Source organism: Melanerpes formicivorus, unplaced genomic scaffold (genome assembly GCF_026170545.1).
Source record: "Melanerpes formicivorus ecotype bairdi unplaced genomic scaffold, bMelFor1.0.p_v2 SCAF_22, whole genome shotgun sequence".
NCBI lineage: Eukaryota > Metazoa > Chordata > Aves > Piciformes > Picidae > Melanerpes > Melanerpes formicivorus.
The window spans coordinates 3976620-4243549 of NW_027142374.1; the positions used below are offsets into that span (position 1 = coordinate 3976620).

The 266930-nt window shown below is 57.2% G+C and overlaps 17 protein-coding genes across 39 annotated transcripts in view; 11 read left to right on the forward strand and 6 right to left on the reverse strand.

Moving 5' to 3' along the window:
- Window positions 1-8380: 8380 nt before the first annotated feature.
- On the reverse strand, window positions 8381-27915 carry AIFM1 (apoptosis inducing factor mitochondria associated 1). Of its 2 annotated transcripts, none has more exons than XM_068151884.1 (17): window positions 27782-27915; window positions 24711-24838; window positions 22566-22659; window positions 22126-22155; window positions 21059-21171; window positions 20825-20955; window positions 20145-20235; window positions 15962-16046; window positions 15343-15419; window positions 14419-14527; window positions 13715-13822; window positions 12525-12613; window positions 12312-12452; window positions 11673-11815; window positions 11052-11176; window positions 9711-9907; window positions 8381-8578 (listed from the first exon to the last, which is right to left on the reverse strand). In XM_068151884.1, exons 1-17 carry the CDS (start codon window positions 27852-27854, stop codon window positions 8507-8509), a joined length of 1806 nt encoding a protein of 601 aa, XP_068007985.1. In that variant the 5' UTR covers window positions 27855-27915; the 3' UTR covers window positions 8381-8506. The 2 variants fall into 2 exon arrangements, with proteins under 2 accessions (XP_068007985.1, XP_068007984.1); XM_068151883.1 differs by lacking the exon at window positions 24711-24838 and adding an exon at window positions 25978-26120.
- On the forward strand, window positions 27861-32413 carry MARS2 (methionyl-tRNA synthetase 2, mitochondrial). Its single transcript, XM_068151885.1, has 3 exons — window positions 27861-28314; window positions 28470-28804; window positions 30620-32413. The coding sequence occupies exons 1-3, from the start codon at window positions 28113-28115 to the stop codon at window positions 31796-31798; spliced, it is 1716 nt and encodes a 571-aa protein (XP_068007986.1). The 5' UTR covers window positions 27861-28112; the 3' UTR covers window positions 31799-32413.
- A 1294-nt stretch (window positions 32414-33707) lies between these two features.
- On the forward strand, window positions 33708-37662 carry RAB33A (RAB33A, member RAS oncogene family). 2 transcript variants are annotated; one of them, XM_068152224.1, is made up of 3 exons: window positions 35614-36173; window positions 36253-36984; window positions 37152-37662. In XM_068152224.1, exons 2-3 carry the CDS (start codon window positions 36835-36837, stop codon window positions 37605-37607), a joined length of 606 nt encoding a protein of 201 aa, XP_068008325.1. In that variant the 5' UTR covers window positions 35614-36173; window positions 36253-36834; the 3' UTR covers window positions 37608-37662. The 2 variants fall into 2 exon arrangements, with proteins under 2 accessions (XP_068008324.1, XP_068008325.1); XM_068152223.1 differs by lacking the exons at window positions 35614-36173; window positions 36253-36984 and adding an exon at window positions 33708-33929.
- A 266-nt stretch (window positions 37663-37928) lies between these two features.
- RBMX2 (RNA binding motif protein X-linked 2) lies at window positions 37929-40304 on the forward strand. The gene is made up of 6 exons (XM_068151886.1): window positions 37929-37943; window positions 38034-38149; window positions 38238-38289; window positions 38364-38493; window positions 38612-38792; window positions 39351-40304. The coding sequence occupies exons 1-6, from the start codon at window positions 37939-37941 to the stop codon at window positions 39752-39754; spliced, it is 888 nt and encodes a 295-aa protein (XP_068007987.1). The 5' UTR covers window positions 37929-37938; the 3' UTR covers window positions 39755-40304.
- A 394-nt stretch (window positions 40305-40698) lies between these two features.
- Window positions 40699-50103, forward strand: SLC25A14 (solute carrier family 25 member 14). Of its 2 annotated transcripts, XM_068151887.1 has the most exons (9): window positions 40704-40811; window positions 40902-41049; window positions 41513-41607; window positions 43833-43918; window positions 44675-44770; window positions 46389-46513; window positions 47565-47700; window positions 48341-48421; window positions 49633-50103. In XM_068151887.1, the coding sequence occupies exons 1-9, from the start codon at window positions 40748-40750 to the stop codon at window positions 49672-49674; spliced, it is 873 nt and encodes a 290-aa protein (XP_068007988.1). In that variant the 5' UTR covers window positions 40704-40747; the 3' UTR covers window positions 49675-50103. The 2 variants fall into 2 exon arrangements, 1 of the variants encoding a protein (XP_068007988.1); XR_010988944.1 differs by lacking the exons at window positions 48341-48421; window positions 49633-50103 and adding an exon at window positions 47040-47242 and having other exon boundaries at window positions 40699-40811; window positions 47565-47651.
- Window positions 50104-51409: 1306 nt separating this feature from the next.
- GPR119 (G protein-coupled receptor 119) lies at window positions 51410-53589 on the forward strand. Its single transcript, XM_068152225.1, has one exon. The coding sequence runs from the start codon at window positions 51450-51452 to the stop codon at window positions 52446-52448; it is 999 nt and encodes a 332-aa protein (XP_068008326.1). The 5' UTR covers window positions 51410-51449; the 3' UTR covers window positions 52449-53589.
- Window positions 53590-56563: 2974 nt separating this feature from the next.
- Window positions 56564-92884, forward strand: ENOX2 (ecto-NOX disulfide-thiol exchanger 2). 2 transcript variants are annotated; one of them, XM_068151890.1, is made up of 15 exons: window positions 56564-56653; window positions 66717-66860; window positions 67307-67441; window positions 70239-70394; window positions 73549-73755; window positions 75455-75688; window positions 76350-76562; window positions 79670-79776; window positions 82552-82666; window positions 83467-83648; window positions 84091-84198; window positions 84947-85003; window positions 88869-88974; window positions 90319-90404; window positions 92257-92884. In XM_068151890.1, the coding sequence occupies exons 3-15, from the start codon at window positions 67345-67347 to the stop codon at window positions 92386-92388; spliced, it is 1800 nt and encodes a 599-aa protein (XP_068007991.1). In that variant the 5' UTR covers window positions 56564-56653; window positions 66717-66860; window positions 67307-67344; the 3' UTR covers window positions 92389-92884. The 2 variants fall into 2 exon arrangements, with proteins under 2 accessions (XP_068007991.1, XP_068007990.1); XM_068151889.1 differs by lacking the exon at window positions 56564-56653 and having other exon boundaries at window positions 67310-67441.
- A 3731-nt stretch (window positions 92885-96615) lies between these two features.
- On the forward strand, window positions 96616-111143 carry ARHGAP36 (Rho GTPase activating protein 36). Of its 2 annotated transcripts, XM_068152226.1 has the most exons (12): window positions 96616-96725; window positions 97707-97807; window positions 98849-99005; window positions 100977-101039; window positions 102899-103164; window positions 104203-104398; window positions 105483-105538; window positions 105996-106146; window positions 107094-107242; window positions 108825-108995; window positions 110140-110237; window positions 110650-111143. In XM_068152226.1, exons 3-12 carry the CDS (start codon window positions 98891-98893, stop codon window positions 110786-110788), a joined length of 1404 nt encoding a protein of 467 aa, XP_068008327.1. In that variant the 5' UTR covers window positions 96616-96725; window positions 97707-97807; window positions 98849-98890; the 3' UTR covers window positions 110789-111143. The 2 variants fall into 2 exon arrangements, with proteins under 2 accessions (XP_068008327.1, XP_068008328.1); XM_068152227.1 differs by lacking the exon at window positions 97707-97807.
- Window positions 111144-113262: 2119 nt separating this feature from the next.
- On the forward strand, window positions 113263-117199 carry LOC137447915 (regulator of cell cycle RGCC-like). Its single transcript, XM_068151907.1, has 5 exons — window positions 113263-113370; window positions 114052-114207; window positions 114725-114805; window positions 115295-115357; window positions 116572-117199. Exons 2-5 carry the CDS (start codon window positions 114054-114056, stop codon window positions 116577-116579), a joined length of 306 nt encoding a protein of 101 aa, XP_068008008.1. The 5' UTR covers window positions 113263-113370; window positions 114052-114053; the 3' UTR covers window positions 116580-117199.
- A 7510-nt stretch (window positions 117200-124709) lies between these two features.
- Window positions 124710-159278, forward strand: LOC137447911 (H(+)/Cl(-) exchange transporter 5). 8 transcript variants are annotated; one of them, XM_068151896.1, is made up of 14 exons: window positions 124710-124786; window positions 125213-125262; window positions 132077-132226; window positions 140825-140976; window positions 144702-144801; window positions 147472-147656; window positions 148996-149118; window positions 149523-149729; window positions 150607-150687; window positions 151664-152206; window positions 153439-153625; window positions 154864-155262; window positions 156581-156797; window positions 158028-159278. In XM_068151896.1, the coding sequence occupies exons 3-14, from the start codon at window positions 132094-132096 to the stop codon at window positions 158116-158118; spliced, it is 2418 nt and encodes an 805-aa protein (XP_068007997.1). In that variant the 5' UTR covers window positions 124710-124786; window positions 125213-125262; window positions 132077-132093; the 3' UTR covers window positions 158119-159278. The 8 variants fall into 8 exon arrangements, with proteins under 8 accessions (XP_068007997.1, XP_068007998.1, XP_068007999.1 ...); XM_068151897.1 differs by having other exon boundaries at window positions 124711-124786; window positions 125210-125262; XM_068151892.1 differs by having other exon boundaries at window positions 124744-124786; window positions 125213-125286.
- Window positions 159279-163673: 4395 nt separating this feature from the next.
- On the reverse strand, window positions 163674-172383 carry LOC137447913 (tumor necrosis factor ligand superfamily member 10-like). Its single transcript, XM_068151905.1, has 5 exons — window positions 172085-172383; window positions 168078-168224; window positions 167648-167684; window positions 167137-167244; window positions 163674-166596 (listed from the first exon to the last, which is right to left on the reverse strand). Exons 1-5 carry the CDS (start codon window positions 172313-172315, stop codon window positions 166145-166147), a joined length of 975 nt encoding a protein of 324 aa, XP_068008006.1. The 5' UTR covers window positions 172316-172383; the 3' UTR covers window positions 163674-166144.
- A 10740-nt stretch (window positions 172384-183123) lies between these two features.
- On the forward strand, window positions 183124-189864 carry LOC137447914 (HEPACAM family member 2-like). Its single transcript, XM_068151906.1, has 6 exons — window positions 183124-183432; window positions 184316-184645; window positions 184729-184998; window positions 185544-185603; window positions 187304-187393; window positions 189039-189864. The coding sequence occupies exons 1-5, from the start codon at window positions 183360-183362 to the stop codon at window positions 187345-187347; spliced, it is 777 nt and encodes a 258-aa protein (XP_068008007.1). The 5' UTR covers window positions 183124-183359; the 3' UTR covers window positions 187348-187393; window positions 189039-189864.
- Window positions 189865-193382: 3518 nt separating this feature from the next.
- Window positions 193383-206072, reverse strand: LOC137447912 (hepatic and glial cell adhesion molecule-like). 5 transcript variants are annotated; one of them, XM_068151901.1, is made up of 10 exons: window positions 205988-206072; window positions 204505-204846; window positions 202104-202373; window positions 201502-201618; window positions 200429-200530; window positions 199215-199337; window positions 198890-198985; window positions 198092-198193; window positions 197157-197221; window positions 193383-195852 (listed from the first exon to the last, which is right to left on the reverse strand). In XM_068151901.1, exons 1-10 carry the CDS (start codon window positions 206019-206021, stop codon window positions 195670-195672), a joined length of 1434 nt encoding a protein of 477 aa, XP_068008002.1. In that variant the 5' UTR covers window positions 206022-206072; the 3' UTR covers window positions 193383-195669. The 5 variants fall into 5 exon arrangements, with proteins under 5 accessions (XP_068008002.1, XP_068008001.1, XP_068008003.1 ...); XM_068151900.1 differs by lacking the exon at window positions 205988-206072 and having other exon boundaries at window positions 204505-205063; XM_068151903.1 differs by lacking the exon at window positions 205988-206072 and having other exon boundaries at window positions 195714-195852; window positions 198890-199001; window positions 204505-205063.
- An 8032-nt stretch (window positions 206073-214104) lies between these two features.
- LOC137448069 (protein turtle-like) lies at window positions 214105-223764 on the reverse strand. 4 transcript variants are annotated; one of them, XM_068152231.1, is made up of 10 exons: window positions 223215-223764; window positions 220973-221323; window positions 219151-219420; window positions 218471-218587; window positions 218084-218185; window positions 216799-216921; window positions 215958-216050; window positions 215558-215650; window positions 215298-215355; window positions 214105-214404 (listed from the first exon to the last, which is right to left on the reverse strand). In XM_068152231.1, the coding sequence occupies exons 1-10, from the start codon at window positions 223261-223263 to the stop codon at window positions 214341-214343; spliced, it is 1320 nt and encodes a 439-aa protein (XP_068008332.1). In that variant the 5' UTR covers window positions 223264-223764; the 3' UTR covers window positions 214105-214340. The 4 variants fall into 4 exon arrangements, with proteins under 4 accessions (XP_068008332.1, XP_068008329.1, XP_068008330.1 ...); XM_068152228.1 differs by lacking the exon at window positions 223215-223764 and having other exon boundaries at window positions 220973-222297; XM_068152229.1 differs by lacking the exons at window positions 215958-216050; window positions 223215-223764 and having other exon boundaries at window positions 220973-222297.
- A 2140-nt stretch (window positions 223765-225904) lies between these two features.
- Window positions 225905-230980, reverse strand: LOC137448071 (uncharacterized). 3 transcript variants are annotated; one of them, XM_068152233.1, is made up of 5 exons: window positions 230907-230980; window positions 229948-230346; window positions 228046-228147; window positions 227262-227311; window positions 225905-226167 (listed from the first exon to the last, which is right to left on the reverse strand). In XM_068152233.1, exons 1-5 carry the CDS (start codon window positions 230956-230958, stop codon window positions 226024-226026), a joined length of 747 nt encoding a protein of 248 aa, XP_068008334.1. In that variant the 5' UTR covers window positions 230959-230980; the 3' UTR covers window positions 225905-226023. The 3 variants fall into 3 exon arrangements, with proteins under 3 accessions (XP_068008334.1, XP_068008333.1, XP_068008336.1); XM_068152232.1 differs by having other exon boundaries at window positions 228046-228150; XM_068152235.1 differs by lacking the exon at window positions 228046-228147.
- Window positions 230981-231840: 860 nt separating this feature from the next.
- Window positions 231841-247694, reverse strand: TMLHE (trimethyllysine hydroxylase, epsilon). Of its 2 annotated transcripts, none has more exons than XM_068151909.1 (9): window positions 247583-247694; window positions 246447-246694; window positions 241496-241680; window positions 240330-240506; window positions 238943-239222; window positions 236510-236629; window positions 235807-236043; window positions 235019-235157; window positions 231841-234356 (listed from the first exon to the last, which is right to left on the reverse strand). In XM_068151909.1, exons 3-9 carry the CDS (start codon window positions 241677-241679, stop codon window positions 234225-234227), a joined length of 1269 nt encoding a protein of 422 aa, XP_068008010.1. In that variant the 5' UTR covers window position 241680; window positions 246447-246694; window positions 247583-247694; the 3' UTR covers window positions 231841-234224. The 2 variants fall into 2 exon arrangements, with proteins under 2 accessions (XP_068008010.1, XP_068008011.1); XM_068151910.1 differs by lacking the exon at window positions 247583-247694 and adding an exon at window positions 246949-247029.
- Window positions 247695-265313: 17619 nt separating this feature from the next.
- The window catches only part of SPRY3 (sprouty RTK signaling antagonist 3), a 15908-nt gene continuing 14291 nt past the window's right edge, over window positions 265314-266930 (forward strand). The window contains exon 1 of the mRNA XM_068151912.1: window positions 265314-265383. The gene's annotated coding sequence lies outside the window, so the exon portion shown is untranslated. The remainder of the gene's footprint in view (window positions 265384-266930) is intronic.

The window sequence follows — 266930 nt, forward strand, 5'->3', positions numbered from 1 at the left end:
AGTAAAGGTTGCTCCCAGGGCCGGGCCCAGCCGGGCCGCATGGCTCAGAGCCCGGCGAGGCTCCAAAGGAACCGCCTTCGTGCTCCACCCTTCTCCTTCCACCTGCGCCACGGCGGACACCTGTGCTCCCCGCCCAGCCGGCGGCAGGCCCGGCGCACCCAGTCCCGCCTTCACCTCTCCGGGCAGCGCGTCCGGAGGCAGGCCGGTGGCAGAGGCTGGCCCTAAGGTGGCTCCGTGCCCTTGGCAAGGCGGAGCAGGGTGGGACCGGCCGGTGCTGGGGAGGCGAAGAGAGCCCTAAGCCTCCGAGTGCCAGCCGCAGCTGCGTCGCGGAGCTCAGGACAAGGGAGTCCCGGCCGCTATCCAGCCTGCGGCTTGACGCAGGCAGGCAGCGCCCAGCGGCCGCGCCGGCAGCGGCAGGAGCAGGCAGGCGGCAGGAGCAAGCAGGCGGCAGGCAGGCGAGAGCCGGCGGGACTCAGGCGCCTGGGGGAGGAGGCGGGCGCGGAGGGGCAGCATCACACTGGGCACAGCCATCCCCTGCAGCCGTGAGCCTGACTGGGCTGTGCCAGCTGCTCCCGCCGATCGCTTTTCTCTTTGCTCTCTCTTTTCCCTTCCCCTTCTTTCTCCTTTCCTTCCCCTTCCCTTCGTCAGCTCCTCCCCGAGGGGAGCTCACCCCTGCACCTAGAGGTGGGTTTCATTTTGTGGGTTCCGTGACGACAAGGAAACCATGGAGGACAGATCACAGGCACATCACCGTTTCATAACAGACAGAAAGCTCTCGACTGAAATGTGTCTGAAAGTGGGAACTTGAGAGGGGACACAGTCTCAAGCTGCGCCAGGGGAGGTTTAGACTCGAGGTGAGGAGAAAGTTCTTCACCGAGCGTTCGTCATTGGAATGTGCTGCCCGGGGAGGTGGTGGAGTCGCCGTCCCTGGAGGCATTCAAGAGGGGATTGGACATGGCACTTGGTGCCATGGTCTACTCATGGGGTCTGTGTTGATAGGTTGGACTCGATGATCCTCGAGGTCTCTTCCAACCTTGGTTATACTGTGATACTGTGATCAATAAGCTCTGCACCCTGAAAGGCAAAAGGAAGCAAGAGCAAAATTGTCATACCCGAATCAAGAAGGGCAAAAAGCATTTGAAATGTTAGATATGCAGTCGACAAATTAGTGTAGGTTGGAATCCGTGTGCATAATTAACAAAGAGACTATTCAGTAGTATGGTTCTATTAAAACAAAAGAGGTTTTATCTTTATCCTCTAGTTCTGACTTGCAACTTGTGGATGCTTAGAAGCGGGGACCTCATGCAAAAGCTTAAGACAAGTGGATGACTGAAGCCTGCTGAGTTTGTAACTCAGTCTTGCTGAGCCGATAGCAGTGTTTATGGGAGCGCTAAACTGAACATAAACTCCTGTGAAGGAAGGCATCTGTTTAGCTGCAAGGAGGAGGTAAACCGACGGCCACAAGGCAAGCTGCAAGGATGGGAGTTGGCGTGCAGAATCCGGTAAGCAAGAAAACAGAAGGCCGAAGCTGCAACAGAGCTGGGATGAGCCGTGGGATGAGCCGGCTCGTGTGGCCAAGTCATCGAGAAGGAGGAACTGAGTGAACAAAGCTCGTTGAAAGGACGCTGGAGGAAGGCTGCAAAGCGACCCTCGGAGGAAGTAAGAGACCCGCCGAGTGGCTGTCATCATGAAGAACCAACAGTAGACGGCGACAGAGACCGCTCTGAGAGCGAGGAAAGCCTGGGCGTAGGCGAGGAGCATCGTTCCTGAGACCAGAAGGGTTTACGTCAAGCGGTTCGCGGGAAAGCCGTGGATGTGTGTGCCTGCGCGCAATGAAATCCCATGTGCTCAGGCACTGGGTCGTGCACGCTTCGGGGGGAGATCCTGGTGTACCCCGGGGCTGCAATGAAACACCGACCGAATAAACCTCATTGGCTATCAAGTACAGCTGCTTTGTCTCACCAGCAGCACTCTAGACCTGGTCTGGTGGCAAAGCCTCTCTGCTAGCTGCAGATAGATTTACCTGCCCAGCTGAGAAGTCTTTTCCTTGGTGCCAATCACCTGCCTGGCTCAGTGCTTTTTTTTTTTTCATCCCAGTACCAGATGCTTTGCAGAATTCTCAGGGAATGCAAGAGGGATGCTCCTGGCTTGATTTCTGATGGCACAAATATGCCAAAACCTCAACCACCAAGGGAGGAAGGGGATTACAACCCTGCCAAGGTCCCTGTTTTTGTGCAGGGATGCATCCTAACGATGGGCAGGGAAAGCTCTTTGCCGTGGGGGGTAAGCAGGATGTCTTAGCTCTTTGTTCTGGTAGGGTTTCCTCTTCTTGCTGTAAGCAGAGTATTGCTGATGGTTTAATTTCCTACACTTTAAAGGAAAGGAGTCTGACCAAAGAACAATGCCTCAGGTTTGGGAGTGTGAAGCACAACTAAACTCCCCTGTTTGCCCTCTTTAGTTGCTTGAAGCTCAGACCTGGGCATTGTGAGGAATCCTTTTCCATCATAGCCACAGACTCTGCAGGGCCTGCTGCAGGTCTGCCTGCACATTTTAACCTCAGACTTGCAAGAATCATCAACTACATTGCATCTTTGTCTTCTTTTTGCTTCTCAGAAATAGCCTGGGCCTTCAGACTCCAGGGGAGGTTCCAATAGTCTTGCATTGCACCACAAGGTGTATGGCAGTGTGTTAATTGGCAGTGTGTTAATTGTGTTAATAGTGTTTAAGGGCAACAAAGCTGGGAAGGGGTCTGGAGCACAGCCCTGTGAGGAGAGGCTGAGGGAGCTGGGGTTGCTTAGCCTGGAGAAGAGGAGGCTCAGGGGTGACCTTATTGCTCTCTACAACTACCTGAAGGGAGGCAATATCCAGGAGGGGGTTGGTCTCTTCTCCCAGGCAAGCAGCACCAGAACAAGAGGACACAGTCTCAAGCTGTGCCAGGGGAGGTTTAAGCTGGAGGTTAGGAAGAAGTTCTTTCCAGAAAGAGAGATTGGCCATTGGAATGTGCTGCCCAGGGAGGTGGTGGAGACACCATCACTGGAGGTGTTTAGGAAGAGCCTGGATGGGGTGCCTGGTGCCATGGTTTAGTTGATTAGATGGTGCTGGGTGATAGGTTGGACTTGATGATCTTGAAGGTCTTTTCCAACCTGCTCTGGTCTGGTCTATTCTATTCTATTCTATTCTATTCTATTCTATTCTATTCTATTCTATTCTATTCTATTCTATTCTATTCTCCCATGTGCACACCCAGCACAGAATACCCACTTGCATAGCAGAGGCTATTTTCTGATGCTTTTGCTACTTTTGGCTAATATGATATTACTGCAGTCAAAATATATTTACTTCTTAGACCCAAATACAGTAAAGGCCACAGCAACCCCATGCAGAGCTACAGGCTGGGGTCAGAGTGGCTGGAGAGCTGCTAAACAGAAAGGGACCTGGGGGTACTGGTTGACAGCTGACTGAACATGAGCCAGCAGTGTGCCCAGGTGGCCAAGAAGGCCAATGGCATCCTGGCCTGGATCAAGAATAGTGTGGCCAGCAAGAGCAGGGAGGTCATTGTGCCCTGTGCTCAGCACTGGTTAGGCCACACCTTGAGTCCTGTGTCCAGTTCTGGGCTCCTCAATTTAAGAAGGACATCGAGACACTTGAAGGTGTCCAGAGAAGGGCAACGAGGCTGGGAAGAGAGCTTGAGCACAGCCCTGTGAGGAGAGGCTGAGGGAGCTGGGGTTGCTTAGCCTGGAGGAGGCTCAGGGGAGACCTTCTTGTTCTCTACAACTACCTGAAGGGAGGTTGTAGCCAGAAGGGAGTTGGTCTCTTCTCCCAGGCAAGCAGCACCAGAACAAGAGGACACAGTCTCAAGCTGTGCCAGGGGAGGTTTAGGCTGGATCTTAGGAAGAAGTTCTTCATAGAAAGAGAGGTTGACCATTGGAATGTGCTGCCCAGGGAGGTGGTGGAGTCACCATCCCTGGAAGTGTTTAGGAAGAGCCTGGATGGGGTGCTTGGTGCCATGGTTTAGTAGTCCTGAGGTGCTGGGTGACAGGTTGGACTTGATGATCTTTGAGGTCTCTTCCAACCTTACTGGTTCTGTGACAAATTCCCTTTGTTTTGGTGTTTGGGGGATTTTGTTTGTTTGAATTTGGTTGCCTGCCAGGCATAACAGTATCAGAATAGACCTGCGTGGTTGTATTTGTCTAGGTCGGACTATAAACACCCACAAAGCTGACTGGTTGGTCATTTGCTCGGTTATTTGGTTATTATTTGGTTGGTTATTTGTTATTTATGATCAGTTTGTTTGTTTATTCCCCACCTGTATCACAACAAAGACGTGGAGAGAGAGATTTGTAAGAGCAGCTACAGATTAAAAGGGATTTCTGCGTTCTTCTGGAGAAAGGAAGCTGAGAGATGCTTCAAGTAATTGACATGTAAACACAGCAGCCTGACGGCATCCCTTTCATTACTCTCCCTGCAGGACAAAGCCTTCCCGGAGCGGTAAAACAGCTATTTTGTATTATCGCCGAGCTTCCAAAGCGCCTTCGAAAGGGATGAACGGCTTACAGAATAACAAAAGCTGCAAAGTAGTTACTCCAGACCCTTCCTTATTTACCCGCGTTTCAGCACCGCTCTTACACTTTGTTTTCAGGTCGGAGGAGGCAACAGTGTCACAGCTTTAATGGCTGGGAGGGTGTGTAGCAGCAGCCCTGGGGGCGTCTCCCTCCCTGCCTGCTGTGCGGCGTGTACTTGTTCTCCACCGCCTAAGAAAGGATTGGTAAGTGATGCTCTCCCGCAGGGCTGGAAGAAGACATGGGACAGCTTCTGAGATAGCTTAGGTGTGAGGCAGCTGACAACAGACACAGGCTGGACGGCACTGCCTGAGGAAATCAAGACCTGGCTGCCTGTGCTCTTCCACTCTGCACATCATCAGCCTTGCTGATGGCCTGAAGAGGGAGGGAGGGAAGCAAAGTCCTCAGGTCAGCAACATATCCACAGAGACGGTGTGGTGGGTTGAAATTTCCCCACCCCCAACACTGGAGAAAAGAGGATAGGATAGAATAGGATAGGATAGAATAGAATAGAATAGAATAGAATAGAATAGAATAGAATAGAATAGAATAGAATAGAATAGAATAGAACAAACCAGGTTGGAAGAGACCTTCAAGATCATCGCATCCAACCCATCATCCAACCCACGTGATGGAGATCTGGGGGCAGTGTTAGGTGTTATGGGCAGGGTTGGTGTTCAGGTTTGATTTTGTGTCCTGCCACCCTGGCATGGTGTCTTCTCCCCTTGTCCCTGCTGGTGGCACAGCTTTAGGAGGAGCTGTACTTGTTGCTCAAGCGGGAGCTGCTCCTGTCCAGCCCGAGCTCCTGCCCGTTGGCTTTCCACTTCCCAGCAGAGCCCTTGTCCTCGGTGGGTGTGATGCTCAGGGCTGGCCTCTGGCACCAGCAGCACAGGCAGGACTGGGAGGAGACAAGAGGGTGGAGAGAGAGGGCAGCAGGGTGAGCTGTGAGGTGAAGGAGGAGGAAGCAGGCCCTTGGTGATGTTGGCATCGTGCAGTGCCAGGCTGGGGAGTGCAGCCTGTGCTCCTGAGCCTGGGGTCCTGTGGACCTGCTGGGAATGGGTTTCCCAGCATAGGGCTGGTGAGGCCTGGAAATGAAGGTGCCAAAATCTGGGGCTCCTTTTGTGTTGCCTTGTCCTTGGGGGAAGGCTTAGCTGGGCTCAACTCTTCTTTCTGCCACAGCAGCTGGGAGCTGTCTTCTTTCCATCCTGTTTTATCCTATCTATCCCATCCCATCTATCTCATTTTGTCTCATCTTATCCCTTCTCATCCCATCCCATCTATCCCATCCCATTTCAGATATCCCATCCCTTCTATCTTATCCAATCCAATCCCATCCCATCCCATTGCTCCTGAAAATTCTGCCTGCATAACTTGGCTTTGAAGGTTCAAGCAGCCCCAAAGCACTCTCCACCTTCCCTGTCACCTCCTAAGCACACAAGGCCACTGCAGTGAGGATTGCTCTAGATGCATCATGCCTGCAGGCGTCAAAGGAGCTTGTGCCAGTGCACAGCAGGGGGAGGCAGAAACAGAAGCCAAAAAGCCACCAGTCCTTCACGTCACGGTAGAACTGCAGGCACAAGAGAGAGCAGCTGGCAGCTGGGGCAAGGGGAGGTGGGGAGCTGGGGCACGAAGGGACTCAGCACCTGGTGCTGGCCTTTCTCAGCCCCTGCTGGTGTCTACCTGAGGTGTGTGGCACAGCTCCTGTGCTACCTGCACATGGGATGATCTTCCCCCCAAGGCTGGTTTCCATCTGCTTGCCAGCCCAATCTTGTACAAGAAACAGACAGTAAGTAGTGGATGAGGGAAGAGGGAGAACTGCAGAGGGCAGACAGTCAGGCCCCTGGCACTGAAGGAAGAGAGGGAAGGTGTTCTCCAAGGTGATGTTAACATTATCTCCCCCTCCAACAGGTCCCAAAGGCAGTAAGCTTGCACATGAAGGGGGAAGGCTGCAAGGGCCAAAGGTCACCAAAAGGGACTTGACAAACAGGGGCAAGGGGAAGGTTGTCCCTCCAGCCTCTAAGCCAGCAGGCCTGGGGAAAAAGCTTCTCTCTCCTTCTCCACAGAGGAAGGTCACAGCTTCTCCAGGCTTCCTGAGGCAAAGACCTGCCCCAGAGGGACCAGACCAACAGATCCCCACTCATATCTTTGCAGACAGCTCCTTCTCCATCGAGGCTCTGGAGCAGCTGCTGCCTGGGGTGCACTGGGAACCTCCCTCACAGCAGGCAGATCCAGGTTCTGACCCAGATCTTCATCATCGAGCCTTCTTGACGCACCAGCAGCCAGGTGCCAGCAGGGAGCTCTGGGCAGAACCAAGCCAGCAGCACCCAGGCTCCTGCAGAGAGACACTGCCAAGCAGAACCAAGCCAGCAGCACCCAGGCCCCTGCAGAGACACTGCCAAGCAGAACCAAGCCAGCAGCACCCAGGCCCCTGCAGAGAGAGAGACACTGCCAAGCAGAACCAAGCCAGCAGCACCCAGGCCCCTGCAGAGAGAGATCTCCAGGTAGAACCAAGCCAGCAGCACCCAGGCCAGGTGACACAAAGGGCAAGAGCTTTGCTAGCAGGCTCTGCTCACGTGAGGCCACAGCTGCAGTCCTGGGGCATGGCATTGGCTGCCCCCTCAGCAAGTCTGCAGATGCCACCAAGCTGGTGGCTGTGCAGAGCTGCTGGAGGGGAGGGAGGAAGCTCTACAGCAGCACCTGCACAGGTCAGCCCAATGGGCCAAGGCTAATTGTGTGAGGCTCAAGAAGGCCAAGTGCCAGGTTCTGCACTGGGTCACAACAACCCCATGGTAAGCTACAGACCTGGGGATGTATGGTTGGGAAGCTGCAACTCAGAGAGGGAGCTGGGGGTGTTGGTTGATAGTCAACAGAACATGAGTCAGCAGTGTGCCCAGGTGGCCAAGAAGGCCAAGGGCATCCTGGCTTGGCTTAGAAGCATGGTGGCCAGCAGAACAGGGAGCTGATCACCCCCTGTCCTCAGCACTGGTGAGGCCACACCTCGGGCACTGTGTTTAGTGCTGGGCCCCTCACTGCAGGAAGGACACTGTGCCTTTAGCAGCTGAGCACAACTCCCCTGGGCCAACTCTCCATGGCCACCATGTGAGGGGGCTTCTCAGTGCCACCAAATGCAGGGGTGGGCACCAGGAGTGGTTGGAGGCTTCCTAGAATTGGGCAGCCCCAAGCACTGTGCAGTGGGGCCAGTGGAGGCCCCAGCTGGGCACAGGCAGAGGCTGGAGAGCACCAGGACCTTTTCCTGCTGCCTGCAGGTGCCCATGGGAGGGGAGGGCAAAGAGGGACTGGGTAAGCAGCAGGTTCAGTTAGTGGTGAAGAGCATTTGCCTTGTGGGCCGGGTGGGTGTGGAGGGTGTGGGAACCCTGCTGGCATTTACCCAGTGACAGGATGCAGCCCTTAGCATGGCCAAAGGTTTTTCTCAGGTCCTTCTCCCAGGCAGCAAGGGACAGGGCAAAATGAAATGGCCTCAAGTTGTCCCAGGGGAGCTTTAGGCTGAACATGAGGAACAAGTTCTTGCCCTTGAGGGTTGTCAAGGCCTGGCCCAGGCTGCCCAGGGCAGTGCTGGAGTCCCCTGGAGAGGTTTGAAAACCATGAAGATGTGGTGCTGAGGGACATGGTTTAGTGGTGACCAGGCAGTGCCACCTGCCATGCCAGCTGCTTCCATGTTTGAGGCTCTTCCATCCCATCCATGCTGTGATTCCATCTCTCACTGGGTTGCTGGAGAGCTGGGAACTCTGAGCTCCCTCATCTTCTCAGTGGTGGAGGATCCAGGGGACAAGCTGGCAGCAGCAGGGGCACAGAAGAAGGCATTGAACTTACAACAACCTGGGTTTATTGGTGCAAACTGGGAACCCTGGGTGACTGGAAATATTCACAGAGTGGCTGGGGTGGAGGCACTGCTCCCCCCTACCAAGCTATTCCCCCACTGCTGGAGCTCAGTCTTCATGGATGTTGAAGAGCTTTGCTACTTCGTTGAGATCATCGTGTTCCTCCCCATCTTTGATGATCTGGAGGAAGGAAGAAAGGGTTAGAACCAGCACAGAGGATGAATCACCAGACTGCACTGAGGTCAGCAGCCCACAGGAACAATCAGGTCCTGTCTGAAGCTCTGCTGGTGAGAACTTCAGCTCTCCAGAACTCACTCCTCACTACAGCCAAGTTCAGCTGGGAGAGTCTTAAATGCAACATTTTGTGCCTGCACACATGGCTGGAGTTCCAACCAGCCCCCCTGCCCCTGTAGGACCTGCTTCTCAAGCCTGGGGACAAGCATCTCCATGTGCCTTGATCTTAGCTCAGAGAAGATGAGCCAGACCTTGTACTGGGCTAGAGGAGCCACTCGAGGTGGTCTGAACTTGCAAACCTGCCTTCTAGACAGGGAAGATCTTGAGCACACCTGGCTCTGCTTTAGGGGAAGGGCTGCCAAGAGGAGGAAAGGATCTCTCCTTCATGGGGCTGGGAGAAGGAACAGCCTCATGGAAGCTTTACAGTGAGATCCCAACTCAAACCTCCAACATGACAGGAGAGTTCACTGCGGAACAGATCACCTGGGGACACTGTGGAATCACTCTCACAGTTTAAGCTCCTGAAATTCTCCAAGGGTGTGAGAAAGTGACCTCAGTCCAGCTGACCTCACAGAGGTATAGAATAGAACAGAACAGGTTGGAAGAGACCTTCAAGATCGAGTCCAACCTATCACCCAGCACCATCTGATCAACTAAACCATGGCACCAAGCACCCCATCAAGTCTCCTCCTGAACACCTCCAATGATGGTGACTCCACCACCTCCCTGGGCAGCACATTCCAATGGGCAACCACTCTCTCTGTGCAGAACTTCTTCCTAAACCTCCCCTGGCACAGCCTGAGACTGTGTCCTCTTGTTCTGGTGCTGGTTGCCAGGGAGAAGTGACCAACCTCTGCCTGTCTATAACCTCCCTTCAGGTAGTTGTAGACAGCAAGAAGGTCTCCCCTGAGCCTCCTCCTCCCCGGGCTAAGCAACCCCAGCTCCCTCAGCCTCTCCTCACAGGGCTTGTGTTCCTTGAGGGCAACCTTGGGGTGAGAGGGTGGAGGCAGGCTATGGGGGGTGGGGAGCCCCCAGCCCGAGCAAGCTTCCCCGCGGAGGCCGGCAGCCCCGCGCTGACCTTCCGAGCGATGGGCATCCTGTTGAAGATGTTCCACAGGACGATTCCCACCACGACTTTATCCCTGAGGTAGAAAATGACACCTTTGCCATAATCTTCTCCTGGCTTTGGGACTTGAGGCTTCGGGGAGGAGCTTGGAGAAACGTGAATGTCTGAGGCTTCTGCTTCCGTTTCGCTCTCCGACCGGATGCCTGTGCCTGATGCAGAGACAGGAGGCATCAGCTGGCATAGTATCAGAGTAGTGTCATACCATCAGTCAGGGTTGGAAGGGACCACAAGGAACATCCAGTTCCAACCCCCCTGCCATGGGCAGGGACACCCCACACTAGATCAGGCTGCCCAGAGCCTCATCCAGCCTGGGCTTAAACACCTCCAGGGCTGGGGCCTCAACCACCTCCCTGGACAACCCATTCCAGGGTCTCACCACTCTCATGGGGAAGAACTTCCTCCTCACCTCCAGCCTGAATCTCCCCACCTCCAGCTTCATTCCATTCCCCCTAGTCCTATCCCTACCTGAGATCCTGAGAAGTCCCTCCCCAGCCTTCTTGTAGCCCCCTTCAGATACTGGAAGGCCAGTATCTGCTATCTGGTGCAGAAGGTAGGCCCATGAGGGCGGGAGCAGGGTTCTGTGAGAGGCTGAGGTGTTTGTGTCCAGAAAAGGTTAAGTTTCAACAACAGGAGGCTGAAGAAACCCTAAGGTGAAGCCCAGTGTTGACAGCTTCCAACCCACACCACTGAACACACAGTGCAGAGCAGGCAGCAGGGGCACAGTGAAGCAGCCCAGGTCTCCTTTGTGCAAAACCTGCAGAGGAACTCAAGCTGCACTAGGGAAAAGAAGTGCTGCTTCGAAGAGCTACATGATGCCTTCCTGAGTGTCAAGAAGAAGGGGCCAAGCTCTTCTCAGTGCTGTGTCCTGTGAACAGGACAAGGGGCAATGGATACAAACTGGAACCCAGGAAGTTCCACCTCAACAGGAGAAGAAACTTCTTTGGTGTGAGGGTGCTGGAGCCCTGGAGCAGGCTGCCCAGAGAGGCTATGGAGTCTCCTTCTCTGAAGACTTCCAAACCCCATCTGGATGCATTCCTGCATGGCCTGCCCTAGGTGATCCTGCTTTGGCAAGGGGGTTGGACTTGATGATCTCCAGCTCTCTCCAACCCCCCATTTTCTATGAAATGTTTGCATCCCATTGCAACACCAAACCCAGCTTTTAAGGCTTGGGCTAGAGAAGCAGGAACCAGGCTGATGTCTCCTTGACGCTCTCTAGTGAGGTCAGACACCTGTGTGGCCACCACAGAGGAACACAAACCCCTCTGTGGGTCCCCAGCAGGACCCCAGCCCTACCTGACTGCTCTGTGGCACTCTTGGGTGTGTCTTTCGCTGTGGCTTTAGCAAAGACCCCAACTGTTGGCAAGCTGCTGTCAACCAGGCCGATGGCTTCATAGCCCACGTTAGGACCCAGGTCGCTCCTAGGGATGAAGCAGAAACCACCCCCATTTGTGGCATTAGGGAGACAGACACAGGCACTTCCAGCAGCTCCAGGGTCTGGAGGAGTGTTGTATGGGACAGACTGTGGTGCACAGGTTGGCCAAGACACATCAGCCTCCTCTGAAACGTCAGGAGGTATCACACAGGTGTCAGGCTCTTCAGTTCAGTGAACAATGCTGAAGGCCTGCTCTCTTGGAGGAAGCTGGAGGGCTTCCAAGAAGGATGGCCACCAAGATGATCCAAGGGCTGGAACCCCTCTTCTGTGAGGACAGGCTGAGAGAGTTGGGGTTGCTCAGCCTGAAGAAAAGGCTGTGAGGCCTTCAGGTGGCCTTTCAGGACTTAAAGAGGTCACAGAAACACAGACTGCTTTGTGTTGAAAGGGGCCTCATCTGGTTCCAACCTCTCTGCCACGGGCAAGGGCACCTCCTGCTAGACCTGCTGCAAATGAGGAACAGTAGAGGAAGACATCAGCATTACCAGAACATGGACTGGTGCCAGTAGGGCTTTGCAGCTCCTGTCATGTTTTCTCCAGCCAGCCTCCCGCTCACGACGGCGTGGTCGTGGTGCTCCACTCGTCTCCTGCCCAGTTTGATGTCATAGAAGCAGGCAGCATCCCCTGCCTTGGAAAGGATCCTGAGTGAGGGCTTGAGCACTGACATCCAAGCTTGAAGTCACACCCAGACATGAAAGGAGAGCAGAGTGGAGCTCTGCTCTGAGTTCTTCTGACCATCCCACCCCACCACCACTCCCCGCTCTGCAGGCCACACAAGCCCCGGGTTCGCCCATCTTTGGGAAAGCAAGCCAGCACCAGGTGGGTTTTTCCAGAAGAACCCAAGTCTTGACTCCCACCAAGGGGCCTCCTAAGCAGTGGATGAGCCATGCTACCATTAGGTTCCCCCAGCTCCTCTTACACCCCATAATTACCCTGGCCAGCACTGGCAGGGCGGGACAGAGCTGCGGTGCCTGAGCACACCTGGGGCTGCCAGCAGGAGCCGCACCACAAGTGGGTGCCACCACCCACCCATCCGTGCCCCCTTCACCTCCTGGGGGTGCAGCTGGGTGTATGCTGATGGCAGCAGCACAGCCAGCAGGCAGAACTCCTCTGCAGGTACTCACCACCCAGATGTTGGAGCGTGCCTGCAGCTCGGCGTTCACCCGGAACCCCCCGAAGTCGGAGTCCACCTCCAGCCCTGCGGACTTGGCCAGCTCCACGTTGGGCTCCAGCCCCACGGCGGCCACGATGTGATCGGTCTCCACCTGGTGGGGGATTCATGATTCACCATCTCCCCGGCCCTGCAAACCTCCCCCTCTCCCTGCTGCCCTCTTCACCTTCCGGCCATCCTTCAGGTGGATCACCAGCCGGCTGCCGCTGACCGAGACAGACTTGACCACGGCGTTGGGCATGACCTTCACACCCTCTGGAAGCAAACACAGGGGGCAGCTGCTTGCTCAGGGCTGCATTTCAGCTGAAGCAGGTGGTTTTGGTGCAAACAGAGCAGGGGCCAGGTTAGAAAGCAAGGGAGGGGCCACCTGGCCTCTGCTGCATGTGTCAGTAGAGCTCTGAGTGAAGTATGAGGAGAAGGCGCAGCCCTCAGAGCTGAGTTTCTATCCCAGTGACAATCAAAACCACCTCTGATGACAAACACACACACAAGTACACCCCAGTCAGGTTCTCAGGCTCCAGACCACAACCAGACCCAGGGCTCCACCAAGGCAGCTCCCACAAGCAAAATCCCCTAAGTCAGACCTGTGGGTACCAGGATCTGCCATCTGCAGCCCCACTCTATCCCTGCTCCCTCTGTCCCCACTCCACTGCCTGAGGCTTGGGAGTAGTCTGCACTTAATGCAGCAGATGGAAGGAGGTATCTTAAATCTGCCCTTATCAGCTCAACACTGCACCAGTTGGCCTCACAGAGGTGCCTGGGGCAGGGGTCTGCACAGCCCTGATCCTAGAGTGACCCTGGGATGAACTGGAATGTCAGAAGGAAAGTCACTCAAGGCTGGAGGGACACAGAGGAGAAGAAAGAGCAATTACTGGAAGACCACTGTGGTGCCAGAGCTGCTGAGGGAACTGCAGCTGTGGCAGCAGGGAACAGCCAGAGGGAAAATCTCTCTGGCACCAGTGTGTGGATTTCATAGAACCACAGAATGGCTTTGGCTGGAAAACACCACTAAGATCATCAAGTCCAACCCTCAACCCAACATCACCGTGGCCATCAAACCCTGTCCCCAAGTGCCATGGCCACAGGTTTCTTGAACACCTCCAGAGATGGTGATTCCACCACCTCCCTGGGTAACCTTAGCTTCCCCAGAGGAACCTGCAGCCAGGAATTCACAGCAGCTCTGCTCTGCTCTGCCCAAACTGTGACTTGTCCTGCTCTGTGTCTGGGTCACCTCATGAGAGACCCATCTTCCTGAGGCTCCACCAAAGCACCAGCAGAGAGCTGTGCTTCACCAGAGCTACACCCCAGCCACCAGCCTGAGTGCCTCTGGCAGAGGAGCACCATGTGCAGCTTCACCTCTTCTGACTTTCTCTGTTGTCCAGTTGCTCAAATACTCAGGCAGGACCTTGCCCATGTTGCCATTCTCTGGAAAGAGCTGGATCACCTCCAGGCCCCTGGTTCGTGCTGGAAGGAAAGGACAAAGCAGGACTGTCACCAGCTGTGACAAGGAGCAGCAGGACACAAACACAGACACAAGTTCCCAAAACTGGGAGTTTTTGGCTCCCAGGTTTTCCTCAGGAGTCACCAAGGGGCTGGCTGAGGTTTCACAGACACCTGCAAACGCTGGGATAAGGCAGCAGCTTCTAAGGCAGATGTTTGGGATCTGGGGAAACCCTCTTTTATTGGAAGGGTGACCATAAAGACAGCACTGGCAGCAAGACTCCAGTTGTCCACCATCTCTTGGAGAGGAGTTTTACTTGGAGGTAAGAGTTTTAGGGTGGGTTTTGGCACTGAGGGAGAAAATGGAGGTGTTTACAGGCTGGAATGGCTCTGCTGGCCTGCAGAGCTCGCAGGGAGCCCAGCTGCTAAACCCCCTCGTGGTCAGGGGCTGCCCAAGAGAGGGAAACTGGCTGGGTTTGCTGCCATTTCAGGTTACTGCAGGCAAACCACCAAGCTGGGCAAAAACTGCAGGTGGGCAATCAAAAAGATGCTGCCAACATCAGGCTGCTGCCACTCAGCACCCAGCACTTCTGCCTGGGGGTCTGCAGAAGCAAACTCACCTCTCCTCCCCAGAGCACAGGCCAGCTCGCTGCCCAGGAAACCACCCCCAATGATTGTGATGGACTTGACCTCTCTTGAAATCTTCTCCAGGTTTCTGAAGTCCTCAATCTGAAGGAAAGATTTATTTCCATCTCAAACAGGAACAGCAGCAGAAGATCCATCAGGCCCTGTTCAAAAGTCTGCCCCCATCAAGGTCCTGCATGGCTTCCAACCCCTGATTCCCCTGAGAAGGTCCATGCCTGCTCCAGGTCCCACACTCTGAAGAGGAGCTTGTCAACAAAAAGCAGCTCTACAGCAACAAACCAAGAGCCCTGTGACCAATCTCCAGGTCTTTCATTCACTTTGTCCCACGGCACAGGATGAAGGTGAAGAAACTCCATGAAGGATATCAGGTATGACAGAATTGTCAGGGTTGGAAGGGACCTCAAGGATCAGCCAGTTCCAGCCCCTGCCATGGCCAGGGACACATCCAGCCTGGCCTTAAAACCCTCCAGGGATGAGGCTTCCCCCACCTCCCTGGGCAACCTGTGCCAGTGTCTCACCACCCTCATGGGGACAACTTCTTCCTAATATCCAATCTGAATCCTCCCACTCCTATTTTTGTTCCATTCCCCCTAGTCCTATCACTACCTGACACCCTAAAAAGTCCACCAGAGACCCTCAGAAAATGATCTAAGCCACTCCAAGAGCTACCACCATGAGCTAATCACTAATCATCCTTGCTGCAGCTCTCAGAGCTGGGGCAAGCAGAGGGGTGGTCTAGCAGACTGTGCCCTGGGGAAAAGGACTCAAGAGCAGAGGGAGGTCACCAGTTGAGGGAGGCAGGTGCCAAGGCAGGGCTGTGCTGGATGCCCAGCAGAGTGAGGCAGCTGGAAATGTTGGCTGAGAGTCTGCAGCCTGCCCCCAGGCCTGGCAGCCCTTACCTTGCGGAACAGCGTCAGCCGGCGCTGCACCTCTTTCCCTGCTCGTTCAATGGCAGGCAGGTTCCTGGGGGAGCCACCTGGGGACAAGGGGAGACAGAGAGAATGATGAGCCCATGGCCATGCCACACTGCACATCCAAACACAAAGCTCTCCTCAACCTGGACTGCTCAGTGTGTTCCACCCCCTGGGGCTGCCTCAGATTTGAATGTCAAAGTCTTCCCGGGAGAGCAGGAGGTGACCCCACAGACACTCAGGGGAAAGATCTGATGCTCTCCACCTTGCTCCACTGACTGTCTCCAGCCAGCTCCACTCACCACAGAGCTGGAGAACTGCCAGGGTTAGCTGCTGGAGCAGTGCTCTGCACAAGCAAGAGCTGACTCTTCCGCTCACTGCTGCTACATCTGCAAAGGAAGTCACCTTCTCCTCCCTCCCTGCTCATCTTCACAGGACTAAGCTTTGAAGAGAGAAGCTGGCTGGTGCCACGCAGGTGAAAAACCCCAGGGCATGGCTGTGACTGTCCTTCAGCTGGATGTCTGACACAGGCTGGTACTTCCTTGGCAGATAAAGGCCACTGCAATAAAGCCTGGCACAAGACAAAGAAACAAACCCAACAACTTACCAGTGGCAATCAGACATTTGTCATAGGAGATCTGGGTGCCATCACTGAGCTTCACAGTGTTGCCTCTGACATCCATGTGCACAACCTGCAAAGTGGGACAAGCAGGAGAGTTCATCTTTGGTGCACCATGGGCCAATGGAGTTCAGCTGCACAGAGCACAGAGGAGAGGAGCAAACTGGGAGGTAACATTGTTCCACCTCTATGTTTAGGAGGGTGGGGGAAAAGTGGAAGTACAAACTAAGGCCATGACAGGACAGGTTGATCTTTCCAGGGTCTGATCCTAGGATGTGGACCTAGACACCTGGTGTGGTTGAGCAGTGAGAGAAGTCACTGACATCTGATTTTGGCAGCATACAAAACACTGGGGAAGTAAAGACAGGCCTCACCACAAGCTCTTCCACCTTCCCTGCTGACTTTATAACCCACCATGCAGATCCCCCCTCCTTTTCCACCCTCTGACCAACACACAGCCCAGCTCCCAGTTTGTCCCACCTTGTCTCTAATGCCTACTCATTCTTCCCTCTTCCTCATTTCCCCCTCCCTCAGCTTACTGCTCCTCACAGCTTCTGTTTTCAGTCCTCAGTTGTGCTGTCCTAAGTCCTAGTGGTGATGGAGGAGTTGGGTAGAAGGTTGGACTTTGTGACCTTAGAGGTCTTTTCCAACCCTAAAGATTCTATGATTCTGTGAAAGGAGAGGACAGCATGACCCCAAGGGTGAGGACAGGAAAGAGAAGGTGAAAAGGGAGAGCAAGTGACCACACTAAGAGTGTTGGGAAGAGGCTCTTGGGGCTGTGTTGAGTCCATAATGACATCTCCAACACCTGGAGGAACAGCTGAGCCAGGAGGAGCTCAGGCAGGCAGCTGCCAAACAGGGTTATTTCAACAGGAGATCTTCTGCCTTGCATCTGTCTGCACCTGCTGGGTCCTGATGGGGTGCATCTATCTAGAAGGGGTAAAAGAGTCCTGGCACTGGAGTTGGCAGGGCTCATTAGGAGGGCTTTAAACTAGGTCTGAAGGGGGTGGGTGAGGCAATCGGTCCCTCTGCAGAGGTAAGAGTAGGGCGCAAGGTAGGGTCAGTTGAGAAGTCAGGAACCCAGCTGCGATGCATGTACACCAATGCACGCAGCCTGGGCAACAAGCAAGAGGAGTTGGAGGTCCTAATCCATCAGGGCGACTATGATGTAGTCGCCATCTCAGAAACTTGGTGGGACAGCACCCACGATTGGAGTGCTACAATGGGGGGTTACAGGCTCTTTAGGAGGGACAGGCGAGGGAGAAGAGGAGGAGGGGTGGCTCTGTATATTAGAGAGTCAATCTCTGCCACACAACTTGTGGTGGAAGATGAGGTAGTTGAGAGCCTGTGGGTCAAAATCAGAGGACAACCTAACAAGTCTGACATCCTGATTGGAATCTGTTACAGACCACCCAACCAGGATGAGGCGGCTGATGAGTTGTTCTACAAGCAACTGGAGGCTGTCTCAAGATCATCTGATCTTGTCCTTGTTGGTGACTTCAACCTCCCAGATATCTGCTGGGAACTTAATTCAGCAGGGAGGAGGCAGTCCAGAAGATTCCTGGAGCGAATGGAGGACTGCTTCCTGACACAGCTGTTAAGCGAGCCTACCAGGGGACAGGCTCTGCTTGACCTGCTGTTCTGCAATAGGGAAGGGCTGGTGGGAGATGTGATCGTGGGAGGCTGCCTAGGGTGCAGTGACCACGAGATAGTGAAGTTTTCATTATGCAGGGAGATTGGGAGGAGCACCAACAGAACCTCCACCTTGGACTTCCGAAGGGCGAACTTCAGCCTATTTAAAAAACTTGTCTGCAAAGTCCCCTGGGTACCAGCCCTCATGAACCAAGGGGTTCAGGAGGGTTGGACCTACTTCAAACAGGAGCTCTTGAAGGCACAGGAATTGGCGGTTCCCATGTGCCGGAAGGCAAGCCGGCGGGGAAGGCGACCAGCCTGGATGAGCAAGCAGCTCCTGGAGGATTTAAGGGGGAAGAGGAGGCTGTATCACCTTTGGAAGGAGGGGAAGGCTTCTCGAGGTATGTTCAAGGAAGCTGTTAGATTATGTAGGAATAAAATTAGGGAGGCTAAGGCCCAGCTGGAACTGAAGCTGGCCACCTCAGTCAAAGATAATAAAAAGCATTTTTATAAATATATTAACAATAAGAAGAAGGGCAGGAAGAACCTGAACTCCCTAGTGGACCTGGAGGGGAACACAGTTACTGAGGATGAGGATAAAGCTGAGGTCCTGAACACCTTCTTTGCCTCAATGTTTAACAGCAAGGCAGGAGTTCAGGACGAGTGGTCTCCGGAGCTGGGCGTTGGGGTCGGGGAGCAGAGTAATACCCTGGAAATCCATGAGGAGTTAGTTCGGGACCTGCTGAGCCACTTGGATATCCACAAGTCCATGGGACCAGATGGGATCCATCCTAGGGTGCTGAGAGAGCTGGCGGATGTGCTAGCTAGGCCACTCTCCATCATTTTCCTCCAGTCCTGGCTCACTGGTGAGGTCCCAGATGACTGGAAACTGGCCAACGTGGTCCCCATCCACAAGAAGGGTCGGATGGAGGAACCTGGAAACTACAGGCCAGTCAGCCTGACCTCAGTGCCAGGGAAAGTGATGGAGCAGATTATCCTGGCAGCAATAACTGCGCACCTGAAGGATGGCCAAGGGCTCAGGTCCAGCCAACATGGATTCAGGAAGGGCAGATCCTGCCTCTCCAACCTGATCTCTTTCTATGATCAGGTGACCCGCCTGGTGGATGTGGGGAGGCCTGTGGATGTGGTCTACCTAGACTTCAGCAAGGCCTTTGACACCGTCCCCCACAGCAAACTGCTGACTAAGCTGTCAGCCTGTGGCTTGGACCACTACACTCTGTGCTGGGTTAGGAACTGGCTGGAGGGCCGGGCCCAGAGAGTGGTCGTGAACGGTGCCGCATCCAGCTGGAGGCCAGTCACCAGTGGTGTCCCCCAGGGATCAGTGCTGGGCCCTGTCCTCTTCAACATATTTGTTGATGATCTGGATGAAGGGGTAGAGTCAGTCATCAGCAAGTTTGCAGATGACACCAAGTTAGGGGCAGATGTTAGTCAATTAGAGGGTAGAAAGGCTCTGCAGAGGGACCTCGACCGACTGGAAAGATGGGCAGAGTCCAATGGGATGGCTTTCAACAAGTCCAAGTGCCGAGTGCTGCACTTTGGCTACGGCAATCCCATGCAGAGCTACAGGCTGGGGTCGGAGTGGCTGGAGAGCTCCCAGACAGAGAGGGACCTGGGTGTGCTGATCGACAGCCACCTGAATATGAGCCAGCAGTGTGCCCAGGTGGCCAGGAGGGCCAATAGCATTCTGGCCTGCATTAGGAATAGTGTGGCCAGCAGGAGCAGGGAGGTCATAGTGCCCCTGTACTCTGCTCTGGTTAGGCCGCACCTTGAGTACTGTGTCCAGTTCTGGGCTCCTCAGTTTAAGAAGGACATTGAGACACTTGAGCGTGTCCAGAGAAGGGCAACAAGGCTGGTGAGAGGCCTTGAACACAAGCCCTATGAGGAGAGGCTGAGGGAGCTGGGATTGTTTAGCCTGGAGAAGAGGAGGCTCAGGGGTGACCTTATTGCCCTCTACAACTACCTGAAGGGTGGTTGTAGCCAGGAGGGAGTTGGCCTCTTCTCCCAGGCAACCAGCACCAGAACAAGGGGACACAGTCTCAAGCTGCGCCAGGGGAGGTTCAGACTCGAGGTGAGGAGGAAGTTCTTCACCGAGCGAGTCATTCGGCATTGGAATGGGTTGCCCAGGGAGGTGGTTGAGTCATCGACCCTGGAGGCGTTCAAGGGGAGATTGGACGTGGCACTTGGTGCCATGGTCTAGTCATGGGGTCTGCGGTGTCAGGTTGGACTCGATGATCCTCGAGGTCCTTTCCAACCTAAGTGATACTGTGATACTGTGATACTGTGAACCACCAGACTCCAGCTGTTTCTTGATGACCTTAGAGGTCTTTTCCAACCTTAATGATTCTATGACAAGATCAGTGTACTCCCTGCTTCAACACACCCTTTCCCCACAGCTGTGTGCTCCTCCTCAGCCAACCCTCCACAGCACAGCCCCACTTGTTCAGCCTCAGCTCAGAGGGCAGGCCCAAGGCTGGGAAGAGCTGTGTGATGCCAGGCCAAGAGGCAGGGCTGTACCCACCTTCTTGCCACAGAGCACAGCCACTCCACCGTTCTCCACGAAGGGCAGGTCACGAACGGGGACGTAGAAGGAAGGCGGCTGGAAATAGATGCTGCAAAAAGCTCCGTTACCAAAGGGGGTCTGCTTTCCCCCAGCTCTTCAGCAGGCACACAAAGGGCCACCCTGGGCATCCACAAGCAGCTCTGCAAGGCTTATTGATCTATCTGTATGGATTAGGATCTTCAAACTAGTGAAGGTCAAGGGTTCTAGATCAGCAAAGCTTTGTCACCAAAGCAAGAGGGCCTACAAGTGAGGCTGGAGCTGTGCAGCTCTCCCCTCCCCTGCACTAGCCACTATGCTTCACAGGACTCCTGAGCTGGTGGTGGGTGTCCAATGGGATCACAGTAGGGCTTCAGAGGACTCTACATCATGGAGTCAGTCACCCCAGTGCAAACCACCACCCAAGCTCCACAGGCAGCAGCCAAGGCTCTGCCTCCCCTTTGCTCGGCCTAGCGACAACACAGCCAGCCACAAGCGCACCCCAGGGCTCCCCTCACAGCGCACACCAAGACAGAGATGTCCCCAGTGACCCCCCACCAGCACCCTGGGGTCCCCCAGAACTCAGCAGTGGTTCTCTCACAGCAGCCTGATCATTGCCAGCTTCTCCCCAAGCCCTCTCCTGGGCCCCTGCTGCCACCCACCTCCTCTCCTTGCCATTCCACTGCTTGAAGCGCAGCGTCTCCGTCACTTTGGGGTCGTCTGAGAACCAGAGCTCTTTGGAAAGGGGTGGCCTCATGTAGGGCAGGGCAGGATCTTCAGACACGATCAGCACCTGGAAGAGGTCATGCAGGACGTCAGCTCTGCCAGGCCATGGCAGTCCCCACATGCTGGCAGCAGCTCTGAGGCAGGCAGGCTAAGAGCTGGGCATCTCTTACCCGGGCACCGGGGTCCCGCGCCCGGATGGACCTGGCAGCAGCAAAGGCAGCAGTTCCTCCACCAATCAGCAGGAAAGGGACATGAGATGGGACCTCAGGGCGAGCTCCTGCAGCTGCAGGGGACAGAAGATGGGGCACAGCTCACTGGACATGCAGCAGGGACACCAGACTAGCCCCACAGCCCTGGCGCACACAGCCTGCCTTGGACAAACTGCCCTCCTCCTCCCTGTCCTTTCCACCCCAACAGCTTTCCCAGGAGCCATGCTGCTGCTCCTCACACTGCTCTGAGCTCCACTCTGCTGGCTCCCTCAAATCAAACCACATTTGAGCAAAATGAGGTTTTCTTCTGCATGTGCCCAGCTGGGCTCCAGGGCCATGGTAGAGCTCTGGGACAGGCCATGAGCACAGCTTTTAGCAGGGGGCTTTTGCTCCTCCATTGCAGATCCACTTTGCTCTAAGGAGTTAAGGAGAAGGATGATCTACATAAGGAGCTCAAAAAGCCACCACTGGGGCAGCCTGTCAACAGGTCTCTGAACAAGACCAGTGGACTCAAAATGCTTCAGCTCATAAACTGATCTAGTTAAGAACCCTGCTGACATTTGCCCAGCCGGGTGAAGTGTCTGCAAAGGCCACAAAGTTCCTTTCCAGCATCCAACAGACAACTACAGAAGCTTCACAGAAGATCAGGATGCTCTCTGCAGTTGATTCAGGGCAGTAAAACCATTCCTGGCCTCTGCTCTGGTCAAACACCACAGCAGAGGCTCAACACTTGGGTCTTAAAGGAAGGGAGAGAGCTGAACTAGCAAGAAGGACACAGCCCCAGGAGGATTCACCACACCAGGAGGAGGGATATGGCCAGGGGGTCATTCCCACCAGGAAGCAACTTTCCAAGTCAACCCCCTCAAAACACCAGGGCATATTTTTCTGTACTTGCACTCTGAGAAGAGCCCAGCTGTTGAGCTCCTCCCAGCACACACCTCCTCCCACCAGCAGGTCCTGTTCCTAAGCAACAGGCAGTTAAACCCTAAGGAGAAGTGAACCAGTCTCAGATGACCATGGAGTCTCACCTGCTGTGCCCCCAGAAGCAGCACTTGTACCTGAAAGAGAAGAGCCATGCTGAGTCCAGAGCAGCAGAGGCTGTGGAGGACACTGCAGCTCAGGATTGACTCACAAAGATCCCAGATTCAGAGGTGCTCTGCTCCAAAGGGACTGAGCAACCTCTGCTTCAGCATCTGGGCTCTCAATCTGTCCTGTAACCTCCCCCTTGGTGGTGGTGAGAGCCTGGCCCAGGCTGCCCAGAGAGGTGGGAGATGCCCCATCCCTGGCACCACTGCAGGTCAGGTTGGTTGTGGCTCTGAGCAACCTGCTCTGGTTGCAGAAATCCCTGCTGGCTGCAGGGGGTTGGGCTGGATGATCTTTAAAGGTCCCTTCAACCCAAGCCATTCTGTGATTCTGTTTCAGAGGTCTCAAGTCTCTGAGTACAAGCAGAGCCCAGGCTGGAACTCACCGGGCGGAGAGGCTTCGCTGTCCTGAGAGCGCGTTGTGAGCGTCGCGACGCGGCTGGTGTAGTGATCCTTGTTCTCCCTCAGTGTTCTGAACACCTGCAGGCAGGCAAGGAGGTGCCACCCTGTGTATCTCACACCATCCAGGTACCTTCTGCTTCCACCCCCTGACAGGCTTTTGTCTGTCCTGCTGGCTTAGAAAAGCCCTCTGCTTCCAGTTCAATGGACCAAAAGAGCCCTCATGGGGGAAAAAAGGTACCAGCAGGGTGTCTGCCTACAGCTGCCAGAGGAAAGCAGCCAGGACAGGACCTGCTCTGCAGCAGATGTGATCTATCTTGGCTGTCTGGCTGCTCTCCACAAGCAATAGACCTTTCTGCAGGTGTCTGCTGTGGCTCAGTTTCACGAGGAACCAGAGAGAGCAAAGGAAATGCAGCTAAACCTACCCTGGGGCCATCTGCAAGCCACAGCACAGGGCTGTGGTAAGGGAGACACAGTCAAGGTCACTATCTACCCTCAGCTCCAAAAGCCTGCAGCAGCTGGACAGGACAGACAGGCTTCCTGGCTGACAGCACCTCTTCTCTGGAGACTTTCAAGACCCATCTGGATGTGTTCCTGGGTGACCTCTAGGAGACCCTGCCTGGATGAACTCCAGAGGTGCCTTCCAACCCCTACCACTCTGTGGTTCTATCACACTAGCAGGGATGAGAGCACTGATGTCAGCAGTGCCCTCCAGACATGGGAGGTGGCTGCTCTAGGTAAGAACCTTCAGCTGAAGACATTCCCATGTCCCAGTGCCAGCTTCCTGTGTGTCTCTCTGTTAACCTCAGCAGCTCAGTGCTACAGGCATCATTTAACTTCCATGAGAAACTGGTAAGGTAGAGGAGCAAAGCCAATGCTGGAGGCAGGGTCCAGTTTGATGCTTGCCAACCAATTAGAGGGAGGCCAACCCCTTCCTTAAGGCAAAACCTCTCCTGGCTAGTAATCCAGATCACACAGACATGATGCTGAGTCTCATCCTGCAACACAGAAGAGACCAAACCTGTCAAGGCAGCCTGGAACTCAACTCTGTCCAACTGCTGGGCTTGGAGTGGTGGAGGAATAACAACTAGAGAAACAAAAGCCTCTGGAATGGGAAGGCACAACAGGGAATGCTGATGCCAGTTGGTTAGCTAACCAAGTGTTGTGACATCCAAACTGTGCCTGACAAAAGTTAAGCCTGGGGGGGGGGGGGGGGGGGTGTGTGTGGAGCTGAAATCTCTTTTGGTCCCTTCAGCATTCTGCATTTTACCAGTCTGCAGGATTTGGTGTTTTGGTAACCCAGCAAACAGTCCCCAACAGCAGCTGAGGGATTCAATGCCAGGCACACAAAGTAACACCCCCAAGAAAGAGCACAGACAGACAAAAGCATGTCCAGGGAACTAAAGAATGCCCAGGATGCCAAACCCCCAACAACACAGGGTTGGAAAGCAGTAACAGAGAGATGGGTTTGGAAGCCTCATGCTTAAATATGCAGAAGTCAAGGTTAACAAAACCACCTCTGCTGCTGCAGGCAGAACCAGCAAGTTTTTCACAGAGGGTCTGAAGGGCAGCAAAGAGCAAAATAAATCTGATCCCTCAGGGGAAAGGAAAAAAGACTGTTCTGTGCATGCCAAACGGGGTCCTGGGGGTAAATCCTTCCAAAGGGGCACTGCCAAGCTCTTTCTGGTTGGGAAGACAGAAAACAGGAACTCTGCCAGGCAGCAGAGTGGTGTTGGGTGGCATTTCAGTGCTCTGGAGGAATCAAAAAGCAGAGCACACGTTCATTGAGTGGATGATTTCCTTTTCTCCTCCTGACAGCATGAATGGAGAAGTTAATTCACGTGGGCTTTTCGGGTGGTTACAAATCACCAGTGGGCACTCTTGGATGCTTTCAGATGTGGAAAAGATCATTCCAAGGCAATTTTTTTTTATCCCCCTCAGAACTCCCCTCATTGGAGGCTGTCCATTTTATAAGCTTCAGTTATTTGCCAGTGGCCCTTGAAAACTCAGTACCTGAGGCCAGGGAGCACAGGGAAACTGGTTCAAGGAAATGGTGATGCTGGGATGAGAGCCAGAAGGGTCCCTCCCTCCACCCCCTCACCCAAGGAAACACATGGATTTAAGCATCTTACATAAACTCCTGTCCCAGTGACTGCTCCTCCTACTATTAAGTACAACCATAGGTTGCTGCCAGCTTTGCCAGGGGCACCTGAAGACGTCAGGGATCTAGAAGGGCATCTTAGGTGATGACAATGCAAAACTGTAGGTGAAGACAGGCAATGGAAGAGAAGAGGGGGACAGGGCTGAGTATTGAGGGTTTGTGATTAAACAGAGCAGCAGAACGTGCTTTGCAATTTCAGTTACCTGGTTTGTCACCAAAGGCACAGCACAGCAGGGCACAGCAAAGGATAGCTACAGGGAAAAGACTTTTCCTCCATGTGGAGTCACCACCCCTGGAGGTGTTCAGAATATGAGTAGATGTGGCACTTGGGACGTGGTGTAGTGGTCATGGAGGTGTTGGGTAGGTTGGACTTAATCTTAGAGGTCTTTTCCAACCTTAATGATTCTGTGGTTCTGAATTTGGTTTATTCCCCAGGAGCCTTCTTCATGTGAAGAGTTTCATTAGGAGAAAGCCAGGACTTGAAACTTAATGAAAGTGGTCCTCCAGGAGAAAGGATTTTGAAACTGAGATTTGTAGGATGTGACTCAGCTACTCCCAGGTCATGCTGCTGCTCTTCAGCCCTCCAGGAATGGGACTGACTCTCCAAGTCAGGCTGGAGAGCTTTATTCTTTTGGGTGGTTTGAGCAGGACATGAAGGTAAGCTCACCAGTTTGGAGGTGGCTTAGTGCACTGGATCTAAACACTGATGTTCTGAGTGGAGACTGGGCAATGAATGGTCCACTTTGGTGTTCAGAGCATGTATCACCCAGCCCTCCCTGAACTGCCAACCCAAACCATTCTATGGTTCTATGGACATGGTTGGGTTGGGCTGATGGTTGGACTTGATCTTGGAGGTCTTTTCCAACCCAAACAATTCCATGAGTCTATGAAGATGGTTTAATGGCCATGGTGGTGTTGGGCTGATGGTTGGACTTGATCTTGGTGGTCTTTTCCAACCCAAATGATTCTGTGATGCTACTAACACAAACATCAACAGACACAGCTGTGCTTGGTTGTAAATAAAGGGTGAAGCTGAAAGGTAACTGAAATTACACTTCAAAACATAATTATCCTAAGAAGTAAATTTCCAGCCAGCTCAGTTAGCTCCCCTTGGAAGTCTTCTGAAGGAAGGAACAGCTACAGAGATACAAAGCTAAGTGAAGTCAGCTGGAGCAGAGCCAAGGCTTGACAGGAGAGAAGGACAGCAGCTTCTTCCCAGGAGCCACCCTTCTACTTACATAGACACCTGCTCCTAAGCTGGACAAGCCCACAATAAGGGCAAAGAGCGAGCCCTCGCCCTTGCCCCCGGGCACACCAGAGCCAGCCACTTGTCTGCTGGGCTGCAGGTCTAGGGGCACACTCCAGCGCTGCAGCAACTTGCCTGAGGAACACAAGTCATTAGAGAAACAACAAACACAAGCAAACTGTCAATGCAAAGGTAGGCTTGGAGGTGGAGAGAGACAGAGTGTCGCTTCTGAAAGCCAGGTAGGGAGCCCCGGGTTTGAAAAGCCCAGACCCACAGCTGAGTGACAGCAGGGAATTCACCCTGCCACAGCAGGCAGCTCCAGGCAGCTGTGGGTACCAACAACACTGGAAGATCAAAGAGTCACTCAACAAACCAACAGTAGGAGCAGCTACAAGGAAGCCAGAGGCTGTTTCCAGCTGAAGGAACCTTCAGGCCATGGATTGCTGGGCAAGAACATCAGGGACAAGAGTGTGCTGCACCTTTGGTGTCCTCACCCCCTTTTTGTCACAGGCAGGGACTGGCCCAGAGATGCACTTTGCTCCACCATGTGTGAGCAGAGGCCAAAGCCAACCCACCAAGACAAGCAGTTGGTATGGTTATACTGGCAGAAAGTTCCTCTGCCAACACTGCTTATTCCACTGAGGTCAACCACCAGCAGAAAGAGACTTCTGCTGACCAAGGGCAGCCCAAACCCCATGAGGACAATCCAGATGAACACATCTTCCAGCACAGAGGACAGTGTGTCCAGATGAACAGATAAATAATGGCTTCATTTATTATAATCCAGGCTCCTGCCTGTCCCAATTAGGGCTCTAACTAGCACAGCCCTGGAGGGGTTTCGGAGCTGTGGGGATGTGGTGCTGAGGGACATGGTTTAGTGGTGACCTGGCAGTGTTGGGTTAAGGGTTGGACTTGATGATCTTAAAGGTCTTTTCCAACCAAAATGACTCTATGACTGCTGTTTCTAACCCAGACACTTGGCTGAAGCTGGCCAAAGTGTTTGGGTTTTCCTGCACAGCACCTTCCCACCTGACACTGAAAGCATCTCCCACCTCCTCCGATGCTCAGACAACATCCAAACTGCTGCACACCTTTGACCTCCCTGCCTGGACGAAGCTCTAAGTGATACAAACCCGCAGGCACCCAGCTGGATGCCAGGGTTCTCCCCCTCACCTACAGCTTTCTGAAACGCAAAACTTCTCCCTCCCGTTCCCGGGATCTGAGCATCTGCACCTCCACCACCCACTAAGCACCCTGGCTCCGGGCCACCCCACGCCGTGTTCCACCCACAAGCCTGCTTTGATGTGGCTGGCAGCGGAGCGGAGCGGCCCGTCCTCCCGGCGCGCCAAGGGCAGCGCACCGGCCCGCAGCGGTTTCGCCGCCAGCAGCGATTCGGGGCCAATTACCTCCGGATCGGGCAGCGCCCAGCGCCGGCGGCGCGGCGGCACGGGTGCCCTCTGCCTGGCTAACGGGAGCCCAGAGCTCCCGGGCAGCTGCAGCGCTGGAAAACCCCGACTGCCGACCGCGACCTGCCGCTCCCCGGGCAGCGGACTCCGGGCTGCACCGCGCCGTACCGGGCTGGGCCGAGACGCCGCTCCGCCCGGGCACCCACGCCCGGCACCGCGGGATGAGGAGCCCCGGATCCCCCGCGTCCGGCAGGAAATCATCATCGGCAACCCCTCCCGCCACTCTCATAGAGCCCCGATCCGGGGCCTACCGCACCGGCGAGACCCCACCGGCCCCAGTACCGGAGGAGCCTAACCCCAGCCTCAGCCCTGGCTGTGGCTCCGACTCACCGGCGGCAGCGGCGCGCCCCCGCGGCGCAGGGCTGAGGGGTCGCAGCGCGGCGGCCACGCAGCAGCGGAACATGTCGCCTTGTCGCCGGTCGCCTCACGCCGCTCCGGGCTCCGCCGCCCCCCGCCCCGCGCCTGCGCCGCCGGGCGCTCCCCACTGGCCGCCGCTGCCGCGCCGCTGCCTGTGCTTCCGGCCGCCGCTCTGCCCCGACGGTGCTTCCGGACGTCTCTCTGCCCCGCCGGTGCCGCTCTGCCCCGACGGTGCTCCCGGCCGCCCCTCTCCCTCGCCGGTGGCCCTGTTCGCCGCTCTGCCGTCTCCGTGTCGGGCGCCGCCATGCTGCGGCCGCCCCGCTGCCGCTTCCTCCCGCCCCGCCGCGCCGCCTCCACCGGGGCCGCCCGGCGCCGCCTGCTCTCCACGCCCATCTTCTACGCTAACGGGCCGCCGCACATCGGCCACCTCTACTCCGCCTTGTTGGCCGACGCCCTGCACCGCTACCGCGGCCTCCGCGGCGCCGGCCCCGGCCGCCTCTCCACGGGTGAGCCTGCGCCCCACGGGCGCTGTGGTCTCCCCCGGCCCCTCCCCGGGGCTGTTCCTGTGCCTTGTGTCCCCGGGCCTGTCCCGGCCACCCTTGTCGCCGCGGGGCAGGGTCCCAGGGGCCCCGCGGCATCCCCGGCCTCTCTGCCGTTTCAGGGACCGACGAGCACGGGCTGAAGATCCAGCAGGCAGCGGCCGCGGCGGGGACGTCACCCCCGGAGCTCTGCGAGCGGGTCTCGGGGCTCTTCCGCCACGCCTTGACCCGGGCCGCCGTCTCGTTTACCGACTTCATCCGCACCAGCGAGCCCCGCCACCAGCGAGCCGTGCAGCATTTCTGGGAGCGGCTCCGGGATGGCGGGGCGCTCTACAGAGGGGCTTACGAGGGCTGGTACTGCACTCCCGAGGAGTGCTTCCTGCCCGAGAGCCAGCTCGCCGACAGCAGGGATGCCCAGGGACGCCCCTGCAAGGTGTCACTGGAGAGCGGCCACCAGGTAACGGCAGCGGCCCGGGCAAGGGTGGCCTCTCCGGGAGCATTGCTGTGGTGGACAGAGTGCTTTAAACCACTTAAATCCTTTGTGGAATCCTCTACACCAGTTGGTTACAGATGAGTGGTTCAGACCCCCTAAAGAGTCACCCTCAAAGGTGCCACTCAGCAGAGTTTGGTGACAAAGGTTCACTCATTACTGACTGTGAGGAAGTAACACACAGAGGAAAATCAAGTGGGAATTGAGCTGGAATGATTTACACAGAGCCTAGGGAGGAGCAGGGTGAGGGAGACCCTCCTGGGAATGAGCAAACATGGATGCTACCCAAGTCTTGAGTGCTCAGCGTTGCCCTGGCCACACACAGCAGGGGTTAATGCCTCCTGTAGCCTTTTGTGGCTCGTGTCAGCTGAGGCCTGCTGTGTCGCACAGAACAGGGTCTGGCTGGGCAAGGGGGAGCTGCCAGAACCCCAAAATGTCAGCCATGGGTATCTCAGGTACCTTGAGGTGCTGCATGGCTGCTGTGGAGGAGGAGACACAACCAGTCTGATGTTGCTGGGTGCAGTGCTAGGAGTGAGACTCTCCCCTGTGGAACCAAAAACTCAACTTCTTTATCTGGGAGCCTTGTTTAGCTTCAAACGGTGAAAGCTCTTGACACAGGCATGGATCTCATGTGTATTACATAGCTCACACCCTATCTGCCCACTGCATGGTCACTGCCTTGGCTAAATGTGTCACCTCATGGATGGAAAGTTGTCATTTAGTGAACTTGAAGGTGAAGGTCAGTGCTGTGACAGGCTGGTAAGCCACCAGAGGTAGCAGTGAAGATGCCCTGATGGTTAAGCTGGGGGATAGCAGGACACAGTGCCCAGGAGCAGAGCACTAGGGCTGGGGGTGAGGCAGGAGTTGGTGATGTCATTTTGTCTGCTCAGGGTTTTCTGCTGTTACTGCAGAACCACTTTTTATTTAAAAGGGTCTTTGTGGCTGTCTAGTTTTTCACCTGGCACTGCAATCTGGTGTGCAGGGAGGTGTTCCATCCCTGGGGGTGGCCAGCAGGACAAGGGCAGGGATGTTCTCCCTGAACTGGGCACTGTTGAGGCCACACCTTGAATCCTGGGTTTAGTTTTGGGCACCTCGTTCCAAAAAAGACATTGAGGGACTGGAGCAGGTCCAGAGAAGGGCAAGGAAGATGGTGAAGGGTCTGGAGAAGAGGTCTGCTGAGGAGTTATTGAGGGACCTGGGGTGGTTTAGTGAGGAGAAAAGGAGACTGAGGAAGACCTTCTGGCTCTCTACAACTCTCTGAAAGGAGGTTGGAGCCAGGTGGAGGTTAGGCTCTTCTCCCAAGGAACAAGTGATAGGACAGGAGGAAACAGCCTCAAGTTGTCCCAGGGAAGGTTTAGATTGGACATGAGGAACAATTTCTTGCCCTTGAGGGTTGTCAAGGCCTGTCCCAGGCTGCTCAGGGCAGTGATGGAATCCCCATCCCTGGAAGGATTTTAAAGCCATGGAGATGTGCTGCTGAGGGCCATGGTTTAGTGGTGACCTGGCAGTGCAGGGTTCATGGTTGGACTCCATGAGCAGAAAGGTTTCTTCCAACCCAAACAACTCAATGATTCTCTGGGGAATGAACATCTCTAGAAGCAGAGAGCTGAGCCAACTCAAATCTCCCAAGTCCTGGGGGACCCAGGGTGTCTAGGAGAGGAGATTCCACCATCATGGAGAGCCATGTGGTGGGAGCAACAAACCACACACAGAACGTTCCACACATGTGGAAGCACTGGCCAAGCCCCTGGGCTCTGATTCTTCTCTCTGCTGCCTCCCCAGGTGCACTGGAGCAGAGAGGACAATTACATGTTCAAGCTGTCTGCGTTCCGGGAGCCGCTGCGGCGCTGGCTCCAGGACAACCCTGAGGCCATCTCCCCTCAGCCCTTCCAGCAGCGCGTGCTGCACTGGCTGGAGGAGGAGCTGCCAGACCTCTCGGTGTCCCGGGAGAGGAGCAGGCTGCCCTGGGGCATCCCCGTCCCCGGTGACCCTACACAAACCATCTACGTCTGGGTGGACGCCCTGGTGAACTACCTGAGCGTGCTGGGCTACCCCGAGACGCACGGCGAGTGGTGGCCGGCCGCGCACCACGTGGTGGGCAAGGACATCCTCAAGTTCCACGCTGTCTACTGGCCTGCCCTCCTGCTGGCAGCGGGGCTGGCACCTCCTGAGAAGATCTTGGTGCACTCCCACTGGACTGTGCGTGGGCAGAAGATGTCCAAAAGCCTGGGCAACGTGGTGGACCCCATGGCTTGTATCCAGCGGTTCACTCTGGATGGGTTCCGGTACTTCCTGCTGCGGCAGGGCGTGCCCGAGCGGGACTGCGACTACTACGAGGAGAAGGTGGTGAAGGTGGTGAACTCGGAGCTGGCTGATGCCCTCGGGGGGCTCCTCAATAGGTCAACAGCCCTCAGCATCAACCCCACCAACACCTACCCCTGCTTCTCGGAGTCCTGCTTCCCAAAGCTCCTGGGTGATGGGGTGCCGAGAGCTGGTGGCAGGGCTTCTGCCGAGGACTACGAGCTGGTGGCTTCCGTGGCTTCTCTGCCTCTGCAGGTGGCCACTGCTTTTGAGGCTTTCCAGATCTACAAGGCCTTGGAACGCATCTGCCTCTGCGTGAGGCAGACCAACGGCTTCTTCCAGAGACACCAGCCTTGGAAGCTGAGCCGGGACAACCCCCCGGAGCGGCTGTGGCTGGACACCGTCCTGCACGTGACGCTGGAGTGCCTGCGCGTCTTCGGGACGCTGCTGCAGCCCGTGGTGCCACACACGGCAGACAGGCTGCTCTCCAGGCTGGCTGTGCGGCCAGAGGAGAGGACGCTGCTGGGGCTGACCTTCCTGCCGCGCTACCACGGGCAGCCCTGTCCTTTTGAGGGGAGACCGCTGGGGCCCAGCACTGGCCTCTTGTTTCAGAGGCTGGAGAAGTCATCACAGCACCAGGCAGGAACCCAGAAGCTCTGACAAGTGGCTCCTGTCAATAAACACCTCGAGGAGCACCCCAAAAATAATGTCTGTGTTGAAGACATGGTCCTGGTGGTGGAATGGAGCTGCGCAGGGCTGTGGGGTCCTGTGAGGGGACTGGTGTGGGTCTGCCCAACATGGGGAGCAGATGAGGAGCTGGGGGAGCTCCTCAGGTCACAAGGCTCCAGGGAGACCTCCTATCAGCCTTCTAGGGTTTGATGTGGGCACCAGGAGAGGTGGAGAGAGACTTTTTACAGAGGCATGGAGTGACAGGATCAGGGCTGATGGCTTCAGGCTGGAAGCAGCTCATTTGAGGTGAGACATTAGGCAGAAATTCTTCTCCATGAGGGTGGTGAGACACTGGAACAGGTTGCCCAGAGAAGTTGTGAATGCTCCATGCCTGGCAGAGTTCAAAGTCAGGCTGGATGGGGCCTTGAGAGCAACCTGGTGTAGTAGGAGGTGTGCCTGCCTATGGCAGGGGATTGGAACTAGATGATCTTTAAGGTCCCTTCTAACCCAAACCATTCCATTACTCTGTGACAATTAAGACAGCCAAGGGTGGGAATGTTGTTGCTTTCCTCCTCTGATGTTATTTTATGGGACAGAAAAAGTGTCTGAGGCAAATGTTTCTCTCTTTAAAATCAGGAATTATTCCTGAATGCTCTTGGGGCTCCACTGGAGACCTCTCATGAGTGTCCCCTGTCTTCCTGGATACCAACTAGAAGCCAGGAAGTTCCACCTCAACACGTGGAAGAAACTTCTTTGCTGTGGGGATGCTGGAGCCCTGGAGCAGGCTGCCCAGAGAGGTTGTGGAGTCTCCGCTGGAGAGCTTCCAAACCCATTGTGGTCCTGGGTAAGCTGCTGTGGGCAGTTCTGCTTTAGCAGGGGCATTGAACTGGATGATCTCCAGAGGTGCCTTCCAACCTCACCATTCTGTGATTCCCTTCTAGCCCCTTTACTTGTCTCTGAGGAGCAGGTTGGGTGCTGTGCTGGGTACATTTTAAACAGGAATGTGACAGCTCATCTGCTCCTTGATCCCTTCAGAGACAGCTCCTCAGTCCCTCCCTGGAATAGGTCTCCAGAAGAAGAAAGGTCTTTGCTGAGGCCTTCCTTATGTTGTCCCCCCTGGGCTGAGCAGCAGATCTGCAGTGCCCTCCTCACACTGCACTCGGGTTTGTGGGCAGGCCAGGAGCTGCTGGGGGCGGTCAGAGATGGTTGCCTGGTGACACCTCTGGGACTGGTCCAACGGGATCCGTGTGGTCCATCACGACCTTCGCTATGGGCCAGCGGCTCCGCTGGGCTGCTGCCTGGTGGGGAGGGGCCTCTCCAGAGCACTGCCACATCCCCTCCACCCCAGCGCAGGCTCCCACTACTGAGAGCGGGACACATCCTGTCCTCTCCCTATCGTCCCTGGTGCTGGCAGCAGCTGCTGGGCACCAGTCCGGTCCCGGGAAGCCGGAGAGGGGGAGCTGGTGCTTCGGGCTGTCGCGTAGCCCGGGTCAAACGGGAACCGGGACGGTGCCGTAGCCACTAGGCGGGACGAGGCGGGTGCCGGTGCATGGGGCGGGGCTGGGGCCATACCCTCTGTGTAAGGTGGAGCCGTGCCGGTACCGGTGACGGTACGCGGGGTCGTGTCGGTGCGTGGGGCGGGCTCGGTATCGATGCCGGTGCCGTAGCCGGTGCGTGGGGCGGGGCCGCTGCCGGCACGCGGGGTGGGGCCATGCCGGTGCCGTAGCCGGTGCGTGGGGCGGGGCCGGTGCCGATGCCGGTGCCGTAGCCATAGCCGGTAAGGCGGGGCGGGGCCGGTGCCTATAACGGTGCCATAGCCGGTAGGCGGGGCGGGGCCGGGGCCGTAGCCGGTAGGCGGGAGGCGGCCCCATGAGGCGGTGAGGCGGCGGCGGGGTGCGGGATGGCGGCGGGGGGCGGGGGGCGGCCGCCGGGCCCGGAGCCGTGGCCGGAGCCCTACGTGCAGACCCGAATCTTCAAAATCATCGTGATCGGCGATTCCAACGTGGGCAAGACCTGCCTGACCTTCCGCTTCTGCGGCGGCGCCTTCCCCGCCAAGACCGAGGCCACCATCGGCGTGGACTTCCGCGAGAGGACGCTGGAGATCGAGGGCGAGCGCATCAAGGTGGGCATCGGCCCCGGGGCTGCGGCAAAGGCCCTGCCCTAGCATCCCTGCCCTAGCATCAGTGCCGGCACTGGGGCCGCTCAGCATCCCTGCACCGGCGCCGGGGCTGTCCAGCATCCCTGCCTTAGCATCCCTGCACCGGCCCCGGGGCTGTCCAGCATCCCTGCCTTAGCATCCCTGCACCGGCCCCGGGGCTGTCCAGCATCCCTGCCTTAGCATCCCTGCACCGGCGCCGGGGCTGTCCAGCATCCCTGCCTTAGCATCCCTGCACCGGCGCCGGGGCTGTCCAGCATCCCTGCCTTAGCATCCCTGCACCGGCCCCGGGGCTGTCCAGCATCCCTGCCTTAGCATCCCTGCACCGGCGCCAGGGCTGCTCGTCATCCCTGCCTCAGCATTCCTGCACCGGCGCCGGGGCATCCCTGTCCCAGCACAAGCACCAGCCCCGGTGCTGCTCAGCATCCCTGCCAGCACCAGAACGGGGCGGGGCTGGCCAGTGTCCCGGCATCAGTACTGGCAGTGGGGCTGACCAGCATGGCTGCCCCAGCACCAGACCTGGCCAGGATCCCTGCCCCCAGTACCAGCCCCAGGGCTGGCCAGCATGCCTGCATCAGCAGAAGTACTGGCACCAGTATCCCTGCCCCAGCAGCAGCCCCTCATCTCTGCCTGAGCCCAGGGAGGGGGACAGGGGACAGTTTCCTGTCCCCGTGGTGCAGAGCCCTCTCCACCAATGGGGTTGCCAGAGGCTGAAAGGGGAGCTCAGGGTGACCACTGTGTCCTCCTGCCCCCGGCACCCAGCAGCCACTCCAGAGGCTGGACCCAAAGCTGAGGGAGCTGGGGAGCTGTGGGTGGAGTTGGTGTGTTCTGGGAGGTGCAGATGGCTGTAGGCTGTCAGGAGCTGCACTGGGGGCCAGGAGCTGTGGGAAGCTAGCGCTGGAGGGCTTGGCAGGCACGGATCTGAGCAAGCCTGGCAGCGAGCACCGGGGCAGGTGATGGCATCAGAGCCAGAACTGGATGGGTCTCCTACCTGAAGGCCACTGAGCCATGGTGTGACAGCAGTGTGAGGGCTGAGGGAAGACCCTCCGGCTCTCTACAACTCCCTGAAAGGAGGGTTGAGCCAGGTTGGGGTTGGTCTTTTCCCCCAAGGAACAAATGACAGGACAAGAGGAGATGACCTCCAGCAGCCCCAGGTGAGGTTTAGGTTGGACATTTCTTCCCCTTAAGGGTTGTCTGGGCCTGGACCAGGCTCCCCAGGGTAGTGGTGGAGACCCCATCCCTGAAGGGGTTTCCAGGCTGTGGAGATGTGGTGCTGAGGGACATGGTTTGGTGGTGAACTGGTGGTGCTGAGGGACATGGTTTGGTGGTGAACTGGTAGTGCTGGGTTCATGGTTGCACTCCATGAGCTGAAAGGTCTCTTCCAAGCAAACATTCCCAGGAGCTGAGGCAAACCCCAGGAGCTGAGGCACTCTTCACCATGAAATTGGAGCTGCTATTGGTGGGTAAGAACTTCAGCTATGCTTTTAACGCCCATGGTTTTCCTGTCTCTCCTTGAAGAGCTGCTTTCTCTGCCTCCCCCAGCTCTAGCCCACCCCTTGCAGCCCTGGTGTAGAGGCTGGCACCCAGCCTGTCCTGCTGCCACCAGCCAGGGAACCTTGCCAGGCTTTCTACCTCTGGGCATCATTTCTGCTCCAGCAGGCAGAGCAGGAGGCAGAGCAGTTAACTGTCCTCTTCCTGCTCTGGAGGGGAGGTGAGAGGTGGGACAGGTTCCCAGATGGAACAGTCCAGCAGAGACTGGCTGGGAAATGAAGGAGCAGCAGCTCCTCCTTCCAGCATTTTTCTGCTGTGAAGGACTCTGGAGCAGGTGCTGTCTCAGTGGGGCACAGGGTGGTTTGGATTGACCCCAGACACTTGCTTGGGAAACTGCCACTTCCAAGCTTCCAGACATGACCTGCAAGGGCAGAACTCAGAGTCATGGACTGGCAGCAGTGGGCTGGAAATGACCTCTGGAGTCATCTGCTGAAGCAGGGCAACCCAGAGCTGCGGCCAGATGCCTTTGGAGTGTCTCTGTGGAAGGAGACTTCACAGCTTCCCCGTGCAGCCTGCGCCTGCGCTCAGTCATCCTCACAGATCACTGCATCTCCTGATGTTCAGATGGAATCTCCTGAGCTCCAGTTTGTGCCTGTGCCCCTTGTCCTCTCACTGGACACAACTAGGCAGAGGTGGGCTCCATCCTCTTTGTGGTCTCAGGTATCTACAGTAAGATTTCCTCTCCCTTGAGCCTAATCTTTGCCAGGCTAAACAATCCCAGCTCTGTCTTTCCTTGTAGGAGAGAGTCTCCAGTCCCTTCATCATCTTCATGGCCCTTTGCTGGACTCTAGATCTAGAATCAGAAGCTCTCATTAGCTCCTCACCCATCTCCAAGCAGAGCTCCATGCCCTCCTGCTGCTCTCACACAAGGGGTGGTTCTTTCTCCTCATCCTTCACCCTGACTCTGGGGAACAGTTGGGTTTTGTTTTAATTAGAGAACTCCAGCTTGGAAGGGACCTCAAGGATCATCTGGTCCAACCTTTCTTGGCAAAGGCATGGTCTAGACAAAATGACTCATCTGTCCAGCTGCATCTAATGGTGTAGGATCAGGTTGACAAACGTCCTGATCTGGCACAGGAGCTGAGAAGTCCTTTGTGTGGTTCTTTTCTGTGGTGGGGATGGAGGTCAATGCATTGGGAAAAGGACAAGAAGCAGGGACCAGCACTCCCTGATCACAGCTGTGATGTGATCTCTCTTCCTAGATGAGCTGGGCTTGCTTGGTAGAATTCCACAAGCATGTGCACTGTCAAACACAGCCCTGGGCACTGTCAGTGTACAGCCCAAAGCTTGTGGGACTCACCCATCCATCCAGGTTCATTTAATGAAAGGTTTCTTCTCCCTGTGCCTGTGCCCTGCCTTGGGGCAGTGTGATCGAGGATGGACCTGCAGGAAACCCTCTTGCACTTCCATGCTGGGCTGGGGAGGGCTTTCAGCAACCTGCTCTAGTGGAAGGTGTCCCTGCCCAGGGCAGGTGGGTTGGCCTAGCTGACCCAGAAGGTCTCTTTCAACCCAACCCATTCCACGGCTCCTGCAGGGCGCTGAACAGGGCTGCCTGCTTCCCAAGCGGCAGGTCCTGCCCCGGGGGGGCGGCCCCTCGGCGCTCCCGTAGCCATCTTCCCCGTCTGCTTTGCTTCCCAGGTGCAGGTGTGGGACACGGCTGGGCAGGAGCGGTTCCGGAAGAGCATGGTGGAGCACTACTACCGCAACGTCCACGCCGTCGTCTTCGTCTACGATGTCACCAAGATGTCCTCCTTCACCAACCTCAAGACGTGGATCGAGGAGTGCAACGGCCACGCCGTGCCCGCCCTGGTGCCCAGGGTGCTCGTTGGCAACAAGTGTGACTTGAAGGACCTGATCCAGGTGCCGTCCAGCATGGCCCTCAAGTTCGCCGACGCTCACAACATGCTTTTGTTTGAGACCTCGGCCAAGGACCCTCAGGAGAGCCAGAACGTGGACGCCATTTTCATGTGCCTGGCCTGCCGGCTCAAGGCCCAGCGCTCGCTGCTCTGCCGGGACCTGGAGGGGCGGCCGGGCCCGGGCCGCCGCCTGCCGCCGGGGCACGACGGCGCCGGTAAATCCTCCTGCCCGTGCTGAGCGGGGTCCAGCCCCCGGCACCGGCCCCCCAATAAAGGCTCTGCGGCCCCACTCAGCTCTGCCTCTTGCTTTGCGCGGCTCGGCTGGCTCTGGCCGCGCTCGGCTCGGTTCGGCTCTGCGTTCGGTTCCGTCGCTCTCGCCCCGGTCGGGCTGCGGCCGAGCTCGGCTACGCTCGGGCCAGATCGGCCGCGCTCGGTTTGGCTCGAGGCCGCTCGGGTCAGGTCGGCTGCACTCGGCTCACTCCGACAGCGTTCGGCCACGATCGGCTGGGGCGCAGCTCAGCGCGCATGCGCGGCGCCTGGGCGCACGCGCAGTGCCGGCCGGCTCCGCCATGAAGTAAGTCGGCGGGACGGGAGGGGAGAGGGGTTCGCTCGGTCCGGCACGGCTTGGCCGCTCCCGGCGCTGACGGTGTGCCCTTCTCCGCAGCCCCCTCACGAAGGTGAAGCTGATCAACGAGCTGAACGCGCGGGAGGCGGAGCTGGGCGTGCAGGAGGCCGTGTCTTGGCACGCCGAGTACAAAGACAGCGCCTGGATCTTTGTCGGTAAGGGCCGGGCCGGGGGCGGTGGGACCGTGCCCACCGGCACTGTGCGGTGCCCAGGCCCGCTTCCTTGCTCGCTCTGTTTCCGCAGGCGGGTTGCCCTACGAGCTGACAGAGGGGGATGTCATCTGCGTCTTCTCACAGTAAGTGCTGCAGCCCCCTGCGCCCCCCGCCCTGCCCCGCCGCCGCCGCCCCGGCTGCTGAGCGTCTGTTGCAGGTACGGGGAGGTCGTTAACATCAACCTGGTGCGGGACAAGAAGACCGGCAAGTCCAAGGGCTTCTGCTTCCTGTGCTATGAGGACCAGAGGAGCACCATCCTTGCTGTGGACAACTTCAACGGGATCAAGGTGAGCGGGGCAGCTCGGAACGTGGTCCTGGCTGCCTCCCTGGGCACCAAGGGGAGGCCTGGCTGCTTGGGTGGGTTGCAGCTCGGTGCCTTCCCTGATGGTGTAACGTCTGTCCCAGATCAAAGGAAGGACCATCCGTGTCGACCATGTGGCAAACTACCGGCCCCCCAAAGACACTGATGACTTAGATGACATCACCAAAGCCCTCCACGCCAAGGGATGTGGGGTTAAAACACCACCTCATTCATCATCTGATTCCCTGTCAGAAGATGACAGTGTGCCTGTGAAAAAGCAAAAAGGTGAGGCATGTTCTGGCCAGGGGGTTCTGCACAGAGCCCTCAGCCTTGTGAGAGGAACACCAAGGAGAGAGCCACAGTTCGGATGTCCTGGCTGCATGCTGTCATCCATGGGGTGCCCAGGTTGCTGTGTCCAACCCTTGTCTGTGAGTGTCTTCTCCCAGGCTCCTGAGAGCTGGATCTTGCAGACAATGACAGCGTTTTTCCTGGGAAGAAGCTGCCCAGGGTCACTGAAGGTGGAGCAGTGCTGAGAGGGACTGGGAAAAGCATCTCTTGATCCTGATGTCTGGCTGCTGCTGTAGGACTGGGGTGCTGCAGGGGTGAGGAATGTGGCCTGTGTGAAGTAATGGGGTGGAACAGGACAAAGCTAGCAGAGCTAGATGGGATTCTGTGCCTGGAAAGGGAAGCTAAAGAAGGGCAGAGGGGTTGGACTAGTTGACCTTTCAATATCCCTTCTGACCAGGATGAGAGAGAATGGCTGCAAGTTGCATGTCCAGAGAAAGTGCACCAGAGGTGGTGCTCACAGGTCTGTCCATGCTGAAGTTGACCCTTGTGTTCCAGAGGAGAAGAGCAGACAGGAGCGGCACAGGCCAAGCTCGCAGGCTGGGAAGAGGGTGGCTGCTGATGAGGAGACACAGCCCAGGGTCAAGATCAAGAAGGAGAAGGAGGACCCAGCCTATGAGCGCTACACCAGTGGGAGCCAGCAGCCCTGGAGGGGCTCTGACGGGAAGCCCTCGAGCAGGACCCAGCGAGAGGAGGACGAGCGGAGGCACCAGAGACCCTCAGAGCGGAGAGGAGGGGAAAAGAGCAGCCAGGACCAGAGGGGGCAAAGTAGTTCAAGGGAGGAGAGGGAGGCTAGCAAGAGGAGCAGGCGAGAAGAGTGTCCTGAGGGGGGCAGATCCCGGGAGCGTGGGGAGCACAGGCACAGGGAGCGGGGCTCTGCCCGAGGCTCCAGCCGCTGCTGAGCTCCAGGGGCTGGGGGAAGCCCTAACCCTGACTAAAGGCCTCCTTTGATCCCCTCCATGCTGAGAGAGAGGCCCTGAGCCTGCCCAAATACTTTCTCAGTTCCTCTCCATGATAAGAGAGGCCCTGAGCCTGCCCAAAAACCTGCTCAGAGCCTCTCTTTGGGCCACCACAGATGGACTGTTCACTTCCAACACCTTCCATGTGGATTCTCAGCCACCCTGGGGGGGGCTGATCTTGTTGCCTGTGCCAGCAGCTTGGTACAGCAGGTGTGTTGTCTCCCTGGAGCTGGTCTCTGGGAGCAGCAGGATATTCTCTCCTAAATCACTTGCTTTTGTCTATCTTGGTGGGGCTGTCCCCACACTGCTCTCCAGGGAGAGGTCAGGAGGTGGCCTTTCATCCTCCAGTTTTGGGTGCTGAGCACCCACCCAGCAGCACCTGGCATGTGGGGGAGCCCCCAGAGCTGTGGTGCTGACTTGGGTCCAGTGTTGTATTCTGTTTTTGTTTAATAAATGTTACCTGGCCCTGGGAGTAGCCTTTCTCTCCCGGTAACCAGAGACATGTGTGGTTCTTACACCCGTTTGGGGCTGATTTGACCCCAAACTCTTAGTTGTCAGCCCAGAAAGTGGGGGGGGCATGGTGAAAAGGAGGGGTGACTTAGCTGGAACTGGGTGGTAGAGGGCAGTAACCTCCGTTCTGGTTTCTGCTAGCTGCCCAGCAGTAGGGGCAGAGGAAACCGTGGGGGTTGTGTCCCCCCAGCAGCAGGAACGGGGCCCTGGCAGCGGCCAGGGGAGGGTGGTGGGGTTGGTGCGGTGATATGTGAGCCCGGGGGCCCTGCATCCTGCTTCTGTTATCCCCGGGGGTGACGGCGGCGGGGGAGCTCCCGGTGAGAGGAGCCGGAGCGGCCGGCAGGGGGCGCTGCGCGCCGCCGAGCGCCGCCGCGGCGGTTCCGGTTCCGGTGGCGGCGCCGCGGGTGTGTCCGGCCCCGCCATGCCATGTCCGCGCTCAACTGGAAACCCTTCGTCTATGGCGGGCTCGCCTCCATCGTGGCCGAGTTCGGTGAGGCGCCGCTGGCTGGGGGGGCGCTGGGGGGAGGTGCCCATCGGGAGGGCCGGTGCCGGGGGGTGCTAACGGCGGCTCTCCGCGCAGGCACCTTCCCCGTGGACCTCACCAAGACGCGGCTGCAGGTGCAGGGCCAGAGCGCCGATGCTCGGTTCCGTGAGGTCCGGTACCGCGGCATGTTCCACGCTCTTTTCCGCATCTGCCGGGAGGAGGGCGGCCGAGCCCTCTACTCGGGGTAAGCACCGTGCGGCCCCGGCGCCGGGACCCTTCCCCGCGCACCGCGGCGGCGCCGGCTTCGGCCTTGGCTTCCACGAGCTTGAAGGCCTCTTCCGAGCCAGGCGACTCCATGGCTCTGTGGCTGGTGTGACAGACGCTCACCCCTGATCAGCCTGAGCTGGTTGGAGATGTCCCTGCTGACTGCGGGGGGCTGGACAAGACGACCTCTGGGGGGTCCCTTCCAGCCCGATGTCAGTCTGTCAGGGGCTGTGTGGGGACGCTCCAGGGCGCTCCGCAGGCTCCTGAGGTTGGCCCCTAGCAGAGCTGTGCTCCTCAGGAGCGTGTGAGCCACGGCAGGGCTATGCCTGGCCCAAACTGTGCCACTCAGAGTCTAGGGGCTGGTGGGGGCCTGGCACTGATGTCCCTGAGGGGCAGTGCCACCCTTCTGGTGGTGCTCAGAGCTGTCTTCTGCTCCCTCTAAGGATTGCTCCAGCCTTGCTGCGCCAGGCCTCCTATGGCACCATAAAGATTGGCATCTACCAGAGCCTGAAGCGGCTGTTCGTGGACCGCCTGGAAGGTCAGTGGTGGTCAAGGTGGCACCTCTCCTGTTCCCTGTGCCCTCTGGTGTGGCTCCTTCCTCTCCTGTCCCTCCCAGCCTTGGGTTCCCAGAGAAATCGAGATGGTTTTTGACTCCACGCTGGGGTTCTGTTGACATAGCAGCCGCAGGGGTGGGTCGGGACAAACGTGGCTCTCGCTGTGTTTGGTGCACAGTCTCCAGCACTCTGCCCCTCCAGCCAGATCTGGTTTACAAAGAGACAGTTGGTGGCCCTGGCTCGTCCCTTCCTTCTGCTTAGTCTCAGGGGTGTCCTCACCTGGCATCACTGCTGATCAAAGGCTAACCGGTTTGGGGCAAGAGGATGGGGTCAGGCTCTTACAACCTGCTTTATCCTATCCCTATCCTATCCCTATCCTATCCTATCCTATCCTATCCTATCCTATCCCTATCCTTCTCAGTGGCGCTCAGTGACAGGACAAGGGGCAGTAGGCACAAACTGGAAGCCAGGAGTTTCTTTCAGAAGATGAGGGGAAAATTCTTTTGTTGTGAGGCTGCTGGAGCCCTGGAGCAGGCTGCCCAGAGGGGTGGTGGAGTCTCCTTCTCTGCAGAGCTTCCAAACCCGGCTGGCCATTGTGATCCTGTGGGTGACCCTGCTTGAGCAGGGGATTGGACTGGATGGTCTCCAGAGGTCCCTTCCCACCCACACCATGCTGGGATCACATCCCATCTGTCCATCAGATGTGGGGCACGGATGAAGAGCTGCAGCAGTGAGTCTCTCCCGTGCTACTGCTGGAGTCTTGGAGTCCTTGTGCCTGATCACAGCACATCTGGGTGGGCTTCCTGTTCTCCTGCTCTCCAGCTGTGCCTCCATCCACAGAGATGGGACTCTGTTTGCTCTTGGCCTGTGTGCCTGTGGTAGGAGGGGCTTTTCCAGCTGCAAGCAGCTGCATTTTCAGCTGTGAGTGCCAGTGTTTTGTTTCCAGCTGAGTAGCAGGGCTTCTAGCTGTAGCAGTCTTTCACTTCCAGCTGTGAGCAGCAGCATCTCCAGCTGTAACAGCATTTCCTTTCCAGCTGTGTGTAGCAGTGTTTCCAGCTGGGAGTAGCAGCCTTGCCTTTCCAGCTGTGAGTAGCAGTGTTTCCAGCTGTGAGTAGCAGCCTTGCCTTTCCAGCTGGGAGTAGCAGTGTTTCCAGCTGTGAGTAGCAGCCTTGCCTTTCCAGCTGGGAGTAGCAGTGTTTCCAGCTGTGAGTAGCAGCCTTGCCTTTCCAGCTGGGAGTAGCAGTGTTTCCAGCTGGGAGTAGCAGCCTTGCCTTTCCAGCTGTGAGTAGCAATGTTTCCAGCTGTGAGTAGCAGCCTTGCCTTTCCAGCTGTGAGCAGCAGCCTTGCCTTTCCAGCTGTGAGCAGCAGCCTTGCCTTTCCAGCTGTGAGCAGCAGCCTTGCCTTTCCAGCTGTGAGCAGCAGCCTTGCCTTTCCAGCTGTGAGTAGCAGCCTTGCCTTTCCAGCTGTGAGTAGCAGCCTTGCCTTTCCAGCTGTGAGCAGCAGCCTTGCCTTTCCAGCTGTGAGCAGCACTCTGAATGTTTGTCTCCCCACAGGCCTGGGGCAGCCAGTGGCCAGGTCTCCTCTGGGAAGTGCTGTGGTCAGTATCAGCAAGGGGCTCTGCCTTGCCCTCACCCTCATACTGAGCCTGGAAGTCTGGGATTGTGCCCCAGAACTAACTGCCTCTAACTCTCTCTGCCTGGGTTGCCTACTCTGTGTTTTCTCGAGGTGCCTGGGGCTCCAGATCAACGTGCCTTGGGTGTCAGGTGGCCTTGAGAGGCGCTGGGTTGTCCCTCTCTGCCTTGGCTTCACGAGAGCTGCATCCTTGGATGGTGCAGTGCCAGATAACTGCTCCAGACTGTCGCCTAACAGTGGTGTTGGGTCAGTGGTTGGACTCGATGATCCCAGGGGGTTTTCCCAACCAAAACAGTTCTAGTTCTATGATTCTATCACACAGACTCCTCCTTGGCTGCCCAGCCTGACCCACCACTCAGACCCACTCTGCTCTGAGTGCTTCAGCTCCTGCTTTCTGTCTCCAGCTGGGGTGGGGACATCCCTGCTGTCAGCTGGTGGTCACTGGCCAGGCCCTGCTCGTGCAGCTGCACCCTGCGATTTGTGACCTGAGCTTCCTGCTCTTCTCAGAGCTTCCTGCTTGTTCAGTGGGGTCTCTGCAGCTCCTCTTCAGGAGCTGACTTTCTCCTCTTGGTTGCAGATGAAACGTTGCTCATCAACGTGATCTGCGGAGTGGTTTCAGGGGTGATCTCCTCAGCTATCGCCAACCCAACGGATGTACTGAAGGTAAGAGCTGCTCCTGGCCACACAGCTCCTGGCTATGGTTTGACATGCAGGAGAAGCTGCCTTCCCCTGGAGACACATCTCTCCTAGCTGCAGGGAGGGAGAAAACATTGGTCCAGGAGGAGGAAACATCAGTGGGAGGGGAAAACAAAGCCAGAATCTTCATGATGGCCAGGAGTGAGTTGTGAAATGCTGGTGAAGAGTCAATTCGTGGACTTGGTGGAGCTCTTCAAGAGCATGAAACCTCCTCTGGGAAGGGGTGGAGGCTCTGATATCCTAGCTGAGTAAGGTGGTGGAAGCCAGCTACTCCTCAGACTTTCTCAGCTCTGGTCACTCTGTTGGGCTTTGACCCTGCCACAAAGTCCTGCCTGTCCCATGGAGCGACCAGAGCCTGCTGGAGACTGCTTGGTCCCCTCTGTTCCCTGGTGCAGGGTAACTGAGTTCAGGGTAACTCTTCCCTGAGCAGAGGGAGAACTTTCCCATGCTTCTCCTTGCCTGGAGCAACCTTTTTGGAGTGGGAAGGCCTTGCCTGTCACTTCTTGGTCCTGTCTGAGCATTGCCCTGTGCTTCCACCCTGTCACTGTCCCTGCTCCTCACTGGCTGTCACCCTCTGCAGGGAGAGGGCAGGTGGGCAGTGATGTCTGCTCCAAGTTGCTCTGATGTTCTTCCTAGCAGGAGGTCCACTGGGCTGCCATCTTTGGGCACTGATGCCATGCTGCTGATGCCATCCCCCTCCCCTGACTGTCCTGTTTCTTCCAGATCCGAATGCAGGCCCAGGGCAGCCTGTTCCAGGGGGGGATGATTGGCAGCTTCATCGACATTTACCAGCAAGAAGGAACCCGAGGCCTTTGGAGGGTGAGCACCAGCTGCTGGAACCTCCCGCCAGCAGGAGAACTCAGAGCTGCCCCAACTCATTCTCTACACAAGGGTGCAGCTCTTGGGGAGCCTTGAACCAAGGGTGGAAGCAAGGCTCTGGTAGCCAGACCAGCAGGAGAAGGGCTGTGGTGGAGGTTGGGGCTGTGCTGAGCCAGGCAGGGTTCTTGCTTCCAGGGCTGGTGTGCATCAGGTACAGGAGTGTCCCCTGAGTGCCTCCCAATGTTTGGGACTGGATCAGAGGGTCCTGCCTGAAGGGGCTGCTCAGCCTGGTGCGTCTTGGAGTCAGTTGGAGGTGAGACAATTCATCTGCTCCTGAGTTTAGAATAGAATAGAAGTAACCAGGTTGGAAGAGACGTTTGAGATCATCAAGTCCAACCTATCATCGAGCAGCTGAGCTCCTCATGGGGAGGGGGAGTTGTTCCCACGACCCCAAAGGACACCAGTGTCATCAGTAACTTTCTGAAGTTCCAGAGGAGCAAACTCACTCTGTGGCCCCACCTGCCCAGTCTTACTCCTCTGAAAACTTGCTCTCTGAGCACTCAGAGTAGGATAGAGTGGTGGCTTTGGGGGAAACTGCTGACCATTACCAGTGCCCAAGCCTTGCTGGTTGGGTTTCAGCAGTGGCTCTTCAGCTTGGAGCTGGTTCCTGGTGGTGCTCTTCAGCACAGACATCAGTGGGGACTGCACTTTGTGCTCTGCAGGGTGCTGGTGGTGGTGACTGGGATACCAAACTGGGAGGATTGGCTGATATACCAGCAGGCTGTATCAGTCAGACCTGGACAGAATGGAGAGCTGGGGGAGAGGACAACCTCAGGAGGTTCAACAAGAATAAGCACAGAGTCCTGCACCTGGGAAGGAAGAGCTCCATGCACCAGTACAGATTAGGGACTGAGCTGCTGGAAAGAAGGACCTTGGATTCCTGGTGAACAATAAGTTTAAGTTACCCATGAGCCAGCAGTGTGCCCTTGTGGCCAAGAAGGCCCATGGCATCCTGGGCTGCATTAAGAAGAATGTGGCCAGCAGATCAAGAGAGGTTCTTCTCCCCCTCTACTCTGGCCTGGTGAGGCCACAGCTGGAGTACTGGGTCAAACTCTGGGCTCCCCAGTTCAAGAGGGACAGGGAACTGCTGGAGAGAGTCCAGTGGAGGGCTGTGAGGATGAGGAAGGGAGTGGAACATCTGTCTGATGAGGAAAGGCTGAGAGACTTGGGGTTGTTTAGCCTGGAGAAGAGAAGACTGAGAGGAGATGTTAGTGATGTTTATAAATAGCTGAAGGGTGGGGGGAAAGAAGGTGGTGCTGGTCTCTTTTCAGTGGTGTCCTGTGACCAAGCCAAGGGTCAGTGGACACAAACTGGAACTCAGGAAGTTCTATCTCAGCATGAGAAAAAAACTTCTTTGGTGTGAGGGTGCTGGAGGCCTGGAGCAGGCTGCCCAGAGAGGTTGTGGAGTCTCTATCTCTGGAGAGCTCCAAAGTGGATCTGGCTGCATTCCTGCTCAAGGTGACCCTGCTTTAGGAGGGAGGTTGGACTCAGTGATCTCCAGAGGGCCCTTCCAAGCCAACAGTCCTGTGTTTGTGTGACTGCTCTTTGTGCTCTGCAGGGTGTTGTGCCAACAGCTCAGAGAGCTGCCATCGTGGTCGGGGTGGAGCTGCCAGTCTATGACATCACCAAGAAGCACTTAATTCTGTCAGGCCTGATGGGTGACACCATCTTTGCCCACTTTGTGTGAGTACTGGCTGCAGCTGCCATGCTCTCCAGGCTTGGCAGGAGGCTGTGAAGCAGAGGAGCAAGGTGGGATTTAGGCTGGGATCTGTTCATGGAGCTCTGGATCTGCAGGGAACAGGCTTGGTACTTCTGAGGGACCTGCTGCGTTGGCTGGGGCAGCTCAGAATTGACCACATGTACCCAGAGGGACCTCCCTGGGGAGGGAGCCTGGCAGAAGTGCTCTGGTGACATGAAATACCAGCTTGGCTTCAGCTGGCTGCTGACCTGAGGTGCTGCTGCTCCATGTCTGGCCCTGTTGTGCACGAGGCAGGCGTTCAGGTGTGTGGCTGCTGCAGCAGTTGGTTGAAAATGCTGCTCCGGTCCCAGGCCCTCCTCTGCAGATACCATCAGCTTGTGGGCATTGCTCTGAGAGCTTTGTGAGGTGCACAGGACCTTGAGTGTCCTGATGGGTATTGCTCTGAGCAGGAGGTGAGTTAGGGACCTGCCAGAGTCTTCTTTCACCCACATGTTCCTGTTTTCCTGGCAGACACTTTAGCTGGAGGTGCTGCAGCTCTTCTCTGGGGTCTGCCTGCGGTGGGCTGAAGGTGACGAGCTCTAGACCATGCGTGGAGGGAGGAGGCTTGCAGCTGCATGCTCCCTTCTGCTGCCCTTGATCTTCCTCCTTCCCCACCCTGAGGAGATGTTTGCTCTGGGGAGAAGGATGTTGTGCTTCCAAGAAGCTGCCTTCAGGTCTGTGTCACCTCTACAGCGCCCAGAGGACTTGCTGGATCATGGGCTGCCCTGGCAGAGACCCAGTGCTGGCTCCATGATGGTCTGGGTTAGGCAGAGCTGAGGTGTCCCTTCTCCTGGCTGTGAGGGTCCTGAGCTGGCTGGTTCCTCCCTCTGCCTGGTTTCTGGGTGGGAGCAAGGAGGAGCAGCTGACGTCTGTAGCTAAATGGCAGGGAAAGATGTTCTCTCGTGGCTACACCGAGGCCTGTCTGAGCTGGGATGGTGCTTTCAGAGCTGGGCTGGTGTCTTCAGAGCTGCTCCTCTCCTCTCTTGCTGTCTGCAGGTCCAGTTTCACCTGTGGGCTGGCTGGGGCCATCGCCTCCAACCCGGTGGACGTGGTGCGGACGCGGATGATGAACCAGCGAGCGATCGTGGGCAGCACAGAGCTCTACAGGGGCACGCTGGACGGGCTCGTGAAGGTGAGGGCTGGCACAGCTGGGCAGAGCCCTCTGCTTGGGGGTGCCCAGGATCCAGCACCACACACCACAGGCATGAGCAGTTAGAACCATAGAATGGTTTGGGTTGAAGGGATCTTTCAAGGTCATCCAGCCCAACCCCTCTGCAGCCAGCAGGGACATCTGCAACTACAGCAGGTTGCTCAGAGCCCCAACCAACCTGACCTGCAGTGGTGCCAGGGATGGGGCATCTCCCACCTCTCTGGGCAACCTGGGCCAGGCTCTCACCACCCTCAGTGTAAGAATGAGGTAGCCAGGGTTGTGTCTTTAGCTGGTGGGATCAGCACTGGGCTGGAGATTCCGCAGCCAACAGGACGTGCTGGCCAGTGAGTGTTCCACGCAAACAGAGAAGGACCTAGAGCCACTCTCTGGAGGTCATCATCAGCTTGAGCATCCTCCTCCCAGCCTTCTGGGCCAAAGCTTTGCTGGTGCTGCAGTTTGGTTAGGTTCACCTACTGTGAGAGATGCCTCCAGGACATCTCCAGGAGCCCATCTGCTTCCTGCAGCAGCTGTAAGGGTCTGTGACAGCACACCTGGTAGTGGGGAGATGGGCAGTGTGGAACTCCTGTGGCTCAGAACTGCTTTGTCTCTTCTCTCCTCCCAGACATGGAAGAGTGAGGGCTTCTTTGCACTCTACAAAGGTTTCTGGCCCAACTGGCTGAGGCTTGGTCCCTGGAACATCATCGTATCCTTCAGTGTGGGCATGGGGTGGGCAGGAGAGGACCCAGCTGGGAGGGGAGGCACAGAGCAGACACCCTGGTGGGACACCTCTTTGTCCTGTCCACTTCAGGCTGCACAGCCTGGAGCACACTGCCTGTCCTGCCTAGACAGGCATGAGCTGGGCATGGCTACTGCTGGTTCCAGTGACAGAAGGTGGCGCTGCCTGTGGCTGCTGCTTCCAGCAGCTCCTGCAGGGACTTCAGCACAGCATCTCGGGGGAGTTGCTGGGGAGTGAGAGCTTGGCTTGAGACTTCTTTGGTCTGAGTTTGTGGAGGTGCTGCACATCAGGGATGTCAGGAGAACCTACTGCTGCTCCAAGATGGTGCTGACTTGCTCTGCAGAGCTGTGTTGCTGGACCCAGTAATAGACCCACAGACTGGTTTGGGTAGGAGGGCACCTTCAAAGCTCATTCAGCCCTACTGCCCTGCACTCAGCAGGGACATCTGCAGCTAGAGCAGGTTGCTCCAATAACCTGACCTGGCATACTGCCAGGGATGGGGCATCTCCCACCTCTCTGGGCAACCTGGGCCAGGCTCTCACCACCCTCAGTGTCAAACATTTCTCCCTTCTCTCCATTTTGAATCTCCCTCTTTGAGTTCAAACCATCACCCCTTATCCTGTCCCAGCTTTCTGATTGACCTCTTGAAGTCCTGAAAGGCCAGCAGAAGGTCTCCCTGGAGCCTTCTCTTCTCCACACTGAACAATCTCACCTCTCTCAGCCTGGCCTTCCCATCATTGCTGTGGTCTCCTCTGGCCCTCCTCCAACAGCTCCATGTCTGTGCCGAGGACTCCAGAGCTGGCCCCAGCACTGCAGTTTGGGTCTCAGCACAGCAGAGGGGCAGGATCCCCTCCATCCACCCACACTGCTGGGGTGCAGGGTTCTCCTTGCCCTCTGAAGTCTGGGACATGACTCATTTTCATCAAGTCCCAGGCTGGGGTCAGAGCCACCTCCTATGCTCAGCGGTCTGGGCAAGCTGGGCCAGTTTGCTTTGAGGTCTGTTCCTGGTAGTTGTTGCCCCACAGCTCTCATCTCCCCATGCAGGCCAGAGGGGCATCCCATTGCTGGTCTTCAGCTGTGCTGATGTCCACCTGGCTCGGCAGGCCTGGCCTGGTCACCTCTGGAGGCCCAGTGCAGCTTTTGCAGTGTTGTGCCCAATTCCTTGACGGTCCCTGCAGTTTTTTATCACGTACGAGCAGCTGAAGCGCCTCCCGTTCTGACAGCTGCCTTCATCCCACCAGAGTCCTCCTCCAGACCTGCAGCAGCAAGTTCTGCTGCAGCCTCCCTCTTCATTTCACCACCCCCCATGGTTTGATGTGTGGGTAGATGTGGGTCTGGGCTCTCCTCCTCCTCCCCCCAAAACGCATGGTCCCCGGAGCACGGCCTGGCTGGAGGGTAGCTGGGAGGCTGGTGGTGCCATCAGCTGCGGGCTTGGCCACACAGTTTTCAGGGTGTACACGTGTCTGGGCCCCAAGTGATGTCTTCTGTGAAGATCTGTGGGTTGTGGTGGCCTTTAGGTGCAGCTGAGGTTTGGGGGTTGGCTCGGGGACGGGGTTTGTGCCGTGCCTGTGGGGAGAGGCTGGGGGCTGGGCAGGTGCTGTTGTGTTTCCTCCAGAACTGTAACCTCATTAAATTATTTATTGACTGGGCTGGCTGGAGACCCTGGTGGTGAGGATTTACAGCAGGGCTCTCACAGAGCAGGTGGCTGCTCTGCTCCTGAAGAGGATCACAGCCTGGTCTGGGTTGGAAGGGACCTGGCTCAATGGCCATGGTGGTGTTATGTCCATGGTTGGACTCGATGATCTTAGAGGTCTTTTCCAACCAAAACAATTCCCTGATTCTGTGATTAAAGATCATCTGGTTCCAACCCCTCTGCCATGGGCAGGGACACCTCTCACTAGGCCAAACTGCTCAAGGCCCCATCCAACCTGGCTTTGAACACTCCCAGGCTTGGGGCCTCCACAGCTTCCCTGGGCAACCTGTTCAAGTGCCTCACCACCCTGATGGGGAAGAATTTCTTCCTGATGCCTCATCTAAATCCAGCTCCTTCCAGTTTGAGGCCATCACCCTTTGTCCTGTCACTCCATGCCTGCTGCGTGCCATGTTGTGTCCAGGCTCTGCTCTCAGCCTCTCCCCAGGTTACTGTTTGACAGAACAGCTTCACCCTGTCCCATTTCCTAGCTGCCAGCTGGGATTTTTCCAGCTCAAGGGACAGGAACAGTGGCTTGGAGCTGTTTAAAGGGACAGGACAGTCCCAGTCACATACCAAAGATCACAGAATCCCAGAATGGTTTGGGTTGGAAGGCACCTTAAAGACCACCTAGTTCCAAGCCCCCCACCATGGGCAGGGACACCTCCCACTAGGGCAGGTTGTTCAAGGCCTCATCCCACCTGACCTTGAACAGCTTTGGGGAAGGGGCATCCACAGCCTCCTTGGGCAGCCTGTTGCAGTGTCTCACCACCCTCATAGTGAAGAACTTCCTCCTGATGTCCAACCCACATCTCTCCTGCTCTAGTTTGAAACCATTGCCCCTCATCCCTATCACCACAGGCACTTGGAGGCATCTGATCCAACCCCTCTGCTCCAGCAGTCACACACAGAAGGTTGCCCAGGATCACAGTGGCCAGGTGGGGGCTCTCTTGGCTTGTTCCCACGTCAGAGCAGGGCAGTGGTTCTGCTCAGGTGCCTGGTGCTTGGCTGGGGGATGTCCCCCACCCGCTGTGTGCCACGGTGGCAGCTTCCTGCCCAGGTACTTGCTGCTCAACCCCCACTCCAGGGTTGTCTGGAAACGTGGCTGGAGGGAGGGCTCTCCGTGGGCCAGTGGGTGCTGAGAGAGCTCTGGTGACTTCAGCAGCTGCAGGCTGGGCACAGCTCTTCTCCACAGCTTGGAGACACCACGGCTGCCACCCCCGACACCCAGGGGCTGGTGAGCTCTGCCTGCTGAGAGGCCCCGGGTGAGGGATGCCCTAGAACTGGGCCGGGGAGGTGGTGTGGATGGGTAGAAGAGCCATGAGCACCGAATCAGCCCTGGGAGTCATCCTGGCTGTGCTGGCCCCGCTCGTCATCGCTGCCAACGTGGTGGTGGCTGTGGCTCTCCTCCGCCTCATCCAGAAGACCAGCTCCAAGGGGCTCTACTTCGTCCTGAACCTCGCCGTCGCCGACGCCACCGTGGGCGTCACGGTGGTGGGGCTGGTGATAGACGAGTTCTCCCAGACCCTGAATTGGCCCCAGATCTTCTGCGTCCTGAGAATGGCTTTCGTCACCTCCTCTTCGGCCGCCTCCATCCTCTCCCTGGTGCTGGTGGCCTGTGACAGGCACCTGGCCATCAGGAAGCCCTTCCACTACCTGCGGCTGGTGACGGGCGCGCGCGTGGGCCTGCGCCTGCTGGGGGTCTGGCTGGTCGCCGTCCTCGTCGGCTTCCTCCCCGCCCTCTACCCGGACTTCCAGAAGGTCTCTGCCCACACGAAGTGCTTCTTCTTCGGGGTCTTCCAGCCCGCCTACATGCTCACCGTCTTCTGCGTCGGCTTCCTCCCGGCGCTCTTTGTCTTCGCCTACCTCTACTGCGACATGCTGAAGGTGGCCTCGGCGCACGCGCAGCAGATCCTGGAGGTGCAGCAGGCCGGGCTGGCGGGGGGCTGCCTGCCGCCGCGGCCCGCCGGCGAGGTGAAGGCCATGCGCACCGTGGCCCTGCTCATCGCCTGCTTCACCCTCTCCTGGCTGCCCTTCTTCGTCGTCAGCATCCTGCAGACCGCCTGCTCCAGCTGCTACACGCACGGCGTCGTAGAGAACTACCTCTGGCTGCCCGGGCTCTTCAACTCCCTGCTCAACCCCCTGCTCTACTCCTACCGGCAGAAAGATGTCAGGCGGCAGCTCTCCCAGTGGGTGGCTGGGGTGAAGAGGAGAATCTTCCTCCGCCTGGGCAATGGCCGCCGCGACCCGGACAGAGGCGCCAAGGCTCTGCCCACCGTGTCCTGCCTGCAGCTCCAGGGCTGACTCGGTAAGGAGCAGATGGCACCAGCTCTCCAGCTCATCTCCTGCAGGCTTTTTGCAGTGGTGCCCAGAGGCAGGACAAAGGGTAACAGGCTCAAAGTGGTGAGGCCGCATCTGGAGTCACGAGTCCAGGTCTGGGCTCCCTGGTTCAGGGGCAGGGACTTGGCTGTAGAGGGTACTGCAAAGGGCTGCAAAGATACTGAGGGGACTGGAACACCTTACTTAGGTGGAAAGACTGAGAGAATTGGGGCTTTTGAGGCTGGAAAAGAGCAGACTGAGGGGGGATCTCATCAATGCTGGTCAATACTTCAAGGGTGGGTGTCAGGAGGATGGGACCAGCCTTGTTTCCGTGGTGCCCAGCGAGAGGACACACACACACAACTGGAAGATAAGTTCTAACACAGGGAAGTCTAAACACAGGGAGAAACTAATTTAAGGGTGATGGAGCACTGGAATGGGCTGCCCAGAGAGGTGGTGGAATCTCATCTGGAGACATTCCAAACCCACCTGGGTGCATTCTTGTGTTACCTTCTCCAGGTGAAGCTGCCTTGGCAGTGGGGTTGGACTCTGATTTCCAGAGGTCCCTAACAGGAGGGGGTTGATTCTGTGGTCATGCTGTGATCTCTGGGCCCACCAGCTGTGGAGGAGGTCACAGAATGGGTGGGACCAGTAGGGATGCTAATTTCTAGACATCAGCATGCCCCAGTTCCAGCCTGCCCAGGGCACAGCCTATGTCCCACCAGCCAGCCCCAGAGGAGATTCACCTGGAGAACCTCAGCAGAAGCAGCCTGATGCCTTCTGGGACCAACCCTCAGTCCTTACTCCACAATCTGAAATGTGCCACCCAGCTTCTCCTGCCCACATCTAGGATCTACCAGTCCTTCCTCTCTGCACAGCCCTCTGGGGACAAGCCCTCAGCACCTGGGACAGTGCTGGCACAGTGCTGGCACCGTGGTGGCCATTGGGCTGGGTGGCAGAGGCTGGGGGGAGCTGTGTGCATGTCCTAAATCCATCAGGGACTATTCCCCTTTCCTAAATCAACCTTGCAATCCTGCAGCCCCAGCCTGGGGTTGGGGCTTACATCCAGAGAGGTGACAAGGTCAGGCCTGTGCCCACCCAAGGTACAGCTCTGGGCTCTCAGCTGTGGCACTGGGGCAGCAGCTGCTCCTTGTCAGCAGCTGGCTCTGCCTTGGAGCTGGCACGACAGCATGGTGCAGGGCAGCATGGGCTGAGCTGTTGCTGTTTGGCCTGGGCTGTAAAATCAGTTAATGAGTAACAGGCTGAGCAGAGGGGGGCATGGCTGCCCTAGAGAGCCCCAGGCAGCAGGGCTGCTGGGACCAACCAGATCTGGGTCTGCCAGGGTCCCTGGTTTGGATTGGAAGGGACCTTAAAGATCATCTAGTTCCAAATCCACATCATGGGCAGGGACACCTCCCACTAGGGTAGGTTGCTCAAGGCCTCATGCAACCTGGCCTTGAAGACCTCCAGGGAGGGGGCATCCACAGCATCCCTGGGCAACCTGTTGCTGTGTCTCAGCACCCTCACTCTAAAGCACTGTGGCCATGGTGATGTTTAACTGCTTCCTATAAACCTGGGTCCATTTAATCCAGAGAGGAAGAAAAAAATCCCTTAAATGAGGTTTCTAGCAGAGAGGTTTCCCTCAAAAGAGGTTTATCAGATAAGAGGTTTCTCTTAAAAAATGTTTCTTACCTTTCTCCCTAGTATTGGGTGATAGAAGGAGAGGAAATGGTCTGAAATTGTGCCAGGGGAGAGTTAGGTTGGAGATGAGGAACAATTCCTTTCCTGCAAGAGTGGTCAGGCACTGGAACAGGCTGCCCAGGGAGGTGGTGGAGTCCCCATCCCTGGAGGTGTTCAAGACAGGTGTGGCCATGGCACTTTGGGACAGGGTTTAATGGCCATGGTGGTGTTGGGTTGATGGTTGGACTCAATGATCTTAGAGGGCTTTTCCAACCCAAACTATTCTGTGGTTCTAATCTGAAATGGTGTCATGCACAGAAGCAGCCCTTGGTTCCATCTCTCTTCTTGTCCCACCAGCAGACACGAGGGCTCAAGGCCATATCCAGCAAGAGGCAAAAATCAGAGAGCCTTTCACACACAAGGTCCTCTGAGGGGTTCACCTCAGCTGAGGAAAGGCCTCAGAGCAGCTATTGCAGGGCAGTTGCTGCTGCTGGCTGCACAACATAAAGTGATCCCAAGAGAAGCCTCCACAGAGGGCTGTGTGGGTGGGCTGGTGCCTGGTGGGTGGATCTAGCAGGTGGATCCAGTCTGATTGGGTGTTGGAGATCCACAAACCATCTGTCTGCAAGCTGTTTGCTGCCTGCTCTTGAAGCTGAGCTCCAGAGACGCCTGGCGCATGGGCCTCATGCTGCCTCCACCATGGTTCTGCTACCCACCAAGGGTGGTGGTGGCTTGGAGGGGGAGTTCAGACACTTCTCCAAGCTCTTGTGTGGATGGAGGACAGGGTGCAGCAGGACACAGATGATGTTCCCACCACGGAGAATCCCTTGCTAAGCACCAGCATGGCTTTGCTGACCACTCTCTTCAAGCCTTGGGTGGGGGAGACCTTCTGACTCTCTACAACTCCTTAAGAGGAGGTTGGATCCAGGTAGGGGTTGGTCTTTTCTCCAAGGAACAAGGGACAGTTGCCCTAGGGGAGGTTGAGGTTAGACATGAGGAACAATTTCTGCCCTCAAAGAGTTGTCAAGGCCTGGCCCAAGCTGCCCAGGGTAGTGCTGGAGTCCTCATCTCTGGAGGTGTTTCAAAGCCATGGAGATGTGGTGCTGAGGAACGTGGTTTGGTGGTGCACTGGCAGTGCTGGGTGAACAGCTGGACTTGATGAGCTTAAAGGTCTTTTCCAACCAAAACAATTCCATGATCTTATGGAGGAAGTGCTCACAGGCTGGAATACTTGGAGCTCCATTCCTGGAAGACGCCTCCAGATCCTAGTGGGACAGCCTGGACCAGCAGTTGTTCCTCTTGTGACCTTGTGTTTTCATCACCTGTCCTGCAGAGCATCTGTCCCCCTGCTCCACCACCCAGTGACTGTGTGTTCTGAACCCTGTGCATCTGCTAGGAGCACTGCAGAGGCCACAGGAGTGTGGCTGGATGAGGGTGGACACACCTGAGGCTATGGGGCAAGCAGGGACAGATAAATCCTGCCCTGAGGGAAGAAGAGGGAAAGGCTGAGGAGCATTTCCTCTGCTTGCTGTCCTTCAACTAATAAACTCTTTGCTAATGGCCTGTTCTTTATTCCCTGTGAGCTGGGGAAAGCTGGCTATTCACACCCCCACCCAGTTTCTGGAGAGGACACCTCTGGTTTGTGTCCAGTCTGCCTCTGGTTTATGTCAAGCAGCCAGAGGAAGCGTTTGCTACAAAGCTGACTGCAAGTTGCTGTCTTTATGCTCTCTGAATTATTGTGTCTTGTTTCTGCTTATTTTAACCTCCAAGGTCATTCAGTCCTTTAGTCTCAGGCACCTTCCGACCTCGTTAGGCTGGTTTCAGATCAGGTCGTTATTTCAGCCCAAAAGTTAACTCCATCCTTCCCACATCACATCCGGGGACCTGCAGCGCCCTGGCCCCTACCCAGCCCACTCTACTGCGGGCCAGATCAGCATCGCCCGCCAGGCTTGGCAGAGCTGTGCCTTGCGTGAGGGTAAGGGCGGGTGGCTGTGGCTGCTCAGGAGACGCAGAGGTTTAGCCCGGGAGCGCTGGGCCTGCAGGACCGAGCAGGGCGGACGTGGCGCCGGGGATGGGGAACGACACTGCAGACCCCGAGAGAGGCGGGGGAGCAGCCGCAGGACTAGCCCCGGGTTCTCCACCGGGACGCAGGTGACTGGCTCGGACTGGAAGGCCAAGAAGCGCCGCCGGTCCGGCAGAGCCTCAGGGCCGCCGCGGCTGCCCCTGCCCCGGCGTGCCGCTTGTGGGACCGCAGCCAATCAACGCCCGCGGAGCTGCCGCCGTCCCGGCATGCCGTGCGCGCAGCGCCCCGCCCCGCCGCCGGGCCGCAGCCAATCAACGGCCGCGCAGGGAGCTCCGGGGCGCCGCTGGGCGGATGTCAGCGGAGGGCGGCGGCGGCGCGAGCCCGAGCCCGAGCCCGAGCCCCGCGGCTGGGGCCAGGCCGTGCGGCAGGGTCTGGCTGAGCGAGCCCGAACAGCGCGGGGCGGGGCCGGCCGAGCCCAGGCTGGGCGGTGAGTGCGGGGCCGGGCAGGGAACGCGGGGCCCGGGGGTGTGGGGCCGTACCGGTCTGGGGTTGGGCGGTGAGCTGCGGGAACGGAGAACAGGGTTTAGCCGGGCTGGGTTAGGAGAGCGGGCTTAGGCCGGGCGGGGCCGAGGGGAGCGGGGCCGGGCCGAGCTGGGCGTAGGCGGGGAGTGAGAGCGGCGCCGTGCCGGGAGCCTCATTGTGTCTGGGCGGCTCGGCCGGGCCCGGCCCCGGGAGCGTCCCCTCGGGAGCGGCTGAGCGGAGGTTGCCGCCCGGGCCCTGACCTGCTGTGCCCACGGCTTGGGGCTGGCCGCTCGGGGAGCGGGGCGGTGGCAGCGTTTGGGGCCAGCGCTTCCGCGGCTCTTCCTCGCCAGCCTGCTCCGCCCGGGGGTTTCTCCGGTCTCTCGCCGGACTCGCTGGGCTGACCCGGCTGTTCCTTCCCGGGAGACGTCTCTGGATGTCGAGCTGTATGGCCTTCGCTGCTCTTCACCGACAACATGACTCCATAGCGTATATCGCAACAGCCCGATGGGAATGCCGGGAGCATCAGGGGACCTGCTGGTGGCATCTCAGGTGCCTTGGGGGTCGGTGGACAGCAGGGAAGCTGCCCTGAGTATTTTACCCTGTATGAGAAGTTTCCATGTAGCCCTTTGGGTTCAGTGACGATTAAAGTGTCACAAGAGGGAGGGACAGGTAAGCGGAGATGATTTGAACTGGCTGCTGGTGACACAGAGCAGTTCCAGTGCTCCAGCAGTGGTGGGTCTGCAAGTGTTGCTTGGGGTTCTCAGCCAGGTTGGGTCTGTTTGCACAGCAAAGACAGGATTGGGGTTCAGATCATGGAATTGTTTAGCTTGGAAGAGTTTTTAGATCATCAAGTCCAACCCTTAAGCCAGCACTGCCAGGGCACCACCAAGCCACCTCCCTCAGCACCACATCTCCACAGCTTTGGAACTCCTCCAGGGATGGGGACTCCAGCACTGCCCTGGGCAGCCTGAGCCAGACCCTGAAAACCCTCAGGGGGAAGAAATTGTTCCTCCTGTCTGGCCTAAACCTGCTGCTAGTTAATCAGGAAGGAACAAAAATAGCTTTGAAGGCTCCCACTCCTCTTGGCTTGTGCTCAGAGGAGTTGGTGAAGCCTGCAAAGCCAGCTGAGCACCAGGGACAACATTCCTTCTATGTTCTAACTCTCAGGTGGATTCCTAGGAATCAGTTTTTAAGGCAGCTACTTTGCTTCAGCAAATTGTGTGGTTACAGTTGTGTTTGCAATGTGTCTGCTCTGCTTTTGTTGCTCCTAGTCAATGCTTTTGGCTGTACTGGGTTAAGGATTGGAATTTATGGTCTTAAAGGGCTTTCTCCACCCAAAGCAATTCCATGATTCCTTGCTAAAGGTGGCAGCAGCTGTGTGTGACTGAGTGGGTTCTCCCCTGAGCCCTGGGTGGGCTCAGCCCTGTAGCTCAGTGTGTGCTGGATCCATCCTGTGGCAGCCAGACTGTGTGTGGGAGGCACTGGTGGGCTTGGTCACGCTCGTACCGGTAAGCTCAGCTGCCAGTGGGCTGGAGCTCACCCACAGCCCCGCTCCATAGGATACCTCTGTGCATGTTTATTTGGGTCCTGATGCATCCTCCTTGAGGTTCCTGACGTGTTTTGTACTGGTCTGATTATCTGGGTCATGTGTGAGGAGCAGCAAGGAACGTGTGTGGAACTGCTGTCGTTCTTCAGTCTCACACGAGTGTGTCAGTCCTTGGAGAGGTGACTCCTTAGTCTCACAACAACCCCATGAAGGCTCCAGGTGTGGGATAGAGTGGCTTGAAGCTGCCCAGCAGGAAAGGACCTGGGGGTGCTGGTTGATAGCATCTGGAGATGAGCCAGAGTGTGCCCAGGTGGCCAAAAAGGCCACCAGCATCCTGGGCTTAATCAGCAATAGTGTGGCCAGCAGGGATTGTCCCCCTGGACTGGGCACTACTGAGGCCCAGCTGAAAGCCTGGGATCCAAGAAAAACAGTAAGGGTTTGGAGCAGGCCCAGAGAAGGGCAACAAAGCTGGGGAGGGTCTGGAGAACAGGGCTGGTGAGGAGCAGCTGAGGGAACTGGGGTTGTTCAGCCTGGAGAAAAGGAGGCTGAGGGGAGACCTTCTGGCTCTCTGCAGCTCCCTGAAAGGAGGCTGGAGCCAGGTGAGGTTGGTCTCTTCTCCCAAGGAACAAGTGACAGGACAAGAGGCAACAGCCTCCAGTTGCCCCAGGGGATGTTTAGGTTGGATGTGAAAAACAATTTCTTGCCTGTGAGGGTTGTTAAAGCCTGGCCCTGGCTGCCCAGGGCAGTGGTGGAGTCCCTGGGTTCACAGCTGGAGTCAATGAGCTTAAAGGTCTCCTCCAAACCAAAGGATTCTGTGATGCTATGGGGGTGAACATCTGGTAAAAGCAGAGAGCTGAGCCAACTCAAACCCCCAGCACCTTGGAGGTCTCTTCCACCCAAACCCATTCTCATTCTTGGTGGTTCATGAGCTGTGCTGTTTGCTCCCTGTGGTAACCCAAGGCAAACAATTCTTCCCCGATGCTTCTCCATGTTGGCTTCCCTCTGGGCAGCCCTCACCAGCTGCCCCAAACACCTCCCAGACCACTCAATCCTTCATGGGGTGTTTGGAGGATGCTTCTATGGCTCTGCCAAACCATGCCAGGCTTGGGAGTGATTTTGTGCTGGGATTTTGAGGGGGTGAGCAGCTCATCCTGGAGGCAAAGGGATGCAGGACTGACAGCAGAGAGCTGCTGGAGCTGGAAAAGGTAGGAAAAGGGAATAAAAGAGGGGAAGTCCCAAAGCAGACTCCAGCAGAGACCAGTCAGGATCACCATCAAATCCTAGCACCACAGCATGGACAGAGGGGTGAGTGCTGCTCCCCCAAGTAAGAGCCTGGCAGAGGGGCAGCACTGGCACAAGGACCTGACCAGCTTTATCCTGACACTGGGTGCTCTGGGCAGGTGCCACTTGGGGGTGGAGATAGAATAGAATTAACCAGGTTGAAAGAGACCTTTGAGGTCATCAAGTCCAACCCATCACCCAACACCATCTAATCAACTAAACCATGGCACCAAGTGCCTCATCCAGGCTCTTCCTAAACACCTCCAGTGATGGTGACTCCACCACCTCCCTGGGCAGCACATTCCAATGGCCAATCTCTCTCTCTGGGAAGAACTTCTTCCTAACCTCCAGCCTAAACCTCCCCTGGCACAGCTTGAGACTGTGTCCTCTTGTTCTGGTGCTGGTTGCCTGGGAGAAGAGACCAACCCCCTCCTGGCTGCAACCTCTCTTCAGGTAGTTGTAGAGAGCAAGAAGGTCTCCCCTGAGCCTCCTCTTCTCCAGGCTAAACAATCCCAGCTCCCTCAGCCTCTCCTCACAGGGCTTGTGCTTGAGGCCTCTCCCCAGCCTCCTTGCCCTTCTCTGGACACGTTCAGGTGTCTCAAAGTCCAGGCAGACTGCATCCACAGCCTGCCCTTCATCCACCAGGCAGTCACCTGGGCATCGAAGGAGATCAGGTTGGTCAGGCAGGATCTGCCCTTCCTCAAACCATGCTGGCTGGGCCTGATCCCTTGTGCATCCTGTGAGTGCTGTGTGATTGCACTCAGGATGACCTGTTCCATGATCTTGCCTGGCACTGAGGTCAGGCTGACAGGCCTGGAATTCCCTGGCTCCTCCAACCTTGTGGATGGGCACCACGTTGGCCAGCTTCCAGTCTTCTGGGACCTCTCCAGTGAGGCAGGACTGCTGAAAAATGATGGAGAGAGGCTTGGCCAGCTCATCTGCCAGCTCTCTCAGCACCCTAGGATGGATCCCATCCAGTCCCATGAGCTTGTGAGGATCCAAGCAGCCAAGATGTTGGCACTGGGAGAATGTCAGCAGAAAAGTTGGGGATTAGGGGAGCAATCTCACACCATCTTTGGAAGGTGCCCAGGATGCCTCTCTAGCAACACCTTCTCTTTGCAATTGCTCAGAGCTTGAAGCTCAGCCCTTCCACCAGCTCAAGTCACCCACACCAAAAGCATGACCTTCAGCAGGGAAACCTGAGCTTGGGCAGCGCTCCCAGCAGCTTCGCGCTGGGGGCTTTCTAATGAGGCACCATGAAATCCCTCAAACAAACCCCTGACCAGCAGGAGCCCCGAGCACTCAGCTTCCAGGGAGAGGCTGGTGTGGGAAGGAGCGAATGCAGGTCTGCTGGACAAAGCCCAGGCTGCTCAGCATTTCAGAGCTTCACAGGATCATTTCTGTTCCAGAAGACCTTTAGGATCACCCGGTCCAACCCTTCTCTAATGCTGCCGAGAGGCTGGGGCTAACCCACGTCCCTCAGCATCAGAGCTCTGGGGGTTTTAAACCCCTCCAGGCATGGGCATTCCATCACCTCACTGAGGAGCCTGTTCCAGTCATTGAGAGCCCTTTCAGGCAAGAAATGTCTTCTCGTGTCCAACCTAAGCCTCCCCCTAGGGGCACCTGGAGGCCATTTCCTCTTGCCCTATCACTTGTTCTTTGGCAGAAGAGACCAACCCCCACCTGGCTCCAACCTCCTTTCAGGGAGCTGTAGAGAGCCAGAAGATCTCCCCTCAGCCTCCTTTTCTGCAGGCTGAACAACCCCAGTTCCCTCAGCTGCTCCTCACCAGCCCTGAGGAGAGGGACTCAGGGGTGTTGGTGGATGAGAAGCTCACCATGAGCTCTCAGTGTGCACTTGCAGCTCACAAAGCCAATCAGATCCTGGGCTGCATCAGGAGAAGTGTGGCCAGCAGGTCAAGGGAGGTGATTCTCCCCCTCTGCTCAGCTCTGGTGAGACCCCACCTGGAGTACTGCCTCCAGTTCTGGAGCCCCTATTACAAGAGGGATATGGAGGTGCTGGAAGGTGTCCAGAGAAGGGCCACAAGGATGAGCAGAGGGCTGGAGCACCTCTCCTGTGAGGACAGACTGAAGGAGTTGGGGCTGTTCAGTCTGGAGAAGAGAAGGCTCTGAGGTGACCTAATTGTGGCCTTCCAGTATCTGAAGGGGGCTACAAGAAGGCTGGGGAGGGACTGCTCAGGATCTCAGGTAGTGATAGGACTAGGGGGAATGGAATGAAGCTGGAGGTGGGGAGATTCAGGCTGGATGTGAGGAGGAAGTTCTTCACCATGAGAGTGGTGAAACCCTGGAATGGGTTGTCCAGGGAGGTGGTTGAGGCCCCGTCCCTGGAGGTGTTTAAGCCCAGGCTGGATGAGGCTCTGGCCAGCCTGATCTAGTGTGGGGTGTCCCTGCCCATGGCAGGGGGGTTGGAACTGGATGATCCTTGTGGTCCCTTCCAACCCTGACTGATTCTGTGACCCTTCCCCAGCTTTGTTGCTTTTCTCTGGACCCGCTCCAGCCCTTTGATGTCCTCCTTGGAATGAGGGGCCCAAAGCTGGGCCCAGGATTGGAGATGTGGCTCGGCAGTGCCCAGCCCAGGGGAACAAGCCCTGGCCCGGCCCTGCTGGCTGCAGTGCTGCTGTTGCTGCAGCCTCTGTCGGTGCTGCTGGGGATGTGTTGCGCAAAGCAGCCGCGCTGCGGAGAGCCCTCTGCTGTCCCTGATGCTTTCATTCTGGCAGGGTCAGAGAAGAAAAGGGCTCTTTGTGTCTCTCCTTCTCTTCTCACAGAGCCCTGCTGGCACAACCTGCTTGTCTGGAGTGCTTTGGGTTTGTTATTATTTCTCCTGAGCAGAAGCTGCCAGCCTGGGGAGGTGCTGTGTCCCCTGCCACGAAGGATCACCCAGAGCTAATCTGTGCGAAGGCAGCTAATCCCAGGCATGCAAACAGGGCTTGTTCCACCGCCTGCCAGGGCTACTGGGTGGAATCCTTTCCAGATTGAGAGAGAATCGCTGCTGATTGCTCCCCCACCTGCTCCTCCACCTCCATCCCCGTGCCCTGGAGGCTGCCCATCCGTGTCGCTCGCTGCAGACTGATGGTGACAGATGGAGCTGCTCTCTGCCAGCTCCAGCCCCAACCTGTGCTCTGGTGCCCACGGGGCAGCACGCTGCCAGTTTCACCGTTATTAAGACCCAGCTTTTTTGGGGTTGGAGCTGGAGCTTGGAGGCTGGTGCAGAGCTGTGCTGAGCTCCAGAGCTCGACCCTGGGCTCTGTCCTGTGAGGAGCAGCAGCAGCAGAGCTGGCTGGGATCCTGGCTTATGATCAGCCCCTTGCCATGTTCCTCGTGCAGTACACAGGTAAAGGCTGTGCTTGCTGTGCTCTTTTCCCACTGGGTCTCAGTCAGTGCTTGCTGGCAGGCAGAGGGAATGGAGGGTCCCACCTCTGAGCCTGGCCAACTTCTGGGTCAAACTGGTGGTTGCAGAGCTCTAACCATTGACACCTAAGCTGGGAGTGCAGTAGAAATAAGAGTGCAGGAGCCAACAGCAGCTTTGGAACCTGGGGTGTTAGTCTGGGGGAGCGAGTGGTCGGTGTCAGAACACAGCTCCAAAGCCTGCACATCTTCTCTGCTTTCCCTTCTCTCCTGGTTTCTCTGCTTTTCATCCATTGCTCTGTGCTTTGCTTTCTTCTGAAGTGCCTTTCTTTAGAGCTTGAAGCAAGCAGTGTGTGACCTGAGGGCAGGCTGGGTCCTGGGCTGCAGGGGGTTTTGGAGCAGGGCCCCCTCCCCAGGCTGAGCAGGGCTTGCTCCATGCCCGTGCTGGCCAAGGTAAATCCGTATTTATAGCAGAGCTGTGTCAGCCCATTGCTGAGCTCCCTCTTGGTGCTGCCTGGGACACAGCCCTGATCAGTGGGCACAATCTGCAAGGGCTTCTGAAGAGTCTGAAACCGCTTGTGGGAGCGTGGAGGTGTCTGAGCAGCTGGCACTGGGGGTTTGGCTGAGTTAGGGGGCAGAGGTTTCATAGAATCACAGAGTGGTTTAGGTTGGAAGGGACCTTCAAGATCATCCAGTTCCAACCCCCCTGCCATGGGCAGGGACACCTCCCACTGGCCCAGGTTGCTCAAGGCCTCATCCAACCTGGCCTTGAACACTTCCAGGGAGGGGGCATCCACGACCTCCCTGGGCAGCCTGTTCCAGTGTCTCCCCACTATAGAATGGTTTGGGCTGCAAGGCTTTGTCTGTCTGCTGTCCCTTTGCCAAGTGCACATCAGGAGATCCACTGGAGGGGCTGAGGGGCAGTAAGGCTGCTGTGGGAACATGGTTGGCTCTGAGTGAGCTGGTTCCTGCATCTGAAGCAGTGCTGGGCTGGTGGCCAGAGCTCCTCTGGTTGAGCACTGGTGAGCCCAGGTGGGGGGCTTGGGGTGCAAGTCTGGAGCTGGCAGCGCTTTGGGTGCTGTTTCGCTGCACAGCCATGAGAGCCTCAGTGAGCCCACAGAGCTCTGTGTGTGGTGGAAGTGTTCAGCTGTGGGTGACAGGGCTCATGTGTAAAGCAGCTTTTTGGTTCACCTTGCTGGCTGTTCCTCATCTCTTTTCACTGGTCATGAAGGCACGGGGCTGGGTTGGAAAGTGAAGTCCTGCCCGGGGTCTGGCACAGGACCTGGTGAGGGTAGAGGCTTCTCTTGATTTATGCCTGGAACATTGAGAACTTTCCTGTCTGAATGTGTGCTGTGAAGGCTGCAGCTGTATAGAGTGACAGCACAGACCTGAGCAGGGATCTGGGGTTCTCCAGCCTGAAGAAAAGGAGTCTGAGGAGAGACCTTCTGGCACTCTACAAGTCCCTGAAAGGCTGAAGCCAGGTGGGGGTTGGTCTCTTCTGCCAAGGAGCAAGTGATGGGACAAGAGGAAACTGCTTCAAGTTGCCCTAGTGGAGCAGATTGGACATGAGGAGCAATTTATTGCCCTTGAGGGTTGTCAGGACCTGTCCCAGGCTGCTCAGGGCAGAGGTGGAGTCCCCATCCCTGGAGGGGTTTCAGTGCCATGGAGCTGTGGTGCTGAGGGCCATGGTTTGGTGGTGCCCTGGCAGTGCAGTGCTGGGGTAATTGTCTGAAAGGTCTCTTCCAACCCAAACCATGCTGTGACTCCAGGCTTTGTGGGGCTGTTTCTGCTCCTTCCTGTGCACCTCAGGTTAGAGTTGGAGCTCCTGTGAGTAACTTGGGCATGCTGATCCTAGCAGAACTTCATCCACTTCCCAGGAGCTGCATTAATTTCTGCCTGGGGTGTGAGCTGAATCAGATCACAGGAGGCCTGTGGGGCTGGCAGGGGTGCAGGGGGTGTGTTGGGCAGCTGGGAGTGGGGCTGGCAGGAGCTGCTGGCTTGGCTCAGACACATTCTCATGGCTTGACTCATGCCCTAACTAGCAGGTTGTTGGCTGTGCAGCTGGGAGAGCTTCCTTGGCTTCCTCTAGACTCCAGTGTTTGTCCTGCAGCTATGAAAGCTTGCGGGGTTTCCCCAGAATTGATGAAGAAAGCCTTTTTTGTGAAGAGCACAAGGACTTTGTCTCTCCTTGTTAGCTCAGCTCTGCTGCCTCCCTCCTGAGCACAGTTGGAGGAGCAGATGTAGGCTGAGGGCTCCTCCTGTGCCACAGAGCTTGATCAAACATCCTTGCTCAGCCCCAGGATGGAAACAATTAGATTAATTGGCTCTCTGTGCCCTTCAGTGGGTCAGGAAGTGATCCTCTGAGTGCTGTGTGGTCAGGTTGGACAAGGCCTTGAGCAGCCTGGTCTAGTGGAAGGTGTCCCTGCCCGTGGCTAGGCCTTTAAGGGCCCTTCCAGCCCAAACCATTCTGGGCTGGAGAGGGTACAGCAAAGATGCTGAGGGGACTGCAACATCTCTGTGAGGAGGAAAGGCTGAAGGAATTTGGGCTCTTTAGGTTGGAAAAGAGCAGACTGAGAGTGAATCTGATCAGTACTCCAAGGGTGGGTGTCAGGAGGATGGGATCAGTCCTTTGTCAGTGGTGCCCAGCGACAGGACAGTAGGCAGCAGGCACAAGCTTAAGGATAAGAAGCTCTACCTAAACATGAGGAGGAACTTCTCTCATTCAAAGATGGTGGAGCACTGGGTCAGGCTGCCCAGAGAGGTGGTAGAGATTCCAAAGCCACCTGGATGTGTTCCTGTGTGACCTTCTCTAGGTGGCTGTGTCTTGGCAGGGGGCTTGGACTCCATCTCCAATGGTCCCTTCCAACCCCTGCCTCTGTGGGGTATTGGTTACCATTGAATGTCAACCAGAGCAGAGCCTCCAGCCTGGTGACACCAGCATCCAGCTGGATCCCTGCTTCTCCTCCTCCTTCCCTCCACCCAAGGCATGGAAAAACACACCTCCAAGCTTACCCTTGGCCTTTTCCCTCAGCCAGCAGAGGTGACCCTCACAATTGCCCCTTTCCGGCCCTCCCTTTGCTCACGACCTCTTGCTATATTTATCCTGCTGCACCCAGAGTTGTTTTCCTGGGCTGACCTTGGTCCTGGTTGGACTTTGGGGTATTTCAGCAGCAGCACTGTGGGCATCTTTGAGGGCCAGGCGTGACTATTGTTGTTGCCAGGCGAGCGGTAGCTGCTCTCTTGGCCGCTCCTGCTGTTCTCGCCTTTCAGCAGCTCGTGGCTCGGCCCCTCCGGGCTGCCCCTGGCCACCTCCTGGCTATTTACAGCCCTACTCCTCAGCTGTGTTTATCAACAGCTTCTTGGAAGTGGAACCCTCTGGAACAGAAGTGGCAGCAGAGTGTCTGGAGCAGGGTTTGGGACCAAAGCCTCGGGCCCCTTGGTGCTCTGAGATGGTCCCATGGTCGTTCTGGGGGCTCCTCGAGCTCTGCTGCTCCCCACAGGCATGGCTTGGCAGAAATGGAGCTGTTACATAGGTTGTTAGCTTCCACTGAAAGGGTTCCAGTGCTCAGAGCGAGTTTGCTGAGCCAAAGCTGCCTCAGGCTGGGTGTTTTCACGTCCCTGTTCTTGCACCCAAGGGCTGGGTGTGACAGAAGGTGGAACAATGAACTTGGTGCTCAGTTGTCACAGGACCCTGGGACAGTTTGAGTTGGAAAAGGCCTTAAAGTTCTAATTCCAGCCCCCCTGGGGTTCCTCCAGGGGCCTGAAGGCCATTTTTGATATCCCCATGATCCTCCAACATCACAGCCCAGTTTAAAGGGGTGTGTTTTTTCTCTCTTAGGTTTAAACCCTCTGCCCTTTGATCCTGCCAGCAGCAGCAAACCCCTGCAGCTGGGCAGCGCCGTGGGCCCGCGGGCGTCGGAGAGCCCAGCTGAGGATGGAAGCGACCCAGGCAAGAAGAGGAAGAGACCAAAGGTTCCTGCAGGTGAGCTGGCAGTGGAGAAACATCTGTCTATCAGCAGGAGTGCAGCCAGCAGGATCAGGGCAGGGATTGTCCCCTGGCCTGGGTGCTGGTGAAGCCACACTTTGAGTACTGGGGTCAGTTTTGGGCCCCTTACTCATAGAGTCACAGATTGCATTGGGTTGGAAAGGATCCTTAAAGGTCATCTTGTCCCATTTCCCTCCAGTGAGCAGGGACATCCTCCAGCTAGATCAGGATGCCCAGAGCTACATCAGGTCTGATGTCCTCCAAGAAGGACATCGAGGGGCTGGAGCATGGAAGGGAAACACCTTCAATTGGCAGTGGAAGCACTGTCTGCTGGGACAGCCTGGCCCTCTCTGATAAGTTCACTGCAGTTATGACAGTTAATGCCCTGCAGAAGACTTCAGCTGTGCACCAAGCTCTTAATCTGCTTTTTGTCTTCCTCCCAGCAGATGGTGGCAGAAATCTAACCCTGGACTCCGTTCCGATGGGCTTGCCAATGTCTGACCCGACCGCCTGGGCCACTGCCATGAACAACCTGGGCATGGCTCCCATGGGCATGACAGGACAGCCCCTCCTGCCTGGTAGGTCAGCTCAGCCCAGATCACACCAGCTACCCAGTTCTGCAGCTTTCCAAGCCAGGTGTCATGGCCCAGGCCACCCCAGATAAACCAGTGTGTCTCTTTAAGGTCCCATCCACGTGTATCCCTGCATCCCTGTTTCCCTGCTGGCTGCAGGGTGGTTTCATGGAATCACAGAGTGGTTTGGCATGAAGGAACCCTTAATGCTCACCTAGTTCCAATCCCCTGCAATCAGCAGGGACATCTGCAACTAGAGCAGGTTGCTCAGAGCCCCAGACAACCTGACCCAAAATGGTTCCAGGGATGGGGCATCTCCCTCTTCTCTGGGCAGCCTGGGCCAGGCTCTCACCACTCTCAGGGTCAAACATTTCTCCCTTCTCTCCAGGCCCAGCTGAATCTATATCTTTGAGTTCAAACCATCACCTCTTGTCCTGTGACAACAGGCCCTTCTCAGAAGTCTGTCCCAGCTTTCTGTTGGCACCTCAAAGTCCTGAAGGGCCACCAGAAGGTCTCCCTAGAGCCTTCCCTTCTCCAGGCTGAACCATCCCACCTCTCAGCCTGGTCTCACAGCAGAGAGCTTCCAGCCCTCCCATCATTGCTGTGGCCTCCTCTGGCCCTGCTCCAACAGCTCCATGTCTCTGCTGTGCTGAGGACTCCAGAGCTGGCCCCAGCACTGCAGGTGGGGTCTCAGCAGAGCAGAGGGGCAGGATCCCCTCCCTGCCCATGCTGCTGGGAATCAGCCCTGGGCACAGCTGGCTCTGGGCTGGCAGTGCATGGTGCCAGTTCATGTCCAGCTTTTCACCCCCAAGTCTTCCTCCTCAGGACTGTGGTCCATCCCTTCATCCCCAGCTTGGATTGAGACTGGGGATTGCCCAAACCCAGGTGCAGGAACTTGCCCTTGGCCTGGCTGAACCTCAGGAGGTTCACACTTTTTGCCAGGGGCTTTTGCAGATCCTGTTGCACAGCAGAGGGTTTGCCTCGGGTCTGTGTTTTGAGTGTCACTCTTCACACATGACATCAACCAAAGAGCAACCCTTGCTCTGAGTGAGAAAACCCAACCCAGGCAAGGAAAACAAGGTGCTGAGATGTGGCTCCAGCTTCTCAATCCAAAAGAAAACTGAATTCAGGCACCACACTTGGACACCAAACTCGGAGCTCTGGTCCGGATGCTGCAAGCTCTGCATCCAGACTTCTGTTAGCAGCGGTGGTGAGGAGAGGAACTTGGGAATGTTTGGCTGCTCTGGGGATGTGAGCAGCATCTGTAATGATGGCATCAAAGCTTAGGATCAAAGGGAGATGCTGCCTGTTTGCAAGCTTCCCTCTGTGCCTTGCAAAATTCATGTTGTCTGTCTGTGAGCAGGCAGAGCTCTGCAGCGCTCCTGCTCTGGGGTAGTGAGTGTCCTCTGGGGGTGTTTTGGGGTCACCTGGATCTTCAGAGGTTCTCTTGCCAGGTGGGAGAGGACAGAGATCTTGGGTGCTTGCAGGAAGGAGTGAGATCTTGCCCCAGTCCTACCAGCTTGCCCTGCTGGTGCTGTCTGTTCAGCTTGGCTTCTGATATTAACAACTCCACCAGCTTGCTCCTGGAGGCATCCATCCAGGAGCACTGGTCACATTTCTGCTTGCCCACAGCTATTGCTTCCCCAGGGTTCACAGCTTCTGAGCAGACAAGACCCCTCCCCTGGCAGTTCCCTTTGGTTTAGCTGGCAGAGGAGACAAATCCAAGAGTGCAACCCAAGTGAAGTTCTCCTTGGATACAGGCAGAGTGGTAACTGAAGCCCAGAACCACGCTGAGCATGGTGAGGCTTGCAGGAAGGGGCTCCCTCAAATTACTCTGCTGAAACTGGTCCAGTTGTCTGCTTTGCAAGGTGATGCCCTTACCCCATGGGTCACATGGCTGTCCCCACTGCTCAGCTGCTTTATGGAACCTGCCCAGGTTGGGTTCTTTACCTGGTTTCTGCATGCCACAGATTTCCTTATGTGGATGATGCAATCGGTGCTGGGCAGGGTCTTGACCCCAGACCAGAGAATCATTTTGGTTGGAGGAGACCTTTAAGCTCATCAAGCCCAGCTGTTCACCCAGCACTGCCAAGTCACCACTAAACCATGTTCCTCAGCACCACATCTCCATGGCTTTGAGACCCCTCCAGGGATGGGCACTCCACCAGTGAGTGCCATGGACAGCCTGGGCCAGGCCTTGACAACTCTTTGGGGGCAGAAATAGCTCCTCATATCCAACCTAAACCTCCCCGGGACAATTTGAAGCCATTTCTTCTTGTCACTTGCTACCTGGGAGACCAGACCAATGCTTCTCCAAAGAGAACCATCTCCCACAGACAGGAGATGTCTACAGAGTGGAAAAGGAAGTTGTTGATTTGAACAGACAAAATCTGTTTGGCTAAGGCACTCAGCAATGAAGCAGTACTTAAGAAGTTGGTCTAAGGGCACAGATCAAAAGTTGTGGTGGGGTGGTTGATGATGCTCCCTCTCCAGTGCTCTTGGTCCAGCTCCTGGTCACCAGCACCTGTGGGGAGAGTTTCATAGAGTCATAGAATGGTTTGGGTTGGAAGGGACCTTAAAGATCATCTACTTCCAAACCCCCTGTCAGGAGCAGGGGCACACCTTCCACTGGAGCAGCTTGCTTGAGGCCTCATCCAACCTTGAACACCTCCAGGCAGGGGGCATCCATAACCTCCCTGGGCAACCTGTTCCAGTGTCTCACCACCCTCCCCTCCATCTGCTGTCTGCATAAACAAACAGTTCCAGAGCACTGCCTGACCCCTTTCTTCTCTCCTTTGTTTAGACTTTGATCCTGCTCTTGGGATGATGACTGGAATCCCTCCCATCAACCCCATGATGCCAGGCCTGGGGATAGTGCCACCTCCCATCCCTCCAGACATGCCTGCTGTGAAGGAGATCATTCACTGCAAGAGCTGCACCCTCTTCCCACCCAACCCACGTAAGTGGCCAGCTTCTGTCCTCTCTGTCCAGTCAGCAATGTGTCTGTCTGTCTGAGGCCTTTATGTATGTGCTTAAAAACATTACACAGGAGCAGATCTGTTACATTGCCTGGACCTAGCAGCTCTGGAGGGACTCACCATGGACCAAATGCTGACCAGCAGGTGACAGTGATAGGAAAAGCCTCTTCTTGTCACTGAGGGTTTGTCATTCCATAGAATCCTAGAATGGTTTGGGTTGGAAGGGACCTTCAAGATCATCTGGTTGCAATCCCTCTGCTATGAGGAGAAACTTCTTTGCTGTGAGGGTGCTGGAACAGGCTGCCCAGAGACGTTGTGGAGTCTCCTTCTCTGGAGAGCTTCAAGACCCACCTGGATGCATTCCTTGTGGCCTGCCCTAGGTGATCCTGCTTTGGCAGAGGGGTTGGAACTGGTCTCCAGAGGTCCCTTTCTACCCTTCCCATTCTATGATTCTGTGTGCAGGGACACCTTCCACTAGACCTCCATCCAACCTGGATGGACACCTTCAGGGAGGGGGCATCCACAGCCTCCTTGGGCAACCTGGTTCCAGTTCCTTACCATCAGAAACCTTTTCACCTTGCTGGATTATAAGAACTGGGGAAGAAATTATTCCAGTCACTGGACACATGCTCTGGTCTTCATGGTGTCCAGTTTTGGGCTCCTCAGTTTAAGGAGGACATTGAGACTCTTGAACATGTCCAGAGAAGGGCAATGAGGCTGGGGAGAGGTCTGGAGCACAGCCCTGTGAGGAGAGGCTGAGGGAGCTGGGGTTGCTTAGCCTGCAGAAGAGGAGGCTCAGGCCAGACCTTCTTGCTCTCTACAACTACCTGAGGGGAGGTTGTAGCCAGGTGGGGGTTGGTCTCTTCTCCCAGGCAAGCAGCACCAGAACAAGAGGACACAGTCTCAAGCTGCACCAGGGGAAGCTTAGGCTGGAGGTGAGGAGAAAATTCTTCAAAGAGGGAGTGACTGCCCATTGGAATGTGCTGCCCAGGGAGGTGGTGGAGTCCCCATCCCTGGAGGTGTTCAAGAGGGGATTGGATGTGGCACTTGGTGCCATGGTTTAGTAGTCATGAGGTCTTGATGATCTCTGAGGTCTTTTCCAACCTTATTGATTCTATGGTGTGATTCTTGGATGTAATATCTAAGGCTCCTGGAGGGGCTGGCTCGGGCAGCATGGTCCATGGCCCTCACAGAATGGAGTGGAAGAGGAGCAGCTGGAAATGAGACAGAAAACTGTTATAACAGACAAGCAGGGGCCACCAGGCAAGAAACAAGAACCCCCTCTTCAGACCACTGATGGACTCTTTCTCCTCAGTTCATTGTGAAAGCCAGAGTGGGGGGACCCATGGGTGCCTGTCAGCTGCCTGGGCTTGTGCAGGGAAAGAGGAAGGGAATGAAATGGCCCAAAACTGGAGGTCTGATAGAGGTAAGGAGGAGACCTCGTTTCTGAGCTTTGGAGGAGAGCTTTAACCATTGCTGTTGGAAGATTTTCCACTTCCCTCTTCAGCACCCAGTGTGCTCCAGGTCTTTGGGTCACTTGGGGATTTTTTTTTCTGGCTGAAGAACCTCTAGTACCTTTATTGGTGTCCACTCAGAGCTTCTGATTGGTCGAGAAGAGAGTAATCAGGACAAATCTTCTCCCCTTTAGCAGTCTGCAGGCTTGCAGGAGCCCACAGGTGGCGCTGGAGAAGCTCCTGCCTGCGAAGTGCTGTCCTCTAGCTGCGGGGACTGCTTTGGTAGAACTCATAGGAAGGAGCCAGCAGGTGGCACCCGAGCCTGGTGGGCTCTCAGCCGATGGCATCTGAGCCTGGTGGGCTCCCAGCAGATGCTGAGCCTGGTGGGCTCCAGAGTCCATGCCTACCATTTCAAACACAGCTCCTGCGGTGCCCCTGCTAATGACTTATCTCTTCGTCCACCTTCATCTCTTCCTTCCATCACATCTTCTGAGTCCAAATTTGGTTCATGACCTCCCCATTGTCATTAAAATTTGGTACCCTCTGGAGCTTTTTGCTTCTCCTGTAAACCTTTTCTAGGTGTCCTTTATGTTAGGACAGATGAGCTGTGCTTGTGTAGCACCTCCCACGACACGATTTTGAGGTCCTGGTGCTGCTCGTGTCCTGCAGCTAGGGAGAGTGTTTGGAGGACTTTGTGCTCCAGAGATGATCTGGTTGGAAACAGGCTGGTAAATGTGTTTGTCTAGCATCTCAGCTGGGAGGCTCAATGAGGATAAGTGCAGAGTCCTTCCTCTGGGAAGGAATAATAAACTGCACCATACAGGTTAGGAGGTGATCTGCTGGAGGGCAGCCCTGTGGAGAAGGACCTGGGAATCCTGGTGGATAACAGGCTCTCCATGGGTCAGCAGTGTGCCCTTGTGGCCAAGAAAGCCAATGGTATCTTGGGGTGCATTAAGAGGAGTGTGTCCAGCAGATGAAGGGAGGTTCTCCTCCCCCTCTACTCTGTCCTGGTGAGGCCACCAGTGGAATATTGAATCCAGTTTTGGGCTCCCCACTTCAAGAGGGACAGGGATCTGCTGGAGAGAGTCCAATGGAGAGCTACCAGAGGATGGGAGTACTGCCCTATGAGGAGAGGCTGAGAGCCCTGGGGCTGTTCAGTCTGGAGATGAGAAGACTGAGAGGGGATTTAATCAATGCTTACAAATATCTGAGGGCTGGGGGTCAAGAGGGAGGGGACAGGCTCTGCTCAGCTGCACCCTGTGAGAGGACAAGGGACAATGGATATAAACTCCAGCACAGGAGGTTCCACCTCAACATGAGGAGGAACTTCTTCACTGTGAGGGTCCCAGAGCACTAGAACAGGCTGCCCAGAGAGGCTGTGGAGTCTCCTCCTCTGGAGACTTTCAAGACCCATCTGGATGTGTTCCTGTGTGCCCTGTGCTGGATTCTCTGCTCCTGCTCTGTCAGGGGAGTTGGACTTGATCTTTGGAGGTCCCTTCCAACCTCTAACATCCTGTGGGCTGTGCTGTAGATGTGCTGCAGGGTGAAGCTGGGTGCAGCATAGCCAGGTGTACATTGGAAGGAAGCCAGGGAGGGTCTGCTGTGGGAAAGGTGAAGGGAGCCTGTGTCCACAACCCAAAAACTCACCTGCTCTGCTTCCTTCCTCTTGCCCTCTCCTCAGATCTGCCTCCTCCAGCCACAAGAGAGAGGCCCCCGGGGTGCAAGACGGTGTTTGTGGGGGGCCTGCCGGAGAACGGGACGGAGCAGATCATCATGGAGGTGTTCGAGCAGTGCGGGGAGGTCATCGCCATCCGCAAGAGCAAGAAGAACTTCTGCCACATCCGCTTCGCCGAGGAGTTCATGGTGGACAAGGCTCTCTACCTCTCTGGTGGGTCTGTTTCTGCCTCAGAGGGCAGCTCAGAGCTCAGCAGCAGAGCTGCAGTGACTCCTCCGGGGGCATCTGTCGCCCTGGGGGTATCTGTTGCCGTGGGCTTTGTGGCAGCTGGGAGGTTTCTCTCTGAGGTCAATCCACCTCTCTTTCTGCTGCTTAAATCATAGAATCAACCAGCTTGGAAAAGACCTCAGAGATCATCAAGTCCAACCTACTACCTTACACCTCCTGACAGCTAAGCCACGTCCAATCCCCTCTTGAACACCTCCAGGGACGGTGACTCCACCTCCCTGGGCAGCACATTCCAATGGTTAACAACTCTCTCTGGGAAGAACTTTCTCCACACCTCCAGCCTAAACCTCCCCTGGCACAGCTTGAGACTGTGTCCTCTTGTTCTGGTGCTGCTTGCCTGGGAGAAGAGACCAACCCCCACCTGTCTACAACCTCCTTTCAGGTAGCTGTAGACAGCAAGAAGGTCTCCCCTGAGCCTCCTCTTCTCCAGGCTAAACAATCCCAGCTCCCTCAGCCTCTCCATGAGAACAGCTCCTGATAGAATCACAGAGTTGTTTTGGTTGGAAGGCACCTTCAAAGACCATCAACCCAACACCACCATGGCCATTAAACCCTGTTCCAAAGTGCCATGTCCACATGTTTCTTGCACCTTCCCCACCTTCTGGAGTTTGTGAAAGCGTGGAAGAATCCAGGGCAGGTCTTGGATCCAAGTCTTCCCTATGTGAACCCCTGGGATTAGTCCCACAGCCTGAGAGCTTACATGGCATTAAACAGTTGCTGCTTGGAACAGGCTGCCCAGGGAGGTGGTGGAGTCACCATCCCTGGAAGTGTTCAAGGAATGTGTGGACATGGCACTTGGGGACATGGTTTAATGGCCATGGTGGTGTTGGGTTGATGGTTGGACTCTTATCTTAGGGGTATTCTCCAACCAAAACAGTTCTATGATCCAGCACCTGGATTTAGAGATGTTTAGAGGAGGAACAGCCCATGGAAGATCTCACCTAGCAAACCCCCTAAGAGCAGTTTCCTTTTCCAGCATCACTCTCTTGCACTAAACTCTTGGAACTCCTCTGTCTGGGCTCTTTCTGGCTCTGTAGGGCTGAGGGGTGGGCACTGGCAGCTGGTTAGAGCCACAGCTTTCAGCTCAGAAGGCAGCCATGTCCTAGGCTGCATCAAAAGTCTGACCAGCTGGATGAGTGAGGTGATTCTGCCCCTCTGCTCTGGTGAGATCCCACCTGGAGCACTGCATCCAGTCCTGGAACCCCCAACATAAGAGGGACATGGAACTGCTGGAGCAGGTCCAGAGGAGGCTATGAAGATGATCAGAGGGCTGGAGAACCTCTCCTGTGGGGACAGGAGAAGAGAAGGCTGCAGGGAGATCTTAGAGCAGCCTTCCAGTACCTAAAGGGGCTCCAGGAGAGCTAGGATGAGGGACGATGACTCTGAGTTGGAAGGGGGGAGATTTAGGCTGGAGATGAGGAAGAGCTCTTTCCAGTGAGGTTGGTGAGACACTGGAACAGGTTGCCCAGGGAAATTTTGGCTGCCCCTCCCTGGAGGCGTTCAAAACCAGGCTGGACGAGACCTTGAGCAGCCTGGTCCTAGCGGAAGGTGTCCCTGGGCAGGGCCGGGCCGATGTGGGAGGTCCCTTCCAGGCCAGGCTGTGACCCGCGGGTGCCCCTCGCAGGGTACCGCATCCGGCTGGGCTCCAGCACCGACAAGAAGGACACCGGGCGGCTGCACGTGGACTTCGCCCAGGCCCGCGACGACCTCTACGAGTGGGAGTGCAAGCAGCGGATGCTGGCCCGGGAGGAGCGGCACCGCCGCCGCCTGCAGGAGGAGCGCTTCCGCCCGCCCTCCCCCCCGCCCGTCGTCCACTACTCCGACCACGAGTGCAGCATCGTCGCCGACAAGCTGAAAGGTGAGGCCTTGCCTGCGCCCCGGGCCGGGGGCCTGCGCCCTCCAGGGCTCGTCTGGCTGCAGCGGGGCCCTGCTGACTCTGCTCATCAGCCTGCTCCACTGCACTTTGGGTGCCCTCCCTAGGGCTGGGTGCCTGCAGGGCCCCTCCCTGGGAGCTGGGGGTCTTGGTGGCATCCTAGACCTTGTAGAGCCTGTTCAGACCAAGCCCTCAGGCCGCACCCAGCAGCTCTCCAAGCCATCTCTTTCAGAAGTTTTGGTCTTTTCATAAGACCAAGCACAACACTTTCTTCCAAGCCACTTTTCTTCATGTTAAGAGGACTTAGTTCTAAGTCCAAAGACTTTCCTTGAAGGCCAAGTTCCATGTCTGGCCTGGTTATTTTGAAGCTGGACTGTGTTCTTCCACAAAGGAGCATATCTGAGTGGGCATATGAAGTTTCCCAGGAGGTTTGGTGGTCCTCTTGTGGCCTCACAACAGGGGGCTTGCTTTCACCAGCTTGGTGTTGGACCTTCCTGCCTTTGCAGAGCTCTGTGTTCTGCTAGCACCAGGCTTTCAGGACCTGTGGTCGATGCCTGGAGTTGGGGTGACCTTTGTGACGAGATCACCAGCGCTAGGGAAATTGGCTTGTGAGCCTGTGGTGTAAAGGTGTCCTTCCTTGCTGCAGATGACACCAAGTTCCTAGAAGCCATCCAGACCTTGCTGACCTGGATAGAGCGTGGGGAGGTGAACAGGAGGACTGCCAACAACTTCTACTCCATGATCCAGTCAGCCAACAGCCACATCCGCAGGCTGGTGAACGAGAAGGCAGCTCACGAGAAGGAGATGGAGGAGGCAAAGGAGAAGTTCAAACTTGCTCTCTCAGGGATTCTGGTGCAGTGTGAGTAGTGTTACCAGGCTGGGTGGTGGTGGTGTCTGTTGGAGGGAGGAGGCTTCCTTTCTAGAGCCTGGAGGAGCCACGCTAGAAGGGCTCCAGGAAAAGCAGCACCTTCTGTGCAGCCACAGTTCATGATTAACTTGGCAGGTGTTCCTTGGGAGTGAGAGCCCATGTTTTGGGGAGAAGGAGAGAATGAATCCTTCTGGTTTTTTTGTTTTTTACTTTCCTCTTGTAATTCTGGTCTGTTGGTAGTTGTCACCTTTTTCCCTCCACCTCTGTGCACAGACAAGGTAAGTCCTGGGTGATCTGGTGCCACAGCCAAGTGTAGAGGATTTGTTCGCCAAAGGTAGGATGCAGCAGAGTGTTGCCAGCACCCTGTCCTCAGGCAGGACCACAAACCTGGTGTAGAAGAGCCTTTGGAACCTGGGTTTGTCCAATCCCAGTTCTTTCCTGACCCATGAAATGGAGGAAGAGGTGTTAGGTCCAGGATGAGATTCCTAGCAGGTCCTCACACCACTCATAGCCTCTTGCCCGTCCTTGCTTTAAGCCTGAATGTTTCTCTTGCCATGTTGTTTTGACTCCCTTTAACAGGACCTTCTCCTCACCTGCACTAAAGGTCTCCTGGAGCCCCTTGTCTAGGTTGTGAACACCCCTAACTTTTAGGTTTATAACCAATTGTTTTGGCTGAGGCTGGGGATCCTGCCCCTCTGCTCTGCTGAAACCCCACCTGTAGTGCTGGGGGCAGCTCTGGAGTCCTCAGCACAGGAGAGACATGGAGCTGATGGAGCAGGGCCAGAGGAGGTCACAGCAATGATGAGAAAGCTGGAAGTCCAGGCTTGAGAGAGTTGGGGTTGTTCAGCCTGGAGAGGAGAAGGCTCCAGGGAGACCACCAGGTAGACTTTCAGGACTTTGAGGGGCCAGTCAGACATCTGGGGACAGGCTTCTGCACAGAACCTGCTGTGACAGGACAAGGGGTGGTGGTTTGAACTCATAGGGAGATTCAGAATGGAGAGATGGGAGAAATGTTTGACCCTGAGGGTGGTGAGAGCCTGGCCCAGGCTGCCCAGAGAGGTGGGAGATGCCCCATGGCTGGCACCACTGCAGATCAGGTTGTTTGGGGCTCTGAGCAACCTGCTGTAGTTGCAGATGTCCCTGCTGGCTGCAGGGGGATTGGACTGGATGAGCTTTCAAGATCCTGTCCCACCCAAACCATTTTGTGATTCTAAGCAGTGACAGCCAGCAGCACACAGCTCCACTCTGGAGCAGCCACTCTTTAGTTTAATCCAAGCAGAAGAAAATCCAAGTGTACTCCAAGGGTGGGGAGACACTGGAATAGGTTGTCCAGGGAGGTCATGGATGCCCCTTCCCTGGAGGTGTTCAAGGCCAGGTTAGATGAGGCCTTGAGCAATCTGGTCTAGTGGGAAGTATCCCTGCCCATGGCAGTGGGGTTGGAACTAGATGATCTTCAAGGTCCCCTCCAACCCCAAACCATTCTATCAAAAGCTGGTTTGGGGTTAGAATTTCACCTGCAATGGTATCAGAAGCATAAAACCCCACCCTGTGTTTGTGCCTTCTGCTGCTGGATGAGCTCTTGCCCCAGAGAGACACTTTGGGTTCCCCAACTCCCCTGAAATTCTTTATCTAAACAGGAGGAATAAACCTCAGGAGCACTAAAAGCTGGTGGCTGATGCCAGGATCCTTTTGCTGTCACACCCCTGGGTGGGCTTAAGTGGTGCTAAGGCTGTGTGCAGCTCTCTGGGCCAGGAGAGCATCCAAAGTGGCAGCATTGCTTGCTCTGTCCTGTCTCTCTCCATTTCAGTGCTGCCTGGCTGTGTCTGCTCCACCCCTCCCAGCCTGGTGCAGACCTCAAGCTGGGAATGGCATGGGCCAGGCATCTCCTACCTGGAAAATGAGCACAGGGGTGTTGAGTTGCCCTCATGAATTTGGGTTTGCTTTCTCCATCACCTGTAACTCCTTCTGGAGAAGTGCTCACCTCTTCAGCTGAGAATGAAATTGGCTGTTTGCAGCCTTCATGAGGGAGCAGGTTGGTTGAATTTAAGGAGTGTCCAATAAGATACTGGAACTGGTTGTCCAGAGGGGTGGTGAAGACCCCATCCCTGGAGGAGACATTCAAGGTCAAACCAGGTGGGGCCCTGAGCAGGCTGATCTAGAATCACAGGATGGCTTAGGTTGGATGGGACCTTAGAGATCATCTACTCTAACCTCCCTGCTATGGGCAGGGATAGCTTCCACGAGACCAGATTGCTCAAGGCCTCATTCAGCTTAGCCTTGAACACCTCCAGGGAGGAGACATCCACAACTTTCCTGGGCATCCCATTCCAGAGTCTCACCACCCTCATACTGAAGAACTTCCAGGCTAACCCTTAAAACCATTCCCTCCTGTCCCTCTCCAGGCTAACCCTGCTCTCCCTCAGCTTAAAGCCATTCCCTCCTGTCCCTCTCCAGGCTAACCCTGCTCTCCCTCAGCTTAAAGCCATTCCCTCCTGTCCCTCTCCAGGCTAACCCTGCTCTCCCTCAGCTTAAAACCATTCCCTCCTGTCCCTCTCCAGGCTAACCCTGCTCTCCCTCAGCTTAAAACCACTCCCTCATATTCCTCTCCAGCCTCCCTGTAGGTTCCCTTCAGGTACTGGAAGGCAGCTATAAGGTCCCCCTGGAGTCTCCTCTTCTCCAGACTGAACAGCCCCAGCCTCCCTCAAGCCTAGCAGAGGTGCTCCAGCCCTAGTTGCAGGCATCCCTGCTCAGTGCAGGGAGGGGTTGGACAAGATGACCTTTGAGGATCCCTTCCAACCCATTGCATTCCACGATTTTGGAGCTCAACACCTGCTTTCCTTCCTTCCTTCCTTCCTTCCAGCTGAGAGCAGAGCCCTGTGTCCTCGTTGCTGGCTGCTGTGTGCTGGCCTGGTGAAGCCTCCCTCTTTCCTTTCCGGGCGAGCCGGCCCCTTTCCCTGAGCGTAGCTTCAGAGCAGTGTTAGGAGAAAAGCTCAGCCAAACCACCTGCCTGATTGCACTTTTTTACTCCTTTGCTGCTCCTTGTTCGCCCTCTCTGGATGCTTTTGTGGCCTGGTTTGCCTGCTGGCTTGATCCTCCAGTCGAGCAGATCGTGGCCGTGTACCATTCTGCCTCCAAACAAAAGGCTTGGGACCATTTCACCAAAGCTCAGCGTAAGAACATCAGCGTGTGGTGCAAGCAAGCAGAGGTTGGTAACTCTCTTTTTCTTGTGCTAGACCCTCCTCCAGCATGGTCTCTTTCTTGTCAGGATGTTGATGTTAAGCTTGCCTGGTGGGTGACTCCTCCCTTCCCAGCCTCAGCTGGGGGTCGCTCCGTCGGCTCTCCTCTCCCAGGTAACGCCGAGGTTCGGGGAGCCCTGCACCGGCTTGGCTTGGAAGGCACCTTCAAGTTCCAGTCCCCTTGCTGTGGGTAGGGACAGCTTCCACTAGCTCAGGTTGCTCCAGGCCTCACCTGAGCTGGTGGGTGTGTTGCTGGCAGCAGTACTTTTTTCAGACCTGGCTGCTGGTGGAAGTTGTGCCCAGTAACATCCAGCCTGGATCAGTTTCCTGCTGGGTTTCATCTTAAAGCAGGAAGGACCTCTAGGGAGGTTAAACCTCCACAGCAAGCTCTGAGAGGAGGTTGGATGGGGCCTGGGGCAACTGATTTGGATGAGACATGAGGAGGAAACTCTTCCCCATGAGGGTGGTGAGGCACTGGAACCAGAGAAGTTGTGGAGGCTTCAAGCCTGGATGTATTCAAAGCCAGGTTGGATGGGGCTTTGAGCAGGCTGGAAGATGTCCCTGCCCATGGCAGGGGGGTTGGGAGCAGATGATCTTGAAGGTCTCTTCCAACCCAAATCATTCTATAACATCAAAACCAAAGCTGAGGTAAAGCAGGACTCTCTCTTGGGCTTGTGGGGCTCTGGGGAGATGTTTGCCCTGTAGGCTGGGATGAAACAAGTCTCCTCCATGGTAGGGATGTGACACTGCTCAGCTGCATCTGGCAGTGGAGCCCATCCTGATGTTTGTCTGGCCTGAGGAAGAAGGGAGGAGATAGCTCTTGCTCCTGAGAATGTGGAGGGGCTACCAAGAGCAGTGGGAGAGCCCCACGGTGGATCTGCCAGCCAGAGCTCATCTTCCCTGGGGTCTCACTTCTGTGTCCCTTCCCTAGAAGGGTCAGTGCTCAAGATGAGTTTTCCCTGCTCAAGCTTTTGAAGGAGGATGGAGCTTGAATCCATTTTTAACACTGCCACTGAAGACTTGTCCAAAGCAGTGGGACCCACCAATGTTAGAGCTAAGGCTTCATCTCCTACCCAAGAAGCCAGGAGGACACTCTGGTTCAGAATGTGCCTCTGCTTCAGCCTTAGAGCTCCTGTTTCTGCTTACTGAGGGGGCTTATGATGACTGGGGTGGGAGCACACCCTCCATTTGGAGCTCTCTTTGGTGCCAAGGTAAGTTCTCCCAGTGAGAAGAGGTGGTGAGACCTCTGGTGTGGCCTCTTCCAGGAGTGCTTGCAGCTGGGCTCAGCCTGCTGGTCTTCAGCTTAGGGCCTTCTCTTACAGGCAGGTGGGCCCTCAAGATGCACCTTGGTCCAGCTTCTAGCAGATTGTAGTCCTGTGGATCAGATCAGCAAGGGCCCTGGAGCAGCTTGGGCAATGTCCCCATGGCTGGGCAGTCATGAGGCTAGGACAGGGTTTGGTTGTATCAAAGGGAGCTTCTTCCAGGCTGCAGGCAGCTCATTAGGCAGCCACAGAGGCTTCACCTGCTGAGCCACCATGCTATGGTAGCTACCAGGCAGCACAGGCCCTTGCCATGCTCAAGTGTTTGGCTTCTCTGATGCTTGCTCCTCCACTGTTGGCTGCAGTCAGGGCCCTGGTGACCCATGGCATAGCCTGGCCCTGCTGGGGTGCTGTGCTCTGCTCAACCTTCTCAACTTTGAGGCCTCTTTGGGCTATCAGCTGTTGAGCAGAGCCAGTTAAAGACTGGGGAGATGTTCCTCAGACCTTCAACCCACCTGCCCTTCTGGGAGTGGCCTCTGGGGCAGGCAGCAGTTGCTTTGGAGGTGCCCATCACAGGTCTGCCATGCTCTTGCACTGGCCCCATTGCTGTCCCCAGGGGTGTTCCTCCATCCACACTGCACATGTGGTCATTTTCCCCTTTGGCTGCTCTTGGTGGACAGTGCTTGGGGTGCTGGTGAGCAGAGTTGGGTGGCAGGAGAAGGGGATGCCAAGGGGATGCCAGCTGGCAGCCAGGCTGCCCCAGGTCAGTTGTTAGGAGAAGTCATCCTTATGGGGTCAGATAAAAAAGTTGTAATGAAGGTTTGGATGAGATCTAAGGAGGAAACTCTCCCCCATGAGGGTGAGGAGACACTGGAAGGGGTTGCCCAGAAAAGCTGTGGAGACTCCAGGCTTGGAAGAATTCAAAGCCAGGTTGGATGGGGCCTTGAGCAGCCTGGCCTAGTGGAAGGTGTCTCTGCCCATGGCAGGGGGTTGGATGGTCTTTAAGGTCTCTCCCAACCCAAACCACTCCAGGATAATGGATGTTTGAGTGATGATTAAATGGCACTCAGGTGGGGATTAAGCAACAGTTGATTGGTCCCAGAGGTGTGTCACTGACCTCACTGCAGCTCTCAGATGCCAGGTAAAGGGTACCTCAGCCCTGAGGGGCACCTGGGAGGTGTTCTTGCTGAAGGGATACCACCATGTAGAGGGCTGAGGGGGGCTGCCAGTAGCTGTAGGGTGAAGTGCTGGACTCCTGGCCAAAGCTGAGTCAAGCTGAGGCAGGGATACCAGCAGCAGTGAGAGGCTGACTCATGCTGGATGCCGTCCTTGACCTAACAGTCTGTGCCAAGCTTTTTCTGTCATTCTCCTTCCTTGCATCATGGAGCTATGCTTGGCAGGTGTAGGCTTGAGCATTTTGACCCCATCACTTGCTGCTCAGCACCTGTGTCTGACCCCCATTCCCCTCTGCTTTCTGAACCTTAGGAGATCCGAAACATCCACAACGACGAGCTGATGGGCATCCGGAGGGAGGAGGAGATGGAAATGTCTGATGAAGAAATAGAGGACCCACCAGAGATGAAGGAAACAGAAGAGTCAGGTAGAATCACTTCTGACAGCCCAGAAGCAGGACTTGTTCTTTTGTTTCCTGTGTGGTTCAAGAAGAGTGTGGCCAGCAGGTCGAGGGAGGTTCTTCTGCACCTCTACTCTACCACAGTGAGGCCAAAGATGGAGTCCTGGGTCCAGTTCTGGGCTCCCCAGTTCCCAATAGGGAACTGCTGGAGAGAGTCCAGTGGAGGCTACAGACATGCTGAGGGGCCTGGAGCAGCTCTGTGAGGAGCAAAGGTGGGGAGCCTGGGGAAGAGCAGCCCCAGAGGGGATCTGAGCAATGCCCAGCAAGCGCTAAAGGACCTGTGGGGGGCAAGAGAACAGGGCCAGGCTCTTCTCAGTGGTACTTCATGATAGGACAAAGGGTAATGGACACAAAGTGGACCCCAGGAGGTTCCACCAGAGGATGATGAGAAACTTGTTTGGTGTGAGGGTGCTGGAGCCCTGGAGCAGGCTGCCCAGAGAGGTTGTGGAGTCTCCTTCTCTGGAGAGCTTCCAAACCCAGGTGGCCATTGTGATCCTGGGCAAGCTGCTGTGGCTGCCCCTGCTTTGGCAGGAGGTTTGGACTGGCTGATGTCCAGAGGTCCCTTCCAACCCCACCATGCTGGGAAGTCTTTCTTCCACCCTGCTCAGAGAGCTGCTGCAGAGTAATCGGTGCTTGGGACAAAGCTCCTGTTGCTATTCTGCCTTTAACTGGGCACTTGGAGCAATGGGGGCACTGGGGAAGAGCCCCACAGGGATTTCTTGCACCTGGTTCTTTGACTTCTGAGCCCTTCCTGCCTTGTCCTCCAGCACTGGTGTCACAAGTGGAAGCCCTGAAGGAGGAGAACGACAGCCTGCGCTGGCAGCTGGACGCCTACCGCAACGAGGTGGAGCTGCTCAAGCAGGAGCAGGGCAAAGCCAGCAGGGATGAGGACACAACCAAGGAGCAGAGGATGAAGTTCCTCCAGCAGGCTCTGCAGGGCATGCAGAAGGTGGGCTTAGACTTTGCTTGTAGCTGCCACCTGGCTGATGGCATTCCAGCCCCTTGGTAGCACAGCCAGGCTGCTTTAGCCAGCTCCTAGGCAGAGGTGTTTCTGCTTGTGTCCTCCTTGTTGAGTTTGAATTGCTCTGAGGAGGAACTTCTTCAGTTTAAGGGTGATGGAGCATTGGAGAAGGCTGCCCTGAGAGGTGGTGGAGTCTCCTTCTCTGGAGACATTCCAAATCCACCTGGGTGCATTCTTGTGTGACCTTCTCTGGGTGAACTTGCCTTGGCAGTGGGGTTGGACTCTGACCTCCAGGGGTCCCTTCCAAGCCCTACCATGCTGTCTGTGAATATCATCTCTCTGTCTTCATGGAAAAGCCTTTAGCCCTTCTCTGGTCTGTAGGAGGAGATGAAAGGCAGGTTAGGAACTGGGTTTCTCTTTTCTCTTCCAGCATCTTCTCAAAGTGCAAGAGGAGTACAAAAAGAGAGAAGCTGAGCTGGAAAAGGTGAAAGAAGACAAACTGAAAATGGAATCATTGCTGGAGAGCCTGAAGGAGCAGGTGTGTGCCACTTTGTTCTCAGCACCAGATGCAGTCCTGGGGTTCTGTGCTCTCACAGGGGTAGAGGACAGAGTAGAGGAGGTGCCTGACCCTGGCTTGGGGAAGCTAGAAGGGGCTGCTTGCCACTTGGGAAGATGTCAGTGATGGAGTGGCTGGTGGCTTGGTGTCCCAGTGAGGCCACTTGCTCCTGTAGAAAGAAAAGATCAGCTTTCATTTGAGAGTGCACAGTGACACTGCACCTGGGATGTGGCTTCCTGCAACCTGAGCTTTCAAAGATAAGACAGAAGAGTCTCAGTTATCAAGTCTTGATGAGTGGGTGTGGGTTTTAGGGCCATGTTTTGGTCTGGCCTCCATGAAGCCCTCCAATGGAAAGGGTTTGTTACAATGTCCTCAGCAGTCCCCTCTGTCCTTTCATGGTGCATCCATGCATGAATCTGACCTTGTTTGGTCCTGTAGCACAGCCACCATTACACAGGGCAGGCAGTGGACCTTTGTTAGGGTTGGACTTGATGATCTTAAAGGTCTTTTCTAGCCTTGATCATTCTATGACATTGATGCAGAGCTTCTTGCTGAGGGTCACAGAGCCAAACCCTGGGTCTTGCCTTGCCCCATCTCTTTGTGTCTTTCTGGTGATGAAGAATGACTTTGTAGGGCAGTGATCTTCTGCAGGAGCTTTGGTGCCTGCTGGTGAAGAGCAGAGATGCCAGACTGTCATCAGTAACCTGCCCTTTTCCTCACCTCCCTACAGCAAAGCATGGCAGATGAAGAGGACAAGGAGAGAGATGCAGCTGATGGCCAAGGGAATGTAAGTGAAGAGTTTCTGCTGCTGCTTTAGTCAGAAGGTGTCACTGAGGGGGGAAGTGGTGGCACCTCCCTGTGAAATGAGGGTTGGTTGTGAGCTGACCAGGGTGGGACAGACTGTCCCTGTACAACCTCAAATCATCCCCAGCAGCTGCTGGCTGGCAGAAGCAGAGCAGGAGACCTTTGCACCACTGTGGTGTCCAAGACACTGCAGTGCTGTTTGAGCAGGTCTTCAGAAACACCTGTTGCATCTCCAGGAGAAGGCAGGCAGTGTGTTCCCACTGCCCCAGCTCCATTTCCACAGCCCAGAGCTTTGCTTTGCTTCCCCAGGGAGCAGCTCTGGGGGTCCTGGTGGCCAGCAGGGTGGGCATGAGCCAGCAATGTGCCCTCATGGCCTAGAAAGCCAAGGGCCTCCTGGGGTGCATCAACAAGAGTGTGGCCAGCAGGTTGAAGGAGGTGCTTCTCCTCTTCTATTCTGCTCTGGGGAGGCCTCATCTGGAGTGCTGGGTCCAACTCTGGGCTCCCCAGAGATGCAGGGAACTGCTGGAGAAAGTCCACTGGAGAATGGGAAGGTGCTGAGGGTCCTGGGGCAACTCCTTGAGGAGGAAAGGCTTGGGAGAATTTGGTGTTTTTAGACAGAACAGACTGAGGGGGGAACCTCATCAGTGCTGATCAATGCTCCAGGGGTGGCTGTCAGGAGGATGGGACCAGGCTTTTGCCAGTGCTGCCCAGTGACAGGACAAGGGGTAAAGGGCACAAACTAGAACATAAGAAGAGGAGAAACTTCTGTACTTTAAGGCTGCTGGAGCCCTGGAGCAGGCTGCCCAGAGAGGTTGTGGAGTCTCCTTCTCTGGAGAGCTTCCAAACCCAGCTGACCATTGTGGTCCTGGGCAAGCTGCTGTGGCTGCCCCTGCTCTATCAGTGAGGTGGGACTGGCTGATGTCCAGAGGTGCCTTCCAACCCTCACCAGGCTGGGATTCTCCTGCAGAAGCAGCTTGCAGCATGTTTAGGCCAGCACTGCCCCAGCTTGGCCCCCTGCATAGCTGAGCACTGCACTGGTGCAGAAGCTGAGCAGACCCTGGGGACTACTTAATCCTATCTTTGTCACTGGCCCAGCTCCAGTCCCTGTCACTGGAGGCTGTTTCCAATTATAGTTGGCTGTAGCTCTGGGACCACTGGAATTCCACAGGAAGAAAAGGAAGCTCAGCTTCTAGTCCACCCATCAACTCCTCTTTGCATCCCTGGCAGCCCTGTGTTGATTTGGGGGATAAGCAGGTATGCAAAATGCTGCTTTAATTGAGCACCACAAGCTGGGGTTGAGGACAGCCTGGTCCTAAGGTGCTCTGCAGCCACAGGGCACTGGTTAAGTGTTATCTCTGTGCTGGCAGCTGCAACACAAACCCCAGCAGCTGAACTGGGCTCTGAAGGGCTTGCTTTGCACTCCTTAGCTTTTAGCACTCAAACCAAGGCCCTTCAGAGCAGAGGTCCCAGTGAGCAGGGTGATGAAGGAAGTGCTGGGGCATCCTTGACTGCACCCTCAGTAAGTCTGCAGTGTGGATCTGCTCAGGGGTAGGATGGCTCTGCAGGGGGATGTGGCCAGGCTGAGGTCAGTGGGGTGAGGTTCAGCAAGGCCAAGTGCTGGGTCCTGGACTTGGATCACAACAACCCCATGAAGGCTGCAGGCTTGAGCAGAGTGGCTGGAAACTGCCCAGTGCAAAAGGACCTGGGGGTGCTGCTTGCCAGCATCCTGGCTTGGGTCAGCAGTGGTGTGGCCAGCAGCAGGTACTCCTGCTTCCCTACTGGGGAGTGATGGTCTGCCTGTGCTGTGCACTTGTGAGGCTCTGCTTTGGCTACTGGATTCAGTTTTGGGCCCCTCACTCCAACAAGGACATGGAGGGGCTGGGGCAGGTCCAGAGAAGGGCAACAAAGCTGGGGAAGGGTCTGGAGCACAGCCCTGTGAGGAGAGGCTGAGGGAGCTGGGGTTGCTTAGCCTGGAGAAGAGGAGGCTCAGGGGAGACCTTCTTGCTGTCTACAACTACCTGAAGGGAGGTTGTAGCCAGGAGGGGGTTGGTCTCTTCTCCAGGCAACCAGCACCAGAACAAGAGGACACAGTTTCATAGTTTCATAGTTTCATAGTTTCATTCAGGGTTGGAAGGGACCACAAGGATCATCTAGTTCCAACCCCCCTGCCATGGGCAGGGACACCCCACACTAGATCAGGCTGGACAGAGCCTCATCCAGCCTGCTCTTAAACACCCCCAGGGACGGGGCCTCGACCACCTCCCTGGACAACCCATTCCAGGGTTTCACCACTCTCATGGTGAAGAACTTCCTCCTCACATCCAGCCTGAATCTCCCCACCTCCAGCTTCATTCCATTCCCCCTAGTCCTATCACTACCTGAGATCCTGAGAAGTCCTTCCCCTGCCTTCCTGTAGGCCCCCTTCAGATACTGGAAGGCCACAATTAGGTCACCTCGGAGCCTTCTCTTCTCCAGACTGAACAGCCCCAACTCCTTCAGTCTGTCCTCATAGGAGAGGTGCTCCAGCCCTCTGATCATCCTTGTGGCCCTTCTCTGGACACGTTCCAGCACCTCCACATCCCTCTTGTAATAGGGGCTCCAGAACTGGACACAGTACTCCAGGTGAGGTCTCACCAGGGCTGAGTAGAGGGGGAGGATCACCTCCCTCGACCTGCTGGCCACACTTCTCCTGATGCAGCCCAGGATCTGATTGGCTTTGCGGGCTGCAAGTGCACATTGAGAGCTCATGTTGAGCTTTTTGTCCACCAGCACCCCCAAGTCTCTCTCCTCAGGGCTACTTTCCAGCCAGTCACTGCCCAGCCTGTATTTGTGCCTGGGATTGCCTCGACCCAGCTGCAGGACCCTGCACTTGCTCTTATTGAACTTCATGAGGTTGGCCTGTGCCCACCTCTCCAGCCTGTCAAGGTCCCTCTGGATGGCCTCCCTTCCCTCCAGCGTGTCTGCTGCACCACACAGCTTGGTGTCATCAGCAAACTTGCTGAGGGTGCACTCAATGCCACTGTCCATGTCCCCCACAAAGATGTTGAATAAGACAGGTCCCAGGACTGATCCCTGAGGGACTCCACTTGTCACTGGCCTCCACTGGGACATGGAGCCATTGACAGCCACTCTTTGGGTGCGGCCATCAAGCCAGTTCCTTATCCATCTAGTGGTCCACCAATCAAACCCATGTGTCACCAGTTTGGAGACCAGGATGTGGTGCGGGACAGTCTCAAGCTGTGTCAGGGGAGGCTTAGGCTGGAGGTTAGGAACAGGTGAGGAGCAGCTGAGGGAATTGGAGTTGGAGAAGAGGAGGCTGAGGGGAGACCTCATTGCTCTCTATAGCTCCCTGAAAGGAGGTTGCATTGGGGTGGGGGTTGGTCTCCTCTCCCTGGTATCAGGTGATAGGAGAGGAAATGGCCTGAACTTGTGCCAGGAGAGGTTTATTTGGAGATGAGGAAGGTTTCTTTCCTGTGAGAGTGGCCAGACATTGGAGCAGGCTGCCCAGGGAGGTGGTGGAGTCACTGTCCCTGGAAGTGCTCAGGGAACCTGTGGACATGGCACTTGGGGGCATGGTTTTAATAGCCATGGTTGATGGCTGGACCTGATCTTAAAGGTCCTTTGCAACCCAAACAATTCTGTGCTCCTGCTGATCCCCCTGGGCTTTTATCTGACTGAATAACTGGGCCCCAGCAGCCTGAGCCCAGTTGTGCTGGGAGCAGTTGTCAGGATGAGCAGTGGAGACCTGGAGAAAGGAGAACAAGGAGAGGCACTGAGCCTGCCTGAGCTGCTGCTTGATGCCTGCTCTGCTGCTAGCATCTGGAACTGGGTCTGTGGGTTTCTTGTAGGAGAGCAGCACCTCCAGAGTGTGTGCCTGCAGCCAGGAGGAGTGTGCAGCTGAGAAGACCTCGAGCAATGGCCTTGTGAAGTCTGAACGAGAAGTCCTCTTAGTTGGTGAGTTCTGCTGGTGGGCTGGGTGGCAGTGCTGGAGTGGCACTTGCTATAGGGTGGCCTCACAGCTCCTACTGGCCACCTCCTGTTCCTTTGGTTGTGCTAGTGGAGGTGGAAGCCAGGAAAGCCTTCAGCTTTTGGTGGGGTTGGGGCTCTCACCTTGTGCACGTGGAGATCTTTGTGCTGTGGGAAGACCTCCAGGTGTGAAGGGGACTTGTGTGTGGTGGCTTCAGCTCAGCACATGCTGGGGTGCAGGATGCTGGGAGGCATCACTGAAGGGGATGGGTTACAGAGGAGGGTTAGTCTTGAGCCAGGTGCACCCTAACCAGCCTCACAGGATCCCAAGTTTAAGCACTGCAGCACCTCGTGGTGTGGATGGCATCTGAGGACCCTCAGACCATTGTGTCAGGCGTGGTGTGCCAGGACCCCGAGGAGAGAACCTTCAGAAGCTTATCTAAAGCTTTAGAAGCTGTAGGCAGAGAGGAAGGGAGGGTGGGGAAAGGTGGCAGGGAGAGAAGGCCAAGTTCAGTGGGAGAAGAGATGCTGCCAGCATCTTCATGTGGTGCTCCTGAAGGTTCTGGTGACCTCTGATTCGCTGCATGGGTGCATCTGCTCCTCTTTTCTTTCCTCTCCCCTCTCCTGCTCCTAGGAGTACTGGGAAAGAGCCAAATGTGGCTTTTCAGCCCCAGGTTGGGGATTTTCTGGAGCAGTGCCAGGAGGAGCAGAAGTGTCTTGCAGGGACAAGGCATTTTCCTCAGTGCTTTGTCACTCAGCCAGGTTCTCCTGGGCCACCTCCTGTGTCTGCTTGGGGGAGCACTAAATCACTTCTGGTCACCTGTGTGGATCTGTTTGTGCCAGAGCACAGGCTGGGAAGGGACCCTGGGGGGAAACCAAAGGCCTTTCCCTGCAGGTGTTGGTCAGTCTGTGATGGGCAGTCCTGGCCTTGAGCTGGAGGCTCCTGGGGGCAGGCTGCACGCTCGGCTTGCTCCAGGTCAGTGCTGCAGAACTCTTGGGGTGGGACACGGTGCCACTGCTGCTCTCCTCCTTTGCCTTCTGCCTTTCCCTGCTCCTCAGCCTCTGGTGGCAGAACAGGAGGGCTTTGCTTCGCCTCTCCTTGGCCCTGGCATCCTCACCTGGACCATGATCTCCATGGGTTCATCAGTAGGCAGTGGGGAGCGTGGGGAGTTGCCTACCTCTTTCCTTACAGCCTGTGAGCCAAACCTTGCTGTGGTTAGACCCAAAAAGCCCCTGGAGATCCCTCTGGGCTGTGCCAAGAGTGGTGCAGAGCTGGTGTCCCCCCTGGCTGTTGCCTCAGGAGAGTGACACTGGTGGTGTTCCTCTCCCCAGGGATCATCTCGACGTTCCTTCACGTGCACCCCTTCGGAGCCAGCATCGAGTACATCTGCTCCTACCTGCAGCGCCTCGACAGCAAAGTAGGTGTCCCAGCACCTCCTGAGCCAGCTGGGTGGCTGGGAGAGAGCTTCCCTCCCTCCCTGGGAGCGCTGGGGGCTGGGCAGTACGAACTGGGATGTGTTAACCACCTCTCAATGATCAGCGCTGGGGGGGCAAGAGGATGGGGCCAGGCTCCTCTCAGTGGTGCCCAGCGACAGGACCAGGGGCAGTGGGCACAAACTGGAACCCAGGAGGTTCCCTCTGAAGATGAGGAGAAAATTCTGTGGTGTCAGGGTGCCTAAGCCTGGAGCAGGCAACACAACAAAGAGGTTGTGGAGTCTCCTTCTCTGGAGAGCTTCCAAACCCTCCTGGCCACTGTGAGCCTGGGCAAGCTGCTGTGGCTGCCCCTGCTTGAGCAGGGGGCTTGGACTGGGTGATCTCCAGAGGTCCCTCCCAACCCTCACCATGCTGGGATTCTGACCTGGAATACTTTGCTGGAAGAGGCCCATGGAAGGGGTGAACCTGCTTAGACCCACAAAATGGTTTGGGTTGGGAGGGACCTTTGAAAGTTAATCCAGACCATGGCAGGGACCTCTCTCAGCAGGTCAGGTTGCTCCAAAGCCCCCAGCTTCAGGCTTAGCCCTTGCACAGCTTCATGTTAGCAGAAGCAGAGAGCCAAAGGTGGTGTCCTTCCTGCAGATGTTCCTGTGTAACCCTGCTCATAATCCAGGAAAGCCCTTTGGCCTCCCTCTCCACCAGCTCCATCCAACACGTGGGTTTGTTCATCCTGGAGAAGTTTGCTGCTCTTGTTTCTCTTACCCTCATGACCTCAAAAGGCAAACAACTGCCTCTTGGATGCTGTCTGTTGTGGTAGAACATCTGCCATGCCACTGTTTGTTTGTGCTCTCTCTAAACTAAACTCAGCAGGCCTTGTTTTGGTGGCTCTGAGCAGAACTTGGCTCTTGTCCTGAGCTTGAAGTCCTTCTCTGAGCCTTTTCTGTCTCTGGATGCTACCAATGAGGCCACTTTTAGGAGGCTGCTGTGCAAGGGCTTTCTGCTGGCAGAGGACAAGTGGTGAGACACAGAACCTGCTGACAGGGTCTGCATGCAGTGCAGGGGTCAAGTCAACAAGGGCAAGTGTAGGGTCCTTCACCCAGGGGAGGAATAACCTCCTGCAGCAGGACAGGTGACCTGTTGGGAAGGAGCTGGGGGTGCTGAGCCAGCAATGTGCCCTTGTGGCCAAGAGGCCAACAGTCTCCTGGGGTGCATGAAGAGAGTGGCCAGCAGGTCAAGGGAGGTGGTTCTTCCCCTCTGCTCTGCCACAGCGAGGCCACAGCTGCAATCCTGGGTCCAGATCTGGGCTCCCCAGTTCAAGAGAGACAGGGAACTACTGGAAGCTACAAAGATGCTGAGGGGCCTGGAGCATCTCTGTGAGGAGGAAAGGCTGAGAGCCATGGGGCTGGGGAGCCTGGAGAAGAGCAGCCCCAGAGGGGATCTGAGCAATGCTCAGCAAGAGATGAAGGACCTGTGGGGGCAAGAGGATGGTGGGGCCCAGGGACAGGACAAGGGGCAATGGGCACAAACTGAACAGGAGGAAAGGATTCTTTGGTGTGAGGGTGCTGGGGCCCTGCAGCAGGCTGCCCAGAGAGGCTGTGGAGTCTCCCTCTCGCAGAGCTTCCAACTCCAGCTGGCCATTGTGATCCTGGGCAAGCTGCTGTGGGTGCCCCTGCTGGAGCCAGGGGGTTGGGCTGGATGATCTTCAGAGATCCCCTCAAGTCCCACCATGAGGTCTGCCCACCTCTGTGGTTGACTTTGGGTCCTGGTAGTGTGTGTCCTTCAACCCCCCCCAGGCTGTGATCCACTCTGAGTGACCTTTGCCTTCTGTTGCCGCAGATCTGCACCGCGGAGGTGGAAGTTCTCATGACTCGGCTCCAGAACACCTTCAGGCAGGAGCTGAGCGGGGTTGGGGCCAGCCTGGAGAAAAGATGGAAGTTCTGTGGCTTTGATGGGTTGAAAATGACCTGAGCTTTGACTTGGCTCTGAAAACAACCTGATCTGTACACCAGGAAGCCCTGGGCCACCTCTTACCTCTGCTGCTGCTGACTGCCTTGCACGCATCGCGGCCTCGGGTGGGACGATGTGGAAGTGAAACCAAGTTCAGAGCAGCACTGGAAGAAACCTCAAGTCCTGCTGCTGCTCTGCTGGCTTCCATGTGAAGGGACAGGTGCTGCTCAATAGATTTTTGTTCCTTTTTTAGCCTCTTGGTCAGACAAGTCCATGTCTGATGTCTTGAGGCACCACGTGAGGACTCTGTCTTGCCGGCGTCGTGTGTGGTTTGTGTGCCCAGGTCTCTCGCCCTCCACCACCTCCCTGCTGCTGGCACCAGCCATGGACGAGCCCTGAAGCCACAGCAAGAGGAGCATTTCTGCTTTCTGGAACCACCAAAAAGGGGTGGGGGGAGAAGGTTTTGGTTGGTTGGTTGTTTTTTAAGCTGTGTCTCCTATTAAACCCAGAAGCTGTGGATGGCTCGGGGCTCTCTGGCTCAAACAGCTGGCTCTTCCTCATGCTGGTTTCTTTATGAGGGGGCTCACAGCTGAGCTGTGAGGTGAAGGCAGCATCTCTGAGAGCTGAGTGTGCTTCCAGCTTGTGGGCTGTCCCTGGAGGAGGCCCTCTGCACCTCATTCCTGACATGGGGAAGGGATTTAATGTTCTGTTGATCAGACTTCTGGCAATGGCTTACCAGCGCCTTTCTCCTCCCCCTTTGCCTTGGAGGCCAAGCTGCAAGCAGCACAGACTCTTCTTCTCCTGAGCCTTCCCCAGTCTTGTTCCTCATGCTCTCAGTACCTGCCAGGCTCCTCTTGAACCTTCTGCAGGAGGTTAGTGAGATGTAAAAGACCTCAACCCATCGATGCAGCCTGGGCAGATGCCTCTGGAGAACCTCTCTGCATTCCAGCAGCTCAACACTTCCACCCAGCCTCAATCCCCTCATGCAGATCATGGGTGAAGATGAAGAGAGCTGACTGCAGTACTGAGCCCCAGGGAGCACCACTTGTGACCAGCTGGATCCTCAAGCTCTAGGCAGTCACAGCTCCCTGATGAGCAGGGCTGCCCCACCACCTCTCCATCCCATCCTGGCCCTTCTGAAGAGTTTGGAACCACCCCTTGCAGCTCTGCAGTTGTCAGGCCACCAGCCCTCCATGATGACAGTTAGATCCAGCTGCACAGCAGCTCTCCATGCACTGGTGTTGATGCCCTTCAGCTGGGTTGTTGATCCCAGCCCCTGTCTTTGGGGAGAAGCCCTAACTCCATGTGAATTCTTGTGTTCTCCAGCACTTCTGTGGTCTCCAGCCCATCAACAACCCTTCTGCCTTTGCTGCCATCTGCCTCTCCATCCCAGCCCCCCACTGAGGTGGCTGATGTGGGATGGGACATTGCAGCTGTGCTCCAGTGTGCTCAGTGCATGGTGGAGCAGATGGAAGGACCTCACTAGCAAACTTTGTCTCCAGCAAGCCTGGCTTTATCCTCTTCCCCTTTCAGATCTACTTTGAAGCTCTTTCTGTGAGCCTGGCCAGATCCTTTTCCCCCCTTTGAGGCAGGTGTGCCCCATCTGTGCCTGGTGTCATGGAGACCAACCCATGGTCAGAGACCCCAGCTTCTGTTTGGGGCACCAGGCTCAGAGTTGGGTACTGATCTGGTGGCCCTTCCTGCTTCTCCCCTCATCAGGGAGGGACAGAGGAGCTCACTGCTTGTGCTCCTGATCCCTTCAGTGGTTGTCCCAAGGCCCTGAAGGTCTCTAGTGGTTGTCCTCAGACTTCTTACTGCAACTTCATTGCTGTCTACCTGGAAGAGCAGACCTGGGGCCTTCTTGATAAGCCATCACCCTCCTTGTTCAGTGCCAGGGGCAGAGCCTGGTACCTCTAATACAAGGGCACCTGGGATGGTAGGGTGGCCAGGGAGGAGATGGGCCTCCTGCTCTGGGCAGGACCTTCAGGGTTGCTGTGTTCAGAGACCTTTCCTTTGGAGAGCAGGAGGGAAGCTTCACCCAGCTGGGCTGACTTAGCCCCAGAGAGCAGCCAGGGTGAGAGCTCACAGGGGTGAGGACAGGCAGGTCCTGCACTCTGCATCCAGAGAGCAGCTGGAGGAGCTTGGGCTGGGGCTGGAGGAGCTTCACAGGTGGAAGCTGATGCAGCAGGGCTTGTTGGGCTCCTCCAGTGTCAGCAGCAGGGTGGGAGCTGTGATTGGGCCAGCAAGGGCCCCATCCTGTGGGATATGGTGTGGCTGGGCTCGTGCCTTGGAGCTGTGGCTGAGACTCTTGGGCAGCTCCAGGAAGGAGCAGGGAGGTTCTGGGGGGCAGCAGGAGGAGCGATGGCTCTGTGCTTGGAAGGTCCAGGAAAGGGCCAGAGGAGTCCTGGGTCCTGCTGCTTCCCTTCTCCAGGATGTCTCTGCTGGGAGCCTTCCAGTGGGGCTGATGTTTCCCTGAACCCTCATCTGCTCTTTGCCACCAGGAGAAGCCCATTCTGCAGGGGGGAGGCTGGGGAGATGGCACTGCAGGCGCCCAGGGCCACCTGCTGTCCTCACTCCTGTCACTGGAGGTTGCCACACTGGGAGTGGGGGCCAAGAAAGGCCCTGAGGAGCTGTGGCAGTGCAGGAGGCTGTTGGGTTTGTAAGGAATAAACAGTTTTTAAGAGCAAATCTTGGTTCTGCTGCTTTCTTGTCCTCACCTACTTGATGTTGCCCACCTGAGGGAAGGAGATGCTCTATCCCAGGTCCTCTGCCCTCCTGGGGCTTTGCTCCCCTTGTAGGGAGCAGCAAGAGCACTCAGCTTACAAGGACAGCAAGTGACCAGTGGCCCTTGGCTGCAACAGTCCCTGCTTCCCCTCCAGCTCCTGGTGTTTGACTCAAGAGGCAGTGAAACTGTGGTCTGTGACCACCTCCTCCTCCACAGCAGCTGGCTCTGCTGCTTCTGGCAGTGCCTGGGGTGGGCAGCTGGTGCACCAGTTTGTACTGAGCTGGGCTCTGAGGCAGTGTGTGGAGATAAGGACCTCAGCAGCCTCCCCAGAGGTGTCTCCACCTGCAGAGGAGGTTCTTTGGTAGCTTCATGCTTTTGGAGGAGGCTGCAGGCCTGCAGCAGCAGGCAGCTGCTGTGGGGAAGGGTCAAGGCGGTTGATGACAGCAGAGGGCTGCTGGATCAGGAGGGACAGAAGTCCCCCAGGCACCTGGGAGGGGCCAGGATGGGCAGGAGGTGTCTGGTTTAAAATGGGAGCTGGTGAATAACTCTGGAGGGACAAGGGGTGGGCCTGGGGTGGGATGTGTCATAGACTCACAGAGTGGGGTGGAAGGGACCTTTAAAAGTCACCTAAGTGAGCAGGGCCATCTTCATGCAGGATGTCACACAGGACACCAGCTGTGCAGCTATCCCACCAGGACCATGAGCTCTTCAGTGCTGTGCAGAGAGCCTCTGTGCTCCCTCAGACCCCCCTGATGGATGTGGAGGGCAGCCTGGCCAGGCTTGAGCACCCTGCAGGCTTGGTCCTTGTGAAGATACTCTGATACTCAGCTGGGAGGTCTGCAGGGGGGGAACCATCCCTGCCCTCCCAGGCAGAGAATGCCCCTTGTGAAGATGCTCTGATGCAGCAGCTGAGGTCTGCAGGGGGAAACCATCCCTGCCCTCCCAGGCAGAGAATGCCCCTTGTGAGGATACTCTGATGGAGCAGCTGAGAGGTCTGCAGGGGGGAACCATCCCTGCCCTCCCAGGCAGAGAATGTCCCTTCCAGGTGTCATCTGCTGGAGCAGCTGATGCTCTGCTGGGTGTCCTGGTTACTGCTGGGGAAGTGGGGAAAGCACAGGGGAGGCTTTCCCAGGGCAGTGCTGGAGTCCCCATCCCTGGAGGGCTTTCAAAGCCCTGGGGCTGAGGGCCATGGTTTGGTGGTGAGCTGGCAGTGCTGGTAAGGGCTGGGACTCCCTGAGCTCAGAGATCTTTCCCTCTCCAAATGGTTCCACGGTTGTGTGGTTCCATGAGATGGGCTGAGGAACGCTCCATCCCTGGCCAAGGCACCAACACCAGCAGGCGTGGGAAGAGCCCTTCCTTCCCAGCTGACCCTGCCCTCTCTTTCCACACAAGGATGTTTCTGGTTCTCATTTCTCTTGGCACAGTGTCCACATTCTCAGTCCCCCTCTCCTCCCCTCGGCTGCCTTTGGCTGCAGAGTCTCCTCCCCACTGCTTCTCCGCTTCTCCTCCGGCCCGCAGGCACCGGGAAGCTTCTGCTGCCTGATCTCCATCACTGGAGACACTGCTTTGGAAACCATCAGCCAGAGGAGGAGAAGGGAGCCGGGGCTGCTGCTGGGAGGAGCAGAGCAGGCAGGTAAATGTCAGCCCCTGGCTCCAGCCGGGATGGGGGAACAGGGAGCGAGCGCAGTGCCCGGGGAGGAGAAGGGGTGGCCAGGCTCAGCTCTTCCCAGCAGTTTTCCTTATGTAAGTCCTCATCCTAAAAATAATCCAGGAAAGCCACAGTGGGGAGGAGAGGAGGCTCCAAGTCCATGCTTCTAGCCTAAGGCATCTCAGCTCTGGTTTGGAGTTGGGGACACTTCTTCCACGGCTTCCACCACGCAGGGAGGATCTGCAGCCCTCCGGCTGTCCCCCTGCTGCCTGTCGGTGTTGTCCTCCTTGCAAGGGGCACCACAGGCTGGAGCGAGCTTCTCCTGCCCACCTGGTGCCACATGGGGCTCTACAGGGTGTCACCAGCTCAGGCAGGGACACCCACCCAGCTCTTTGCTGCCATGGAGCTGTCACTGGTGTGGAGCACAGGGCTGGTGAGGAGCAGCTGAGGGAGCTGGGGGTGTTCAGCCTGGAGAAAAGGAGGCTGGGGGGAGACCTTCTGGCTCTCTGCAGCTCCCTGGGAAAAAAGCTGGAGCCAGGTGGGGGATTGGCCTCTTCTCCCAAGGAACAAGTGATGGGACAAGAGGGAACAGCCTCCAGTTGCCCCAGGAGAGGTTTATGTTGATGTGAGGAACAGTCTCTTGCCCTGGAGGGTTGTCCAGGCCTGTGGCAGGCTGCCCAGGGCAGTGGTGGAGTCCCTGCTGCTGGAGGGCTCTGAAAGCTGTGAAGTGCTGAGGGCCATGGTTTGCTGTTGAGCTGGCAGTGCTGGGCTGGACTCCATGATCTGAAAGGTCCCTTCCAGCCAGGGCAGTCCCAGGCCCTGTGAAGCAGCAGCCCCAGGAGCTGCTCTGGCACTGCTGGGGTTTATGGAGCTATTCTGGTGTTCCCTGGTAGCACCAGATAAGAGGTGCCTGCCCCAGCTCCTTCCTGCTCCCTCTCCTCATCATTTCCTCCTCCTTGTCCCAAGGCAGCCTCATCCTTGGGACTTCTCTGGGACCTTCCCTGTGGCCTCGGCAGGAGCTGTGGACGTGGGCTCTGTCCAGAGCTGGGAGCTGCTCCTGCAGAAAGGTAATTTCCTTCTGTGTGTGTGTCCATCTCCAGCTCTGCAGCATCTGCTGGTGGCACAGCTGGTCCTGTCCTGCCAGGAGGCTCCTGCTCCACCACCCCTTGCCTTGTCCCTTGCTTCTGGTGAGGTAGAAACATAGGAACTGGTGTGTCAAGTCCTGGCCAGGAGCAGCTCTGCCCAGAGCACAGAGGGGGATGGTGGGCAGCTGCTGATGGGTTGAGGTTGGTTCTTGTCCCACCCCTGGGTGCTCTCACCCTTGTCACTGTCTCCAGGAGGTCTCTAGGTGTTTATTTGTCCTCTTGGGGAAGGCTCCTCTGCAGCCTGTCCTCTGGCTCCATCTTTTCCATGCACATGCTGGTGACCTTGGTCCTCTCCTCCATTTCCTGCTGCTCTTTGGACCATGGCTGGGCTTGCTGGGTGCTGCTGAGGTGATGAAGGGTGTAGCACCCAGGTCAGGGCAGGGTGAGGAGCTCAGAGCCAGCATGGCACAAAGAATCAGAGAATGCTTTTAGCTGGAAGAGACCTTTGAGCTCATCAAGTCCAACCATTAACCCAGCACTGCCAGGTCACCACCAAACCATGCCCCTCAGCACCACAGCTCCAGGGTTCAGGACTCCACCACTGCCCTGGGCAGCCTGGGCCAGACCTTGACAACCCTCAAGGGCAAGAAGTTGTTTCTCATGTCCAGCTAGAACCTGCCCTGGGGCATCTGGAGGCTGTTTCCTTTTGTGTTGTCACTTGTTCCTTGGGAGAAGAGACCAATCCCCACCTGGCTCCAGCCTCCTTGCAGGGAGCTGTAGAGCCAGAGAGTCTCTCCTGAGCCTCCTTTTCTCCAGGCTGAGCAACCCCAGGTCCCTCAGCTGCTCCTCATGGGTCTTGTGAAATTGTGGGTCCCTGCCTGACCTCTCCAGGAGGCTGCAGACAAGAGGGGGAGCTGCCCAAGGGATGGGTGAGGGAATGAGGCCCTTGGCCATGCCCTGCAGGGGCAGTGGATGTCTCCATGATGTGCTCCTGCCTTATTTGTATGTACCTGTGTGTTTCAGAGGACCTTCACCCGGGCTCTTCTGCCAGGATAAAGCCCCAGGATGCAGCCCATGGCCCTGCACAGCCTTTCAGAGCTGGAAAGAGCCAGTCTGCAGGAGATTGCTCTCTACAAGCTGCAGGAGAAGCTGCTGGTTGGAGACCTCAGCCTGGCCGAAGGTAGAGGAGGGGAGAGCGCAGCTCCTGCCGAGGGAGGGCTGAGGTCTGGGCGCTCCTTGCCTCTCATCCCCACGCCCACACATCACCACAGGGGCTGGAGTGACACTTTGGGTCCATTTTGCTCACTGTTCCTTGCTCTGCTCTGAGCCTTCAGGGCCCCAGCAGCCTCTGGAGGAGGGTTTGCGTGTCCATAGCAGTGTGAGAACCTGACCTTGCCTGTGGTCTGCCTCTGATCCCCCTGATCCAAACCAGATGTGGGATGACTTGGCAGGGTCTTCCACTGGGGCTGCCTCAGTGGCTCTTGGGATGGGACAAGCTTTGCTTTCTGGATTAATGTCTAGCACGAAGAGGAAACAGCCTCTGGTTGCCCTAGGTTGGACATGGGGAACAATTTCATCCCCTCAAAGGGTGTCAAGGCCTGTCCCAGGCTGCCCAGGGCAGTTGTGGAGTCTCCACTCCTGGAGGCCTTTCAAAGCCCTGCAGATGTGGTGCTGAAGACCATGGTTTGGTGCTGCCCTGGCAGTGCTGGGTTAAGGGTTGGACCTGATGAGGTTCAAAGTCTCTTTCAACCAAACCAGTTCTGTAGTTCTCTGGTTTGAGCAGGAGGTGACCAGGAAGGAGGAGCCCTTTGAGGGATGCACAGCATCCAGCTGGCTGTGAGGCATCCCAGGGGAAAGCAGTTGTCCCCACCTCCAGGGTTTGTCATGGGTCATACATGCTGCTCTGTCATGGAGGTACCAGCTCAGGGGGATGGACCCTTTCAGGTCCTGATGGCCACTTTCTTATCTGCTGCCTGATGGTTTGTTTCTCTTGGGAGCAGCTGCTGAGCTTCAGGAGCGGAGGGTTTGTGCTGATGCTCGGCTTCAGCACGGCGTGTCCTCCCTCCTCACCCTGTGGTGGCCTTCTGTCCCTTGGCTGGGTGTGTTTTGTCTCCAGGCTGTCCTTCATCTTCCTGCTGTCTGCTCGGCTGAGTGAAGCAGCACCCGTGGTGCGGCAGAGGAATCCCTGCAGGCAGCTCTGTCTGCGTGTTCCTCATTCCAACCTTCTCACCTTCCTCCAAAGCTCTCAGAAGAACCCAAACATCCCCACCAGCTGTCCCTGGGACGAAAATCCCTCAGGAACAAGGAGCCCAGCCAGGCCAGGGTGATGTCTCCTGGAAGGTTTTATGGTGTGCAGTGGGCAGCTGCTGGCTGTGGTCCCTGGCTTGCCTCTGGGCAGTTCTGGGGAGCAGCACTGGCCCCTTGAGGGCCAGCGTGGGATTTCTGGGGAGGCTCTCATAACCTCACCAGATGGTCTGGGTAGGAGAGGACCTTTAATATCACCTCTCATGAGCAGGGACACCTTCAGCTAGACCAGGTTGCTCAAAGGCCCATCCTGCAGTGAGGCATGGCAAGGTAGGAAGCCACCACGGCCATCAGCTGTGGTTCATTTGGACTCTGTTCTCTCTGTGGTTCATGTTTGTGATCTCCTGGGTCACACAGCTGAGCAGGGAGACATCAGAGAGCTCTGCTGGGCTGTGCTCTGAGCCAGCTGGGGTGGGTCCCATCCCACAGCTAGGGCCTCTTTGAACCACCACTCTGGTGTAGTGCCGTAGAGACCAGGTGCCTGAGTGTGGAGGGATCACTTCCTCCACCTGGGGAGGATGGTGGAGGAGGTGTTCAAGGCCAGGCTGGATGAAGCCTTGAGCAACCTGGTCTAGTGGAAGGTGTCCCTGTCCATGGCAGGGGGAGTGGAACTGGATGGTCTTTAAGGTGCCTTCCACCTCAAGCCAATCTATGATTCTATGAATGCCCAGCTCAGGGCTGCTTGCCCCAGCTAGCCAATGCCCGCCATGCCATCTCCATGTCACCCCTGGCCCACAGCATCCCTCTGTCCTCAGCAGGTTCCTGTGGCTGCACTCTGCCCATGAGGGTCAGAAAGGCTGTGAACAGCTGACTGATGCAGAACCTTTGCTTCTTTTTCTCCTGCCAGTTGCACCTAAAGGCAGCAAATCCCTCCGCCAGAAGCTGGAGAGCTTCTCAAAGGAGAAGAAAGGTGAGCAGAGAGCCCTTTCCCCCGCCTCTTGCTTCTGCTCTTGGAGGGAATTGGTGATTTTGGGTGGGCTTGGGCTGGGAGGTGCCCAAACAGAGCTTTGTCTTGTGGTGCTTGGGCCATGGTGTGCTGACATTCACCAGAGGGAACGAGAATGGAATGGAATGGAATGGAATGGAATGGAATGGAATGGAATGGAATGGAATGGAATGGAATGGACCAGACCAGGTTGGAGGAGACCTTCAAGATCATGGAGTCCAACCTATCACCCAACACCATCTAATCAACTAAACCATGGCACCAAGCACCCCATCCAGTCTCTTCCTAAACACCTCCAGGGATGGTGACTCCACCACCTCCCTGGGCAGCACATTCCAATGGCCAATCTCTCTCTCTGTGTAGAATTTCTTCCTAACCTCCAGCCTAAACCTCCCCTGGCACAGCTTGAGACTGTGTCCTCTTGTTCTGGTGCTGCTTGCCTGGGAGAAGAGACCAACCCCCACCTGGCTGCAACCTCCCTTCAGGTAGTTGTAGAGAGCAAGAAGGTCTCCCCTGAGCCTCCTCTTCTCCAGGCTAAGCAACCCCAGCTCCCTCAGCCTCTCCTCACAGGGTTTGTGTTCCAAACCCCTCCCCAGCTTTGTTGCCCTTCTCTGGAGTAGTGGAGTCAGGAAGGGATGGGGCTGTGTGTGGATGTGGACATGAATGCTTCTGTCTGCTCAAATATCTTACCCCTTTTGAGCTCTGTTTTGTTGTCCCTTGGAGGACATCAGCCACAAACCCGAGGAGATCAGAGGTGTGGAGCAGAGCTGAGGGGGAAGGAGCACTGAGGACTTTCTGTCTCAGCAGTGCAAAGCCCCCTCAAGGAAATCCTTGGGTCTCTCACTGCTGTTTTACAAAGTGGATCCATGGCTCATGGTGGTGTGGAGGCTGCAGCCAGGAGGTGAAGTTCCTCCTTCCATCTGCAAGGGGAAGGTTATCTGGGGGAACACACATGAAGGCCAAGGCTGTTCTCGGACAGAGGTGGTCACCACAAACCCTGTAGAAGACTGGAGGTTATAATTGGGTGAGGATCCTGTGCATCACACATCTCTGGTGCTTTATGAAGTCTCACAGGTGTGATGGCATCTTCACAAGGCCAGCAAAAGGAAGGAAAGCTCAGGAGAAAGTGGACAGACTGCAGGAGTCTGCGTTGATGGAGATCAGCTTTCCTGGTGTCTTCCCAACACCCCTGTAAAGCCTTTGTTCTCCAGCAAACCACTTCTCAACCTCCCCATGTGGTGCCCTGGGGCTTTCCATTGGAGTTGCTCTTCCCACCCACCCCAGGACATGCAGGCTCCTGGAGAGCTGGAGGAGAAGCAGGGAGCAGGAGGGGACAGGGCATGTGGAGGTACTGCTGGTTCCAGGGTGGCCATCCTGAAGTCGAGCTGCAGATCTCCTGGTCACATACTGAGCTGGTGTCACAGGCTGTGCTCTTCACTCTCCTGCTGGTGGCTACCATTATGGAACCATGGCATTCCCTGCTCCTGGAATCCCAGGCTGGTTTGGGTGGGAAGGGACCTTCAAAGCTCATCCATCCAACCCCCTGCACCCAGCAGGGACATCTGCCACTAGAGCAAGTTGCTCAGAGCCACAACCAACCTGACCTGCAGTGGTGCCAGGGATGAGGCTTCTCCCTCTCTCTGGGCAGCCTGGGCCAGGCTCTCACCACACCCAGCATCAAAAATGTCTTCCCTAGATCTGGTCTGAGCCTCCTCTACATCTGCCAGCCATTGATGCCACCCAGACATGTCCCTGCCGCTGGGCCACGCTCCTGCAGCTCCCTCCTGGCCAGGCTGCCCTGATTCTCCCTGGTTTCTCCCCAGACTCCTCTCCTCAGACCTTTGGGATCCCCCTGCACCAAGTCATTGCCAACGACCGCGCCTACCGGCAGCTGCAGGAGGCGGTGAGGAAGAGCCGCCGCCTCTGCCTGGAGGTGGAAGCCACAGTAACCAGGTTTCGGGCTCAGAGGCAGAAGAAGTCCCCAGCAGGCAGGAGCTGTGGGCTGGTACCTTGTGGAGTCTTCCCAGAGGAGCCACTCTCGCCACTCTCCCCAGGCTTTCCTGACAGCAGCTCCCGGAGCCAGCGAAGGGTAAGGAGAGAGGCTGCGACCGTGGTGGTGCTGCGGGGCCGGGGAGGCTCCAGCTTCCAGCAGGTGGCTCCCCCAAGGGTCTTCCTTCGTGCAATGTGAGCTCCTCCTGCTGCACTTTGGGTTGGTCCTGGTCTGCCCTCAGGGAAATGGTCACAGAATCAACCAGGTTGGAAGAGACCTCCACGATCACCAAGTTCAACTGACCACCCAGCCCTAAGTAATCAACTAAACCGTGGCACTAAGTGCCTCAGCCAGGCTTTGCTCTGCCCCCTGGGAGATTCATAGCTTTGTAGAGTGGGTTTGGGTTGGAAAGAGCCTGAAAGACCAGCTAGAGATGGACCATGATGGGTGGGATGTGCTTTATTCCCTCACCTCTCATGGAGCTGAGGTTACCAGGAGGACATGTCCAGGCAGATGGAGGTGGGTAGGGGTGGGAGGAGGTTGCCCATCAGTGGTGTGGATTCTTCTACTCCTCCACTGCCTCACATCTTGGAGATTTGGCTTCACACTTGTGAAATCCCCACTGGAAGTCGTGGTCATCCATGTTGGGCCTGGCAAATTTGATGTTGGGGGGGGGGGGGCGGAAATTCCTGCCCAGCACAGCTGCTTGGCTACAAGAGGCCCCTTGCTGCTGTGGGGGACATCAGCTGCTCTGCTTTCAGTGTTGACTACCCAAGATGCTCTGTGGGAGGCTCAGCTTTGTCATGAGGGTCCTTAAGGGTTGCCAAGACCTGGCCCAGGCTGCCCAGGCAGTGGTGGAGTGCCCATCCCTGGAGGGGTTTCAAAGCTGGAGGGGAGATGTGGTGCTGAGGGCCATGCCCCAGTAGGAAGTCTGTGCTTAGAGACACCTCCCACCAGGAGGAACGAAAGCATGGGAGATGAGAGGTCTCCCTGTGGTCTTCCAGGCTCTGTAGACCTCTGGTGTGTGCTTGGAGGTGGTGCCTCCTGTTCCCACAAGCTCCTGAGGTCACACTTTTGGGATGTTAGTGGGTAGCTCCTGCCGCCCTGCAGATCCACACCGCCTCTGCTCCATCCCAGGGTGCAATGTCCGTGGACTCCATCACTGACCTGAGTGACAACACTTCCAAGCTGCTGGAGGCACTCCAGTTGTCCCATCCCCATGAGCTGGACCCACGGAGGAGCCTGGGCAAGAAGCAGATGTTGAGCCTCAACCCCATCAGCTGGCAGGTCCCACGGATCGTGGACAGGTGCTGCAAGCACATCGAGACCCACGGTAGGCACCCGGGGCCCCTCCGGCCAGCTGGGGGGAGAGGTTCTGCCACAGGGCCTTGGTAGAACCCAGCTTACAGATTGGGATGGGATGGGATGGAATAGGATGGAATAGGATAGGATGAAATAGGATGGAATAGAATAGGGTAGGACAGGATGGAATAGAATAGGATAGGATAGGGTGGGATAGGATAGGATGGAATAGGATAGGACAGGGTGGAATAGGATAGGACAGGATGGAACAGGATAGGATAGGGTGGAATAGGATAGGATAGGGTGGAATGGGATAGGATAGGATAGGATGGGATAGTATAGGATGGAACAGGATAGGATAGGGTGGAACAGGATAGGACAGGACGGAATAGGATAGGATAGGGTGGAATAGGATAGGATGGAATAGGATAGGACAGGGTGGAATAGGATAGGACAGGATGGAACAGGATAGGATAGGATGGAATAGGATAGGATGGAATAGAATTAACCAGGTTGGAAGAGACCTTTGAGATCATCGAGCCCAACCTATCACCCAACACCATCTAATCAACTAACCCATGGCACCAAGCACCCCATCCAGTCTCTTCCTAAACACCTCCAGTGATGGTGACTCCACCACCTCCCTGGGCAGCACATTCCAATGGCCAATCTCTCTTTCTTCCTAACATCCAGCCTAAACCTCCCCTGTGGTGGGCTGGGACATTCTGGCCTTGGTTCCCTCAGATGGGAGGAGGCAGCTGAGCCCTGGGGCAGGGCACAGCCCGGGCAAGCCACCTGGGGAGGGTCCTTAGGGCTGGGTGAAGTGTCTTGGCTGAGAAGTGGTTGTCACTGTGGGACATCTCCTGGTGCCTTCTGGCCATAACCCCCCCTACAGATCCAGCATCTGGCTGACAGGGAGCCTAGAGGTGAGAGCTGCTCCCTGACTAACAGAGAGCTCCAGGAGGTCTGCTGGCCCCAAAAACAGCCTGCCAGCAGCTGGGAGGGACTCACTGCCTCATGTGCAGTGCAGGAGGACCACCTCCATCACATTGAGGTGCTCCAGAGGTGGGCAGGGGGCTGTGGGAATGCAGAGCTCTAACCTGTGTGTCCCCCAGGTCTCCAAACAGTGGGCATCTTCAGGGTTGGGAGCTCCAAGAGAAGAGTTCAGCAGGTGAGTGAGATGTTGGCTGCATCCAAAGGACAGGTGGAGGATGCATAAAGCAGATGCTGTCATGGAGAGGTCCAGAGCATCACAGGCACCTGCTGGATCACAGCCAGCCTGCTGCTGCTGGCTCCTTCTCCCAGCCATGGAGAGATGGCTCCATGTCTCCAAGCTGCCTTAGCAGATGAACCTGCCCCCCTTGGTTGGCACTTCAGAGCCTCCTCTGGCCTCCTTTCACCAGCCAGCAGCTCCTTCTGGTCCTGTGGCCCATCCTCTAGGCAGCAGCAGGCTGTGGGGCTCTGGGATGCCTTCTTTGGGGGTGACCTGCATCAGGAGGACCTTGGGAGCAGCCAGCCCTCCTGTCTGGCCGTGGCAGTAGCTCTGTGAAGGGCCAGATCCTGACCATGGCTTGTGTGAAGAGGAAGCACTGACTGTTGGTGGTATTCTCCTCCCTCCCATCTTGCAGCTGAGGGAAGAGTTTGACCAAGGGCTGGATGTTTTCTTGGATGAACAGCAAAGTGTCCATGATGTGGCTGCTCTGCTGAAGGAGTTCCTGAGGGACATGCCAGACCCCCTGATTCCCAGAGAGCTCTACAGCCCCTTCCTCAGCACAGCCTGTGAGTGGAGCCATGGGGCTGAGGGTGGAGCACTGAGGTTCTCCAGGACAAGCAGATCCTGAGCCTGGAGCATGTCTCAGCACATGGCCTCCCTGGGGAGACCAGGAGAACCTGGAGGAAAATCTGTGACCCAGGGATTCATAGAATGGGTTGAGGTTGGAAGGGACCTTAAAGATCACCCAGTTCCAACCCCCTGCCATGGGCAGGGACACCTCCCACTAGCCCAGGCTGCTCAAGGCTCCATCCAACCTAGCCTTGAACTCCTCCAGATGAAGGAGGAGATCCTGGAGCACAAGGATGAACTCAGTCTGCCAGGAAAGGGTCAGTGAGTTGGAGCTCTCTGGGGCTGGAACTGGATGATCTAGAAGGTCCCTTCCAACTCAAGTCATTCTCTGCTTCCTCATAGGAGGTGCAGATGTTTTTGGAGGAGGTAGGGGCAGGTTTGCTTGGGTGCCACTCTGCACAAGCAGCAAGAAGGGTGATGAACCTACAGGATCTGGGCAGAGAGCCCTGGAGCAGGCTGCACAGAGAGGTTGTGGAGTCTCCTTCTCTGGAGAGCTTCCAAACCCTCCTGGCCATTGTGATCCTGGGCAAGCTGCTGTGGCTGCCCCTGCTTGAGGAGGGCATTGGGACTGGATGATCTCCAGAGGTCCCTTCCAACCCCATGCTGTGATTCTGTGGGGTGAGACCACTGACCTCAGCAGATGGTCAGCTGCTTGTAAAGAGCCCAGAGAAGGAATCCCAGATCCTTCCTTAAAGCTCTCCTGTGCCACAGCCACGAGACAGTGGTGGGACTGGGGGTGTCCTCCTGCTGCTGTGGGGTTTTGGTGGGGTCCTTGGTGGTTGGATGATCCCTCTGGCCTAGGCCAGGCCAGCTCCTCCAGAGCTCGTTAGCATGGACCTAAACGAGGGCTGGGCACTAATTAACAGGCTGCTCTCTGCCTTAGCCATGGAGGGCCCAGCACAGCTGGCCACCCTCCAGCTGCTGCTCTTCCTGCTGCCCCCCTGCCACAGCGACACCCTGCACCGGCTCTTGAGCTTCCTCAGCCAGGTGGCCCAGCATGCCCACAGCTCCCAGGGCCCTGATGGCCAGGAGGTAAGGCTGGCACAAGCACCCTGACAGCATCAAGCAGGGGTGGCCCACATCTCATTGGTTAAAGCCAAACAGAGCTGCTGGCAAGCTTGGGTGGATCCTGGGGTAGAACCAAAGTGTTGGTCAGTTCCCTTGTCCTTGGCAGCTCTGGGTGGATCCTGGGGTAGAACCAAAGTGTTGGTCAGTGCCCTTGTCCTTGGCAGCTCTGGGTGGATGCTAGGGTAGAACCAAAGTGTTGGTCAGTGCCCTTGTCCTTGGCAGCTCTGGGTGGATGCTGGGTTAGAACCAAAGTGTTGGTCAGTGCCCTTGTCCTTGGCAGCTCTGGGTGGATGCTAGGGTAGAACCAAAGTGTTGGTCAGTGCCCTTGTCCTTGGCAGCTCTGGGTGGATGCTGGGTTAGAACCAAAGTGTTGGTCAGTGCCCTTGTCCTTGGCAGCTCTGGGTGGATCCTGGGGTAGAACCAAAGTGTTGGTCAGTGCCCTTGTCCCTGGCAGCTCTGGGTGGATGCTGGGTTAGAACCAAAGTGTTGGTCAGTGCCCTTGTCCTTGGCAGCTCTGGGTGGATCCTGGGGTAGAGCCAAAGTGTTGGTCAGTTCCCTTGTCCTTGGCAGCTCTGGGTGGATGCTGGGGTAGAACTAAAGTGTTGGTCAGTTCCCTTGTCCTTGGCAGCTCTGGGTGGATGCTGAGGTAGAACCAAAGTGTTGGTCAATGCCCTTGTCCTTGGCAGCTCTGGGTGGATGCTGGGGTAGAACTAAAGTGTTGGTCAGTGCCCTTGTCCTTGGCAGCTCTGGGTGGATGCTGAGGTAGAACCAAAGTGTTGGTCAGTTCCCTTGTCCTTGGCAGCTCTGGGTGGATGCTGAGGTAGAACTAAAGTGTTGGTCAGTGCCCTTGTCCCTGGCAGCTCTGGGTGGATGCTGAGGTAGAACCAAAGTGTTGGTCAGTGCCCTTGTCCTTGGCAGCTCTGGGTGGATGCTGGGGTAGAACCAAAGTGTTGGTCAGTGCCCTTGTCCCTGGCAGCTCTGGGTGGATGCTGGGGTAGAACCAAAGTTCTGGTCACCCCCTCACCCCTGGCAGCTCTGGGTGGCTCTGAGTCCAACTAAGGGATTTTCTGGGTGGCAAACACCCCAGAGAGACCTGGTCCACAGGGACATGTTTTGTGGTCCAATTCTGGTTCCCCACCTCCAGCTTTCATGAAGGCCTTCCCATCATGCACTGCTGTTGATTTTGGGGTGTCTGGACAAACCCAGCTCTATGTCTTCATGACTCATGGAGGCTGGTTTTGTCCTTTAGCATAAGGGGGTACAGAAATAATTGGTTGTCACCTTCTGGGGGGGGTTGTCAGAGTGAGGTAGATGGGAAGGGAGGGTCTGGTGCAAGGAGGGACAAACACATGCTCCAACAACACATACCCTGGCTCTAGCACCAGCTTGGAGAGGACCAAACTGGACTCAGATCAACACCCTAGCCTCCCTCAGCAGCCCATGGTTCCATCCTGGGGGGTGGGTGAGTGTGGTAGTTTCAACCCACCACAATCAGGCTGATCTGGGACCTCCCTCATCTGCAGTTTCCTCTTGTGCTTGCTGCCAGATTCCTGGGAACAAGATGACAGCTTCCAACTTGGCCACAGTCTTCGGTCCCAACATCCTTCAGAAGGAGAAGCCTGGGGAGAGAGATGCTGTGGCCATGAACTTTGAAGACAGTGCTGCCATCATCCTGGTGCTCCAGAGGCTGATTGAGCACCACGAGACCTTGTTCATGGTAGGTGAGGCTTGCTCAGGGCAGCTTCTCTGCTAGCAGGCTGAACATGAGCCAGCAGTGTGCCCAGGTGGCCAAGAAGGCCAATGGCATCCTGGCCTGGAGCAGGAACAGTGTGGCCAGCAGGAGCAGGGAGGTCATTCTGCCCCTGTACACTGCACTGGTTAGGCCACACCTTGAGTCCTGTGTCCAGTTCTGGGCCCCTCAGTTTAGGAAAGATGTTGAGCTGCTGGAAGGTGTCCAGAGAAGGGCAGAGAAGCCTCTGTGAGGAGAGGCTGAGGGAGCTGGGGTTGCTTAGCCTGGAGAAGAGGAGGCTCAGGGGAGACCTTCTTGCTCTCTACAACTACCTGAAGGGAGATTGTAGCCAGGAGGGGGTTGGTCTCTTCTCCCAGGCAAGCAGCACCAGAACAAGAGGACACAGCCTCAAGCTGTGCCAGGGGAGGTTTAGGCTGGAGGCTAGGAAGAAGTTCTTCCCAGAAAGAGAGATTAGCCTTTGGAATGTGCTGCCCAGGGAGGTGGTGAAGTCACCATCCCTGGAGGTGTTTAGGAGGAGCCTGGATGGGGTGCTTGGTGCCATGGTTTAGTTGATCAGATGGTGTTGGGTGATAGGTTGGGCTCGATGATCTCAAAGGTCTCTTCCAACCTGGTCTGGTTTGGTCTATTCTGTTCTGTTCTATTCTCTTCTATTCTATTATCTCCTATACCTTTCCTCCCCCTCTGCACTCTTGCAGTGGCAGCAGAAGGAAGGGCCACAGCTCCACAGCACAGCAGATGACTTGAGTCTGCTTGTGAATCATGGAATGGTTTGGGTTGAAGGAGCCTTCTGAGGTCTTAGAATGGTTTGGGTTGGAAGGGACCTTAAAGATCATGTAGTTCCTACCCTGCTGCCATGGGCAGGGACATCCCTGCTGTGGTCAGCAGGGACATCTGCAGACAGAGCAGGTTGCTCAAGGGGGTCGAAGCAGACCCCAAGGGGTGTGATGAAGGTGGACAGCACAGCCCTCAGGTGTGCAGGGAGCTAAAGGACCACGGCCAGTGTGTGGAAAGCAGGGGCTGAGGCCCTGCTCAGAGCCCCAGGAGGTGTGTGGGAAGTGCCACCAACAGGGTGGGTCTGTGAGCACGTATTGCCCCTGTGCATCCCTCCCAGGTCTCTCCAGAAATGCAGCTGGACATCCTCAGGAGGCTCTTTCAGACAGACCCTGATGTCATCGACTACCTCCTGCGCAGGAAGTTCAGCACCACGCTGTAAGTCCCCACGGTGAAGCTCTTCTTCCACAGGACGAGTGAACCAGCCTCAAGATGCCCCAGGGGAGGGTTAGGTTGGATATGAGGGACAATTTCTTCCCCTTGAAGGTTGTCAAGGCCTGGCCCAGGCTGCCCAGGGCAGAGGTGGAGTCCCCACCCCTGAAGGGGGCATGGTTTAGTGGTGACCTAGCTCTGCTGTGTTACTGGTTGGACACCATAATCTGAAAGGTCTCTTCCAACCAACAGCTCCATGTTCCATGAGCTGTGCCAGTCTTGACATTCCTTTTGGGCCTGTCCAAACAGATGGCCAATCTTCAGAGTCCGTGCTAGAGCCCTGGGGGGGGTGGGGGGGGGGTGGGGTGTTGGCAGCAGAAGCACTTTGCAAAGAGCCTCTCTGTCTATTCACTCCTAGGAGCACACAGGGTGAGGACTCAGCAGAAGACCGTGCTCCAGCCCTGCCACCTGCTCTGACCCACACCCTGGAGAGAAGCTCAGTCTCATCAGACTTGTACAACAAGGTCTCCTTCCTAAACCTGGACGTTGAGATCTAGCAAGCCTGGGGCATGCCCTCAGCACTGCTGCTGTAGGCACAGCTGGGCAGCCCTTCCCCAGCGAAAACAAGTCCCCTCTCCCAGCCTGGAGGAGTGGAGAAGTGAAAGGAGTGTGATGAATGTCTGTGGGAGCATCTCTGCTGAGCAGACCCATCAGATTGTTCTGGTGGTGGCAGATCCAGGGCAGAAGTGTCTGCAGGTGGCAGCAGACAGGGCTCCAGCTGTGGGTTTGCAGGGCTCTGACGGTGCTGAGGGGCCTGGAGCATCTCTGTGAGGAGCACAGGCTGAGAGCCCTGGGGCTGGGGAGCCTGGAGGAGAGCAGCCCCAGAGGGGATCTGCTCAATGCTCAGCAAGAGCTAAGGGGTGGGGGGCAAGAGGATGGGGCCAGGCTCTGGGGGTTCTGTGAGTTCATTTTCTGTGAGTAGAAGTTCTAGAGGATTTCAGAGCTTGTGGTGTCCTCTTGTGATCTCTGGCTGAGGATGGCTGCTCTGGTTTTGTCCCCTCTGCTGTGAGGGCAGGCTGAGAGAGCTGAGGCTGTGCATCCTGACTGTTAGCAGAGGAGCAGTCATGCTGACATGCCAAGGGCTTCTTGGAAGGCATTTGGGAGGTGTTGGAGCAGGTACAGTCCTGCCCTTGGCTGTGGTGCTGGTCACCCAGCTGATGCTCAAGTGTTCTGGTGCCCCTGGAAACCTTCAGCAGCCCCATGGTGTCCTGGGTTTATCCTCCCCTCCAGACTCAACTGCACTGCTGGTCTCTGGAGAGCTTATCAGTTCTCAGGAGGCTTTCCCCAGCTATCTCTCAGCACACACATCCCTCCTCAGCCTGCTGTGCTCCGGGAACTACTTCTCCACCCATCCCATCCACAGGGAAGGGACCTTTGCAAAATAAGAGCTCAGACCTGAGAAGGTGCAGCACCCCCTGACAGGCTGCAGCCAGGGGGCAGATGCAGCTGAGGCTGTTGGTGGGCTGCCCTGTGGTGGAAGGGCTCTTGGGTTCCTTAATAACCCTCTTGGTGCTCCAAGGTATAGCCAAAGCCACGACACAAGCTGAGCCCTGGGCTCCCTGCCCACACACAGAACATGGCTGGAGGACATGTCCCCACCAGCTGAGCATCTCCCACCCCTGGCTGTGGTGCTCAGCACATCACAGAATCACCAGGGTTGGAAGAGACCTCAAGGATCATCAAGTCCAACCTGTCACCACAGACCTCATGACTTGACCATGGTGGCACCAAGTGCCACGTCCAATCCCCTCTTGAACACCTCCAGGGATGGTGACTCCAGCACCTCCCTGGGCAGCACATTCCAACGGCTAACAACTCTCTCTCTGAAGAACTTGCTCCTCACCTCCAGCCTAAACCTCCCCTGGCACAGCTTGAGACTGTGTCCTCTTGTTCTGGTGCTGGTTGCCTGAGAGTAAAGACCAACCCCCTCCTGGCTACAACCTCCCTTCAGGTAGTTGTAGAGAGCAATGAGGTCTCCCCTGAGCCTCCTCTTCTCCAGGCTAATCAGCCCAGCTCACACCAGTCTGGTCCAGGGAGGAGGTTCTGAGGAGCAAAGAGGGCAAGTCCTGACACATGGGACCGTGGCTGGGCCCTGCCTGCCTTTATGGTGGCTTCTGCTGAGTGCTTGCTCTGCCTCAGCTCAGTTTGGTCCAGGGCCAGAGGAACTGAGAAGGAAACCTCAGAAATGAGCTGCTGCTACATTTCTTTCTGCCAGAGGTAGAAGCAGAGGGGCATGGAATGGTTTGGGTGGGAAGGGACCTTTAGAGGTCATTCAATTCAAACCCCTGCAGTCAACAGGGGCATCTGCAACTACACACAGGTCTGTCCCCTGCTTTCATGGTGGAGAAACTCTTCCCCATGAGGGTGGGCAGACACTGGAACAGGTTGCCCAGGGAGGTTGTGGCTGCCTCTTCCCTGAAGGTGTTCAAGGGCAGGTTGGATGAGCCCTTGAGCAGCCTGGGCTGGGGGAAGGTGTCCCTGCCCATGGCAGGGGGGGTGGAACTGGATGATCTTGAAGGCCCCTTCCAACCCAACCCAGGCTGTGATTCTATGATTTGATGACCCTCTTAAGCACTGAAAGGCCAGCAGAAGGGCTCCTGGAGCCTCCTCTTCTCCAGGCTGAAGGTAACACCTCACCAGTTCCGGCTCTTGATGGTAAACTGGAAGAACACGGGTGTCCCGTGGTGAGTCCCTCCAGCTGGGTCACCTCCTGCTTCGATTTGAGTTCCTGGGGGCAGAGGAACTTTCTGCAGGGCTCACCAGGGGCTGGAGGTGACAGTCCCCAGGCAGGTCCCTGTTCCCCACCCCGGGGCTGTGCTGAGTGCCGGGGGGGGGGTCACCAGTTGCTGGAGCTTGACCCAAACTTCTCCCTGCCCCGGTTTGGGGGCGGGGGCGTGGCAGGGGCGGGCCCTGCAGAGCCACCCCCACGGCCACCCCCACCGCTCCGGGCGGTCCCCGAGGCTAAAAGCGTCGCTGCCGCCGCCCGGACCGGAGCCCGCTGAGCCGTCCCGACCCGCTCCGAGCTCAGCCGACCCCAGCCGTGCCAAGCCTGCCAGTGAGTGCCGAGCCGTGCCTGTCGGTGAGTACCGTGCCGAGTCGAGCCGTGCTGAGCAGCCGAGTGCCGGTCGTGCTGAGCCCGCTGGTCCGTGCCAGCCGAGCCGAGCCGTGCCGAGTCTGCTGGTCGGTGCCAGCCGTGCCGAGCCGAGCTCGCCGGTCAGTGCCAGCTATGCCGTGCCTAGCCGATCCCGCCGGTCGGTGCCAGCCATGCCGATCCGGTCTGCTCTTCCCCATAACCCTGGGCACGGCTCCTGCAGGGCTCTGCCCATGTCCCCCGAGCAGCCACGGGGCTGGTCGGTCCCCGGGAGCAGGAGGACAGGGTCTAGGGGAGCTGCTGCGTGTCCCCCGGGCTCAGCAGGGTCCAGGAGCCCCCGTTTTGCCTGGCTGGGACCTTCCCGAAGGTGGAGGCAGGAGCTGGGTCCACAATAAAGACCTTCCCAGTTCTTGTCTGAGCCTAGCTGGGCAGGGGGATGAGCCGGGAGGGTGGCTGAGCACAGAGCTGATGGTCCCTGGAGCAGAAGGGTAAGGAGCAAAGTCAGCCCAGGACCTGCTGCATGAGAACACTTGGCAGCTTGCCCCAGAGAGGTGGCCAGAGCCTGGATCTGCCCCATCCCAGCCTGGAGCTGCTCCTGCGAGGCTTTTCTTGAGGGTGTCTGCATGGGACATGCCTGAAGCCCTCCCTGTGGTGGCTGCTTTCCCCCAGCAATGGCTGATGAGCTTGGTGAGCTGCTGCAAGAGTTTGAGGAGGTGATGGAGGACTTTGAGAGAGGCCCTGCCTGTCAGTATGAGCAGCACCTGCAGGAGCTGAAGAAGAAAGCAGGTCACAGTGTCTACGACAGCGGCATCGACGAGCTGGAGAGTGAGTCCAGGGCTGGGGGAAGGAGGAGACCTGGGGAGGGTGATGGCCACTGGGGTGGGGCGGCTTTGGAGCTCAGTGGTAAGCCATGGGGCCTCTTGCTCATCCCATCTCTGAGTTGCCTGCCTGACTCATCTCTTGTGGGCTGGGTGGGCAGCATGAGGTGGTGACCACTAGATACTGGCTCAGGGCCTGCAGCATCTGCTGGGCTGGCTGCTGCAGGGCTGTGTGAGGCTTGAGGTAACTGCCTTGGAGCTCAGGGGGGAACTGGTTCACCACAATAACCCCAAAGCGTCCTGGTGGCCGTGTCCAGCCAACTCTTGGTGCTGTCTGGCCTGCCAGAGCAGCTCAGTTCCCCTTTCCCAAACTTTCATTGCAGCAGAGGAAGATCAGATGGGCTTGCCAAGAGTGAGGGTGGACCAGGGACACTGTGCCATGCACATGACCTATCCCTGGTCCTGCAGCTTCTTTTAGAAGGTGCCTGTGGACAGGGATGGTGACTGCTGCTTTGCATCTGCAGGTACCAGCACATCCCCAGGAAGCAGTCTCAACTCCAGTGAGGAGGACCTCAACACCCCTGCCAACACCTACCCCACCAAAGGTGAGGCTGGAAGATCTTGAAGGGCTTCCTTTTGGGTGCTTGGCTTGGCTCAGCAGCAAGGAGCAGGGAGGTGCCAGTGGGACCTGGTGGGATTTGTGAGTGGGAATGAGCTCTGGGGTCCCAGCTGGGTCCTGGGAGAGGATGAAGCTGGGTTGGCATGTATGTAGTCAAGGAGGTGTGAAGCTGGGTTGGCATGTACCTAGTCAAAGAGGTGTGAGTCTGCGTGGCATGTTCCCAGCTGAAGAGGATGAGTCTGGGTGGCATGTTCCCAGCTGAAGAGGATGAGTCTGGGTTGGCATGTTCCCACTCCAGGCCAGACCAATCCAGAGGTGTGTTTAGGAGGGAAGTGCAGGACTGTGCAGGGATGAGGAGGTGCAGGGAAGGTGCACACCCTGCTCAGAAGAAATTTGGGTTAGACAAGAGGGGTGGGGAGTGTTCTTCCCCCAGACTGGGGCTGGAGGGACCTGATTGTGTATTTCTCCCTGCTAGCCAAGCTTGGAGACACGCAGGAGCTGGAGGAGTTCATTGCAGACCTGGATAAAGCCCTGGAGGGTAGGTAGCTGCCTCTGATCCCTGTGCTCCCCAAGCTGCACCCAGGTGGGGCTGGAGCTTCTCCACTGCCTTTGGCTTGGTGGAGGCTGGCAACCAGCACCCTCCTGGTTGGACTTCCCTTTGTGGGGGACTTAAATTTTGGTTTGGAATCCTTCTGTCTTTCACTGGTGGTTCGCCTGCCTGTCATCTCCCCTCATCCTCCTTCAAGCTCTTTTATCCCACTGCTTGTGTCCCTTCCCCTTCTGGTGCCTCAGTTTCTCCTGGCTGGAGAAATGGAGCTGGAGACTAGTGGGGTCTGGTGGGGTGAAGCCCAGACTGGTCTGGCAATGAAGACTTTCCAAAAGGCAGCCAGACAGAGCAACCTGCAGAGCTATTGATGTTTTCCAGGAGCTCATGGACTCATAGACTGCTTTGGGCGGGAAGGGGCCTTTAAAGGTCATCTACTCCAAGCCCCTTGCAGCAGGCAGGGACATCTGCAGCTAGAGCAGGTTGCTCAGAGGTGTTCAGATGCTTGTGGCTCTCTGCCTGCAGCATCTCTCCAGCTGCTGCCCAAAGGCTTTTCTTAGCTGGAGGGAAGAAGGTGAGCTGGAGAAAGTTCTTCCTTGTGGTCTACAGCCCTGAGGAAATATCCCACCTGGAGGCAGCAGAGTGAGGGTTTGGGCTTGAGAAGGTCCACCCAAGACCTAGTGCTGGCTCTGAGTGAAGTTGTGGGCAGGTCTTGGGATGGGACTTCTCCATCTGTGGAGCAGCTGTTTGTCTGCTGGTGTGGCTATGGGTACCCTTGGGGAAGGTGGTGGTGCCGTGCTGGGCATCACTGGCAGCTGCACTGGGCAGCTCTGTGGTCCTGTGAGGTTACTGGTGCCCAGTCGCTTCCTTACTGGGGAAACTGAGGCAGAGGCCACACTTCCTCTCAGAGCAGGGGGCTGTAGGCAGAAAATTTGAGTTAATAAGCCCCAAAATATTCCCCTGGCGAGTCCCAGTTCTTGGTATCTGTTCCTGTCCCTTTGGGCTGCCCAGAACCGAGGTGGCTGGTGGGAAGTGCTGCTTCTGCTGGCCCTGGGCCGTACTGGGAGGCAGCCAAGCAGCAAGAGAGGAGCCAGACGCCCCCTCAGCAGCTTTCTGTTGTGGATGGTGCCTGGAGGAGTCCAGCACAGCTCCTCCCTGCCCCTCCAGTCACCTCACCAACGTCCTTGTCCCTCTTGCTTGTCCTGCAGAGATGTGAGAAGTGTTCCTGGTGGGGAGCTTGGAGAGGAGGACCCACAGCAGACCAGCCCCATGCCAACCCGCTGCGCCTTCTGCTTCTGCATCCCTGCCACCCTGCGTGGGTCACAGCCCTGCCTGTGCCACCCTGCGTGGGGGGCAACCCTCCTGTGCCAGCCTGCTCCACAGCAGGGATGGAGCCAGCAATGGGGTGGCCAGCTGGACTGTGATGGTGGCCGGACCTCGCTCTGCTCCAGGACTCTGCCAGCATGAGATGGGACAATGCCCAGCACTGTGCCAGCTCCCAAGAGGGAAAACTGGCTCGATCCCAGCTGGAACCAAGCCAAGCCAGCTCTTGCTAGGGGTGCCAGGCCTTGCCCTGCACTCACTGAGTGGATTTTGGGGGGCAGGGGTGTGTACCACTGGTGAAGCCCCAGGAGAAGCTCTGGGTGGTTTGAAGGAAGATCAGCAAGACCTTGGTGTCCTCTCCTGGGTTGGTAAAGGCCCTTCCCGCCTCTCAGGGGGTGCCAACTGCTGCTGCCCCCACTTGGCATGGGAAGGCTCAGATTTGGCACCCCCAGCACCCCCAAATCTGCTGTAAAAAGAGGGGGGAGGGGGGAGAGGGGAGCGCTATGCAGGGGGGCTTCAGTGAAAGGGTTTGAAGCCTCAGTAGTAGTTGTCTGTGTGTCTGTCCTGGATAGATGGATGCAAGGATGATGGAGGGAGGGAGGCAGGGAGGGAAGGATGGATGGATGGATGGATGGATGGATGGATGGATGGATGGATGGATGGTGGACAGCAGGGAGGGAGGGATGGACGGATGGAGGATAGCAGGGACAAAGGGATGGATGGAGGACAGCAGGAAGGGAGGGAGGGAAGGATGGATGGAGGGAGGACAGCAGGGAGGGAGGGAGGGATGGAGGGAGGATAGCAGGGAGGGAGGGATGGAGGGAGGACAGCAGGGAGGGAGGGAAGGATGGATGGAGGATAGCAGGGAGGGAGGGAGGACAGCAGGGAGGGTGGGATGGAGGGAGGACAGCAGGGAGGGAGGGATGAATGGATGGATGGACAGAGAGATGAGCAGAGAAGGGGAGGGAATAAGGTCTGCTGGAGATGAGCTCCTGATGCCCAGAGGTGTGCCCATGATGTGACTGTGCCACCAGGGCCAGATCACCCTGCTCTGCTCCGTGGGGGTTCTCAGCCCGCCCCAACAGGACCAGGGAAGCAGCAGCAGCAGCCGTGGGGACTGTCCCTGGTGACAGCAGCCACCCCGACGTCACCCACGACAGCTTCCCCTCTGACTCACTTGCTCTCAGCCTGGGGGCTGGCGCCACCCACGGCCCTGTTCTGACTCTGGGCATCACAAGCGGGACCCAGCAGGTGTAGGAAGGGAGTTTTGAACCAGCCCCCCCCCGGCAGCACCATGGCTGGCTGGGTCATGGCAAAACTCCGTGCTGGGTTGGGGAACCCCACGCTGTCACCTTCCCTGGGTGCCACCAGCTCGCTCCAGTGTGGTGGCTGCAGGGGTTGCCAAGCAGCTGCAGATACAAACATCTGCAGCCCCAAGATCTGCTGCCACGGATCCACCCTGCAGCAGCAAACCAGACTGGGGGAGCTCAGGGTTGTTTGTTGTGGGGTTGCCAGGGGAGGACTTGGGTTTCACCCCATGTTTCTTCTGTGTGGGTACTGCTTGGGCTTCTCATTCCAAGAAAGACACTGAGGGGCTGGAGCAGGTCCAGAGAAGGGCAATGAAGCTGGTGAAGGGTCTGGTGAAGAGATCTGGTGAGGAGCAGCTGAGGGAACTGGGGTTGTTCAGCCTGCAGAAAAGGAGGCACAGGGGAGACCTTCTGGCTCTCTACAGCTCCCTGAAAGGAGGCTGGAGCCAGGTGGGGGTTGGTCTCTTCTCCCAAGGAACAAGTGACAGGACAAGAGGAGATGGCCTCAATGCCCCAGAGGAGGTTTAGTTTGGACATGAGGAACAATTTCTTCCTCTTAAGGGTTTGTCAAAGCCTGTGTCAGGCTGCCTAGGGCAGTGGTGGAGTCCCCATCCCTGGAGGGGTTTCAAAGCCATGGAGATGTGGTGCTGAGGGTTATTGTGACCTGGCAGTGCTGGGGGAATGATTAGAGTCGACCTTAAATGTCTCTTCCACCCAGAATGATTCCATGATTCTATGGGGTGGCAGTTGTCCATGGGCTCCTCTGCAACCAGGGGCACCAGGGCCTCCTGCTTCTGGGGCAGCTGGAAAGCCAAGAAGAGGGAGTGCTGAGGGTGTCCCAAGCAGCTGGTGGGGAAGGTTGGATGGCTCTCCTGTGCACGTGCAGAGGAGGTGCTGCAAAAGCAATCATTGTGAAGGGCACATCCTGCAGCACCTCACTTCCTCCCCTGGGACCTCCTTCCCCTGCAGCCTGGAGGAGCCTGGACCGGGATCAAGGAGCCCAGAGAGCAGCAGGGTCAGGCTGAGCTTTGTGTGGAGCTCTGCAAAGGGTCCTTTGGACCTGCCATGGTAGGAGGCAGCAGGAGCCTGCAAGCTGCTCGCTGCTTCTCTTAGAAGCAAGGCCTGCTGAGGACGGGAAGTGGTTAACCAGAGTGGAGGCATCTGCAGGGGCCTCCAGCCTGCACCTTTTCCTTCCAGCCCAGCTGCAAGACAGCCTTTCTGGAGCCCACCATGGCTATCTCTCAGCTGAGCTGCCACCACAGGTCCCATCTGCCCTTTTACAGGGTCTGCAGCAAGCCCCCTCCTACAGGATGGGGGCAGCTGTGATGCCAGAGGGGCATCTGGGGACCTGAACACCCAGGCTGGGAGCATGGAGGTGGGAGACAGAGAAGAGGTGGCCCATAGTCACAAAGGGGCTGGGTGGCAGCCACTCCTCTCCTTCACTGCACTCAGGAGCCTCTCTGATGGCCCTTGGCAGGATGGAGACATCCTCCAAGGCTCATGAGGGGGCAGGGCAGGGATGCAGATGTCAGCAGGGATGCCGATGGAGCTGGACGTGCTCCCTCAGCCCACTCAGGCTTCATGTTCCTTGATGAGGCTGCTTCTATCTGGAGGGATCTCCCCAGCTTTAGTGGGGTTACAAAGAGTCACCAGAGTTCTTCTAAAGAAATTAGAGGTTGAGTTTCCTTCCTCATGCCTCACCAAGAGGATCAGCTCTGGGAAAGGCATGTGGGGTGAGCTATTTCCCCACCACCCACCACTGCAGAGAGCTGCTGCTCTTGCTGAGCTCAAAGCCTCACAGCAAGGACTCAACATCTAACTGCAGCTTTGGATCAGGAAGTCAGCAGTCTCACTGAAAGTTCTCCTTCATCCTGTGGCTTCCTGGCCCTCTCCAGACCAGCTCCAGCTGGTGCCTTCTCCTCCAGCAGCCCAGGAGGACACTTGTGCAGCGCTGCCCAGGGCTGTGTGTGCTTGGAACCACGTCCCTCTGCAGGGGGAAGTCCTCAGCTGCCCAGACAGTCTGGCCATGGTGATGCAAGAGCCTGGGAGTATTTCTGGACATGACCTAACCCTGGTGGTGCCTGGTGGTGCCCAGCCCTCTCACATGTGCTGGGGGGAAACCTTTCCACATTTATGGGAAAGGAGAAGTAGGACCTCCTGACATGGGACGAGAGCTGCGTGGGGCCAGGCACAACTTTCGTTGTGCATCACATTTCTCCTCCAAAGGTCTTCTCCAACCACAGCAGCTCTCTGCTTCTAAGCTCCTCCAGGTCCTGGCTGAGGTTTCTCCCAGGTGGAGCCCGAGTTGATTGCCTCTCCAGAGGGACTTTGTGTCTCTTTCGCTTGGCCGCTGCTCCCTGCTCAACCCCCACCCCGCGCTCCTCCTCTGACTTCATCCCCCAGGTATCCAAAGAGACAATGCAGCGGCGGCGGCCAGCAGCCATCCTGTCCCCTCGTCCCCTCGGGTCACTTCCCGGGATTGTTCTGCTCCCCTTGGAGAGGGGCTGGCTGCCGGCCCCGGCAGCGGGCGAGCCTCACATGCTCTGCCTGCTGGCATCTGCTTCAGGGCACCGCTGGGGACACTGCAGAAGGTGATTGCCCTTTGGGGCTGTTCTCCGGGGGCTCTCTCCTGCCCGCCTCTTCCCTTGCTTCTTTTAGGAGCTCCCTGTCTGTCCCACCAGAAGGCACCTTGGGCAACCTTGGGATGTGAGGCAGGAGCCCCATTTCCATTGTATTTCTGTCCTAGTTTCATCCTATTTCCATTTCTATCCTATTTCTACCCCATTTATATCCCATTTTTATCCCATTTCCATCTCCTTTCCATCCTATTTCCACTCCATTCCTATCTCATTTCCATTTCCACCCCATTTCCATCTCCACCCCATCCCTACCCCATTTCCACCCCATCCCTACCCCATTTCCACCCCATCCCTATCCCATTTCTACCCCATCCCTATCCCATTTCCATTTCCACCCCATCCCATTTCCATCCCATCTCAACCCATTTCCATTTCCACCTCATCCCATTTCCATCCCATCTCACCCATTTCCATTTCCACTCCATCCCTATCCCATTTCCATTTCCATCCCATCTCACCCCACTTCCATTCCCACCCCATCTTATTCCCCTCCCCAGGCCCTTTGGCTGATGTTGCTGAGATATGCTCAGGCTGAGGCACCCTTGATGGGACCAGAGGTATGTGGTGGACCCAGGCTGGGGGCTCCCTGCCAGCTTAGCCAGCATTAACCTCCCAATTAACCTAATAAATCTGATACCAGGAAGGTCCAGCCCTGTACCCCCCCTCCTACCCACATTCCAGCAGGGGCTAAGCCTGCAGTGAAGCCTCCTGGACCTAATCCCCTTGCTTCTTGGCACTGGGTGGCTCACACTTGGGTCATGCAGAGAACTTTGGACCTGAAATGGCCTTTTTTTTGCCTTTAAATTCTTCCTGGCTTGGTTGCCAGAGTGCCCAGCTGCAGACTCCCTGCCTCCTGTGTCCCAGGACTTGTGGTGTCTCTGCCACCACGGGGCATGGTTGGTGTTGACAGTTCAGCCCTTTCCCCATTTTCCTCTGATTCTCGTTTTTAGGAGGTGTGCTCCCTGCTCCCAGTCATGGGATCATGGAGTCATGGAATCACAGAATTGCTTAGACTGGAAAAGCTTTCAGAACATCAAGTCCAACCCTTAAGCCAGCACTGCCACTGAACCATGTCCCTCAGCACCACAGCTCCAAGCTTTGAAACTCCTCCTGGGATGGGGACTCCACCACTGCCCTGGGCAGCCTGAGCCAGGCCTTGACAGCCCTCAAGGGGCAGAAATTGTTCCTCATGTCCAACTTAAACCTCCCCTAGGGCTACCTGAGGTCTTCTAGTCTTGTCCTTTCAAAGCAGCGGAGAAGCAGGAGTGGGAGCACCCCAACCCCTAGTTGGCCCCTTGGTGATGGATCTGCTGCCCCTTGCTTGCCTCTCTCTACAGAAGACCCCTGTCCAAAGCACTGGGTGCTCCAGGACCCATCCCTGTCATGTTTTGGACCACCCTGGATCTGGCATCTCACCTGGAGAGCACAGGACAGTGGTAGAGTTCCCAACCCTGGAGGGGTTTCAGAGCTGTGGGGATGTGGTACTGAGGGACAGGGTTTAGTGGTGACCTGGCAGTGACAATCTTGAAGGAAGGCCTCTTCCAACCAAAAGGATTCCATGATTGATTTCTGCCCCTGGCCACGTGTTTCCAGCTTCTGCTATTTTAGGGCTTCCTGTTTCCCTGAGCCCAGCAGCTTCCAGCACTGGGGAGCAGCAGGGATGTCCCCATGTCCCCAGGCCTGACTTTCCCATTCAGCAGGGCGAGGATTTTTCCTTCTGCTGGTGAAGCTCCTGGGCAAGTGGAGCAGAAAACAATGGGCAGGAAACCAGGGATGGGGTCTGCTTCCCGCTCCCAGAGCTCTGCCCTTGGAGTGTCTGCAAGCAGCTCCAGGTCTGGATTGCTCTTCCTGAAGGTCCTCCATGGAGCAGCTCGGAGCAGGAGAGCAGTGGAGTGGAGCAGAGGCTTCTCCTTCCTTCTCTTCCCCAGCCCCACAGCCCTGTCCTCCTTCCCAGCTCACAGAGTCATGGAATCACAGAATCATTGAGGCTGCAAGAGACCTTTCAGAACATCAACCACTGCTTCACAGAAAAAGCCTTCTGCTGAGGTTTCCACACTGCACCTCCTTGTCCTGGCTGGTTTGGGTTCTTCCAGGCCTCTTGCCATGCACTTAAGGAAACAAATCAAGGCTGAGAGGTTCTTCTGATGGGGAAGTGGTGGGGCTGGCAGTCCCCTGGGAGGTGGCTACGGAGTGCTGAAGGCAGGGACCTCCTCTGCAGGATGCTGCTGTCCCACTCAAAACCTGGGGATGGTGACTTGGGGGGAGAAGGGGACAAGGAAAGGACCAAAGCTACCAGAGGAGCAGGAGAAATCCACTCACCAGTGTGTGTGCTGGGAGTCTGGGCAGAGGATGTGTTCCTGTCACCCATGGGGAGGGACCTCCTGTCCACCTGCTCCTCTCCAGCAGCCACAACACCCTGAGCATGGTGGAAGGGGAAGATGAAAGGACAAATCCAGCAGCCCCTGCTCCCAGGAAGGTGGTGATGGCCTCAGAGCATGAAGATGATCTGGTAAAGCCAAGGTTCACCTCATGTGGCAGGGTCTGCCTCTGCTGAAGGACCTTCACTCACATGGCATGGTGCTGGTCCCACCTTCTCAGGTTGCTGTTAGGATGATGCCAAGGTGTTCCATCTCCCATGTCCTGAAAACAAAGCATTGGCAGCCCCACCATGGCATTTGTGACCTCTCCTGGGGGGACACAGGAGACCTGAGGGTACCAGGGTGCCTTTTCATGAAGGAACCAGGGACCATCTGAGGAGACAGTGCTTGGGGGAAGCAAACACATCTGTGCAGCTTCTCCACCCGAGGAGGAGCTGGGAGGCTGCAGAGCCCCCAGCCCCGTGAGGGAAGAGCTGGAGCCTTGCATCCTGCCCTGGTTTTGCTGTGTTCTGCTGCCTGCTTGGTGGGAACGCGGCAGGTTCTTGCTCCACTTCCAGCGGCACCACCCCACCATGTCCCCTTCTGGATTGTCTCCCTGCAGCAACTGGTCGCATTTCCAGGCCCAGGGGAGAAAGCAGCCAGGCTCTGAGCAGTCTCCGTGGCAGGAGGAGGTGATGCCGAAGGATAACCGAGGGCTAAGCTCAAGCGCGGCGCTGCTGGCCGCTGGTGGCCTCTCGTCCGCGCCGTTGCTGCCCCCTTCTGGCACCAGCTCCTGCTGACGGCAGCGACGGGCTGGGGTGGTGGAGGGGGTGGGGGTCGCGACTGAGAGGGGACAGAGATGGGGTTGAGTGATGGGGAGCAGCAACTGGGGAGCAGCGACGCGGGATCAGCGATTGAGGAGGTCAGAGATGGGGTTGAGTGATGGGGAGCAGCGACCGGGGGCCTCAGCGATTGAGGGGGTCAGAGCGATGAGAGGTGTCTGTGATGGTGGGGTCAATGATGGGCTATAAGGGTCAGTGATGGGGAGAAGTCAGTATTGGGGGGGTTAGCGATCAGGGGTCAGTGACGTCGGGGTCGGTGATAGGAAGGGGTCTCTGCTGGGAAGGTCAGCAGTGTGGGGGGGAGGAGTCCGTGATGGAGGTGTCAGTGATTGAGGGGGTCAGAGATGGGGTTAAGTGATGAGGGGGTGTCTGTGATGGGGGAGTCAGAGATAAGTGTGTGTGTCGGAGGTCGATATTGGGGTGGGTATCTGATGAAGAGGTCAACAATGGGGGTTCTGCGATGGGGGGACTCAGTACGGGAGGTCGAATGGGAGGGAGTCAGTGATGGGGGACTCAATGATGGGGGAAGTCAGCAATGGGAAGACTCTGCTGGGGATCATCAATGGTGGGAAGAGGATGTGTTCCCACATTTGCGGTGGGAACGCTGCCACATAGGGGAGGCAGGTCCAGGCCAAGGTGGCCTAGTTGACTCTGTCCTCCCTCAAGGCCCCCCCCGCACCCACTTTCCCTGCCCTTGTTTCCTCCCGACTCCCCGTTGCAGAACGAGGTGAGTACCACTTTAAGAGCCCGGCGCCCACACTCAAGATGGCGCTGGGGAGGTGTGCCTGTGCTTCATCGGTCCGCAGTGCGCATGTGTCAGGCTGTGCCCGGAGAGCGGCGCAGGCCCCGCCCGCTTTCGCGCCCCGCCCCCTCGGGGTGGAGCCTCCGCTCGCGCAGGTGCCGCGGGAGGGGGTCCCGGGCCGGGCTCGGCCTCAGCCGCAGCGGCAGGACCGGGGTGAGACAGCGGGGCCGGGGGAGCCCCGGGGCGAGCCCGGGGGAGGGGGGACGCGGCGACATCCAGGAAGCGCCTAGAGCTGCGGGGGGGAGACCCGGGACGGGCCCGGGAGGGCGACCTGAGGCAGGCCTGGAGAGTCCCGGGGCTGAGGCGTTGGGGCGGGGGTGTAGGAGTCGAGGGGCTGAGGCTGTGGCCCCCTCGGCTGCCCCCGTGTCGCGCCTCTGGCCTGGGGCGGATCGGGCTGTGCTGTCCCGGCGGCAGGCTGTAGAGGCTCGAGTTCCCGGCTCCCTGGGTGGGGCGGGGGTGTTCTCTGTGGCCTTGCTGTGATTCGTGGGGCTGATGCTCGCCCCCCGAGCTCGGCGCTGGGTAGGGCTGGCTGTCCCGGCCCTGCTGCCCCTCCTGAGCAAGGCCTTTCTCTTCCAGCAGCTCGCAGAAGCCTCGCAGGGCAGGCAGGAGCAGCCGAGCCTTGGGAGAAGGTACCGATGCCGCTTGTTGGATGGGTAAATGATCCTCTCCTAATCCTGACTGACCTTCTTAGGGGGCGCTGAGGGCAGAGGGCTGGCGGGCCCGGGGGCAGGAGCTGCTGGCGTAGAATCAATGAGCTTGGGAAAAGACCTCACAGATCATCAGGTGCCCTTCTTGGTTCGTTTGTCTGCCCGAGGGAAGTTCCCATCTGAAGGAGTTCCTGGCAGTGGATGAGGAGAGAAGTAGGCCACTGGAGTTTGGGAATCCTTTAATACCGTGTGTGTAACACCAGCCTCTGCGGGTTGGGAGCTGTTGTCCATCCAAGTTTTAGAGCTTTGGTTAATCCTGAAGGTTGGACCTTGATTATGCAGCCAGAACACGAGGAGTGGTTTAGCTCTTGACACCTGTGCAGGGGCAGGTGTTGGTGGAAGGCAAACTTCATCCTCCTCCCGGTGCTGGGGCTTCTGTTCTCGGCTCCTGGGAGCACCAGCACCTGGGAGGCAGCAGGGATGTGTGGTGTGGCTGGCAGGCTCTGCTGTGCCTCTGACTGCCTTTGTTCCCAGGAGAACATGAGAACAGGGCTGGTTTTGTTTTTGAATGGCTGTTGTCTAAAACAGGGAATTGTTTGGTGTTCTTTGGGAGGCAGCAACCACATCAGCTTGATACTGGCCTGAGCTGGAGCCTTGCTGAGCTGCTCCTTCCTGGAGTGGCCCTCACCCTCTGTGTGGTGACAGGTGAAGCTCTGTGCTTACCCCAAAACATTGCTGGAGGTGTGGGTTTGGTTTGCCCAGGGTTTTGTGGTGTTCTCACTGAGGGTTGCTCTCCAGGAGCTGAATGGTTTGGGAGCAGCACCCGAACAAAGGGGGTTGGGGTGTTGTTTTTTGATGGGGTTGTGCTGCCCCTGTTCCTTCTCACCCCTCTGCATGTTGCACCCAGAGGGAAAGCACAGCAGACAATTCCCTTTGCTCTTCCTCTGGACTTGTAGGCTGAGGGTTTTGGCTACCAGGGAGCTAGAAAATCCCCAGGGGCACCCAAATCCCGCAGCTGGGTTTGCTTTTCTCCTCTGTGTGTTGTGGGAGGCTCCTGGGAGGGATTGTGCCACACTGTGCCACACTTCTCATTCCTCTGGAGTCCCTCAGATGCAGCAGGGCTGCTGCTTGCTGCTGGCACTCGGCTCTTGGCAGCCCCGTGGCCTCTCGGGGCCGGGTGACGCCGCGAAGAGAGGTTCCCTTTTCATCTCAGGGCTTCCCTTGGTCACTCTCCAGCATTGTTGTGTCCCACTGGTGTTTCATCTGGTTTGCTTTCCCAAAGGACAAGGCATGGAGCTGGCAGTGGAGTAAGAGAGGTGCCTGTGACAGCAGGGCTCCAGGAAGTGGCTGCTAATGACACGTTGTTCTCCTGGCTCTCCTTGTCTTGGCGAGGCCGAAGGCCGCTTGGGCAATTGTCACGTCCCAGCGTGCAATTAGCAGCTGGAGATGCTTGCTGGATGAAGAGCTGCTCTTCATGATCAACTGGTTTGACAGGAGGGGCCAGGGGGTGAGCTCCTGCCTTGGCAGCAGTTGGCTGCAGGGCTCAGCAGAGGGGTCTCAGCCCCTCGGTGCTGCTGAGACCCCTGGAGGCGTCTCCTGTAGCTGACGAGGTTGTGCTGCTGGGCCTGAGTGTGGTGTGAGGGTGGCAAGTGCAGGGTGATGGACACAGGTTTGCTCTCTTGTCCTGGGAATGGCATTTTTCAGGATGTGTCTGTGAGTGGTGGGATCCTTCCTTTGGAACCAGCTGCTGGCTGCAGCCTGATGGGCTCTCCAGGCTCACCTGCTGCTGGTGAGGCCACACCTCAAATCCCAGGGTCAGGTTTGGGGCTTCTTACTCCAAGGAGGACATGGAGGGGCTGGAGAGGCTCCAGAGAAGGGTTACAAAGCTGAGGAAGGGTCTGGAGCACAGGGCTGGTGAGGAGCAGCTGAGGGAGCTGGGCTTGTTCAGCCTGGAGAAAAGGAGGCTGAGGGGAGACCTTCTGGCTCCCTGCAGCTCCCTGCAAGGAGGCTGGAGCCAGGTGGGGTTGGCCTCTTCTGCAGGTCTGAAGCCCATGTGGTGATTGTGCTGCTCACTGTGGTCAAGGCCACCATGGTCCCATCAAGGCTCCACTCTCAGAGGTGCCTCCTGAGAACCCATCTAGAAGTTCAGGAGAGGGTCAGGCTGTTTATTTCAGGGGCTGTAGCTGCTTTCGTCCCCAGCCAAATATCACTCTTCCCAGAGAGGATGAGGAAATGTCTTTGTCCTTTGAGGCCACTGGCCTTGTGGGTCACTACAGGACATTTGGACACTAAAACATTGCAGCTCCTGAGTGGAGGATGAGCTATTGAAAGTGTGTCCTGGTTTTGCAGCAGGCAGAACCCTCTGTAGAAATTCAATGAGTCCCCAGAGCTGCTCCAGTGAGTCAGCCCCCATTAGCTGTCTGCCAGCTGCTTCTGGCTCACTGTGAGGGGTTGTGGACCTGGTGGGCTTCCAAAATCTGCCTTTCAGAATGAATCACAGAATGGTTTGGGTTGGAAGGGACCTTTACAGGCCATCTAGGGCACTCCCCCTGCAGCCAGCAGGGACATCTGCAAGCAGAGCAGGTTGCTCAGAGCTCCAAACAACCTGACCTGCAGTGGTGCCAGGCATGGGGCATCTCCCACCTCTCTGGGCAGCCTGGGCCAGGCTCTCACCACTCCGTGTCAAACATTTCTCCCTTCTCTCCATTCTGAATCTCCCTCTTTGAGTTCAAACCATCACCCTTTGCCCTGTCACAGGAGTCTCTGCTCAAAAGTCTGCCCCCAGCTTTCTGATCAGCCCCCTGGAGCACCGAGAGGCCACCAGAAGGTGTCCCTGGAGCCTTCTCTTCTCCAGGCTGAACAACCCCAATCCCTGGGGAAGCTGAGTGCCTGTTCCTAGCAGGGCTCTGTTCTCCTCTCATGACCCTTTGCCATGGGGAGGTTTGCTGGAGGCTTTCCTCAGCCTGGGTTTTGTGCAGTCTGGGTGTTTTGTGTTCTCCTTGTGCCTCAGGAAATCCCCTTTTAAGTCCTCTGGAGCCTGGATTTTGGTGATTTGGTTGGATGCCTTCTACCTTCTCAAGCAAAGAAGCAGAGCTGCTGCCTCTCCAAAATCAGGCAAAGTGTGACAGCAGGTCAAGCTGTTTGGATTTCAGGGAGTGCTCTGAAGTGTTTCAAAGACAAACAAAGAAGTGAAGGTGCTGTGCTGGGGGAGGCTAAAAGTGCCTGGCACTTGGGGTGATGAGTGTCCAGCTGGACCCTGCCTGCAAGCTTGGAATAAAACTGGCCTCTGAAATAAAGTGGATGCAGCCTTGGAGATGTAGGCAGGAGGGTCCCTAAAATAAAAGGAGAAGGTGGTGGTGTTTGGTGGGAGGTGCATTTGGCCTGCTGCCTGGTTGGGTTTTCCCTCTCTCCCATGGTTATGGGCAGAGGTGTCCTGCATCTGGTCTGAAGGAGGCAGTGCTCCAGGCTTGGGGCAGAGTGGCTGCAAACTGCCCCCTGGCAAAGGACCTGGGGGAAGGGAAGGTTGGTAAACAGGCAGCTGAAGATGAGCCAGAGCGTGCCCAGGTGGCCAAGGAGGCCACCAGCATCCTGGCTTGGATCAGCCACAGTGTGGCCAGCAGGAGTAGGGAAGTGATTGTCTGCCTGGACTGGGCACTGCTGAGGCTGCCCCTTCAGTCCTGAGCCACCCACCCCAAGGAGGACATGGAGGGGCTGGAGCAGGTCCAGGGAAGGGAAGCAAAGCTGGGGAAGGGGCTGGAGCACAGGGCTGGTGAGGAGCAGCTGTGGGAGCTGGGCTTGTTCAGCCTGCAGAAAAGGAGCCTGAAGGGAGACCACCTGGCTCTCTACAGCTCCCTGAAAGGAGGCTGGAGCCAGCGGGGGTTGGTCTCTTCTCCCAGGGAAGAAGTGACAGGACAAGAGGAAACAGCCTCCAATTGTCCCAGGGGAGGTTTAGGTTGGACATGAGGAACAATTCTTGCCCTTGAGGGCTGTGAAGGCCTGTGCCAGGCTGCCCAGGGCAGTGCTGGGGATCCCTCAACCAGGGCTGGGGCTCAGAACATGCTGGGGGTTGGAGCTCCCCAGTGCTCCAGCTTAGCCCTCCCGACTGTGTGCCCTGCTCCTCGGGCTGCAGAAGGGCTGCCGGTGCCCTGGTGCCACTGGGCTGGGTGCTGCAGGCAGCCTGGGGGGAGCAGGTTCGCTGGTGCTGCAGCCCTGTGCGGTGAGCAGAGCCTGGCGCTGGCACCGCCGCCGGGCGGGCAGTGGCACCTTGGCAGCGCAGGGTGGGCAGCGGCGGGTGGGCAGCGGCGAGTGGAAGTGCCGGGTTGGCAGTGCCAGGGGGCAGCGGCGGGTGGCAGCGCAGGGTGGCAGTGCCGGGTTGGCAGCGCTGGGTTGGCAGCGGCGGGTGTCAGCGCAGGGTGTCAGCGGCGAGTGGAAGCGCCGGGTGGGCAGCGGCGGGTCGGCAGCGCAGGGTGGGCAGCGCCGGGTTGGCAGCGCAGGGTGTCAGTGCCGGGTGGCAGCGCAGGGGGGCAGCGGCGTGCTCGGGTGCCCTGGTGACCAGGGGCTGTCATCTGAGTCACTCGCAGGCGTCACCAGGCTGAGCCTGCTGCCTTGGGCTGCGTTGCTTCCCTCGGGCGGGCTGCGATGGGGGCAGGCAGCAGGGGCTGAGAGGTGCCCGGGAGGAGGTGGCCGGCAGCAGGATGGCTTCGCCCTCACGCCGGCGCTGGTGGCGCTGGAAGCCCTCGGGTATGTAGGTGCTCTGGGGACCTCTCGAGGGTGCTCCTGAGCTGGCAGGAGTGTGGTGGGAGGTTAATGTGTAGCTACCTGTGAGAGGAACCTCTTGGGCTTTTGGTGCCAGGGTGCGGCCCGGGGAGGTGACACCAGCCTGCAGAGGGAGCATTCCCCTAGGAGAAGGGACTTCAGGCTGTGTCCCCTGAGGCTGCTCCAGGGCATGGAGAGAGGCTGAGTTCCCACCCTCTGTCCTGTGTGAGCTGCTGGCTGCCCCTTGGCTCTGCTGCCAGGGGCAGGGGGGGGTCCTTGTGGGGTTCCCGTGGCACTTTGAAGCTGGGGGATGGATGTGTCTCTCTGGGCCGTGCCAGGGCTTGTTTTGTGTGGCTGGTGGCTTATTTTGGGTGCAAAGGGAAGTGCTTTCTGCAGAGTGGGACATTCCTGCTGCTGGCAAGTGCTGGTTGGCTCCTGCCCTTCCTGCAGTGGGGCTGAGTTGCACATTTGGTTCCTCTCTTGCTCTCTCTGAAGGCTCTGGGTGTGTGCAGGAGACAAACAGCCATGGGCTGTGCCTCCTGGAGACAGAATCATGGAACCACAGCACAGCTTGGGTTGGAGGACACCTTGCAGATTGAGTCCAGCCATGGACCCAGCACTGCCAGGTCACCCCTAAATCATGTCCCTCAGCACCACATCTCCATGGCTTTGAAACCCCTCCAGGGATGGGGACTCCAGCACTGCCCTGGGCAGCCTGGGACAGGCCTTCACAACCCTCAAGGGCAAGAATTGTTCCTCATGTCCAACCTAAACCTCCCCTGGGGCAACTGGAGGCTGTTTTCTTTTGTCCTGGCACTTGTTCCTTGGGAGAAGAGACCAACCCCACCTGGCTCCAGCCTCCTTTCAGGGAGCTGTAGAGAGCCAGAAGGTCTCCCCTCAGCCTTCTTTTCTCCAGGCTGAACAACCCCAGGCCCCTCAGCTGCTCCTCACCAGCCCTGTTCTCCAGACCCTTCCCCAGTTTTGCTGCCCTTCCCTGGACCTGCTCCAGCCCCTCAATGTCCTTGAAGTGAGGGCCCCAAAACTGAGCCCAGGAATCAAGATGTGGCCTCAGCAGTGCCCAGTCCAGGGGGCCAATCACTTCATTACTCCTGCTGGCCACACTGTTGCTGGTCCAAGCCCAGATGCTGGTGGCCTTCTTGGCCCCCTGGGCACACACTGGCTCATCTTCAGCTGCCTGTTTACCAACCTCACTAGGTCCTTTCCACTGGGCAGTTTGCAGCCACTCTGCCCTCAGCCTGGAGCCTTCATGGGGTGGTTGTGATCCAGGTGCAGGACCTGAGATGAGAGGATCCCATATCAAGCTGAGGAGCAGAGGCTGTGTGTGTAGGATGCCTTGCCATGGAAAGATTGCCCTCTGGGGCTGAGCTTGGCCATGCAGTGTCCTGAGCTTGTCCTTTCTGAAGAACCTGGGCACTCTGTCACCTCTGTGTTTGGCTTTCCAGTTGAGTTCAGGTGCTGTGCTGGCACTTGATGGTTGTTTCTGGCCTCTACCAGGTTGGATGAGGCCTTGAGCAACCTGGTCTAGTAGAAGATGTCCACACCAATGCCAGGGGGCTTGGAACTAGATGATCTTTAAGGCCTCTTCCAACCCAAACCATTCTGTGACCTATGAATCTAGAGCAAGGGCTCTGCTTGGAGTTGTGCACCTCCAGTTCTGTCCCATTCTAGCCCGACCCTCAGGTGGCATCACTGCATTTCTCCTTCACATGGGAAGAGCAACTTGGCCTCCTGGCCTTCAGGACTAAGGGTCAAGTGGTTATTACAGAATCCCAGCATGGTGTGGGGGTTGGAAGGGACCTCTGGAGGTCATCCACTCCAACCCCCTGGCTCAAGCAGGGGCACCCACAGCAGCTTGCCCAGGATCACAATGGCCAGGAGGGTTTGGAAGCTCTCCAGAGAAGGAGGCTCCACAACCTCTCTGGGCAGCTTGCTGCAGGGCTCCAGCAGCCACACAGTGAAGAAGCTTCTCCTCCTGGTCAGTCCATGTTTGTGCTCCACAAGGTGTCCCTCTCCTTGGCAGGTTTGGAAGCTGTGGCCATGGAGCAGCAGAGTTTCCGGCGGGGGAGCTTCCAGAGCAGCACCAGTGATGAGGACATGCTGGAAATAGCAGGAGCCCCTCTGGACTTCCCCATGGCAGATGATGACCCACCACTTGACAGGGAGATGGCAGGTAATTCCTGGCTCTCACAATGGCTTCTGGGAGGGTTCCAGGGGAGTGTTTGCTGTGTGGCTCCCACTGGCCTCTCAAGATGCTTGTGCTGAGAAATGTCTTTGTGTAGGGCCTGGCCTGGGACTGGTATCTGCAAGAGCACAGCTGCCTCCTGAAGCATAGAACCAGCCAGGTTGGAAAAGACCCCAGAGATCATCAATTCCAACCTATTACCTAATACCCAGCACCTCCTGACAACTAAACCATGGCTCCAAGTGCCACATCCAAGCCTTTTTTGAACACCTCCAGGGATGGTGACTCCACCACCTCCCTGGGCAGCACATTCCAATGGCCAATTACTCTTTCTGGGAAGAACTTTTTCCTCACCTCCAGCCTAAACCTCCCCTGGCACAGCTTGAGACTGTGTCCTCTTGTTCTGGTGCTGCTTGCCTGGGAGAAGAGACCAACCCCCTCCTGGCTACAACCTCCCTTCAGGTAGTTGTAGACATCAAGAAGGTCTCCCCTGAGCCTCCTCTTCTCCAGGCTAAGCAACCCCAGCTCCCTCAGCCTCTCCTCACAGGGCTGTGCTCCAGACCCCTCCCCAGCTTTGTTGCCCTTCTCTGGACACCTTCCAGCAGCTCAACATCTTTCCTAAACTGAGGGGCCCACAGCTGGACCCAGGACTCAAGGTGTGGCCTAACCAGTGCAGTGTACAGGGGCACAATGACCTCCCTGCTCCTGCTGGCCAAACTGTTCCTGATGCAGGCCAGGATGCCATTGGCCTCCTTGGCCACCTGGGCACACTGCTGGCTCATGCTCAGCTGGCTGTCAACCAGTACCAGCTGGAGCTGGCCAAAAGCCTGAGCCAAAAGGGAGGTGTTCTGGGAGCTTCAATCTTCTTTCATTCCAAACTGATTCCAAATGATCTGTGGTGGCTTTCCAGGCCTGCTGCTGTGCTGTCTGTGGTGTGAAACCCCGCTGTGAGGAGCACATTCTCCACTCTTATCTCCCCTGGTTTGGACTTCAGCATTTTGTCAATAAAAGGAGAGAGATAAGGCTTGCTTTGATGTTTTCCCATGCTCCTCAGCTGTGCTTGGGGCCTCCTCAAATTTGGCTTTTTAATGACACCCCCCGCCCCGATGCTTTGCTGATTTTTCTTTCCCCTTGAGTCTTGGCCCAAGGTGCTGGAGTCAACCTTAGCAGTGCTCCTCAAAATGGTTGTCAGAGCATCACTTTCCTTCTTGGCCAAGGGCTTGCTGGGCTGAGATCACCTTTTAAAGCAGCCACTTGTGCTCCTCAGAGCTTGTTTCCTTTACTGGTATCACCTCCTCCTCCTGCCACCAGGCTGAAGGTGACCAGAGCTGCACGTGATGGGGCAAGGTGTGTTTGTCCAGCAGTAAAATCTCCTCTGCTCTGTGCTTTGAGGGATTTCAAGGTCAGCTTTTGGCTGCTGACTGCTCTCAAGTGTTGAGCAAGGAGCTGCAGATGTTATCTGCAGGCAGCTGAGGTTTTAGGTGAGCTCTGTTGCCTTGGAGCACGACGTGGTTTCCAGCTGTCTCTTCCACTCCTCTGCTCCTTGCCTTGGTGTTGAGTTTCTTCTCTCTTGTAGCCCAGCTGGAGCCCCTCATGGAATCACAGAATCTATAAGGTTGGGAAAGACCCCAGAGACCATCAAGTCCAACCTGTCACCCTGCACCTCATGACTGACTAAACCATGGCACCAAGTGCCACATCCAATCCCCTCTTGAACACCTCCAGGGATGGTGACTCCACCACCTCCCTGGGCAGCACATCCCCATGGCCAACCTCTCTTTCTGGGAAGAACTTTCTCCTCACCTCCAGCCTAAACTTCCCCTGGCACAGCTTGAGACTGTGTCCTCTTGTTCTGGTGCTGCTTGCCTGGGAGAAGAGACCAACCCCCACCTGGCTACAACCTCCCTTCAGGTAGTTGTAGACAGCAAGAAGGTCTCCCCTGAGCCTCCTCTTCTCCAGGCTAATCACCCCAGCTCCCTCAGCCTCTCCTCACAGGGCTGTGCTCCAGACCCCTCCCCAGCTTTGTTGCCCTTCTCTGGACACATTCAAGAGTCTCAATGTCCTTCTTAAACTGGCACAGTGAGTGCCAGACCACTGTTGCCTTCCTCTAGCTCCAAAGACACAGGGACTTGTCTCTAGCATCCTCTGCCTTCAGCCAGTTGCTTTTCTGTTCAAACCCTCTTGGTACTCCCCAGGAGCTTAAGATGTTCTGAAGCAAGTTCTGTGCAGAGCTTCCTGGGTGGTCCCTGTGTATCCATGTTAGATGGCTGCCTGTGGCCATTCAGATGGTATCTGTGGGCTTTTTGGATGGTATTTGTGGTCCTTTGGGGGTTTTGGGATGACCTGCAAGATTTAAAAGGCCTCATCCCTTTAGCCAAACCTGTTGGGGCAGTTGTCCTACCAAGAAGCACCTCCTGGGTGAGGGCTTGCTTCTCTTGAGTGATTTGTTGGAGAGTGGAAGTGGTGGAGGCCACAATGTTGGATGCTCTTAAGGCTCAGCTGGACAGGGTCCTGGGCCAGCTTGTCTAGATCCTGCTTTTGCCAAGAAGGGTTGGAGCAGATGGTGTTTGGTCCTTCCAGCTTGGGATTCAGTGGTTCTAGTGGTGGGGATGCTCCCAGAAGGGTTGGAGGCCTTTCCTTGCTTTGCTGGCCAGGGGATTTCCCTCACCTGCTGCACCTCTGGCAGTCTGGTTTGACTGACCCGAGGCTGGGAGGTATCTCCCCTGGCTTTTCTCTTCACCCAACTTCCTCCTTGACCTTCAGACAGAGCCTCCAGCCAGCCTATCTGGTGGGAGCAGAGGCAGCCTCGGCAGGGTGGAGTGCTTCAGCCCTGCCAGACAATGGGTGAGGGACAAGCTATCAGAGTGAGGGCCAGGGGAGCTTAATCAGCAGCCCCTCTGGGCATTGGCTGGGGAGATAAAGGCTGCTGCTGGGGGCCGGGGGAGAGGACTCTGGGGCTGTCTGTGCAGGGCAGACAAAAGTTCAGTGCCTGCCTCCTGGGAAGGACCCTGGGCAAGGAGAGCTGCTTCTGGTTACTCAGCCTGAAACACTTCAGCTGGGTGGGGGAAAAAGGGAGGGTTTGGCGCATCTGTGAGCGACCCACTGGCGTCAGGAGTCATGGAATGGGTTGAAGGGACCTGGCATCTCCATCCATCACTGTGGGTGCCCCTGAGCTGGGCTTCAGCCAGGCCTTTGAGCATGTGGGTGCAGAGTGGGGGCTGTCTGGGCTGCTGTGGCCTGCTGGGTGCCTGTGGGGGCTACCTGGGTACTCCTGCTGTTGAACTGGATGCTCATGGCTTAGTCTGGTGCTTGTGGTGGCTAACTGGGTGCTTGTTGCGGTGGTTAGCTGGGTGCCCATGGTCAGCTGTGTGGTTAACTGGGTGCATGTTGAGGTGGTTGGCTGGGTGCCCATGGTTAGCTGGGTGTCCCTGGTGGCTCACTGGGTGCTCATAGTGGGGCATATCTCCACAGACAGACTGGGTGAGGTGGCTAAGTGCTGGGTCTCCTGGGTCCCTGGGGCTGTGCTGTGGGGATGGAAGGGCTGTGGAGCAGGGCTGTGGAGCGAGCAGTGCTGGACTGAGCCGGCTCCATCCTGGAGCCGTGGCACAGGCAGCGCCAGGCCGTGCAGCTCAGCAGGAGCTCTGTGTGTGTGTGTTCAGGCCTGGGGGCTGTCTGTGCCCGAGAGGAGATTCAGGGCAGATACTCTGGCCGTGCCAAGGCGCAGGCTGTGGCCGGGGGCAGGTGGCTGTGGGGTGGCCGGGGGCAGGTGGCTGTGCCCCGCGGGCAGGTGGCTGCTTGGCCGGGGGCAGGTGGCTGTGGGGTGGCCGCGGGCAGGTGGCTGTGTCCCGGGGGCAGGTGGCTGCTTGGCCGCGGGCAGGTGGCTGCTTGGCCGGGGGCAGGTGGCTGTGGGGTGGCCGCGGGCAGGTGGCTGTGTCCCGGGGGCAGGTGGCTGTGGTGTGGCCGGGGGCAGGTGGCTGCGGGGTGGCCGCGGGCAGGTGGCTGTGTCCCGGGGGCAGGTGGCTGTGCCCCGCGGGCAGGTGGCTGCTTGGCCGGGGGCAGGTGGCTGTGGGGTGGCCGCGGGCAGGTGGCTGTGTCCCGGGGGCAGGTGGCTGCTTGGCCGCGGGCAGGTGGCTGCTTGGCCGGGGGCAGGTGGCTGTGGGGTGGCCGCGGGCAGGTGGCTGCTTGGCCGGGGGCAGGTGGCTGCTTGGCCGCGGGCAGGTGGCTGTGTCCCGGGGGCAGGTGGCTGTGGGGTGGCCGGGGGCAGGTGGCTGCTTGGCCGGGGGCAGGTGGCTGTGCCCCGCGGGCAGGTGGCTGCTTGGCCGCGGGCAGGTGGCTGTGGTGTGGCTGCGGGCAGGTGGCTGTGTCCCGGGGGCAGGTGGCTGCGTGGCCGCGGGCAGGTGGCTGTGTCCCCGCAGCTGTCTCCGCGCCGCTCGCCCGGACCCTGCCCTGGCGGGGCCGGCTCATGTGACGGGGCTGCTGACGACACGGGGAGGGCCTGGCTGCCGCCGCTGCGGGCTCCTCTTCGGCCAAGTCCCGAGGAAGAGGATGCAGCAAGTGCTGCCGTGAGGCCAGAGCGCGCCCGCTGTGCCCCCACCACCGCCGGCCAGCCATGGCACCGCGGACGGGCTGCCCGCACCCCGGCAGCAGGAGGCGCTGAGTGAGGGTGAGGAGAACCCAGAGGGGAGGTGAGCCCGGGAGGAAGGCGGCCAGCCGCGGGGCGAAGGCTGCTGCTGGTGGCTCTGAAGCGGGGCTGCAGGCAGGGGCGGTGGGGCAGGGCGAGCGGCAGGGCGCTGGGGGGCCCGGGGAGATTTCTGCTGTGTAATGATGCTGGGCTGCTGCCGGTCGGTTTGTTGCTCTTTTCATGTCTGCAAAAGCCTTCCCCCCTCTCCCCACCCCCCGATTTTCTAGAGCAGGGCACTCTAGAAAAGCCCCAGCTGCGTTGGGCTTTTGGAGCAGCACTGGGGGTTTCCAGTGGGAGTGTTTAACCAGGGAAGCCTCTGGATCGCTGCCTCCACTCTCTGCAATTCCGAGCTGCTGGCCTCAGACCTGCAAAAATGTTGTCAGCAGGAGTGGTTCCTGAGGCTTCCAGCAAACGTGTGGAGCCCCCAGGTGCCTCCAGGTGCCCGTGCTGGCAGGAGGGGGCAGAAAAGGAGCCCTGTGGCTATGCTGTGCTGCACAGGAGGGACCCTGTAACTTTAACAGCGCTGCCTTCTGGGGCTTTGCCGAGCCAGGCAGGCTCTGAAGTGGAGCATTAACCCGTTTTGGGGAGGAGAGGTGGGGAGAAGCCTGGCAGGTCTGTTGAAAAGCTGTGCTCCCCTGGCAGGGTTGTGTCCAACTCCCTGCCTCCAGGCTCGAAAGAACGATTTTAGAGAGGCTTTTTTTTTCCATCAGGAGCTGGGGAGATCTGCTCCATAGATCCCCGGGGAGGGAGACCTGTGTGATCATCTGGGCTCTGGCAAGGTAGCACTGAGTTCATCTTCTTGATCCCTCCTTCATTTGCAAGGAGCCAGGGCAGAAGAGATGACACTGAAAAATATTTGTGGCTGTCAGCCATTTTCTGGTGGCTTGTAACTCCTGGCAAGAAATCTGAGGACCTCTTCTCCTGATCCTCTCTCAATGTAGGGAGCTGTGGGGTTGCCATGGCTGGAGAATTGGGGCTTGAGGTTGGATTTGGTGGTGTCAAAACCCTGCTGCTGTAGTGTGGAGGGGCTGGGCTGGAGGGGGGTGGTGGTGGAAGGGGCAGTGTCTGGGGAGCAGGATCAGCCTCCAGCCCCATCCTGGGCCTGCAGGTTGAGTCAGCTCATCCCTTCAGCTGGCTGTGGTGTGGCTGTGGGGCTCTGGGTGCTGAGGACGTGGTGACCTGCAGAGCTGTGTGCTGGCTTTGTGCCCTCAGGGGCTTGTTGGGGTTGCTCTGAGCTTGGAGAGCCTTCCCAGGACAGCTGAAAGTAGCTGGTCTGGGCAGTTACTCCAGAAGAACAGGCAAAGGGTGACCCTCATCTCATCTAGCAGAAAATGCTCCTCCAAGGAGGCTCCTGCCTGGGGGCACTCTGCTGGGGTTTTTTCCCTTCCCCTTTTAGTGCTTGTCTTTAGGACAAGCAGAGTTTTGTTTCTCTGGAGGAGAGGTGTGCCAGCATGAAGTCAAACAGAGCAGAGCTGCAGCATGGAGGCTGGAGTTGGTGTTCTCCTTCTGGAAGAGTTGGTCATCCCCATGGAAACAACAGCCCAGCTCTGCTGGCTGGGCTGGTTGGCTTTGAGAGGAGGGTGTGCAGGGCAGGGTAGTGCAGCTGCTCAAGGTGGACACACTGTGATCTTCTGTAGGCACTGAGAAGAACCTCCAGCCCCTCCCTCCCCCCCAGAAGAGCCATCTCCCTACTTGTATGTGAAATCTTCACCTCTGGGGCTTTAGCTGTGAAGATCTGCAGCTCTGAGCTGTAGGTAGGGCTTGTTTGAGCTGTGGTTGACTGGGGTGAGGCATCATCTTGTCCTCTCCCTGATAACTGCTTCAGAAGGGCTTTGTGGCCTCGAGAGGCTGTGGCTCCTCACTCCAAGAAGGACACTGAGGGGCTGGAGCAGGTCCAGAGAAGGGCAGCAAAGCTGGGGAAGGGTCTGGAGACAAGGTCAGGGATGCTCTGGGCTTCACCCTGGCCATGCTTTCCAGAAGAGGCTTTTAGCTTCCAGGTCTAGCTGGTGGCCTTTGGCTGCAGGGTTATGAGGGCTGTGCTCCAGAGGACAGAGCTGTAGGTAGGACTTGTTTGAGCTGTGGTTGACTGGGGTGAGGAGCAGCTGAAGGACCTGGGCTTGTTCAGCCTGGAGCAAAGGAGGCTGAGGGGAACCCTTCTGGCTCTCTACAACTCCCTGCAAGGAGGCTGGAGCCAGCTCTCATGACTTGGTCTCTTCTCCCAAGGAACAAGTGCCAGGACTAAAGGAAACAGCCTCCAGTTGCCCAGGGGAGGTTTAGGTTGGACATGGGGAACAACTTCTTGCCCTTGAGGGTTGTGAAGGCCTGTGCCAGGCTGCCCAGGGCAGTGCTGGAGTGCCCATCCCTGGAGGGGTTCCAAAGCCCTGGAGATGTGGTGCTGAGGGGATGTGGTTTGGGGGTGGCCTGGCAGTGCTGGGTTAGGGGTTGGACTCCATGGTCTCTAAGGTCTGTTCCAACCCAAGCCCTGCTGTGTCTCACGCAGAGGGGGGCAGGAGGAGCTGCAGGTGTCTCGGGCGCTGCTCCTCTCAGGGTGGTTGATTCAAGGAGGTGTGGAGCTGTGGGGTTTCTGAGCAGCACTTGGGCCCTCCAGTGGGATGGGGAAGCCTCTGGAAGTGTTGGCTCCAGTTTGTGCATTTCCAAGCTGCTGTCCTCAGGCCTGGCCAGACGTTGTGGAAGCCACAGCAGTTCCTTGAGGCTCCCAGCAGACGCTGCCCCACTTTCCTTCCAGCCCGCGGCGTGCAGGTGGGGCTCCCAGGCTGTGCTCTCACCACTTGGGAGGCTCTCTGGAGAGCTGCAGTTAACCTTCTTCTGTCCCAGCTGAAGGAAGCAGCCCCTTTGAAGTGGGCTGTTTGTGGGAGCTGTCAGTGGTGCCTACGTGACTCATCTTGTTTTCCTGCAGCTCGCTCTCTGCTGGGAGGCAGCTCTGGAAGTGCCAGCCTGGGAAATGGGCTTGGAAGGCAGCTCAGGGAGGGCTCCTTTCCCTTCTCCTGCTTTTAGAAGATGGGGGAGAGAGAGCAGTTGGTGGAACTCCTGCCTTGGGAGTGCCCATCCACCCTCAGCATCATTGTCCATGGGCTGGAGCAAGTTAGGCAGGAGGTTGAGTGGTTTGGCCAACTTGGTCTCACCCGAAGGGAGGCTGCAGGTCCTGGTTTGGTGCCTTCCCAAGGCCCCCCACTTGAGCCTGGTGCCTTCCCAAGGCCCCCCACTTGAGCCTGGTGCCTTCCCAAGGCCCCCCACTTGAGCCTGGTGCCTTCCCAAGGCCCCCCCACTTGAGCCTGGTGCCTTCCCAAGGCCCCCCACTTGAGCCTGGTGCCTTCCCAAGGCCCCCCATCTGATGTCTCTTTCTGCTTTTTAGACCCTCCTGAACGTCCCCCCAGTGATGAGTGGCTCTGATGTTTACCTTCTCCTGTCTGCCTGCACCCATCCATCACCCTTCCTGTCCCTATCTGTGGCTCTCCTGCCCTCACCTTCATCATACCCACCTGGAACTTCCTTCAGTGCTACTGAGGGTCTCAAGTGTTCACCTTCCCCTCTCCCTCTCCCATCTGCTTCCCTCCAATGGCAAACCCTGACCATGGCAAGCCCTGGATGGGAGGGAAAAGTGAACACCTGGAAGTTGGGATTGATTCCTTTGCTTCCTGAGTGCTTCTTTGCAGGACTGAGCCCATCTCTGTGGGAGCTGCTGCAACTGCCCAGCTCACCCCTGAGGCTTGTTTGGGGTGGTCAGCTGAGGGGGCAGCTCCTCAGCTCTTGGCTTCCCCTGGCACTGGTGTGGCCTCTGCCCTAAGCTGAGGCTTTGGTGGTGTGATTGCTCGTTTGTATTTTCCCTGGCAAGGGGAACCCCACAAACCTGCTCCATTTCCCCCCCCTCTTCCTTTCCTTCCCAGGCTTCTCCTCATACAATGGAGGAGGGATGAATGGCAGCAGCACAATGATGGATTTCCTGGAGGAGCCTCTTCCTGGTGTGGGCACCTATGAAGACTTCAACACCATAGACTGGGTGCGAGAGAAGAGCAGGGACCGGGACAGGCACAGAGAGGTAACAGCTCCCACCAAAGGCACAGTCACTGACATGCTGCAGCTCATGGCAGCCACAGGATGGCTTGGCTTGGAGGGGATCTTAAAGATCATCCAGTTCCAGCCCCTCTGCTATGGGCACCTCCCACTAAACCAAGTTGCTCCAGGCCCTGTCCAACCTGGCTTGGAACAGGGAGGGGATGGGGCTGAGAGCCTCTCCAGAAGAGCTTTAGCTGGAGGAGGAGGAGCATGAAGTTGTGGTTTCTCAATTGCTGCTGCCTCTCTGGAGGCTTTTGTTTGTCACCAAAGCTTCAGAGAGTTTCTGCTGCACCTCCTGAAGGGCTTCATGACACTTGCATGGCTGTGTTAAACCTGCTGGAGGCACAGGCACAGCAGCAGCTGGTCCTGCTCATGGAGGATGGCACGTGGTGGGGAAGAGCTGCACTCCTAGAATCATGGAATGGGTTGGAATTGAAGAGAACTCATCCAGCCCAACTCCCCTGCAGCCAGCAGGGACATCTGCAACTACAGCAGGTTGCTCAGAGCCCCAACCAACCTGACCTGCAGTGGTGCCAGGGCTGGGGCATCTCCCACCTCTCTAGGCAGCCTGAGCCAGGTTATACTGGGAGAATCTGAGACTCCCTGATCCACTGCATTGATATGAAGCAGGTGGGTTTTCTGCTCACAGGTGAAGGTCTCTGCATAGTTGAGGAAGCAGCCTGAGGGACCTGGGGCTGTGGAGCCTGCAGAAGAGCTGCCTGAGGGGATCTGCTCTGTGCTCAGCAAGAGCTAAAGGGTGGGGGGCAAGAGGATGGGGCCAGACTCTTGTCAGTGGTGCCCAGGGACAGCACAAGGGGCAAAGGGCACAAACCGGAGCCCAGGGGTTCCATCTGACCAGGAGGAGAAACTTCTTTGGTGTGAGGGTGCTGGAGCTCTGGAGCAGGCTGCCCAGAGAAGTTATGGAGTCTCCTTCTTTGGAGAGATTCCAACCATACCTGGACATTGTGATCCTGGGCAAGCTGCTGTGGGTGCCCCTGCTTTGGCAGGAGGTTTGGACTGGGTGATCTCCAGAGGTCTCTTCCACCTCCCACCATGCTGAGATCTGGGGATTCTGTGATTCCCAGGACTTCTGAGCTCTCTGGAGCCTGCTTAGAAAGCAGGGGATGCTTTAAATAACAAATCAATATCCCCAGCATGCTCCTGACTCACACAAACCCTTGCTGGCAGAACTCTCATAGGGCAGTGGCTGAACTGAATCCAGTTGCTTGCCAAAATGTTCTTCATTTCCTGTTCTTTCCTCCTGAGCCTCACAAATCATCTTGTGTCCCACAGCACCAACCCTGTTTATGCCCAAACCTGAACAAGTCTAGACCCCACTAAGGGGCTCCCACACCATTTAGGGGCTCCTGCTCCTCTGTTTCCCATCTATGGATGAAGAGAAGAAACCCAAAAGACTCCTCACACCTGTGCCCCTAGGCACAGATCCCTGTGTAGGAAGATGATCAGTGTGGGAGAGGATGATCAGTACAGAACACAGAATTAGCCAGGTTGGAAAAGGCCCCAGAGATCATCCAGTCCAACCTATCACCCAGCACCACATAATCAACTAACCCATGGCACCAAGCACCCCATCCAGTCTCTTTCTAAACACCTCCAGGGATGGTGACTCCACCACCTCCCTGGGCAGCACATTCCAATGGCCAATCTCTCTTTCTGGGAAGAACTTCTTCCTAACCTCCAGCCTAAACCTCCCCTGGCACAGCTTGAGGCTGTGTCCTCTTGTTCTGGTGCTGATTGCCTGGGAGAAGAGACCAACCCCCACCTGGCTACAACCTCCCTTCAGGTAGTTGTAGAGAGCAATAAGGTCTCCCCTGAGCCTCCTCTTCTCCAGGCTAAGCAACCCCAGCTCCCTCAGCCTCTCCTCACAGGGCTTGTGTTCCAGACCCCTCCCCACCTTTGTTGCCCTTCTCTGGACACCTTCCAGCAACTCAACATCTTTCCTAAACTGAGGGGCCCAGAACTGGACACAGGACTCAAGGTGTGGCCTAACCAGTGCTGAGTACAGGGCACAATGACCTCCCTGCTCCTGCTGGCCACACTGTTCCTTTCCTGTCTGCAGAGGTGCCTGTATGAAGAGCTGACACCTGTCTTTGGCAAAAGAGCTTGAAATTGGCCCAAGGCAGAAGTTCCTGCTGGCCAAAGAGCTGCAGGGTTGGTCCAGTGAAAAGCAATCTGAAGGAACTCATTCTGGGAGCCACCACAACCTCTGCCTTGATCCTGTGCTGGTTCTACCCATGGTCAGTGGGGAGCTAGAGAGACAAATCCAGAGCAAGCCCAACCAGTACTGACTGGGGCAGGAAGGACTCTTGGTTGGTTGTTCCTCCTGCAGTGGCTTTTGGTTGGTTGCATCAATGTGGCTTTTATCTGGGAGTAATGGAGCTGCCCTGGACCATTTCCCTGGGCAGAGGCAGCTGATGGGGCACACAATAGCTGCTCTGTCACCCTTCTCTCCTCCTGTCAGCAGCAGAGGGCATGACAGGCTTCAGCCCTCCCTGCCAGTGCCTCTGAGGAGCTCAGCCTCCTGGGGCATCATGGATGGGTCTGAGTGTCCCTTCCCAGTGCCACCAGCACAGTCTGGTTCCCAGCCTGGCCATTCCTTGGCCGCCTGCCCTGTGGTGTCCTCCTCTACTCCAAGACACTTCTGGTTTGGGTTGCAGACCTCGAGGTGAGAGCTGGAGATGGTGGAATCCCTGAATCTCAGTGTGGTGGGGTTGGAAGGGACCTCTGGAGATCATCCAGTTGCTCCCCCTGCTCAAGCAGGGCACCCACAGCAGCTTGCCCAGGATCACAATGGCCAGCTGGGGTTGGAATCTCTCCAGAGAAGGAGACTCCACAACCTCTCTGGGCAGCCTCCAGCACCCTCACATCAAAGAAGTTTCTCCTCCTGTTCAGATGAAACCCCTGGGTTCCAGTTTGTGCCCACTGCCCCTTCTCCTGTCACTGGGCACCACTGAGAAGAGCCCAGCCCCATCCTCTTGCCCCCCACAGGTCCTTTAGCTCTTGCTGAGCATTGCTCAGATCCCCTCTGGGGCTGCTCTTCTCCAGGCTCCACAGCCCCAGGGCTCTCAGCCTTTGCTCCTCACAGAGATGCTCCAGGCCCCTCAGCATCTTTGGAGCTTCCCCTGGACTCTCTCCAGTAGCTGGTGGCCACCAACAGATTAAGGAGTGAATTCTGGTTTGGGTTTATGGAGAAGACACCCAGGAAGAAACATCACTTGAATGTTTTGCTGGGACTGATGGAATTTCCCTTGGTCAGTTCTTTCCCATCTCCTTAGCAGAGCTGTGTTGACTGCAGCAGCTGTAAGAGCAGCCACTGCCTGACACCTCTCCCCTCACCCCTCCAAGCAGAGCACATTCTGAGAGCTGTTGGTTTGCATGTTGGGGTCTGTCTTCCACTCACCACCTAGATTCATAGGTATATGGAATGATTTGGGTTGGAAGGGGCCTTAAAGACCATCTAGTTTCAAGCCCCCTGCCATGGGCAGGGACACCTCCCACTGAGCCCAGGTTGCTCAAGGCCTCATCCAGCCTGGCCTTGAACACCTCCAGGGAGGGGGCATCCACAAGCTCCCTGGGCAGCCTGTTCCAGTCTCTGCCTATCCTCACTGCATCACCATTCTTGGAGCACTGGCCCCCAAGTCCCTCAGTGGCTCAGATTGTTGTGTCTTCTCTAACAACCTTCCCCAGATCACCAGCAGAAGCAAGGAGTCCACCTGGGCCCTGATCCACAGCGTCAGCGATGCCTTCTCTGGCTGGCTGCTGATGCTCCTCATCGGCCTCTTGGCAGGTAAGAGCACACTTCACCCTGAAACCCCCTCCTGCTTCTGCTGGAGAAGGCTCTAGTCCCTGGAGCTGGGCTGGCGGGGCTGGGCTGGTGTTTGTGGCTCTGCTGCTTCACAAGCTGTGGAGAGTGCATTCTGAAGTGCTTTGAGGCTCCGAAGCTGAGCTGAAAGCTGTCCCAGATGCTGCTCTGAAGCTGCTGCTGCTGGTGTAAAGCTGTGAGCTCCATCCATCCAGGCAGGGCTGGTGGAACCCTGGGGCAGGGGAGTCTCATGGTGTGCATCATCTTTGCTGACCACTCTTGGCTGGCCCTGGAAAGGTGAATGCCAAGCACTCCTAGAAAGAATTTCCTTTCTCTCTCTTCCCCCCCTTTAATATACTAAGATATAAACCCCACTGAATCCCAGACTGGCTTGGGTGGGGAGGGACCTTAAAGACCATCTAGTTCCAGCCTCCCTGCCAAGCCAAGGACAGCTTCCACTAGAACAGGTTGCTCAAGGCCTTGTCCAACCTGGCTTTGAACACTGCCAGGCTTGGAGCTTTCACAGCTTCCCTGTGCAACCTGTTCCAGTGCCTCAGCACCCTCCCAAGGAAGGATTTCTTCCTCCTGTCTAATCTCCATCCAGCTTCTTCCAGCTTGAAGCCATCACCCCTCACCCTATCACTCCATGCCTTTGTCAGAAGTCCCTCTGTAGTTCTCCTGTAGCCCCCTTCAAATCCAGGCTGTTCTAAGGCCTCCCTGGAGCTGAACAGCCCCAACTCTCTCAGCCTGGCCTCACAGCAGAGGGCTTCCAGCCCTCCCATCGTTTCTGAGGCCTCTTTTGGCCCTGCTCCCACAGGACTCCAGAGCTGGCCTCAGCACTGCAGGTAGGATCTCAGCAGAGCAGAGGGGCAGAATCCCTTCCCTCCACCTGCTGCCCATGCTGCTGGGAATGGACCCAGGGCTTGTTTGGCTTCTGGGCTGTAAGTGCATGGTGCTGGCTCATGTCCAGCAGCCCCAAGTCCTCCTTCTCAGCACTGCTCTTCATCCATTCTCCACTCAGCCTGGATCTGTGCTTGGCATTGCCTCCACCCAGGTGCAGGGCCTTGCATCTGGCTTTGTTGGAACTTCATGAGGTTGGCACTGGCCCACCTCTCAAGCCTGTGGGGACCAGCAGTGGAGCACCTGAGGATCACCACTCCTCAGTGGTCTCCACTGAGACATTGAGCCATCGACCAGCGCTCTTGGAGTGCCATCATCAAGCCCATGCTTTATCTGCTGAGTGATCCACCCAGCAAATCCAGGTCTTTAGATGACAGCTGGTGTGGGGCAGTCAAACTTCATTCAGAGGCTGGCTGGCTGAGTCCTTCTGAGTGCCTTCAGGAGCAAACTTTGGACCCCGGGCAGGAGAAGTTGCTGGGCTGGGTTGAGCTCTTCCCAGCAGAAAGCAGCGGGGCAGACCTCGTGAGGCACCAAATCAGACCTTCTGTTAATGTTTACAGAGCAGAGCTGCTGCCAGTTTGCCATTAACTGGGAGATTTGCTGAAGGTTGATGCTTGCTCTGGAGCCTGCACTCCGTCTCGCTCAGCCTCTCTGCTCCTGGGCCTTGTGCTGCAGCGGAGAGCGGAGCTGAGGGCAGCCTTGATCTGGGCAGGGGGAGGGGAGGAGGAGAGGAGAAATTGCTGACTCTCTTGGAGTCAGAAGGGCTTTGCTGGCACAGCTGTAACTTCCCCTTCCCTTTGCTTTTTCCTTTTAAAATGGGAGCTGGGAAGGGCTTCTCCAAATTCCCAGTTACCTGGAGCTCCTGGATTCCAGCTCTTGTGCTGGAGCCTGGTGGCAACATCTTGTCTGCTCCTCCAGGAGGACCCTCCCTGCCTCTCAGACCACCTCTGGCCTATATTTAATGAGCTCCTTTTCAGCCTGAGGGAGAGGAATTCACTTCCAGCGGTGGGGGGTGGCTTGGAACACAGCTTGTGGTGGCCAGCCTCTGAGAGAGGAGTTGGTTCCTCACCTGCTCTTCAAGAGAGAGAATAGAAGAGAATTAACCAGGTTGGAAAAGAGTTTTGAGATCATCAAGTCCAACCTATCACCCAACACCATCTAATCAACTAAACCATGGCACCAAGTGCCCCATCCAGTCTCATCCTAAACACCAGCCTGATCTAGTGTGGGGTGTCCCTGCCCATGGCAGGGGGGTTGGAACTAGATGATCCCTGTGGTCCCTTCCAGCCCTGACTGATACTATGATACCTCCAGGGATGGTGACTCCACCACCTCCCTGGGCAGCACATTCCAGTGGCCAATCTCTCTTTCCATGAAGAACTTCTTCCTAACCTCCAGCCTAAACCTCCCCTGGCACAGCTTGAGACTGTGTCCTCTTCTTCTGGTGCTGCTTGCCTGGGAGAAGAGACCAACCCCCTCCTGGATATTACCTCCCTTCAGGTAGTTGTAGAGAGCAAGAAGGTCTCCTCTGAGCCTTCTCTTCTCCAGGCTAAACAACCCCAGCTCCCTCAGCCTCTCCTCACAGGGCTGTGCTCTGGACCCCTCCCCAGCCTCATTGCCCTTCCCTGGACACCTTGCAGCATGAACTAGAGGAGGTCTTTTTTAGCTTTCTACAGAATAAGAGGTGCAACCTGCAGAAGTTTGGGTCTCCACGAGGTGATTATTGACCATTCCTCTCCTCCTCCTTTCCCCCAGGGTCCTTGGCAGGTCTGATCGACATCTCTGCCCACTGGATGACCGATCTGAAGGAGGGAGTCTGCTTGGCAGGCTTCTGGTTCAACCATGAGCACTGCTGCTGGAAATCCAACACGACCTTCACCGACAGGGACAAGTGTCCCGAGTGGATGAGCTGGTCCCAGCTGATCCTCGGCCATGGAGAGGTGATGTGCGCCTCCATGGCCCATTTCCACAGCCTCTGTTGTCCCCTGTGGGATGTGTGGGCCAGAAGGACCAGCTCTAGGTGGTTTCACCTTCCCCCCTGGGGTCTTCAGGGGTGTAAAGGAGCACACACATTGCTCATAGGACCGTGGAATCATTTGGATTGGAAGAGACTCTTCAGATTGTGGAGTCCAACCCTTAACCTGACACTGCCAGGTCACCACCAAGCCATGTCCTTCAGCACCACATCTCCAGCATGGCTTTGAAACCCCTCCAGGGATGGGGACTCCAGCACTGCCCTGGGCATCCTGGGAAGGGCCTTGACAGCCCTCAAGGGCAAGAAATCGTTTCTCATGTCCAACTTAAACCTCTCCTGGGGCAACTTGAGGCTGTTTCCTCTTGCCCTGTGCCTTCCTTGGGAGAAGAGCCTGACCTCCACCTGGCTCCAGCATCCCTGTCTTTGGAGGGGCTGGGAGAAACCAAAAGGTGTCTTAGTCATGTGTCTGGGGTTGCTGCCTGGAGGACATTTTGCCCATGGGGAAATTTCAGTGCTGGATGAGCTCAAGTGGTGTGGCTCTGGTGGCTCTGGCCAGTGGAGCTGCCCACATGACTAGGACAACCCTCATCCCAGTACCAGCCTACTGCTGTAGCTCATTTGCTGTTTAATGCAGTGACCTTGGAGATAGCATTGGTTCATGCCTCATTACCCACCATGTGTCACTTGGCCTTGGAACCTCAGGCCCTGTGCTCCTCATTTTTGGCTGCTCTGGGTAGCTCTCTTCACTGTGATCTGCTCATTCATAGATCCACAGACTGCTTTGGGTTGCTTGGAAGGGACCCTAAAGATCATGCAGTTCCAACCCCCCTGCCATGGACAGGGAAACCTCCCACTAGCCCAGGTTGCTCAAGGCCTTATCCAGCCTGGCCTTGAACACCTCCCTGGAGGTGTTCAAGAGGGGATTGGATGTGGCACTTGGTGCCATGGTTTGGTCACGAGGTCTGTGGTGACAGGTTGGACTTGATGTCCTTTGAGGTCTCATCCAACCTTGGTGATTCTGAGGCATCCATGACCTCCCTGGACAGCCTGTTCCAGTGTCTCACCATGTCTTGCTCCATGATGCCACTTCAGTGGAGCAGCAGAGGTGCATTCTTGGGCAGGTTGCTCCAGGCCCTATCCATCTGGCTTATGGAAACATAGACCTTGAGGGGCTCACCGAGTCCAACCGTTGACCACTGTAGGGCTTGGAGCCCTCACAGCCCCTGCCTGCTTGCTTCAGCATGCAGCTTTGGTGGGATCTCAGCTGACATCATCCAACTGGAGGCACTTTTTCTGTCTTCCAGGGGGCCTTTGCCTACATTCTCAACTACATAATGTACGTTGTCTGGGCCTTGCTCTTCTCCCTCCTCGCCGTGCTGCTCGTCAAGGGCTTTGCTCCTTACGCCTGCGGCTCGGGGATCCCAGAGGTGAGTGAGAATGGGAGTGGGCTGGGCTCTGGGAGGTGGCATGGGGACCCAGCATCCATCCAGTCCTGCTCAGGGCTGATCATTTCTTGGGCTTCAGGTGTTTTCCTCCCCCTGCCAAAGTCTTCCTGAAGCATGTCAGGTGGGGTTTCCAGCAGGAGGTGCTTTCAAAAGCGCTGTTTGTGTGAGAGCCTCCAAAACCAGCCTCAGGTTGTTCCTCAGCAGGGGAAGGACTCAGACAGCTCTCTTTATCTTTACACAGAAGGATCTCTTGCCCACCTCTACTTCTGATAGCTGGAGAGGGCTCTGGAAGCTGTGGGGGAGAGCTGAGGGCAGCCTGACCAGGCAGGAGCTCTGATGAGGGGCTTGACTGAAAGCCTGTAGAGCTTTGTGTGCTTGACTTCCAGATCAAAACTATCTTAAGTGGTTTCATCATTAGAGGCTACCTGGGCAAGTGGACCCTGATCATCAAAACCATCACCTTAGTGCTGGCAGTGTCCTCTGGGCTGAGCCTGGGCAAAGAGGGGCCCCTGGTGCACGTGGCCTGCTGCTGTGGGAACATCCTGTGTCACCTCTTCACCAAGTACCGCAAGAACGAAGCCAAGCGCAGGGAGGTACGGAGGGACACCGGCGTGGGCCAGCTGCTGAGGTGGGGTGGGGACACTGCTGGGGCTGGGGCTGTGCTCTGGCTGCAAATTGGTGTCTTTTGGCACAGCTCTTGCTGTGCTTCAGGACGTGGTTTAGTGTGTGTGTGTGTGCCTGTAGAGCATCCATCTCCAAGTGCTGCGGGACAATAAATGACTCACAGAGTCCTTTTGGTTGGAAGAGGTCTGGTGACCCCCAGCACTGCCAGGGCACCACCAAACCATGGCCCTCAGCACCACATCTCCATCATGGCTCCCCCTCCAGGGATGGGGAATTCACCACTGCCCTGGGCAGCCTGGGCCAGGCCTTGACAACCCTCAAGGGCAAGAAATTGGTCCTCGTGTCCAACCTAAACCTGCCCTGGGGCAGCATTTCCTCATCTTGGCTTGTGGTGCCAGGATGAGGGGCAGTGGTTTGAAACTAGAGCAGGGGTGATCTGGGTTGGACCTTAGGCAGAAGCTCTTTACTCTGAGGGTGGTGAGACACTGGAACAAGTTGCCCAGAGAAGCTGTGGATGCTTTATCCCTGGAGGTATTTAAGACCAGGCTGGATGAGGCTTAGAGCAACCTGGTCTAGTGGGAGTGTCCCTGTCCACAGCAGGGGGTTGGAACTAGATCTTGAAGGTCCCTTCCAACCCAAACCATCCTATGAACCCCAATGCTTTGGTGGCTCCTTGCAGCCCTTCTGCTGAGGGAACTCCTTTTGCCCTGCTGCCTAACCCAGGTCAGCTCCTGGCTGACTCTGCACTCCCTGGAGATAAAAAAAATGTCCAAATTGAGGTAAAGACAAGCAGCAGAAGGGCAGAGGTTTGGCAGGGGAGCTGGACATGTCTGCTTTGCCCCCTAGGTTCTGTCAGCAGCAGCAGCTGCTGGTGTGTCTGTGGCCTTCGGGGCGCCGATCGGCGGAGTGCTCTTCAGCCTGGAAGAGGTAACAGCAGCGCTTGCTCTTGGCTCTGGGCCAGCTGCTTCCCTGCTGCTTTAGACATGCAGCCCCCTCCCAACGCCTTGGGTGTGGAGAGGAGAGACCCTCTTGGTTGGTTGGTGGTGTTTGCAAGGCCCAAGCAGGCTCACAGCAGGCTGGGGCTCCAGGTAATTCTCACCCACACCGGAGAATGTCGTTTGGATCATCTTCAGCCACGGCTTTGCAATGAGCCTCTCAGTGTCTCCGTGCTCAGCCAAGCTGACTGCTCACAGCCACAGCTTCTCTCCTGCCTCCAGGTGTCCACTCCCTCCTGACAGCTCTGTGGCAGGCTGCCTGGGTCAAACTGGCTCCTTTTCTTCTACAAGGAGCTTTCAAACCCTGTCTGTCAACCCCCTGTTCTCCTGGAGGAGCTTCCCATCCTTATCTGTTAAATCTCTTTCCTCCACAAGGACCTTCCAATCCCTCCTGATCACACTCCTTCTCAAAAAGCTTCTGACCTTCACCTGACCCCTTCTCAAGGAGCTTCTGTCAAATGCCTTTTGTTCTCAGGAAGCTTCCAAGCCTTGTTTATCAAACCCCTCTTCATCACAAAGAGCTTCTAATCCTTGTCCTCTTGATCCGGACGTGGTGGATCACGCTGCTGGCTCTGGGGCTTAGCTCAGAGGAGGGCTGGGCTGGTTCTGCTGAGCTGAGCAGTGGCTGTGGTGGCAGCTGTGGCACATGCTGTTGGACACTCCTGCTGCCGAGCACTCTTGGCTATCAAGTCTCTGGTCTGAGCTCACAGCTGGCGTGTGACAGCTGCTGTTGTCCCAGGATGTCACCTCCGCCTCAGGGACCATAGAGGGCACTGGAGATAGGCAGGCCAGGACCCATCCTGGTCATTTTCCCCTTCTGGAGCTCAGAGCAAAGCCTGGGGTGCGGGGCTGGAGGGGAAGGAGGGTGGCAAGCGCCCAGGTGACCCACTCTTTGCGCTCCCCTGTAGGTCAGTTACTACTTCCCCCTCAAGACGCTCTGGAGGTCCTTCTTTGCCGCTCTGGTGGCCGCCTTCACCCTGCGCTCCATCAACCCCTTCGGTAACAGCCGCCTGGTCCTCTTCTATGTGGAGTTCCACACGCCCTGGCACCTGCTGGAGCTGGTGCCCTTCATCCTGCTGGGGATATTCGGCGGGCTCTGGGGAGCCTTCTTCATTCGCAGCAACATCGCCTGGTGCAGGCGGCGCAAGACCACCAAGCTGGGCAAGTACCCGGTGCTGGAGGTGCTGGTGGTGACGGCCATCACGGCCGTCCTGGCCTTCCCCAACGAGTACACCAGGATGAGCACCAGTGAGCTCATCTCTGAGCTCTTCAACGACTGTGGCATCTTGGACTCCTCCCAGCTCTGCGAGTACGCCAACGATTTCAACAGCACCAAAGGGGACGACCTGCCCGACAGAGCCGCTGGCCCCGGCGTCTACACCGCCATGTGGCAGCTGGCTTTGGCCCTGCTCATGAAGGTCTTCATCACCATCTTCACTTTTGGCATGAAGGTGAGGTCATGCTCATAAATCCCAGTGTGGTGGGAGGGACCCCTGCAGATCATCCAGTCTGGTCCCCACTGCTGAAGCGAGGGCAGCCACAGCAGCTTGCCCAGGATCACGATGGCCAGCTGGGGTTGGAAGCTCTCCAGGGAGAGACTCCACAGCCTCTCTGGGCAGCCTGCTGCAGGGCTTCAGCAGCCTTTCTTTGTGTTCAGGTGGAGCATCCTGGGTTCCAATTTATGGCCATTGCCCCTTGTTCTGTCCCTGGGCACCACTGAGAAGAGCCTGGCCCCATCCTCTTGTTCCCACAGGTCCTTTATCTCCTGCTGAGCATTGCTTAGATCCCCTCTGGGGCTGCTCTTCTCCAGGCTCAACAGCCCCAGGGCTCTCAGCCTTCCCTCCACACAGAGATGCTCCAGGCCCCTCTGCATCTTTGTAGCCTTCACTGGACTCTCTTCATCAGTTGCCTGTCTCTACTGAACTGGTGAGCCCAGTACTGCATCCAGGACTCCATCTGTGGTTTTAAAGACTAGTGATGGAAGAAGCTCTACATAAGAAGCTCAATCTAAACATGAGGAGGAACTTCTGTAATTTAAGGCTGCTGGAGCCCTGGAGCAGGCTGCCCAGAGAGGTTGTGGCATCTCTTTGTCTGGAGAGCTTCCAAAGGAGGCTGTAGCCAGGTGGGGGTTGGTCTCTTCTCCCAGGCAAGCAGCACCAGAACAAGAGGACACAGGCTCAAGCTGTGCCAGGGGAGGTTTAGGCTGGGGGCTAGGAGGAAATTCTTCCCAGAAAGAGAGATTGGCCATTGGAATGTGCTGCCCAGGGGGGTGGTGGACTCACCATCCCTGGAGGTGTTTAGGAAGAGACTGGATGGGGTGCTTGGTGCCATGGTTGAGTTGATTAGATGGTGTTGGGTGATAGGTTGGACTTGATGACCTCAAAGGTCTCTTCCAACCTGGTTAGTTCTGTCCTGTCCTATCCTGTTCTGTCCTATAACCTATCCTGTTCTGTCCTATAACCTATCCTGTTCTGTCCTATAACTTATCCTGTTCTGTCCTATATCCTATCCTATCCTGTTCTAACCCAGCTGGCCATTGTGATCCTGGGCAAGCTGCTGAGGGTGCCCTGCTTGAGCAAGGGGTTGGCCTGGATGATCTCCAGGGGTTCCTTCCCACGCCGCTGGCCCTGGGGGGTTCTGTGCCGTGTCTGAGCCATGGGTGGTCACTGGTGTGCTTCCACAGGTGCCCTCAGGTCTCTTCATCCCCAGCATGGCCGTGGGTGCCATTGCTGGGCGGCTGCTGGGCGTAGCCATGGAGCAGCTGGCCTTCTACCACCATGACTGGGCCATCTTCAGCGGCTGGTGCAGCCAGGGAGCGGACTGCATCACCCCCGGCCTCTACGCCATGGTTGGGGCCGCGGCCTGCCTAGGTAAGCAAGGTGGCTTTGGAGGTCCAGGCTGTGCTTTGGCTCTTGCTTGGCTGTGTGAAGGGGTGTAGTGAAGCACCACTGTGGCTCTCTCAGTCCATAGGTGCTGGTGTCCTCTCAAGAGCTTTGGACATTCTTGAAAGGAAGCTCAGGGGAGCTTTGTGGTAGGATGTGATGGGTTCTTCTTCATGCTGTGTTCTTCTGCCAGCTCCAACCTGTTGCTGGACACTGTGGCTTTCAGGGGGAGCCTCCTGAATGGGCAGCTGGAAAATCCATCAGGAAGCCCTGTAGGGTAGCCCATGGCACGGTGTTCTGGAAGGGACAGAGAGCTTCAGCATTGTGTTCTGCTCACCTTTGGCCCCCACCACAATGCTGAGTGTGGTGTAGGCACCCAGCAGTGCAACCACTTGTTGGCTGAAGACCTCCTGGGCTTCTCAGTTTAAGAAAGATGTTGCAGCTCTTTGGCCAGCAGGAACTTCTGCCTTGGGCCAATTTCAAGCTCTTTTGCCAAAGACAGGTGTCAGCTCTTCATACAGGCACCTCTGCAGACAGGAAAGGAACAGTGTGGCCAGCAGGAGCAGGGAGGTCATTGTGCCCCTGTACTCAGCACTGGTTAGGCCACACCTTGAGTCCTGTGTCCAGTTCTGGGCCCCTCAGTTTAGGAAGGATGTTGAGTTGCTGGAAGGTGTCCAGAGAAGGGCAACAAAGGTGGGGAGGGGTCTGGAGCACAGCCCTGTGAGGAGAGGCTGAGGGAGCTGGGGTTGTTTAGCCTGGAGAAGGGGAGGCTCAGGGGAGACCTTCTTGCTCTCTCCAACTCCCTGAAGGGAAGTTGTAGGTAGCAGGGGGTTGGTCTCTTCTCCCAGGCAAGCAGCACCAGAACAAGAGAACACAGTCTCAAGCTGTGCCAGGGGAGGTTTAGGCTGGAGGTTAGGAAGAAGTTCTTCCCAGAAAGAGAGGTTGGCCATTGGAATGTGCTGCCCAGGGAGGTGGTGGAGTCACCATCCCTCGAGATGTTTAGGAGGAGACTGGATGGGGTGCTTGGTGCCATGGTTTAGTTGATCAGATGGTGCTGGGTGCTGGGTTGGACTGGATGATCTCTGGGGTCTTTTCCATCCTGGTTAATTCTTCATTCCTCCAGCTGAGCTGGCAGGGGACAGCTGTAGAGCGCCTCAGAAGAGCTCTCCTGGACCCCTCCCAAACCTTCCTGTTGACCTCCTGCGTCTCCTTGCGCTGCCTTGCAGGCGGGGTGACCCGGATGACGGTGTCGCTGGTGGTCATCATGTTTGAGCTCACCGGGGGCCTGGAGTACATCGTTCCCCTGATGGCCGCGGCCATGACCAGCAAGTGGGTGGCCGACGCCATCGGGAGGGAGGGGATCTACGACGCCCACATTCGCCTCAACGGCTACCCCTTCCTGGAGGCCAAGGAGGAGTTCTCCCACAAGACCCTGGCCATGGACGTCATGAGGCCGCGGAGGAGCGACCCTGCCCTCACCGTCCTCACCCAGGACAGCATGACCGTCGAGGACGTGGAGACCATCGTCAACGAGACCACCTACAGCGGCTACCCCGTGGTGGTGTCCCGCGAGTCCCAGAGGCTGGTTGGCTTTGTCCTCAGGAGAGACCTCATCATTTCCATCGGTGAGAGGAGAGGGGGCGCCTGGGCAGCGGTGCCCCTCGCTCCCTGAGGGACACTGAGGGGGTGGTGCAGGCCCAGAGACAGGAAACAGAGCTGGTGAAGGCTCTAGGGTATGGCTTGGGAGGGGCAGCTGAGGGAGGCCTTGGAGATCCCTGGCCTTAATCCTTGGTGACCCTGACCCTTGGAGAGTGGGGGCCCCTACCTTGCATAGAGCCCGGGGGCCCCCTAGCCTTGCCTTGCTTGGGTGCCCCCTAGCCTTGCCTTGCTTGGGTGCCCCCTAGCCTTGCCTAGCTTGGAGCCTGGGTGCCCCCTAGCCTTGCCTTGTTTGGAGCCCGGGGGCCCCCTAGCCTTGCCTAGCTTGGAGCCTGGGTGCCCCCTAGCCTTGCCTTGCTTGGGTGCCCCCTAGCCTTGCCTAGCTTGGAGCCTGGGGGCCCCCTAGCCTTGCCTAGCTTGGAGCCTGGGGGCCCCCTAGCCTTGCCTTGCTTGGAGCCTGGGGGCCCCCTAGCCTTGCCTTGCTTGGAGCCCGGGGGCCCCCTAGCCTTACCTTGCATAGAGCCTGGGGGCCCCCTAGCCTTGCCTTGCTTGGAGCCCAGGGGCCCCCTAGCCTTGCCTTGCTTGGAGCCCGGGGGCCCCCTAGCCTTACCTTGCATAGAGCCTGGGGGCCCCCTAGCCTTGCCTTGCTTGGAGCCCAGGGGCCCCCTAGCCTTGCCTTGCTTGGAGCCCAGGGGCCCCCTAGCCTTGCCTTGCTTGGAGCCCGGGGGCCCCCTAGCCTTGCCTAGCTTGGAGCCCGGGGGCCCCCTAGCCTTGCCTTGCTTGGAGCCCGGGGGCCCCCTAGCCTTGCCTAGCTTGGAGCCCGGGGGCCCCCTAGCCTTGCCTTGCTTGGAGCCCAGGGGCCCCCTAGCCTTGCCTTGCTTGGAGCCCAGGGGCCCCCTAGCCTTGCCTTGCTTGGAGCCCAGGGGCCCCCTAGCCTTGCCTTGCTTGGAGCCCGGGGGCCCCCTAGCCTTGCCTTGCATAGAGCCCGGGGGCCCCCTAGCCTTGCCTTGCTTGGAGCCCGGGGGCCCCCTAGCCTTGCCTTGCTTGGAGCCCGGGGGCCCCTAGCCTTAGATGTTGGAGGCCTTGGAGGGCACACAGTAGAGATCAGAAAGCAGGATGGAAACCTTTCACCCTTGGGCCCTTGGTTACCTCGGGGAACAGAGCAGGGGGAGGGAAGGAGTGGAGCTTTAAGGCCTTCCCCTTTGTGGGCAGAGAGAGGAGGCAGTGCTGTTGTGCTGGGGACGGGAGGAGGGGCGGTGATGCCTCATCGGCGCCTCCCTGCTCCAGAGAACGCCCGGAAGAAGCAGGACGGCATCGTCAGCACCTCCGTCATTTATTTCACCGAGCACTCTCCTCCCCTGCCGCCGAGCTCCCCCTCCATGCTGAAGCTGAGGAGCATCCTGGACCTCAGCCCCTTCACGGTGACCGACCAAACGCCCATGGAGATCGTGGTGGACATCTTCCGCAAGCTGGGGCTGCGCCAGTGCCTGGTCACCCACAACGGGTAAGGACCGGCCGGGCCTCAGGGGTGCTGCCGGCCGGCCCTCGGGGGTGCTGCCGGCCGGCTCTCAGGGGTGCTGCCGGCCGGCCCTCGGGGGTGCTGCCCGGTGGCCCTCAGGGGTGCTGCCCGGTGGCCCTCAGGGGTGCTGCCCAGTGGCCCTCAGGGGTGCTGTTCGCAGGGCCTCAGGCAGAGCCTTGTCACCTGCCACTGACCTGCAGAGCACTGAGCACAGAACAGAGTCCTGCAGTGGTTTGGGTGAGAAGGGACCTTCAAAGCTCCTTGCACCCAGCAGGGACATCTGCAACTAGAACAGGTTGCTCAGAGCCCCAAACAGCCTGACCAGCAGTGGTGCAGGGATGGGGCATCTCCCACCTCTCTGGGCAGCCTGGGCCAGGCTCTCACCACCAGCAGTGTCAAACATTTCTTCCTTCTCTCCAGACTGAATCTCCTTCTTTGAGTTCAAACTTGTTTGAGTCCACCCCTTGTCCTGCCATCAGCATCAGCTGGAGCCTTTGTTACCTGGTGTCCAGGGACAGGACAAGGGGCAATGGACACAAACTGGAACCCAGGAGGTTCCACCTGAACAGGAGGAGAAACTACTTTGGCATGAAGGTGCTGGAGCCCTGCAGCAGGGTGCCCAGAGAGGTTGTGGACAGTCTTCCTCTGGCGAGCTTCCAAACCCAGCTGGCCATTGTGATCCTGGGCAAGGTCCTGTGGGTGACCCTGCTTGAGCAGGGGTTTGGACTGGATGAGGTCTTTTCCTCCCTCCAGCATGCTGGGATTTGAGGGTTCCTTACCTGTTTTGCTGTCAAGTGCTGATGGAGTCTGTTGAGCACTATACCTTGTGTGGAATGGCAGTGACTCAGAGACTCACAGAATGGTTTGGGTGGGAAGGGACCTTCAAGATCCTTCAGTTCCAACCCCTCTGCCATGGGCAGGGACACCTCCCACTAGCCCAGGTTGCTCAAGGCCTCATCCAGCCTGGCCTTGAATACCTCCCTGGAGGTGTTCAAGAGGGGATTGGATGTGGCACTTAGTGCCATGGTTTAGTCATGGGGTCTGTGGTGATCTTTGAGGTCTCATCCAACCTTGGTGATTCTGAGGCATCCATGACCTCCCTGGACAGCCTGTTCCAGTGTCTCACCATGTGCTGCTCCGTGATGCCACTTCAGTGGAGCAGTAGAGGTGCCTTCTGGGGCAGGTGATCCACTAAAAGCTGTCTTCCTTCCCCAGGAAGCTGCTGGGGATCATCACCAAAAAGGACGTCCTGAAGCACATTGCACAGCTGGCCAACCAGGACCCAGACTCCATCCTCTTCAACTGAAGGCAGCCCAGGAGCTGCTGTTGTGCTCGAGACAAGAGAGACACTTCTAGAAGACCCTGGGATCTTCTCCCCTGTTTTTCTGGAGACCATGGGACTGTTCTCAGCCTTTCCTCCCACTGAGGAGCTGAAGAGGACAATTGTTTGTTTGTTTGTTTTTCTACCAGATAACCAATTGCACTACATCCTCTGTGGAGCTTCTAAAGAAGATTAGAGAAGAGCAAAAGGACCTTGATTTACATTGCTTTGATGAAGTTGAGTTGGAGAGAGGTTCCAGGGAGGAGTAAAAGCAAGAATGCTCTTCAATTGTACCTCCTCTCCTTGTTTTGTTTGACCTCTGGTGGCCAAGGTCTGGCCTTCAGGAATGCTGCAGGAGAAAGGCTGATTTTTTGCACATGGTGTTGGGGTGGTGGCAGGAGGATGTGGGCCTCACTCAGGGGTGCTGCATTCCCAGGGAGCCACTGGGTAATAGTTAGAACCTCCTCAAGCCAAACTATTGGCTGCCTGAGGGTGTTTTGCCCCCAAAAGCCCTAACCCCTCCTGCCCCCCAACCCCAAGCACTCCCCCAGCCCCCAGGATCACTTTTCTTTAAACTGGGCCCAGTTTCTGCTTGGGAAGAAGTTGATTTTGGTTCACCTGTGAATGTACCTTAACTCCTGCCACTGCCTTGCCAGGAGAGCCCCAAGGAGGGGCAGAGGGACCAACCCTGATGTCCTCACCATTATCCATCCCTTCTGCAGGTGGTGCTGGGGATGTCTTCTCCTTGAGTTCCCCCCAGCATGTGATTGAGATGCCACCCACAATCCAGCCCTAAGTTATTGCCCTGCCTTGCCCGCCCTCCCCAGGCTGCCCCCCTCGCCTTGGATGTTGCACAAGTGACCTCTTCCTCCTCCAGCAGTGTCTTAGATGGCCCAGGATGTCCCACTGGAGAGCCCCATGCCCAGGATGCTTTCATGGATTCCTGTGCTGGTCCCTGCTGCTCTCCTCAGGCCTGGATTCCCGCTGGGGGGGGTGGACACCGCTCCGGCTCCTCTGGCCCACAACTATGCAATAAAACCCTTCCAGACCAGGGGGGACCTGCTCCACCTCTGTGCTCCTCGAGTCCCTGCCCCAGATCTTAGCCAATTATTTTCCTGTCAATAAAGCTGTGACTGTTTACTGGAGTTGAGGAGGTAGAACAATGCTTTTGGAGGCTGGGGATGTTCATCGTGGTGTCGCTCACAGGCAGATGATTGCCCCTTGGGATGGGCTGCCCAGGGAGGTGCTGGAGTCACCATCCCTGGAGGTGTCTAGGAAGAGACTGGATGGGGTGCTTGGTGCCATGGTTTAGTTGATTAGATGGTGCTGGGTGGTAGGTTGGACTTGATGATCTCAAAGTTCTTTTCCAACCTGGTTAATTCTGTTCTGTCCCCTTCCCATTCCCTTCCCATTCCCTTCCCATTCCCTTCCCATTTATTTCCACCTTTCTCCTGCTCCTCCTGTGGAGCAGAACCACCTGTTGGCCTCTGTTGTGTCAGTGACCTGCTGTGCCCAGGGTGTGAGGGGTGATGTGGGCATGGATTGATAACTCCTGACTGGGATCAGTGCCTTGCCCAGGGAGCTGGGGGCTCTGGAGGCTCCTGCTTTCCAGGGGGGGAACTGGTGTGTCCTTGGAGCAGGAGGTCCATGAGCTGTCTCCTTGGAGCAGGGAGCTCTTTGCTTTGACTAAGTTCCTACAAACCCAAGTTCCCTCAGAACCTGGGTGCAGGGCACAGCCCACGCTCCAGTTTAACTGGATGTCCCCAGGGGCTGGGAAGGGGAGGTCTCCCCTGCCTGGGTCAGCTCAAGCTGCTGTGTGGGGGTTTTGTCTTTGTCCTGCTCTTGCTTTTCCTGGTGTTCTACCTTCAGAGTGACTGCAGGAGGAGCCCGGGGGTTTCTCTCCAGCGACCAGCTGGTTGAATAAGTCCCAGCTGGAGCCTGGCCGGAGGAGGGTTGATGGATGGAGGGTCGATGGAGGCCACCCAGGCTGGGGGCTGAGCAGTCAGAGATAAGCCCGGGGTTGATGCTCCTGCAAGTGCCTTTTCCATCCATTCCTGAGACCTCCACACTCCAGGGGTGATGCTCTGTGTGAGGAGGTGGCTGTGGGGCACTTTCCCCTTTACCCCCACCCAGAAAAGGGCAGAGACCTGCTGGAGGGGGTGGTGAAGTCCCATCTGTCTGTGTCACTGGGGAGCCTGCTCTGGCCATTAGCCTCCTGGAGGGCAGGTGGGAGTTGGGACCTGGATTTGGTGCTTCCCACAGCCCAATGTGAGGCTGAGAGAGTTGGGGTTGTTCAGCCTGGGAAAGAGAAGGCTCCAGGGACACCTTCTGGTGGCCTTCCAGGACTTCAAGGGGCTGATCAGAAAGCTGGGGACAGGCTTTTAACAGAGCCTGTTGTGACAGGACAAGGAGTGATGGTTTGAACTTAAAGAAGGAGATTCAGACTGGAAAGGAGGGAGAAGTGTTTGACACTGAGGGTGGTGAGAGCCTGGCCCAGGCTGCCCAGAGAGGTGGGAGATGCCCCATGCCTGGCACCATTGCAGGTCAGGTTGACTGTGGCTCTGAGCAGCCTGCAGAGGTCCCTGCTGACTGCAGGGGGGTTGGACTGGATGAGCTTTGAAGGTCCCTTCCCACCCAAACCAGTCTGGGTTTCCATGAGGTGTGGGGCCAGTGGGCTCTCACCTCCACTCTGCTGCTCACCTCATCTTCTCTGTCCCTGCATGATGTCCAACACCATCCCTTTCCACCCTGCCAGTGTCATGGCATCAGGAATGGTTTGAGTTGGAAAGGGACCTTCCAACCCCACTGCCACAGGCTGGGACAGCTCCCACCAGATCAGGTTAAGGCTTCATCCAACCTGCTCTTCAATGCTTCTGGGGTGAGGTGTCTACAACTTCTCTGGGCAACCCATTCCAGTGCCTCACCAGTTGCTCTCTTTAGCTGTGCTGTTTTGCTTGGCAGTAAGGGGCTCCAAGGCTTGGTGGAGAGCTGGGGTGGCCAGGGAGGTGTCCCCAGAGCAGAGTGGTGCTGGCTGTCTCCGTGCCCCAGTGAGGTCCCAGCCCTCAGCTCACTGCCTTGATTTACAACATCCCAAGCCAAGGTTTCCTGGGGTGGTGACTTGGTTCTGAGGGTGGATTTCCTCCTTCCCACCCTGAACTTCTCCCGAGCCTGGAGTAAAACAAAGTCTTGTTTGGAGGAACAAAGAGCTGGGAGGCAGTGATGAGCTGGTTAACAAGAGGAGGAGGGGTGGGAGGAGGACAAAAGAGGAGACTTCATCCCTGGAATGTTCTTGGAGACAAAGGGCAGTCCAGTTGGGGCTGTGAACGCCCTTGGCTGGCTGGGAGCAGAGAGTGGAGATAAGAAGGTCCCGTGGCAGGCACTACAAGGAAGCTGTGTGTGACCCAGCCAGTGAGATGAGGTCAACCTGGAAATGTTTATTAGAGTGGCAGTCGTGTCCCACCCCCACTTCTCCACCCCACCACCGCTGCTTTCACAGCAGGAGGAGAGGCCACGAGGTGGCACCTGGCAGGGATGAGGCTTTCAGCAGCTGGAACTTTCGGTTTTGTGTGCTCTGGGGTTGGTTTTGATGTGTTCTGAGGGACCTGGGCTTGTTCAGCATGGAGACAAGGAAGCTGAGGGGAGACCTGGCTTTCTACAGCTCCCTGAAAGGAGGTTGGAGCTGGCTTGGGGATGGACTCTCCTCCCCAGGGGCAAGTAATAGGACAAGAGGAGACTCAGGTTGGACATGAGGAACAACTCCTTGATTGAAAGGGTCCTCAGGCACTGGGCCCTGGCAGCCCAGGGCTGTGGTGGAGTCTCCATCCCTGGAGATGTTTAAAGTACATCTGGATGAGGACCTTAGGGACATGGCCTGTGAGTTGTGCACAGGGAGATGTTAGGTTGGACTAAATGATTGGAGCAGGCTGCCCAGGGCTGTGGTGGAGTCCCCATCCCTGGAGGGCTTCAAGAAAGGTGTGGATGTGGCACTTGGGGACAGGGTTTAATGGCCATGGTGCTGTTGGGTTGATGGTTGGACTCAATCTTAGAGGTCTTTTCCAACCCAAACAACTCTGTGGCTCTGTGCCCTGCAGGTCCCTTCCAACCAGGTGATTCTGTGTTTGATGGAGGTGGGGCTGGCAGCCACCAGGCAGCCCTGAAGCCTTCAGGCTACCCCATGCTGCCTTGGCATGGGAAAAGCAAACATTTGCTGAACACTTTGGTTGCTGGCAGCCAGGCTGAGCTCTGATCCTCTTCCCTGAAGCCACAGGTTCCTCCAGGCGGGGCAGGAACCCAGCAGCTGCAGGGAAGGAATCTCAGCAGAGCAAAGCAACCTCCACAGGCAGCCGACGAGTGAGGTCATGGGGAGGGTGTGGGACCTGCTCGTGCCAAAGGTGCCATGTTCAGACACACAGGGCTCTGAGGTGTAGCCATCCCAGGTTGGAAGGGACCTCTGGAGATCATCCAGTCCAACCCCCCTGCCAAAGCAGTGCTGCCCACAGCAGCTTGCCCAGGATCACAATGGGTTTGGGATGTCTCCAAGAGAAGGTGTGGCAACGGGTGGCTCGGGGTCTTGCCTGGGTGGTGTCTGTGCCACCAGAAATCCACCCTGGGGGAGGTCTTGGTGGACAAAAGCTTCTTCTGTGAGCTTTGCTGCTGCAGGTTCCTACAGTGCCCAGAGATGTGGTGGAGGCCCCATCCCTGGATCCATCCCCGTGCCCGTGGGAACGAAAGCAGACACATTCCTGCAGGGCTGGGCTGGGATGTGCTGGAGCAGGAGCTTCTCCTGGGCCTGGCTCCATGGGCACCCCGGGGGTTTGGCTCCAGCCACGCTTGCTGCTGCTTCCACTTCAACCTGCAGAAGCTGCAGCTGGGACCTTGAGAGTCCCCTGCCAGCCTGCCAACCCTTCCCCCCTCCCCATCCTGCGTCTCATCTCCTGGTGCCGCTTGGCTCTCACCAGACTTGGCCGTGGGCCTGGAGCTGGTGGGGGTTGTCTTCTCCAAACACATCCACCCACGAGTCTTCTCCCTTCCAGGAAAGCAGAGCCTGGCTGGCACCGAGCCTGGCTCCTCCAGCTCACGCCAGGAGCTGCTCTACCTGCACTCCACCACCTCCTGCTCCTGCTGGGCAGCGGCAGCCTCCGCCCCGCTCCGCCGCCCCGGGGCTGCTGTGAACTCTGCTTCAAAGGCAACCTTTGAGCCATCTGTGCTCCAGGTTGTCCAATTCCACCCCGAGCTCCCACGGCTGCTGCCAAAGAGCTGGGATGAGCTGGGATTTGGGGAGCCTGGTTCTCATTGCTGGTCGCCACAGGGCTTGAAAAAGCAGGAGGAGGAACAACCAGCAGTGGAACTAGAGAGGGATCCTTTCAAAGACCGACTTCGAACCATCTGCTCTGGTTCACACAGCTCCAGGTTGTCCAATTCCACCCTGAGCTCCCACAGCTGCTGCCAAAGAGCTGGGATGAGCTGGGATTTGGGGAGCCTGGTTCTCATTGCTGGTTGCCAAAGGGGGTGGAGAAAGGAGGAGGAAGAACAACCAGCAGTGGAATTAAAAAGGGATCATTTCCAAGGTGGTCTGGGAAGGGAAGGCTTTGTGGGGCCCAGCGTGTTGGGGGGTCATTACTGAGTGGTATCATGGGGGGGTGTCCATGTTCTTGGGTTGTATTGGTGGTGTTCTTGGTCCCCTCCATGGGGCTGTGGAACCTCAGCCAAGGTTGGAGTGGCCTGGAGGGGAGCAGGACCCCTGCAACCCTGCCTGAAGTGGGGGGCAGCCATGCTACTCCAGCAGGATGGTGACCCCAGTGCTCTCCAGCTGGGAGGCTTGGGATGAGCTGGGAAAACTGCCCCACGTGTTTGGGGCTGGTGCAAGGTGATGAGGCCACACCTTGTCCCTTGAGAGGGATTCTGGAGCTAGAGGGTGCAGGAGCTAGAGGCTGCTGAAGGGCACTGGCCAATGGCTGGAGATATGGGGCACCAGCTCCTAGCCAAGGGTACAGAGAGGGGACTCAGGCCTGGGAAGCTGTGGGATGGATGGTGGGACCAAGGAGCAACCCCAGCCTGGCCATGGTGGGGTGAGGAACAAGCCCAGCTTAGCACCCTGGGATTTGGCCATGCCTTGAGCTGGGCTTGGCAACCCCAAAGTGGAGAGAGCAGGAGCAATGCTGGGACCTCTGGGGGCAGCTGGGCAGGATGTAGCCCTGAGAGCAGAGGGGAGGAGGAGTGGGGCCAAGCTCAGGTCCTGGTGGTGGAGCTTTCGATGGAGCTGCCCCTGGTCCCAGGGGAGATTCCTCTCCTGGCACCAGGCTAGGAGTCAGGAGCATGTTTCCCTGGAAATGCCCTGGGGGTCTGTGAGGGGAGGTGGGAGGGAACCCTGTGGGACCTGGGGGGTGCAAGGTGAGGCAGGACCTAGTTACTGCCTGTGGCCTTCACTGGGCTCCATCTGCAGCTCTCGGGGCCAGGGAGAGCTCCTGGGAACCACAGCAGCTCCTTCCTGGAGGCTACCTTGGCACCAGAGGCTCTGGCATTGCACCAGGAAGGTCTGGAATCACAACCAGGAGCTCTGGCATCACACCCAGGCTGCTCCAGTGCCACCAGCAGCACCTCAGCACCACCAGTGTCAGTGGGGTGGCAGGAGTGGTGGGGACGCTGGAAACAGCTGAAGGGAAGCTGCCCCTCACTCTGCCCCCCTTGCAGGGTACAAAGGGGACAGAGTGGGGGTGCCCAGGTGCGCCTGTGGGAACCAGCCTGGACCTCCACATGCCCAGTTTGCAGAGCACCAAGGCTTCTCCAAGCCCCAGATGCTGAGGCAGATGTGCAGGACCCGTGCTGGAGTAGAGGCTTTATTGAAACCAGGGCTGAGACCCCCCAGCAGCTGTGCCAGCTGTGCCCACATCCTCCATGGGAGCCTGTCCTGCTGTCTGTCTGTACCCACCAGCAGCCTCTGGACATCCAGGAAGGGCACAGGTAACTACAAAGGGGCTGTGGTCACCACAGTGTCCATGCACCAAGCCAGCCTGCCCACCTTGAACCCACCTTCTGTGTCCACTGTAGCCTTCAGTGTCCCTGGGTTGGGCTTGCTCCTGGGCCCTGTCCTGCTCCCAGCAGGATCCACCCCTGGGCTGAAAGCCTGCAGGGTGACCATCGGTGGGGCTGGAGATGGGAGCCAGTGGGTGCTCCCATGGGGCTGGGAGGACCAGAAACCCCCAAGGAAGGAGATGCTTGGTCAGAAGAAAAGGGGAGGTGGGGGTGGTGAGCCCCTTCTGGGCAAGCTGCTGGCTGGCTGTTCCTGTGCAGCTCGGCTGGGGCAGAAGGCTCCTCTCGGGCGTGTGCCTGGGTGCGGCCGCTCGGGCTGGGGACTGCTCCACCATCACGGTCCTGCTCTTTGCCCTCCTGGGTGCTGGCATCCCTCCAGCTTCCCACTGAACCGAAACTCCTTTGCTGCTTCCCAGAACCGGGCCTGCCTCGTCCCCTGGCGTTTCGCCCCAAGGATGCCAGCGCCGTGCCACCCCCGCTGCTGACCCAGCGCCCCCAGCTTGGAGCCCTCCAGCACCCACAGCCTGGCCAGGACTGCCAGGCCTAGGGTCAGAGCTGCAGAAGGCCACCCTGCTGCGGTGACACTTGGTGTTGTGGCTGCAGATGGGCTCCTGGTGCTTCTCCTGTGGCAGGGAGCTGTTCGGTGCCAGCAGTGAGGCAGGGAAGTGATGCTACCCCTGTGTCCGTATCTCCTGTAGGTTCTTGGAGACCCTGCCTGGTTCATGTGCTTCCTCCTGGCTGGATGGTGGGACCCTGTGTGACATCTATGTGGCATCTGCAGGCAACCAGCCCTTGCCCTCTCCTCCAGCTTGCCCTTCACCTCAAGGGACAACACCCGCAGGGGAACAAGCCTGTGCCAGGTTCCTCCATGAGTGTCCTCTCACGACCTCAACAACCATCCCACTGTCGTCCTGTTCCAAGAAGCTGCTTCCTCAGGAGAACCTTGGATGGGCAGGAGCAGCAGGGAGGTGGGAGGTGGCCTTCACAGGTCGAGCCTGAAGGCCCCGAAGTAGCTGGCGGCTGCGTCGTTGTAGTCGATGGACAAGGAGGAGACGGAGACGAAGAGCTCGTCCCCGGCCTTCAGCTCGAAGAGTCCCCCTTGGTACAGAGCGTGCAGGCCGTAGTTGGCCTCGGGAGCCCAGCACTTGGTGCCCACCCCTTTGAGCAGGAGGATGGGCTGGCTGTAGGACGTCTTCCAATTGATGCACTGCACCAGCTGCGGGGCCGAGAGGTGCGGGGGGGCGCCGGCGGCCCCCTCGCCGGGGTATCGGAAGTAGATCTGGGAGTAGACGTAGTACTTGCCCGGCTGGTTGACCCGCAGCCGCCCGTCCCGGTAGGTGAGGTTCTGCAGGTGGCAGTGGATGGTGCTGTGCTCCCAGCGGGCGATGGCGTGCCGGCACGACTGCGACAGGTTCCCGAAGCGCCCCGAGCCCCCTGCGCGCAAGCAGAGGTCGTGCAGGGCAGGGCGGCCGCCGGCCGGGGCGCCGCAACGGCAGCGGCAGGCTCCGGCTCCCTCCCGCCCTCACCCGGCGCCGGCTGGGCAGGAGAAGCATCTCCCTGGCTCGGAGGGGCGAAGGAGAAGCATCTCCCTGGCTCGGAGGGGCGAAGGAGAAACATCTCCCTGGCTCGGAGGGGCGAAGGAGAAACATCTCCCTGGCTCGGAGGGGCGAAGGAGAAACATCTCCCCGGCTCGGAGGGGTGAAGAAGGTGGTCTTGGGATAGAGAGGAGGAACATCTCCCTGGCTTGGAGGGGTGAAGAAGGTGGTCTTGGGCCAGATAGGAGAAACATCTCCTCACCTTCAAGGGTATGTTGAGCACCCTGGTCTTGTAGAAGGTGTGCCTGCCCATGGCGAGGGGTTGGACTAGATGTCTTCCAACCCTGTGTGATTCTATGATCCTACCCTGGTGCCCTCCCCGTCAGGTGACATCTTTGCCCTGTTCCCACCTCAGAGACCCCCCCCAGTGCCCACTCACCGTCCAGGGACAGGCTCTGTGGGCGGAGGGTGAGATGTGCCGAGGGCTTGCCAGCTGCTTTAGGAGGAACCTGCCCCTCTGAGATGTTCAGGTAGCTCCTCTGGGCTTCTGCAAGGAAAGGGACACTGGGCTGTAGCGGAGAGCGAGTGTGGGGACACCTGGCCCACTCCGGCAGAGCAGGTCCTGCCTGGGCAAGCAGGGCAGGGAATGTCCTACTGACCCCTCAGGAAGGGTGGCAGTGCCTGGTCACTCATTACCCAGACCTCTGAGCTGAACCCCGCGGCCCCGGCGCTGTGCGCTCCGGACAGACGGGGCTGTCCCTCCAACCCCTTCCCATGGGACGCGTGCCCTTCACCTGCCTGGTGGGACAGTCCCTGCCCTCCCTCCCTCCCGCCGCAGCTCCCAGCCCCACTGCCGGTGGAGTTTGCCCTGGGAGTGAGCAGCCCCTCCCAGCCGGCTGGCAGCGCGGGCCCCACGCCGAGCCGGCCGCACGTGGCCGTGGGGGACTCACCCTTCAGCGCGCTCCTGCGGACAGCGTTCTCCGTCACCTGGGCCACCAGAGAGGAACAGGCCCGTGGTTACAGGGGAAAGGGGAGAGCCCCGCAGCCCAGCTCCTCTCGGCTCTCCCAAGCCTCCACCACCTTGACCTCCCTGGCTGCGAGGGCCATCAGCTTCTTGCTGCCCGGTGTCCAGCCCCACTCTTCCACCCCCTCTTAACCCATCCTTGCAGCTGGAGGTCAACACATTCACACCATGGTCTGGGTTGGAAACCACCATCTAGTTCCAGCACCCTGGGATGGCCAGGTTGCTCAAAGCCTCATCCAACCTGCCCAGGGAAGGGGCATCCATGACCTCCCTGGGCAACCTGCTCCGGTGTCTCCCCACCCAGCTCTCCCCTCAGCTGTCCCATCCTCCCTCGAAGCTGATGGGTCCTAGCTCACCGTGGCCACGTAGGCTTTGATGGTGTTGGCCAGCTTGAGGCAGGACTTATTGGTGATGAGCTCCTCCAGGCTGGAGCCCTCCTGCTGCTGGTTGATGACCTGCAGGCACCGCAGCTCCTCCACGCTTCCTGGAGCCTGAGCCTTGAGCTGGAACACAAACAAACTGGGCAGGCAGTGGGGGCTGGAAGGAGATGATCACATCATGGGGTGGATAAATAACCCTGAGCTGGGAGAAACTTCTTGGGTGCTGGAGCCCTGGAGCAGGCTGCCCAGAGAAATTGTGGAGTCTCCTTCACTGGAGAGCTTCCAAACCCAGCTGGCCATTGTGATCCTGTTGTGGGTGCTCCTGCTTTATGGACCTCTGGATGATCTCCAGAGGTCCCTTCCAATCCCCACCATGCTGGGACTGAGCAGGTGGTACTGCTGGGATGCAAACCCTGACTGTGTCTCCTGAGCTGGTGGCTGGAGGCAGGTGGCGGGAGACTGGGGGGATGTCAAGGTCTGTCATGAATCTGGTGTTGGGTATTGAAGAGGTTCAATCTTATCCTGTCCTCCTGTCATCCCTGGCAGAAGCTAGTCTGGCTCATCCCAGCTGCTCTGGTAGTGTGACAGCTTCCTTCGTGGAGTTCTAGTGCCAAGCAGGAAGAGGAGGCAAGAGACCCTCACCAAGCTGCAGAGCACCAGGTAAGAGCCCAGATTTCCCACTCTCCATCTCTTCACCTCATTCCCTGGGAGTATGAGGCTCCTCAAGGAGCTAACTCCAGCCTTGGCTTTCAGCAAGTTGATAGGACAAGGGGAAACTGCCTCAAGTTGGCCCAGGGGAGGTTTAGGTTGGCCATGAGGAACAACTTCTTGCCCTTGAGGGCTGTCAGTGCCTGGCCCAGAATGGAGTGGTGGAGCTCCCATTCCTGGAGGGGTTTCAGAGGTGTGAATGTGTGATGTTGAGGGACATGGTTTGGTGGTGACAGTGCTGGGGTAAGGGTAGGATGGATGATCTGACAGCTCTCTTCCAACCAAAGTGATCCTCTGAGGCTCCTGGGGAAGTGGAAGCCCTCCCAGGCTTGCTTCAGAGCTGCAGCTGCAGGCTGGACGTGCCCAGGCAGCCTGGTCCACGCTCTTTGTGCTTCCCCAGTGCTGCTGAGCTAACCCGAGGTTGCACAACAAGTTCTCCTGAAGTTCTGCCCCTCCAGCTGCTGAGCTCTGCTGGCCAGATGGGTCCCCAAGCAGTGCTGCATCAGCCTGGGGGATCTCAGATGTTTTCCAGCCTCTGCTGGCTGGTGGGTTGGGCTGGGAAGCCTCACTCCATGTGGAGCTGCCCCTTCCTGAGCTCTCTTGGGGTGAGCCAGCTCTGCTCTAGCTCTGGTGTCACTGTGAGGGACAGGCATGCCTGGGTGCAGGGTCTCAGCACACCTTGGGGGAAACTGAGGCACAGATGGGACAGCAGTCCTGACATTGGTGTGCCAGGAGCTGGGAGTGAGCTTGGCCACCTTGACCGTCCCACCTTCACCACCTTGGGTGTTCCCAGATCCCAGGACAGGACTCAGGGGTCCTTTGCCTTGGTCCCATCATCACTTGGGGCTTGGTCATATTGTCAGCAAGGGCTCAACCACATCTTCACCCTGGGCTTGGCCACCTCCAGCTCCCTGCACTTCACCCATGTCCCTGCTTGCTTCAAGCCCTCACCAGACTCACCCACCAGCCACAGTCCCAGTTTTGGGCACCCACTGTGCCTAGCAGCAGCCTGTCCTCACAGCTGGGGTCAATATCAGCAGCAAGGCTCCAGGAGGTCAGATCAAGAGTGCTTGGTGGTTTCTTTGTGCTCTTTGCTCTAGCACTGGGCAGCTGGACCAGCATGGTGACTAGGAGATGGGTTGGCAGATGGGACAGAGGGCTTGAGGTGGTGGCCCTCATGGCTGGGGATGGTTGATCACAGACCAGCAATGCTGTCCTGGGCTGGGTTCTCTTTGTTAGGATCTGCTTGCCTGAGTAGGTGGAAGCCTGGGGCCAGTAAATCCCCTGGCACTGGGGCTGTTGGTGTGAAGCTCTACCACACTGGTACATGCTGGGGCAGGGCAAGTGCTAGTGTGGGCAGCTGCTCCAGGCTGCTGGGGGCACAAATGATGGTGTGTGCCACTGTCACCAGGCTCAGCCCTCCTCTGCCTGGTCCCACTAAGGTGGTGGCACCTTCCCTGTGGCACCATCCTGGCTTGGATCAGCAATAGAGTGGCCAGCAGGACCAGGACAGGGATCATCCTCCCAGGACACATCTCAGGTTTGGATCCCTCACTCCATGAAGGACAGTGAGAGGCTGCAGCAGGTCCAGAGAAGGGCAACAAAGCTGGGGATGGGTCTGGAGAACAGGGCTGATGAGAGATCTGGGGTTGTTCAGCCTGGAGGAAAGGAGGCTGAGGGGGGAGACTTTCTCTACAGCTCCCTGGAAAGAGCCAAGTGAGGGTCAGTTTCTTCTCCCAAGGAACAAGTGCCAGGACAGGAGGAAATGGCCTCAAGTTGCCCCAGGGGATGTTTAGTTTGGACATGAAGAATGTTTTCTTGCCCTTGCGGGTTGTCAAGGCCCTTCCCAGGCTGCCCAGGGCAGTGCTGGAGTCCCCATCCCTGGAGGGACTTCAGAGCTGTGGAGATGTGGTGCTGTGGTATTGACCTGGCAGTGCTGGGTTCATGGTTGGACTCCATCATCTTAGAGGTCTTTTCTAACCATAAACCAGTGCCCACCCTCTGAAGCCAGGCCTGAGGGAGCACTCTCAGTGGTCTGCTCCTTCCTGTGGCACTCCCAGCCCCCAGCCCTCTCCTCAATCCCATCCACATGGGATCAGGGATAGAAACAAAGCCCAGGGAGGGCTGGAGGATGCTCTCCATGGCATCACACTCCAGAGCAGCACTTCTCCCTTGGCCTCCCCCAGTTCTGTGCTGGGGCTGTGGGATGCTCAGCACCACAGGACTCTCTCTTCTTGGTGGCACCACCACGGAGCTGCCTGGAGAACCTCAGATTCCCTCTACCCATGGCCAAGGTCCCTCCAGTTTGGTCTTCTGCCCTTCCTTGGGAGGCCTGAGTCAGCTTCTGAGGCAGGAGAGGAGTGTGTGGGTGGGGAAACTGTAAGCAGGATCAGGCCCATCCCAGTTTGGGTCTGGTTTGACAGTGTGGGAATGGCTGGATCCCAGTGTGGCTATTTGGGGTGATAAACAAGGAGCAAGCACCCAGGAGCTGCTGGGATGGGGTTGGGGGGAGCCCAACCAGGCCCCTTCCAGCACCTCACAAAGGGGGTGAGGAGGATCTGGGGGGCTTGGTGGAGTGAGGATGGGATGGGAATGGTGATGGTGGGATGGGGTGGGGGAGAGATGAAGCAGGAACAAGGAGCCTGAGCCCATTCCAAAGCTTTGGCCTCTGCCGGGACCCCTGAGCAGGGCCCCCCCCCCCCGCGGAGCCCAGGACAAAGGAACCTTCACTCCACATCTGGATGGGCGGCGCCAGGAGCAGTCTCCACCCCCATCCCACATCTGGACTGGGGGCTTCCCGGGGGGGGGGAACTGGGGGCAGCGTTCACACCCCTGACCCTCTACCCCACATCTGGATCCGCAGCTTCCAGACGGAGCTCGGGGCAGTGTCCCCACCCCGCATTTGCACCTAGGCTCCCAGGGTAACTGGGGGACAGTCTGTGCTTGTCCCCTCTCCCCATCGCGTCCACATCTGCATCCGAGCTCCCAGGGAACCTGGGCGCAGGGTCCAGCACCCTCCCCGCCTCCAGCTCTGGATCGATGGCTCCGGGCAGAGCTCAGAGCAGTGCCCCCCACTTCCACATCTGGATCCGGGCTCCCGGGGTCCTGGGGACGGTTTCCAAGCCCCCTATCACCCCACACCTCCACATCTGAAACCCACTGAGCAGGGTGGGAGCGGGCAGAGCCCTCCCCGGCACTCCCGGCGCTGCCTCCGCCCCGGGGCCGGGGCCGGGGCCGGTACCCCGGTGGCGAGATGGGAGTCTCGGGGGTCTCACCTTGGAGATGGCCATGGAGAAGTAGACGAAGAGTCCGGTGGTGGACGCCACCTGCAGCGCCAGGACCCCCAGCAGGGCCACGCTGCCCCAGCACCGTCCGTGCCGCCGCCGCCGTCGCCCCCCGCCGCCGGGCCCGGGCTCCCCGGGACCCTCCGGTAGCATCGGAACCTCGGAGCCGCCGCTGTCGGAGCGCAGGAGCTGCCCGGCCGCGTTGGGCTCCTGCGGGGCCATGGCCCCGGCCCGGCCCGGCTGCCGCTGCCCCCCCACCACCGGAGCCCGATCGCGGCGGCGGCGGCGGGCACCGGCCCGGGGCGGGGACAATGGGGAGGGGACGACGGCGAGGGGCGGCGGCTCCGCTTTGCACCGCCCACCACGGGGAGAGGGACCGGGGGCGGAGGGTCGCACTAGGCAAGGGATGGAAGCACCGGGATTGGGGGTGGCGGCACTGAGAATGGGATGGAGGCACTGGGATTGGGGGTGGTGGTGCTGAGAATGGGATGGAGGCACTGGGAATGGGGGTGGTGGTGCTGAGAATGGGATGGAGGCACTGGGACTAGGGGTGGTGGCACTGAGAATGGGATGGAGGCACTGGGACTAGGGGTGGTGGCACTGAGAATGGGATGGAGGCACTGGGACTAGGGGTGGTGGCACTGAGAATGGGATGGAGGCACTGGGAATGGGGGTGGTGGCACTGAGAATGGGATGGAGGCACTGGGAATGGGGGTGGTGGTGTTGAGAATGGGATGGAGGCACTGGGAATGGGGGTGGTGGCACTGAGAATGGGATGGAGGCACTGGGATTGGGGGTGGTAGCACTGAGAATGGGATGGAGGAACTGGGACTAGGGGTGGTGGCACTGAGAATGGGATGGAGGCACTGGGAATGGGGGTGGTGGTGTTGAGAATGGGATGGAGGCACTGGGATTGGGGGTGGTGGTGCTGAGAATGGGATGGAGGAACTGGGGGTGGTAGCACTGAGAATGGGATGGAGGCACTGGGAATGGGGGTGGTGGTACTGAGAATGGGATGGAGGCACTGGGACTAGGGGTGGTGGCACTGAGAATGGGATGGAGGAACTGGGACTAGGGGTGGTGGCACTGAGAATGGGATGGAGGCACTGGGATTGGGGGTGGTGGTGCTGAGAATGGGATGGAGGCACTGGGAATGGGGGTGGTGGTGCTGAGAATGGGATGGAGGCACTGGGACTAGGGGTGGTGGCACTGAGAATGGGATGGAGGCACTGGGACTAGGGGTGGTGGCACTGAGAATGGGATGGAGGCACTGGGACTAGGGGTGGTGGCACTGAGAATGGGATGGAGGCACTGGGAATGGGGGTGGTGGCACTGAGAATGGGATGGAGGCACTGGGAATGGGGGTGGTGGTGTTGAGAATGGGATGGAGGCACTGGGAATGGGGGTGGTGGCACTGAGAATGGGATGGAGGCACTGGGATTGGGGGTGGTAGCACTGAGAATGGGATGGAGGAACTGGGACTAGGGGTGGTGGCACTGAGAATGGGATGGAGGCACTGGGAATGGGGGTGGTGGTGTTGAGAATGGGATGGAGGCACTGGGATTGGGGGTGGTGGTGCTGAGAATGGGATGGAGGAACTGGGGGTGGTAGCACTGAGAATGGGATGGAGGCACTGGGAATGGGGGTGGTGGTACTGAGAATGGGATGGAGGCACTGGGACTAGGGGTGGTGGCACTGAGAATGGGATGGAGGAACTGGGACTAGGGGTGGTGGCACTGAGAATGGGATGGAGGCACTGGGATTGGGGGTGGTGGTGCTGAGAATGGGATGGAGGCACTGGGAATGGGGGTGGTGGTACTGAGAATGGGATGGAGGCACTGGGATTGGGGGTGGTGGCACTGAGAATGGGATGGAGGCACTGGGATTGAGGGTGGTGGCACTGAGAATGGGATGGAGGCACTGGGATTGGGGGTGGTGGCACTGAGAATGGGATGGAGGCACTGGGATTGGGGGTGGTGGCACTGAGAATGGGATGGAGGCACTGGGACTAGGGGTGGTGGCACTGAGAATGGGATGGAGGCACTGGGACTAGGGGTGGTGGCACTGAGAATGGGATGGAGGCACTGGGAATGGGGGTAGTGGTGCTGAGAATGGGATGGAGGCACTGGGACTAGGGGTGGTGGCACTGAGAATGGGATGGAGGCACTGGGAATGGGGGTGGTGGTGCTGAGAATGGGATGGAGGCACTGGGATTGGGGGTGGTGGCACTGAGAATGGGATGGAGGCACTGGGATTGGGGGTGATGGCACTGAGAATGGGATGGAGGCACTGGGAATGGAGCTGGAGGCACTGCTCCTCAGCCCCTGAGCTCCAATGCCCTGTCCTGCAGGTGGGTCAGGTTCCTGGTGGCCCTGGAGTGTTGTTTGGGGAGCAAACAAAGGCTGGAGAAAGAGCTGCTCCCCGGCCATGGCGAGAGCTGCTCCAGGTCAGGTGAGTCCACAGCTCTTGATGTCTCAGCTCTGAGCTGGAAGTGGATCTTGGTGAAGCAGCTGAGCACCTTGGACTTCCCAGAACAGCTCCCTCCTCCCCAGGGATGGGTCATGGGAAACGTGACCTGGCTCCAGCCCAAACACCTGAAGAGCTCTGGGAACCCTTGGCCTTCTGCTGGGGCCAGCTCTGGCTTGATGGTGAAGCTGGGACCTGATTGTGAGCAGGAAAAGCTGCACCCAGGTGAGACCCACTCCAGAAGGAGCTGCCCTGGGGCCACCTTGACCCCAGGACTTCAGGCCCTGCAGCTGTCCCTGTGCTGGGGACAAACCACGATCACACAGCCAGAGCTGTTTGGAGCTGACTGGCCTGACCTCCCTGCAGGCTGTGGGGGTCCTCAGCTGGTGCTGCTGTTCCTTGGTGAGAGGTGGGATCCAAAACCCTGCATAAAGGTGTCCTGGGCCCTGCAGAACTGGCTGAGCACGCTGGGCTCCTCAGGAGGCAGCACAGCCTCATGACCTGCTCCTGTGACCTCCCAACCATGGGAAAGTGGGCAAGTGGTCTCCTTATCTGCTTTTATGGCTCTTTTGAAGGACCCTAACCAGCCCTGAATAATGCAAATGTCCTTGGGCCACTGATCTCATCACAGCACAAGATGGAGAGGGTGGGGGCAAGGATGGAGGTTTCCTCAGCATCTTCTGGGTGGCAAAGAGGTTTCTGCTCCTGCTCTGCTGGCAGAAAGGCAGCACTGATGGAGTTTGGGGCTGCAGCTCCTGCTCTCCATCTCCTCTTGATCTGTTCTGGAGCCTGCTCAGAGCAAAGCTGGAGGAGCAGCAGGGTGAGCAGGTGGACAAGGGGTGTGGAGGAGGATGCTGAAAGGCAGAGGAATGGTTTATTACCAGTGGTCCCACTCAAAGCCCTTCAGCTGGGGCTGCTCATTGACCTCAGTGCCTGCTCTTAGCTGTCCCCCAGTTGCTCTGAGGAAGGAGCTGCTGAGCTGCTGAACTCCTGGTGGCCTGGTGGGGGTAGAGTGCTGCCCCTTCCAGCTCCATGCTGGGTCAGGATGCCCTTGAGACAAGGGCATCCCCCTCCATGGTGGTGCTCAGGTTGGATGAGGCTTTGAGCAGCCTACTCTAGATGAAGAACATAGAATCATGAAGGTTGGGCAAGAGCTCTAAGATCATCAAGTCCAACCTTCTACCCAACACCTCCATGGCCACTAGACCACATCCCAAAGGATCACATCTTGTTCTTTGCACACCTGCTGTCCCTGCCACTGGAAGGGGGCAGGGGAGGTGATCTAGAGGGTCTTTAAGGTCTCTTCCAGCTCAACCCATGAGACAGCTCTGTGATCTTCTAGCCCAAACATCTGCCAGTCTTTGCTGAAGAACCCAGTGGACCATGAGCCCTCCTGGTTGCTGCTCTCAGTTTTGACTCTGGGGCTTCAGAGGCAGGTGGGTAGGGAGAAGAGCTGCCAGACCTGGCCCAGCTCTGAGGCAGCAGCTCCACCTGCTTCTCCTGATGGAGGGAACCCCTGTGCAAGGGCAGAGTCAGAGAAGCTGGGGTGGAAAGGGGACAGAGGTGGCCAAGATCCTGCTTTTGGTTGGGCTCAGGTTGAAGAGCCAAATGCATTTGCACTTTAGGATGTAGATGTAGGTGGAGAAGCAACCTGAGTCCTCCTCCTCCACATGCTCCATCAGATGGGGCAGGGGCAGTGGTGGGCACAGGAGGAGCAGAGGGAAGCATGAAGTTAGGATTATTTCATAGCTTGAGGCTGGACTCCATGAAAGAGGAGGAGGTTTGCAGAGCAGCCAAGTCTGGGAGGGAGGGCAGGACCAGAAGTGGAGCTGTGCAGAGCAGGTTGGGTGAGAGCCAAGGCTGCTGCTGGCTGAGGACTTGTTTTTCACTTTGAATGTTTCCTGGTTGGGGCACTGGGTCAGCCCAGCCTGGGAAGCTGCTTCCTCAGTGCTCCATGGTGCAGAGCAAGTGCAGGAGGGCAGGGGAAGGTGTTCTGCTGGGGTGTCACCAGGGTTTGCCCACACAGCACCAGGGTGGGGGAACCAGGCTCAATGGGGATGTGTGCTGGGGATCTTCCAGGCTATCCCTGGATTCCTTTCAGGATGGCTGAAGGTGCAGCTGGGGTTGCTTTCCCTGTTCAATGTGTGGGATCATTTGGGTCAGCATGGGCTGGACCCCCCCTGACCTGGGCTGGTGTCAGGGGGGTGTCCCTCCCTGGTTCATATCACCTGGAGCTGAGCTCCAGGCCAGGGTCTCAGCATTGTGAGGCTGCTGCTTTAAGACAAGCCCCAGCCTGGTCCTCTGCTGGGGCCACTGATGATTCCTAACATGTGTTGGCTGCGTGCTGCTGGGGCAGGAAGCAGCAGCCACCCGGGAGCTGACATCATCAGGAGGCCTTCTCTAACCTCCCTGGAATGCTCCTTCAGATGTTTGTCTTTCAGTTTGAACTTTGCTGAGGTGGTGGGTTTTTTTTTGGATGGGGGTGGAAAGCCTCCTTCCCCATCCCTGTCTCCTTCCAAGGCTCCATGGGAAGGTCAGTGCTTCCAGCTGGGTCACCCCACCTTCTTGACCAGGTCTGTCCCCACCATGTGGAGAACCCACCACAACCTCTGTGTTGGGCTCAGTTCTGCCTTCAGCACAGCCACTAACCTCTCCTGGGGTGCCTGAGACCAACCATCCCCACTGGCCTCCTCCTCATCTGTGCTCAGGGTGGTTCATCCCACCTGTGGGGCAGCACAGCTTTCTCCCTTGGAGCTGGGAGAGGACCCTGGGGCCCTGGGTTTGGTGGGAAGGAGGAAAGGGAGCAGGTGGGAGATGCTATGAGAAGACACTTGAATAGCAGGTGGATTCCCCTGCCCTGTAGAAAGGTGAGGGAGGGGAGGGCCAGCTCATCCCTCTCAGGTTGATTCCACGTTCCCTGGGTGATGCTCTGCCCCATGGGTGCAGATCAGGGAGCTGGTGCCTGTGCATGGTGGATCTGGCCCCTGAGACAGGGCTGTGGGGTGTGTTTGGCTGGGAAGTGGGTCAAGCCTTCCAGAGGATGTGTGCTGGGACCTCTCCTCACCCACCAGCATGGGGCTTTGGGGCATCACCATCAGCCAGACCCCCTGAGGAGATGCCCAACATCCTGGGGAGGAGAAGAGACACTGAAAAACTGGAGATGGATCTATGAGGACCAGGATGGAGACAAGGCATGGAGCAGGGTGAGAAGCTTCTTGTTGGGTGGGGCAACTCTAAAAGGCTACTCCAGAGGAGCTGCTCTTGGGATGTGTGATGCTCGAGTGGCTTGGTGCAGCATGGCTGAGCCCTTGATGTCCCTTCCAACGTGGCATTCCCTTCAGGGAGTGCTTGGAGCAGGTCTTACTGGGGTGGTTCTCTTGCTGGGGCCATGCCAGGCCACCAGTGCCTGTCCCCACCTGTGGAAACCACAGAGTGGCACTGGGATCAGTCTGGGAATGCAAGGGAGGGATGCTCACAGCAGTGTGCCCCATGTTGGGACACTGCTCCCACCTGCAGCCAGCTTGGAGCTTCTCAAGAGTCAGACCCCTACCCTTTGCCACAGATTTCTGAGCAGAAGCTCACCACCAGGTATGGGCAGAAACCTTCTGGAGGTGGCCCTGGAAGTTCTGCTGCTGGCTGGAGCAAAGAGAGATGATTAAAGCTAGGTCTTGGATGTCCTCCTTGAGCCAGAGTTCTTGTGACTTCACAGCAGGTTCAGCCTGTGGTGAAATGCAGACAGAACCCTCTGCTGGGGGATGCTCTGCTGGGAGCTACACTTGGTCCTTCAAAGAGCCAGCAAGAGGCTGGGCTGCTGTGGAGGGTGGTGGGATGGGAGAAGGGTCTGCTGGGTCCGGGCAGGGACAGGGGAAGAAGGAGGAGATGTTTGGCTTTGCCCTCTGGAGTCGTAGCTGTTGCCTCTGGGTGGGCAGGCTGAGGACATGCAACCTGTGGGCAGGATGAGGGCTCCTGCACTGCTGGAGCAGGAGCCAGGATGTGGGACAACTCGAGCAGACATGACTCAGCACCCAGACAGGATGACTCAGCACCCCAGAAGCGCTGTCTGGCAGCACCCAAGTGCTGATGCTGCAGTAACTGTTGTCCCCGTAACTGGGCACCCGGTTTGTCCCTGGGCTGCCCTCCAGGACCCTCCAAAGTTTGCATGATAGGAGGGGTCTGTGCCTTTGAGGGACACTCAGAGAAATTCCTCTTTCTCACCTGCATCCCAAACATCCCCCTGGGAAGGGAGACCCAGGAATGGGATGAGCAGGACGATGGAAGCTGGCTTGGGGCGGTCCTGGAGGGTCTGCAGTTGTGAGCACCCTGCAGCTCTGGAGGATCTCACCCCACAGCTCTCCTTGCTTCTCAGACTTGTTCTTTCCTCTAAACTCACCTGAATCGGCCTCCAACTGCCCAGCTGGATCCAGTCCCTTGGCCAGACCTGTGAAGTGACCTCCAACCTGTCCCCCAAGAGGTGCTGAGGCGCTGCCCTCCCGCAAACGCAGGCACACCGGCGCCCGGGGGCATCTCCGTGGGCTCCAGAGGCCCTCTGCTGTGTTCCTGGGAATCTGGAGATCCCTGCAAGCCCTGTGGAGGCTGTGGGGGGGGTTGGACCAGCATCAGGAACGCCGTGGCTGCAGCTGACTCAGAGCTTCCCACCGCAGGTTTCCTGCTGTCTCAGGGCTTTTCTTTTTTGTGTGCCTTCCTCCCACCTCCTCCTCCCCAGGACTCTCCAGCCCCTTGTGAAGATGCTGAGGCTCATCCACACCCCTCAGGGCTGTGAGAGGCCCCTTCCCCTGCCTGAGGCAGCTCATGGGGCCAGGCTGTGCTCACCACCTTCTTCCAGCTGGGTGGAAATGCTCCTTCTGGGTGACCCTTCCTCACCTTGGGTTGATGTACAGCAAGCTTTGGCTGCTGAGGGGCACCAGGTTTCAGGCTTCCTTTGGACATCAGCCATGAGGACTCAACCACTTCCCCACCACACTCTACCAGTGCTTGGTCTGGGAGAAGCCCCCAGCCTTTGTTTGTCCATCAGGTCTCTCCCAGCCTGGGGCTGGGGACAGGGTTTGCTTGTCCCTGTTATCATGTGGGGCAGGGACCTTCCCTGCCTGGCTACATCAGGCCACATCCAGAGCTAGTCCAGCCCCACACATTGCCAGGTGTAGGGCTGAGTCTGGAGGGGTTGGTAGTCACCTCAGATGGGACAGGATGGGTTGGTTTGGATGGGCACAGGGTGGTCCTCCCTGACCAGAAGTTCCTACTCCCAGAAGCTTTCAGTCCCAGGAGCTCCCACTCCCAGAAGCTGGGGTGTGTGGTCTCCAGGAGCATCTGGGCTGCTTTGGCTCAGACTGCTCCTCTCACACAGCATGCTTCATCCCTAGGGTCCATCCTTGCACACAGGAGGACAATGTCCCTGTCCTAGGGCTGCCCCAGCCACTTCTGAGCTGTTAAACTGGGACACAGCTCCTGGCTCTCCTGGGCTGCAGAGGGTGGAAGGGAGCTCCAGCTTGTTCTGACTCATCACTTGAGTTTTGCAACCTCCTGGCAGAGCAGAGCACCAAAACAAGGAGCAAATAAGGAGGAAAAAGGACACTTGGAGCCCAGCTGGGGTGTGGGTCCACCAGCTGCCTGCGTGGGCCAGCTTCTCCCTGTCCCTGACCTCCTGGCTCTCCTGTCCCAGCCCCACTTTCCTGGGTGTCCTTCAAGCCAGCTGTCTCTGCTCTTGCAGACTGCTCCACCTTCTGGTGCTGCCCATGGCCCAGGGTTAGGGCTGTGTGGGTCCCTGCGTGGCAGGATGCTCTCTCATGGTGCTGAGGGACATGGTTCAGGAGAGACCTGGCTGGGCTAAGGGTTGGACTCTATGACCTTAGAAGTCTCTTCCAGCCAGAATGAATCCATGGTTCTCTGACAGGTTAGGATAAAAAGGTGCCAGTTTGGAGGCTCTGTGTCCATGGTGTTAGCCACACGTGGTGGCAATCTGTGTGCCACCAAGGCTGGTGACCAAACCACCCTCAGAGCCTTTGCTTCTGGGCAAGGCTGTTCCTGGGGTGTGCAGCCTGGATTCCATGGAGTGGGAAAAGGAGATGGGAATCCTGACTGCTCCTTCTGCTGCCTTGGAGCTCTGGGCTGGGCTACACCAAGCCTCTTTCTCAGGGGCTGGCTGATTTTTGTCTTCCAGGCTTGCAGACCTTCACAAGTGGAGCTCCCAGAAGCTGTGCACTGAGCAGCTTTGACCTCTCTGCCTGTTCTGGAGCTGTGGGCAGGCTGGAGGTTCATGATGCCACCACAGGGACATCCCCATGGTGGTGGACACCTCCTTCCCTCTCCTGCATTCATGAGGTGAGCTGACTCCCTGAGAGGTGCCCACTTAGGAGCTGGGACCAGCTGGGTGGCACTGCTTGACCCTCCAGGAGATTCCAGCCACCCTCTTGGCCTCCAAGCTGGCTTGGTGCTGCTTTGCCCAGACAGCTTCTCCCCTGGTCCTCCAAGTCCTCTCTCCTGAAGGGTCTCTGCACCTCTTCCATCACCTCCCCAGGCTGGGAGCCTCCTGCAGAGCTGAGGCTCAGCAAGACAGAGCCGGTGGCACCTCGGTCCGGGATGGGGAAGTGGTAGAGCTGCTTTGTTCTGCAGCCTTTGTTTTGGTGCACGGTGGGGGGGTGAAGGGCCAGCCTCTGCCCGCAGCTCCTCTGGGCTGGGCTTGTCTTCCGCTCTTGTCGTCTCTGACACCCGATCTTCTCGCTCCCTCTAGTGGGGCCATGCTGTGGGCTGTGCACACACCAGTGGCCGCATTTCTCCTCACCTTTCTCCTCCTGTGTCTTGACATCTTCCTGGAGCTCTTCCTTTGGTCATCTACATCACTCAGGTGTCCCCCAGGCTCCACCAGCACATCCCCAGCCCCTGCAGTGGTGAGAGACACACAAACTCACTCCTGTGTGTCCACCTGGAGCAGCACACCCAGGCCCAGGCTAGCATCTGGGGTCACAGTGGAAGGTCCCTTAAACATCAGCATCTCCACACACACTCCCCAAGGCATTGGGAGGGGACCAAGGGGACCCAGCCGTGGCTGGGTGTGGAGCTCATTGTGTTTCTGGAGGTGCTTGGGGCTGGGATTAGTTGTTGAGGTGGTGTCTGAACCTGCCTTTGGCAGGAAGTCCTCCTGCAGTGGGGGTTCTCAAACCAGTTTGGCGTGGATTAAGCTCTCTGTGTATCCATCTATCTCCAGGGTTGGTTTCCTCATACCCATCCCTCCTTTGCTGCTGTCATGGGCTCCTTCCCCTGCACACATGGCCCTGCCATGGACCCACAGGGACAGGAATATGCTGGTATCACCCCAGGGGTCCTTCCTGACCTGGAATGGGGGTGGTTGCACCATGGCAAGTGGAACAAGCTCATGTGGGGCAGCAGATGGCTTTGCCTTTGGGGTCTTCCTTGAGTTTGGCCACCCTAGAATGGGGAAGAGAAGAGGAGAAGGAGGAGGTGTGCTGGTTTGGGCTGGGCTGGAGCCAAGTCTCTTGCTCATAGCTGGTTTGCTGCTGTGGTTTGGATCCAGGGTGGGACAAACAGTGATCATGCATTGGTGGCTGTTGCTCAGGAGCTGAGGACTTCCCAGCTTCTGCATAAGGAGCTGGATGGGAGCAGGGCCAGGAGAGCTGAGCTGAACTGCTCAAAGGGATGTTCCATCCCCCAGGATATCATTCCCAGTGTGTAAACTGGGCAGAGGTGGCTGAGAAAGGCTGATCACTTGGTGGGACATTGGTCAGAGGAGGGGTGAACAGCTACACTGGGGATCACTTGGGGCTTCTCCCTTGGGCTACAGTTCTCTCTCCTTGGTAAAATCCTTTTCTTCATTATTATTAACAATAATTATTGATTATTATCACTAATTTGGCTGTTTTGTCATCTGTTTTGTTTAGTTATTGATCTCTTCTTCTTGCAACCCATGAGTTTTACTATTTCCCCCCCCCAGTTCTCTCCATCCCCCCAGGGAGAAGGGGAGTGAGTGGATGGCTGTATGGGGCTGAGTTGCCAGCTGGGGTTAAACCATGAGAGGAGAGGGAGAGGGAGGGGAAGAGGAGGAGGAAGAAGAAGGAGAGGAGGAAGAGGACAGGACTAGGAGGAAGAGGAAGGGGAGAGGGCTAGGAGGAGGAGAGGAGGACGAAGAAGGAGAGGAGGACGAAGAAGGAGAGGAGGAAGAAGAAGGAGAGGAGGGGGAGGAGGAGAAGAGGAAGAAGAAGGAGAGGAGGGGGGAGGAGGAGAAGAGGAAGAAGAAGGAGAGGAGGGGGAGGAGGAGAGGAGGAAGAAGAAAGAGAGGAGGGGGAGGAGGAGAGGAGGAAGAAGAAGGAGAGGAGGGGGAGGAGGAGAGGAGGAAGAAGAAGGAGAGGAGGGGGAGGAGGAGAGGAGGAAGAAGAAGGAGAGGAGGGGGAGGAAGAGAGGACGAAGAGGAGAAGGAAAGGAGGAGGAGAGGAGGAAGAGGAAAGAAAGAGGAGGAGGAGGAGGAGAAAAGGACGAAGAGGAGAGAAGGAGGGAAAGAGGGAGTGAGAGTGAGAGGAGAGGCTAAGGGAGGGGAGGTGAGGAGGAGCAGGAGGAAGCGGTGCCGCCCCGGGGCTCAGCAGCCCAACCCGCCAAGCCCCGTCCCTCCCGCGCCTCCCCGCTCCGAGCCGGGGCCGTTCTCAGCCCGGGGACACCAAGGTCACCCCTTGAGCGACAGCGACAAGAGCCTCGGGTGGGTGGGTGTGGGGGGGCGGCTCCCGCTCCCGTTCCTCGCTCCCGCCCCATCCCGGTGCTCGGCGGCGGAGCCCTGCAGATGTTGCTCTTCCTCCTCCTCCTCCTCCTCTTCGGCAGCCCCTGCAGCTCGGCAGCCGGCCTGGGGGTCACAGGCAAGTCTGAACTTGGCGGGGACGGCCGGGCGGAGGCGGGGGAAGATCCGGGACCCCTCCTGTCTGGGTGTCCTGCGTGGTCCCGCTCCGCAGGGGGCGGGGGGGGGGGAAGGGATTCGGTGATTTTGGGGGTCGCAGCCAGAGCCATTCCCTGGCATTGGGGGGATTTTTTTTTGTCCTGGTTCCTTCGGATTAGGAGCTAAAGCGATTCCCAAAATTGGGCACCTTCCTTTCCCAGGATAAAACCTTTTCCGGGAGGATCGGGAAGGGGGGGTGGGGGGGTGAGGGTTTCCCCGGCTCTTAGAGCAGTTCCCTGGCAGCGATCCCGCGGGAAAGAGCTCCTCTGGCTCCATCACCCCCCCCCCCCCCCAATTGGTACCCCCGGTAGAATGGGAGGGAGGGAAGGAGGTCCCCAAAAGGGATCGTGTGCCCAGGGAGAGTTTCATGGAGGGTTCCTGCTGCCAGAGAGGGCTTTGTGGAAGGTTCCTCCTCCCGGGGAGGGTTTCATGTGCCCGAAGAGGGTTTCACGACACCCGAGGAGGGTTTCATAGAGAATTCCTGCTCCCAAACAGGGTTTCTTAGGGAGTTGCTGCTCCCAGGGAGGGTTTCATGTGCCCAAGGAGAGTTTCCTGACACCCAGGGAGGTGTTTTCTGCAGCCCAGGGAGGGTTTCCTGCCCCCAAGGAGGAGTTCACGACAGCTTACGTGCACCTAAGGAGGGTTTCCTGCAGCCAGGGAGGGTTTCCTCCGGGCCAGGGTGGGGTTTCTGCACCCAGGGAGGGGTCCATGTGCACAGGGTGGGTTAGCCTGTGCTCAAGGAGGGCTCTGCAGGCAGATCAGGCTGAAGCTGAGCATCCCTGTGGAACCAGCTCCTTCCTCCTCAGCTCGCACCCTCTCCCCCTGCTACTCCGCCGATCTCAGGCCAGCAACCAACAGCCTCGTCTCAGCCGTGGGCTGCAAGGTGCTCCTGACAGTACCACCACTGAACACCAGTCAGATTGTTTTCTGGGAATACCAGTCTGGCCTCTGGGAAGGAGTCATCCTCAGCTACACCCTGGATGGCCCCACCAACACCTCTCAGCCCTACGAGAACCGCACCAGCTTCAACGAGACGGACTGCTCGCTGCAGCTGGTGCTGCAGAAGGGTGATGAGGGCCTCTACAGGTTCAGGTCCAGCTTGGAGACCACTGACTGGTTCCAGCTCCATGTGCTGGGTGAGTGATGAGGTGCCCAAGCCAGGTGTGGCAGCGGGGGGAGCCGTGGGTCTGCAGGCTGACGCCGGCTCCGTCTCTCCCAGAACCGCTGCCCGAGCCGGAGATCCTGGGCAACGTCTCCGTGAAGGCTGGGGGCAACACCAAGCTGGTTTGCCACGTGCTGGAGGGGCAGGTGGACTCCTACTGGTGGAAGAAAAATGGGGAGCTGCTGCTGGGCAGCGACCACATCCAGTTTGTGGACCACAGCACCTTGTGCATCCTCAAAGCCTCCATGAACGACAGCGGCTACTACACCTGCGTGGTCCGCAACGAGGTCAGCCAGAATGAGGCCTCCTTCCTGCTCCATGTCCAGAGTAAGTGGAGATTCTTCCTGATGTCCAGGAGAAACAGCCCCCAAAGCCCCTCAGCCTCTTGCCTGGTGCCCCCAAGCCTCTCTTCCTCTTGCCTGATGCCCCCAAACCCCACATCCTCTTGTCTGATGTCTCCAATCCCCTCATCCTCTTGCCTGGTGCCCCCAAACACCACATCCTCTTGCCTGATGTCCCCAAAGCCCCACATCCTTTTGCCTGGTGTCCCCAAACCCTCACATCCTCTTGCCTGGTGCCCCCAAAGCCCCACATCCTTTTGCCTGGTGCCCCCAAAGCCCCTCATCCTCTTGTCTGATGTCCCAAACCCCTCATCCTCTTGCCTGATATCCCAAATCCCCTCATCCTTTTGCCTGGTATCCCCAACCCCTCATCCTCTTGCCTGATGCCCCCAAACCCTCACATCCTCTTGCCTGGTGCCCCCAAACCCCTCATCCTGTTGCCTCCCTGTCCTTGCTGGCAGGAGGTTTTTGCTTGGAGGCTGTGGGAAGGGGGTTGAATGTGGGCTGGCTGCAGGGTCTTCTCCTCTGCAGATTCCCCAAACGTGGTGCTGCCTGTAATCCTGGCCTGCGTGCTCGTCGGCTCGCTGGCGGGTGAGTGGTGAGCCTTGCCTCCTCCTGGGGTGCTCTGGTGGGTCCAGGCTGTGAGGAAGGGTGGGCTGAGAGGACCTAGGCTGGGCTGATGTGGCACAGCCTCGATGGGCCCTGCATTTCCAAGCCCTCATCCCAACGGGCCGGGCCTGGGGCTTTGTCACCGCTGTCGGTGCAAGCAGGCTGTCCCCTGTCCCAGAAAATGATGGTGTGATGGTGTCTTGGTACCTCCCCTTCCTTTTCTCCCCCCCCTTCTTCCTTGTCCCTTCCCCCCTTACCCTCTCTTACCCCCCTTTTCCCCTCTTCCCCCCCTTTCTCCCCCTTTCCTCCCCCTTTCCTCCCCCTTTCTCCCCTTTTCTCCCCTTCTCCCCTTCTCCCCTTCTCCCCTTCTCCCCTTCTCCCCTTCTCCCCTTCTCCCCTTCCCCCTTCTCCCCTTCCCCCTTCTTCCTTCTCCCTTTTCCCCCTTCTCCCCCTTCTCCCCTTCTCCCCTTCTCCCCTTCTCCCCTTCTCCCCTTCCCCCTTCTCCCCTTCCCCCTTCTTCCTTCTCCCTTTTCCCCCTTCTCCCCCTTCTCCCCTCCTCTTCTTCCCCATCCCTTCTTCCCCATCCCTTCTTCCCCATCCCTTCTTCCCCATCCCTTCTTCCCCCTCTTCTTCCCCATCCCTTCTTCCCCATCCCTTCTTCCCCATCCCTTCTTCCCCCTCTTCTTCCCCATCCCTTCTTCCCCCTCTTCTTCCCCATCCCTTCTTCCCCCTCCCTTCTTCCCCCTCCCGTCTTCCCCCTCCCGTCTTCCCCCCCTTCTTCCCCATCCTTCTTCCCCTTCCTTTCCACCTGGGTCAACCAGACCCCAAAATCCCATGGATACTGGAGGGTGTCCCACAGCCCTTCTAGGGGAAGAGTTCTGACCCTCCCCCCAGCTCTGCTGCAGTCTGCTGCCCACAGAAAGCTCAAGAAGCTTTCTCCCCTCCATGGTTTTGCTTCTTCTTTCCTGCAAGAGTGGTCAGGCACTGGAATATGTTGTCCAGGGAGGTGGTGGAGTCCCTGGAGGTGTTGAGGAACTGTGTGGCCATGGCACTTTGGGACACGGCTTAGTAGCCAGGGTGGTGTTGGGTTGATGGTTGGGCTCAGTGATCTTGGAGGTCTTTGCCAACCTTAGTGATTCTGTGATTCTTCTCCTTTCTTTCTTTGTTGGGAGCTGCAGAGCATCTTCTCCAGCTCATCCCCTGGCAGAGTGAGGACTTTAAGTCTCAGGCTGCCAGCTGGAAACTGAGAGGGTGGGGAAAAAACAAGCCACCCCAGAAAAGCCCAAGTCTGGCCCTGAGAAGAGGAGCTGGTGGTTGAAAACAGAAGTGGGAGGCTCTCCTGGGTGTTTAGGTATTGCACAAAGGGTTCAGGTTTTTCCAGTGAAGAGCCTCCAGGCACTGGGCAGGTGCTGGAGAAGCTCATGGGTGTGCTCCTGCCCTCCTCACCCCCTTGGCTCTCCCCTTGTATCGCTCCCACCCGGCCAGAGCTGACCAGCAGCTGGGTTGGGACCACCAGGACCTGTGGGACGCAGTGGGGCTGGGCAGGATGGGGGTTTGTGCACCAATAGCCACCCTGAAGCTGGAGGTGTGCCCCCAGCTGGAGGTGTGCCAGGCAAGGCTTGCCATGCTGTGCCTCAGCACCCCCTCCCTGGTGCTCAGTGGGGATGTTGGTGTGTTGGCAGGTGTCTTCGTGTGGTGCAGGAGCAGAGGTCGCCAGCGCCTGTAGGGGAGATGCTCTTCTGCTGGAGGTGGCTCTGCTCCTCCAGCCACAGGTACAAACCAGTGTTTCACTGAAGCCCACACTGCTTTGGGTGAGAAGGGAACCTTCAGAGCTCATCCACTCCAACCCCCTGCAGGCAGCAGGGCTGTCTCCAGCAAACCACTTCTCAACCTCCCCATGTGGTGCCCTGGGGCTTTCCAGGGGCAGCAGCTCCCCTTTCCATCACAGGAGTTGCTCTTCCTACCCACCCCAGGACATGCAGGCTCCTGGAGAGCTGGAGGAGAAGCAGGGAGCAGGAGGGGACAGGGCATGTGGAGGTACTGCTGGTTCCAGGGTGGCCATCCTGAAGTCAAGCTGCAGGTCTCCTGGTCACATACTGAGCTGGTGTCAGAGGCTGTGCTCTTCACTCTCCTGCTGGTGGCTACCATTATGGAACCATGAGGCCTTAAGTAACCTGCTCTAGCAGAAGGTGTCCCTGCCCATGGGGGTGGGGGAAGAGGGGTTGGAACTTGGAGATCTTTGAGGTCCCTTCTAACCCCAAACATTCTGGCATTCTATGAATGTATGGAAAGCAGGACCCAGGAAGCTGACAAGGACACCCTCCAGGTCTCACAGTCACCTCAGACCCCTTGTGAGGAACAGGGGCTGGGGGGAAGCTTCTCAGTGACCCAAGGCAACTTAGCACCATGATCCTGCCCTGAAAGTTCTACAATCCCACACTGCTTTGGGTGGAAAGAGACCTTTAAAGGGCATCCATCTGAACCCCCTGCAGCCAGCAGGGACATCTGCAACTAGAGCAGGTTGCTCAGAGCCACAACCAACCTGACCTGCAGTGGTGCCAGGGATGGAGCATCTCCCACCTCTCTGGGCATCCTGAGCCAGGCTCTCACCACCCTCAGTGTCAAACATTTCTCCCTCCTCTCCAGCCTGAATCTCCTTCTTTGGGCTCAGACCATCAGCCCTCCTCCTGTCCCCACAGGCCCTGCTCAGAAGTCTGTCCCCAGCTTTCCTGTAGGTCCCCTTGAATTCCTGCAAGGCCACCACAAGCTCTCCCTGGAGCCTTCTCTTCTCCAGGCTGAACAAGCCCAGACACTCAGCTTCTCCAGAGCACATCTGTGACTCAGATGAAGCCAGAGTCTGGTTTCCAGTAATTGTTCCAGACTGGCACAAACCAGGCTGCAGCAGCCTCTGGGCTGGAGCAGGGGCAGCTGATGTTCAGAGCCATCTCTGAAGCCTTAATGGATGAGTTGGTTTTGAATTCTCCAAAGGGTTCTGGGAAGTGAGGGAAATCTGCTTGGAGCTTGCTCACTCCCTGTGACCACAAAAGACTCTGGGCCACTTTCTGAAGCTTCTGGCAGGGATGGGGACAAGACTCTGAGGCTTCAGCTGAGCCACAGCTGTGCTCTGGAGGAGCTGTCTGGGGCTGTGAGGTGATGTCCTGAGGATGGAAAACCCCACCCCAGCCAGCTGAAAGCAAGAGAGCTCTTGGTTGTCTTGTGCAGCCCCCCCCCCCCAGAACACTCCTCCCAGGGATAAACTGACCAAGGGAGCTCCTGAAATGGGGAGCAGAGGACAAGGCCAGAGCTCCTCAGCACTCCTGCAGCTGTCTGAGGACTCAGCAGGTGTCTGGGTGAGTGGCAGGTGGAGGAGCTGTGTGGAGGGGATGGTTTAGATGGAGACCTTTCTTCTCCTTGCAGGCAGAGGTCTTGAGCAGCTCTGCCCTTGCTGCCTTCTCCAGTGGTGGTGCTGGTGGAAGCTGCTGCCTGGGGAGTGCCAAATGTCTGCTGCTGTCCCAAGCTCTTCTGGGCTCTCCTCTGAATTGCTCAAGCTGCTGAACCCCTCAACCCTGCCTGTCAGCCACCACCTTGGATGACTTCTGTGTTGTGCTGCCCTTCCCCAGGGCCCCTTGTGCACCCCTGGGGCACAGGTGGGCATGGTCCTGCCTGGTGACCCAACTGCTGCTGTGCTCCAGACCTCCTCACCCCTCCTGGGGCTTCCTCCAGAGGCTGTGTGGGGTGAGTGCTTGGAGATGACTCTGGGAAGAGTCCCCATCCCCACCAGGCAGACACATGGTCCTGGGGAGTGCCATGGTGCTGGGCCCTGCCTCTCCAAGCTTTGAGCCCCTCAGTGTGCTGTGCTTGGGACTTTATTAGAATAAACCTTTATTAGAATAAACCAAACCAGGTTGGAAGAGACCTTCAAGATCATTGTGTCCAACCCATCAACCAATCCAACCCACCCAAACAGCTAACCCATGGCACCAAGCACCCCGTCAAGTCTCCTTCTGAACACCTTCAATGACGGCGACTCCACCACCTCCCCAGGCAGCCCATTCCAATGGGCAATCACTCTTTCTGTATAGAACTTCTTCCTAACATCCAACCTGAACCTCCCCTGGCGCAGCTTGAGACTGTGTCCTCTTGTTCTGGTACTGGGTGCCTGGGAGAAGAGACCATCATCAGCCTGTCTACAACCTCCCTTCAGGTAGTTGTAGAGAGTGATAAGGTCACCCCTGAGTCTCCTCTTCTCCAGGCTGAGCAATCCCAGCTCCCTCAGCCTCTCCTCACAGGGCTGTGTTCCAAACCCCTCACCAACTTTGTTGCTCTTCTCTGGACTCGTTCCAGCAAGTCAACCTCCTTCCTAAACTGAGGGGCCCAGAACTGGACACAGTACTCGAGGTGTGGCCTAACCAGTGCAGTGTACAGGGGCAGAATGACCTCCCTGCTCCTGCTGGCCACACTGTTCCTGATGCAGGCCAGGATGCCATTGGCCCTCTTGGCTGCCTGGGCACACTGCAGGCTCATGTTAAGCCTACCATCAACCAGCACCCCCAGGGCCCTCTCTGCCTGGCTGCTCTCCAGCCACTCTGACCCCAGCCTGTAGCACTACATGGGGTTGTTGTGGCCAATGTGCAGAACCCGGCACTTGGATGTGTTCAATCTCATGCCGTTGGATTCTGCCCATCTGTCCAGCCTGTCGAGGTCTCTCTGCAGAGCCTCTCCACCCTCTAGCAGATCAACTCCTGCCACCAGCTTGGCGTCATCTGCAAATTTACTGATGATGGACTCAATGCCCTCATCCAGATCATCAATAAAGATGTTAAAGAGCACAGGGCCCAGCACTGATCCTTGGGGCACACCACTAGTGACTGGCTGCCAGCTGGATGTGGCACCATTCACCACCACTCTCTGGGCTCAGCCTCCAGCCAGTTCCTAACCCATCGCAGTGTGCTCCCGTCCAAGCCATGGGCTGACAGCTTGGCCAGCAGTTTGCTATGGGGGACGGTGTCAAAGGCCTTGCTGAGGTCCAGGTAGACTACATCCACAGGCCTCCCCACATCCACCAGGCGGGTCACTGATCATAGAAGGAGATCAGGTTGGTCAGGCAGGACCTGCCCTTCCTAAATCCATGCTGGCTAGGCCTGATCCCTTGGCCATCCTGTAAGTGTTGTGTTATTGAACTCAGGATGACCTGTTCCATGATCTTGCCTGGCACTGAGGTCAGGCTGATAGGCCTGTAATTCCCTGGCTAGGATGGCCCAGGGGCTGAGGTCCTGGCTGTTCTGCTTGGTGTGGCAGTCTGGGTAGGAGAAACTGGATTTCAGCCCCAGCCTGCAGCTGCAGTGCAGGTTGTGAGGGTCCATCTTGCAGGTGCATGGGGAGTGCAGCCACCTGGGGGCAAAAGCCACCTCTCTGAGTGGTTGGGAGAGTTGGCTTAGGTCATTTGTGGGGTTTTTGACTGTCTGTTGCTGCCAATAAAGCTCCTGGCTGCCCCAGGTGGTGGTGGTATGATCTTTAGGAGTGGGAAATAACCCCTTGGTGCAATAAAAGCCTGTGGTAGCAGAGGGATGTGCTCCCTGCTGCTGGAATCTGCACCAGCTTTGGGCTTTGGGGGGTGGGTTGGAGGTGGTGGATTTACCCCTGGTGTCCCCCAGTTCTGGGGGAAGGTCAACAGCTATCACTGTGGAGCTCCTGCATCCCCATCCTGCCCCTCACCTGGCTCCCCCTGTGGTAGTCCCAGCCTGGGGGACCGAGCTGGGGTTAAAAGCCACCCCAGCAACCCTGCTCAGGGGCTGGGTGAAGGTATTTTTAACCTCTGTCAGCTCCCTGAGTCAGCAGAGCCTGGCAGGCAGCCACCTTGGCACAGACCCTAGTGCCAGGGGTGGCTGCACTTGTGGGAAGGTGCCAGCCAAGTGAGACAAGGTCAGGGATGCTCTGGGCTTCCCCCTGGCCATGCCTTCCAGAAGAGGCTTTTAGCTTCCAGGTCTAGCTGGTGGCCTTTGGCTGCAGGGTTATGAGGGCTGTGCTCCAGACCCTTCCCCAGCTTTGCTGCCCTCCTCTGGGCCTGCCCCAGCCCCTCAGTGTCCTTCTTGGAGTGAGAGGCCCAAAACTGAACCCAGTAGCCAAGGTGCAGCCTCCCCAGTGCCCGGTGCAGAGGGACAAGCTCTGCCCTGGTGCTGCTGGCCACACTGCTGCTGATCCAGGGCAGGCTGCTGGAGGCCTGCTTGGCCAACTGGGCACACAGTGCCTCATCTCCAGCTGCTGTCAACCAGCACCCCCAGGGCTCTGCCCCCCTGAAATGAGAAGTGCCTTCTCCTGCTTTCCTTGAGCATCGGCTGGCAAGGTGGAGGTGCTGGTGAGGCCCCGAGGCAGGGAGCAGCTGCCTGCTGTGGTTTGCCTGCAAGGATGGCCATGAGGCTTGGGTCCTCAGCTGCTCTGGCCACTCCCAGGGAGAGGGGGCAGTGCAGTGCCCACCAGACCTCTGCCAGCAGCGAGGCTGGTGGGTGAGGGGCAGAGCTGCCCTGCAGGGCTGATCCCTGAGGATGGAGCCAGAGCCAGGCAGCAGCCCCAGGCCAGGACCCTGTCTCCTGCAGAGAAAATCTGGCAGGGAGAGGCTCCCTTTTGGGTAGAAAATGAGCTGATTCTGTGCCTCAGGGACAAGAGGGGGTGCAGGGCTCCACCTCAGCAGCCCATGGGTGATGCTGGTTACTGCTTCTCTCATCTCAGTTTGCCCATCCCTGGGCTGTTGCCCTCCTCCTCCAGCTGAGGCAGCCAAGCCCTTGTGCCCATTCCAACTGTCCCTGGCTCTTCCTCACCTCTTTGGACTCATTTGCCCCTTTCCAGCTGAGAAGTTGGTTGTTTCCAGTTCTCATCTCTGTGGTTATTGAGGGTACCTGAGCCTCTTTCAGGGGCTCAGGTCCCAGTTGTATTTTCTCAGGGATGCTCCTGGTCCTCAGGCTTGGGGCTGTTCCCCAGGGACACCCTGAATTCCAGCCTGGTGTGGGATGAGGAATGTCCCAGGGCAGCCAGCAGAGTAAGGAGTGTGAGAAGAGACCCCTCTGCTACACACACAGCACCCCAGTCCCTCCCACAGCACCCCAGTCCCATCCACATCATCCTGGCCCCTCTCACACCATCCCAGTCCCTCCTCACACCATTCCTGCCCCTCCCACATCATCCCAGTCCCATCCACATCATCCTAGTCCCTCCCACACCATTCCTGCCCCTCCTCACATCATCCCAGTCCCTCCCACAGCATCCCAGTCCCATCCACAGCATCCCAGTCCCTCCCACACCATTCCTGCCCCTCCTACACCATTCCTGCCCCTCCTTACATCATCCCAGTCCCTCCCACACCATCCCAGTCCCTCCCACACCATTCCTGCCCCACCCACACCATCCCAGTCCCTCCCACACCATTCCTGCCCCACCCACACCATCCCAGCCCATCCCAGCACTTCCTGAAGGGGATTCACCAGGGCTGGAGCTCAGGCTTCCAGCAGGGCTTGAAGAATGGAGCTCAAGGGAGGTGGTGATGGGTGGGAAGTTGTCCCCTTCAGCCGAAGTGGAGCCCTCAGGTGCTCTCTCTCTCAGCATTTCTCACTCAGGGATGGAAAACAGCATCCATCCGAGGAGCTGAGCACTTCCCCCATGGCACCAAACCCTGACCCAGCAGCTGCTGGAGCAGGAAAGATCCCAGCAGTGCAGCTGGGAGGAGGATGGAGTCATCTGCTCCTGGAGGAGGGAAGGTAGGACTGCAGGTGGAGGTCCCCATGGGGAATGTCTTTATTTAGTTGGATAAACAACATCGGGTTGGGGTTCCTCTGGTGCTCCTCAGGGATGAGGATGCCCTCAAGCTGATCCCTTGGCAGGACTTACTCCAGCATCACCTACCATGTGCCAACCTGCAAAGGAGACTGCTGGAGCCCATGGGAGGGAGGTGAGGCTGGTGAAGGGACAGCAGCAGCCAGGGATGCTGAAGAAGGAATGCAGAAGACATCCAAACATCTCCCCCCCTCAAAGGTGCATCAAGATGCTGATGGAGCTGCCTTGCCCAGTCATCATTCCCAAGGATGGGGTCAAAGGGGCAGCAGCAAGCAGAGAAAAGGAGGAGGGAGTGTAGCACAGGTGGACAAGGGCCTGGGTGTCCTGAGGAGGGTGGGGTGACATGGGGCCCTGTGCCTTGCAAAGCTGAGGGGAGGGCACTTGGGCTGAGAAAGGAACAGGGAGAGGAGAATGGTGACTGGAGCTTGCTAACAAATGGAGCTTCCTTTGCTTCCAAACCTTCTGAGCTGCTCTGCCAGTTTCATTTTGGGGGTACTTAGAATCACAGAATCACCAAGGTTGGAAAAGACCTCAAGGATCATCAAGTCCAACCTGTCACCCAGCACCTCATGACTACTAAACCATGGCACCAAGTGCCACATCCAATCCCCTCTTGAACACCTCCAGGGATGGGGACTCCACCACCTCCCTGGGCAGCACATTCCAATGGCTAACAGCTCTCTCTGGGAAGAACTTTCTCCTCACCTCCAGCCTAAACCTCCCCTGGCACAGCTTGAGACTGTGTCCTCTTGTTCTGGTGCTGCTTGCCTGGGAGAAGAGACCAACCCCCTCCTGGCTACAACCTCCCTTCAGGGAGTTGTAGACAGCAAGAAGGTCTGCCCTGAGCCTCCTCTTCTCCAGGCTAAGCAACCCCAGCTCCCTCAGCCTCTCCTCACAGGGCTGTGCTCCAAACCCCTCCCCAGCTTTGTTGCCCTTCTCTGGACACCTTCCAGCGTCTCAACCTCTTTCCTAAACTGAGGGGCCCAGAGCTGGACACAGGACTCAAGGTGTGGCCTAAACAGTGCTGAGCACAGGGCACAATGACCTCTGTGCTCCTGCTGGCCACACTGTTCCTGATGCAGGCCAGGATGCCATTGGCCTTCTTGGCCACCTGGCACACTGCAGGCTCATGTTCACCCTAATGTCAACCAGTACCCCCAGGTCCCTCTCTGCCTGGCTGCTCTCAGCCACTCTGACCCCAGCCTGTAGCACTGCATGGGGTTGCTGTGGCCAATGCGTACAACCTGGCACTTGTTCAATCTCCTGCCCTTGGACCCTGCCCATCTGTCCAGCCTGGCAAGGTCTCTCTGCAGAGCTCTCCTCTCCTCTAACAGATCAACTCCTGCCCCTAGCTTGGTGTCATCTGCAAATTTACTGCTGATGGACTCAATCCCCTCCTCCAGATCATCAATAAAGATACTGAGCAGGATTATTGAGGCTGGAAAAGACCTCTGAGATTATCCAAGTGCAGCCTCTGACCTTTCAACCCACCACAAAAGCTTTGGCTTGAGGAGCTTGTGTGTCAAGCCCAGGCTTGGGGGTGTTTGGCATTGCTTTGCTATGCTCACTGCTGTCTACCTGTAGCCTTGCAGGGTTGTGAAGAGCCTTTCTCTTGAAACGTTCCATCCCTACCCAGTCCACTCCAGTCCAATCCTGTCAGCCTTATTCTTTTGCCCCCTCTGGGGCAGCAGAGCACTCTGTCCCCTCATGAGACCCCGACGGCAGGAGGAGGAAGAAGGGGTAGGCAACAGAAGCAAAGCCATGCTTGGGAATTGATTAAGGAATGTCTTTTTTACCACAAAATAGAAAGTATTTAAGAGAAGGGAAAGTTACAGAGGGCTCAGAGAATGGAATGGGTACAGAGATGTGCATACAGCCAGGCTGGATGGACGTGGGTCATGTGGATGGAGATGGAGTCTCTTTGGATGCAGGACCCCCCCCAACCCTCATAGGAGCAAGGAGGTGAAAGCAGAAGGCAAGACAGGCAGTGCCTCCTCCTTGTATAAGGTGCAGACAGGAAAGGGGAGTGGGGTTCACATGAACCTGGGACTCCTCCCCTGAGGTGGAGCATCCCTGCCCACATGAATCCACCTCCCACCCATCCAGGGAGTCAGGTCTGCCCAGGGGGTCGAGTTCCCACCCACCCCCTGCAGGTCTTAACCCACAAGAGATGACCACCACCACTGCTTGGGTTTTCTTTCAGCCTGGATTCTATGAAGAGAGGTCAGGGAATGTGGGTGGGAGGAGCATCAGCTGTCCTCTGGCCCTCTCTTGCTGACCCGGGGGACACCGTTTTGGGAAGGGTTTGGTCTGGCTTGTAGTGGACTGTTGGCAGAGTCATGGGTGCCTCACTTTGGCTATTAGCAGTTTTCCCTTCCTGACTCTGTCCTTGGAATTCTGCCTCCACCTGCAGGAAACACAGACAGTGTCCTTTGGTGGCACTGAAGGAGCTCATCAGCCCTGCTGAGGCATCTGCTGAGATGGGGGCAGGATGAGCAGCCCCAGGCATATGCTGCTCTGGCACTTAACCATCCCAACTTCTCTTACACATCCCAAGCCCTTTGAGCTGTCCCAAGCCCTCTTCAAGATCCCAGTCCCTCTTAGACATCCCAAAGCTTCTTAATCACCCCAAACCCACTTGAACATCCCAATCCCAGTCTCTCCTGGAGAGCCCAATCCCTCTTGGGCATCCCAGCCCATCTTAGATATCCTGATTGTTCTTAGCTATCCCCATCCTCTTTAGCTGTCCCAAGCCCTCTTCAAGATCCCAGTCCCTCTTAGACATCCCAAAGCTTCTTAACCACTCCAAACCCACTTGAACATCCCCATCCCTCTTGGACATCCCAGTCCATCTTAGATAGCCTGATGGTTCTTAGCTATCCCAATCCTCTTTAGCTATCCCAAGCCCTCTAAAAGATCCCTGTCCCTCTTAGATATCTTAATCCCTCATGGACATCCCAGTCCCTCTTTGACACTCCTTAGAAATCCCAATCCTTCTTGGACATCCCCATCCCTCCTGGAGATCCCCATCCCTCCTGGAGATCCCCATCCCTCCTGGAGACCCCCATCCTTCACCTCCCCCCTCCCAGAGGGAAGCCCCTGCAGCAGTGTGAGCACCAGCACCCGAAATGCAGAGCTGCAGCATCAACCACAGCTGGACCAGCAGCAGGAGAAGTAAGGGGTGGCCACCCCTGACTCTCAAACCCCTCTAGAACAAGGAGGCAGGGGAGGAAGAGGAGGCTTGGTGAGGCTGAAGGCTGCAGTGCTTCATGAGAACCAGGTTTCTGTGAGCAGAGCAGGGTGAAGCAAGCAGAGGATAGGTGTGTTGGCGGCGGGGGGCAAGGAGCTGTGGGTTTCCTGTGGCTTGTTTTGGGTGAGCAGCAGCAGCATAGGGTGTTTTGGTCCCCAGAATTAAGGGCAGCAGCCTGAGCAGTGACACAACTCAGGACACCCAATTAATTGTTCATAATTATCCTCAGTCCCCACCCCTGGGAGGGGAAGGGGCCCAAAGCCATGGGGGTGTGGTGCTGAGGGCTGTGGTTGGGTGGTGGCCAGGCAGTGCTGGGTTAAGGGTTGGACTGGAGGAGCTTAAAGGCAAGCAAACTGTGAATCTAAATATCCCTTCTGAATTAATTGTTAACCTAACTGCTTATTAATCTAAACTAATGAGGATGTGGAACAGCAGGGAACCAGCTATTGGCAGGGGGTTACCATGTTGGCAGCCTCTTGGTTGCTTAAGTCCCTGTCCATGCACAGCTCCACCCTCTTCCTGTGACCTGGGAAGAAAGAAAGGAAAAGCCATGGAACTCCCTGGGTTCCCCAAAGCAGCTCCTGGGTTTCCACCAGTGCCCTGGGGATTCAGGATGCTTGCTGCATTTCAAGGGATGGAGGAAGAGAAAAGGGCTGCAGAGAGCAGGGGTGGTTCCATGGCCCTGCCGTGTTGGGCTGATGGTTGGACCCAGTGACCTTGTCCAACCCAAACAATCCTGTGGTTCAGCCTCTCACTGGGGCTCCCTTGGTGGCCAAACCCAAGAGAGCCACCTTTTGGGGAGGAAAGCAAGGAGGCAGCATGGAGAATGGACTTCTGATGCCTATGATGGGCTGCATCAAGAGAAGTGTGGCCAGCAGGTCGAGGGAGGTGATCCTCCCCCTCTGCTCAGCTCTGCTGAGACCCCACCTGGAGTACTGCCTCCAGTTCTGGAGCCCCTATTACAAGAGGGATCTGGAGGTGCTGGAAGGTGTCCAGAGAAGGGCCATGAGGATGATCAGGGGGCTGGAGCACCTCTCCTGTGAGAACAGACTGAAGGAGTTGGGGCTGTTCAGTCTGGAGAAGAGAAGGCTCCGAGGTGACCTAATTGTGGCCTTCCAGTATCTGAAGGGGGCTACAGGAAGGCTGGGGAGGGACTGCTCAGGATCTCAGGTAGTGATAGGACTAGGGGGAATGGAATGAAGCTGGAGGTGGGGAGGTTCAGGCTGGAGGTGGGGAGGTTCAGGCTGGAGGTGGGGAGGAAGTTCTTCACCATGAGAGTGGTGAAGCCCTGGAATGGGATTGTCCCCCTGCCTGGGGAAGGTGTCAGAGCTAAGCCTGGGGACACCTCAGTGCCTGAGTGTTGAGATTGCTGGAGGGAGAGCAGGGGGGTACTTACACTGTAGGGGCACAATCAACAGCCTGATGATGCTGATGATGATGGCTACAGCAGCAGAAACATAACTGAGCCTCAGGCCAACAGGATCTGAGCAGCCTTGCTCTGCCAAAGAGAAAGGAGGAGGTGTCAGGAGTTGCTCCTCTGGCCAGCACCAGGACATGTAGGGGCCAGGACGTTAATCCTGTGTGACAGAGAGAGGAGATCCCTGCATTTGCAGTCACAGAGGGAGCCACCAGGCTGAACCTCGCTTAGCTACCTAACAGCTACGACCTCCTTGCTCAGCAAGAAGCTGCCATGATGGTGTCAGCTACAGAATGCCCTGACCTCAGCATGCTGGAGGTTGGAAGGGACCCATGAGGGTGGTTGAGTCCAATTTCCTGCTCCCCATAGGGCTGCCTAGCTTTAAACCCTGTGACTAAGAACATCACCCAGACATTCTGTGACTTCTGATGGACTCAGTGCTGTGATCACTGCCCTGGGGAACCTGTTGCAGGGACCCACCATCCTCTTAGCCAGTCCCTCAACCCCAGCATGGTGGGGATAGGAAGGGACCTCTGGAGATCATCCACTCCAACCCTCCCTGCTCAAGCAGGGCACCCACAGCAGCTTGCCCAGGCTCACAATGTCCGAGCTGGGTTTGGAAGCTCTCCAGAGAAGGAGACTCCACAACCTCTCTGGGCAGCCTGCTGCAGGGCTCCAGCACCCTCACACTAATGAAGTTTCTCCTCTTTGTGCCCTGTGTGAAGACAGCCCAGCCCCAGCAGGCAGGTGAGGAAGGCAGGAGGGGTCAAAGCTTACCGCCGTGCTTCTCCATGCTGTGGAACAAGAAGGTGGTGAACAAGAGGTTGACCATCAGCGTTGTGGAGGCTGTGGAGCTGTGGGTGATGGAGAGCCCTGGGAGAGGGAAAAGCTGCTGATGGGTGAGAGGGACATGAAGCAGGAGCACAGGCAGGAGGAGAAGCTGGGCTTTGGGGGTGGGGTGAGCAAGGAGTGGCTCTGGATGTGCACCACAGCAGCATCCAGAGGCTCTGCTCCTTCCTGGGAGTGAAAAGCTGAGGAGGTTCCTCCTGGGATCTTCTCAGGCCTGTGCCACCAGAGGTTTAGATCCCAAACAGCAACTCACACACGTGGGCTTTGAGGCGGCTGCGAGCTGCTGGCCTCCACAGGAGCGCTGCTGCCGCCCAGGCGCTTCCTATCGCTGCTCCGAAGAAGAACAGCCCCAGCAAGAGGAAGGCAGCAGAAAGTCCTGGGGGAGAAGTAAACCAGAAGGTGAGATGGTGCCTGGGGGAAGCAGTGGGCTGAGAATAAGGCAGGAGAAAGTGGCTTGTGCCACCCCCCATCTGACTGCTGCACCTCCTTCTCTAGAATCTCCTCTGGAGAGCTTCCAACCCCAGCTGGCCCTTGTGATCCTGGGCAAGCTGCTGTGGGTGCCCTGCTTCAGCAGGGGGGGTGGACTGGATGATCTTCAGAGGCCTCTTCCAACCCCCACCATGCTGGGATTCATGGATTTTGAGATCTGGGAGCACAGGATCCATCACCCCATGCAGTGGGGCTGTGCAGGAGGAGGAGGAGGACCGCAGACCACAGACAAGAAGGGTCCTGGGCATGGGTCTGAGGCTGGGACTGGCTCAGCACCACTGGCCAGGGGACAGTGACCTGGAGCTGAGAACAGTTTGTGTCCTGCAATGTTTGTAACAGATGTTCCTACAAGGGGCAACCTTCTTCCAGTGGAGAATGGGGAGAAGCCCCACGTGCTTTGCTGGGGGTCCATTGGCTTTGTTTGCCTTAATCATGGAACGGTTTAGGGTGAGAAGGGACCTTCAAAGCTCATCCAGCCCAGCCTCCCTGCAGCCAGCAGGGACATCTGCAACTAGAGAAAGTTGCTCAGAGACACAAACAACCTGACCTGCAGTGGTGCCAGGCATGGGACATCTCCCACCTCTCTGGGCAACCTGGGCCAGGCTCTCAGCACCCTCAGTGTCAAACATTCCTCCCTTCTCCCCAGTCTGAATCTCTCTTTGAGTTCAAACCATTAGCCCTTGTCCTGGCACAACAGGGCATGCTCAAAGCATTGTCTCCATCTAGGCCTCCTGGGTTTCAATGATCAAAGACAACCACACAAGAATCATAGAATCAACAAGGTTGGAAAAGACCTGAGAGATCATCAAGTCCAGCCTGGCACCCAGCACCTCCTGACTACTAGACCATGGCACTGAGTGCCACATCCAATCCCCTCTTGAACACCTCCAGGGATGGTGACTGCAGAGAGCTAGAGGAGAAATAAACAAGTAGAGATGCTGAAGCAAGCAGGAAGAAATCAAGGTAAATGAGGCCTACCTTCTTCATGCATCCAGCTGATGGAGATGGCAAACAGGAGGACGGAGGAGACACACAGCAGCACGTAGCTGGACACACGGACCCGCTTCCGTGCTTTGTTTCCTGGAAAAAAACCCCAAATGTGTCACAGAAATGGCCTCAAGCTGCCCCAGGGGAGGTTTAGGTTGGACATGAGGAACAATTTTTTCCCTTTAAGGGTCATCCAGGTCTGTCCCAGGCTGCCCAGGGCAGTGGTGGAGTCCCTATCCTTGGAGGGGGTTCAAAGCCCTGGAGCTGTGGTGCTGAGGGATGTGGTTTGGTGGTGCCCTGGCAGTGCTGGGGTAAGGGTTGGACTCCATGAGCTGAAAGGTCTCTTCCAACTCAATGCACTCCATGATTTCATTCTGTGGCTGCAACTTTAGTTGTGTTTCCTCTCAATCAACACCCAAGGTGCTCCCCATTAACCTGTACACTCCCTGGGCACAGATCCAGTGCCATGACCCAAACCCCGATGTGCTTGGCCACCAAGCCCATGAGATGTCTTTGATCCACCCCAGGCAGGAAGCTCTTCCCATGCAGCCTACGTGTCATAAAATCACAGAATCAGTCAGGGTTGGAAAGGACCACAAGGATCATCTGGTTCCAACCCCCCTGCCATGGGCAGGGACACCCCACACTAGATCAGGCTGCCCAGAGCCTCATCCAGCCTGGGCTTAAACACCTCCAGGGATGGGGCCCCAGCCACCTCCCTGGACAACCCATTCCAGGGCTTCACCACTCTCATGGGGAAGAACCACCTCCTCACGTCCTACACCTCTTATTTCTCCCCAGTGGGAGAAGGACAGCTCACACACAGCATGGTGACACTTTGGGTCCCTCTCTCACAAAGCCACCTGGGACTGGTGGCCTCTTGGGAGTTTTATTCTCTGTGCCACGTAGAGAGGCAGGAGCAGACATGCAGGAGCTGAGCACTTCTCCCCCTGCCACTGAAGTGCACAGCAGGGGAGACGGAGCTTGGCTGAAAGCTCTCTGCCCTGTCCAGAGCTGGGGAGAAGGTCTCAGCCTGGGGGTTTGAGGACATCCCTGGCACTCACCCCGGCTGGGCTCCCTCGGCCAGCAGAGCAGGGTGAGGAAGCCGATGGCGGAGCTGGCGATGAAGATCAGCGTGACGACACTCAACCGCTGCAGGTGGAGCAGGGCAGGGGTGAGACCTGCAAGTTCAAGAGGGGATTGGACGTGGCACTTGGTGCTGTGGTTTAGTCATGAGGTCTGTGGTGACAGGTTGGGCTTGCTGATCTTTGAGGTCTCTTCCAACCTTGGTGATCCTGTGACCCTGTGAAAGCCAAGGCTGGAGACAACCCTGAGACACAGGCTGGTGAGCCCAGGAAGCTGCACAATGCTGGAGAGGCCCAGTGCTGCCTCTTCCCAGCACCTTGCCCAGGGAGGTCATGGATGCCCCCTCCCTGGAGGTGTTCAAGGCCAGGCTGGATGAGGCCTTGAGCAACCTGGGCTAGTGAGAGGCGTCCCTGCCCATGGCAGGGGGCTTGGAACCAAATGATCTTCAAAGTCCCTTTCCACCCAAACCATTCTAAGACTTTCCTGATTCCTGACTCAGGAAAGCCCAGGAGACAGTTATGAGGTGGACCTGTAACAAAAGGACCAAGCCCCAGATCCAGCAGGGCAGGGCAAGGCTCACCTGTCACCACCAGGCTGGTGGTTGCCTCCTTCCAGCTGATCTCATTGCTGATGTTGCAGGAGTAGGAGCCACAGTCTGACTTCCCCCCACTCCTTATTTGCAGCAGGGTGTTGTTTTCAGAGAGCAGACAGAGCTTTTCAGGTGGAAGGGGATGTCCATCCTTCTTCCAGGAGATGGAAGCCACCATTCCCTCTGGCACCACACAGAGCAGCTCAATGGATGAGCCTGCCAGGTTTGAGCTGCTCTGGAGCTCAGGCTGGGACACAGGCTCTGGAAAGCAGTGAGCAGCAAGGTGACCTTCCCAGGAGCTTCATCACAGAAGACCTTGAGTTGCAGAGAACCCATAAGGATCACTGAATCCAACTCTTTGCTCCTCACAGGTCTACCTAAAAGTACTGCCCTGCTCTGAACCTGAAAACTGGCCAACAGGCAGTACCTTGAGAGACCAAGAGTCCAAGAGACTTTTGGAGAGTGAGGTCCTTCTAGAAGACTTACACCCCAGAGCAGTTTGGAGGGAAAGAAGGTGCTGCAACATCCACCAAGATCAAAGCAGAAAGCAGATGTCTCTGTCCCTGGCCCTTTGTCCTCCCTAGGATGGACAGTGCCAACCCTTGGAGATGTGGCCTGGCAACTTGGCCTGAGGCATCCCAACAGGTTCTTCTGTGGAGAAGGACCTGGGACTTCTGGTGGACATGAGCCAGCAACAAGCTCTTGGAGCCAAGAAGGCCAATGCTCTCCTGGAGTGCATGAAGAAGAGTGTGGCCAGCAGGTGAAGGAAGGTTCTCCACCCCCTCTACTTTGCTCTACTGAGTCCACATCTGGAGTCCTGTGTCCAGTTCTGGGCTCCCCAGTTTCAGACAGGGAACTATTGGAGAGAGTCCAGTGGAGGCTGGGAAGGTGCTGAGGGGCCTGGAGCATCAATGTGAGGAGCAAAGGCTGAGAGCCTTGGGGATGTTGAGCCTGGAGAAGTGAAGCCCAAGAGGAGATCTGAGCAATGCTCAGCAAGAGCTAAGGGGTGGGGGGCAAGAGGATGGGACTGGGCTCTTGTCACTGGTGTCCAGGGACAGGACAAGAGGCAATGGGCACAAACTGGAAGCCAGGAGGCTCCACCTGAACAGGAGGAGAAACTTGTTTGGTGTGAGAGTGCTGGAGCCCTGGAGCAGGCTGCCCAGAGAGGTTGTGGAGTCTCCTTCTCTGGAGAGCTTCCAAAGCCAGCTGGCCATTGTGATCCTGGGCAAGCTGCTGTGGCTGCTCTGCTTGAGCAGGGGAGTTGGAGTGGATGATCTCCAGAGGTCCCTTCCAACCCCCCTCCCCCCCCATGATTCTGTGATCCTGCTTCCCCAGGCTGAACTTGCAGCCTCCCAAGGAAGTCAAACAGCACACCACCACCACCACTGCTACCCCCTTGGCACCGAGGGCAGGTGCAGGCCAGCACAAAACTCCATGGAGTCACTTCTCATGCAGCTGGGGTTGAGGGATTGGCTAAGAGGACAGTGGGTCCCTGCAACAGGTTCCCCAGGGCAGTGATCACAGCACTAAGTCCAGCAGAGGCCAAGGAATGCCTGGATGATGTTCTTAGTCCCAGGGTTTAACGCTGGGCAGCCCTGTGAGGAGCAGGGAATTGGACTCAACCACCCTCATGGGGCCCTCCCAACTGGAGATGTTCTGTGGGGCAGTTTTAGGCTGTGCCTTTAAAATTAGCTGCAGGGTTTGAGCAGGAAAGTAGGAAAGTGTGAATCATTCACCAGTGGGTGTAAAAGGGAAGCCAAAAAGATTATTCTAAACAAATTCATTGGACAAAAGGGTGTGGGGTGGGCACAGATGTACCCTAACCCTCTTTCACATCTCACTTCACTTCCATTCCTTTTCCCCTGTGTTGTCAGCTGCTTTCTGCTTCACTCAGGGAGATATGTAACTGCTTCTGGCTGGCCTTGGAGAGAAGAACAAACATTCCTCCTTCTCAACCCTTCTTTAATTCCACTGCAGGGGGGAGGAGGAGGTTTGGGGGGTGGGTGGGGGGAGTGGAGCAGCCTCCCTGCTCCCTGGGAAAAGCAGGGGGGAACAGGGTGAGGTTCTGTGCTATTTTCTAGTTGCAAATACCTCTAAGAATGTTGTGGCTCCTGAGTATTTGCTATCTACTCATTGCATTCCACTGCAGAGTGGAGTTCTGCCTTGTAAACACAGCTTCCATTTGCTTCCAGCTGGGCTAGTCGTGCTCAGTTAATGTGAACGAGACATTTCCACCCACCACACTCTTTGATCCCATAACTCTGTCCTGCTGACCGTGGCAGGGGGGTGGAACCAGCTGGAGGTCCCTTCCCAGCCAAGCCATTGTATGAAGCTCTGAATCTTGTGGACCTGTCTGCTGGGGAGAGCCACCCTCTCCACCCCTCTGACTTACTGATGACTTCCAGGAGGATTGTCCTGGCTTTGTCGTGCATCAGATCTACCGTTGCAACATAGATGCCGCTGTCTGTCTCCTGCAGCCTCTGCAGCAGCATGGAACCGTTCTCAGGGTAGAAGACCACCCTGCCTTGGTAGGCTGGGTAGATGGTGGGAGCCTGGACGTTTGCATAGTACTGGAGGATTAAATGAGAGGTGCCCCTCCTGACGACCTCCCAGTCGGTGAGGTTGGCGTTCCCGATGCTGGGCGCCCGCAGCAGCACGGAGGAGCCCACGGCCGCCAGTTGCTTCTCTGTGATCTCCACCACCGAGGGCGAGACCTGCAAGGACAGCAGTAGGGCTGGAAAGCAGAGAGACGGCAGAGCGGGAGGGGTTAATCTCAAAGCAGAGGCCAGAGTGAGGGCGGCTGGCGTTACAAAGCTGTTTTTCACTGGTTTCATTCTTGTGCCTCAGGGCAGGTTGCCAGGGGCTTGGCCTCCTCCCTTCCTCCCTCACCAAGATACTCTCTGAAATGCTTCCCTTGTTCTCTTGCCCTTAGGAAAGAACGTAACTTCGGGGGGTGTGCTTCTGCTCCTCAGGATCTGCTAGTGGGGGACCATAGTCAGTGCAGCTTCATCTCCGGGTCGTACAATGGTTCGTCTGAAGGCAGCTTTAAAGGTCACCCAGTCCAAACCCCCCCGCAGTCAGCAGGGACAGCTGCAACCAGTGCAGGTTGCTCAAAGCCCTAAAGAACCTGGCCTGCAACGGTGCCAGGGATGGGACATCTCCCATCTCTCTGGGCAACCTGGGCCAGTGTCAAACATTTCTCCCTTCTCTCCTGTCTGAATCTCCCTCTTTGAGTTCAAAACCATCACTCCTTGTCCTGTCACAAGAGGCCCTGCTCAAATGCCTGCCCTCAGCTTTCCTGAAGCTCTCAAGACCTTTTGCCCTGAAAATGTTTTCTCTTCTCCTTAAGGGAGAAAGAAGCTTGGTCAGTTTGCAAGTGGGTCCCTGGAGCCTACCCTTGGCTCTGCAAACCCAGGGTGTGAGAACTGCATCACATCACTGCTGGACACCGCAAACAGAAAATCACCTTTGGTATCTCCAGCAGAAACATCATGCTGGAGCCACTTGAGCTCCTTCCAAAGGTCATGTTGGGTTCTGAAGAGGGAACAAGCCAGAGGAGCAGAGACTGAAAGGAAAGTTTGGCTGAGAGAAGAGGATGAAGTGGAGGCTCAGAGGGTGAGGGAGGGGCGCACCATGATTGGAGAGCAGAGAAGAGGCTCACAGGGAAGCAATCTCTTAGCACATGGTGAAGGAGAGCTGCTTGTGAGAGGTGGTGATGGTGGTGGCCCCCAGCACAGGGAGGAAAAACACCTTTGCCAGCACCACTGCATCCCAGAGCAGGGGTGCAAGGAGAGCTTGGATATGCTGCAAGGCAGAGGTCTCCAAGTGGGTGCCTGGCCAGCACAGACCCCACTCAAGTCCCCTTCCATACTTACAGCCTCTGATAGCCACAAGCAGCCAGGTTGACATGGTTCCTTCAAACCTGCAGGAGGGATGAGCCCTCTGAGATGGCAATGTGCTTTTGGAGTGGCCACCCTAGAGGTGAAATCCTTGGGATGGTGAAGTGCTCCTGGGATGGCTGCTCCTGGGATGGGGTCCTTGGAACGGTCGCTCTAAGGACAAGGTCCTTGGGCTGGCTGCTCTTCAGATGGGCTCCCTGGGACAGCGCCATGCTCCTGGGATGGCCACTCTAGGCATGATGGGTGCACCTGAGATGGACACCATGGAAAGAACACCATCACTCTCTGCCACAATGGGCTCGGGGAGCATGCAGGGTGCTCAGTGCAGTGAGAAGGAAGCCCCCAGCCCACCTTCTCCACAGGTCCCCATGATGCTGCCATCTCCACGGGTGGCACAGCCTGAAGCAGGACGTTGCCATACAGCAGCACAAGTCCATGCCACTCGTGACAGCACAGCTCAGGGAAACCACTAAGGGCATGTCTGTGCTCAGAGCCAGCTGATGAGGAACCATCAGGACTAGAACCAGAAAGATCTCCTAGATACGAAGACTGCTGATACCCAACAGCATCAACTGGGGGAGGGCAAGTCCCAGCTGCTTTCTGCAGCCCTTCCTCTGTGTCCTGGTGTCATGGGTTGAGTTGAATCCACCTTTAAAGTCTGTTTTCAGCTGGGACAGAGCTCATTCTGTCTTCTGGTTGGAACCACAACACCACTTTGGCCTCCAGCATTGTCCCCAAGCTATGTGGTGGAATGCACAGGGAAAGCCTGGAGCAGAAGCACCCTGCAGCCCACTGGAGCCTTACAAAGGGGCCCCTGTAAGGAAGGTCCCAGGATTTTCATCCAAACCATTGATGTGTCACTCAAGAAGCACATCTGAGGTGCTGCCACAGGAACAGGATGAGTATCAGCTGCTTCTGGCTGCCCTAAAAAGCTTGGTCTGTGAGGAACAGCTCTGATTCTTCTCAAATACTGTATTCTGAGCTAAATATAGCTAGGCCATGGGAGAGCAATTCACAGCAGCCATGGGCAGCACATCAGGAGGGCTCCAACGAGGGACTGTGGAACAAAACAAAGCTCTGCAGATACCGAAGCTGCCTCCTCCCCGCCTTCGCCTTCTGCTCTCTTTCCTGTTCTCCTCTTCTCCTTCTCTTCTCATACTCCTACCCCCTTCTCCTCCTCCCTTCCTCTACTTCTCCTCTCTTTCTCCTGTTCCTCCCCCCACTTCCTCTTCTTCTGTGGTTTGCCTGTCTGTGGGCAGCCCAGGGCCCTGCTGTGGTCTGGAGCCCGTGACGTGGCTGCCATGGGCTTTGCTGCCAGCTCCACCCCATCAACTCACCATCCCCCCACACCAAGGGAAAGAGATCACGGTGGAAGGGCAGCTGTGGTCATTATCAGCCCTGACAAAGAGGTGCGTGGGGGGGGAGGGTCTCAGCTGGTAGTTACCAATGGGGTGGGCTGCTGGAGCACCACGATGACCCAGAGGCTTATCTCCAAGCGAGGGAGGCAACACTAGCTCCTGCAGAGGGCTGCCATGTCCCCCAGAATGTCCTGCAGAACGCTGCCATGCCCTAACATCAACAGAAGTTGAAGACCTGACCTTCTCCTGAGCCAGCTGTGGCACTTTAGGCTGGGTGCCTCCTGCTGCTGCCACATAAGCTACACCTCCGGGGTCAGGAGTGTCCCTGGGAAAGTGGAGTGCTGGGAGGCTTCTGGGTATGCTGTAAGGGACTCTGCTTGCTCTGGGTTTCTCTAGTCACTGTGCTTGCAGCTTCTGTATAACACTCACTGCTTTTGCACTTAAACTTTTCCATCACTTCTGCAATCCATTTGTGTAAGTCTCATTCTTTTGGCCCCAACCTTGGAGGCAAAAGAGGACCTGCCTGGCCTCAGAACAGTCAAATGGGCAGGGACAGACCTTGAGGCAGGGAGAAGGCAGAGGGATGTGTGGTTTGCCAGGACAAAGGTCCATTCCCACAGCAGCATGAACACCTGGATGGATGACCCCTTCGTGGTCTTTCTGCTCTTCTGACCTCTCGTCTTCCCTCACAGAGTAAAGACCAGAGAGGGAAATGGCTCCATTGCAGACCCTGCCCCCGAGCTTGAAAAGGTTAACCATCAGATGAGCAGACAACAAGCTTCCTGAGCCACACCACCCTCTTTCGATCGATTTGACATCTGCTGCAGGGGAACAGCTGCAGACAAAGAGCAGGGAAACCAGGAGAGCAAACAGCAGCCACGCTTTGCACAGCAGGAAGAGCACCTACAGATACCACCCCCCAGTGCAGCAGAACTATCCTGAAGGTTCCTCACGGCTGATGCAGCCTAAAAAGTCCCAGATCTGCTGGTGCCCAAACCATCACGAGAGTAACTGCAGAGCAGCAACACTCAACCAGAAAAGAGCAGCTTGAGTCAGTCAGCTCAGCTCTAATGTCTCTGGAGATGGCAGTGTTTGGGGCCTCTCACTCCAAGAAGGACACTGAGGGGCTGGAGCAGATCCAGAGAAGGGCAGCAAAGCTGGGGAAGGGTCTGGAGAACAGGGCTGGGGAGGAGCAGCTGAGGGAGCTGGGCTTGTTCAGCCTGGGGAAAAGAAAGCTCAAGGGAGACCTTCTGTTTCTAAAACTCCCTGAAGGGAGGCTGGAGCCAGGTGGGAGTTGGTCTCTTCTCCCAATGAACAAGCAGTAGAACATGAGAAAAACCCTCCAGTTGCCCCAGGGGAGGTTTATGTTGGACATGAGGAACAATTTCTGCAATGCAAGAGTGGTCAGGCATTGGAATAAAGGCACTCACCCTTCACATATTTATAAACACTAACAAGATCACCCCTAAGGCTCCTCCTCTGCAAGCTACAGAGCCCTCAGCTCCCTCAGTCTCTCCTCATAAGGAAGATGTTCCACTCTGTGAGTCTCTGAGCTGGCCTCTTTCAAGCAGTTCCCTGAAGTCCTTCTGGACCTGAGGTGCCCAGATCTGCACACAACAGTCCAGATGCAGCCTCACCAGGGGAGGAGCACCTCTCTCCGCCTCCCAACCGTACCCCAACTGGTCAGGACAGACCAGTTAGACACAGCAGGGTCCTGGGACCCAGTAATCCATTAGCTGTGCCCAGGGCCATCAACTCCAACCCCACGAGGAGCTCCTCCATGTGCGAGAGGCCTTCAGCCAGCTCTGAGCGCGGTGGTGAGACATCAGCTCAGGGTGGGGGGGATCCCCCTCCCCCCTGACTCATGCTCCCCCTCCCCCCTGACTCATGCTCCCCCTCCTCTCTGACTCATGCTCCCCCTCCCCCCTGAATCATGCTCCCCCCCCCCCCCCCCCATCCCTCTTTTCCCTAGTAGTTATCCCTGCCACTCCAGTCCTCTGGCTCCACGGGTCCAGTACCGCTCTCCACCGCTCCAATCCATGGTCCCATCGCTCCGGTCCCCAACCCCGGGTTCTCCAGCTGCTGTTCCCACCACTCCCGGCCCTGGTTCCCGCTTCCAGTCCCTAACCCCAGGGCTCCAGCCCCAGCCCATCGGACGCTGCCACTCACCGCGGCCGGCGCGGTCGTCAAACGCTGGGCGGATACGAAAGCAAATAGCCGCGGGGGATGGGTTTGAAACCGACAAAACTGCAGCTCTGGGCTCCTCCCTCCAGCTGCTTTGCACATCCCCTAAGGGCACCTGCCCCGGAAAATGTTTTTCTTACTGTCCAGTCTAAACCTACCCAGACACAGCTTGAGGCCATTCCCTCTTGTTCTATCACTGGGAGAGGAGACCAGCAGCAGCCTCTCCACAACCTCCTTTCAGGTAGTTGTAGACAGCAATGAAGCCTCCCCTCAGCCTCCTCTTCTCCAAATTAACCATCCCCAGCTCCTTCAGTTGCTCTTCATCAGATTTATTCTCCAGGCCCTTCACAGCTTCCTTGCCCTCCTCCTCCACGTCCTTCTTGTGTTGAGATGCCTGAAACTGGACACAATACTGGAGGTGTGGCCTCATCACAGCTGAGTACAAGGGGACAATCTCCTCCCCACTCCTGCTGGACACAGCATTTCTAATCCAAACCAGGATGCCTTTGGCTTTCTGGGCACACTGCTGGCTCATACTCAGCCACCGGTCCATTAGAACCCCCAGGTCCCTTTCTGCCAGACAGCTTTCCAGCCACACTGCCCCAAGCCTGTAGTGCTGCTTGGGATTGTTGTGACCCAAGTGCAGGACCAGGCATTTGGCCTTATTGAAGCTCATCCCATTAACACTGGCCATAGATCCAATCTATCCAAGTCCCTCTGTAAAGCCTCCCTACCCTTGTGCAGATCAACATTCCACCTAACTTGGTGTCATCTGCACACTTACTGCTGACACACTCTGTGTCTTCATCAATAAAGATGTAGAACAGAAGGGGTCCCACCACTGAGCCCCGAGGAACACCACTTGTACCTCCACCTCCATCCTTTCCACCTCCAGCCCTCCACCCCCATCCTTCTTACCTTCATCTTTGTCACCTCCATTGCTCTCTCTCCCCCCCATCCCTCCACTCTCTCTCCCCTCCATCCCTCCACTCTCTCTCCCCTCCATCCCTCCACTCTTCTCTCCCCTCCATCCCTCCACTCTCCCCTCCATCCCTCCCCCTCTCTCCCCCCATCCCTCCCCCTCTCTCCCCCCATCCCTCCCCTCTCTCTCCCCTCCATCCCTCCCCTCTCTCTCCCCTCCATCCCTCCACTCTCCCCTCCATCCCTCCCCCTCTCTCCCCCCATCCCTCCCCCTCTCTCCCCCCATCCCTCCCCTCTCTCTCCCCCCATCCCTCCCCTCTCTCTCCCCCCATCCCTCCCCTCTCTCTCCCCTCCATCCCTCCCCTCTCTCTCCCCCCATCCCTCCCCTCTCTCTCCCCTCCATCCCTCCCCTCTCTCTCCTCCCCATCCCTCCCCTCTCTCTCCCCTCCATCCCTCCCCTCTCTCCCCCCCATCCCTCCCCTCTCTCTCCCCTCCATCCCTCCCCTCTCTCCCCGCTCCATCCCTCAACTCTCTCTCCCCTCCATCCCTCCCCTCTCTCTCCCCCCCATCCCTCCCCTCTCTCTCCCCTCATCCCTCCCCTCTCTCTCCCCTCCATCCCTCCCCTCTCTCTCCCCTCCATCCCTCCACTCTCTCTCCCCTCCATCCCTCCCCTCTCTCTCCCCTCCATCCCTCCACTCTCTCCCCGCTCCATCCCTCTACTCTCTCTCCCCTCCATCCCTCCCCTCTCTCTCCCCTCCATCCCTCCCCTCTCTCTCCCCTCCATCCCTCCCCTCTTCTCTCCCTACCGCTCCGCACCAGTTACCATGAGGGGATCAAGGGCTGGAACAGGTTGCCCAGAGAGGTGATGGAGTCTCCATCCTTACCAGCAGTGCTCAAAAGCCATCTTGCCCATGGTTCTGAGTTGCCAGGCACAAACAGTGCTCCTCATTCATGTGGTCAGATGGTAGCACCAGCTGCTGGAGCCCATATCTGTGCAAGCACAATAAATCTTTGTGCCCATGGCTACCAGGTAACAGAAGAGTGGGACATAAGGCTTGGAGATACACCAACCATGCCTCCAGCAAACCTCCTTCCCATTGATCATTAACCAGAGGTCCTTGATGCTTGCAAGAAGATTTCCTTTGTGTATGGCAGAGACCATCAGGGTGTTTGGGCTTGCTTCTCTTCAGGATGACTGAGATGAAGACTTCCCTGAGAGGTTGTGGAGTCTCCTTCTCTGGAGAGATTCCAAACTCACCTGGCCTTTGTGATCCTGGGCAGGCTGCTGTGGGTGCTCCTGCCTGAGCAGGGGGGTTGGAGTGGATGATCTCCAGAGGTCCCTTCCAACCCCCACTGTACTGTGATTGGGGCATTCTGTGTTTCTCACAGGCAGAACTGGGAGACTTTTTCACATCTGCAAGAGCCCCTTAGGAGGGAACTGAGAAACAGACCTGAAAAGCCACAGCAGTGGGTGAAGTCTCCACCCCTACCTCCAACAATGGTCCTGGTTCTGGTGCAGCAGAGCAGGAGGCTCTCTGGTACCAACAAGAATCAAAGATTTCCCTTAAGATCATCGACTCCAACCATAGCCTAACATCTCCCTGCACCCATCTCTTAGGCCATGTGCCTCAGCACCTCATCAAGATGTCTTTTAAACACCTCCACAGGTAGCATGGTCCAGTGCCCAGTGGCCTTTTGGATGAAGAAATTGTTCCTAATCTCCACCCTGAACCCCCCCCTGGTGCAACTCAAGTCCATTTCTTCTCATCCTATCACTTTTGACCTGGGAGAAGCAGCTGAATATCACATTGGCTTCCCGGTGGGATGAGAGCCTGTCTCCTGAGATACCTGTTTAGGCCCAGGAGCTGCTTCCCCCCCTGGTAACTCTCCACTGCCTGGTTTGCTCCATGCAATTAGCTGATGGCAAAGGTCACAACCACCTCTGTGACATCTCACAGTTTAAACTCAGCAGGCTCTGAGCCTGAGAGGAAGCTACAAGTTGTGGTTTCTTCTCTACGTCAATGGGGAAATCACAGGTGTCAGAATAGAATAGAACAGAACAGAATAGACCAGAGCAGACCAGGTTAGAAGAGACCTTTGAGGTCATCGAGCCCAACCTATCACCCAACACCATCTAATCAACTACACCATGGCACCAAGCACCCCATCCAGTCTCCTCCTAAACACCTCCAGGCATGGTGACTCCACCACCTCCCTGGGCAGCACATTCCGATGGCCAATCTCTCTTGCTGTGAGGAACTTCTTCCTAACCTCCAGCCTAAACCTCCCCTGGCACAGCTTGAGACTGTGTCCTCTTGTTCTGGTGCTGCTTGCCTGAGAGAAGAGACCAACCCCCACCTGGCCACAACCTCCCTTCAGGTAGTTGTAGAGAGCAAGAAGGTCTCCCCTGAGCCTCCTCTTCTCCAGGCTAAGCAACCCCAGCTCCCTCAGCCTCTCCTCACAGGGCTGTGCTCCAAACCCCTCCCCAGCTTTGTTGCCCTTCTCTGGACACCTTCCAGCAGCTCAACATCTTTCCTAAACTGAGGGGCCCAGAACTGGACACAGGACTCGAGCTTCAGTTGCAGGCTCTTCCTAAGTTGGCTTCTTTATAAAGGAGTCAATAGAATGTCCATTTCCTGCTGAAAGAAGAGGATTTCCTCCCATTGTTTTGACATGAGCAGCTGAAAAACTATTTCTCTCCATGGAAACAGGAGAAGGGGGGCAGGAGGAGCTGAGATGTGGATGTGACAAACCAGGGAGAAACACCTCAACATGTATAAATACACTGGATAAGGATCTATATTCCTGCTAAATTTAGGAGGGAGGCATCCCTCCATGTAGGCAGCAGTACCCCAGTCCTGGTGCCCCCAGCACTGAGGGGTCTGTGGCTCCCTGGAGACAGCAAGGGCAAGGGGCAATGGATACAAACTCCTGCACAGGAGGTTCCACCTCAACATGAGGAAGAACTTCTTCACTGGGAGGGTCACAGAGCACTGGAGCAGGCTGCCCAGAGAGGCTGTGGAGTCTCCTTCTCTGGAGACTTTCAAGACCCATCTGGATGTGTTCCTGTGTGCCCTGTGCTGGATTCTATGGCCCTGCTCTGGCAGGGGGGTTGGAATTGCTGATCTCCAGAGGTCACTTCCAACCCCTAACATCCTGGGAGCCTGTGATCCCACACCAAAGGGGACAGGGAGCACACAGACCTTGTCCTTCCCTCTCCTCCTTTCTTAATTCCTGTTGCAGCCTCTTCTTGAGGTATTTGGAGGAGGTTCTGTGGAAAGTTTGGTTCCTGCTGGAGGAAGAGGCTTGTGGATTCAGGAGGAGGAAGCCTGTCACCTCCACCCCCAAACCACATCCTGAAAGCACCTGCACCAGGCAGCAGGAAGGCAAGCAAGTGGCAGGAAGGGGCGGGCGTGCTCAGCCACCTACCCACGTCTAAACCCAGCTCTGATCTCAGCAAGGTGCTAAACCAGCATGAGAGGCCCCTGGAGCTAAGTTTCAAATGTTCTTCTCTAATTTAGGGTTCATTTGAAAGAGAAAGAAGGTGGGAAAAAAAAGGGAGGGGGGGGAAGGGGCTTTTGGCCTCCCCAGTTCTGTGGTGAGCAAAAAAAAAGGCAGAAAGGGGTTTGTTTCACTGCTGTTTATTATGCCTATTGCAGAGCTCAACCCTCTGAAGCCCAGGTCTTAGACCATCTGGAGATAAGCCTTAGGCCATCTGGATGACCTTGCTTGGGCAGAGGGGATGGACAAGATGACCCCCAGAGGTCCCACACAACCTCAACCATTCTGTGATTCTGAGAGCCCTGAGCCCATCAAACCTGGGAGAAAGGTTGGGTTGATATCAGCCCAGTGAGGGACACCCCGACCTAAGAAGAGGAAGAAGAAGAGGAGACAGCCTCCTTGCTGGTGGGCTGAGCCATTTCAAAGGACCTGGAAAGGAGGAGAGATGGGACATGTTGAGTGTCACTGGAGCCACAGGCTCTCACGCCCCCAGCCCCATGTGCCCACCCTCACCTGTCCTAAAGACACATCAAGACCCTACAAAGGGCTGTGACAATCCTTCCTCTGTATCTCAGGGTGGTTTTGGTTGGGGCAAGCAGAAGCTGGCTGAGGGTCATGAGCTTGTGATGACCTAGAAGCCCTCCTTTGGGGCATGTTGGTTGGCTAAGGCCAAAACCACTCATGGCATAGCCAAAGTCCAAAGTGCTGGGACAAAACCAGCAGCTATTAAGGTTTGAAGGCTTCAGGGTGGGGTCATGATGGAAGGTTTGAGAAGACTCTTAAGCACTTTGCTGGGTGGGGATGTCCCCTAGAGCTACCCACTGAAGCCAGGGTGAGTTAAGAGGCTGGGAGGGCAGTGCTGGGCTGGGTCTTCATTGAGGTCTAGGACTTAAGGCATGGGGAAGTTTCCATATCCAGCTCTTTTCCTTTCAAGAAGGTTTGAACTGAATATGTTCTTGTGGCCTTCTAGTACCTAAAGAGCCCTGGAGAAAAGATGAGGAGGGACTCTTCATCAGGGAGGGTAGGGACAGAAGGGGTGATGGTTTGAACTCCAAGAGGGAGATTCAGGCAGGAGAGAAGGAAGAAATGTTTGGCACTGTGGGTGGTGAGAGCCTGGCCCAGGATGCCCAGAGAGGTGGGAGATGCCCCATCCCTGGCACCATAACAGGTCAGGTTGTTTGTAGCTCTGAGCAACCTGCTCCGGTTGCAGATGTCCCTGCTGGCTGCAGGGGGTTGGACTGGATGAGCTGTGAAGGTTCCTTCAACCCAAACCAGTCTGGGATCCCAGGAATTGACAAGGAAAAAGGCAACAGAGGACCTACCTCTCCTTGTCCACCCAGCTGGAGTCACATCCATGCAGCTGCCTCTGAGTGGTGTGATCTGGGGAAGGACAAGTCAGGAGGCAGCATGTGAGGGGCCCTGAGCGGGCAGCGCGGGAGGGGGTGCTGCATGGTGCCAGCTGGGGCTCGCCAGGGAAGAGGAATGGCCAGTGGAGAGATCTTGTGTTCTCCAGGGAGGACACCGACTTGCGCAGCCCCAGGCACTGCGAGGGGCAGGGGGATGGAGGAGCTGAAGGACTTACAGGAGAAGAAGATGGCCAGGAGTGGGACGGCCGCCACGGCTGCCGTGCTGACCACGAGGGTGCTCAGGCCCACCAGCGGCGTGCAGCCCTCCTCTGAGGCCAGGCAGGTCCAGCGTTGGCACAAGACACCGTCCAGAGGAGCAGAAGAAGGAGAGGAGAGGCAAATCGTCACCGTGAGGACATAGACACAGCCACCCCACCCCCCCACCCCCAAGGTGACAAATGAAAAGAGAGCCGTGGCAATCCAGCCCTGCAAAGCTCTGGCTTCCCCCAGCCCCAGCCGGCTGGACTTCGGGAGCAGCTCTAACACCGAGTTGAGGGAGACAGAGGGGATTCCACCTCGTGGGTGCCTTTCGGTGGGGCAGCTCGGCAGGGTGACGGCCGGAGCAGCCCCTCTCACCGTGGCGATGGAGGATGCTCTTTATCAGGAGGCAGGTCGTCAGCACCACCGACAGCACCCCCCCGGGAGCGGCGTAGCCCAGCGTGCGCTGCGCTGCCCAGCGGAGAGAAGACAAAGCCGTGACCCTGTGCGCTCCCAGGTGCAGGTGGAGCTCAGTCCCCAGCCACCATCGTACAATGGGTTGGGTTGGAAAAGACCTCTAAGATCATCCAGTCCAACCTTCACCCCGACACCCCCGTGGCCGTTAAACCCCGTCCCCAAGTGCCATGGCCACACCTTCCTTCAGCACCTCCAGGGGTGGTGATTCCAGCACCTCCCTGGGCAGCCTGTTCCTTCAGTGGAAAAATTGTTCCTCCTGTCCAATCTAAACCTCCCCTGGGGCAACATGAGGCTATTTCCTCTTGCCCTATCATTTGTTACTTGGCAAATCAATCCCAACCTGGCTCCAGCCTCCCTTCAGGGAGTTGAGAGCCAGAAGGCCTCCCCTCAGCCTCCTTTCCTCCAGGCTGAACAACCCCAGGTCCTTCAGCTGCTCCTCACCTCACCTGTTCTCCAGACCCTTCCCCAGCTTTATAGCCCTTCTCTGGACCTGCTCCAGCTCCTCAATGCCCTTCTCATAGTGAGAGCCCCAAAACTGACCCCAGGATTTGAGGTGTGGCCTCAGCAGCACCCAGTCCAGGGGGATAATTCCTGCCCTGGTACTGCTGCCCTGGTGGGGAAGCCACCAGAGAGGTAGGAACAAAGGTTTCGTTGAAAGCAGTCAATGCTGAGAGTTGGGGCACAATAAATCCCCCCTCCCCGTGGAGCTGTGCCCTCTGCCAGCCTTGGCAGAGCAGCTCACCTGATTTGTTTTTGATTTGGGAGAACATTGCAGGTTGGAAGATGACCCCAGTGGAGACCAGGAAGGTTATGACGATGATGTAGGCAAGGGCGATCTCGGGCAGGATGATGGCAATAGAAGGGCCTGCAAGGAACCAGCACCAGGCAGAGCAGCAGTTCACTGCCTTCATCACTGGGCAACTCTCCATTATGCCCCTGACTCCCAGCTTTTGCATGAGCTCACAGGCTGCTTTGGGTGGGAAGGGACCTTCACAGCTCATCCAAGCCAACCCCCTGCAGCCAGCAGGGACAGCTGCCACTAGAGCAGGTTGCTCAGAGCCCCAGACAGCCTGACCTGCAGTGGTGCCAGGCATGGAGCATCTCCCACCTCTCTGGGCAGCCTGGGCCAGGCTCTCACCACCCTCAGGCTCCAACATTTCTTCATTCTCTCCAGTCTGAATCTCTTTCTGTTCAAACCATCACCCCTTCTCCTGTCACAACAGGCCCTGCTGCTGTCCCCAGCTTTCTGATTGACCCCTTGAAGTCTTGAAAGGCCACCAGAAGGTCTCCCTGGAGCCTTCTATTCGCCAGGCTGAACCACCTCAACTCTCTCAGCCTGGTCTCACAGATGAGGTGTTCCAGCCTTTGCATTATCCTCATGGTTTCATGCTCTTGGAAGCAGCTTCTCCCTCCCCTGGTCATTTTACCTCCCTTCTGCAACTAACTCTGCAGCAGGGCACTAACTCTATGAATGCCAGGGCTGGGTGATGATCCCTGTGGTGGTCCAGGCCTCCAAGTCTAGCTGAGGTCACACAGGGGGAATTTCAGAGTCACAGAATCATTTTGCTGGGAAGAGACCTCTCAGCTCATGGAGTCCAACCCTTAACCCAGCACTGCCAGGTCACCACTGAACCATGGCCCTCAGCACCACATCTCCAGGGCTTTGAAAGCCCTCCATGGATGGGGACTCCACCACTGGGCAGGCTGGGCCAGGCCTGGACCACCCTTTGGGGAAGACAATCATAGAATGGATTAGGTTGGAAAAGACCTTTGAAGTCATTGAGTCCAACCATTACAGAGGACATGTATGACTCTGTCTAGGTCCACCCCAACCTGCTCAGCTCATGACCTTCCCTCCCCAGGACACTCTTTGACCTCCATCAAACTCCATGTCTCATGTGGACCCTCCATGACGTCTTCACCCCACATTGCTCTGCACAGCAAGGGCTGCTTTGCCACGCTGCAGCCTTCAGAAGGGGCTTCCCCACCCCAAAGCACCCCAAAGCACCCCCCAAGCCACCTCCTACCTTCCTCCCACATCCAGAGGACCCCAGCAATGCTGGCCAGGATGGAGCCCACGCAGACCAGCCCGCAGGTGTAGGCACTGAGCCACCTCCACAGCTCCCCTCCTAGACACCAGAGCAGGGAGGGGGTGACTGCTGGGACCCCTCATGACGTCCCACACCATCCCTCAACCCTTCCTCAAGGTGGGGGTCAGCCCATCCCACCCAGGATGCGGTGGAGGCATCCTTGGCCCAGGGGCTGGTGGGTTTGACCCACTCTTTGGTGGGGGTGGGGGAGGAGGGCTCTGTGCACTCCTCTCCCCCTTCCCCCCCCCATATTACCCAGTATTAAACAAACTCCAGAGAAGAGGAGTGAAGGTCCATCTGCCCCCCCTGCAGCCATGGACTCACTTATCCTTAGCTTCTCAGACTGGCAGACAGGAAAAATCAAGCCCCACAGCGAGACAGCAGCAAAGACCACGGCGACCACTGCAATCCTCAGCACGTCCTGCAAGGGAGGGGAGACCCCTGGAAAGCCCCCAGCCCGGGGAGCCAGAAGTCAGCCCACCAGCAGGAGTGGCTCTGGTGGGCTGTGAGGTGCCTCCATCTCCAGGAGGGATTCAGTTTGTGGCCAAAGCAGCTCTTTCTGCTGCGTGCTGTGGTCCACAAAGTGTCCAGCCTGGGACACACGCTGCCCCTGGGCTTCCTGGCCACCACTGCTTGCCTGCACCCTGCTCACCACCACCTGGCCCGAGGGCCATATGCTTGAGACCACCTCCAAGAGGGAACCACCAATCTCCTGCAGCTCATCCTATCAAGGACTGTGCCTTGGTGAGATCAGAGCCTGGGAACTGCTGCTGATCATCCTGTGATGGAGAGCTCCTGGAGGCCACAGCCAAATGGGAGGCTTGGGGGGATGGAGGCAGAGGGATGGGAGGTGAGACCCCAAGGATGGGTGGAGAGAAGGAAGAGTGGTGGGAAGTGAGGCCCCAGGGAAGGGTGGAGAAAAGGAAGAGTGGTGGGAAGTGAGACCCCAGGGATGGATGGAGAGAAGGAAGAGTGCTAGGAAGTGAGACCCCAGCAGCAATCACCTGCAACAGTGATGTTCAAGGAGGCTTCTGCCCAGCTTATGCCGTTGCTGGCGTTGCAGGAGTAGCAGCCACAGTCTGATTTCTTTGCTGACCTCAGGTACAAAACACTGAGCCTGCTGGAGAGGTGGAGAGCTCTGTCTGGGGGAAGGAGCTGCCCATCCTTCTTCCAGGTGATGGTGTCCACCTTGCCCTCTGCCACCTCACAGAGCACCTGGCCGGCAGCCTGGGCCACGAGAGGGCTGCTCCGGAGCCGAGGGTGAGCCACAGGCTCTGGAAAGGGAATGAAAACACCACTGGAGGGTCTGTAGTGGGGATCTGGGATGTAATGGTCACCCCTCAGTTTAGGAAAGACGTTGAGATGCTGGAAGGTGTCCAGAGAAGGGCAACAAAGCTGGGGAGGGGTCTGGAGCACAGCCCTGTGAGGAGAGGCTGAGGGAGCTGGGGTTGCTTAGCCTGGAGAAGAGGAGGCTCAGGGCAGATCTCATTGCTCTCTACAACTCCCTGAAGGGAGGTTGTAGCCAGCTGGGGGTTGGTCTCTTCTCCCAGGCAATCAGCACCAGAACAAGAGGACACAGTCTCAAGCTGTGCCAGGGGAGGTTTAGGCTGGAGGTTAGGAAGAAGTTCTTCACAGCAGGAGAGATTGGCCATTGGAATGTGCTGCCCAGGGAGATGGTGGAGTCACCATGCCTGGAGGTGTTTAGGAAGAGACTGGATGGGTGCTTGGTGCCATGGTTTAGTTGATTAGATGGTGTTGGGTAATAGGTTGGACTCAATCTCAAAGGTCTCTTCCAACCTGGTTAATTCTATTCTACTCTACTCCATTCACAGCACCCTTGAATCTGCAAGGGTGCAATCACAGGTGGCTCCCCAAGGGAAAGCTCTGCTTGCATGGAGCTGCTCTGCTCCTTGGGGGCTGGGGGTGGCTTTTTGTGGTGGAGTTTTTGCTTCCAGTCCTTCAGGTAAGTGGGGAAATGAGACATAACAGACAAAGTGGCTGCAGCTCCCAGCCCCATTTCATGTGGTGGGGAGGAGAACTGGGTGGTGAAGGGCTGTGGTGGTCACCTTAAATGGTTAGAGCAGAGGAAGAAGAACAGAGAAAAGGAAGGGAAGTGCCAAGAGTGATGTGGAGGAGGCAGCTCCCTGCTGCTGGCAGCAGCTCTTATTGCTGTGTCTGTACTGAGAGGAGCTTCCTCATGGCTTCTCCATGAAGGCCATGGTGCCAGGCTTGGCTCCACCAGCTCAGCCCTGTCTCCAGGAAATTGTCTTCCCAGCCCTCTGTCACAGACAGGCAGTCAGGAAGGACTCCTTGGGCAGCACCACCACAGCTTCCTCCCTAGGACAGGTTGGAATCCCCTCCCCAAAGCTGCCCTGCTGATGTCTCCATGCATGGGAGGTTTGAACAGCCTCATGGTTGGCCCATCATGAGTTGATTGGTTTGAGGCTTTGCTCAAATCCCTTCTCACCAAACCCCAGCATGGTGAGGGTTGGAAGTGGCCTCTGGAGATCATCCAGTCCAACCCCCCTGCTCAGGCAGGGGCAGCCACAGCGACTTGCCCAGGATCACAATGGCCAGGGGGTTTGGAAGCTCTTCATAGAAGGAGACTCCACAACCTCTCTGGGCAGCCTGCTGCACAGCTCCAGCACCCTCACACCAAAGCAGTTTCTCCTCCTGGCTTCCAGTTTGTGCCCATTGTTCCTTGTCCTGTCTCTGGGTACCACTGGGAAGAGTTCTCCAAGCCCCTTTGTCCAGCTTATGGTCCATGTACAGCCAACCTCCCCTGCATCCTTCACCCTGCTCCTCCCTCCTGTGCCCACCACTTACTGAGGACTTCCAACAGGACCTCCTGGCTCTCCTTGGCTCTCCTGTTGACAGTCACTTTGTAGATGCCACTGTCACTCTCCTGCACACCCTCCAGCCAGAGGGATCCATTGGATGGGTGGAAAAGGGCTCGTCCTGTGTAGGGTGGGTGGATGGCTGTGCTGGGAGACCTCCTGCTGTACTGCAGGATGGTGGTGGAGCTGGAGTTGGTGCTGTTGAGGTGCTCCCACTGCAGGGAGTGGATGTGGCTGGTATCTTCTGGCCCAGGGAGCAGCACTGAGGATCCCACAGCAGTGACTTTTCTCTTGAGGGGTTCCCCCACTTCTGCAGCTTGTGCCAAAGGCACCAGCAGCCCTGGATGGCAGGGGAGACAGAGGAACTTGGCATGGCCTGGGAGAAGCTTTGTACCTCCTGAGTCAAGGACACTGGGTCTGTAGTGACAAGGACAAGGGGTGATGGTCTGAACTCCAAGAGGGAGATTCAGACTGGAGAGAAGGCAGAAGTGTTTGACACTGAGGGTGGAGAGAGCCTGGCCCAGGCTGCCCAGAGAGGTGGGAGATGTCCCATCCCTGGCAGCTCTACAGGTCAGGTTGTTTGGGGGTCTGAGCAACCTGTCCCTGCCCATGGCAGGGGGTTTGGAACTGGGTGATCCTTGAGGTCCCTTCCAACCCTAACAATGATTACATGATTCTATGGCCCTGGCTTGTAGAGCAGCTCTTTCAGAAAATCAAGGGGGGGGGTTTGGGGGGTGAGGTGAAGTGGTCTGAAGCAGGGAGCCAGCCCTAGGCAGAAGAAATGCAAGAAGAGGACATTATCCACTCAGGCAGAAGGGGGTTACATGCTGGTGGCAACCTTGGTCCCCCTGAGAGGAGGTCTGCTGAAGGTACTCTTCTCTCTCACCCAGTCTGCCAGTTCAGCCACAGGAGCCTCAGGACTGAGTCTCACCAAGGTGCAGCACGGCAGCAACGATCCCACCCTGTCCCCAGGCTGCAGGACACACTTCCAGGCATGGCAACGAGGTGGAGAGAGGCTCGTGGGGGGCAGGAGGAGTGCTTTGGGTGTCCCCAGCTGCTCCCAGCAGGGCCCCACCAGCTCTGTTTGCTCAGCTCCTGCCCTGATAAGATGCTGACATGCATGTGGAATGCTGCTGCTGCTGTCCCTGCCAGCAGCCCTGGAGACCATCTCATGCTGATTGCTCTCAGGGACTTTGCAGCACAAATGGGAAAGAAAACAGGAGTAGAAATGACAAAACCACAGAGTGGTTGAGGGCTGGAGGGCCTCTGGAGAGCATCTTGTCCCAGCCCATGAGCCATCTTCCAATGCTCATTCTCATAAGCTCCACAAACAGCCCTCAGGTTTTCTCTCTGTGCCTTTCTGCCCTCCCCACGCTGCAAAATGTGCAGGGAGGAGACACCATCTTAGGTCCTGAGCAGCTCCTTTCTCGAGGGAAAAGCTGATGGTGGAGAGCAAACAGCCTGGCACAGCTGTCCTGCAGCACCCACAGCTTGCCCTCCAGGTGCCCACACAGAGTTCACCCACCCCAGGGCACCTGAGAATCGGGGTGGGATGTAACAGATTCTGCCCTGGTTTGGGTGCTCCCCCTTGAAACCTTGGTGGATAAAGGGTCCCTCCTCCAGTTTAGGTCCTCACCCTGAAGATGGGAGCTTCAAGGTGGGGACCACAGTGAGGTGGACATGAGACCACAAGCGAGAGGAAGCCGCAATAAATTCCGTGCTAGCACAAACATCAGCCCCAGCATCAATCTCTCTGCAGGGGAACTCTGGCACCTGAACCTTCTGGGGCTGCTTCTACCTCCTCCCCTTCGGCCAGCCAAGCAAAGACACCTTCACCCTTGCTGGGGTGGAGAGACACTGGCACAGGTTGCCCAGGGAGGTGGTGGAAGCCTCATCCCTGGAGGTTTTTAAAGCCAGGCTGGATGTGGCTGTGAACAACCTGCTGTAGTGTGAGGAGTCCCTGCCCATGGCAGGGGGCTTGGAACTGGATGACCTTTGAGGTCCCTTCCAACCCTAACAATTCCATGATTCTACTCTATCTGCAAGCCTGCTTGATGTGGCCCAGAGGTCCCCAGGCACACCAGCAAAGCCCTGCTGAAGCCTGAAGCTTTTGGAGGGGCTGCAAAGAGTGAGGGCTTCACCTGGAGCCCCGGCAGCCAGCACTCAGCTCGCTCAGCCCGGAGGGGACTGAGCTGTGAGAACCCACCTCGCCCAGCCTGGAGATGATTTACCTGCAAGGAGCACCCAGCTGGTCCCTAGCAGCTCCATGGGGGGTCCCATCAAGGGCTCCAAGGCAGCTCCTTGAGTTCCAGAGTGTGGTGAGGAGAAGAGGTCAGGCTGCACCGTGTGGGGACTCGTTGTTGCCTGCAGGTCTGGGCTGCTGCTGCTCGCAGTGTGTCATGGATGCTCTCGGCATGGATTGGTTCCAGCCCGGATTGGATCGGTTCCAGCTTTGTTGTTCTCCTGCTGATTGCTCCTCAGCTTCCCTGCTGCCAGGGGACCTTGCACTGCAGCCTTCCTGCCCTCTCTCTGGTGTTTGCTGGTGGCAGCTGCTCCTTGGGGCAGAGCTGCTGGATCCCTGCCAGGTCGCTGCACCAGACTGCTTCCACACCAAAGCCCCTTCAACTCGTGGTGATTCACAGCTCCTGACACCATCACCCAGACAGCTGCAGCCTTGGCTTAGTTTTACTTGGCTTTATACTTCTCCCAGGAGCTCTTCAGTGTGCCTTGCAGCTCCCTGAGACCTTCAGTTGCTACATCTGATGTTCAACAAGGCCAGGAGCTGGGTGCTGCTCTTAGGTCACAACCACCCCAGGAAGGCTCCAGGCGTGGGGCAGAGTGGCTGGAAACTGCCCAGCAGAAAAGGACCTGGGGGTGATGCTCAGCAGGAGCTGAAGATGAGCCACAGTGTGACCAGGTGGCCAAGAAGGCCACCAGCATCCTGGCTTGGATCAGCAATGGTGTGGCCAGCAGAGCCAGAGCAGGGGTCATGCCCTTGTACTGGGCACTGATGACACCACACCTGGAATCCTGGGTTTAGTTTTGGGCCCCTCACTCCAAGAAGGACATTGAGGGGTTGGAGGGGGTCCAGAAAAGGGCAACCAAGCTGGGGAAGGGTCTGGAGCACAGCGCTGGTGAGGAGCAGCTGTGAGGACCTGGGGTTGCTCAGCCTGGAGAAAAGAAGGCTGAGGGGAGACCTTCTGGCTCTCTACACTTCCTGAAAGGAGGCTGAAGCCAGGTGGGGCTTGGTCTCTTCTCCAAAGGAACAAGTGACAGGACAAGAGGAAACAGCCTCCAGTTGCCCCAGGGGCAGTTTAGGTTGCACATGAGGAACAATTCTGTGCCCCAAAGGGTTGCCAAGTTCTGTGCCAGGCTGCCCAGGGCAGTGGTGGAGTCCCCATCCCTGGGGGGGTGGCAGAGCCCTGGAGATGTGGTGCTGAGGGCCATGGTTTAGTGACCTGGCAGTGCTGGGTTCAGGGTTGGACTCCATGAGCTGAAATGTCCCTTCCAACCAAAATGATTCAGTGATATCCCCCAGCTTGGCCACAGCCACACCTCACACCCCACCTGTGATGCTGTGACGCTCCTCACCCCGAGTTCTGCCACACCTGCTGAGTTTGGTCATTTCCTGGAAGCTGGTCAGGCTGTAGAGTCTGGGCAGCAGCTCCATGCCCCACCTGCAGCCCCACAGATCCCTTTGGTCGTGAAGGACAACGCCCCTCAAGACAGGTGGAGCTTGCCCCAGCTCAGCAGAGGCTGTGGGCCAAGGCAAGCTTTCAGGTTTGGGTTTTTGTGTGTTCAAGGGGAAGCTGCTCCCCCTGACCTTCTGCCTGGCACCTCCTTCTGGGGCCAACATTTTGCAGTTGCCTTCTCCCCACAGCCACCCCTTGGCTGCACAGGGCAGGGCTGGGGAGCTGTGGGGTCCTGCCACATGCCCATGGGCATTTTGTCATCTCTTTGAAGGGCTGCTGGGTTCTGCCTGCAGCTGAGGTGAGCTTGGGATGTCCCAGGAGCTAAAGCCAGCTGAAGGAGGTACAAGACAAAAGCAGAAAAGGCAAGCTGTAAAACAGGAGCTTCCCTCAGGGATGTGCCCTCCCTTGGGTCACCCTTGGAAGCTAGGATCAACATTTAAATCAAAGTCAAGGGGCACAAAATGGAACCCAGGAGGCTCCACCTGAACAGGAGGAGAAAATTCTCTGGTGTGAGGGTGCTGGAGCCCTGGAGCAGGCTGCCCAGAGAGGTTGTGGAGTCTCCTTCTCTGCAGAGCTTCCAAACCCCCTGGCCATTGTGATCCTGAGCAAGCTGCTGTGGCTGCCCCTGCTTGAGCAGGGGGGTTGGCCTGGATGATCTCCAGGGATCCCTTCCAACCCCACCATGATTCTATGATCCTGCTTCCCCAGGCTGAACTTGCAGCCTCCCAAGGAGGTCAAAGAGCTCCAACAGCACACCACCACCACCACTGCTACCCTCTTGGCACTGAGGGCAGGTCCAGGCCAGCCTGACCAGCACAAAACTCCATGGGGTCACTTCTGATGCAGCCTCTTGCCACCCACTTGCCTCCCTCTGCAGGTTCATGGATCCACTGCTGCCCAGCTGAGCTCTCAGCTGCTGGTGGTGGGGATGTGTGGGCTGAAGTGAACCTACCACAGCCTGGGAGCTCCAGAGCAGGCACAGGATGGCAGGATCTGGTTTTCTTGGTTGACACATTGAGCAAGCAAGGCACACCCCCCCCCCCCCACACAAGTGACCCAAAGCTGAGTGTGAGCAGCACCTCACTGCCAGAATCAGGTGCTGAAGTTCCTCTTCCACCCATCACCCCAAATCCTGGGCCTCCTGGAAGTCTCCAGGAGCAACCAGAACCAGCTCCTGCCTCACACTGCAGAGGCAGAGACAGTGTGAGGCAGACAAAATGTTCCTGCGCTTGCTTGCTCCAAATCCTTTACTCTGGGCTGAGGGTGCGGAGCTGCTGGAGGGGGAGCACCAAAGGACAAGGGCCACCACCAAGGGACAAAAAGTACCCTTTTGAGGCACCTCTGACAGTCAGATCAGGAGGCTGTAGGGTTCAGTGTCCTGTCCTGGTCGGCCCGGAGCAGTCCGTGGCCGTGGGGCTGTTCCTGGGTGACTGCCGATGGTGGAATAAATGGTTACAATGTCCATCGCCTCAATGCTCTCCATGTGGGCCTCCTGGAGAAGGACAAAGGAAACACCAAAGCTGAGAGCCTTCTCCACAGGCTGAGCTGGGATCAGGAGAAATTTGGCACTGTGGGGGTGGTGAGAGCCTGGCACAGCTTGCCCAGAGAGGTTGTGGCTGCTGCCATCTGGGGAAGCCTTCAAGGTGAGGCTGGATGGGGCTCTGGGCAGCCTGCTCTGGTGGGAGATGTCCCTGCCCATGGCAGCAGGCTGGATCTAGATGATCTCTAAGGTCCCTTCCAGCCCAAACCATTCCACGAGTCTATGCACAGAAGGTGTCCAGAGCTACTGACTGTCTGCACCCAGCAAGGAGCTGGCAGAGGCAGGAGCTAGGTGAAGCCTAGGTGGCTTTACCCACAACAGCCATGGGGCAACATTGGTCCCAGCTCCCCCAGCCCATGGGTGCAGAACCTGCTCAGCCCATCAGCACAGCCAGCACTGCCAGGGCACCCCCAAACCATGGCCCTCAGCACCACGTCCCCAGGGCTCTGAAACCCCCCCAGGGATGGAGACTCCACTACTGCCCTGGGCAGCCTGGCACAGGACTTGGCAACCCTTTGGGGCACGAAATTGTTCCTCATGTCCCACCTAAACCTTCCCTGGGGCAACTTGAGGCTTTTTTCTCTTGGCCTGTCACTTGTTCCTTTGGAGAAGAGACCAAGCCCCACCTGGCTCCAGCCTCCTTGCAGGGAGTTGTAGAGAGACAGAAGGTCTCCCCTCAACTTCCTTTTCTCCAGGCTGAACAACCCCAGGTCCCTCAGCTGCTCCTCCCAGCCCTGTGCTCCAGACCCTTCCTCAGCTTGGTTGCCCTTCTCTGGACCTGCTCCAGCCTCTCAATGTCCTCCTTGGAGTGAAGTGCCCAAAGCTGACCCCAGGATTCCCTTAAGGTCCTCGAGGGGAAGGTCCAGGCTGGTTTGGGGTCTGCCCGAGGAGGCAGGAGGAGGAGAAACGTGCAGCCTTCCCTCACAACGATTATTTCACTCCCCAGCTCGTATCCAGCCCCAGCCTCTCTGAGCATCCCCTCCAGCCCCTGGCCGTTCCCAGCTGCCAAAGCTGCCAAAGAAGGTTTGGATGTCTCCCCCTCGTACCTGCTGCTGCTGCCGCTCCTTGTTTCTCCACTTCTGCTGCCGAGCTGCACCTAGAAAAGAGAGCTTTGGGATCACCAGGATGCGCTGCACCTGCCTGTGCCAGCGCGGGGGAGCCGAGCTGTCCGGGCAGGCTCCTGGAGCTCCGGAGGGACCTCAGCAGGACAGCCGCAGTGACCCTAGAGTCACCGCGTGGCTGCGCCTGGAAGGGACCTGTCAGCGCTTGGACTCCAACCACGAGCCCAGCGCTGCCAGCTCAGCACCAGGCTGTGTCGCTCAGCACCACACCTCCGTGGCTCTGAAACCCCTCCAGGGATGGGGACTCCGCCACCGCCCCGGGCGGCCTGGTAGGGGAAGGGGCTCAGGGTCCCTGCAGTTGCTTCTCTTTCCCAGCCTGGAAGTTCTGGTCCCAGCACCAGGAGGTAGAAGCTCTCCAGGAACCCCTGCACAGCCCCATGATGTGCTCCTGCTTTGCTGAGCTTTATTCCCAGCTTGAAACGCAGCCAGCAGCTCTCGTGAGTGGAAGGAGGTGGCACGTTCACAGCACCACGGATTGGTTTGGGTGGGAAGGGACCTTTAAAACTCATCCAGTTCAAACCCCCTGCAGTCCGCAGGGATAGCTGCGAGCAGAGGAGGATGCTCGCAGCTCCATCTGCAGGAGCTCTACAGAAGGAATCATTTCAGCGTGAAGAGCTCAGTTGCTCCCGAGCTCTCCAAACGTTTAATAGCCAAGAACACGTCTGGGTGAGCTGGAGGATGCAGCCTGGAAGGGTAGGAAGCCACTCACCGCGGTGCCACAAGCAGCAGGAGAGCAGGAGAACCAGGACCAGGGCAAGTGAGGAGCAAACTCCTGCTGTGTAGTAGTAGACATGGCCTTGCTGCCTAGGGTCTGCTGGAGAAGAGAGAACAGGGAAGTGGTGGCTGAACAGCTGATTGCAGAGGCCCCACCACAGCTTCTAGAGCTTTCCTGGTGATCCCAGAGCTCTCCTTGGGATCAGAGGAGCTGGAGATCAGCACTGTGGACACAGGTGGGAGGAGATATTGCAGTACACAAAGTCCTCTACAGCTCAAGTATGAAGGAGTCAGCCTTCCTGTACTGCCTTGGGTGCCTTAGCCATGCTGCTGGGAAGGCAGACAACAGCCTGAGCCTCTAACAGAAGTCTGTAGGTTAGCCCAGAAAGTCTCAGAGGTGTTTCTGTCTTGGGTAGAGTCTCAGACTCAGGGAATCCCAGCATGGTGGGGGTTGGAAGGGAGCTCTGGAGATCATCCAGTCCAACCCCTCTGCTAAAGCAGGGGCACCCACAGCAGCTTGCCCAGGATCACAATGGCCAGCTGGGATTGGAAGCTCTCCAGAGATGGAGACTCCACAACCTCTCTGGGCAGCTCCTGGGTTCCAGTTTGTGCCCACTGCCCCTTGTCACCACTGGGAAGAGTCTGGCCCCATCCTCTTGTGCCCCACAGGGCAGCACCCAAAGCCAGTGCTGCGGTTTTCAGCTCACCTCTCTCCTCTCACCTCACTCACAGTGGGTAAAGACCAGGCTAGCAAAGAGCATTTCTCACTTAGAGACAGTGGCCACACAGGAAGCCTACACAGTGATGAAGCTGGTGATGGGAGACAGGATGGGCTTCCTGTGTTAGAAGAGACCTGCAGCACCGCATCAACCGCAGCTGGACAGCAGCAGCTCATCCCCTCCAGAGGGGCAACAAACACTCTGCCAGCACCCATGGCCACACCTCACATCCTGGGGCCAGTTTTGGGCACTCCAAGGACATTGAGAGGCTGGAGCAGGTCCAGAGAAGGGCAACAAATCTGGGGAAGGGTCTGGAGCACAGGGCTGGTGAGGAGCAGCTGAGGGAGCTGGGGTTGTTCAGCCTGGAGAGAAGGAGGCTGAGGGGAGACCTTCTGGCTCCCTGCAAGGAGGTTGGAGCCAGGTGGGGTTGGTCTCTTCTCCCAGGGAACGAGTGACAGGACAAGAAGCAACAGCCTCAAGTTGCTCCAGGGAAGGTTTAGGTTGGACATGAGGCTGCCCAGAGAGGTTGTGGAGTCTGCTTCTCTGGAGAGCTTCCAACCCCAGCTGGCCATTGTGATCCTGGGCAAGCTGCTGTGGCTGCCCCTGCTCGAGCAGAGGGGTTGGACTGGATGATCTCCAGAGGTCCCTTCCAACCCCCACCGTGCTGGGATTCTTAGGAGGGAGGGAAAAAGAAGCTTCCCACTCCTGCTCCCAAGGAATGAGTGATAGCACAAGAGGAAATCATCTTAAGCTACCACAGAGCAGGTTTAGGTTGGATGTGAATCAGAGAATCACAGAATGTCAGGGGATGGAAGGAACCTCAAAAGATCATCCAGCCCAACCCTGCTGCTACAGCAGGATCAGGAACATTTTCCACCCCTTGAAGCTTGTCAAGGGCTGGCCCAGGCTGCCCAGGGCAGCAGTGGTGTTCCCATCCCTGGAGGGCTTTCACAGCCTTGTAGATGTGGTGCGGAGGGCCATGGGTTAGCGGTGCCCTGGCAGTGCTGGGTCCGTGGTTGGGCTCTGTGATCTGAAAGGTCTCTTCCAGCCTACACAATTCACTGACTCCCTGTCACAGAATCACCAAGGTTGGAAGAGACCTCAAAGATCATCGAGTCCAACCTGTCACCACAGACCTCCTGACTGTCTGGGCTGGCCACACGCAGGGGGACACTCACCTGGAGGCTCAGGGCTGAGAGGATTCTCGTGCACAGCCAGGGTGAGGTTCCAGGTTTGGGATGACGATCTGAAGGTGACGTTGTAGACCCCACTGTCCCTGAGCTGCAGGTTCCTCAGCAGCAGGGAGCCATTGTTGGGGAAGAACTGAATGTCTCTTCGTGGAGGCATGGGGAAACAACGTGAGGAGCAGTTGCTGGGAACACCGCCAGCAGCTAAGGTGCAGCTGGTCACAGTGCAGGAGATCAGTGTGTCCAGGGGGGTGCTCAGTGTCCAGGCAATGGCCAGGGGGAAGCAGCAGGCATCAACCAGGGTGTAAGAGACAGGCAGGAGCACAGAGTGCCCCACTGTGCCATTGACCAGCTTCTGATGGACTGTGACATGGACACCCAAGCTTCCCCCTGCAGAGAAGGGGAAGCAGCAGCTCAGTGACACTTTCCACCCCCTGGCAGGAGAACAGGGACTGGATCCTCTTTCCCTTCCCCTCTCCAAGCCCATCCCTGCGTGGGTGGTCACAGCACACCTCATCCCACCACCAGCAGCTCCAGCAGAAGCTGTTTCTCAACCACACACAGCTGCTGAAGCTGTATTTTGCAGAGGGGTGTGTGTGTTCATGGAGGGCTTTGCTTCTCCACAAGCCAAGGAAGCAGCCCAGGAGAAGGATGAGTGGTGCCCTCTGGCCATCCAACCCCTTCTCGGGTTCATTCTTTGGTCATCTGCATGTGAAGCATCTCCCACTCCTTGTGTCCTGAGAGGAAATGGGGAGGCAAAAGCACAGCCACCTCCTGACCTTCCTCTACCTGTGGATGGAGCAACCCCTGCCAACCCTACCTGGGGCTGACATCAGAGCAGAGCAGGTGTCCAAGGGCACATACCATGGGGTCAGTACATCTGGGGGCCACCACCTCCCCCCACAGGCACCCCCCTATCCCTCAGGATCCCCAGCTCAGCCTTGACTCACCGAGGAGCGTAAGAAGGGAGCAGAGGCTCCAGGAGCGTCGACCAGAGGACATCTCTGGGTGGCAGCCCCAGCAGAGGAACTGCAAGGGGAGGTCCAGCGGGGCTGGTCACCACGCCTCCAGCGCAGGGTCCCAGCCACCGGGCCCTGCGAGCGTGTCTGAGCTGTCACCCCAGCAGGAGGGGAAGCTGGGGACTTCTCGAGCTCGCAAGCCCGGCTTTCTTCCTGTTCTAGGCAACCACGGCCCCTCAGCTGCCGCACTGCTGGCACCTGGGGGAGCAGGGAGGTCCCGGCCGCAGGCCAGCCCAGCTTGGCCCTCGGGGTGCCATGAAAGGCCTGGCTCCACTTCTTTGCTCTGCTTGCCAGGAGGAAAGGTTTGCACCAGCCAGAGGTGCAGAGCCAGGGGCAGGCTTGGTGCGGGAGAGCAGGTCCAGTGCTGCCAGCACCCCATCAGCAAGGGTGGGGGGAAGGTATGGGGCTGGACCTCCTTGCACACAGCCACCCCCACCCTGCAAGGAGCACCTGGAGCAGAAGTGGAGCCTCAGCTATCTGCTCAAACCTCCTCTTGCTCACTGCTGCTCAGAGCCAGCAGCAGCAGGACATGGGACAGTGTTGGGCTAGCATGGCCACAGGGCTAGGAACCTCCAGAAGGTGTGTGTGTGGGTCGCCTCCTCCTCGCTGGACAGGCTCACTGGAAACTCAAGCATGGTTTACAGCCCTCAAGATGTTCTGAGGAGCAGGTCCTGGGGCTGAAGCAAACAGGAACAGCAGCGGGAGCTCCGAAGCCAGTCATCGACTTCTTTAACCTCGTGCACTTTCTGCCACCGTGTGGCCAGGGAAAGAATGAAGCAGAAGCCACCAGAGAAGGGTTGGGTTACTGCTCCTCACATTCCTTCCACCTCTGGTGGTTAGCTATGGACTTACTGGAAACATCGACTTTGTTTATACATCATTTATTTGAAGGCTTGGAGAACACCCAGGGTGGGGGGAGGAAAGGAGAAGGAGGCAGCTCAGCATTTATTGGCTTCAAAGAAAGCTCAGTTACAGAACCTGATGCAATCAGGAGAGCAAACAGAACAGGGCCCAAGAGCCACCTGTACCAGACAGACAGCAACCACCACCCCATCCTGGTCCTTCCAAGGGGCTTTGGGTGCTCAGGAGCTGCTCCAGAAGAACTCAGCCCTCATGGGAAGTGGGGAGAGGTGAAGCACAAGGTCTAAACCCAGCTCTCCCCCTGCCATGTTTCATTGTCACTCAAGCACCCCAAGAGCCAGGAGGAAATGTGTCCCTTCTACATTCACCATGGACAACTCCACAGCCACCTCAAGGCTGGAGCTGGCTCCTGAGAGGAGGCTTGGTGCCTGCAGACCACAGCCCCTGGCAGCAACAGTGGGAGGCAGAGCTACAGTCACCACCTTGTGGGTCAGAAAGGCAGCTGTGGCATGAGTGTCACCACCATGCTCTGGCAGGGTGTCCCTTGGGACCAGCCCCAGTCCTGAAGGGGCCAGCTCAGGGCAGCAGCAGATCTTCAGCAGATGGAGAACCCCTCAGGAGGGAAGGTCAAGCTGCTGGACTGAGGGGAGGTATCTACATCATTCATGTGCTGTTCCTCACATCCTGGGCACACAGGGAGGCAGAAAGAGCTCAGAGAAAGAGAGCTCAGGGGTTCCAAACCCTGCTCAGGACCCTTTGTCAGCTCACACAGACACTGGTTGGGGTCACCACCTCTTCCCTCAAGCTCCAACCCACAGCTTCACCAAGAAGCAGAGGGTGAAACCAACCTGAAGCACAAAGGTTGGGCTGTGTGAGGGACTGTGTGTGCAAGCCTGTGCCCTGCTACACCTCAACAGGATTAATGAAGACCTGCAAGGCTCCACCTCCAAGGTGTGGTGGTGGAACTGGCACCCCACAGAGCCTACAACATGTGCTGCAGGCTGCCTGAGGAACACTTCCAGCCCTGGGAGACGTTCCTCAGAGCAGCCAACCTGCCACCCCTCCCTCACACAAGGGAGAGGCTCCTTCCTGCCAAACCTTCACTCCAAAGCTCCTTCCAACTCCTGATGACTGCAACCACAGCTCACCACAGATGGGGAACTGCAGAAGGAGCTCAAGGTCACCTGAGGAGAACCTCCAGGAGTGTCTCACCACTGAGGTCTCTACAGTCAGCCTTTAGATTCAGTGAGGGCAGCCAGTTCAGCATGGCTGCACCTGGGCATCAGAACATCTTGCTGGCCAGGAGACAAAGGGAGCAGCCTTGGTGAAGGTCTGCTCAGAGCAGAGTGAAGACCTCCAAAGATATGGAGGAGTGAGAAATTAGCACATCCAAAGTCCCCTCCTGCTTCTAAAATTCCAGGGATTCTGCTGAGGCCAGGATTTGCCTCTGTTCCTTCCACTGAGGCCCAGACTCTGACATCTCCTCCCAGCAGATGAAAGTTCTGTTACCTTCACACCCAGGAGAGTCTGGAGGGGAAAAAAGATCCCCAGAGGTCAACCTCATGATAACCTTTGCAAATTCCTTCTCCAGGCAAGATCCAAGAGCAGCAGAGGGGGAAAATTCCTCAGCAAATAACTGCAGCTGCTGAGGCTTCACCCCTGAGCACAAGCATGGTGGGACTGCAGGTCACCTGGTCAACAGCTCCTTCATCTAAGGGTCATCTCTCCTTCCCAGCACAGCTCTTGCTACTTCCCTCTTCCCTTCTAACCCCAAACTTGTCAAACACTCCAGCTGGGCCCAGTTCTCCCTCCAGGCCATCCCTGGAGCAGCACAGCTCCTAGCAGGGCCACAAGGGATGTCTGAGAAGAGAGAAGGCACTGCAACATGCACCCAGCCTTTGAGCAGTGACATCACCAATGAGGTTGTGATCTTCTCTGGAAGGGCTACAGGCCAGCCTGGGGCAAGGCAAGATCCCAGAGGTTTCCATTCTGCTGTGCTAGAAGACCCCTACAACATCAGCTGACAGAAAGGCTGAGCAGGGCAAGGAGCCCAAGATTCCAAGTCCTGAAGGCACTTGACTGGAGGAGAGCTTCCCATGGTGGGAATCAACCCTTGGTCAGCAGAGCTGAGCCAGGGGGGCCTAGAGAGGCCAGGCTGGGAGCACAGACAGCAAGAGCTGCCCGTGCTCCAAGGCAGGTGATGGCCCCACAGAGCTCCCACAACCTTTGGTTTCCACCTGCTGCCTCTCCCCAGGAGGCACCCAGAGCTTTCTGGAGAGGCTGGAGGTGGCTGAGGTATGTGCAACGTCGTCTGTGCGGCGAGAGGCACCGGCAGGGCGGCGCTGGAGGTCTGCTGCCCTCTCCCATGGAGGGTGGGGGAGGGCTGGGCTAGGCCTGGAGCCCCAGCAGGCGGGCAGTGTTCAGCACATCGTCCCTGGTCAGGTAGCAGCCGCACAGCTGCCGGTAGCCGGTGAAGGCCTCCCGCCCGTGCAGGACACGCCAGTTGTCCACAAACAGGGCCTGCAGGAGGAGAGAAAAGGCCATCAGAGGAAGGGCAACCGCCACAGAGAAGGGCAGGAGCCCCTGACAGGCATCCCCAACTCCAGAACACAACCTAGAGACCGAAGAGTAATGCCACAGGGGGCTGAGAGAGCAGATGAGACTGCAGGCAGATGTTTCGTGGGACCCAGCAGAGCTGTGGGAGCTGCAGGCAGAAGTTCTGCTGTGCTGCCAAGCACACTGAATCATGGAACTGTTTGGGTTGCAAGAGACCTTTAAGCTCATCAAGTCCAACCATTAACCCAGCACTGCCAGGTCACCACCAAACCATGACCCTCAGCATCACATCTCCACAGCTCTGAAATCCTGCCAGGAACAGGGGACTCCACCACTGCCCTGGGCAGCCTGGGCCAGGCCTGACAACCCCCAAGGGCAAGAAATTGTTCCTCATGTCTAACCTAAACCTCCCCCGGGGCAACTTGAGGCCATTTCCCCTTGTTCTGTCACTTGTTCCTTGAGAGGAGAGCCCAACCCCTACCTCGCTCAACCTCCTTACAGGAGCACAGCTCTGGAGAGGAAAACTGAAGCACATGGAACCCAACCCAGCTGAAGTGGCACCAAACCTCCACATCTAACAGGAGCAGCCTGGCAGCCTCCCTCTGCTTCCAAAGCCCATGTCCTACCTTGCCTGGCTTGAGCTTGACCCAGAGCTCATTCTCTGGTCTCCGGAGCTCGGCGGTGAGGGTGCGGTGGGCGGCGTACCAGCGGTGCACCACGTCGTAAGGCACCGTGTTGATGACAGCTCGGTCGTAGTTGTTGTACCTACAGGTCAAGAGACAAGCCAGGGGGGCTCCAGTCACTTCCACACAGAAGTTCAGGAGCCTGCAGGACACCTCAAAGGATGGGGGAACACAGGAGGGGTTGGTCTCCTCTCACAAGCACCAAAAGAGGAAAGGGCCTCAAGCTGTGCCAAGGGAGGTTGAGGTTGGACACGAGGAAGCCTTCACAGGAAGGGTTATCAAGCACTGGAACAGGGAGCTGGGGGAGCCACCATCCCTAGAGACCTCTGAAGGATGTGTGGATGGGGTGCTGGGGGATGTGGTTTAGCAGTAGTGGTAGGATTATGAGCTCTAGGTGAGTGGTTGGGCTTGAGGATCTCCAAGCTCTCTCCCAACCTCAGCAGCTCTGTGTATTTAAGAGAGGGTCTAGAGATGATCTAAGGGAGGTTTTGCTGCAAGTGGAGGGCTTTGAGGAGAAGACAACCCTGGGAGAAAGGAGGAGTGCCCAGTGCAACAGTGTTCATAGAACTAGTTTAGTTGGAAGAGACCCAAGGAGTCCAACCATGACCCCAGCACTGCCAGGTCACCACTAAACCATGTCCCTCAGCATGGCTGGGAGGTCACCTGGCAAGACACTCATCCACCACAAGCCAGCCTCCTCCCCACAGCCAGGGGCCCGAGCTTGCTGTCACCTGATGAGGTACAGCTCGTTGTTCCAGGGGTAGACATTGAGGACAGGCCCCACTCCAATCATGTGGTTGTGGCAGTCTCCCACGTTCTCCACGTACTCATGCTTCAAGGGCACCTTGCTGAGCAGCTCAAACTGCTCAGGGGCTTGTCTGAGAACCTGCTCTGCTGCGTAGAAGCCGTCCACCAGCAGGGTCCTCCCACCCGTGCCCTCGTGCTTCAGGCAGTGGAACACTTGGATGCTGCGTGGGAGAGAGCAGAGGAAGACCTTGAGTGCTTGTCCCATGGGAAAGCTCCCCATGGACCCAGGCAGAGGCAGACTAAGATCTATCAGCAGCCAGCAAGACCTGGCTCTGCCTGCTGTTTCCCCAGCCCAAATCTCCCCCATTTTGCTTCCTGAGAAGGTGGTCAACTGCCTGCACTGCCCCCAAGTGCAGGGACATGAGCCTGGGAGACTTCAAGTGATGGTAGGACCAGGCCTGAGTCACCCAAACTCCATCACAGAATGATTAAGGTTGGAAAAGACTTCTAAGATCATCAAGTCAAACCTTAGAGAGTCATAGAATAACTTGGGTTGGAAGGGACCTGCAAGATCATCCAGTTCCAACCCCCCTGCCAGGATGGGCAGGGACACCTCCCACTGGACCAGATTGCCCAAGGCCTCACCCAACCTGGTCTTGAGCACACTCCATGAGCAGCAGCACTCACCCACAGGGCTCCTGGAAGTAGGTGGTGTCGGTGTGCCGGTCCAGAGCCAGCTTGGTGTAGGCAGTGTCTCCCCGCGAGAAGTCAGAGGTGAAGTACCACATCCTACCATAAATGGTCTCCCTGCAGGAGAGAGGGCAGCTGGCAGTGTGCTGAGGGGGTCAGCATGCTGGCAAGGCAGGACTTCTCCTGCAGCACAACAGTGGGCAGCAGGTGGAGGGATGGGATCCTGCTCCCCCCCCTCTGCTGAGACCCCATCTGCAGTGCTGGGCCCAGCTCTGGAGCCCTCAGCACAGACATGGAGCTGATGGAGCAGGGCCAGAGGAGGCCACAGCAATGATAGGAGGGCTGTGAGGCCAGGCTGAGAGTTTGGGTTGTTCAGCATGCAGAAGAGAAGGCTCCAGGGAGACCTTCTGGTGGCCTTCCAGGATTTCAAGGGGCCAGAAGAAAGCTGGGGATGGACTTTCCAGCAGGGTCTGTGGTGACAGGACCAGAGGGGATGGTTTGAAGTCAAAGAGGGAAATTCAGGCTGGAGAGAAAGGAGGAATGTTTGACACAGGGTGGTGAGAGCCTGGCCCAGAGAGGTAGGACATGCCAAAACCCTGGCACCACTGCAGGTCAGGTGGTCTGCAGGTCCACTGCAGGTCAGTTGCAGATGTCCCTGCTGGCTGCAGGGGGTTGGACTGGATGAGCTTTCAAGGTCCCTTCACCCCAGTCCAGTTCAGGACTCTATGGTTTGAGGCTACTCCCCTCCATCCTCTGCACAGAGCCAGCTAAACCCCAACAACTTAAACTTTCTCCTTGTCAAGAGCTGCTGCTCCTTGGGTACCTCCCCTGGTATCCAGCTTCTCCTTTTCCTCCCCAAAATATTGATGGTGATGACTCTTGCTTCCTCTGCACCAACAGATCATCTTCCCCAGCACAGCCCAGGAAGCCACTGAGTGGCACAGGGAGCTGCCAGAGAGCTTGTCCCCACCACAGGATTTTGTCCTCAGGACCATGTGTCTTCACCCATCTCCTTCCTACAACACCATGGAAGGGAAGAGACACAAGGCAAGGACACACTGCACTTAGAGGCTTCAGGGTAGAGGTACCTGGAGGTGGAGGCTGGGTAGATATTCCCTGGAGCTCTCCTTGCTTCTGTCTGGAGTTATTAAGAACTTGGGTGGAACTCAAAACTCAGCCCCCCAGGCTGTTGGTGTGCCTCAGCCTTTCAATCACACACACAGAAGGAACATTCCTCAAGCAGCTTTCTTTAGCCAGAGCTAGGAATTGGTTTTGATCTTCTCCCTGGCTCCCAGGGCCAGGGCTGCCCTCCTGACCTCCCTAAGTCATAACAGGAAATGTCTCTCTTCACACAGCTTCAGCCTTCCCAAACAGGTCACTTCCTCCAGTTGCTCCTCTGAGCACAGTCCCACTATCACAAAAGTCACTGTGTGCTCCTCAGGCAGCTCCACAAGCCTGTGACACCAGCTTCTCCCCTGAAACCAGGCCAGAGCCCACAGCACCAGCCTCCTTCCCACTTCAAGTGGAGCAACCACAGGCTGGGGAAGACCTTTTGTTGGCAAACCAGGCCATGCTGCAGAGTGCACAGGGTAAGGTGGCAGCAGCTTTCCAAACAGCAGGGAAATGGAGCTTGGCTTCCCCAGGTCCCAACAGGGAAGTACTGGAGGGAGGCCAGTGGAGGCTGCAAGGATGCAGAGGGGCCTGGAGCATCAATGTGAGGAGCAAAGGCTGAGAGCCCTGGGGATGTTGAGCCTGGAGAAGAGCAGCCCCAGAGGGGATCTGATCAATGCTCAGCAGGAGATAAAGGACCTGTGGGGGCAAGAGGATAGGGCCAGACTCTTCCCAGTGGTGTCCAGGGACAGGACAAGGGGCAATGGGCACAAAGTGGAAGCCAGGAGGCTCCATCTGAACAGGAGGAAAGAATTCTTTGGTGTGAGGGTGCTGGAGCCTTGGAGCAGGCTGCCCAGAGAGGCTGTGGAGTCTCCTCCTCTGGAGAGCTTCCAACCCCAGCTGGCCATTGTGATCCTGGGCAAGCTGCTGTGGGTGCCCTGCTTGAGCAGGGGGTTGGGACTGGATGATCTCCAGAGGTCCCTTCCTATCCCCACCATGATTTGGTGATTAACAGCCTGCCCTTCATTGCTCCTCTACAAGCTGTCAGTGGCCTTAGAACTATGGAATCCCAGACTGGTTTGGGTGGGAAGAGACCTTTAAAGCCAACCCCCCTGCAGTCAGCAGGGACAGCTGCAACTAGAGCAGGTAGCTCAGAGCCCCAAGCAGCCTGACCTGCAGCGGTGCCAGGGATGGGACACGTCCCGCTGGAGCAGGCAACCCGGAGGCAGTCCCACTGGATCCACTGGAGCAGGGCCTCAGCACCTTCAGGGCACCGCCTGTGCTGCCGAGAGCTGCTCTGCCCAGCCCGGGCCCCGGTACCTGATGAGGCTGACCCTTCTCGCCAGGGTCTCCGTGTCGGCCTTGGTGGGAGCCACGTTCTCCACGAAGGCGATGCCGTAGAGCAGGAAGCTGCGCAGGAACTCCTTCAGCCCCTCGTCGGTCTGCAGGAAGCTGCGGCAGTCCACGGAGGGCACCTGGGCGCGCTGGTAGACGTCTGCGTTCCAGAGGATCCTGGGGTGCATCACCTGCTGCTTCTGCCCCTCGTAGCTGTTCCTCACCAGCCACTCCAGCCCGTAGCGCGTGACGTGCCCGTCCGGCCCTGCCGCGGGCGACAAGGAGCACGGCTGGGCCCACACGGCCTCCCCGCTGGGACCACACACGCGGCCACCCCGCTGGCCACACGCGGCCACCCTGCTGGGCACACGCGGCCAGCTCACCGCCCAACCACGGCCCTCAGCACCACACCTCCAAGGCAATTGAAACTACCCCCCCCCGCCCAGGAATGGGGACTCCGACACTGCCCTGCGCCAGGCTTGGACAACCCTCGAGGGCAAGAAGTTTTTCCTCGTGTCCAGGCTAAATCATAGAACCACAGAGTTGTTAGGGTTGGAAGGGTCCTCAAGGATCACCTAGGTCTAACTCCCCTCACACTAGAGCCACATCCAGCATGGCCTTCAAAACCTCCAGGGATGAGGCTTCCATCACCTCCCTGGGCAACCTGTGCCAGTCTCTCGCCACCCTCATGGGGAAGAACTTCTTCCTAACATCCAGTCTGAATCTACCCATTGCTAGTCTTGCTCCCCTGGGACAAGTGGTGCTTTTTGATCAGCTCCTTGTAGTCCTGAAAGGCCACCAGAAGGTCTGTCTGGAGCCTCCTCTTCTCCAGGCTGAAGAAAACCAAGTCTCTCAGCCTGTACTCATAGGAGAAGGCTTTCAACACTCCCATGATCTTGATGGCTCTAACTTGTCCCTCAGAAACAGCTTCTCCATCCCTTGGCCTTTTTACCTGCCCTTCTAAGGACAGGGCAACAACTCTGTGAATGCCATGGCTGTGATCTCACCACCACCCAGGGAGTGATTCAATGACCTTAGAGAGCTTTTCCAACTGAAATGATTGTGTAGAGTAGAATTAACCAGGTTGGAAGAGACCTTTGAGATCATCGAGTCCAACCTATCACCCAGCACCATCTCATCAACTAAACCATGGCACCAAGCACCCCATCCAGTCTCTTCCTGAACACCTCCAGGGATGGGGACTCCACCACCTCCCTGGGCAGCACATTCCAGTGGCCAATCACTCTGTGAAGAGCTTCCACGACCCACCACCCTCTAAGCAGAGGTGGCCCCCGAACCACAGTGCTCTGCAGCTCGGACCTGAGGAAGAGGATGGTGGCACCCATTTGGCCAGAAAGCCTCTGCTACTCACAGGTGAGGAAGAGGGTGGTCTCATCCACTCGAACAGCCTGGGGTCTGATGGCCAGATCCACGCTGGCAGTGTCCAGGCTGCGCTGGTTGGTCTTGGCGTTGTAGCAGGAGGCGGAGCGGCAGTGGTCCCGCAGCCAGACGAAGTCGAAGCGCATCAGGGTGTCCCTGTACCTCAGCTCTGCCCAGGAGATGGACAGGGGGCACCAGTGAGAAACCAGAGCCCAAGAGCTCAAGCTGAGGGCTCACAAGTTGTGACCACACTCACATGCCCCCTTAAGGCCTGGCACCTCAACCTAAATTGAGCTCGTTGTGGGGTTAAGACAGACCCACCCCAGTCCCAGCGTGGTGGGGTTGGAAGGGACCTCTGGAGGTCACCCACTCCAATCCCCCCTGCTCAAGCAGGGCAGCCACAGCAGCTTGCCCAGGATCACAATGGCCAGCTGGCTTTAGAAGCTCTCCAGAGGGGGAGACTCCACAACCTCTCTGGGCAGCCTGCTCCAGGGCTCCAGCACCCTCACACCAAAGAAGTTTCTCCTCCTGTTCAGATGGTTCCTCCTGGCTTCCAGTTTGTGCCCATTGCCTCTTGTCCTGTCCCTGGGCACCACTGAGAAGAGCCCAGTCCCATCCTCTTGCCTCCTCCCACCCCCTTTAGCTCCTTCTGAGCATTGATCAGATGCCCTCTGGGTCTGCTCTTCTCCAGGCTCAACACCCCCAGGGCTCTCAGCCTTTGCTCCAGGCCCCTCAGCACCTTTGCAGCCTCCAGCAGTTCCCTGCCCCTCTCAAACTGGGGAGCCCAGAACAGGACCCAGTACTCCAGATGTGGCCTGATTAGGGCAGAATAGAGGAGGAGGAGGAGGAGAACCTCCTTTCACCTGCTTCATGTACTCAGGCAGAATACCTTCACTGAAGGCCTGGCTGTTGTCACCTTGCCATGGCCTCTCTTCTCACATCATGGAATGGTTTGGGTTGGAAGGGACCTTCAAAGGACACCCAGCCCAAACCCCTGCAGACAACAGGGACATCTCCAACTGGAGCAAGTTGCTCAGAGCCCCAAACAACCTAACCTGCAATGGTGCCAGGGGTAGGGCATCTCCCACTTCTCTGGGCAACCTTGCCACTCCTCTCCCCAGACACTCAGAAGCAGGCAAATGTCCACCCAACACCTACCTAGATGGTCACCATGTAACTGCCAGGCACACTTGAGGGACTCTGGGGCAGTAGTGTGGTGCCAGTGAGCTGCAGCAGCGAGGGTGGTCCTCCTGTGACGGGGCATCCAGGGTGGGCATTGTGCAGTGCCTCCCCTCAGCCATCCTGGCATCTCCAGCAGACCCACCAGCCTCCTGCACCACATCCTGAGAAAGACAAGGCAGAGACGGTGGTGGTGGTGTCATCCTTCCCTGTGGGCATTTACTGACCAGAGAGGTAAGTGAGAAGCAGTCCATTGAGGAGAAAGAGAAGGAAGTGGGCATGATGACTTGCAGCCTGGCCAGAGGAGCCACCTGCCTCCTGGGTGCCACTTGGACATGAAAAGCAACCAAACAGAGCTTGGAGAGCACTCGGACTAAACATCTTCAAGGCCAAGGCTGAAGACCAGCATCACTTTTGGCTTCACCCAGTGCCAAGGCAAGCAGGTTGCCAGGCTTTTCCCAGTGCCTTCACCCCACCCTTGGGCCATACAGCAGTCCCCATGAAACTGGGGAGCTTCACCCATCCAGACCAGCTGCAGCAGATTCTTTGGCATCACCAGCACCCTGGAGGAAGGCCCTGAAGCTGCATGTGAAAACTGGCTGCCCTCACAGACTGGATGCCATGGGAGTAACTGGGAATAGAATAGAATTAACCAGGTTGAAAGAGACCTTTGAGATCATCCAGTCCAACCTATCACCCAGCACCATCTAATCAACTAAACCATGGCACCAAGCACCCCATCCAGTCTCCTCCCAAACACCTCCAGGGATGGTGACTCCACCACCTCCCTGGGCAGCACATTCCAATGGCCAATCTCTCTCTCTGTGTAGAGCTTCTTCCTAACCTCCAGCATAAACCTCCCCTGGCACAGCTTGAGACTGTGTCCTCTTGTTCTGGTGCTGCCTGCCTGGGAGAAGAGACCAACCCCCTCCTGGCTACAACCTCCCTTCAGGTAGCTATAGAGAGCAAGAAGGTCTCCCCTGAGCCTCCTCTGCTCCAGGCTAAGCAACCCCAGCTCCCTCAGCCTCTCCTCACAGGGCTGTGCTCCAGACCCCTCCCCAGCTTTGTTGCCCTTCCCTGGACACCTTCCAGCAACTCAACATCTTCCCTAAACTGAGTGGCCCAGAAATTAGCCATTAGGGTGGTGAGTTGAAGCTGATCCAATTCAAGGACATCAGCTGGGAAGAGCAGGAGGAAGGACAGGGAGGGCCTTGTGCTTCTTCTGTGACCACAGCAAAGACTCCTGAGAAGACACAAATGAGATCCCAGGATACATGAGGCAAAGCAATCCCAGAAGAGAAGAGAGAGTGGTCAGCCCTTCTGTGGGCAACACCAGCAAAGCCTCCTCTGCTTCAGGTCTTGTCCCATCTGTCACCTCCCCTGCTGGAATTCACCATTCCTGGGCAGATCTATAGGGCTGAGGGAAGCAACATGACCTTGGTTAAAGAAACAAGGAGCAGAGGAATCCACAATTAGGTCAGTTCCAGAAAGAGAATGCCAAACAATGAAGAAGAGGAGTAAGATCTCTGCTGCTGCTGAAGGACACAGTTGGCATGGAAGAGAAGCCAGCTGTGGGTAATTTCAGGCTAGATGCTAGAAGGCACCAACTCTTCAACACAAAGAGCAAGGGCAGAAGCTCAGAAGCTTTCAGATGTGGTCTGGAGACCCTGTTGTGCTTATCAGTGTCTGGAGGACAGGTCTGAACCCAGCAGGCTTTTATCAGCTCTTTGGCCTGCAGGGCAGAGAAAGGTGGATAAAACACAGAGCTGGGAAGCACTCCCCATCCCAGACTCCTGCCCTTCATCTTATCTGAGCAGCACATGCACCAGAGCTCTGCCTGTCCAACCTGCTTCTCCACTTCAAAGGTGACCCAGTGCAGAGATCTCAATAAGAAGAATGAAATCAGAGGGGCTGGGTTCCCAGGAAACAACTTGAGGAGCAGGAGAGAAAACCACAACAAACCACAGCCAGCTTTGGGATGGCGGGGAAGGGAGTGGAAGCTTTCGTAAGGAGAACATGGTTTGAGATGAAGATGGACTTCTCAGCCATGGAGCTTCAATCTCCTCACCCAGAACCCAAGAATCACCAGGAGGAGCTCCCTCTACAAACCCATTTCTCACTGGCTTCTATCTCCTCACCCTAGGACCAAGAATCACCAGGAGGAGCTCCCTCTACAAACCCATTTCTCACTGGCTTCAATCTCCTCACCCTAGGACCAAGAATCACCAGGAGGAGCTCCCTCTACAAACCCATTTCTCACTGGCTTCTATCTCCTCACCCTAGGACCCAGACTCACCAGGAGGAGCTCCCTCTACAAACCCATTTCTCACTGGCTTCTATCTCCTCACCCTAGGACCCAAATTCACCAGGAGCTCCCTCTACAAACCCATTTCTAAGTGGCCTCTGCTCCAGCCATGGTTATCTCCTCCTCCACACCTTCCCTTTTATCTCATCCCCTTGCAGTATCAAAGCCCACCAGAGAATAACCACAGGTTGGGGGAAGTGACCCAGATGCAGAATCTAATCAGCAAGACCTCTTGCTCCTCTGCTGCTCCTGCTGGAAGCAGACACCACCAACAGCTTCTCCAGAAGCCTCCAATCTTTCCCAGAGACACCAAACCCAAGAGGAGTTGAAAACCACAGCAGAAAAAACCCAACCCCAACACCCCACTTAAATCTGTGTGATTAGGGAGGATTTACATTTGGGGGGTCTGTATTTAATCAGGGCTAACAGCTCCCTCCTGGCTGGAATGAGCAAACCTCTCCCTCAGTCCTTCTCTTGATGTTGTCCACACCATGCTGGGCAGCAGCAAAATGCAGCAGCCCCAAGATGAAGACAAAAAGTTTCCCTTGAAATTCATAGAGGGCAGGAGGAAGGAGACTACCCTGAGAAGCAAGGAGGCTCTGAGAAAGGAGAGGTGTTCACCACCAAGCTGGCACAAAACCCCATGGAGAGGCTGTGTGTGAAGAGCTGTGGGCCTCATCCCACCCCAGAGTCTACCAGGAGGTGGATGAAAAGCAGGAGCACAAACCCCATGTTAGAAGTGGCAGAGGAGGAACAGAGCTGTGGGAGTTGGCAGGGGGTGGGCTGGGGGAGTGCAGAAAACTCCCAAATGTTGTGGTTTGAGGCTAAATCTCTAGGGAGAGAAGCAAGAGGAAGGAAGAGGGGCGCCTCAGGAGGGGCTCCTCCATCCAGGAGGACTTCCTGTCTGGCCCTTCAGCAGTTGTCTCACTGCTGCCACAAGAAGCACCTGAAGCAATCTTCATTGTTCTGCAGCTCTTTGTGGTCACAATTCCCATTCTGAGCAAAGGAAAAAATTCACTGAGCTGGGGTGAGGGGAGGGGAAGGAAAATCAAACCAGTAACCAAAGAGTTTTGGCAATGAGAAGGTGGAAGGAAGGAGCAACCAGACCAAGCTGTGGCCTTCAAGCAGCTTTTAGCCAAGGAACAGGGTGCCATGGGCCTGCTGGGGCTGTGAGCAGACCTGGACCCCCTCCCCTGGGGACAGCTTTCAAGCTCCTTGCCAAGCTCTTGTCATATTCCAACCACCCAGCTGCTCACACTCCTGGATGACTTTTCACTGCCTGAAGGTTTCTTGAGCTATGAAAGAAATATTTCAGAAGCACAAAAGGGCCTCAAAAAGAGGGGAGGGGAGAAAAAGGAGAAAAAGAGATCACTTTCCAGGGCAGCTTGGGAAATACTCTGCAGGCATCACACAGGGCTCACATCCTGCTGCCCTCTTGGCTGCTCACATTGAGCCAGATGTTTGGCTGCTTTGGAAGCTGTGCCCAAACCCCCTCAGTGCTGCTGCCTGAGAAGGAGAAGCCTTTTTTTAAGGCATAAAAAAAAGCCAAGGTTCCAAATGGACAGAAAGTGGACTGAGAGCCCTGAGCCAGGGCCAGGTGAGCAACTTAGACTAATCTCAGTGACAAACCCCAGTCCCCTGGGGCTGTGCCATCATGCCTCAGCCACATCCAGCTGAGTTAAAGGTTTAACAGCCCGAGGTGACCTCTTTTACCCATTAATTACAACCAGACAAAAGGCAGCTTGGTTGGCCCCTGCTGAGAACAGCTCCAGGCCCCCCCCTCCCCCAGCAGACACCTCTATTAGATCTGGGCTGACAGGAATCAGCCTCTCCTGCCCCATATTAAATTAAAGAGCTAATAAAGCCATCCCAGGCCCTGGCAGCTTCACTTCCCTAGAAGGAAGAAGAATTTTCTGCCCCCCTACACTTTGACACCAACCACCTGACTGCAGGCTCCCTTTCTCATAACCTTTATGCTGTCTCCTCTCTGCAGTTTCTTCCTTTTCCCCTCAACAAAACCTCCTCAGGCCCTGCAGTTCCACAGAAACAGGCTCTAATTCATTTTTTCCCCCCCTCTAGCCCTTGTGGTTTATCCACCCCAGGGACACTTGTTGCAGTCAGCTCCTGGTATTAAAATCACTCTGCTCACCCACTCTCGGTCCTGCCCTGGCAGAGAGGGGACAGGCAGCTCGCCCAGGCAGGGAGGAGCTGGCTTGGATCAGGAAAGGAGATTAAAAACTCTGCCCATGAGCTGCTAAAAAATAAGGGAGACCTTCTGGCAGCCTTTCAGGATTTCAAGGGGCCAGAGGAAAGATGGGGACAGACTTATGTGCAGAGCTTCTTGTGACAGGAGAAGGGATGATGGTTTGAACTCAAAGAGGGAGATTGAGGCTGGAGAGAAATGTTTGACACTGAGGGTGATGAGAGCCTGGCCCAGGCTGCCCAGAGAGGTGGGAGATGCCCCATGCCTGGCACCACTGCAGGTCAGGTTGGTTGTGGCTCTGAGCAACCTCCTCTAGCTGCAGATGTCCCTGCTGGCTGAAAGAGGTTGGACTGGGTGAGCCTTCAAGGTCCCCTCCCACCCAAACCAGTCTGAGATTCTGCCCTCCTCATCCCTGTCCTTACCTGGGACTCTGTGAGCACAGGGCTGAGGTAGGAGAAAGATGGGGTAAGGCTTCAGACAGGCTTGGGACGTGGACCCTTGGTCTCTGCTGGTGGTCACAGCTCTTCCCTGCTTCCTTCTCCTGGTCCCTGCACCCTCCAGGCCAAAAACGTTGCTGGGAAAGTTCTACACATTTAGTATTGAGTGCACTTCAAGGGGCTGACGTTGGCCAAGGCAGCAAAGGCTCTTAAATCAGGATCTTGGCAACTTTCTAAAGATATAAAAAAGCAAGAAGAACCCACGTTACCACTTAAACAGTAAACACAAACCAAAGAGCAAACCCAAAGGCCACCTCAGAAGCTGCATTTTGAGTTCCCGGTTCCCCCAGCAGCTGCAGCCCCGACACCACCAGTTCCTTGCTCGGCAACGGCCCAGGGTGCTCCGGGAAGAGGCTCCGGGATGCTCCAGCCTGCCCCGCAAACCGGCACCCGCCGGGTCTGCGCCGCCTCCCAGGCCCTGACCCACCTCGGCTGCTCGCCCGGAGCTGCTCCTGCCGAGCGCGTTCAGCGGGCGCCGGGGCTGCGGCGGGACAGGGCCAGGGCCGGGGCCGCCCCGGGGCGGGGCCGTACCACCGAGTGCGGGGCGGAGCTGGACTAGAGCGTCCGCAGCCATAGAGACAGCAGCGGGCCCGCCCTGGGACGAGGCTTTTAAAGCTCACCCACTCCAACCCTCCTGCAGCCCGCGGGGACAGCTGCAACTACGGCAGGTCGCTCAGAGCCACGACCAACCCGGCCTGGAGAGCCGGGACCCGAGCTGCTGCCCCAGGCCAGCCGCGGTGGGGCCGGGTAACCGGCAGGCCCGGCCGGGAGCAGCGGCAGGGCAGCCTCCGGGCTGGCAACGTGTCTGCGGCCGGGCCGAGCAGCCCAGAAAGGCGGCGGGAGGACGGAAGGGCCCGGGGAAGGCGGCGGAAAGGCCGGGATGGGGAGGTGGCGCCTGCCGTTGGCGGGACGAGGCGGCCCCCCCGCGGCCTGCCTGGCTCCGCCGCCCGCCTCACCCCCACGGCGCTCCCTGTCCCGGTGCTGCCACACCAGAAGCACCACGTTGTAACCCAAAAGGCCCTGTCCGCCCCGCTTCCCTCCCGCCACGGGCAGCTCCCCACCTCGTCCCTCCCCGGGCACAAGCCGAGGGAAGCGGCGTGGCACAACCAGCTGCGAGGCCGGCGCCGCTCCGCCGGAGCCAGGCCCAGCCCCATGGCGGCTTCCCCTTTAACATCCAGCCCCGCCCCTCACGCACGGCCCCGCCCCTCACGCACACCACACCCTCCCCGCCGCGCTCTGAGCCGCTGCGGGCTTCTGTATGGTGTCGTCCCTCCCTCCCCGGGGCGCTCTGTGCCGCTGCGAGCCTCTCTATGGTGTCGTCCCTCCCTCCCCGGGGCGCTCTGTGCCGCTGCGAGCCTCTCTATGGTGTCGTCCCTCCCTCCCCGGGGCGCTCTGTGCCGCTGCGAGCCTCTCTATGGTGTCGTCCCTCCCTCCCCGGGGCGCTCTGTGCCGCTGCGAGCCTCTCTATGGTGTCGTCCCTCCCTCCCCGGGGCGCTCTGTGCCGCTGCGAGCCTCTCTATGGTGTCGTCCCTCCCTCCCCGGGGCGCTCTGTGCCGCTGCGAGCCTCTCTATGGTGTCGTCCCTCCCTCCCCGGGACGCTCTATGGTGCTGGCAGCAGCGCGCCTCCTCCTCTCTCCGCCTGGAGCCAGGCGCGATGCGCGGAGGGTTCCGGCTGGTCCCGCTGTCCCCACGCTCTCGGGACGTCCCCGTCCCTATGGCTGTGTGACGCTGCTCTGTCCGCCCGTCAGCTCTCCGCGGTGCCGCTGGCACTCTGCGGTACGTCTGCCGCTCCACACGGAGCCTTCCAGCCCTCTAGGGCTCTCTGCGGCCGGCGGTGCCTCCGCTGCGGGCTGTGCGTTGCCCCTTTTCCCGCAGTCCCCGACCCGTTCCCCGCCCCGTGAGCTGCGCACCCGGCAGCAGCTGCGGGTCCCGGTGGCGATCCGTGGGGTCCCGCAGGGGTCCGCGCTGGGGGCGGCTCTGTTTAATATCGTCGTCAGTGACACGGGCGCTGGGATAGAGGCACCCTCGGCAGGTGGCACCCAGCTGAGGGGTGGGATCCATCCGGAGGGACTCGCACAGGCCGGGGAACTGGGACGATGTGAACCTCGTGAGGTTCAACCAGGCCAAGGGCAGAGTCCTGCCCCTGGGTCAGGGTAGCCCCAGGTTTCAATCCAGGCTGGGGGTGAAGGGCTGGAGAACAGCCCCGTGGAGACCCCACCTGCAAGGCTGGAGTCCTCTGCACGGCAGAGACATGGAGCTGTTGGAGCAGGGTCAGAGGAGACCACAGCAACGATGGGTTGGAAGCCCTCTGCTGTGAGGCCAGGCTGAGTTGGGGGTGATCATCCTGGGGAAGAGGAGGCTCCAGGGACACCATCTGGTGGCCTTTGCAGGGCTTCCAAGGGGCCAGAAGAAAGCTGGGGACAGACTTTTGAGCATGGTCTGTAGTGACAGGAGAAGGGGTGACGGTCTGAACTCAAAGTGGGAGATTCAGACTGGAGAGAAGGGAGAAATGTTTGACACTGAGGGTGGTGAGAGCCTGGCTCAGGCTGCCCAGAGAGGTGGGAGATGCTCCACCCCTGGCACCACTGCAGGTCAGGTTGGTTGTGGCTCTGAGCAACCTGCTCTAGTTGCAGATGTCCCTGCTGGCTGCAGGGGGTTCAGATGGATGCCCTTTAAAGGTCTCTTTCCACCCAAAGCAGTGTGGGATTGTAGAACTTTCAGGGCAGGATCATGGTGCTAAGTTGCCTTGGGTCACTGAGAAGCTTCCCCCCAGCCCCTGTTCCTCACAAGGGGTCTGAGGTGACTGTGAGACCTGGAGGGTGTCCTTGTCAGCTTCCTGGGTCCTGCTTTCCATACATTCATAGAATGCCAGAATGTTTGGGGTTAGAAGGGACCTCAAAGATCTCCAAGTTCCAACCCCTCTTCCCCCACCCCCATGGGCAGGGACACCTTCTGCTAGAGCAGGTTACTTAAGGCCTCATCTAACCTGGATGAACATCTCCGGGGGGGGGGGGGGGGTAGGGGGTATCCACAACCTCCCTGGGCAACCTGTTCCAGTGCCTCAGCATCTCCTTTCCTGCTGTGCCTGGAGGCAGAGCAGCTGCTTGCTGTGATAGCCGTGGCAGCAAGGGGACGTGGTGGTGGCGTGTCACCAGCACAGCCTGCTGCTGCTGCTGCTGAGCCTTCCCAGTGTTTTTCAGGAAGGGGGTGGGGGAGGCGCCGGGAAGAGGCAGGAGAGGCTGCTGGGGAGCTGCTGCTTCCCAAAATCTCACTGCAGCTCCCAGAGGAGATAAACAAATTAGTCACTGGGTGAGCTCACGGCGGAGGCATCTCGGCCTCCATGAGAATTTGTCACTGGGTGTCCTGGTGCTAGGTCCCCGGAGGAGGCTGTGGGTGAGGGCTGACCCTGTGCCCATCGCTGGCCCTTGGACCTTCTCTCAGAATCATTTCAGGTTATGGAGTCCAACCATTCACCCAGCACTGCCAGGTCACCACCAGACTGTGTGCCTCAGCACCGCATCTCCATGGCTTTGAAACCCTTCCAGGGATGGGGATTCCACCACTGCCCTGGGCAGCCTGAGGCGGGCATGAGCAGCCCTCAAGGGCAAGAAATTGTTCCTCATGTCCATCCTAAACATTCCCTGGGGCAATCTGAGGCTGTTTCCTCTTGTCCTGTGGCCTGTTCCTTGGGAGAAGAGAATAATACCCATCTTTGCTCATGTCAGGGACACACATCTGGATCCTGTGTTTCCAAGCCATGGAGGTGTGGTGCTGAGGGACATGGGTTAGTGGTGACCTGGCAGTGCTGAGTTAATGGTTGGACTCCATGAGCTTAAAGGTCTCTTCCAGCCCAAACAAAATCCATGCTGTGGTGCCACGTGTGAAGGGTGGTTTCTGGACCACACAATGGTTTGTGGTCCCTCTTGTCCCTGCAGAACTGATCCTCTGCTGAGTCTAGGAGGGCAGCGACCTCCTCATAGGTGCTCTGGCCAAGTGCCCTCTGCCCCAGGTGCCCAATGCTTTGGACATGCACCTGCTGCTTGGCCTGTAGGACCTCACATGCTGGGAAACAAAAGGCCTGGGAGCTTGGTGGGGATTTCCCAGGGGCAGCTGGGATCTGGGAATTTTCTCCCCCCCCCCCCCCCCCCCCCTCATCCACTCGTGGGCTCTTCCTGGGGTCACCAACATCTTTAAATAAAGCTAGAAGCCCACACAGTGCTCTTCTCTTCTCCAGTGGGGGCTGTGATGAGGTCCCACATCCGCCCTGGGGGGATCCAGAATTAGTCCTTGTCCTGGGAAAGGCCCTGCCAGTCCCACCAGCAGCCCCAGCGCCGCGGGGCTTGGAGGTCAACCACGCGCCTTGGAGGAGGGAAGCGACTCCACACCCTCCCTTCCCCTCCAAAGGAGGAACTGGTCTCTCATCCCTGCTCTTAGGGTTTCCTGGAGGTGGTGTGGCCATGCCTGGTGTTTGGTGACATGCAGGTTTCTCTCTGGACGTGGCTTCTGCGCTGGCAGGCGTCAGGAGAGGTTCCCTCAGGGAAATTCCTGGGTTTGCAGGAAACGTGGCAATTTCCACCAAAGAGTGGCCAGGCAGATGGGAGATGTTCCTGGAAAGGGCTCCTGGGATGAAAGTCCTGAAAGATCTCCACGTGGAGAGGAGAGCTGTCAGGACTTTGGTTTTGCTGCTTGTCCAGCCCAGCCTGGTGGTCGCTGTCCAGCCCAAGTCAACAGAAACCAACCTGAGTGATGCAGCTCAGCCCACCTCAACCCAACCCCACAGGAGTGACTTCCCTCAAACCAGCCCAGCATGAATGAACCAACACAACACAGCCCAACAGGAATGATCCCATGTGAATGACCCAGCCTCCTCTGAATGACCCAACCCAACCCAAGTGACCCAACCAAACCTGACCTGACGTGAGCGACCCGCCTCGGCTCAGCAAAAATGACCCAACCCAACATGAGTGACCCAACACCAATGACCCACAATGGCTCCACCACCTCCCTGGGCAGCCTGTTCCAGTGCTTGATAACCCTTGCTGTGAAGAAATTGTTCCTCATGCCCAACCTGAACCTCCCCTGGGTCAACTTGAGGTCATTCCCTCCTGTCCTATCACTTTTCCCTTGGGATCAGCCCCTACCTGGCTCCAACCTCCTTTCCAGGAGCCAGAAGCTCTCCCCTCAGCCTCTTTTTCCCCAGGCTCAACACTCCCAGGTCCCTCAGCTGCTCATCACCAGCCCTGTTCTCCAGACCCTTCACCAGCTTCATTGCCCTTCCCTGGATCCACTCCAGCCCTTCAATGTCCTTCTTGGGGTGAGAGGCCCAAACCTGAATGCTGAACCTGGGTCCCTGCAGGTGGGCTGCTGGTGGGGCTGCTCCTGGCATCACTCTGGTGTGTCTTCTCCCTGAGGCCCAGCTCCCACTCCCAGGAAGGCTTCACATCCCCATGGAGACACCAAAGCTGCTTTGTTTATTTGCCTTCTTTCAGCATTTTGAAATGTAATTCCTCCTCATTTTTTGGGGGTGGGGGGGGGGGTGGGGGGGAGGGTTGTTGGAAGGAAGGAAGGAAGGAAGCCCAGACTCGGATGTTTGTTTGTTCTCTCCTGGCTGATGTTCTCTTGGTCTCACTCCAGCAGCTGATAAACTGGCAGGGAACTGGAGTGTGGAGCACTGGGAGCCTGGGAAAGGTCAGGACCTTGCTTCCCCTGCCCTGACGTCACTGCCCGGGGGGCTGCAGGCTGCCAGCTGCTTCCCCATGGACAGGGCTCTTGGTGGGATGTCTAGAAGGAGAGCAAGGCCAGGTTGGATGAAGCCTTCAGCAGCTTGGGCTGGTGGGAGGTGTCCCTGCCCAAGGCAGGGGGTTTGGAGCTAGATGATGTTTAAGGTCCCTTCCAACCCTAAACCATCCTGTGAATCTATGAACATCTTCCCACAATCCAGGTTCCCTCCACCCCTGCAGTCTCAAGCTGTACCAGGGGGAAATTTAGGCTGGAGGTGAGGAGAAAGTTCTTCCCAGAGAGAATTGTTGGCCATTGGAATGTGCTGCCCAGGGAGGTGGTGGAGTCACCATCCCTGGAGGTGTTCAAGAGGGGACTGGACGTGGCACTTGGTGCCATGGTCTAGTAGTCATGAGGTGTTGGGTGACAGGTTGGACTTGATGATCCTTGAGGTCTCTTCCAACCTGATTCTATGATTCTAATGTCATCTCCTGAGCCCCCAACCTGTGGTGCAGCTGGGCCCATGGTTCATCCCCAGCTGTGGAAACATGGGGAGGAAGAACCCACAAGAATCCATCACAGTGATCAGGCACTGGGACAGGCTGCGTGGGGAGGTGGTAGAGTCACTTTCCTTCTGTTGGTGTTCAAGAAGTGGACGTGGCTCCTGGGGACGTGGTTGAACGGTCATGGTGTTGTTGGGTTGGAAGTTTGACTCTGTGATCTCAAAGGTCTCTTCCAGCCAACAACAATTCTATGATTCTAAGAGATCTGGGCTGGGCTGTGAGCTGTGCTCTTCTCACAGACCTTTATCCTCTTCATCTAGGGTAGGATAGGATAGGGTAGGATAGGATAGGATAAGATGGAATGGAATGGAATGGAATAGAATAGAATAGAATAGAATAGAATAGAATAGAATAGAATAGAATAGAATAGAATAGAATAGACCAGGTTGGAAAAGACCTTTGAGATCATCGGAGCCCAACCTATCACCCAACACCATCTAATCAACTAAACCATGGCACCAAGCACCCCATCCAGTCTCTTCCTAAACACCTCCAGGGATGGTGACTCCACCACCTCCCTGGGCAGCACATTCCAATGGCCAATCTCTCTCTCTGTGTAGAATTTCTTCCTAACATCCAGCCTAAACCTCCTCTGGCACAGCTTGAGACTGTGTCCTCTTGTTCTGGTGCTGTTTGCCTGGGAGAAGAGACCAACCCCCACCTGGCTACAACCTCCCCTCAGGTAGCTGTAGACAGCAAGAAGGTCTGCCCTGAGCCTCCTCTTCTCCAGGCTAAGCAACCCCAGCTCCCTCAGCCTCTCCTCACAGGGCTGTGCTCCAGACCCCTCCCCAGCTTTGTTGCCCTTCTCTGGACACCTTCCAGCAACTCAACATCTTTCCTAAACTGAGGGGCCCAGAACTGGACATAGGACTCGAGGTGTGGCCTAACCACTGCTGGCTACAGGGGCAGAATGTCTTCCCTACGTGGGTCCCACTCAACTGTGGGCAGACAGAGATGTCCAAGGCCATTGCAGATCCCAGACAGGGGATGAAGGGGTGCTGGTGGGGCTGAATGGTCAGTCAGGAGCTCAGCCTGCAGCTTTCCATGGGGTTGGAACATCTGCCCTGCCTCCCAGCTGGCATTTCTGCTCAGCATGGCCTGCAGGAGGCAAATATTTGAGGGGTACTGAATGTGTCCCATGGGTGGAGGAGCTGCAGGCATTGTGGTCCTCTTGCTCCCTGTTGGGGGCAGGGATATGGTTCAAGGGCGGTCAGCAAACCTGGTCAGCTCAGGGAACTTCTGAAGCTCTCCTGGGAAAAGCATCTGCCCAGGGATGTTGGGGTGGCTCTGAGACCCTTGCCTTGCCCCCCCAGCATCTCTGGGGTGGGAAACACATTTGGGTGGGCTCAGGAGCTGTCCACTGTAGAGTAAATGAAGGTTCTGGTAGTGCTTCAGGGAGAAATGTGGTGGGAAATGGTAGAGCAAGAAGATACCAGGAGGTTGTCCCTGCTAGAAATGGAGCTTTTGCTCCCAGTGGTCCTTTTTTTTTGCAGCAGCAGTGGAGGGGCCCTCAGACACCCTTTGGTGTCCCCTCCTTAGGATAGGACAGTAGGAGACAGGGAGTGTGTGTCCCCAGCTCCTGCTGACGCCCTCATGAGGGAGACTTGAACTTCTTCCAGTCAAGGCAATGCAGGTGGCTCCCTAACCACTTGCCTCATGCCTCATATCTCAGCAGCTCCTTCCCTGCTCTGCCCTGGTGAGGCCACATCTGCAGCACTGGGTCCAGTTCTGGGCTGTCCAGTTCAGGGAACTACTGGAAAAGGTGTGGGTTGTGGAGTCGTCTTCTCTGGGGAGATTCCAACTGCCCCCTGGTCATTGTGATCCTGGGCAAGCTGCTGTGGGTGCCCTGCTTGAGCAGGGGGTTGGACTGCATGATCTCCAGAGATCCCTTCCAGCCCCACCATGCTGGGGTTTGGGGTGCTGGGGTTCTGGGGTGCTGGGGTTTTGGGGTGCTGGGGTTCTGGGGTGCTGGGGTTTTGGGGTGCTGGGGTTCTGGGCTTCCATCTCTGCTCACCTTTCATCCCTTCCATGCTCCCAGCAGCCCATCTGTAGAGCACAGGGGGATGCCTAAGGTCCCATTCAAGGCCAGGTCCTCCCCCCACAGCATGCAGCTCAGCAGCCCGTGCTCTGGTTGGCTGCTGGCCCAGGTCCTCTCTCCAGACGATAATCTATGGCTTGGTGATGCTAATTGGAGCTATCTCCTTAGCTTCCTCCTTCCCATCTCCCCCCACCCCGGCTCGGCGGGGTCAATAAGTGATTCCCATTAAAGCCCAGTCTGGGCTGGTTCCCCTGTGTCTGCAGCAGCTGGGTCTCTATTGGGGGTGGGGGCTCCACCTCCAGACCCTCCAGACCGCTCCACCCCCCAGACCCTCCCCAGATGAAAGACAAATGCTTGCAGGTCTTCCTCCATCCCAACCTTCTCCCACTGTGTGGCTCTGCAGTCTTTCCCCGAGCCCCTGGGGTCCTCCTGCTCCTTCTGAGTGCCCAGCCCAGCCCCTGCTTCTCCTGCCCCCTCCCCAGTCTGGCCAGCAGCAGACACTCACTATCGATTCCCTGCTTCAGCCAGCCCTGAGGGGAGCTGAGGTTGGGTGGTGACACCACCTGTGCTGCTGCTGCTGCTGCCACATCTGCAAGCTGGGGGCAGTGGTGGAGCTGGCTGAGGAGAGATGTCACCACCTCCCCACCAGCACTGGGTCTGCTTTGCTGGGAGATAGGATCATGGTGGTTGGGAAAGGCCTCACAGATCATGGAGGCCAACCTTGAAGCCAACACCACCATGGCCACTAAACCATGTCCCAGAGTGCCATGGCCACGTGCTCTTATGGGCACCTCTGGGGGTGGTGACTCCACCACCGCCCTGGGAAGATTGTTCCAGTGCTTGGTCACAGATCTGGGTGGCTCTTCCTCCTCCATGCTCTCAGGAGCTCAGCTTCCTGAAGGGGCTTAGATACCTTCAGGAGGGGCTGATGGCTGTGGGGCAGAGCCTCTGTGGCTCAACAGAGGAGGATGAGGAGGTGAGAAAAGGTCAGGGAAGTATTTTGGCTGGTCTAAGGGGCTTAGATACCTTCAGGAGGGGTCTGATGGCTGTGGGGCAGAACCTCTGTTGCTCAACAGAGGAAGATGAGGAGGTGAGAAAGGTCAAGGAAGTTTATTTGGCAGTTCTGAAGGGGCTTAGATACCTTCAGGAGGGGTTCATGGGTGTGGGGCAGAACCTCTGTGGCTCAACAGAGGAAGATGAGGAGGTGAGAAAAGGTCAAGGAAGTTTATTTGGCAGGTCTGAAGGGGCTTAGATACCTTCAGGAGGGGCTGATGGCTGTGGGGCAGAACCTCTGTGGCTCAACAGAGGAAGATACCTTCAGGAGGGGCTGATGGCTGTGGGGCAGAACCTCTGTGGCTCAGCAGAGGAGGATGAGGAGGTGAGAAAAGGTCAGGGAAGTATTTTGGCTGGTCTGAAGGGGCTTCGATGCCTTCAGGAGGGCCCAAGGCTCCAGCTAAGAAGCTTTATTCAATTTTTTTTTCTTCTAAATCAGGGAGAAAGAAAAAAAAAAAAAAGGGCAGAAGAAGAAGAAGAAAAAAAAAGGCAGAAGAGGAAGGAAGTTCATCAATAATGTAGAGAGGAGGCTGATGCATTAATGAACGGAGGAGAGCGAGGGAGAGGGAAGAAGGGCTGGGGCACGGAGGAGCTGGGGGTGGGGAAGATGTTCCTGCCCGTATCGATTGGGTGTGATCACATTAGAGCTATCAAATATTCATCCCACCTTCCACAGGAGGTCATGGGCTGGGGTTGGCCAACTGAGCTCTGCCTCGGCGCAGGGAGCAGGAGCGGAGCGGGGACCGGGCTGCCTCCAAGGGCTGGGTGAGGCCCCACCGGCACGGAGCGGAGCCCAGGAGGCTCCACCTGAACAGAAGGAAGAAATTCTTTGGTGTGAGGCTGCTGGAGGCCTGGAGGAAGGCTGCCCAGAGGGGTGGTGGAGTCTCCTTCTCTGGAGAGCTTCCAAACCCAGCTGGCCCTTGTGATCCTGGGCGAGCTGCTGTGGGGACCCTGCCTGAGCAGGGGGTTGGACTGGCTGATCTCCAGAGGTCCCTGCCAATCCCCTATCATTCTGTGATTCTCTGATTCCACCTCTTCTTCCTTCAAGCATCTTCCCTGCTTGCTCCCACCCTTCTCATTCCACACCAAGCCCCCTGACACCTAGTAAAACTCATTCTCCCAGAGATGGAGGGGGATGGGGTGGAAGCAGCTCCAGGATTGTAAACTCATTGAGTCATTAGGGTTGGCAAAGACCTCTAGGATCATCGAGTCTGATCTTCTACCCAACACCACCATGACCATTAAACAATGTCCCAAGGTGCCACCTCTAGCCCTATTTTTGGAGCACCTAGGATGCCACTCACTGGCTTGGGGTGTAGGAGAGTGCTGAGGAGGATCTAGGGGTGGTGCTGAGCTGGTTGAAGGGCCTGAGGGGCCTTTGCAAAGTTCTTGCCCTCTGCAAGCCCCATTTACTGGTGGCCACCATTCATTGGTGGTTACCACTATGCTGGTGGCCACCATTTACTGCCTGCTGTAGGCTGTTCCTTGCCCAGTGCCACCTTCAAGGTGGACTGAAAGTGGGAAAGGGTCAGCCAAGGCCATGAAGATGGGCAGAAGGTGGATGAGATGCCATGTGGGAAGTGGGCAGGAACATGTGGCAGGTCTCTCACCATGGTGCTCCTCTGCCTCTACCTCCATCTCCTCCATGCTGCCTTTCCTGGCCCTGAGGAGAGGATCAATGGTCCCATCTCAGGTGGCTTTCAAGGCTGAGCTCACCCTGCCAAACCCATCTGTGATGATTTCTTCACACTGGGGAAGCAACTGGGAGACTGCTGCTCAGTTTTACTTCTGTGCCAGGCACTTTGGTGTGGACATGGCACTTGGGAATAAGCATCCACAAGAGTGGTCAGGCATTGCAATAGGTTGTCCAGGGAGGTGGTGGAGTCACCATCCCTGGAAGTTGCTGTCTACAACTACCTGAAGGGAGGTTGTAGCCAGGAGGGGGTTGGTCTCTTCTCCCAGGCAAACAGCACCAGAACAAGAGGACGCAGTCTCAAGCTGTGCCAGGGGAGGTTTAGGCTGGAGGTTAGGAAGAAGTTCCTCAGAGCAAGAGAGATTGGCCACTGGAATGTGCTGCCCAGGGAGGTGGTGGAGTCACCATGCCTGGAGGTGTTTAGGAAGAGACTGGATGGGGTGCTTGGTGCCATGGTTTAGTTGATTAGATGATGCTGGGTGATAGGTTGGACTGGATGATCTCAAAGGTCTCTTCCAACCTGGTTAATTCTATTCCTATTCTATTCTATTCTATTCTATTCTATTCTATTCTATTCTATTCTATTCTATTCTATTCTATTCTATTCTATTCTATTCTATTCTATTCCATTCCATTCCATTCCATTCCATTCCATTCCATTCCATTCCATTCCATTCCATTCCTGTATTCCAGAAGTGTGTGGACATGGCAGTGTGGGACACGGTTGAGTGGCCATGGTGCTGTGGGGTTGATGGTTGGACCTGATGATCTGAGAGGTCTTTTCCAACCTCCATGATTCTGTCTCCCAGCAAACCAGGCAGAGTGCTGGTGGGGAGCTGGGGAGTGGTCACATCTCTCCTCAGCTGGCTTGGAGAGCTGATACAGCCACAGTGGTGCTGGGCTGATGGTTGGACTCGATGATCTTAGAGATCTTCTCCAACCCAACCAATGCTATGATGCCCACAGCCGTGCCTCAGTTTCCCTGTCCTGGAAGGGATGCGGCTCCCCCTCTCCCCCTTCCTGCAGCATCAGCAGGGCCTTCCTCCCATCTCCATGGCCTCCAGCCACGCTGGCTGTGCCCAGCTGCCCTCCAGCCAGGGACATCTCGAGCCAGCGGCGCGTCCTCTCCTGCCATTAATGAAACTCTGAGAGCAGGGTGGCAGGAAATGCATTTGCAGCTCATCTGCTGCAGCTATTGGATTACCAGGAAATGGCTGCCTGGCCGCCTGCCAGAGCTCCAAGGGGAGGAGGCAGAAGTCAAGCAGAGCCCAGCAGCGCTGCTGAGCGCTGGGATGAGCCCATGAGAGCGGTCCCCATCCTCCTGGATGTCCCCACGCTGTCCCAGGCTCCCTGAGGAGGAAATTCTTTAATTCAAAGGTGGTGGAGCACTGGAGCAGGCTGCTCAGAGAGGAGTCTCCATCTCTGGAAGGATTCCAGAGCCACCTGGATATGTTCCTGTGTGACCTTCTCTAGGTGAACCTGCCTGGCCAGGGGGGTTGGACTGGATGAACTCCAGAGGCCCCTCCCAACCCCTGCTGTTCTCTGTGTGGGATTTTCTCTCCCTGCACCTCGGGATGTGGTGTGAGCTGGCTGGGGTAGGTCCATTCTCCACTGGTTTGGCCAGCTGGGGGGGAGCTGGGAGATTTAGGTTGGACATGAGGAGCAATTTCTTCCCCTTGAGGGTTGCCCAGACCTGGCCCAGGCTGCCCAGGTCAGTGGTGGAGTCCCCATCCCTTGGAAGGGTTTCAAAGCCATGGAGATGTAGTGCTGAGGGCCATGATTTAGTGGTGACCTGGCAGTGCTGGGCTAAGGGTTGGACTTGACAAACTCCAAGGTCTCTTCCAGCCAGAATGATTCCCTGATGAACCTCTGCTTTAGCCCAAGAGCAGCAGAGTCTGGGTCAGCTGCAGGCTCTGCTGTTGGAACCTGAGAGAGGTGGGGCTGGGACAGGGATGGTGCATGCCCCAAGCAGGGAAGGTCTCTGCTGAGCTTGGACGTCCCTAAGCATGGGATTTGGGGCTGCCAGTCTGGGCTAGAGCCAGGAGGAGCTTGGGAAGGAGTTAAATTTGGGTTGTCTCTAAAAAAGCCAGGGGGAGGTGACCAGCTATAAATACCTGGAGGTGAGGGTGCTAATGAAGGGAGGGAATTGGGAGAGGAGAGGAAGGAGAAGGAGAAAAGGAGGAGAAAGAGGCTGGTGGCAGCTGAGGAGGTTTTTAGGCTACACAATGATTTTAGGAGAGCCCTCTTAGAGGTGACTGTGGCCAAGTGCTGCAGCTGGCTTCTACAGGTGGGCCAGCTTAGGGCTGGGACACTGTCAAGTCTGTGCTGGTTATGTGTCCTGGGTTCCCCACACATGAGCCTCAGGGACCAAAGCCTTTGAGCATCATCAGGCACCAAAGCAAAGCACCTGCCTGTGCTGGAGGTGATGCCCCAGGCCTGCAGCCTGGCTGCCTCTGCCCCTGCTCCAGCCCTGATTCTGCACCTTCCTGGGGTGCAGTGAGTGGTCCCTCCCTTCTGGAAACTCCAAGGAGCATCCAGGAGCAGAGCTGGGCTCTGGAGGCATGTTGAGGATCCCTGCCAAGGGATCTCAAGCCCTTGGTGCCTTCTTGACTTCTCCAAGCCCTCGGCTCAGTGGGCAGGGTTCCTGCTTTTTGGGTGGAGGTGATCCCCACCCTTTACTCCCAGCCATGGTGACACCTCCCTCCAAGCCAGGAGACCAGATGGGAGGGGACACCTGAGGGGTGGAGAAAGGGAGAAGGAAAGGCTGATGGATGGGAACCAGGTGAGGAAAGGAATGAAGCATGGGGAGAAACCAAGGTCTGAGCTTAGTGATGCCTTCTTCACCTCTCCAAGCCCCTGGCTCAGTGGGCAGGGTCCTGCTTTTGGGTTGAAGGTGACCCAGCCATGGTGACCTAAGCCAGGAAAGCAGATGGGAGAGGATTCCTGAGGGACGGAGAAGGAAGGGCTGATGGATGGAAGCGAGGTGTGGGGAGAAAGCAAGGTTTGAGCATGGTGATGTCTCCTTGACCTCCCCAGGCCCCTGGCTCAGTGGACAGGATGTTGCTTCTGGGTTGGAGGTGACCCTCTGCTCCCATCCATGGTGACACCTCCCTTCAAAGCAGGAGGCCAGATGGGAGAGGACACCTGAGGGATGGGGAAAGGGAGAAGGAAGGGCTGACAGCTGGAAGCGGAGTGTGGGGAGAAAGCAAGGTCTGAGGCTGGCTGAGGTGTGCCGAGGTTCTGCAGAGCAGGAGCCCTGCTTTGCGTGGTGGGGCCCAGCTATTTTTAGCTGTGGGTAGGATGTCAGCTCTGAAAATAGCCCTGCCACCAGATCCTGCTGAGATCCTCTGCCAGTGGCTCTCACCCTCTTTGGAGGGGGAGGAAGTTGCTGTCACCCCCAGAGCCCAGGAGCTCCTGACCTTTGCAGGGACTCTCCTCACTTTGATTATTTTTTAATAGTATTATTTATTCCCCCCCCCCCCCCCCCTTCTTCTCGTCTCTGATGTCTCTTCTGCTTCTCTGCTGAGCAGAGGAGTCACCAGCCAAAAAAGCCACCGTGGGGGTGGTGCTGCTTAGCTACGGCCAAATCCCAGCAGCATGTGACCAGCTTGGCAATTCCATACCCAACCTTCCTCTCCCTGACTTAAAGTGACATTGAAACTCAACCTGCTGAAGGCACAGGGAGTGGGGGAGCTGATTCCACCCCACCTGTCACTTCCATCCCTGGGGAATGGTTTTTGCTGGGTGTCAGAGGGCTTGGTGTGGAGTGGGAAGGGTGGGAGCAAGCAGGGGAGATGCTCAGGTGAAGGAAATGTGCTTGGGGAGGAACAAGAGGTGGAACCATAGAACGCCAGCATGGTAGGGCTTGGAAGGGACCTCTGGAGATCAGCCAGTCCAACCCCCGCTGCTCAAGCAGGGCACCCACAGCAGCTTGCCCAGGATCACAATGGCCAGCTGGGTTTGGAAGCTCTCCAGAGAAGGAGACTCCACAACCTCTCTGGGTAGCCTGCTCCAGGGCTCCAGCACCCTCACACCAAAGAAGCTTCTGTTCAGCTGGAACCTTCTGGATTCCACTTTGTGCCCACTAACCCTTGTTCTGTCCCTGGGCACCACTGAGAAGAGCCTGGCCCCATCCTCTTGTCCCCACAGGTCCTGCAGCTCCTGCTGAGCATTGCTCAGATCCCCTCTGGGGCTGCTCTTCTCCAGGCTCCCCAGCCCCAGGGCTCTCAGCCTTTGCTCCTCACAGAGATGCTTCAGGCCCCTCAGAATCTTCAGAGCCCCCCTGGACTCTCCCCAGCTAGCCTGGGGAATGGAGTGGTCCTGAGGGCTTGAGGGTGGAAGAGACATGCCCCCATGGTCCTGCTGTGGACCCAGGCTGGGTGGAGAGCTTGTATCCTGAGGGTGCAGAGTCAAGCCTGGCAGGAGGGATAGGTGCTCCATGAGCTTTCTGGGGGCATTTCAGGGTCTGGAGGGTGCAAGTCCTTTGGTACTTGGTTCCCCAATGGATTTGAGTGAGGAAGTCCACAGCACCCACCCATGGCACCCAACACAGACCTCAAGCTTTGGCTCACCACAGCCAACCTGTTCCAAATGGGAAGGAGAAGCCTCCAGCTCCTGAAGCCTCCAGCTTCAACCACCCTGCTCAGGCTCTGAGGAGCTCAGGATGGGGATCTCTGTTGCACATTTGGGTCCACACATGCTCCTTGAGTCACATCTTCACTCTGTTTGCTCTGTGGGAGGGGACCTCGTGGGCACAACCATGCTTTCTGCAGAAGAGCTGCTGTGGAAGCAGAGGGAGCCCACCAGGACACCTTCAGCTTTGTCCAGTGCAGTGGGACACAGGGGAAATAATGAAAACCTCTGGTTTGGTGGTCCCCCCCAGCTGGGTTCACCTCCTGAGCTACCAGCTCAGCCCCGGGTGCTGGCACCTCCTGCCTCACCGCTGGCAGCGCGGAGAGGTGGGGACGGAGCCATCTGCATCCATGAGTCAGCAGGACCCACTTCACACTTCTCCAGCAGGCTCCACTCCTCCTGACAGAATGGGCAGCTCCTGGCAAGCTCCTGCAGCCTGCTACAAGCTCAGCTCATTAAAGGGATGCATCCGGAGCTCGTTATCGATGTGTGACGTGGCTGGCTCCAGCTGCACAGCAGACCTCACGCTGCAGTCAATGGCTTCGCCTCACCTGGCTGAGCCAGCAGCTCAGCATCTGCATGTGTGAGGGGCTCAGCATCTGGCTCAGCTTGGAGCTCAGCATCTGGATAAGCGAGGAGCTCAGGATCTGAATGTGTGAGGAATCCAGGATCTGGATGTGTGAGGAGCTCAAGATCTGTTTGAGAGAAGAGCTCAGGATCTGGCTGAATGAGGAGCTCGGGGTCTGGCTGTGTGAGGAGCTCAGGATCTGGCTGAATGAGGAGCTCAGGATCTGGCTGAATGAGGAATTCAAGATCTGAATGTGTGAGGAGTCCAGGATCTGGATGTATGAGGAGCTCAGGATCTGTTTGAGAGAAGAGCTCAGGATCTGGCTGTGTGAGGAGCTCAGGATCTGGTTGAATGAGAAGCTCAGGATCTGGCTGAATGAGGAGCTCAGGATCTGGATGTGTGGGGAGCTCAGGATCTGTCTGTGTGAGGAGCTCAGGATCTGGTTGAATGAGAAGCTCAGGATCTGGCTGTGTGAGGAGCTCAGGATCTGGCTGAATGAGGAGCTCAGGATCTGGTTGAATGAGAAGCTCAGGATCTGGCTGTGTGAGGAGCTCAGGATCTGGTTGAATGAGAAGCTCAGGATCTGGTTGAATGAGAAGCTCAGGATCTGGCTGTGTGAGGAGCTCAGGATCTGGCTGTGTGAGGAGCTCAGGATCTGGCTGAATGAGGAGCTCAGGATCTGGTTGAATGAGAAGCTCAGGATCTGGCTGTGTGAGGAGCTCAGGATCTGGCTGAATGAGGAGCTCAGGATCTGGTTGAATGAGAAGCTCAGGATCTGGCTGTGTGAGGAGCTCAGGATCTGTCTGTGTGAGGAGCTCAGGATCTGGCTGAATGAGGAGCTCAGGATCTGGTTGAATGAGAAGCTCAGGATCTGGCTGTGTGAGGAGCTCAGGATCTGGCTGAATGAGGAGCTCAGGACCTGGCTCTCAGGGCTCAGCTATGAAGCCCCACTGCAGGTGAAGTTCTACACCAACATGGCCAGGAGACATCTCGAGACCAGGATCCCTGTAGGGCATTTTCTTTCCAGGATCTATGGATGGTCCAACAGGAAAATCATAGAACTACAGACTGGTTTGGTTTGGTTTGGAAAGGACCTTACAGGTCATCTAGTTGCAACTACCTTGCCATGGACAGGGACTCCTCCTACTTGACCACGTTGCTCAAGGCCCCACATCCAACCTGGTTTTGAATACCTACAGGCTTGGAGCCTCCACAACATCTCATTGCATGTTTGGGATGCAAAGATGGAGTTGGTTTTGCTTTCCTTTGCTTATTCCTCTTCACTGACCAAAGGACCTGAATGATCTGGGAGGAAAAAGGTCTTTTCTTCCCTCCAGCTCTACCATCTCTTCTGCTGGAGCCTGGTGGAGTGGATGTCCCCAGCCTCCTCCTTACCACCTCAGGAGAACCACATTTAATACATTCCTCAGGGCTTGCTGTTGCTTCTCAAAAGCTGCTGGCACTGTCTGGCTTCAGGTGGCTTTTCTATACTGCAGCCTGTCAGATTAGATGAATGTCACAGGTTCTTCTGATCCTTAAATCCCTGAATGGAAAAGTTAGAGGACATCAGCCCCTCGTGGCCTCTTCTCTTCATCCTCTTTCCGCCTCATCCTCACCTGAAGTTGTGTTTGTTTTCCTCCTCTGCCCAAGCTTGGCACAGTGTGAGCTTAAAACACCCCACAACCCCAAACTGCATTGGAGGCTCCATCCCAGACCCTTAACCCCCCAAAATGCCCTTCAGAGTCTCTCCTAGATCCTTAACCTTCTTAAAACCTGCCAGAAGATACATCCCAAACTCTTAACCCCCACCCCAAATTCATCAGAGACTCTTATCTCAGATCTTTAACCCCCACCCCCAACATGCTGGAGACTCTGTCACAGATGTTTCATACCCCACAAAACCCTCTGGAAGCTTCATCCCAGGTCCTTAAACCTCTGCAAATGCCCCAGAGGCTCCACCCGAGGTGTTCTGACTCCCCAAAACCCTGTGGAGGCTCCATCCCAGACCTTTAGCCCTCTCAAAAAGCCATCAGAGGCTTCATTCCAGACCCTTCCTTTGGGAGCACAGAATCACAGAATCACCAGGGTTGGAAGAGACCTCAAAGATCATCAAGTCCAACCTGTCACCACAGACCTCATGGCTAGACCATGGCACCAAGTGCCACGTCCAATCCCCTCTTGAACACCTCCAGGGATGCTGACTCCACCACCTCCCTGGGCAGCACATTCCAATGGCTAACAACTCTCTCAGTGAAGAACTTTCTCCTCACCTCCAGCCTAAACCTCCCCTGGTGCAGCTTGAGCAACTCTCAACTTCGCTGCTTTCCACACGCCTTGGGGTTCCTCAGTCCTCCTCCTCTTCCTCCTCCTCCTCTTCCTCCTCCTCTTCTTCCTCCTCCTCCTCTTCCTCCTCCTCCTTGGAGCTGCTGTGGTCACTAACTCCCCAAGAGGCTGCTTCCCCCCCCCTCCCACTTGTCTGGGTCTCCACGTCCATGACTGTTTGGCCCTCCCTCAGCAGCAGGCGAGAGATAAAGCGGCGCTGGCCGAGTGCAGTCCGGGATGCTGGGCTGGGAAGCCTGGATCACCACCACTTCCAGGTGGGAATGATGGATTTGGGGCCAGGAGAAAGGGATGAATATCCACCACATGCTTTTGGAAGCAGCTGACTGCTGGGGGCTGGGAGTTGGGCACCTGTGATCTTCTCTGCACCTTTAAAGCTGGAGCTGGTAGCAGTGGGAGAAGAGGAGGGACTGAGGGGATCCAAGGAGATGGAGCCTTAAGCGTCCCCAGGCTGAGGGTTGCTGGATCCTCTTGGAGAAACTCCTCCCGGAGGAACTTCTTTGGTAGGATCTCATGGAGATGGAGGAATGCTCAGCCCAGAAATATCCAAAACTGGGCTTGGAGAACCAGTGGGAACTATGTGGGGAGTGTAGTCACTGGTCCCTGCTGCAGGGGGACACCCGTGCTTCAACTGGGAGGGAGCTGCTGAGGTCAGTAGGATCATCCTGGTTTATACCCATCTGGTAGAGCAAGCAGCAGCAGAGTTGGTTTGTCACCTTCTCTTCCTGCTCTCCTTCTCAACCCTCTGACACATCCCCAAATCCTGCGTTGTCCACCCTGAGGAGCAGGTTCTGGGATGCCTGAGGGCTTCATGGCTTCAGCTGCACATCTTGGAGACGGGTTCTCAGCCCTCCCTGAGGTGGTGATGTTTACTGAGCCAGAAAGAATGGGTGAGCAACCTGGAGAGGTTGAGAGGGATGAAGTGAGGGTGGGAGGTCTGATGGTGTCCTTACCAGTGTTGGGTGTCACCAAGGAGAAGCTTTGTGTCTTTGGGAGTTCAGCCCAGGCCCAATTTGTTTAGCAATGGGGCCAAGGGGTGTCACAAGGACCCTTGGTGCTCCTGAGCAGTGGTTGCTGCTTTCAAGGAAGCATCCCAAGAAGCTGCTTGCACATTGACTGAGGGGAATGCCTGGGCCAGAAGGTCCAGGTCCTGTTTGGACCTTGAAGTTGATTCTTTGTTGGTTCTGTGTGGGGATGGTGTGGACTGGGTCTGTGGGTCTTGGACCAGCAAAGCTCCTTTCCAGCCTCTCCACCCTCGGGAGCTCATTCAGGTGTTAGACTCTTTGGGATGGACAACATCTAGGCTTACATGGTGCCTGCTGAGATGGCCAGGAAGGTGTGAGCTGGGCAGGTGTGTGAGAAGGGAGGTCACAGCGTCTCAGAGTGATCTGCAGGTGGAGCCAAGGTGGTCTGTTTCCAGGGGAGCCATTTGTGCTGCCCATGGTGGTGGATGGAGCTGATCCCAACCTGTGCCACCAACCTTGGATGACACTGATGGACCCCATGGCTGGGACCAGCAGTGGGGGTGTCCCAGTGGGTTTGATGGCCTGGGAGGTGATGGAGGTCCAGGATGGGCTGTCTCAGGGCCAGCAGCATGATGTCCCCAGAGGGTTTGGTGGGCTGTAGGGGTGGTGGGAGTCCAGAATGGACTCTTCCAGTGGCTGACAGTTGACTATCCTCAGGGTGTTTCATGGGCTGGGGGTGATGAGATTCCAGGGTAGACTGTTCCAGGGCCAGCAGTGTGATGTCCCCTGTGGGTCTGATGGTTTAGGGGGTGATGGGGTTCCAGGCTGGGCTGTCTCAG

What these genes read in the sequence shown, in the direction of transcription:
- AIFM1 (XM_068151883.1), bottom strand. Translation starts at nt 27,854, where the DNA reads ATGTTCCGCTGCTGCGTGGCCGCCGCGCTGCGACCCCTCAGCCCTGCG. An exon ending in AACAGAGAAAGTCAGAAGAG is followed by an intron (nt 12,614 to 13,714) that starts GTGAAGCTGCAC and finishes GTTTGCTTCCAG; the next exon opens with AGGGTGTGAAGGTCATGCCC. An exon ending in TGGCACCAGTCCATGTTCTG is followed by an intron (nt 11,177 to 11,672) that starts GTAATGCTGATG and finishes CTTCATCCCTAG; the next exon opens with GAGCGACCTGGGTCCTAACG.
- SLC25A14 (XM_068151887.1), top strand. Translation starts at nt 40,748, where the DNA reads ATGTCCGCGCTCAACTGGAAACCCTTCGTCTATGGCGGGCTCGCCTCC. An exon ending in GTTCGTGGACCGCCTGGAAG is followed by an intron (nt 41,608 to 43,832) that starts GTCAGTGGTGGT and finishes TCTTGGTTGCAG; the next exon opens with ATGAAACGTTGCTCATCAAC. An exon ending in ACCCAACGGATGTACTGAAG is followed by an intron (nt 43,919 to 44,674) that starts GTAAGAGCTGCT and finishes TGTTTCTTCCAG; the next exon opens with ATCCGAATGCAGGCCCAGGG.
- RBMX2 (XM_068151886.1), top strand. An exon ending in GTCATCTGCGTCTTCTCACA is followed by an intron (nt 38,290 to 38,363) that starts GTAAGTGCTGCA and finishes CGTCTGTTGCAG; the next exon opens with GTACGGGGAGGTCGTTAACA. An exon ending in ACAACTTCAACGGGATCAAG is followed by an intron (nt 38,494 to 38,611) that starts GTGAGCGGGGCA and finishes CGTCTGTCCCAG; the next exon opens with ATCAAAGGAAGGACCATCCG.
- LOC137447915 (XM_068151907.1), top strand. Translation starts at nt 114,054, where the DNA reads ATGGCTGATGAGCTTGGTGAGCTGCTGCAAGAGTTTGAGGAGGTGATG. An exon ending in CGGCATCGACGAGCTGGAGA is followed by an intron (nt 114,208 to 114,724) that starts GTGAGTCCAGGG and finishes TTGCATCTGCAG; the next exon opens with GTACCAGCACATCCCCAGGA. An exon ending in CAACACCTACCCCACCAAAG is followed by an intron (nt 114,806 to 115,294) that starts GTGAGGCTGGAA and finishes TCTCCCTGCTAG; the next exon opens with CCAAGCTTGGAGACACGCAG.
- GPR119 (XM_068152225.1), top strand. Translation starts at nt 51,450, where the DNA reads ATGGGTAGAAGAGCCATGAGCACCGAATCAGCCCTGGGAGTCATCCTG.
- ENOX2 (XM_068151890.1), top strand. Translation starts at nt 67,345, where the DNA reads ATGGGCTTGCCAATGTCTGACCCGACCGCCTGGGCCACTGCCATGAAC. An exon ending in CCTCTTCCCACCCAACCCAC is followed by an intron (nt 70,395 to 73,548) that starts GTAAGTGGCCAG and finishes CCCTCTCCTCAG; the next exon opens with ATCTGCCTCCTCCAGCCACA. An exon ending in CAGCTGATGGCCAAGGGAAT is followed by an intron (nt 85,004 to 88,868) that starts GTAAGTGAAGAG and finishes GGTTTCTTGTAG; the next exon opens with GAGAGCAGCACCTCCAGAGT.
- MARS2 (XM_068151885.1), top strand. Translation starts at nt 28,113, where the DNA reads ATGCTGCGGCCGCCCCGCTGCCGCTTCCTCCCGCCCCGCCGCGCCGCC. An exon ending in CCCCGGCCGCCTCTCCACGG is followed by an intron (nt 28,315 to 28,469) that starts GTGAGCCTGCGC and finishes CTGCCGTTTCAG; the next exon opens with GGACCGACGAGCACGGGCTG. An exon ending in CACTGGAGAGCGGCCACCAG is followed by an intron (nt 28,805 to 30,619) that starts GTAACGGCAGCG and finishes CTGCCTCCCCAG; the next exon opens with GTGCACTGGAGCAGAGAGGA.
- LOC137447913 (XM_068151905.1), bottom strand. Translation starts at nt 172,315, where the DNA reads ATGGCCCCGCAGGAGCCCAACGCGGCCGGGCAGCTCCTGCGCTCCGAC. An exon ending in TCTCCATGGCCATCTCCAAG is followed by an intron (nt 168,225 to 172,084) that starts GTGAGACCCCCG and finishes TTTGTGTTCCAG; the next exon opens with CTCAAGGCTCAGGCTCCAGG. An exon ending in CCGCAGGAGCGCGCTGAAGG is followed by an intron (nt 167,245 to 167,647) that starts GTGAGTCCCCCA and finishes CTTTCCTTGCAG; the next exon opens with AAGCCCAGAGGAGCTACCTG.
- ARHGAP36 (XM_068152226.1), top strand. Translation starts at nt 98,891, where the DNA reads ATGCAGCCCATGGCCCTGCACAGCCTTTCAGAGCTGGAAAGAGCCAGT. An exon ending in GCTCCCGGAGCCAGCGAAGG is followed by an intron (nt 103,165 to 104,202) that starts GTAAGGAGAGAG and finishes GCTCCATCCCAG; the next exon opens with GGTGCAATGTCCGTGGACTC. An exon ending in AGGAAGTTCAGCACCACGCT is followed by an intron (nt 110,238 to 110,649) that starts GTAAGTCCCCAC and finishes ATTCACTCCTAG; the next exon opens with GAGCACACAGGGTGAGGACT.
- LOC137447912 (XM_068151900.1), bottom strand. Translation starts at nt 204,946, where the DNA reads ATGAAACCAGTGAAAAACAGCTTTGTAACGCCAGCCGCCCTCACTCTG. An exon ending in AATCCTCCTGGAAGTCATCA is followed by an intron (nt 202,374 to 204,504) that starts GTAAGTCAGAGG and finishes ACTGCTTTCCAG; the next exon opens with AGCCTGTGTCCCAGCCTGAG. An exon ending in ACCAAGAGGCTGCCAACATG is followed by an intron (nt 195,853 to 197,156) that starts GTAACCCCCTGC and finishes TGTTTCCTGCAG; the next exon opens with GTGGAGGCAGAATTCCAAGG.
- RAB33A (XM_068152223.1), top strand. Translation starts at nt 33,708, where the DNA reads ATGGCGGCGGGGGGCGGGGGGCGGCCGCCGGGCCCGGAGCCGTGGCCG. An exon ending in TCGAGGGCGAGCGCATCAAG is followed by an intron (nt 33,930 to 37,151) that starts GTGGGCATCGGC and finishes TTTGCTTCCCAG; the next exon opens with GTGCAGGTGTGGGACACGGC.
- LOC137448069 (XM_068152228.1), bottom strand. Translation starts at nt 221,594, where the DNA reads ATGGGCAGGGACAGGTTGCTCAGACCCCCAAACAACCTGACCTGTAGA. An exon ending in GGTCCTGTTGGAAGTCCTCA is followed by an intron (nt 219,421 to 220,972) that starts GTAAGTGGTGGG and finishes TTCCCTTTCCAG; the next exon opens with AGCCTGTGGCTCACCCTCGG. An exon ending in CCTCTGGATGTGGGAGGAAG is followed by an intron (nt 216,922 to 218,083) that starts GTAGGAGGTGGC and finishes GGTTCCTTGCAG; the next exon opens with GCCCTTCTATTGCCATCATC.
- LOC137448071 (XM_068152232.1), bottom strand. Translation starts at nt 230,958, where the DNA reads ATGTCCTCTGGTCGACGCTCCTGGAGCCTCTGCTCCCTTCTTACGCTC. An exon ending in TCTCAGCCCTGAGCCTCCAG is followed by an intron (nt 228,151 to 229,947) that starts GTGAGTGTCCCC and finishes TCTCTTCTCCAG; the next exon opens with CAGACCCTAGGCAGCAAGGC. An exon ending in AGGAGCGGCAGCAGCAGCAG is followed by an intron (nt 226,168 to 227,261) that starts GTACGAGGGGGA and finishes GTCCTTCTCCAG; the next exon opens with GAGGCCCACATGGAGAGCAT.
- LOC137447914 (XM_068151906.1), top strand. Translation starts at nt 183,360, where the DNA reads ATGTTGCTCTTCCTCCTCCTCCTCCTCCTCTTCGGCAGCCCCTGCAGC. An exon ending in CTTCCTGCTCCATGTCCAGA is followed by an intron (nt 184,999 to 185,543) that starts GTAAGTGGAGAT and finishes TCTCCTCTGCAG; the next exon opens with ATTCCCCAAACGTGGTGCTG. An exon ending in GCTCGTCGGCTCGCTGGCGG is followed by an intron (nt 185,604 to 187,303) that starts GTGAGTGGTGAG and finishes GTGTGTTGGCAG; the next exon opens with GTGTCTTCGTGTGGTGCAGG.
- TMLHE (XM_068151909.1), bottom strand. Translation starts at nt 241,679, where the DNA reads ATGTGGTGCAGGAGGCTGGTGGGTCTGCTGGAGATGCCAGGATGGCTG. An exon ending in TACTTCCAGGAGCCCTGTGG is followed by an intron (nt 236,044 to 236,509) that starts GTGAGTGCTGCT and finishes TCTCCCACGCAG; the next exon opens with CATCCAAGTGTTCCACTGCC. An exon ending in TCAAGCTCAAGCCAGGCAAG is followed by an intron (nt 234,357 to 235,018) that starts GTAGGACATGGG and finishes CTCCTCCTGCAG; the next exon opens with GCCCTGTTTGTGGACAACTG.
- LOC137447911 (XM_068151891.1), top strand. Translation starts at nt 129,975, where the DNA reads ATGGCTTCGCCCTCACGCCGGCGCTGGTGGCGCTGGAAGCCCTCGG. An exon ending in GTGGCGCTGGAAGCCCTCGG is followed by an intron (nt 130,021 to 132,076) that starts GTATGTAGGTGC and finishes TCTCCTTGGCAG; the next exon opens with GTTTGGAAGCTGTGGCCATG. An exon ending in CCTCATCGGCCTCTTGGCAG is followed by an intron (nt 144,802 to 147,471) that starts GTAAGAGCACAC and finishes CCTTTCCCCCAG; the next exon opens with GGTCCTTGGCAGGTCTGATC.